The sequence below is a fragment of the Cygnus atratus genome, chromosome 3 (genome assembly GCF_013377495.2).
Source record: "Cygnus atratus isolate AKBS03 ecotype Queensland, Australia chromosome 3, CAtr_DNAZoo_HiC_assembly, whole genome shotgun sequence".
Lineage (NCBI taxonomy): Eukaryota > Metazoa > Chordata > Aves > Anseriformes > Anatidae > Cygnus > Cygnus atratus.
Genome location: NC_066364.1, coordinates 119,764,053 through 119,991,843, shown reverse-complemented (window position 1 = coordinate 119,991,843; position 227,791 = coordinate 119,764,053). Strand labels below are relative to the sequence as shown.

The 227,791-nt window shown below is 43.2% G+C and overlaps 1 protein-coding gene across 1 annotated transcript; it reads right to left on the bottom strand.

The window, feature by feature from the left end:
- Positions 1 to 237: 237 nt before the first annotated feature.
- On the bottom strand, positions 238 to 136,920 carry RALGAPA2 (Ral GTPase activating protein catalytic subunit alpha 2). Its single transcript, XM_035565481.2, has 39 exons — positions 136,650 to 136,920; positions 126,222 to 126,332; positions 123,797 to 123,846; positions 110,376 to 110,433; positions 107,171 to 107,214; positions 106,115 to 106,289; positions 105,464 to 105,579; positions 104,478 to 104,616; positions 102,894 to 103,093; positions 101,014 to 101,244; positions 98,436 to 98,609; positions 97,383 to 97,520; positions 96,360 to 96,508; positions 95,818 to 95,929; positions 94,856 to 95,093; positions 94,146 to 94,310; positions 91,391 to 91,528; positions 90,751 to 90,848; positions 88,609 to 88,699; positions 88,268 to 88,444; positions 84,451 to 84,644; positions 83,854 to 83,952; positions 83,438 to 83,593; positions 73,383 to 73,511; positions 72,125 to 72,253; positions 70,784 to 70,842; positions 70,050 to 70,158; positions 69,376 to 69,486; positions 68,954 to 69,022; positions 68,650 to 68,787; positions 67,944 to 68,127; positions 65,378 to 66,149; positions 65,018 to 65,089; positions 63,891 to 64,014; positions 61,537 to 61,692; positions 52,309 to 52,467; positions 47,469 to 47,596; positions 14,309 to 14,430; positions 238 to 2,716 (listed from the first exon to the last, which is right to left on the bottom strand). Exons 1-39 carry the CDS (start codon positions 136,753 to 136,755, stop codon positions 2,562 to 2,564), a joined length of 5,775 nt encoding a protein of 1,924 aa, XP_035421374.1. The 5' UTR covers positions 136,756 to 136,920; the 3' UTR covers positions 238 to 2,561.
- Between the last annotated feature and the right edge of the window lie 90,871 nt (positions 136,921 to 227,791).

Sequence of the window (227,791 nt, the reverse complement as noted above, 5' to 3'; positions counted from 1 at the left end):
CTGCCAGTGGCAGCAGCTCCAGTGTCACAGCGCTGCTCACTGCTCTTTGAAGAAGTTGTTGTGAGCTCAGGGCTGTGAAGTTTCTGACGGGTAACAGGACAACTTTGTTATTTACTTTATGGTACACAACTGCAGCTGAATTTTCACAAATTAATATTACTTTTTTTTGACATCAGGAAAACACTGTTTTTACTGGTGTTTTAATTCTTCTCTGAAATAGAAATGCGTATTGCTCTCAAGAGAAAAATCTCACTTTATTCAGAATGCCTTTGAAATGATTTCAGACCATTTATTAGCTAAGAACAAGACAGTATCGTGCATTCCATCATGAAAAAAAAATAAATTAAAATACGTTTTATTTTCCAATTTACCCCCACACAATCAGTAGAAATCAAAACCAAAATGTGAGGCAGAAAATCAAAATGTCAGTCAAACGCTTGGCCAGCGGGCTCCTTCCCAGCAGGATTCCTGCATTCACCCTGATCCCAGGCATGCCAACTGTGCCCCGCACCCGCTTGCTGTGTGCCTCAGCTCCTGCCCTGGATGGTGAGAGTGCCCAGCCAAAGGCATGCCCTGGGGATGTGCCACCAGCAAGCTGCTTCACAAGGCTAACAGCAAAATGTCCTATGAGCCCGGTGGTACAGGGAAGCACTGCAGAGAGATAACACAAAAACAGACAGATGCTCAAGTTAACATGTAAGCAGAAGTGCAAAAAATGGTGGCCCAATCATGCATTTTGCTTCACTTTAAAAGTCAGTCCCCTTCAGTACAGACAAATCACATTAAGTTCAGAGACGTGCATTTAAATGCTGAGTAGCATAATAACCAAAAATTGAACAAAAAGCGACAAGAACAAGACCTGAGAAGGAACAGGAAGGCCAGAGGTATCTCTGTCATACTGGACAGAGATACCAATGTTCAGAACACCCAAAAACCAAAGGTAACACAGATGAGCTGCTTTACCGCCACCTGCCCCGCTCATCCCCTATATGAAGAGTGGCTGGGGGCTCTGGGCTGCATGGTGCCTGCCCCACCATGGCCACCAGCAGGTCCCCCGGGGGCACTAGGGCTTGTGCTACTGTGGCCTGTTGCGTCTCGCTGGTGGAGCATCAGCCCATTCCTGCCTTTGGTCTGGATGTCTTCCTCATGCTGCCTGTTTGCGTACATGCAGTACATCTCCTGGGTTGCCGTTGTTTTTATAATACATGTTTTCTTAAGGTATAAAAAGTTTTCACCCCGGAAACATATGATACATGTAGTATGAAATACATTTCTTATTCAAAATAAAAGATTTGCGTACTACACAAAGTGCCAACAGGACACTACATGTCCTTGAAAGCTTTCAGATTTATTTTATTCTAAGTAGAGATGTTTCAATTTGCAGATTATTGCCCTGATGTGGAAAGGTGAAGTGGTTACCTCAGAAGTATACTGTCTCACAATTATTCAAGCCCTGGTGAGTAGTCATAGCAGATGTGCAGCATTTGCTCTTCAAAAAGAAATGTGGCTATTTTTATTTTCCATGCATAGTGAGCAGTTCACATTATGCAGCCATCGCAAACATTATTGGAAAGGACTAAACAATCCTGAAGCTAAAGCCAGCGCTGAGAAAGAGGTCTTTTGGCTAAAACACATGCAAAGATGTGAAATGTTTGCACCAAGCTGGCGCCATAGCTGCTGACTGGTGGCTGATGCCTGGCACAGGGTGCTGCCACCCCCAGCCCTCCCTTTGCCGCAGGCCGGCACATGCTGAGCACACCGGAGAGGAGCTGAGAAGCCTGGCTTGCTGCAGTGCTGAGTGCACCGACCACAGGCGAATGCAGGCTGGAGCATCCTCAGCTTCAGGATTTTGCACAATAGGTAGTGATGGATGACCTTGAATAAGATAGCATGATTAAGCAGAGTGATTTCAGTGCAGGTGCTGCCATTTGATGAAATTGGCAGCACCCTCCTGAATTTCAGATCAATGGCTTCTCTGATTATTACTAATTCTTAGCTACATGCACAAAAACTGCATTGGATGACTACTGAAAACAGAATGGGAGCAGAGGTTGAATAGATACTGAAAAGCACCTCAATCACTCACCCACACTTCAGAGGAGGACATTTGTAACATGTCTAGTCATTAGAAAACTCTTTTCCACTTTGACAAAATTCCCTAATACACAATTATGTGTTGGATGGAATGACTACAATCAATGCTCTGAAATTACATTAGGTAACTGGTTTCAGCACTGGTTTGTGGCCTCTTGCTGCAACAGCTGCCTTGCACACAGGTGCCAAGGGAGGAGAGACACATGCTGCCGGGAGGGCTCCCCAGCACTGCCATGCTCCTTGCAACAGCAACAGTCAAGAGAGTGCATGGTGATAGCCCAGGTGATGTTTGGTCATCGAGGATGGCTGCATGAATACATCCAATGATAATTTTACAGAGCAAACCCCTCACCCATCCCCTTCAGCACGCGCTCATCCCAAATTTCAAGTTCTGTTGGCAAAGTACGTGGCTCGATACATGTTGAGGTCTTTAGGGTTCCTTGAAGGGGGTGCACTCCCACAGCCCTTCAGTTGGAAGACTTGCTGAGAGTGCTGGTGGAGCGGCGAAGCTTCCCAGAGACTTTGTTCCTGGCAGCACACGGCAGCATCGGCGAGGTCGGCTCCACTAGCTCTATTCCTATGGTGACAGTAAGGTCGGCACTTGCACTTGTGGTGAGGCAGCCTGAAAAACAGAACGGGCATAGAGAAGGTGCCTAAGAAATGAGACAACCTGCCTGCAACCTGTGTTTACAGCTGAACACCCGCTTTGCAAAGGGCAGCCCCTCTCTACCGCCTCTTCCACGTTACTCAGGGGTATGACAGCTGATCTGAACATTTATGTCAGAGACTCTGCCCAGGCAGCTGAGGAGCTGCACCCTGTGCTTTTCAGGAGAAATGAGTGGTTTCTCTGCTAGCTTCCAGACAGAGCTGGTGTGGGACTGTGAGCGGCCCCCGCACTGGTCTGCACAGCACCTGCAGCGGCCTGACACAGAGCTCTAGCCACAACCACAAAGGCAAAATGGAACTCAGAAAATGTTTCTTCCACATGTGTACAACTACAATGATATTTCTTGCTGCATTTCACTAAGAGGCTTTTCTGTATGTGGTCTATGACAGAGGTCTGAGAGCAAGCTTCCAGAACGTGCTCACTTTCATGAGGCTCCCTGGAACGTCTTGGCAGCTGATAAAAAATAAAGAATCCCAAGTTTTTCTCCTTAGCTCCATGACTCAAACAGGACACCAAATGCCCATCGGTGTCATTGTTCTCACGACCAGCACTCAGGAATGGTGTTTGTGAGCTGGGAAATACTGGACGCCGGCAGTGCATGCTACGTGCATTTACGCTTTGTTGTTCAACAACATGAAGTTACACCTCGATTACTCCCCAGAGGTGATTATGACTACAGGTCAGGGCTAGATGGGTTGTCGGAATAAGAGCAGCTGGGGATATGAATGTTGAACTAAAAAATAAATGAATAAAACCGAGTGTGCGTGTGCACAGCTCTTGCCTGTCCCCTGCGCAGCCCCCGCTGTGCGCTGGGGAATACCTGCATGCATGCTGCAACACTGCACTGCTCTTGCTGCTGGGGCTTTGATTCATCCCAAGGCATTTCTCAGTGTGAATGTCATTTCATCAGCTCCCTTGGGCTGCAGTATTTTTAAACCATGTTACAACTCTCTCTCTGTCTCTGTGTGTTTTTTTCTGGCGGCAGAGGAATGGCCCCGTGCCCAGGTGTTTGCAGCCCCGTTCGTGTTACAGAGCGGGGCTGAGCCTAAACCAGAGGCCTGGGCCGGTCCCTGCAGCCAGATAAGCACCTCTGAACTCGGACCAATGTCTGGATTTTGCAGCACAAACCTATTTCCAGTTTGACAGGGGTCTGTATCTTCTGGCTGTGCCTTTATTTGCCTTTAATCTATGTGATGGATGACTGCAGGGATATGTCTAACACACCTTCAGCTCACTAACCCGAGTGACTCAAGCATGCAAGAAGCACTCTGCAACTCAGCCCGCGCCTGGGTTACGTGCTGAAGGCATCAAAATGCTCGAATCAAATGTTCTGGTTAACTGGTTCAGAGACCTGCAGGGTTAGGGAGAGCACACTTTATCAGCAAGCCCTGCAAACAAAGGAGCTGCTAGCGCTCCTGGCGGGGCTTTCCGGTAGCATTGGCAGTGCCACCCAGTACGTCCACACAGCGTGCGAACCTCGTGACTGCCCAGTCCCTGGGAACTCTGCAGTGCTTGTCGGGCACAGGCAGCCCCTCATTTTGTTTCCTTACTTGAAGGATTAAGACCTGAGCCCTGTGCTGTAGCTAACTCTGGATATGTTGGTGAATCAACATGATAATCACTAGAAAGCTGAGGTCTGGCTGCAGCTAAATCTAAAGCCTGTCCCGCTCCTCTGAAGTCCTGTAGCCAGTTTACAACCTGGTGCTCACATTTCAGATGCAATCTTCACTTACCAGATTTATACTTCAAGACAACTGAAGGGAAAATAGCGCATTAAAAAACGGTGAAAAACATGACAATGTGCAAAGGCATTTTCTGTGAAAAATGTGGAGCTGTCAGTTTGGGATTAAAAAGAAAACCTGCGGTGTTGTTCGCAGGGAGAAATCGTGGGGGAGGGAGGGAGTGTGAGGGAGGTGCCGTACTTTACATTCCTGCAGTTAAGCGGCATGGCAGATGGTCAAAATAATACAGTTTTCACCAAATGGACAAGCTCAAGCAATATTCATGCAGGCTCCCAACAATGACTCGCCTGCGCATATGAAAGGCCGGGCAGCGGCGGGCAGGGGCGTGGGACGAGGCGCAGCACAGTCCCCCCACCCCAGAACTCTCCGGCCCCCAGCCTGCACATTCCTTCAGTCACAACTTTCTCCCAGCGAGTCCTGAGCTCTGCAGTCAACCTTGGAGCAGCCTCTGAACCACCATGATTGATAGGGAGACAGCAGCTGCAGAGTGAGCAAGTAATAACCACAAAAGATAAAGGCTTTCATACAAATATTATAATTCCACTTGCAAGCTGTCTGACACGAACTCTACTTGGCCTCCTTGTGGGGGAAGCCTGCAACTTTGTTCGCTTGCTTGGCTGGGGAGAGGGCATGGGGCTGTGCAGGGGCTGCTGAGGGGCTCGCTCGTTTTGTCACTGCTGCTTTGGTACTGCGTTTGTTTCAGAGGGTGCACAGACAGCGTGCAACTGGAAGTTGTAAAAATCAAGCGGCAGCTCCGGAATGGTGTACTGAATAAAAAGTATTCATTTTCAACTCACAAGTGGGCCCCTGGAGTGCTCAGGCCCTTCAAAATTCAACCAAACAGGTGGAATTTGCCACAGGGGGAATTTGCCCATGGGGAGCACATCAGCTCTTCCCTGTGGGCAGCAGGAGGGCAGGGGTGGTGGGACAACATTAGAGAGAGGCAGCGACAGCCTAAGCCCGAGCCGCCAGCACAGGAGGAGGAGGAAGAGGAGGAGGAGGAGGAAGAGAAGAAGGAGCATGGTTAGTGATGGAGCGCGACACCAGAAGCATGGCCTGTGGGAAGCATCGCTCTTACCTGCGGCAATTACCGTAACGAGACCATTACATATTCTAATCTAAAGGGAGAGAACACAAAATGGTGTAAATACAGGAACAGCACACACAATGCGCTCGCGCGAAGGCCAGGCCGGCTGCCCACGAGCACTCAGCAGCAAGCCGAGCATGGTGGGCAGCAGGCTGAGTGAAAGGGCCGCCTGAGCACCAGGCACCTGGGGAGAAAGTAGCGACTACTGGCGTTCTTCTGGCTCCTGCTGGTGCATTGATTGGAAAAGCAGAGGGAGGAAACATTGGCAAAAATTAAAATGAATAATCATCGTCTTCAACTTCTGCCAAACTTGCAGACACAGTGCCATGGGCATCCAGCATCCTCTTACTCCAGCTACATTTCCAACATTGTTAGTGATCATACAGTTTCAATCTGGGTAAAATTTGAGACTTCTTGGAGACCTAGACTGCTATTACACTGTAGCAAGGATAAAAAATCAGAGTGAACAACATACACGTCACTGTGCCACATAAACTTCACACAGGTGGAAAGTAAAGTTTGTGCATAAAAACACAGCACGTGCGGAGTATGCCTGCACACCAATAGGATCAGACACCTCCGCAGCTCTTGCAGGTATGAGTACTTTATGATGATGCAACCTTAGGATCTTAGAATAAGTTCCTTGCAGAAGGGGATTAAAAATTCAGTTACTAATACAGACAAAAGCATGCTTTAAATGAACAGTTATCTTTTGGAGAGCTGCAGAAATCTGATTTGCTTTAATCTACTGAATAGAACAAATCAGGCTTCTCACACAACACCAGGGTACGTTCCCCAGGAAAAAAACAACAAAAAAACTCTTTTAAGCAATTTCCCCGTCACAGGTGGCTGCATTACACTTGGAGCTACATATACATCGGGAGCTCCAGCCTGTGACGGTGGGCAAAGCAGGCCTGGCACACTTCATACCTGGTCAGCGTGGCTGGTGCACAGAAGGACCAGGGCGGCCGGGTTACCAGCCACTTGGGGTGAACCCATGTGCATGAGAATGGACCCTAACGGCGTGTGTGATCACTGAGGATCTCAAAGCTTTGCACTTGAGGTAGATCCATGAGGTTTTTCACACAGGCCACAACTTATCGCCACAGTGAGCCTATCGGCCATGACACCACTGTGGAAACCTTTGTTCCTCCCCCAGTAAGTGTGGAGGCAAGAAAATTCCAGAGAGAATCACACAGGAAATCTGCGTAGTGTTTTGACCTGCTCTGCTTTCCACTGACAAGGACACGGCTGAAAATACCATGTGAGTGTGTTCTGAAGCCATTATCAATAGGTAAAGGAGCTGTGGCTGCGTTCATTCAAAACCAAACATGTTTAAATGCCGATGACCCGAAATGCAGGTACAGCAGCAAACTATGCATTAAGGATGTAAGAGATCGAATCTTTGGCTCTGCATCTATGCCGTGTGTTCCTTTGCTCAGGTGTCTTGCGTAGCACCATCTGATGAACTATGCCATGTTCTGCCACTGGTGGCAGCTGCTTGACACCTGCATTTGGCCCCTCCGCGGAAGAAAATGTGGGTGTTCTGGATGGGGCCACCCTGACCTCCCCCTGCTAGTTTCATCTGGAGTTTTTGAGGGGCTGGGCTCACACCACCCGCTGCACTGCAGGCCGTGGCAGCGGTCCCATGCCTCCCCTGCCACCCTGCATGGTTCGTACGCCCCCAAGCCAGCCTGGTCGACACCACGCATATTTGCCTCAGCGTACTTGGGTCAGAGGAGCTACAGAGGGCACAGAGCTGATGCCACCTTAGGATCTGCTTCATGGTACTTGCCATGACTGTCCTGTTGGGTAACAGAGCATTTCTGACCCTCATGGGGAAGCCAGGAATTTCAATAACTAGACAAGAGTATTTCTCTTTCATGAAAATATGTAAAATACTGTGCTGCCGACACACACAAAATCCAGCTCTTTATAAATGCGAGGGGTCTGACCAGCCCTGGAGAGTGGTGTGGCATGCCAAAGGCATGGGAGCTTCCTTTCCGTTCCTCCCATCCAGCTGCTAGTGGGGTGCTTGAGCCCCTCAGACTGCTCCAGGCCGGAGCAGATTAATTAAGGGGGATGCCACAGCCTGCAAAAGATTTTCACTGACTGACCGAGTCCCACAGAGGAAAATCAGCGTTTCTGATTTCTAGTGTTGTCTTTGAGACTGTAGCAAGTGCTCCTGTGTGGGAAGGGCTGTACTTCCACTTGCTCATTGCCTCATCATTCAGCAAAATTCTGACTGTTCATAGCACCCATCTGTCATCACAGAAAGCATCAGGGTTTCTCAGCTTTGCCATTAGAAGAGGCAGAAGGTGGACAGAGTTGCGTGTCACATTGTTTGGATACCTCACGTGGGTGTCACTAAGTGAAAGGGAAGGAGGGAGTGGAAAACATGAGATTTATTTCGTGCATCTTGCTGAAAGGCGTCTCTGGGGAGAAAGGGTAAATTTGGGTTTTCTGCAGAGCCTCCTGACTTTCCTCCTTCATTAAGTCAGGTAATTATGCTTGATTCAATTGAAAATTTCATTTGGCACCTTTTCATTCTCTGCTACCAAGCAGTGACCATGGCCAAGAGAAAATTTTACCAAGCAGGGAGGAAGACACTTTGGTGTCTGAGGGCTGGTGAGGTTCATGACATGGTTCGTTAGTGTGTGTACAGATACACTTGTGAGCGGCCAAGCAGGGAACAGTGCACTTACGATCGCAAAACTCTGGGACTGAAAATGATGGGAGGTAAAATTTCAGCATCCCACAGGGTTCTGCCTGTTCGCGATTTAGAGGAACAGGCAGGGCCTCCAAGAACTGCTGGATGAGTAGAGAGCTACCATGAGAGGAACGCCATGATGGGATGCCTCCCCCTTCTGCAGCAAGAGCTCTGCCACCAGCAGTGATGGGATGGGACAAGTCCTGGAGTCACGCACACACGGCACCGCAGGTGCTGAGAGCTGCTCCAAACCAGCATGCAGCTTGGCTTGGCTGTGCCGTGCACAGACCAGTGGGGTCAGTGACCAGGCGGCCGGGCTCGAGCTGCAGCCCCGAGACCCACACGAGAGGTGGTGGGGCCACAGCTGAGCCAACGTGAGAGATGCTCCAGTCGCCCGAGTGTGAGCCACCCAGGGAAACGGGGAGGAGAAGCGCCACAGTGCCTTGCGCCTCCTCCTGAATGATCTTCAGAGGGAAAGAGAAAAATATTTAATACCTGCAGTCCCTTCCCATTTGGTATAGCTTCCCACCCCTTGCTCCACCTCCCCCAGCCTTCTCCCCTTTGTTTACTGCCTGGACAACTTCTACCACTGCAACAATTCGATTCGCTTCTACGACTGCAAATTTCCCTCTGGTAGCCTCCCACACAGAGAGAGCGCGGCTGGCTTCCCGCAGCCCTCATAGCAAGCTCCGCACTAGTGGCACGGCACAGCACGGTGTGCGTCCTTCCACGCAGGATGGGCAGTGCTGCACTGGGACACGAGGGGTCTGCCGCTCCCACTGCAGCACGTCCACGGACCTGTCCGCAACTGCTGCCGGATGGTTTCAGCACCGCCTCTTTTCTCTGGAAAACTGTCTTGGGGGGGGCTCCGCTCTGCCAGGGCATTAGGGAATGCTGCACCTCTCACTTACTAGGAACTCATTTTTCAATTTCAGGCAACACACTTGTGTCGGTCAAACTCAACACTTGGCATGTGCTGCACTTGCTGTAAGTAGTACCATGGCACAGCCGTTCATTTTCAGATGGGCATTTTCTAATATTCAGCTCCATCCAGCTTCCCAAAAATATGAATATTACACAAAACCCAGAGAGACTTTTATTCTGCCTAGTACACAAAACTGCCCAAACATCCTACAGATTTTCAAGTAGACAAGGATTTTCACAGACAAGGAATGAAAAAAGAATAGCAAAACCAAACCAAACCAAAAAACGTCACTGCTGAATTATATTTAAAAATAATGCAAGTATGTTCAAGACAACAGTAACTCCAGGTTTTGTTTTGCTTCTGCCAAAAATATATTTTAAAACTACACAGCCATTGGAAATGTTCTTTTTGCTTTAAAGTGAAAAACATAAAGCTCAGCACTTAGTAAAAAGCATTTTAAAATAAACCAAATCTTGTTTGTTGTACACTTACATGTTTTATACAAGAAATTTATGCATATAAAAGTCCAGAGACAAAAGAGAAGCATGTGTCACCTTTTCAACAAAAAGGCTGCAAAATCTCAGTTTTATGTAAATAAGCACACAGGGCTCCCAAGGCTTTAAAACCAGGGAATACTGAAAACGTCTATAGTTCCTCAACTCAAGTGTTGCTCCTGGGCAATGCTATAATATTCATTAAAGAATCCATTTATCAACAGATACCACATGTCAGAGTTTTCCAGCACAGTTTTCCTGACAGTCCACTGAAAATGATGCTTTAAAAAATGAAAATGGAAAGCAATAATCTGAGATTCTTCTGCCTGCTGTTTCATTCCGCAGTAGCAATTAGCAACTAAAAAAGTAAAGATTTACACTATATCCTTTCTGATAACGTCAAGCATTATGCTTTTATTTCCAAATCATTAGCATGCACAAGAATGACCTCATGGTGAACAGATGCACTTGGATATGGCAGTGATTAGATCAGTCCTCTCAGCAGTCAAGTGTGCCCATTTCAATTAACCCTTTGAAGCACTAACCATAAGCCTGCAGCGCTGAAAAGCAGGTTTGTAGGTTCACTTGAAAGTTGAAAGCTACCCCTGCAAATAAAAGTGTAGAATCTAAGTACTTCTCTGGCCAAACAGCCATTTCTTTTCCCTTCTAGAATATCCAACTACTTCTATTTTCGAAGAGTCAACACAGTTCTGGCTGCTGAGCTTGAATGAAAAAATAATGCTATTTAGGCACCAGAGGCAATTAAAGTTGGAACGCTTCTGTATCTGTTTGCACCTGTTTACATTTTATGTTTTTTTTTTGTTTGTTTGTTTTTTAAGCATATACAAATATTTTGTTGGATAACTGTTTTCTTTTTTTGGCGGAGGGAGCAAGAACAGAATAAGATAGCAGCTTAAAAACCCATCCTTTAGAAGGAGAGAAATCTGCAGAGGGAATGGATAAGAATAATTCAATAGCATTGGATTACTGAGGATTTCCTGGGCTGACTCTCATACCCAGCCTAATTAAAATACAGCATGTAATGCACCAGTTTAACAACAAAGGACTGTATTCTCATCTTTTGTTCCTAATCTGCACATCCCCTAAATGAGTTTGGGGACGTCCGTTCTGCCCACCAGCCTGCATTTTCAGCGTTTGAGATATACAGGGGTATCTATGATATGTACAGGGAGTTTAAGTCTCTACTTCTGAAAACAGCAAGTGAGGTCAATTGGACTCTGTTTGTACATAAAACGAACACCTGCAGAACTATTTATGATACGGGAAACTAAGCCAGGGCAGATTTTAAGAAGCCCGTTTGAATCTAGGGGAAGCATCCCCAGAGGCAGTATCAGAAAACATAAAAACAGCTAATTCAAATAAATAGATCATGGTTAGTAACATACCAACAATGTGTGTCATTAACAGCTACATATTGAATTCATTTAATGCTTCTGATTTGCCTCTTGTACTGTATTAACTGCTTAAAACAGTCTTAATTTTAATAAATATGTACTTACTCACTAAGCCATTTTATTGTGCACGTGTATATGCAATGATGACAGGATTAAAATTAGGTGGCACTAAGAATAAGATCAGAGTAGAAATAACCTGAAATTGACCTGAAAACTTTAGAAGCCAGGCAGGGTGGGTGGTTTCAGTTGGCTTCCTGCTTGAGAAGGGAGAAAACACAGCCCAGTGTCAACCCCACACATTTATATTTCCATGGCTCGTTTTTCCCCTTTCCAAACAGCAGTTCCCCTCTCGCATGAAGACCTTGCTGTGATTCTCCAGGGCAGCCGCCCAGCCTGCCCAGCCCACACCCTCCCGGCTGCCCCACCTGTGCTGCGCCAGTGGCCCCAAGCACTCTGTGCCCTGTCTAATCCCTAACAGGAGCAGAGAGATGGCTGCAAATCTATTCATACTTCACCTGGGCTGGGTCTCGATTTCAAAGGACAGATACTACAATTTGAGGAAAGATCAAAGTATGCCTTATCCTCCGCTAGACAGAAGTGTCAGCCTTGTGTGTTGCATTCCCAATGGAGAACAAACCGCAAGGACTTGGTGACTGGGGCACTGCTCGGGCAGCACTTGCAGGCACTCCCTGGGCTGTGAGCGCCAGGGCTAGGCTGAAGGCTGCCCTGTTTCTGGATGCTGCCAGTACATTTGTCAGCACCCACCGACGTAAAACACCATTGGCGTGTCAATGCCAGCAGCGCTGTTGAGCAATACTCAACTGAAAATACAAGTAAGTGAGTAGGTAACGTGGGGAGACTCCTTCAAACAAAGAGCACTCCCCGAGGCATGGATTCACATCTCTAACAGCAGCAGCTCGTCCCATCCAGAAAACCTTATTTTCACATGCTGACGAAGCTATTCTTGCCTCATTCCTGCCCCACGACAACTTCCAAAGCCCACGGGAGTGAGATGCTGGGGGTGCCATGTGAAGCCTCTAATGGCTCGTTGCCTCCAGAGAGCACCTGGGCTGGGCCCCTCCACCGGCAGCACTGCTGTGCCACCCCTGTGCCCCTGGTGCTGGCAGGAGAGGGCAGGAGGGACGTGGCTGCCACTGCCCCAGCCCATATCAGCCCTTTATCTCTGCCCATTGCTGGTCAGAAAGGAATCGTGACTGACAGACTGGGGGCAAGGTGGTGACTCTGACCCCAGAAGTCACAGCCAGACCCTGGCTTCTCCGAGAGCACAAAGTAAAATTGTGATGTTTGGAAGCCTGAAAATCAGGACCTGATAGTGGCAGGTCTTTAGAAAAAAAAATCGTGAAATCATAACGTCACATTCAAGTACTAATTATTTAACAGCGTTCTGAAAAATGTAAGCAGATAGTACCGAACATTTTGAATAATTTTTGTACAGAAAATAGATCACAGAATTCAGAAAGCATGACTACTGCGTTATTGAATGAATGTGTCCTTGTTTGTTGAACTAAATTTGATTAAAGTAGGATCCCAACGTGCTGCAAGAGAAACATGAGAAACAAACAAATGGAATTATGCATAGAGCAAAACATTTAAAATATATCAATATCTACATCCTTTTTTGCTGATGCATCAACAGATAAATGATCCAAAGTGCTAACAACACTGGGCACAAAATCTACATTTCTATTGAAATTGATAATTTTTTTTGTCTCAGACTTTTGGCAGAGTGTATAAAAGAATTTAATTCACAGCTGTTCTACTTTTTAATGTAAAAAACATTAATCAGAGCTTTAAGTTATAAGCTTTTCTGATGTTGTTTAGTATTCCAGTTCAACAAAGATCAATAGAGGCCATCCCTGTGTTTCTTGACGCCTCTCCAGGAAGCAGAGGCGCGATTATGTAAATAGCACTGGCTCCCCTTTACTTCTGCCAGCTTGCTTATCTCCAAAGCCTTCTGCCTGCTGCTACTGGCGACCAATGCAAGTACATGCATATACCTCTTATCTCCTAACAAAGCTCTGAAAGCACAAGGATTGGAGCCAGTAATGTTAAACAATGATGCACAGCTGATTTTATTTGTAAGTGATTTATTTTAGTAAATTTAATTTCTTCCTTCAATTTTTCAGTTTAGATGGAAGATATTTGCTAACAAGTCAGGCTAAAGAAAAATAGAGCAGATGTCCTGCAACATTTATACAGGTTTGAAAAAATCTGTTAAACTATCCGAAAGTGTAGCAGGAAATAATTAGAAAGCGCCAGTGAGTGTAAAAAGGGGATTAGGGAATCTTTGTTAAAGAATCCAGCATGTAGTGACCATATACTTTTTGAGGATGGAAAAACTGGAAATCTGCATTTCAGAGCCAGTGCTCCCTTTGAGGAGGCACGTATTTAAACTTAATTTAAACAGCAAAGTAGCAGTTCATATCTTACTCATGCATGCTAACTTAAAACCTCGATAGGACACACAAGGAATAAATTCACAGAGTTCTGCATTAAAGTTTTGTCTTTCGATAGAGATGGTGAATTATCACCAGCATAAAAATGTGTATACACATACACACACACATTTATCCATACATACATTAAAAAGAAAAAAAAAAAAACAGATTCCAGGCCAGGTGTTGGAAGAAAGCCTGCAATTTGCTCATATATATGTAAAGGAAATGCTAGCATACTGCACATGGCTATGATTTTCCAGTGGAACACCATTCTTACATTTCTTTTGCATTAATCCCTGACCCTGGTATCTCAGCAGCATAATCCCCATTTAGCATTAGTAGCAACGGCTTCTACTGTGAGGAACTATTTTTCGATAAGTAAGCACCGATTCAGGCAAAGCTTTTGAACAGCATATTCCCAGCTCAGCAAGAAACCCACACTCCTGAATGAACCAGAGCACATTACTGAGAGAAAGTTCATTAACCTTGCTAGATTCAGGGGTTAACAGGATAGCTGAAGAAAGGAACAGAGTGAATAGCTCTGATGCAAAACAAATTAAAATGAATGTCATCATTCCTTTTGATATTCATTAGTTGATTCAGGGGAAGAATGGTTTTCTTAAATTTGCAAGCATTTATCTACAAAAAACAGGTGTACATCTGCTGCTCAAGTGCTTCTTAGTGCTAAAGAGAAGAATGACGTGCAGAGACTCACCAGTTCCACCGAGGGAGTAGCTGGGAGAGGGAGAAAAGACCTGAGCAGCAAAATCCTCAAACGTCGTTACTTCTTTATGGTTCTGGATTATTGCTTCAAGGTACAGAGCTCTTTCCTCATAGCTGCAACAGCCAGGTTAAGGAAATGTGTGCACAGAGTTAAATGCTCTTACAAGACGTGCAAGAACACCGGCAGTTCAAGCCCATAGAAACGCTAACAAAGCCGTACACCGGTGTGGAAAAGAGAGGACCCAAACTACACAATACTGCTTAACATTTCTGAACAGGGGCAGCCAGGAGTGAGCACACAGTTGCTTGAAATGATGGACGACACCTTTTAGCTTCATTCATGAAACGTTGTGACTCGGTAGGTCCAACAGATTGCTAAAGTTACGGGGGGTAAACCCAAAACCTCCAGAGTGCAGGCTTTTTGAAACCACAACCCAGTTTTAACAGAAATTAGCATTATGGAAAGCTCCTGGCACACCGTCTTCCTGTTAAAATAACCCTGTCAGACTAGAAAAATGATTAGACTGGGGGAAAAAGCTGCAGAATAGAGGAGAAAACAAACAAACAAACACACGTTTATTTGATCATTATACTTCTTAAAAGAAATTAACAGTAATAAAAGCAAATCCTAAAAGTGTGAAGTTTACATTGAAGGCAGATGCTGGAAGGTGTATCATTATGTATCCTAAATGAATGATGCACGTGGAAAAAAAAAAAAAAACTTGCATGCATTATTGTCTGCATAATGCAGACAACAAAGCAATCTAAAATCAAGACTATTGCCTTTTAATTAAAACTCGGCAACCTGGAACACACAGCATTCAAATGTGTAATCAAAAACCAGTCACCAATAAAACTTACAAGCGTAACAAGCTGAAGCAACTTTCCAGCTGTCTTAATAGGACCCCTGCTTGCAGCAGCTTTTCAGAGTGGAGAAAGCAAATCTTTTTCTTTTGTGTGCAGCTTCTGTTTTCTCAGAAGGTGAATCATACACTTCCAATAACAGGATAACGCCTGAAACAAATCTACAATGGGCTGAAGAACCTCACGTATGACTTTATGAATTAACGCTCGCAGGAGCCAGTATGACATCTCATTCTCCATTTCCTTGTTTTAAACAAAAGTTTTCAGATCCTCATTGTGCTTCTGTTGTGCGGAAATGTATTCTAACTCTACGAGGCTATTATGGGGGGGAAAAGGCCAATTTAAATTTAGAAATTAGGAGCAGACAGAGGAACACCAGTGACAACATAATGCAGGTGAGGGTATTTAAAATTGAAAAGCATTACTAATTAATATTGAAGTGCCATTTGTGACTTTCATCACGTTAACAAAAACGCTTTGAAACAGCATTAAAAAAAATCAGAGCACTTAAAAATAGGACACGGTGGCTCTAGTGTTTTCTCTCAATGGGAAAAAGCAAAGTGTGTCTTAGCTGTATGCAAGTTCCTAGAGTCGCTGTGGATAAGACAAAAAAAACAAAAAACGGTAGTTTGGGCTTTAATGCTAGCAGAGGATGGCAGATATGTGATAAATCTTCTTACAAACTTCCCGTGGAAGCCTGAAGAAAGAAAATCAATAGATGCCATTTCAGAGCGTGCACCTGCTGACAGCGTTATTTGCTTAGCGGTGCTCCCTTTTCTCCCCTAAGCCCAGGAGAACGCATTCCTGATAGCGCAAGCATTAGCCCGACTGCGTTTGGGGCTGCCTCCCTATTATGGGTTGAACTCCTGATGACTCTTGTTAATGAATAGGCTGCCAAACTTCCTCGGAGAGGAGGCACACGCCTGGGCCCTATTCTAAAGGGACTGACGGATGCCATTCACTTCTCATTACGAAGATGCTTATTCTGTGGCGCGCTCGGCTGTTGCCAGGGCTGTGCGGCGCGCGCTTGGGCTGTCAGCGGGGTGCGCGGGCGGCACAGCCGTCTGGCCAGCAGCCCCTCCGCCACAGAGCTGGCACGTGCGGGCGCAGCAGGGAGGGAGCGAGGCGTGACAAATCGCTGAAAGGGCTCGGCCAAACCGGCGGCTGCCGGCCACCTGAGCCTGTCGCCCTGCCATCCGTGCGCCCCGCACTGCGCGCCCCGCGGTCTGCTGGCGGGCCCATGCGAGGCGAGGCGGGGAGGCCAGAAAGGCTCTTCTTGCCACGCCTAATTGCATCCTGCTGCTTAATTAAAGGCCCGGCACATCCAACACTCCAGCGGACAACATGCACAACAACCGCCAGCACAGCAGAAGTTTGTACCCATTTTGTTGAAGGCTGCTCGGAGAAACAGAGCAACGAGGTTTCGAGGAGGTTGGCTGCACACATCTTACAGCCCGTCCTTACGAGACAGAAGATAGCCCAAAGTACACAAAAAACTGGCCAAAATCCACTCGGCCAACCAGCTGGGCAGCCAAGGGAGAAGCACCTGAACAAGATCACCAGGCGCGAGGGTTATGCCAGCACTCAGAGCTATGCGGACTCACCAAAGGCTGCCAAAATCTGTTGTGGGCATCATTAGTCAACAGTCAGATACCCTGGAGTCCCAATAATGTATTTTGGAGTGTCCGAGAGAACACAAAACACCCAAAGAACAGCAATACGAGGTGGGGTGTGCAGAAGGCTTGGGGATCAGCATTTCAAAGCCACTTGTACCACAGCAATCTGCAACAGTCTCTGAACTGCAGCCCCAAAAGCTCCCTGCCCATCACCACCCAAGAGTGCTCCCACCCCTGTAATCGCAGTACAACACTCAGGCTTGTCAGGGCTGCAGTTGTGCATTTGCTGTGCCCTCACCCTGAAGGACCAGGGATCAGATTTGACTCATTTAAACTTATTAGAACATTAAGTTAAGTCAAATCTTTTTAACATGAAATTTGTGTCACATCTCTGCAATGAGCATGTGACATGAACCTGCCCCCCGAGTGTGAAGCCTAGGTGAAGCCAGTATTTGCCCAGGGCCATATAAACTATGCCTTGCATGCATCAGCAGCCCAGCCTCCGCAGCTCATTGCTATGCTGCAGGTTGAGCAGGGCCAGGAGAAAGCCTGAAGTGCCCAGCTGGCATTGCTGCAGAAGCCTCAAGGCTAGATTGCTGAAGTGAAGCATGCAAATCATTTCTGGGGATGGCCTGGCTGCAGAGGATGGGTTATGATCTTGAACCCTACCCCGCCAAAGGAGCTGGACAGCTGGCTTCCCTGATTAACTAAGCCCCCATTTATCTGAAGGTTTTGGGCGTCCCCTGAGATCTCCAGATAAACGGAGTTATACCAGACATTCAAAGGAGCTGATCAAAAGCAGCCTCTTTTAATATGTATGGCAATTTGACCCACCTCTTACGCAACTGCATTATTTTACATTTTGCTTCTACCACGACAAAACTCTAGAGCAAAATGCTTTCAATAGGAATAAACATTTTTATCTGATTCACATGCTGAATGATGCAGAGAGCCATGAGAAGGCATGAATTTACTGACCATGAATATATATATATATGATGCATGACGGCAGGAATTTAGCTTCAAATAGAATACAGCAAATCTCAGTACTTCAATGCTATGAGGTTTTATAACTCTTTTATCACTTTTTAAATTATTTTAACAGCTCAACCATGCACTGCAAGCCGAGCAACAAACATCACGATGCTCAGATAAGCTACTTGAAACACACCACGTTGCCTTACTGCAGGCAGCGGGATGCGCCGTGAAGTCATGTGAGTCCCACTCCGGACCTCCTGCCGGATGGGGAGCCCCACAGCAGACAGAAGGCAGCGCTTCTGACAGCTGCCCCAGGAGCGGGGAGCAGCCGGTGCAGCTCTGAGCCAGCTCCCCTGGCACCCAGCACCACGCCAGCACAGGGGGCTCCCTGGGAGAACCAGGGCTCTGTGGGGCTGGGGGCTTGCCAGGGGGTTGGGAGGCATGCCGTCCTGCTGCTGCCCCTCCGCTCTGACTGCAAGCTCGCTGCCACACAGCCACGAGCTTTCAAGGGGGTTCTGTGCACGTTTTGCCTGTAAAAGATGTGAAGTGATCACGACCCGCAAGCATCAGCCCCACATTTGACCTCTACGAGATGGTGCCCGCTTCAGACGTGCAGTGCAAAACATGGAGACTTCGGACATCCCTCCAAGCCCTGACCTCAAGCAAAAATACCAGGTACCCATCACTGCCAGCAATTCCTTCTTCACCCTATTTTTAGAAAACAAAAACATTTTGGCAACATTTTCATATTCTCGGCAATATATGGAAACAACCATGCATTTTGTTGACATAGCACTCTTTTCATGCAAACAAAAGCCAAAATTATTTGTGGGTTTTTGAGCAGGCAAAGCGAGAACTGCCTGGCTACCCTCCACTGCTTGTTGTTTGTGGTGTGCCAGTGCCAGGGGGCTCCTGTCCCGGACTGGGACCCAACTGCCGGAGTCCATGAGGAGCACACACTGACATGGCTGTTCCTCTGGCTCCGGAGGGTACGCCAAGGAAGTTAATGCCGACTGTTGGCATGAACCAATTGCAATTCCCATCTGTGATGTGAATCCCACCCCGCGAAGGTCTTTCAGGGCATCTGGCCAGTGGAGAAGCTGAAAGTATAGAGGCAGACAGCTCTTTCCAACCCATCACACACTAAGGCTGTCTACATGATCACAAGCCAACTCCTGCTTCCACCCAAACAGGGAGACTCGAAGGAAAGAGAAATTCTTTGAACTTATGGTTAAATGCAAGAAGCACATTTCACAACTCCACCCCAGGGGCTTCCAGCCTCACCGCCAGCTCATGCAGGTGATTCGCAGGTGTTGTGTAGGCAAGACATGGAAAAACTATTTTGCAAGTAGCTGTTTGCTTGGGCTGGCCTGACAGACCCTGCAGCAGAGGAAATGCAGTGCTGTTTTACTGGCCATCCTTTCAAGATGTCAGTACTGAAGAAGTATAAATAAGTCATTCCTGACCGTTATATTTATTTCAATATCCTCTTAATTTGTACCATGAGAACCAAAGCTGGGTACTCAAAAAGACTTTGACCCTGACACAACAACAATGGTTTTGAAAACAAACATGAGTATAAATGTTTGGGACTTACCACAGTAGAATAAAGCAGGGGCCATAAAATTGAGGCCAACAAATGTGGTAGATGACCTTTATATGCCTGACTGTCCTCCTCATGGCTCTGAGCACTGAAGAGCTACCGTGCTTTTAAAATGTGACAGGTAATTTCACTGTGAAAGTCAATATGCTTCAGTCACTTATGGTCTAGTAACTGTCATCACTGCGTAAATTTAACTGAAAACTTTTTGGGGAATTTCAGTAACATATATCCTTCACTGAACAGGTGCAATTAAACTACACCTGTCAGCAACTGCAGATTAATTTATTTATTTTATTTTAAACCAAAGCATCTCAGATTATTTAGAGAGTGATGCATTTTTAAAGACTGTTACTGTGCCATGGAACACCACCAGAGGAGGCTGCCTCTGTGTAACTGTCTGACTCGAAGCAACGGCTGCATGAGCGGGAGAGAGTTGGTTCTGCACCCTGTGCCAGCCCCACGGATGCTGTCTGTCCATCTGTCCGCAGAGCAGCCAGGGCAGAGGCTGCTGCTTGCAGGCAGGTGCCAGGGCTGCTGCTCCTCCTCATCCAGGTAGAGGCGGGCAGAGGAGCCTCTTCTGCCAAAATGAGGAGAGCATCCTCTCTGCAGCATGACTTCCCTTTGCTCAGCCACCCTTCCTGCAATTTGCTTCTCCGGCTGCTGCATACCACATGGGGATCTGCAGGCACAGGGAATGGCTCAACCAGAGCCCCTGGGTTTTTCAGAGCCTCTGCTCTCACCCAAACCAGCAGGTATGGAGAGATTTCCCAGCAGATTTGTGCTCTGCAGAAGGCATGCCTGGAGCCTCAGCACCACGTGCCAGGAGCTTTGCCATCGCCCTCTCCAGTGTGGGGCTGGCGTCCTGCCAGGGGGCTACGAAGGATGCTAAGTAGTGACCGATACAGACAGGGCTTCAGGTACAGCTGCAACATACAGCAGCAAATAACCCGTAACTGCTTAAAGTAACACAGCAGACTTCCTCGGCACTTCCAAAATGTACTGACACATTTGTTTGCCCATGGATGATCACCATTAATTGCTTTAAAGAGGAAAGTGAAGCAAAACAACAACAAAAACACGCTTCACACTGTTTGAAACCAGCTCCCTGAAAATCAAGCCATGTCGCAGCAAAATCCTACCTAAGGGCCCTGTGGCAGAGAGCATACGTTCCTGCTCTTCGAGCTGAGCCTGCTCCGGTGCTGGCCCGTGGCTCTCACCAGGCAGCGCACGGCCCAAGGTGCACAGTGAGCCACCAGCCTGGCAGCTGCGCTCACACCGCCCTGGGATGTCAAGAAGCTGTGGCACATTAGTCATGGCGAGTGCTGCAGGAGAGACTTTTGCATTTATTATGAATAAGGCAGAAACCAAGCTTTCGTCTTAATTTACTCCTCTTCCTCCTTGCGGGAAGCCCCTAGGAGAAGATAGCATTATAGAGCAATCACATAATGGTAGGAGGGAAGGAACAACGGGTTGCTTTCCCAATACGACAGAGGTCTGTACTCTAACAGCGCTCATGTTTACCCACATCTTGAGCTTTTTTTTGTTCTAATGTAGAGTACTTGTAATGATCCCCTGTCAGGTATCCCTGTTGGTACAGATACCAGCAACGTTGACAATGTTAGAAAAGCACCTTGTTTCCTTTATCAGCTTTGTTTAACTGAGACTGTTCTTAATACAGCAGAAAACCAACACTGCAGCAGTGCACAAAACCGTGGCGAAACTACTAAACATACATGTAGATAGAAAAAGGGCACCCTGAGTTCTGCATTGTACAGACGGCCCTCTGCACACCCCAGGTCCAGTTACAGCTGTGCTTCATGCTCCACCATACTGATAAGACTTTGATTACAATATTTCCATTTATTAAAATGACACCATAATTGCCTATTGCCAGTTAGTGCACCAGAAGCCCTAGCTAGTAAATCATTCTGCAGAGCACACAAAGATTTAACCACTAAGAAGCTCTCTCTGAAAAACGGTCTGTCGTCCTGCAAGAACTGTGATGACTTCAGTTATGCAAGTTTATGGCCAGCGCATCGTTGCCTATCCCACTCTGAGAGATACCCTACAGGAACAGACGCTGCCCAGGTCTGATTGAAAGCCACCTTCCCAGGGTCCCGAAATGCAGTGGCTGTCTCTCCTGAGGGCAGTGGGGTCAGTTACCTTCTGGCCATCTCTGCGCGCTACTTACTCACTCCTGGAAAGAAGCTGCACTGTGCAACAAAAGGGATGGGTGAGAGAGGCACAGAAAGAGGGGGGCTGGGGTGATCCACAGGTCTCCCCACAGCAGGAGACCCCTGGGGAGATGGACCTGCACAGGAAGTTCACGGAGAACAGAGCCCAGCCATGACCTGCCTTTGCCTACGCAGCGAGTGGGAGCTGCTGTCGTGCAGACACTTGGCTATCCGGGTCCAGAAGGAAAGCTGTCCGGTGGCTGCAGAAGACAAATCCCTAGGTCGTATTTTCACAGAGATCATTATAACACCATGGTTGTCCCACTTTATCAGTGTATGTACAGCTGCTGATGCTCATGTTCTGCAATTATCTGGCTTGTTCCACAAACTGGGTGATCATCAAGGGCTAAATAACTGCAGGAAAGGTCACATATTACCGAGCAATGCTTCCCCATGCTTTGTTGCAGTCTTAATTTTATTCAAACACTAACAAAATGCACCTATTTCAGTAACTCCACTAATGGGCTGTTACTTTTGGACATCTTAGAAAAAGGACAAAGGTACAAAGGTTCAATTATTTGTCATTTACTTATGCCATCCAATTCCTTCAAATTGGCTGCTTGAACACACAGAAATAATATATTATCTTTGGTCTACTATTGTTAAGCACATAGCAGCAATACTATGCCCTTTTGTTGTTATTAGCATCTTTGTTAGAGCAGACACCTGTTACAGGGACGGGGAGGCTTCCTTTCAAAGCATGAGTATTTTTCCACTAGAACAGTGTTCTGGTAATTTGTTGTTCGTGAAGAACAGCCGTAGGGTTTTCAGCCCTGCTCAGACTTGCCCACGCTGCCCTGTGGGAGGGATGGCAAAACTCCTGACAGCTTTTATCAGGCAAATCAGGAGAACTTTTGAAAACCTCAACCCCGTAATAACAGCAATAAAGGCCAACAAACATAACACCAGATGCAAGACTGTGAACCGATGTCCTTCCAAACACGTAATCATTTCAGAGGTATCATTCAAGTGGTTGCAGAAATGATTGCTTGTGAAGCCTGACATTGTGTTGCACTAAAAGCCTTCACAAAACTTCGTGGAGAAAGAACCAGCTCTGTTTGCATTGACTGGTCGGCTTTTGCAATTCCCATTCTTTGAAGAAAAAAAGACTGACTGAGAGACTGGACACTTCAGGGACTGTTTGGGAGACTGCAGTGTTGTTTTGGAGCTACAAAACCAAAAGCCACAAAACATTGCTAGCGGGATCGTGCCTCTGCCTTCCGCTTCGTGTGGTTGCTTTCTCAGAGCTTGCACTGTGTGCGTCAGGTTAAGCATAAAATTGCTAACTCACTCATTTTTGCAGCATGTGTGGACCAAATATTTAACTAAAGTCAAACCTGGTGTGTGCTATCACACAACATAGCCTATCTGAACGTGCGACATAAAGACATTGTCCACCAGTGCCTGTGATTAATTCACCACTTACAGATGGCTGAGCCATGTGGGCATTATTCAGCCTGTTCCAAGAGCGAGACCCTCGCTGCTTGGCTGGGTGACCTACTGGAAACGAAGGGGCCAGTACGTGCTAAGTGAGAAACAAATATGCTGTGTCCACACAAATAAATTAAATATGCCCAGGAATGCTCTGGCTCTTCACCTATCTTGCACGGAGCACCTTGCATCTGTGTTACTTAAATTCCTTGGTTTCCAAAGCAGGATGGCTACATTCAGATATTTTACTCATAAGAAGAGAGAAAACCTTGCAGAGAGGGTGCATTATTACCATCATTTTACAGATGACAGAGGTACAGAGAGACTGGAAATGTATTTCAAAGTGATACAGGATGATTTTGTGGTTAAGGAACTAGAGAACAGCCGATGTCCTGCCTCTCTCTCAGTAAGAAGTGCTTGGAAAATTTAAAAAAATGCAACTGATATATTTTTAAAACACTTCCACTAACTAATGTATTTTTGAAACATAAAAGTGACTTAAATCAGGATTTTTCATGAATAAGAATTTTGTAGTTTTAAAATCTTAGTCAAGTCTTGCTCCCTTTTTGCAAAGCTAGAATTTCTCTCTTTCTCTTCAGATAAAGCATTTGCTTTTGGCAGCAGTAGCACACTGTGAAACACCCAAATCCAAGCCTTTGGCTAATCTTGGACTTCAGTATCTTTAGCTTCAGGCCATGTACGTGTATTAAGTAGGGAATCAAGTTCAGCAGGAGAAGCAGAAACAGTTTTTCTGGTAGCTTATTGTTTGTATTTGACAGCTGTTGGAAACTGCTTACATGCTGGAAATATTAATAGTCTTGATGGAGATAAGTGAGTCAGGCAAGCAGGAATTACAAGTGCTGTTTATCACATGGCTCTACTATATGGCTGCAACTTCCTCTGGACAAGGCAGATAATGAGATTTGGTCACAAAACACACGCAGCAGACACTGGAATGTTTACTTGGAGCCATAACCAGAAAATAAACAGGGTGGCAGGGCTAAGTGAAAGCCTTGCGCCTTCTCGTAAATGCGATGCTGCTCCCACAGGTCCACACAGTGGCAGCAATTGCTGCTCGAGCCTACGCACGAGAGGAGAGCATCTTTCTCTCTCCTATGGACCCTGTGCCAGTGCCTCACAACTCAGCTGCTGTAACATTCCATACAGTGCCTACCCTCAGGGCACTCAGAAATAACGCTGGTGCAGAACGCAGCCGTCTGCTTAGCAAGAGAGGCCTTGGCCTGGATCCGCACTGGCTCCCCATGATGGTCCCAGGTGGAGCCTCTGACTGGCGGGACAGGGGGCTCCTCTCAGGGATGTGCCTTGAAGGGATGTGCCTCACAGGGATGCACCTTGCAAGGACGTGCCTCACAGGGACGTGCCTCACAGGGATGCTCTGTGGCCAGTGCCAGTCCACCCTGGCTGGGAGTCCCCCACGACAAACACAAGGCAGATGCCAGTGGGGGACACTCAGCCACAGACCTATCTTCCAGCTTTTACTCATGCTTTTAGGAAAGGAGCAGACTGGACTGTAGGGCCTGTGGGTTTTGTTTATTATCAGCTGATGACAAAATCCTGTTGGTAGTCACTTGTATCTTTAAAATTTAATACAAAAAAAAAAAAGACGTGATAGCCTGTAAGAGCATAAGAAAGAGACTTATAAAGTCTTCAAAAATGCGTTGCTGTATTTTGTCATTGCATATTTGAAAATACAAACAAACACAAATACATGCACATACATCCACAGGCACACTTGTGGCACACATGTAATTGTATACACCCTTCTCGGTGTATGCTAGCATTGCTACACTTATTTTCATCGTGTTCTCCAAATGCACACATACTCACCTGAAGTCAGACATGTCACCACACTGGTACGCTGCCTCTTAAAAACTTCACATGCCACACCAGGTTTGCTCCTCACGCTGCTCTGCTGCACAGTGCAGCTCAAGAAGGGCACAGGTGACAGCATTGCCTCAGAGTCAGTATTTTCTAGCTCCATCACAGCAGTACCAAAACGAGTGCACATTTAACAGCCTCCCAGGATAATGGTGTACTCAACACCATAGAAAAACTAACTACCCAGTGATACTCTAAGTCATTCTCAGCCTTTAAAATGAAACAACTGGAGACGGGAAGTGGGAGATGATGACGGATTTATTATTCAAAACCCCTGCCTGGAGAACTGTTCATCAGGCTTATCAGACAATTCAGTAACTTGCACGATAATTTTGCTCCTGTAAATCAGAAGTCAACTTTTGTCTCACCATTACACCTCAATCATAAGAGAAAGCAAGCAGAAATTTCCAAAATACTTTCTCGTACACTCACTTCAGAAATCTGGACACTTTGAAAGTTGAAAAAGTGATAATTATTGACAGGTTAAACATGACGAGAAGCGCAAAGGCTGGAGGACAATTGCAAAATAGTTTAAATAACTGAGGAGAGGAATCTGGTGTAAGTAGCTGTGCACCGCAGCACAGGGCCCATGTCCTGTGGGTGGGCATGAGGACAGCTCCTGCTCCTCGCTGAGCCTCTCCCTGCAAGTTCCCCACGGGGATGGCCATGGAAAACCAGAGGATGTCTGCAAGCAGCCCCTTGATCAGAGCACCTTTGAAAAGCACAGAACCTCTCTCTATAAACTGGCTCGCCTTGCCTTTAAGGGGCATCATGGTGACCTTACCTGAGAAACTGCCTGCTACTACCAGCTGCCACACTCTTGACAGCAAAACCAGCACATGCTGGGGCAGATTAATGTGTAACACTCCTGCCACAATGCTCTGTGGTGCTTACTGATTTACCTGGTAGGTAAACACACAGCCCTGCAGAACAGCAAGAACAGACGATAAAATTGCCTAGAAAACCTGTGCTGAATGGGGAAGGCCAATGCTTAACTGTGCACTTGCACATGCAAACTGTGGGGTACTTTTTGCCCACTGCATACTCACAAACCAACTGAGATCACATTCATCTATAAATTTGGTAAGTCTGCTTTTCATGTTTCTGTGCAAGATGCTACAGTGGTTACTTAAATGGGGTGTATATGCCGGGAATTCAGGATACTGCAGTTATCTGTAGGCTTCATGGCAGATCATGTGCATACTGGAAGACAGCTTTTGACTGTCTTTTTTTTTTAAGTACAGAAAAAGTCTTCTCTGTGTTAAACAAAGACACCTGAACAGACGCCTTTCTGCATCACAGATGCTCTTGGAGAGGCAACGTCAAGGCTGATCCCGAGGTCACAGCCAGAGTATGATGGACTGTGACAGAACAGGGCCACGCTCCACACCTGCATGGGCATGAGACCGGCTGCACCAAGCTGCTGCCGAGCAGCACGCAGAGGTACTTGAATGTACAGGTGCAGGACTTCCCCTCCCGTAGCACAGGCACAAAGGTCACCTCCGTGCCTCAGACACTGCCGATGAACCAGCAATCTCTCCACCAGATTCTCACCCTTTGGTTGAGGAAAAATCTTTTCAGATTAATTTATAATCATGTTTTTCACCTACTACAGGTTAATAAACCATCACTGACAGATTGATAAGAGTATAAGGATCAGACTGCTGCAACCAGAACAAAATATAATTACACAAAATAATTTTGCCCCTTCTACTTTATTACAGATCTTTTCATTATGTCTGGGACCAACACTGAATAGCTCAGTTTCAGGTCTATTATACTTGATAATTTACATTCACTACAATCAGGGATAGGTAACTGTGGGGCTTATTATCACATCCATTACCAGTGACACCATTTGCAAGATGCTCAGCACTAAATGCACTTGTTGCTGCAGCAATACAGGCTGGGAAATTGCTCTACATTAGAGGGTAGGAAGGAACTGTGCATCAGGAAAAGACGGCCAAGAAATCAGGGGGGATGTCCTGACTTTAAATTAAAAAAAAAAAAAAGGTTGTGGGTGTTAACATCATAATCCGGGCCATTCATGACCAGCGTAGATGTCCCAAAGCAGACCTGGGGACAAAACGAGGGACCCCCAGGCACAGGGGGTCTGGGTCCAGTCCAGTGCACACCTGGCATCCCCGCGCTGCTGGGTGCTGTGGCCACTGGTGCCCAGTGCCCGGTATGGGTTTGTGCTGCCAGCAGTGCCCAGTGTCCGCCACGGGCTCATGCCAGAGCCCAGTGCCTGGTGCCTGTGGGGCAGGCGCAGCGCAGCACCTGGTGTGCTGGTGCGGGGCTCTCCCCAGCAGCTGACTGTGAAATCTCCCTGCCAGGTGGCTGCGCTTCAATTGCATCAGCTAGGCATTGTAGGGTTAACAAGTATCCGGAGGAAATCTTTTATTCATATAACACAGTACGCCTTTTGTTGACCTTTGAATAATGTTGCTTAAAATCCATTAAATTAGAATACTCTTTCAAACATGCAGACTGCAACAGGTACAGCAGTATGCATCCACCGCTTTCTGCTCGCCCAGCTTTGTCATTGGCACGAATGAAAATCTGATCCCCAAAAGCAGATGATTAAGCCAGCATTTAAAACAACATTTTTTTTTCCCTGGAAGTGACCTCTCAGTAGGGAGAACGGATTCCCCTTTCACTGCATAGCTCAGCCGGTGTACATGCTGTGATGTCTCTCAGTTTCCCCAAAGGAGTAAATTAAAATTCTGGTGCATGTTTATGAAATCTGCTTTTTTTACTTATACAGTGGGCGGTGTGGGGGGGAGGAAGCAAAACTGAAAATGTAAGGGAGTCCTTCACAAAGAGGCAAGCTAATATGATAGCTTCACTGCTGCTAAGTTCTTCTAAATGTTCTGTTCCTTCTAGAACATTTAAAATATATATTTTCTCCCGCACAGGCTTTAAGCAATTCCAGTTGGTCATAGAGGCTCACCATCCTATTTAATTAAAGGGCAAAAAATGAGTTAATGACTGAACTGTGTGATGTAGCATTGAAACAACCACATTCTAAATTCAGGCATGGGATGCGGACAAGGCACATCACCAGGAGAGAGGTGGGACAATCACCCCTGATGCAAAGACCCCAGGTACTCAGGAGACTGGGGTTGCACAGATATACAGGGGAAAGCATCCATGAGCAATTCCGCCGTGAAAGCAGCAAGGTGCTGGCACAGGCTTCGTGCTCCTGCCCATCACCAAGGTGCCTGGGTTATGGAGTGTGCGTTTCCACCACGATGAGATTATAGGCTGATTCCCAGAATGACAGCACTTTGTTAAAATGGAAAATTAATCTGATTTGAAAAGGCAAACGAGAGAGCTAGTGCTGCTGTAGAGGAGGCTACCATACGGAATAGAAATCCTGCGTGAGTCAGAAGTGGCTCCTGCTCTCACCTCCAGGAACAATCACCGGCAAGAAGCGTGCTGCCTCGGTGCCTTTCCCCATGACCACCCAAAAACGTACAGGAGCCCCAGCGAAGGAGCCGAGCTGCTCCACCCTGTGCAGCCCTGTCCACCTGGTTCCCGATGGGGCTTTTTGATGCATCTCACTGTAGGCAGCACAGAAACCGTGCTCCCTGGTGTGCTGTGCTACCGCGACCACCATCACCCATGTACCCGACCTGTCCCCAGTGAGAGCCTCAGAGCAGCGCCACAGCCCGCAGCGACTGCCGGCTTTGTGGACTGGGAGAAGGACCCCTGCAGAAGCAGGGGGCTGGGGAGCAAAGCGCCTGGTGCACAGGATTGCTGGATGCTCAGCAGAATTGCTTTGCTCTTTTATTATTTTTTATTTTTTATTTTTAATCAGGGTACCAAAAGGAAAGGCTTTGGTGGCATTCAGGCTCAACAGCCCTTGTCACAGACACAGGCTGAGCAAAGAGGGGAAGTTTTCTTCTTGTTCTTGGCTTTCATTAAAACACATCATTTTTTCTTATTATTAACACTGTTTCTCAAAGACAGTGCCCTTTAAGTTGAATTTCTGAAGTTCTTTGAAGCCCTTCACTGCTGAGTCATTTCAGACATAAAAGGAGGTAATGGGGATCCCAAAGAGAAAGGGGGAGAGCAGAAAATGAATTTTTAATGAAGCATCAAAGCTGGGGGAAGTAAACAGGGAAGGAGACTAGGGCCAGTGATGCAAGGAAGAAGGCACGGGGCAGGAATGCTGTGTGCTGCTGCCACTGCACCTTGAGAGAAAATATTTCAAGTGCAGGCATATGCAAGATTTTTCTTTATTCAGGCTTTATTTTCCATTTTTTTTTAAGTCTTAATTTTATCAATTAAATACTTGAGAAGCCATTAGCTTTCTCAACTCCCACCTTTTAATTAAATTTTCTTTTTTTAATTACCTAAAAGAAACTGCATGAGAAACACTTTTGAACATTTCCTAGTTTATAGTTTAATATGCAACTTACTATTTTTATGATTACAACTTTTTCAAAGCTGTAGTTTTCTACTGCTTGAGAAACACAATAGGCAGTTTTTCTGATTCCTGAGCAGCAGACTGTTGAGCATGTATGTGAGCTTACCCTTTCCTAAAGCATCCATCCTACAGCTAATTTATAGATATTGAGCTTACTAACTCTAAACTCAAGCACCAAATTTCACCCAGTTTTAATAAGGAAGATTTTTATCACTCATTTGTCCACTACTTTGTCTTCTATAGAGCACAATCAATGCTAAAATAGCTCCTGCACAATTGTACACTAACACTTTCCATATATATCTTCACAGGGGATTCAGTGAACTATTTCTTAGCAGTCAAGAACAAAGGAAGATCAATATTTTGGCAAAGGTAAGAGTAGATATAAACAGCCTTTCTCCATGCAAATCTGTTACGGCGACTGTGTTGTGACCTGCATCAATCCCCTGCTATGTGAGCTGTGAGTAGCCTGCAAAATTTCATCCATTTTCTGGAAAATATCCACTGCAACACAAGATGAGCCCATCCAAATAATTTCACTTGCTAATTAACTTTGGAAATACATTACAGCCTTGTCTTCAAGAGTTATTTTTAGACTACAGTGCCCACCACACCACCAAGCTTGCTTTCTATTTTAAAACTGAATTGTATGACTTGGTATAACAGCAGTAATGCTGCCACCTAAGTGGATTATTTAAAATAAAATATTTGGCTTTTTGAAACATCTATTTTCAATAAATGCCTTGGCTTTGCCTTGGTATTCATCTGTGCAGGCACACTGTTATCTGATCCCAGCATATAATGCCATTAATATTATTGCATATTTATATTATGCTACCTTGAGCAAGGTTTGGCTACCAGGGTATTAGAATCTGCCTTCATGAGGCAGATACTGTTCTGCAGCGTAAAACAATGACCAGCACTTCTGAATGAAAAGGGAGAAAGTGAACATTAGCACATCAAAGGCCCCTTTCTGAAAGAAGAAAAATTGCATGATGCACACTTTAATCTTTCTGACAATCTATGCACGGATTGAACTGAATTCTATTTTTCACATAAATGTGAATGCTCAATATCAGGACATCTTTACCAACAGCAAAAAGAACACAGGACATGGTAGTGCAGTCTTTGAACTTGTAAAGTATGGATTAACATGCAATAATATTTAACCACTGAGAGAGAACTGCATCCTTCTTAGCTCATAAACCCAAATAATGTAAACATACATTTCACAGGCAACATACTGAGAAAATGTTATAAATATTTTTATCCTGAAATAAAAAACAATTTGAGAAATGTTCTCCCAAATGGAATACAGGAAATATTAAAGTCTTCAACCAAATGTCTATTATTTAAAATCAGCTACCCGTCACAGAACAGCCTTAAGTGTAATTCACTTAATTAGCACTTCTATTTAGCTGAGGGCAGAACAGGACTTGTGTTTACAGGTTTAAGGGACAATATTGCTATAACATGTATGCAATGTATATTACACTAATGACACCCATTCTGCTGCTGTAAGCTCAGAGATTTCTGCACGCCGCTGCCATCGCCCTGCGGAAGATGTCTGCCGGTCAAAGCCTGACCAGGGCTCCCAGCTCCTGGCACCAGGCGCAGGGGGAGACGCTTCCAGGCGAGGTGAGGGCATACCAACTGGCTGGCATGGCTCTCCCTCAACACTCTCAAGCAAGTCCTTCTTGCAGCGTAACACTGAGAACTTTGATTGCCTCTTTTCCGCTGAGGTGGAACGCAGGTTCATTCTGTTTCCTCAGGAGCAAGCCAAGAGCAGAGCACCGGTGATGTGAGCCCCGGGCGCCTTCCAGCAGCTGCACGCCTGAAGTGGAGCATGGAGCTGTGGGGACTGCAGCATGGCCTTTAGGCACAGCCAGCCGGACCCACATGGCCTGCGGAGGAACCAGAGGGAAAGGGCAAACAAGCGAGGGGCAAGATCTTCTCCTCCCGTTCCTTCATCAGGATGCTCTGTTTGCTGCTAAAATTTCACCAAGGTGGCCTGTGCATTTTTTCCTGCTGACAACAGGCTAAAGTGTTGAGAACAAATGCTTGCAGGGAGCGGGGAAGGCACTTCACAGGAACCACGTCCTAGAGTTTTCTTCTTGTAAGCAAAACTGCATCCTCTGAACTAGAAGCTTGTAAAGGAATGTCGTGGCTTTAGAAGCAAGCCTTACTAAATGCACATGATGAGGGGATTTGTCTCTAAATAAAAAAGTAAGCCTAATTCATTTGGTTGTAGCCCAATCGCAGCCGGTGTAATGATGTTCCAGAACAAGCCAGACGAGATCCCAGTGCTCAGCTTGCAGAACGCCACTAGTGGGGAAAGCCGAGGCTCCGAAGCTGAGCCGAAGAGCCCACACCTGGCTCTTGGCACAAACCAACACAATCCCGAACCTAACATGCACGTTCTCAAAAGGTCTGTGGGACAAGCACTTCTCTTGCAGCCGTGCCAGTGCCTTGCAGTAGCATGGCTGCAGCCATGCGGAGGGGCAGCACACTGCGTTTCCACTGCCCTGCACCGGTACGGGTGGGGGTCAGTGCAGAGGGGAGGAGCACATGGATGGAAATACTGGAAGAGGAACTTAAAGATAACTCTTTGGAAATGTTCCCTTTTAGGGCACTGGAAACACTCGACATTCAGGTTGGAACTGGTCCAAAAGAGGACAGTGACTTGAGGAAAACCCCCAGTAAAAGATCAACATGGCCAGGAACCCCAGCAAAACAGAAAAGGTTGCCTGTGCCTTGCCTTAGGCAACTACGATGCCATAGAGTAGCGTACTGAAGACAAAACAAAAAACAGGTGCTCTTCATACTGTTTTCACAAACAACTTGTGAAATGTAGAAGGCACGCAACACAGCTCGCTTTTCTGAACACAGCGGCTGCAGCCCTGTGCCTAAGGCTCTTATTTCACTTCAGATTTTGCTTCTCCAGGCCATGCTCTTACTCAAAGCACCAGCTAAAATGCATGCTGCGGGAGTAAAGAGTGGCTGGCCCAGACAGATGGTCTGCTTTAGAGGCAGAATAGGATTTTGAGAGAGTTGAGCGGTATGACTTAATTCTTGTCCTGAATATTTAAGGTGAACACAAGCCAATCCAAAGTGGGTGAAGCACAACTACAGAACTACAACACTGCGCCATACCGAAAAGCCAGCAAGAGACCAAGAACGCGAGAACACCCTCGGGAAATGTGTCGTTTTCCTCCTTTGCTAACCACTCAAGCTCCAGAGCTGCTTGTGATTGTAATTTGACATTTAAATTCAGTACAGCTATTTGCCTATGCATTCCTAATGTACAGAAAACTTCTAGGGCTGTTTTTCTGAAAAATTCTAATGCTCTTGAAATATGGCCTCTTCTGTCTGATCAGATAGCAGAAATGTACTTTCGTTTTTAAAAATGCAGCCATCTGTTCATTCTGCACAAACCACTGACTTGCCATGCTGCTGCACAGCCAGAACACCCACAGATGCCACAGCAGCAATGCTCAAAGTATTTAGGAACTCCTGTCCTACTGCTTTCTCATTCTTTTCTGTTCTGGCCCATTATTACCACAGTCCCTATGATACCTCCCAGCAGCACTAGCCGATCCACTGAGCCCTAAAATCTCATTATACTGAGTATTACAAACAAGTAAAGCTGTCTCAGTGCTGATGTTCTACATGCCACAAAAAGATGATATACAAGGGGTTGAAAATGTGTCTGCACATACTCTATTCCAATTTTTCTTCCAGTAAGTGCTAAGTATGAGCAAAATGAAACATTTTGCTTATTGGTCTGTGTATATCTTCTTCAACAATACCAGGGAAGATTAAAACACTGCTGTTCTAGGTTTTAACAAGAACAAGAAAGTCCACGTGAGCTTTTTATTTGCAGCACCAGTTTTACAGAGATTGTAACTGACATGAAAAAATTATACTAAAAGTAAAATTTCTCTAATTTGCCTTACAGATCCAAGTACTTTGTGTGTTGACTTTTGGGATTCCAAAATGCACGTTGCTGTGGTATTAAAAAAAAAAACAAAAACAAAAAACAGAAATGCTGGCATGCAAATCCTATTCAACAACTTGAGAATACTAAGAGCTTTTACAAGGCAAAGAACATGTTAAAAGTTCATTAATTAAACAGTGCTTGTGAACAGATGGAATGGCTATCTGGGCTCTAATTACTGTAAGTTGGTACAGAGGTTTGCAGACCTTAATGAGGTTCAATAAAATGAATGATTACACATCAATCACAATTAGAGAAACCTGTAAGATGAGCTGAATTATCGTGGCAACAAGTCATAAAACACGGGAGCACAACCCAGCAGGCTCTGCAAAACCTAATAAAGAAAACATTTCTGGCTTAAAACAGTTCTTCTGGATTTGAACAATTCTTACCCATTGACACCCCCACAAACATGCTCAGTGCTTTAACTAAGAGGGTTATACCGTCTTTCTCTCACATCTGCATAATTGATGAGCCGTAGAAAAGTGCAGGGGAGGACAGCACTGAAAGGGTTAGCAGAAAGAAGGTGAACAGGGCAATGCTCTGAAAAATAACTGGCTACGGAAATGAAGGGAGCAGGAATCTTTTGTTGCACATTAAATACATTATTGAAAATAAAGACACCAATGTGTCTTTTTATCTTAATAGCGAAATGAAGATGTCAAACGTCAGGTACACAGGCTGCTTAAAACCAGTACAATTAGAAAACAATCTGCAGCTAGCTGGAAAAACGTAGTCGAGGTTATTCAAAACTTTTAGGTGTGAGTGCAGCTGCTATTTCTGCAGTGCCAACCCTTTAAAGTAACAGGGAGTTTTATTTAACAATTATGGACAGAAAGCAGATCACAGCCCCTTCTGTGTCTTATCACTGGGCATGCACATGGGAAATGGGAAAGCCTCGAGTGTCCCAGCTGGGACAGACGGCAGCAGCGGGGACAGGAAGGTGCTAGGACGGGGACAGAAATTAATAGTGAGGAGAGGAGTTCACTTGTGATATGCCAAGTCTCCAAACATCAGCTTCAGTGCTTGTTCCACGAAGGAACATGCACAGCTCTCTCTACTTTTGTCATTTTTCCAGTACTCATACACCTCCACCACCTTAACAGTGTTGGTCTGGCAAGCACAGCACTGAAATGCTCCAGAAGTCAACTTCCAATAGCAGGGAGCTCGCTAGGTATGGCACAAAGTCAGGTAAGAGCTTTCAGACTGAGAGAAAAGAAAAATGCATGTGAGCTTGGGGTTATTTTCTTTATGTTAACCAGGTCACTTTCAGGTTGATGCATTTTTGGTGTCAAGGCTTTGCATTAATGAACAGCTGAGCGAACGCTAAGCGTGTTTCAATGATAGTGCTAACATTTCTAAGTGAAAGCACTGCTGCTGAAACAGCACTACTTTGTCCAGCTGAAAGGTGGGCAGGGGAATGCCTACAAATTCGTGTTTAGGAAACCAACAAATTGTAGACCAGCAAGGTTTTATAAGATCACCCACGTTGTTACTTAGGCTAAAATGAACGAGATGGATAATCCTAAACCAATACCCTAAATCTAGCTGTTCAGTGTTCAGCAGAAGCTATTGGATCTAAAAAAAAACTGGTCAAGGCCAATTTAGAGACAGTATTAAAAAGCAGAAAATGAACTGTGTTTTTTTTTTTTCAGAAAACGCCATGTTTACTAGTTACTTCCTTAGTATTACATTTAAGAGATTATTATAAAGCCATCTGTTCCTATATGCACACAAGAACACAATCTTACTCTGAAATACACACAAAAAGATGATACTGAGGAAAGAAAATATTCAAGCTGAGTAAGCCAGCCAAAGAGCCAAGCGTGAAAAAGTATCTTTCTCCCACTCCTCTCCCTTGCTGTCTCCAAGCTTTTGTCCCAACCTAATAAGGATGTCTCCAGTAACAAGATATTCCAAAACTTCTTCAAGTGCATGTAGAAAGAAAAAATCTTTCTTCTTTAAGGTATGAAGTAGGATTACAGTGATACCCATTAAAATAGCTTTTGTGTAATAGCCATTGACATTACATATGTCCTCGTCTTAATACTAGATTCATGGAAGCCCTGGACCAGCCAGGCTGCACGCAGGCCAGGAGGGGATCTAGCCTCACCTCCTCCTCAGAGTGTGGCCAACAATGAATTTGGAAGCTCACTTTTACTTAGAGAAAAACAAAGCAATTAAAAAAAATCAAAGCTACACTTAAAACGTCTCTCCCATTGAGAAAACTATGACTCAACTTTTGAAGGAAGTGATTGCAGCATGTATAGCTGATGAAGAACATATACTGAAGTCAGGTTTTCTCTAAAAATGAAAAAGAGGAAAAGTTTGAAAAAATGAGTTAGAAATATCTTGGAGATTGCACCTTTGCACTAATGGAAGTGCCTGTGTAGTCAGGCACGTGCCCGAGAAGAGGCCCACGTGTGTTTCAAGCATCCCCACGCCCTCCCACGACCTGGGTAGGTGCACATGCGTGGCTCAGGGCCCTGGGAGCTGCCCTGCAGGATGGAAACCGCAGCTCCCGGGGCTGGCACCCAGGCTTTGGGAGCAGTGAGCAACCGTGTGTCTCACTGGAACTGTGATGAGCCCCCTGGCAGGCCCGCATATGGTCACCTGCCCCTCCACAGCTCCTGGCTGTCCCCCAGCTAAGAACCACTTCTCCTTACAGGCATCACCCGGCACAAGTGCCAGCCCTGCTGAGCCAGCCCCAGGGGCTCGCTGCAGCACGATGCCCGCTCCCGAGGAGCCCAAGCAGCCAAGATCCTGCCATCTCTATATTTTATCTCGCATCCCTTTGTTCTTTTGTTGTGATCGAGGAGCGCGGGGCTTCCTGCCACGCCGCCCCGCTCGGCCCCACATGAACTTCCGTCATGCTTTGTGCCTTGCAACAAAAGTGGAGGAACCCGAGCTTTTCACTCTCCTCTAACGAGTCTTCTCATGACCTATATAATTTCACTTTCACGCAGAGTACCCATGTACCATGCGACCAGTATGTGCTTTAGTTTTCTCTGATTTTTGCAGTTTAATTTGATGAGACACATCCTTTTAATCTAAATTACTCAGGGTAATTCCATGTAATTTTATTAAAATGTAGAAATGATCGCTGTACGTTCTGCACAAAGGAATTAGTCTGGAAGGCTAAGAACAAGCATCAGTGATAACAGCAGCTCCCTCTAGTTGGAAAGAATGTTATTTTTCTCCCCGAAGAACTGGTATACAGGAAAGATAGCCAGATATTAAAAGCTTTTTACCATAAGTAGCTAGTTAACTTGCACTGTAGAATACGATCGCTGCAGACCCACTAACAACATTGCTTTGATTCTTTCTAAAATGAAAATGACTTCTTATCCTCTGTGCTGACTTCAGACTACTTTTCTAATATGTAACTGCCAAAGAATAAAAAAAAAAAAAAAAAAAACACGTTTCACTGAAAATCTACTTTGGAACAAAAAGAAACAAAACCACCCATATGTTAGAAAAGTGCTTTGAAAACAGCATTTTACAGAAACTCAAAATAACCGTTAGAACTTGCATATGCTTTAAATAAATATAGGGTTTCATTTATTGATCCAGAAGCCCCCTCCTTACATTTCCAAGGCTTTGAAACTAAAAGAGGAGGCTTTTTAGCCCGAGGGGTTAAAAGTGTGGGTGTGGAAGTGGGCTTTTGTTAGAAAAATTAGCAATGCTATGAGTCATTGTGCATTAGCGGCAGAATAGTTTTGCATCTTGTATGAATCCAGACACCATATGCCATGCGAGGGCCTGCTACTTTATGCGGTGCCGCTGCTGACGGGCGGCCACGTGGGCATCCCCAGCGGAAAGGCTGTCTGCGTGCGGCGGCGGGCGCAGGAACCCGGTGATCCGGACACGCTGGACATTGTCGTGAGCAGCAGGAACAGCTGGTAAGCTAGCGGAGCTCGCTGAGCGAGCAAAGCCAGCGCGCCGCAGAGCCGGCGCCCAGCCAGCATGCTAATGAGCATGCACAAAGCCCCTGTGGCACAGCCCGTGCAGCCTGGTCGCTGGCTGGACTTGCTGCCCCAGAGCTCGGGGCCATTGGGACACACCTCGGGGTGTCCACAGCACTCTGGCCAGAGCCATGGCTGCATGGCAGCCCAGGCCAGGCGAGACTGGCCTGCACAGCTGGCGCACACTTTGTCCGTGCGAGCATCGCACAGCCCAAGCTGAATGCAAAATCTGTTCAGATAATATTGCCTTTTTTTTTTTTTTTTCCTCCTCCACCTGCAACAAAAGCCAAAGAAAAATAACCCAAGGAATCCAAAGCACAAATGAGCGCGTGGGAGCAAGTTTCTAAAAGACGCAGCGGAGGTCTCAGCTACAGAAATCCCAATAAAGTTAACAGGGGCAGAAGAGCAAAGCCATCACAAGCTGTTCTGAAAACACCAAGAACACGAAACTGTTAATCTGTCTGGTGTATGCCTGAAAAAAACACCACAACTTTGAATAAAGTAGTTAGTGTTAGCCTAAACACATCCATTCTGGCTGCCATCACCACTGTGAAGAGACACACCATAAACACAGGTTAGGTGCTGCCTAATGCGACGGAAAGCAATGTGCGGCAGGCGCTTGCACCCCTGTGCATCTCTCTCGAGCTCATGCCTGGCTGCCAGAGGCACGGTTACCAGCTCAGTTGTACGCAACACTACACCACACCAATCTGTACTTGCTATTGCAACTTAAATCACAGCCAGATTCCACTGCAGGTAGGGCACTCACAAAACTGCACCTTGAACAGAATTGCTTTATTTTTTATGGGGAACAACAGGAACAAAACTGCTCTTTACTTGGGAACATCCGAGAGCTGTGCGGTGCTTCCACACCTGGATGTGGAGAAACTTGACTTCCAGCCACCTTAAGGGCAGCAGCAGGACACAAACCCTTCTGCACAACTCGTTTGATCCAGTGCCTAAGACACAGGAGTTTAAAGGAACGATTAGAACAAAACCCCAGCTTCTTACAGAATTATCCATGTACAAACAAAATGACTTCTTTATTCCATTTCTTCATCAGTAATGAGAGTATCATCCAAAGCAGCAGCTTCTCCACGATGGCAGAGGAGAGTCAGAATTCAAATTCCCAACTCCAAATCCTGACCTGCTGCTTCTATTCTATACACTGTACAGTTTCCAGCATGATCATGACTTTCCAGTCTCTAGCAGGGGCTGAAATAGCATAGCTGTGTATTTTAATAAGCTTGTTTTCAATTAGTGCATGTGTACATCATTCAACGAACCCAGAATTGCCTTTTTTTTCCTGTTTCTGACAGATAACACACTAAATTCACTTTTCATTTAAAAAAACATTACGTTCATGATATTACTTAAACACAGGCTCTTTTTTAGGACTATTCATTAAGTCACTTAGCAAATAAAAGCCTTTAAAACTGCTGGGGTTTATTTACTTCTACTGAAGAGAGACCAGCTCCAGCATGAGCAGCAGTTAGTGCCGCTTCAAACCCTGTTACAGAATTAGCCTGGGACTTTCTTAGCAGCCCTCAGTGATCTGTACAGCTTCCAGCTGTGGAGAATAATAATGATGTTACAGCATAAAAATGAATTGTATTGTTAACAGGAAATTACAGACATCCAAAAAAGGTGGGAAGACTCAGGGTCACTGGCGTGATAATATTTTTGGAGGGGCAAGAGGTATTTTATCACACAAAATAACTCGAAACCCTGAGAATAATTTCTGCAGCCATCTGTGGGGAACGGACTAGCTCTGAGCAATGAAAGGTGAGAATCCGTCTGGAAGGTCGGGTGAGGAGTTGCCACAGTCATTAGGATTACAGGCCAGGCAATCTCCGAAGCAGGAATGAGGGACACCACCAGGGGAGCCAGGATGGCACAGCTTCCTGTTGCCACACATGTTCCACAAATAAATAATGGACTGTGTTTTCTTACCCTGCCTAGAGCTCCACTCACTTTTTATCAACCATTTATACATGGTGCAAGCTTCACTGCTGCCTGCCTTCCTCCTGTAAAACGGTGAAGATAACAGGCCGATAACAGAGGTGCATATGCAAGATATGTGTGTTCCAAGGGAACATGAGCAGGGACAGGTGCATACAGATTTGTGCACAAAAATACAGAAACTTAAAACCATTGTGTCCGCACACCATCAGGGAGCACGCAAAGTTTGGATCTGCAGAAGCATTATGCGCTCTTTAGATATTCACAAGTGGGATGCAGTAGATTTCTCTGCAAGTCTATGAAGAGCACTATGAATAAGAGCTAAGGGCCACCTTCACAATCCCATGTAATGCCACCTAAAAGCTTTGCCACGCATGACTTATTACAGGCTGCAGCAGATTAGAGGCATCGATCGCTGCCTGGTGAAGGTTCTGGCTGCGAGGAAGGAAAGCAGCCGCAGAGGCAGGGGCCCAGCCATTGACCGGCTGCCGTGGGAGCTGTGCCACACACCAGAGGCCAGCGCTGCCCTACACCACCCATGCAGCCTCCGAGACACTCGCCAGCATCCCCTGGGTGGCATCGTGCGCTGCTGCTTGGCGCTCACCCCACCATGCCAGGGCTGGTTTCGGCAACACAACTGCTGGAGAGGCAGCAGACAGGCAGCTCTCCTCAGACAAAGCGGCAGAGGAGCCTGTGAGCCACAACCCATCGTTTCGGCAGAAAACTGTCAGACGCTATGTCATATAAATTGTCACAGTTCATGTGACACAAGCTTTAGAATTTCATAGTCATTTCTAACAGCGTCCATATAGCCCAAGGGCACAACTTCTTTGGATGAAAGAAGGGGAACAAATTACGAACTCTTCTACAAAAAGAGTAACAGGCTTTCCATTTTGCTTGCAGTGCAATCGAGCAACCCTTTATAATCATAATACAGTTCTGAATGCAAGCTCGAGAAAATACATTTGGAAAAGTACCCGAAAACACATTTTCAGGCATCTTGCTTTACGTGCACCTACAAAATATGACAGTCACTCAGACAACTGGCTCAACCACAGCAAATATTTCTTTTATAGTCTCCATTTAAACATGCAAGCAGATCAATTGCCCTATGTTAAGCTAACCATAAATCAGTTTAAAGCAACAAAAACAATTTGTTCTGAATTCAACGTTGGTAATCTTTGCTTAATCTTGATTCCAGACATGACATATTAACATATAGTAGATATGTTCATATCTTTATACAACATAATGAATTAAAGTTATGGGTATTTTTTTTTTTATCCTACTGAGCTACTTGCTTCGTATAGGTAAGCTGGCATGCCATATTCACCACAGAGCGTAAACCTTTATGACTTATGCACGTACCGGATTACCTCTCCAAAGTAAGGGCTGATTTCTCCTGGCCCACATGCTTGCAAATCTTAAGCAGGGAAATGGTGACATCCAGTGCTCAGATGCTATGTAAAGCATATGCATCCTCGTAGTGCTTTTTGTTTGTTCTAATGCAGACACATTCAGCATCTACTGCACATACGCACTAACACAGAGATGTATTGTGTTACAGCAAAGCACTGTGAATGTCCAAGACAAACTCAGGAAGAATTGAAAACTCAGTATCAGATTTTCCTCTTGGACTGAACAGCAACAAAAACTGCAATCAACTTTGGAAACAATTCTTCAGCCTGCAACTGTGGTAGTATTTTTTCTTCTTGCCAGACTAAGCATATTTGGATCAGCCCTTATAGAATTCTATTTATATTAATGAAACAAAATCAGAAGCAACACAGCTTATATGAGAGAGTACTGTGAGGATTACATCTCCAAACACACTTGGACAGCTACCTGAAACATTGTTTTGACAGCGAAAAGAACAGCAGAGTGATTGATGAGTTGGTGTGTCCCCCCTGCCATGAGATATTTCTTCTTCCCCTAAAGAGCATTGCAGCACTGTACTCTGATCAAGATGCTATAAAAGACTACAAAAAATACACAATAATCAAAAGGCAGAATAAGAAAAATAAAATTCCGTAAGACCAAACCGATTTATCCTAAGAGTGAGGATGCTTAAAAAGATAGTGTTACAGTAAACATGTTAATTCTTAAACCCCAAGAGGCACTAAATCACCATCTACCCATTCACAGGAAAATAAATGTAGCTTAAATTGCTAAGAAAATATTTCAAAGACTACAAGAAATCAACGGAGTATGGTTAAAATCAAATGGTGCATGCACACAGGGACATTTCATACTTTCCAGCAGGTTCCTCACAAAGAGCAGGTCGAACCTGGGGCAACATCTCAGACATGTCAGAATCTCTTCTGGTTTTCTTCAAACTCAGTTAGTGAGAGCAAGCAGGACTGCAAGTACGATAGTTATTTGGGGGGGGGGGGGGGGGGAAACAGCAATAAAAACACCACAAATAACATTAAAATATTTTTTCAATTAAAAATAAGCTTTTTTTTTCTTGCCTTTTTTTTTTTTTTTTTTTTTTAAAGTGAAGAGCACAAACAGAGAAATGTAGAAATGTGGCCATTCACATTCAGGTACACGGGTCTATTTCACAAACTTTACCCAGCAATTCATCAACATTTCCTCTGCATCACTGTACCCATTTTTCAAACTCTGAGAAGCTTTTCTCCCAAGTTAAGAAGCACTTACAATTTTTTTCTAAACAAACCATGGTATAATCTTTTAGCCACTGTGATTTGAAGAATAGCTGTCTTCTTGTGAAGATAAGCTTGCACTACTATTTTTCTCATTTTTAAAAGGATAAAAGGGAAGAATCTGGGATGTTCACTCCTGTTGTTATTATGAAATGTGTGAGATAAGAAAGAATAAGCAACCTGGTTATAAAAGTTCATAAGTAAAACCTGAGAGTGACTAAAAAAGCTCTAAAAAAGAACAGTGTAATTCAATGAGCAAGGAAATTACTCCATTTTGCAAGACAATCTGGATTCAGGATAATCAAAATTGCTTTTCCCTGTGTGTTCTAAGGGGATCTTTTTGTGCAGACATCACTATACCCAGATTCCAAAATCTTTGTGGAGCAGCAACTTATGGACCAGCCACCAAAGTGCCTGACACCTGCAGGTTTAGTTACATTTCCACATTCAGTGATTTGCTTGCACCTGAGCTTTGAGACTATCAGCTTGAACAGCAGCTGTAAATCAGATGCAAAATAAAGTCTTGGGGACAAACCATGTTTTTTTCCCCCCAGTATTTATCTTTACTGATAAGACCAGCTCTCAAAGATGTGTACTACTATATACACTGCAGCTTAGGGCAACTGGGACTCCAGAATGGACCAACGTTGAAAAATCCTTTTCCAACAAACAACTAATGTTATATTAACTGAAAGAAAGCATAAAGATACAATTTTTGAAGTATATCATCACCCCTAACATTTTTGGAAACGTTCTGTACTACTGGAACCAGAGCAGATGCTTGCTCAGGGGTCCTGCTCAACAGGCCCCTCGCTGAGTGCAAACAGCCGGTTACTGCTCTCCAGCTGTGGCTACCCGAGCAGTTGGTCTTCCACCTCTGCCATGCCCTCTCTTACAAAATACAGATCACACCCAGCTTCCCCCAGCAGCCTGAGGGACCAATGTGGTGTTTTCCAGTGGCACCAGTCCCGCTCCCCCCAGCAAGCTGTGCTTCCCTCCCCTCCTCTGGCCCAAACAGCCACCCTCATCTTCCCCCGACACCTCACCTGTCCCCTGCGAGCTCTCTACCTGCTAGGAGCTCTGAAATCCTGTCAGGCCTTGTAATTGTGAAACGGAAGGAACAAAACAGAAGCCCAGACATTCGTGGGTGCAATCTGCCAGGCCAGCGCATGTGAAACACTTTGGCTCGGCCAGTCCTACTCCTCTGTCAGGGGCTTGGCATGTGACAGAAGTGGTTTGCAGGAAAGAAACAGGAAGAACTGGAGAAATTATTGTTGCCCACAAGTATTAGGGGAAAGCCATGTTAGTAGTGATTAAAGTAGCTAGGAAGGGTGACTTAACATTGCAATTCCTCCACAGAGTGCTGCAGGTGGAGGTGGAACAAGGCTGGTGCTGAGGTGCCCCACAAGCAGCAGGCCGGCAGCACCTCCAGTTACAGCTGGCAGGTCTCGAATTACAGCGGGGTACCTGTGCCCTTGCTCTGCTCTGACACCAATAACACACATAAAGTAAGACAGGATCTGGATATTTTGCGGCAGACTGCATACAAAGAAATGGGCTTTTTTTTTTCCCAGCTCGATGCATATTTTCCAAGACATAAGTTACTAAAATATCCCAATTTACACTTGTTCAAGAGCTACGTTTAGGGAGTTCTGAACAAAAGCTGTTGCACAGCTGTGAAGAAAAACACCTGCTTATTGGAGGAGACACAACAATTTGTTATTTTATTCACATGAGGATATATTTTACACTGCATCACATATTTTACACACAGTCCATGGATCCATGCTTTCCTCCTTTGTGTCCAATTCCAGTTGCCAAAGTCTTAAAAATGGACTGGTTTTCATCCCTGCTCTTATCGCCTAAAGCCTTCTGCTTATAGACTGGCCTTACTCTTACAGACTGAGATTAGCAGCCTCTGCTTTAACTGGGCTCTGTAAGAGGAACTTCAGTTTCTGCACAGGCAATTGTTTGTCTGGGAGATTTGTAGTTTCCTCCTTTCCCCATCAAACAATAAGGTGCCTTTAACAAGCTCAAAAACTTGCATTAATATATACATTATCATACAACAATTTTAGAAAGTTTAAGACTTACTCTTTCACGTTCTCATGTAATTTTAAGCCTCCTCATTGTTTGTGATTTCCATAAAACACACAGGCATATTTAAAATGACAATTACTGCCTGAAAAAGCAGACTGGTGAGGCTGCTGAAACACATTACCTCGCACTTAACAGTTACTTAAGGACAGTGAGAGCACCAATTAGTACGGTCTGTGGCCGCTCAGTCTCAATGCTTCAGTGCACCAAAAAATGATTATTTTGGACATACGCTAATATACAATCATCCATTAACATGTAAGCATTACAGCAGTTGCAGAGAAAACTGAGCTTTAACCACTCCAAAGACAACTCATCTATGTGTAAGTGCCCTGCTTTTGCTTCGGTGCAATGCCATCACATGCCATTTGATGTACACAAAGAACTTGTGGCCAGAACAGCTTTAAACTAAGATTTAAATATGTTTAATTATTTTGTAATGAATATTTCTCTTGGCCTAATGAGTGCCTTAAAACAGAAGCAGTTACTTGAACACAAAAAATGGATTAAAAAACCTTGTGTGTTCTGCCATAGTTACGTTTCTCATTTTCAGAGGTATTCCTAACAGAAAAACGTATTTGGGTACGACAGTGGAATTTGTGTCATCATGACCAAAGGATTACAGTGCAAAGTGAGATTCTCCCGTGGCTCTGTAGTCCTGGTCCCCATGGAAACCGGACTCAGATATTGTCCTCCGCTCGCTGGAGCACCCAGCTCGGCACCTTTTGTGCCTGATGAGATTTCTTCCACAACCTTCCAGCAACAGACCCTACTGCTTCCTCCTGACTCTTTCCTAATTGAGATGCAAATTAATCTCTGTGGCTGATTACACTTCCCTCAAAGCCCCTGACAAGTGCAGCTGTAACTGGAGTTTGCAGACTTTCCAACAAGTGACTTCAGCTGTCACCACTTGCACACCGCTGCCAGCGCCCAGCAGCATGCAACCCCGCGCAGCGCTCCCGCGGGTCACAATGCTTCTCCCACCCGGGAACTACAGCAGTGGAGCATGAGTGCTTTGCTTTATGGTGAAGCTGCCACAGGTGCCCGATAAAGCAGTCCCTCTGCCCCCTGCTTCTTTTTATTACTGCCCCATGATTTCCCTTGGATTTGTCAGTGTTTTATTACTGTTGAGCCATTTACATCAGACGAAGTGTTCATTCAATTCCTAACCATGCTGGAATTGAGAAAAAATGTACCTACTAACTCTTGCTACGAATGCTACCCTGTATGACAAACAGCAGTAGAAGACTCCCTGGCTCTGCCTTACCACAAGTGTTTCTGTGCTCATCCAAACCGCAAAGTTATGTCTCATGTGCTGCCAAACAGCATCCTTCCCTTCTCCAGGATTATTGCTTTCTATTTCTCCCTTCCATTCAAATATTTTGAGTTATTTCACCTTTGAGTTATTTTCACTCCCAGTATGACAAAGTTACTAAAGTCCTTTATTTACCTTTTAAATTGTTGGGGCTGCTCTTCTCTTGTTCTCCAAATAACAGCTAGCAAAGCCAACACCAGGGAGAAAAGTCACACTGAGCTTGCACGCTTTGTGGGCTACAGAGCAGTGTTACTGCAATGGACAGGTTCAAATACCTCCTTTATACATCCATACATTTACATGCCAATTTCTGGCTCATTAAGAATTTTAGTATATTTTTGTGTTTATAGGGAGCAATTATTGTTGACCTTTTCTATCCAAAAGAGTTTAATTTTCTACAATAAAAGTTATGGATGTCCTTCTCTCCTACTCCAGTGTCATCCTGATGGGACCTTCCCACCCCATTATCTTTGTCCAGTTTCAGAAGTTTCTCAGTTCTCTTTCATCTATCAAGTGGAGATGTAGCAGTTGATCCACAAGAGATACCACTGGTGCAAAAGCAGACACAAAAAAGGAAAACAGGAGTCAGAGGAGAGATACAGTTTTAGCTTGACCCCAAACATATGCTGAAAAGTGGTATGTGCTGCCACATTTGTGCTGCTCATGTTTCAACGGGGACAACGAAGGACCCAGAAAGGGACCCTGTAGGAAAGTGGCAGCACAGCAGGTGGGTGCAGGCCGCCTGCTCACAGAACACTGAAAGCCAAAAGATGAGCAGGATGCAGAAATCTGAGGACTCCTTTGGGGAGCTTGGTGGTAGGATTACAGGAAGAGGCAATAGTGACACTTCGTTCTTGTCAGTGCTGGTTTTTACATTAATTTTACTACACTATTTCATTATTACACATTGACTTTACCAGCAGATGGATTAAGCTAAGTTCCACATAGAAGAATTTTAGTAATTAGCTAGATTGCTCTCATTAAACAAAAGTGGAAAACCTGGCAAGTTTTGAATCATCTGTTAGGTACTGCCATGATTTTGCAATTGATGTACTGCACTCAACTGCTTATGCAACAACCACCAACTGGCTTTGTTTTGTGTATAAAATGAGTAAACAATGAAGTTAATCAAACATGAATTTAACTACAATGTTACTTTTAAATTCCGAGGACTCTTGAAAAGTATACTGGATAAAATTCAGCCTTATTTAAAAGAAGAGCATTTTGAAAATACTGTATTTTAAAATTGTGTCTCATACTAATTAATCAATATTCTTCCAAAGATCAAAACATTTACAAACTCTTCCTAAAACTCATACTATTAGAAAAATCCTCAAATCAAAAGCTTCCCAAAGAAAACACAGTACAGTAAGTGTTGTTCTGGAGATAAGTGATAAGATTAACAAAACAAGCAATAAAACATTTCTTGCATAATCATGGCATTATGAGAAAATCCTAGAAAAAGTGAAACCCAATAATAATGCTATTAGTCTGCACATCATGTAAGAATAAAAGTTTATCCTACAATTTCTGTAGGAGAAAAGCATACCGTCTAGTTATCTCCCATCAACTGTTAAAAAATGTGTTCTGAAGATTCCCTATTACAGAAATGGCTTGAATAAGACTGGAATTAGGGAACTGAAACATCCATATGAGAGGCCAAATCCCATCTGTCTTGTTAATGTAATGAGTCCAAGTAAAGTCAACTGGACTACTTTCTTGAATAAGATAAGAATACAACTGAGCTCTGTGTATTAGCCTAATATACACTGTAGATAACTTTTATTGGCATTAAAGAAAATTGATTATCGCTACTTACAGTTCAAAGCATCAATGTTAAGTCCAAGTCCACCATCAGCAAGATTGTCTGCAACCTCTGGTGAGAACATTCTTGTGATGTTACAATTTTTTTTAAAAACAGTGGATGGCAACTGGGCGTGAATGACTCTTAAAACCATTGAGCCTGACACGAAGAAAGCTTTGACCTTTTCTAGGAAGTATTTTCATTAAAGCTTACCTCTTAGTAGCAGGATATTCAGAAGTAAGAACACTACCAAGGGGAACTTTGCATCATCAGCAGGAAAGGATACAAGCTCTGGTAGAGCGGGATGAGCGACTTGACGGCTCTGCTGGCGTTGATGCACGTGGCACATATAAGGCTTGGCAGAAGCTTTGCAGTCACAATGGCTCCATCAAAGAGAGGACCGAAAAATGGCACCTGTAGACCCCAAAATAAAAACAACATGTGAAGTTCAGCCAAAGGAGGCTGCGGAGCACGGGAGCAAATTCCACAGTGAGAAACAGAAACGACACACCCGATGCCCACAGGGTTTTCACAGCAAGGCACCTGCTGCTTGAGAAAGGTAAGAGGCAAGGGGAGGAAGATTTCACCCTTCCCAGCTCTAGGCAAAAGACTAGTAAACTATTTTGCCAGGAAGCAGTATGACCACATTGTTTTACATACTGACACTTCTAGTATGATATTAATCCCAAATTTTTTAAGCACTTAACCTTCCATAACTATCACCAGTATGTTTGATGTGCATATGTACGTGGCATATTTAATGAGGTAAGCATGAGCTCATTATATACATTAACAAAATTTGCCAGTGAATTTAAAGTTGATCCTCCATTTGCAGCAGATGCTGAGAGGTTTTCTGTCTTATATCTCAATGTGAGACCCTGACTCACTGGCTGAGTCCCCCCCCCAGCAGGAGCTTTTGCAAAGAAGTATTTGTTTCAGATAATCCTCTATAAACTCCTTCCATGGACTTATGGACTTCTCTAAAGGAAAAAAAAAAAAAAAAGAGCGAGCTGATCCAAGATAATGAGGTTCATGGAAAGCAGGGGAGATGGCACCTGTAAGCAGAGCTGGCACACAAGCGAACAGGTCCGTCCAGCATACAGCATCAAGATGTTAGAATTGTGTTACTGCAGGGTTACCTCCAGAGGAACCCTCCACATAACGTCATTTGGTGGCATATGGCTCTTCAGACAAAGGCTACGTTAGGTAAAAGAGACCCACACACTTTATAAAAGTGAAAAACATCTGCAGTGAGGAACACATAACAGGCTTTGCCATGTCAAAAGCAGAGACAATCTTAACGATTAACTGTACAGTAAATTTCAGCATTGACAAATAGTCAAACTCACTTCCCTATCACAAACTCAAAATGAAAATTAAAAAAAAAAACAACACAGAAGCTAGCAGCAATTACCAACATATAAGCTGTGGATTTTTCCATCTGTACAGGGGCTTATCACATAAATAAATACCCTCTATTATTCTTCTGCAACTGCTTGTGGGTGACTGTGACAGTCATTCAATAAATGGACAAAGAGAATAATATAAATCCCCTGCATCTAGGGAATTCCTCTAATTGGAAGTGGCAATGAATTACAGGAGAAATTTGGATTTAATATAACATCTGCAAATGACAGCTGTCTTTTCACAGTTTTGTCATTCCTTTACTTAAAATAATGAACTCCCCCTCAAAAAAAGGACTAATGTAAAATGTTTCCATAGTATTTTTCTTTTCTGTTTTTTTTTTTTAAATGCTAGCATTACTAACTAGCCAGGTGGAAAGGAAGGTGACAAGAAGAAAATCTATGCCACAAAAGTGATAATGTTCTAGAGCATCAAGTTTCTCCAGTTTAAGCAATAACATTTCTAAATGAAATTTTTAACACACACACTCTTACAAGTGTTGACAAAAAGAGAAAGAAATGTAAAACTACATTTTTATGTAAGTACAAATAAGCCTGTGAAGTACATATTAGTATTAAAATTATATCACACGCAAATGCTATATATTCTAAGTCACATTAGCACTTACATATGCTACCGTACAAAGAAATTCATTCTCAGTCTTTTCGGCCAGCAAGCTTTGCTTACAGGACGCTGTTACACTATTTCAGAAACACCTGGAGTCTAGGGAGTGTGGCAGATTGTCTTAACCCAGGATTACTGAATTTATATACTGAAAGTATACACAAGGTGTGTTTATTTTGTACACTGTTTATTTGCATACATTTTTTAAACATCTTTCAATGGGCACTCTGCTGCAAATTTTTCAAAAAATATCTCCAATCTGACAGACGTCTTTAAACAAAAAGTTCAGTAATGTGTTCTCTCATACTCCAAGAAACCACACTTTACTACAAAAAAACTTTTCAAACTAAAAAAGTAGGCTCATTTGAGCTGAATCCCAAAACTTTGGCATGCTCCTTTGCTGCTCGTGGGTGCGTGTGCCTGCTCCCAGGGAGGGCCTGGGGAGGCCTGCGCAAGCTGGCTTACCCCCAGCCATAACACTGCCAGCCCAGGTAACGAAAAGGCAACAAAAAGAGGGGTGCAGAACAGTTGAGAAGTCTATTACTTACCCTGCACATGATTATTTTGTAAAGTACGGAACTTTCAGGAAATGTGGAAACATGCTTTTTCTCAAGAAGAAAACTAAATTATTTAAATTACTGTGTCCTGGGCACATACTTTGTCAAAAAATAAGTATTTTTCACGAGCCAAAGTTGGCATACACTGTCTGATAGGAAAAGAAAGCAATGAAGCAGAAGATAGAGGTGACTTTGTCTGAGTGCGAATGATTTTACGTTGGCAAAGCAAGACAAGTGTAGCCCACATGAAACCAGAACCAAGAGCAGATCCATCCAGGTCATTAAAGGCAATGGGACGCTGCGTACCGTCAGTCTCCATCCGTACAGCGCCTGCCTTAACAAGGGAGGACGAAGGGACAGAGAAACTGAATGCATAGGAACACGCTCCTTTGTCAGTACTTTTCTGTAAGCCAGTATTTAAACAGCCATTTGAGGAAAACAGGGTTTCGAAGGGTTACAAAAAAAATCAGTAGGCTTAGACAGGAATGAATTTGAAAAAGAAAAAAGAAGTCAAGGGAAATTACCCCCCCCCCCCAGCTACTCCAAATGTCAGTGCAAGTTATCCATGAACCAGAAATTAATATTCACCACACTGCAAACACCTGCTTCACTACAATTTCCAAGAAAAAAAAATAATTATTTTTGTTGCACACAGTAAAAGTAGGGAAGGTTAAATAAACCTTTTGAGCACAAAGACTTCACTTCTATAGCAAGCAGCACTAGTTAAAAGACTGGGGAATGGGTAAATTATTGTACCAAATGGCTGAGAATTAATCTCTGATGACTAGCTGCAATCTAACGAGGCATCTGTGTCCCAGGGAACCCACAGTATGTCCCTGGCGGTATGTGCAGTGTGTAGAGTCTGCCTGGCATTCTTTGTCCTCTTTTGCAGGCAGCTTTTCGTCTCATTGTTCAGAATATCCTCATGCATCTGTGACGCGTGGAATGCATTCACACTAACAGACTTACTATTGTCTTCCCTCAGAAGCTTTGTCGAGCAAAGACTGCATCACGGTTCCTGATAATTATATTGCTTAATTAATCAAGACAAAAAAAATTTGCAAATCATTGCCCGGTTGCCAAGCAGGGAGATAAAAAATGAAAACAATACAGGCTGAAGCAATATAACAAAAGTAACAGCTATCTGATCAGAAATTCTTATATAATGAAGCTATTAATGCTAAATCGGTTAATGTTAACATTGCTCCAGGTGTCTCTACTTAGATGCAAACAAAAAGGCTAACATTATGTATATAAAAGGCCAAATGTTGCCATGGATTCTGTAACCTGATAGAGAGGACAGCCTTTTCATTTGATTAGGGAATGCAATTTAAATACCAGGGACCGAAGCCAAACAACAGACATTTCTCTCTGCAAGCCTCTTTCATTCACCCTGGGGTCAGTAGCTGGTGAACAAAAGGTCAGCCACACTTGCCCTGGAAATGTCTGGATTAATTTTATTACATTGTAATGGTTTGTACTTTAAATGTAGGGATAACACTAAATTTCCAGTTAGCTATTATTCTTTCTGGCGGTTGGGTATTTTTGACTAATATACAAGATGACATAGCTGTTCTCAGGTTGATTCATAGAATTTTCAAGCATGTTCATAGAGCTAAACTCTGATTTTCCTTATGGAAGAATAAAAGCTAAAATGCCCAAGAAGTAAACTGCAGAGCTCACCATCAAGTGCAAGTGAAAAAAAAACACTCTTTCAAAACATTAAAGAAAAAAATCAAGTTTGAAATGTCTAGTCTGATTAATATATAATAGCTCCCATCGTTCACAACTCCAAAAATATCATATACAGCTGGTAAATATGTCACCTGGTGAATGAATTTTTCCACAGCTGGTTATTTTCTTGGACAAATACTGTCCCTCATAAAAGGGAAATAGTACTTATCGCATGGATTACTTTCATAAAGTACATACTATATATGCCAGACAAATATATATACCAAAAAACCAAAATCCATTATTTGAAAAAAAATCTCAAAAGTTGGTTGTATGACAATTAATTAAATGGCAAACAATAAAACTCAAATACTTTGTCTGATATAAGGATATCCAAGTGCCTATACCATCCCATTGAGTCAGATTAGGATGAGGGTCTTGAAAACATGCGAGGTTATGCCCAGTGCCATATGTACAACAGTTGATAATTCTTATGGGGTGAATCAGTAGCAAATGAGAAGCTTAAATATTTATTATTTTGCTTCTGTTGGCTCACGTTGGAAATTCATCATGATTTTAAGCTGTTTGTACAATAACTTCTATTGGTTTAGAAATCTGAAATATTTCTTTAGGCACTAAGCATAATATAACATGAATTAGTAGCCATTTCAATTGCTATTCACATTTCTATATTTAAAACAAAAACTCATTGCTCAGTATGCTTTTAAACTGAGGACAGCCTAGATATAGTATTTGCTGGGAGAAAAAAAAAAAAAACCCTATAACATTGAGCTTTATTTAAGCAACAAAACTGTTGGTCACATGTGCAGCACATATAATAGATCCAATATAGCAGTCAAAACATACCTCTGGTTTCTTCATTATCTCTATGAAAAACATGTGATTCTTCATTGGATAAATAACAATTAAAACATCTCCAAAATCTGTTGGTATAATGCCCCTGCGGTAGTTCCTGGTGTGTTCAGACCAGACGATGTGAACCTCATCATTTCCCAAGTGACGAAGCTGCAACAGCAAATTGGCTCTTTATTAATCAGAGTGATAACAACAGTTTATGAGGGGTCATGGCTTACAGATTGAATTACAATGCTCAATACTAGAAATATTTCATTACAGAAAAAAGTTAAAATATTGTTTTTCTCCAGTTGCTCATGAAAAGATCAGCTAAATAATTTGCTTCATTCAGAACACATTGTTATCTGATGGCTTAATTAAGTAATTATCAAATTAGCCATTAACATGGTATGTAAATGTACATTACCTACAATAATTTAAGGCAGAAATCTGAGTTACTAGAACAAAATGTTAGGCAGCAAACATCATATGTCAGTTACAATAATACAGCTGTCACAGAAATGTGAAATGCCTTGACTCTGGATGTCAAGAAACTTTCCATCGTGGACCGCTCTTTCTTTATTTACTATATTACAAATGTTTTCTTGAGGTCTCCATATCTAGCGAGGAAGACTCCTCTTTTGTTTGAAAATAGAAGCAAAATATTTTGGACAGTGTGAATTACAGAAGAATGGGAAATACCAGGGAAGTTACTTTATTTGGAGCAGAGTCGCATAAAATATGGATCAATTTTAAGTAGGACATACCCAAAATCCATCTAAAGATCTGTGTGTTTGCTTTGTTATATGGGAGGAACTGGAGGTGATTTAACAGATGGTAAAAAGTATTTGACAGTCATGGACAAGCTGTGCACAACAGTTTCAACTGTAAGCTTTAAAGTTAAAATTTAATCCACATGCAGAATGCCAGTGTAATGCATAAAGAGAGTTTAAGTCCCACTTAAACCTTAAAAGACCACCACCCCTAGTTTGGTGCTAGCCCCTAAACAATGTGGACAATAGACCTAACAAAGAAGCTAAAATGTAGCTCTGCCTCCTGCATTGTCTCTGGAAAAAAAAATCATTTGTAAATAATCTCTAGGGACCTCATGTTAGCTGGTGTTATACCAAAGAATATTCCCTCTTCAGAACCAGGTAGCATCTTTAAAAGTAAAGAATTTAAATCCTACAAGGTTGGTTGAGTGGCAAACTGTACCCTAGTTGTAAGAGAAACATGCAAAACTGTGAACCGTGACACAAATCAAAAAGTTAAAAATATGCTTTTTGCCTATACTTTGTACTCTAGCAGAGTAAAATGAAGCTACACTCAAAGTAGGATTGAGATTCTCAGTTCGTTTTAATTGAAATAAAAATACAGAGTTGTATTTTGTTTAAAGCTATACATAAAAGCCATTTTTGAAGAAAATGCAGTCTGTGCTTACAAGAAATTCGGAAACATTAACAATACTAATACTAGAGCCTCTTACATGTAGAAAATCAGTATAAAAAACTGTTCTCATGGTCATCCTGACTTCTATTTTATTACTCAGTAAAAACAAAGTCACACCCAAGAAAATACTTATGCTGACAACATCACAGTGCAGACCAATACATACAAAGCTAGGTAGTAATTTAATCGAACAACAAAATCCTGACTTTGTTTTCACACTCGTATCTGAATAAGCAGACGCAGCTAGGTCGCCTCAGAAATGATTAGGGCAAGAGGTGAAGTTTGCTCTGACCAGCTCTGCCCAGTGCTGGGGCTTTGCATAGAAAAGTTATAGACCACGAGGATTTGGCATGGCCGCTCCATGCCTGGCTGAAGTTGAGCTGCAATTCCTGTGGAAGCTGGGAAGCCATGACCTGGCTCACGGCAGCAGTGCTCAGAGCAGGCCAGGCACTGGGCTCGCAAGCCATGCCCCACATTTGCTCGGCGGAGCGGAGGCATCCAGCTCACCATACAATGGAGTGAGTACAGGCACTCGCTCTGCGGCACGGAGAAAGCCCACAACAGCTTTAGCAACCTCTGCTTAAAAAAAAAAAAGGTAAATAAATATGAAAACAGACTTTTGCAAGGCTATGCAGTTGCCCTGTTGCATAGGGAAATTCAAACTGAAGACAGCTCACTTGTTTTACTACAAAAAGAAAACCAGGACGAAAAGGGTTGGTTCTGCCTTTCCTCATGGTGCCTTGGGAATGGTACATGGCATATACAGCTACAGAAACAGAATTCAAAATAGGTCCCAATGCTGCTAAGAGACCCTTTTTAATTCACAACAAATTATTCTGCTAATAATCTAACAGTTTTCGTACTGAAAAAATCCTCAAACACTTTATACCTGTATCACACCTCAGAGAACAAAACTCAAGTAAACATGAAGTCAGCACAACCTACACTTGTTTGAGACTGGAAGTGATGGCTCCAAGCCCAAAACCCTGCAAACATCAGTGTGATGATGAATTACTCTTTGCTATGAGTACCACCTCATCACATGCAGAGAACTGCTTTTAAAGCACAAGTTACTATCTCTTTGGTTTTAAACCATACATCCCTAACCACTGCATTTATACAACGCAGTGCTACAAATGTACAATTGGCATCAACCAGAAGTATTTGTCCTTGCAAGATCATCCCAGCGATAAAAACCATCGCGATAATCTTATCAGTGGCAGCACACCAGCAGCAGCTTCCCGGGTCACTCACTCGCAGTGCTGGCTGTGGTGGCCTGGGCGCCCCGATGGACATCACTGAGGTTTGCTCCATGGGCCAGAGCCTGGGTGCACGCTGGGCTCCCCGTGCAGGTGGAAAGACAGAAACACCTGTATCCAAAAGCCCGAAGCAGCCGAAGAGTACGAAGCAAATGCTAAAATCCCGGGGAACGAGGAGCAGCCTGAGCGCTCGAGTTTATCGCATCTGCGTGGCCCCTGCCCAAAGCTGGGTGTTGCGCCGTTGCTGGTGCCTCGGGTGCGCTGTCGGCCCGGGTGGCTGCAGCGCGTGGCGGCAAGGCAGTGCTCACAGCGCACACCTCGCGGCCTGACCCCTCTCCCTGCTAATTGCGTTACAGAGCCAGCTGGCTCCAGAGAGGAGTCGTCTGTTTGACTGAAGAATTCCTGCTTGTGGGGAGGCATGGCTGCTACTTTTGCTAAGTAACAGTCGGGCCTGACATCCCCATTGTCTGGCTGACAGTGTGCCCATCCTAAAATCTAAGTTTTATTTGTAAATTAACCGAGAAACTTCCTGCCAGAACAGTGCTGCCTGGAGACTGATAATGTGTGCCTTTCATTCCCTTTCACTCTCACTGTATCACTGCCAATTTGTTTTTCTGCTGCTCGCCAGCCCTAGGCTATAAAAGCCTTGTAAGACATAAGTGCAATTATAGTCCTGGAGTCAAATGAATTGGACAAATCCAATAGCACAGCTCTGTCCCCACTTTGCAAACCCCTACAGCAGTTAGATTAGCTGCTAAAAATCTAATCTAGCTCTAGCTAACAAATTTCTGCAGCGAAGGAGCAAGAGTTCAGTATGGGGTTGCAACCAGATTTCTGAATTGAAAAAGTTCTGCTATGACAATGGGGGGACATGGAATAAATCACTTGAAAATTTTGCAGCCCATTTTTAAACTGTTAGATGCAATTTAGTTAGAACAAGAAAGGGGACTGCAGGATGCTGTTACTATGATTGATTTTCGTTCTTGCCACAAGACATCCAGACAAAAAAAAATTTAGAACCAATGATGCTGAACCCTACAGCAGCATGAGATATCAGTTGAATTTTGATTATTCCACAAGAAAGCATTTCTTTCAGGGCTAAGTCTTATTTTGGAGTGGTTTGTTGCGTTTTATTGTGTTTGCGGGGGGGCTGTGTTTTGTTTTGTTTTTTTTTTTTTTTGAATGAACGATATAATATGTCAGCATATACTTCGTATAAAGGAATACAAAGTGCAGATTACTACTGTATGGCACAAAAATAAGGGGCCAAGCTCATGCTCAGTGGAAGTGCACTTATTCTTGTGAATTTATACCAGGAATGAATTTATCATCTTGTGTTCAGTAAAAATAAAGAAACATCATAACATATTTAAATTAAATTATTGCATCTGCTAAATTCCCCATCCCGCAGAATTTATGGCCTGCTGTACTACTTCCCTGGCCAGCAGGTGGTAAGACCTTCTGTTCAGCTCCAGAGTTTGCGAGCCAAGCAAACTGGTATTGAATGCTTTCTGCCTGTCCAGAGGCAAAATAAGCAGGGAAGAAAACACAGAAATGACAAAGATTTAGGAGATAAGGGGGAGCTTAGAACCCAAATAGTATCCATGCAACCCTATCTGATGGAAGCATGAGGGAGGCGATAAAAAAAAGCTGTGACCCCCATCACACCCTGAAGGCAGCACAATGACATTTTCTCCTCCCAGCAATGTTGGTCTCTAACACCACATATTCCTTTTGCAGCAAAAACGGAAGTGAAGCAGGTACTAACTGACAAGATCGCAACCTTCCTTCCTCTCACAGCTGCTATGAAAAAGAAGAATTAACCAAAAGAGGTAGTAGATAAACAATAGCGTTCTTAACCATAAAACACCTGGATGTACAGCCTCATTACTCTGAGGTGAGGACTTCAGCCCACCACGCGCTAACTGTTCAGTGAGTAAGTGGAATTATTAAAATACTCGCAACGATGTTGAGGGCTGCCGTGAACAAAGAAGAGGCTTTCACTGCTGGATGAATGACATACGACATTTCATTTGAGCGTGGCTCTCTTAGCCAGGCATTGCATCGCTCATAAGTGCAGTATCACCAGGTGGGGAAACAAATACATTTTCTTCTGCTTTAACAATATGTCGCAGACAGGCACACGTTTCTTTTCAAGCATGCGCCAATTGTGGCCTGCACACAGACGAGCTGCCAAAATAAACATGGGTCTGTGGCAGACTGAGGGATTTTTCTGCTAAAGCATCAATGCATTTGCCTTCGTGTATCTCAGTGTAAGGCCTCCTTGCAGTTAAGATTCACAAGTGAAAAATCAAGAAATGGACACTTTAGAGTTTACATTTAGGGTGATAAGAGCTCTTAAACAAATATTGTCTTTAGAAATGGTTTGGATATACACTCAACTCAAATCACTGGTTTCAAATGAGGGCTCTTTCATCCATCAGCATTGCCAAAGAATTAGAGAATTATCTATCTTCCAGAATTTTATGGTGCTTCTGACATGTATCTTGCCCTCCACTGTTAGCTGCATTTACATGAAGTTTGTTAAGAAGTCTGTGCTAATTTGTACAGAAATACATGCTAAACCAACACATTACCAAACAGCTATGGCAAATCAAACAAAGCTTTTTTGTGCAGAAACACGGCATCACAGAAGATTGTGCAACCCCCTGTTTACAGCAGGACCAGCTCTCAAGCTCCATTAGGTTGCTCAGAACTTTGTCTTGCCTTACAGGAATACACAGTTTGATCCCTGCAGGGTTGCCATTCCTATAGTAGATTTAAGATTTTTTTAAAGTCTTAAAGCAATTACTATGAGGTGTTTTCTGTGGATAATATGTACTGAAGCTGGCCTTGTTTCCTAACACTTCCCGACCCAGAGACTGGCAACTACTAAATGCTTTTGCTTTTTGTTTCTCATGAAGAAGAAATTCTCCCAGAGTAAATTTAGGGAAGACAATTAAATAGAATAACCAGACTCTCTTCATGGCTGTGTTAATTACTAATACGTGTGGAAATTAGGGGAATTAGTAAAATAGACTGTTTGCATGTAAAGCCCATTTTTCCCTGCATGGTGGGCTCTGTCAGACTGTGCTCTCTCCTTTCCCAGCTAATTTATTACTTATCAGCTAGATGAGATATTTCACTGCCTTTGCTATGATTCCATAACATCCAGGAACTATAACTTAAAAGGGAAGATTAGACTAAATGACTACAATTTGTCCAGGAAAAGTAAGACTGTGAAAAGCATGGTAGCAGTTCTCAAACATGAATAGATCTGCTGCAAAATGATCTGTTTGTAGCCACCTGATATAGGGTAAGAATAAATGGGCCTAAACTGAAATATTTCGGTGCTGGGTCGGGTCTTGTTCAACATCTTCATCGACGACCTTGATAAGGGAATAGTGTCTGCCCTCAGCAAGTACGCCGATGACACAAAGCTGGGAGGAGTGGCTGACATGCCAGAAGGCTGTGCTGCCATTCAGCGAGACCTGGACCAGCTGTAGAGATGGGCAGGAAGAAACCAAATGAGGTTTAATAAGAGCAAGTGTAGAGTCCTGCACCTGGGAAGGAACAACTGGACTTATCAGTACAGGCTGGGGGATGACCTGCTGGAGAGGAGCTCTGAGGAGAAGGACCTGGGGGTCCTGGCAGACGACAGGTTGACCATGAGCCAGCAGTGTGCCCTGGTGGTCAAGAGAGCCAATGGGATCCTGGCGGGCATTAAAGGCAGAGTGGCCAGCAGGTCAAGGGAGGTGATCCTCCCCCTCTACTCTACCCTGGTCAGGTCTCACCTGGAGTACTGTGTCCAGTTCTGGGCTCCCTGGTACAAAAAATACAGTGATCTCCTGGAAAGAGTCCAGTGGAGGGCCACAAAGATGATACGGGGCCTGGAGCATCTTCCCTATGAAGAAAGGCTGAGAGACCTGGGTCTGTTCAGCCTGGAGAAAAGACGACTTAGAGGGGATCTCATCAATGTGTATAAATACCTGAGGTGTGGGAGACAGAGGGATTTGGCTAACCTCTTTTCAGTGGTTTGTGGAGATAGGACAAGGGGTAATGGCCACAAGATAGAGCACAGGAAGTTCCGCACCAACACGCGAAAGAACTTCTTCACAGTGAGGATGACGGAACACTGGAACAGGCTGCCCAGGGAGGTTGTGGAGTCTCCTTCTCTGGAGATATTCAAGGCCCATCTGGATGCCTACCTGGACAGCCTGCTCTAAGGAACCTGCTTTGGCAGGGGGGTTGGACCCGATGATTACTGGCTGGATAGCCGGGCCCAGAGAGTTGTGGTGAATGGAGTCAAATCCGGTTGGAGGCTGGTCACTAGTGGTGTCCCCCAGGGCTCGGTACTGGGGCCGGTCCTCTTTAATATCTTTATCAATGATCTGGATGAGGGCGTCCAGTGCACCCTCAGTAAGTTTGCAGATGACACCAAGCTAAGTGCGTGTGTCGATCTGCTCGAGGGCAGGAAGGCTCTGCAGGAGGATCTGGATAGGCTGGAGCGATGGGCTGAGGTCAACTGTATGAAGTTCAACAAGGCCAAGTGCCGGGTCCTGCACCTGGGGCGCAACAACCCCAAGCAGAGCTACAGGCTGGGAGATGAGTGGCTGGAAAGCTGCCTGGCCGAGAAGGACCTGGGAGTATTGGTTGATAGTCGGCTGAATATGAGCCAGCAGTGTGCTCAGGTGGCCAAGAAGGCCAACAGCATCCTGGCCTGTATAAGAAGCAGTGTGGCCAGCAGGTCTAGGGAAGTGATTGTGCCCCTGTACTCGGCTCTGGTGAGGCCGCACCTTGAGTACTGTGTTCAGTTTTGGGCCCCTCGCTACAGGAAGGACATGGACGTGCTTGAGCGAGTCCAGAGAAGGGCGACCAAGCTGGTGAGGGGTCTGGAGAACAAGTCTTGCGAGGAGCGGCTGAGGGAGCTGGGCTTGTTCAGCCTGGAGAAGAGAAGGCTCAGGGGAGACCTTATCGCTCTCTACAGTTACCTTAAAGGAGGCTGTAGTGAGGTGGGGGTTGGTCTGTTCTCCCACGTGCCTGGTGACAGGACGAGGGGGAATGGGCGAAAGTTGCCACAGGGGAGTTTTAGGTTGGATGTTAGGAAGTACTTCTTTACCGAAAGGGTTATTAAGCACTGGAACGGGCTGCCCAGGGAGGTGGTGGAGTCACCATCCCTGGAGGTCTTTAAAAGACGTTTAGATGTAGAGCTTAGCGATATGGTTTAGTGGAGTACTTAGTGTTAGGTCGGAGGTTGGACTCGATGATCTTGAGGTCTCTTCCAACCTAGAAATCTGTGCCTGTGTCTGTGTCTATCTTTCGAGGTCCCTTCCAACCCCTTCAATTCTGTGATTTTCTCATGGCACAAAAAGTAAGGCATTGGAGTATGTTGCTGAGGGAATCTATAAAGCATTCATCACGGGAGGTTTTTAACTAGCAGCTGGATAAACACTAGCGAGGAACAGTAAAATACAGATAGACCTACCTTGGTTCAGTGACAGAGACTATACAGCTTCTCAATACATCACAGCACTACCACTCTACCCTAAAGTACTCCGATGACTCTTTTTTTTCCCCATAACTATGTAAATCCCCTAATAAGAAGATAATGAGTTGCATATTTGAAGACAAACATGTAATTTTGTTGATTTTTTTTTTAAATGAGAGGCATTAGAAAAAAAAAAGAGAGGATCCAGCTTTACTATTAAATGCTGGGCAAGTGTTTAGAAGTGGTAATCAGAAATTCCACCTTTTGATTTCTAGGAAAAGCACATGCTATTTTGAAACTAACTGGAGAACAAATAAAATCATCTAGTGACATTTACAGATAATTTTCAGAGCACAATAGTATCATATGGTAGACTGGATGGCTGTGGTAGCATTATTAATACACATTAACAACCTCGTAGGACAAGTTGCCAATCCTTATTAAAAAGGCAAAGATTTGGTATGCACCTAAAATCTTCTTTGACTAAGCAGCAGTTGGCAAGCACCATAATCTCAAATCACTTCTTGTTAGTAAAGACAAATGTTTAAGTAGTGATACCAACAAAATTTTGGGCTGGGTTCTGGCCATCTTTGAAGCAGAGTCTGCTTGTCACAATTGTGAATGACTGGATAATGGTTTTAAATATCAGCTGGCTGCTTTTGGTACTATGCTTGTCACTTCTCTTTCACTTCTTTTCTTTTCTGTTACACACTGGACGATTCATCTGTAAGGTTTTATTATGCTGCATTTGGTTGTTTTGTTCTACCATACTACAGCAGTTTTGGCAGGCAGACAACACACAAATGAAATTATTGCTAATATTATTACTAATGGTGGTATTTGAGGCTACCATGGAAATGTTAATTGTGTTGCAGAATCCAGAATTTAGATGCCATTTAATTCAGATAATCTGGCTGCAGAGCACCATGTGGCACAGAAAAGATGGCCTGCTAGGACCAGTTAGTATGGTCTGTTTTCAGTGTAAACTTTAATTTAAGCACAAGACTACATCAAATGTTTTGAAATACACAGGAAATTATTTACCTTTTTGGTCAGTGAATCATCTGAATCTGACGGCATTCTTGTAGACACATGAAAAATTATTTCCACGGTAGAGGTAGCATAATAGGGTGCTGTTTGCCCAGTGCTGCCATTGCGCTGCAGGCCGCCCATAAATCCACCATGTGTTGAGAGATCAACCTAAGTGATTGAAAGTCATAATTAGAAGAACCAGTCTTTCTTAAAGACTGACAAATAACCCTACTTATTGATAAATCAAGACCTGGAAAGTTTGTTACCATCCCAGAGAAAGAGAAATCTTTCCATACAGGCTCGTGATCTTAGCGCTAGATCCGTTGGTTTCCCATTCCTGCATTTGACATTTACTGAAAGTAAACAACTCTTAACTAGGTACTGTGTGATTATCTGCAAGGCTATTCTACCTTTCTATCAGCAACCTGCAGCAAGGAAACAAAAGTACTGTCATGCACAGCTGCTCTAAGGGTTATACATGGCTTAGCAAGCCCACACAAAGCATACACAGTGAGAAATAAAGTGCTAAGAAAATATAAGCAGTAAGGAAAACTTCAGAAGAAATTCAATTTTTTTACAAAAAGAATTATTTTAGAAGAAATTATTCAAAAAGATTGTTCAGGAAAAATGCCCCTCTGAAGACAAGCCTGTGTCCGAAAACTCCTGTGTTTTCCCAACTGCATCATTCTAACTGAGGATGCTACCTCTCCCTGTAGACCCTGTTTCACTTACATCCGTAGATGTGAAACACAGCTACTGTGTATTTTCAGAAAACCATAAATGTTCATGCCACTTAGGTTACTGACACACCGTTTCACCAATGCAAACTAACACCAAATGTTTTTGCCTTCTGTACAGCAGTCCTTTGTTTGGGTAAGTGGTCTGACCATGTGAAGAGCTCAAAAGAGCTAAAATTAAGGTAAAAATTAAGCTACAGCTTTTAACGATGCAGAAAGCAGTAATGTCCATTGCAGCACCACTTATCCATCAGAAACAGGAAGGATGTGCAACAATAGTGATAATAAATTCTAAAATTATATTAGAAGGGACTGTACTTTGTGCATGCCAAGCTAGTGACAGCAAACAAGTGAGTTAGAAGAACAAAGTGCTGTACGCTCTTCCTTGGATACGTGCGTACAGATCGTCTAAGGCAGACCTGAAAATAGCATTTGCTCCAGGCCTAAGAGGTGACAGATATTTAAAAAAAAAAAATTAAGTACTTCATCCCATGCATGACTGTACAATGAATGAATGAGTGGTCTGATGGCTTTCTAGGCTGGACATTTTTAAGACTTGACTTAGTTTCTTCCTTAGAGATACCCAACAGCTTTCACTGGTGGAAAGCACAGAAAGAATTCTTTCTTTAGCCACTCTGGCAAGAGATCTCAGGACCTTTGCCAGGGGACAGTCTGACCAATACTGCAGCCTGATGACGCTCAATGAAAACCACCCTAAGCATTCTTGTTCTCTTGGCTGAGCTAGGAATGGGTAGAAAAAAACTGACCAAAAGGCATAGAAAATACAGAGAGGGATATAAAGTAAGTAAAGGTTTTGAGAGTATAAAGACATGGGAACTTAAGGAATATGGGAAACTTGACTTGTTTAAAATGATACAGTCCAGGGACACAACTGGCCTGAGGTTTCACATCCACCTTCATAGCAGCGTCTGCTATAGCAGGGAAAACGGAGAGACACTTTATCCCAGCTTTGCATGGCTGTGTCACATATTAGCCTCAAAAGCATCATCTTTGTGTTCTGTAATACAACATTCTTGTTGTATTACATTCCTGCTTTCCTGTTTCTGCTAGCTAACACAAATCTAAAATAACCTACAATACATCCTAGCTTGTAGGAACAACACGAACACTTTAATTGTTTTGTAACCTGCCAATTCAAACACACAGTTTCCACAGAAACTACTTTAATAATGATTAATAATATTTTAATATTAACTAATAATACTTTAGATGTTTTTAGATTAAAGCTTTTTTCACGTTAGAAGGAAAGAGTACTTATATTACCCATCATATAACTCTGAAATTCTAAACAGTGCACTCTGATGATGCATATGTTAATGAACCTAGTTTATAAAGAATAAACCTTCTAAAACATCTTATACAACATTCCACTGTTCCTGTTCAACCAGAAGTAGCACGTGGATTTATAGAATTCTGTTAAATTAAGTGATCTTCTAAGTACTGCTAAGCATTGCCATACATTAAAATTTATCTTTCTTTTTTGAGAATTTAAAAATAGGCAGTTACATAAGCAGTTTATTTTCCATTTACCTATTTTAACTGGCTTACACTGATTTTTGTAGGTTTTCAAATCAAATATGTTAGTTTGCCTAAATTTGTGATTATTACCTCCCAACCCAGTCCAGCAACAAAATCTTCATATGCCTGGCTTCCCCTTGCATTGGACAGTATTGAGCATTTGTCCTCCTGTCCTTCTGCAATGTAAAACACTGCAATCTTGTGAGTTTCACGGCTGTAATTAGATATAACAAGAAACGAAAATTAAAAGAGGTTTTAGCTCAAATGATTCTTTAGATCACCTGCCCTCTGAAAGCTATGGACAGATGACCTCCTTTTACTCTACATGTCTGTTTCTTTTATGCACACAAAGACATCACTTAAACTAGAAATATATGTGTTCACCATTTTTTTTCCCCACATGGCAGAGATAGTGCAGTTTGGAGTGCAGAGCAGGGTATATTCTTTCTGTTCATCAGTAAAAGAACTGATGACCAAGTTCCATTTACAGGCTTTATCACACACATCTGTGCAACCTTGCTGAAGACGGTAAGATTGCACAGGTGACAGGAGTTAATGAGAACATAATTTGATCAACAGAATTTTAATTATGGGGTGATGATATATGAGAAAGAAAAAAGCATATATAGACTTTCAGCTCCCAGGCTGAATTTTACATGACTGATAGTTACAGTTGGCTCCTTAGAAAACGAGTGGATTGGGTATGAAAATTGTTGGGATGAAAGAAAATCAGAACTCTACAATACTGCAAACACTTTTCAAATAGCTATGTGCCAAGGAATGAAAATAAAACATAAAAACATAATATTCAGAAATCTATCCTGACACTACCTGGCTGTAAAAAAAAAAAAAAAAAAAAAAAAAGAATGGAGATTATCCCTTGAGTACCGCTCTTGACAGAGGGATCATTCTGAAGAAAAGTCTTTTGAGTGAATCAATGCAAGGTTATCAACAAATTTTGGAACTTCTTCCCTCCCCTCTCAAGTAAAGAAATCAGGAAATGGGCTGTTGTGTCTTATTGTTTGCTATTTTGAATTCTATGTATATAGTGCCATTGAAAATAGCTTCTCCATTCAGTCTATGGAACTCTTTAGAAACAAACAATCCATTTCTTATACAAATATTTGTATTGCTAGCACATGCATTTTTTTTTTGATGAGGCATTTATTCTTTAGAAACTGAGTTTATCCACAGTGTGTTTAGTAAACATTACCTACCACTGGCGAGAATCCAGATTTTTCAGTTCTCTCAGTAATTTTGAATTTTTCTTAAGAAGATGAAAGCTTTTCCTACAAATATATTTAAAAAAAAAGAGGAAGAAAAATGCAACACAGATAGACACAGTATTTTTTCATTCAAAATCCTAAGAGAAGTAATCCAACTAGCATGATTCAAACGACTACAATCAGACCCATAAGCAACTCAGATAATTTCAGACTGATGAGACTTGTTTGGATGACTGTAAGTCAAAAGAGCAGTGCTAGAGCAGGGAAGGGACAGTGGGTGGATCTTGATTTCTTTTCAAGGTCAGAAGCAGCAAGAGTACTGTAAACATGTTCTGAACCCTCTGTTCCTACCTTCTATCCCAGGAGTTCATTCCCAAATCATTTAGCAACAGCCGACAGAAATAAAAGGATGCTTGAGGTTCAGCAGGACGTGGTTCTTCTTGATGGGCCACCTTCATACTGAAGCCTGAGCTGCATTTAAAAATATAGTCTTTTTCCTGGGCACTCTGCCTCATCAGGGCTTCGGTGATTGCATTCTCTTGTTCATAGCTCATACCAAAGGGTGGTGGCGATGGCTCATTCAGCTTCCGCTGGGGATGTAAAAGGCATTCAGGACTAGTGTTACCGATCTTCTCCAGCAACTTGTCAAGAGCATCTTCTCCTTCTTCCACCTGAGAAATGTCTTTCTGGGAACTGAACTGGTGCTCAGGGTTGCCTGAAATCACAAATGAGCTCGGAGTACTCTGCCGTGGAAGGCAGCCCTCCAAAGGTCCATATAATATTCTGCCATCCCAAGAGTACTTCCCAGAGATATCTCTGACAATTACCCTCACATCTGAGGGGGCTACTGCTGGCTCAGTGTCCTTCTTCTTTTCTGCAGGGATCTGGAGGTATGATATAAGAGTACTGTCATTAAACACAAAGAGCTGCAAGTTGGGGCTCCGGAAAACTTCTGATGACAGCTCAGAGGACTCCACATAGGAGTTGTCGTGATTCTCACTAAGGAGACTGTGGAGGATGGCAGGACCTCCGCTGAGTGGGTAGTGGCTCAAGTGGTTCACCAGATGAGTCATAACCATCCGTGCCGTTAAAGGTATTAATTCTAAGTTCCTTCTTCTTTTTTCTAAAACAATCAGTAAAGAGATTACAGATCAGTAAGAGTAGGAAGAGGTAATTATAAAGAGCATCTGCAATTTTCGGAAACCTTTTGAAGCTTGCCTTAGTTGTCCTCCAAATCATTCATTTTCAGTAAATCATTTACAACCACTGCACAAGAAATTCTATGCACCACGTGTTCTATGCAATTTCTTTGCATGTTCTTTGCAATTCTATGCAAAGTCAAACCAGAGATGCAACTGAAAAACAGTGCTTCTCCATCTTTAGCAGTCATTTGAGAACAGCATCATGGAAAAGTTCATTGCATCAGATGAGAGGAGATTTTCTGGATCCACAAGCCCCTCCCACATCGCAGGCAAATACATCACAGTTATCCCATGAACCAGTGGTGCTCTAGAGTTATGCTGTGCCTCCAGTTCTCCTACTGGAATGTTATTCCAGAATTCTCTCTCTTATATCCAGAACTTTCTCATTGCCAGTCTAATTTTGTTCATATTCAGCTTAAACCAACTTTTATTTAGCTTATAGTTTTCCTCTTTCCTTGGCATTAATACTTTCAAATACACTTTCAGATAGCATGTATATCCCTTTTCAGCCTTCATTTTGCTAGACCTCAAAAGCCAAAATTCTTCAGCCCCGCCTCTTAAAAAGTCTCCTTATTCTTTACCTGAATTCCCTAGTAGTAAATCTTTGTGCCTGCTCCAGTTTGAATTAATCTTTTTTTTTCAGAAACAATTAAACCAAAGCATTTGTAGAGCACTAACACACCCGAGATGAGAAACACCTTGTTCTACCTAAAATGGCAAATGTACCTGACCACATAACTTTATCTTTCTGCTGTTCACAATATGTCCCTAATCAGCAAGAAATCTGTGTAAAATAGGTTTTTAGTTCTTTTTTTTTAAAACTGAAAACACGTATACAAAAAAACAGGAAAACAAGCTGTAGTACAGTAGTACAGTACAAAAATAGTACAGTAACAAAACCTGAAATACCTGAAAATACTATTTTAAAGCATCACTGCAAACCCAACAATAGCTCACACTACTTAATATTGCATCTTTACTTTGACTCTTCTGCAAAAATATATTAATGCATATTAATATGTTATTTATAATATATGTAATCCATTGTTTTGAAAGATTTTAACAAGTGTTTGAAATAAGTGGTCTCTAAGATAGAACACTCAAATTTAAATTACTTCATATGCTTGGATGCATACTTAAGGTGATTTTATGAAGTCTGTAACATGATGCAGCTAGATCCAAATAATCTTTTCACTTTTGACACAGGTAGCATTGTGAATCAGCAGGAACAGCATATTTATGCAGATTCATAATTTGGTTCAAATCACACATGTCCTTCCAAAATCACTCAGAATAGGCAAATCATCTGTCACAATGGAGTCATTTCTACCGAAATATTCAAAAAGGCAGCTGTATGCTTCTGAAAGAAGCTTGATCTTAGTTATTGAAATTCTCAATACCAAATTTTAAGTCATACCAAAGGCAAAAACAGATTCTCAGTCTATCCGATACCTGTGGAACTTTTACACTGTATGGCACCACAATGTCATTTTCTTTCTCCTGTGACAGTGCTAAAGAGCATTGTCAGCAAAAAAATCTCTTACAGAGGCAACAGCAATTCATAAAATAAATAAATAAATTAAAAACTTCAAGGAGTAATTGCTGCGTGCAGTAAGGATAAGCACATTTGCAAGGGAGAGATGTAACCTGGAAACTTTTGTTTCCTAGCTGCTGCATGTAGACATGCTGGTCCTCATCACTCTAAATTCTCTTACCCTCAGCAACAGTGAGCAGGTTGCCCAAATCTGTGACAGAGTGGCACTGTGCTGGCTCAGAGCTTGTGACACTTCCCAGTGGCAAGAAAGGGTCATAGTCACTAGATGAGAGATCCGCAAGACTCAGCACGTAATGGCTTTGCTGAGTATACGTACTGGAGCCATTCACACAGCAATGCAAAACCTGCGAGTAGACAAGCACAACACTGAAGGAGCAATGAAGTATACGGCAAAGTACCCACTTAAACAGCAAGGAGTGACCCACCATGATTTTACATTATGAAAACCAGCCCCTGCTACAAAAAAATCTGTCTAAATTCAGTGTTTTTAAAATAACTCTCTTTTTCATGACTTATTCTGTACTTTAACAGCTCACTTAAGGACTTATTTTGTATTTTAACACACCACTCCAAATAATTCAAATATTTCTGCTGAGATTATTTTCCCTGGCTTGTTGTTTCTCTTTTAACCACCCTCTATGTTGCACGTCTACCTCAAACAAACTGCTTTTCTTCCTTTTCAAGATCCTTCACATTGATCTTATCCTCTCAATATTTTAAATTCTTCACGTGTCCTCTGTATGACTCTGCTCACACTTCATGTTTCTCTACAGCTTGATAAAAAATGCTTCTGTGACTACCAGGATCTGTAAAAGGCATCTTTAAACATCTAGATACAATAAATCATGTGCGTTCCTCATACTCACTCTATAAATATAGTCCAGTAAAGGAGCTTTGGATGCATGTTGATCTTCAAGGACACCAGCAGACACTGGCTCCAGAAGCATTTTCATGGGTAATGCCATGCACCAATCCAACAAGCAAAGTAGCAGTGAAACTATAAACTAAACAGAAACATGTAACACAGTATTTAGGTATTATCTATCAAATTCACACAAACTTAGAGGTACATTTTTAGAAGTTTAAAATAAGCTTTTGGTTCAAAGCCACTTCTTTTAATGACTGGTTCAAACAGCACAAAGAAAGACACTGCTCACTTCAGCAACAAACCTTTTTATCTGCTTCCACAGAGGAGTACTCAGCGCTTGGCAGAAGAAATGCAATAGTGGCCACGAGGATCTATGTTAAAAGAAACAGAATTCCAGAAAGACATTTAACTTCTTTCATTACAAAGACAGAGAACTAACTTCACTTGAACAGGGCATGAAAAAGGTTAAATTCTCTTAAGAGCATCTAACTGCTTTTGTAAATAAATGTCCAAGTGAAACAAAGTTTCACTGAGCACTTTAAAAATACATGACTACAAATGAGAAATGCACACTGCTCCTAGGATTACAGCAAACCAGTCTCTTAACAATACTTGCAGAAGAAAGAAAACATTAACAGAAAGCTATGGTTCCAGAGGTTAAGTAAGGAATTAGGAGAACTTTGCACACAGTTTCCATAAAAATGTTTTAGAGAAACTGACATACTTCAGTAATTTTTCTGGACAGAGAGGATTCGTACTTCTGCAGCTTTTGCCAGTAAGAAACTAGCAGTTGAAGAACATCACAGGCTACCTGAGCTACCAATTTATTAGGAAACTGTAAAAGAAAAAAGGTAATTAAAAACCAAATAAAATATTTAGCTATCATACAATACAATTAGTTTTTCTACTTCTTAAATAATTTTACATCTATAAAAACAGTAAAAAATGTTAATGCCACAAAATCACACAGTCAGCATTAGGAAACAGCAGACAACATTATTGACATAATCCTAGTTTGGTCCACTGTGGTAGGGGTCTTTAGGTGCATAATCACATCTTATTTTTGCAAATATTTTGCACTTTTATATAGGATGTCACCTTGCCCCCACTGAAGAACTATGCATATACTCCTTGGCAACTTCATAGGAGCCATAAGAATCTGAACCACGCTCACTGGAGATAATGAGCTACTAATTACATGTAAAGGCTCAGAACCAGAAGGTATCTTTTAGAAGATGACCGATGTCATATCACTAATACTATGGAAAGACTCCCAAGCAACTTCTTGTCAGTGCTTTAAGCAATGAAAAGAAAAACCAGCACACTGTACTCCATATAACCAGCAACTGTTTCAAAAAATAAAATGTCTATCAGTTACAGAGACCACCGCAGTACTACCTTTAGTGTCACACCTATGACATTGATTGCTTCCTTCACTTGGGGGTGATTTGTACACTGCGTTAGTTCTTCACATATCCAAACTCCAAGGCCACAAATGGCTACACATCTTTTTTAAAAGAAAAAAAAAAGTCAGAAGTTTTAAAAGTATCTTGTCTTCGTCTACACTTCATTCTTTCCAAATTTGCACTTTGGAAGGTAACCACTCCTCCACCAGACAGCAGCTATCACTGTACGGTAACACTAGACAGCTATTAATAAAGAGTCTCAAAGGAACTTGTCAATGACTTTTCATCAGTCAAACAAAAAAGTTAGAAATAAACCAGCTAGTCCAGAACTGCAAAGATGTGGTTTCTTCCAAATTTACTTTTAAGTAAATTCAAACAGAGCAGAATTTCGTAATTTCTAGGCATTTAACCACGGCATATACCATCTTTGGAAACCAGGAATATTCCTTGAAATCAAAGAAAATAAAAGCAGGCCCTGTAAAAACAAAAAGCAAACAGGGAGGAAAAAAAGCAATAAATGAAGATGTGCTCTCTTCTCCCTCACACAGTAGGTCTACCTCTTCACAGCACAGAGTAGACCTCATCTCAATGCCAAAGTAAGGAACTCAACTCAACAGGGTCAAAAAAATAAGGCAGGAGTAACAAATCATCTGTACAAACACAGAAAAATATGTAGGGAGAAAGATTTTCCAATTTTCCCATTTTTAACTTTACTCAATATTTTACCTTGCAGCTTCACTTGGCTCCTCTGTAGCATTCTTCAATAAAATATTTATGAGGTAACACTAAAACGATAAAATAAATCAGAGTAAGTGTCCTTTTCATACATGCGTTTTATTTAAAGTTGTTTAATTTTGACATATTTGTAAATGAAATGAGCTTTAAATCTCAGTCTATTCTTAAAGGACTTTAACTACATTTTTTTTTTTACTATTCTTACTACAATTTTATTTCATCAAAAGAGGATTACTTACTGATTACACTTCAAGTATACAGACCCTTGCAGATAAAACTAACCAACCCAAAATCATGTACAGGCAGCAAGGTGGAAATCAATCCATTTTCAGAGTTGGCAGGTGTTTACTATGAGTGTTCAGCACTTGATAATACAAACTATGGTGTACAAACTTTAAGCAAGTTAGATTTTGACCAAAAAAATTCAACACCTTTTTTGATACAGAAAAAAAGACTTCTAAAATCTAGCCTGCTTTAACACTCCTCTGATGAGACTCTGGGGTGTGATAAAGAAATCGAGAATGAAAGCATAGCGTGTTAAAGGTTTGGCATTCTGTCCATTTTTACATTCTAAAATCACACAAGGAATTCAGAGATTCCTCCCCAGTTTTACCTAATTTTCCACAGTGGATCAGCATGGTGTCTCAAGTTCATTGAGGAGCAATAGAGGTTTGTACAAGGGCAACCATCCGAGCAGGTTTCGCCAGCTAGTGACGCTCTAGGTCACGCTTGTTGGGGTCTTGGTGAGAGGGTGTGCATGTGTGATTTTTCTTTTCAGTATTATTTTTTAAGGTCATTAAATTACGAAGTTTTCCACTGAGCAAAATAATTAATGTTGCAGGGTATTTCACTGAAGTTAACTCCTGGGGAAAGACCATTCCTGTTAAGCTAATGGTTCTGTGTAAGAGTGGAATCTACTTAGCATGTTACTGTAATACCAGTAAGGCAGAAACTGTCTCCCCTCATGCACACCCCACATCTTTTAGAGGACAACCTAATATACATAGATGCAATGAATGGGCGCTTTAAATAATACCACCTCCACTATTTAATGAATTGACGTGACAGGCATCCGGCTGGAAAACATAGCATTTGATCATAGCCAGTCCACTCTCCTTGAAAATAAAACGTAATTTGTACTATCTAAGCTTTGCTGATTTTATGGTGCACGTTAGGCAAAGCAGTGCTTATCAGGTAAGTACATATAATATGTGCAGTTGTGGGATTTTGATGAGAAGGAGGGATTTATTATTTAAACAAAAAGTGTACAGTAAAAATTAAGTGATTAAATAATAAAGATATGTTAGACTTACTAATTAAATGTGGCTTTACCTTTACATCTGCACTTCCCGCGATGATCTCACCAGCTTCTGAAATGGGCCGCAAGAGTGGGATTTCTTGGTAGATATTTGGAAAGCAAACAAGAGAACCAAGGATGGTATGAGCTTCTGAACGGGGAGCCTAATGAAAGGAAAAGTAAACAAAAATATTTTCTTCATCAAGTTATGAAAATAACATAAGCTGTGAGGCTAGCGTATATTATTGCAAATACTAAAAGTGCTGTATTCACAATACAATGCAGAAAGTGTCCTGAGGAACATGTCCCGAGTAGCTTTTCCTTTAGAACTACTGCAAAATCAGCATTAAAGCAGTGACTAGCAAACGTTTGTTTGTCTGTGCTTTTTGCTGCTGTGTTTTTCTTTTTTCTGGTGCAGAACTCCTCCATCAGTGTGGATCTGGCACTGCTCATGCTTTTTTCGTAACACTGAAAATACACTGCACACTGTTTTATGCTTATAGGAGAAAAGAAAGGTGTTTTGCGGGTTTTTTTTTAAAACTCTTTCCATGGAAAGTCAAGCTTTCACTTCTTATTAGCATTTTAAGATTTATCAGAGATCAGGCTGATCAGCTTTTTCAGAGATGCCAGAAAATTAATGTCTGTATGCGCTGAGGGACAATGCAACCAGACTCGCTGTTTTGCTTCTGCTGAAAGCTGAGAGATCTGTGTCGCCGTGCACCACCGTCTGCTCAGAAGCACAGACGTCATGAGCAGCAATAAAAACATGTGGCCAGAATAGACCAAAAGGTCTCCCCTAAACTGCGGTTCCAACGCTTTCCTGTTTTTTTTCCAGGACTGTCATATTGTTACCCTTATTTTGGCATCCACCATCAATTTGCTGTTTCATTTTCCTTCATTAATTTAATGGTTTAGAATCCCATTTCTGTTAGTGTTGATACTTAGTAAAACGTTCTGCATTACCAAACAAGTTCCATACTTTCAATCAGTGAAATGAGCTCAGTGAAAAATGCTAACAAGATTCTGAAACCCAAGTCCTGCTTGTAGCGCACAAACACATGGCAGCATTGGTGAGGATATGATTTCTCACACTTTGGCCTTTTCATGAAACACCTCTGCAATACTAGTATGTCACCTTATCCCCCAGTTTCACACATCAGCTGCCATGGTATCTGCCCCAAGAGCCCCATTTCACCTTGCACTAACGAGCCCACACCTGTTAGAGTGGAGACATCCCAAGCTTGTTAGCGAGCAGGCTCCCGTGGGCCGGGCACAGGGCATTGCCATACTCACCTCCAGCATGTCTGCACTCAGCACTCGGGCTGCCGCTGTAATGAAGTCTCCTATCAGCATCGTAAAGCCAGGTAGGCCCAGGAAGAAAAACCAAGGTGGGCAATGCTTTATGACAGTATTCAAGATATCCTGAAAAATGAAGATAAGTTACCTGTTTGAGTAAAAAGGTGAGGAAAAAAAAAACAACAACAAAACAACAACGGGAGAGTTTGAGAGGATTTAACTTTGTAATTCACCAGTTCCCCACTCATCAAAGTGATGTTTGCCAGAGCCACACGTGGTGTTGTCACATAAAAACTGCTGCTTTCTTCTGCAGGTACATTTAGTAAGAAAAGGGCATTTTGTATTTCAGTGACATTTGTACTCTTAAATTCCTATTAAAAAAACCAAACACCCACATCTCTTCATGTCTAAGTGTAAAATAACTGTTTGCTTGTGAAACAAGACTTTGGATAAAGCAAGACATCCAAATTGTTAATCAACTTAAGATGAAGTTTTACACCATCCCAAATGAGGTATCTCCTAAAACAGTATTACTCAGAATTCTGTAGCCATAACAATAATGAAATGACACAAATTACTGTCGCCTTTCACCCAAAGGAGCTTGAAGCAGTACCTGACAGCAGGTAGCTTACACCTGTTAGGCTGCTCTAGCACATACAGGATTTTTCAACTACACTGGCCTGGTTGAGAAACAGTGATGTCAAATGCAAGAAGTGGTTGCACTCAGCACAGTAACAAAGATAAACCTATAGTAACTAGATTGTTACCATTCACTATTCTAAATAATTAAATAGCATGTACAGATAAGCCTTTGGGGGAAAAAAAGATTAAAGACTTTTTGCTGAACTTTTAAAGAAAGTTTTCTTACTATTTTTAAGAGGTTGCACTGTACTTGTAAGACTAGACCACCAGCCACAGCTTTGCTCTCATAATCACCCCATGACACAGACCATATTTGAGACAAGCATTTCAAATTTAATCCTTCCTCATGTTTCAATTCTTCACAGTCTCTTCAAATCAGAGAAAAGTTCCTGTATTTAAGTTAAGATTTTCTTTCTAGGACATTTCAGGAGGCTTATAATTAGGTTCAAAAGCTAAATTATCCTTACCTAGAGCATTACGTTTGCAGAAGAACATGCTAAAGACTTTATTTCTGTATTGGGTAGAAAATTATTTTTCTTCTCAGTAAAACTTCAAAGAAAAATTGTGAAGGAAAACAATTATCAGTGTCCACCTTTACTGCTTTTATGATGTGTGAAAGATGGTTTGAATGTAAATTTTAGTCCGCAAATATGTCTTTATGCTCAATTTCTACATCAGAAGCTAGAGAAGTTAAACTGATTTTTCTCTGTTTGCAGATATGCTTTAGCCACACTGGTATTTTCTCAATGCACTGCTCAACACCTGGGCAAAACCTGTTTACTGTTCTACTGAAGTATTTACAGCAGTAACATCCTACAAAATAACAGTGTTATATGTTTAAAATATTAGCAGATAAATATTCGTTTTTAAGGTAGTACCAGATAATGCTTCCACTTTCCTGAATAAGCTAGAATGCCACTCGAGTTAATGTTTAAACTAGTTTTAATCACTTCCTTTGATACATTTCAAAGTCAATATCAGTCAATGCAAACATTCAAAAAGAAAGAACAGATGGATGCAGCAGCTCATAAAGTGGGTGGTAAACTCACGCTCCAAGCAGAACAAAAGACCCACCTTTTCATAATTAAGGGGCTGATTAACGCACCTCACTCCTCGCAGCACAACGCACCTGTAATTACGAATGGAGCCAGGTACTGAGATGTGTTTGGTCTCTGAATAATTGGGCATCAAACTATAGAGCAGCAGATGGGAGTACACTTCTGTTGACATATGCCACGATAAAAGAGCCTGTGCTAACCTGGCTTAAAAGGTAACAGAACATAGGAAGTACAAAGACCTGCTACAAACAACTGTGTTAACTCCTGTCCTCGCTCCATCAATCCCATCTGTTAAATACCACTGTAACGATCGCCCTGCATCATCAGCTCTTAGCCACGGTCATTGAACAGAACTCTTAGGAAATTAGGATCAAAAAATGTAATTGTAGAACTGTTGTTTTAACACCCTAATACCTGTGAACTTAAAGCACAGCATAAATAATGCAATTTTCACATATGCTGTGACAACACATTCACTACAAAAAGCTGTTAGAGTTCCATTGCATGGATCTATTTGCTGTTTATGAGATGTACAACCACTAAAAAATATATTTTTCATAGTTAGAAGGCAAAAACCTTTGGAAAGTTCCTTTTTGGAAAGCTAATGAAACAATCCTCAGCTTTTCTTTTTTGTTACGTAGCTGTGAAATACAGACCTTCTGGCACAGATCATATGCAGCACTGATACAACAGACTCAGAACCATCGAAAGTTAGCACTGTGCACAAACAGCCTGCTTGTGTTCACCCTAGCTTTCCATTAGTTTCCAGTGCCATTTTTCACCTCAGGCACTTCATTCAGTATTAGTTTGTGACAGTTTTAGTGACTTGATTTAAATTAGTACAGGACAGAATACATCCTGAACATCATCTTGCTCTACTAGAGCTTATTGCAAACAGAACAGATTGGAAAGAAATCACACCCCAGGAAGGCGTTTGCAGGTAAAATTTGACAATTTTTCTACTGTTTCCCAGATAGCACACTTTCATGCACAACACAGCTAACAACAAAAGCACGACTTCACGTAGTAATTCAGTAGCATTGCAAACTTATCAAAAGATTCAGGTTTATGAGAAAGTGGCCCAGTGAGAACATACGTCCTATCAGTGATATTGCAAAAATCAGGTAATTCAAACATAGGCAAGTTGTTTCCTTCCCTTCAAAGCACTGTTCTATAAATGTAAACTGTGTTCAGCAGCTTACAGCCTAGTAAATGAATCACTTTAATTGAATGCTATGTACACAGTAACTGGAAAAACACAAGCAATAAGAAAAACATATGGTGATGGCAATAGAAATTGGTTTACTCATTCTGTACAGTGTTGTTTCTTTACTTCTTTCATAATTGACCTTTAGAATGATAAATGTGTAAAATAATTTTGGTTTATTATGGCTCCAAACCTTTCAGCAATTACACAGAATGAAAATTTAAAAGGAAGTATTCATTCTGGAAGCATTTCAATTGTTTACATAATTGCACAGCTATAATTTAGTGTTCATGTTGTTAAAGAAAAGTGGAAAAAAAAGTACCATTATGGACTATTTCAATTCAAAATGATGCTCTGTAGTGTTAAAAATGGGGAGGAGGGGAGAGAAGGGGGCAATCACACACACATCTGTCTCAAATGGATTAACCCTATAAAAGGCATAATATTTCAGTATAGGGTAATCTAGTAATCCAAATAATATGGTCATAAACATCCAGTGAGTAAGTGAAAAAAAAAAGTTATCCAAGTTCACTGAAAGGTCAATTACAAAAATATTCTTCACCTAATTTTTGTTCAAGGTTTTGCAGATTACAGGTGTAACAAAATAGCCTGCCATCTGCCTTCCTCACAATTCCATTTGTCCCTCAACAGGAACAACATGGGTTTTTTACTTAAAGTTCACTCTGTTCTTCCCCGAGACATACCTCATTTGGGGCTGCAGTTTACAGCACAGAGAAGATTATTAACTTAAACAGGACGTAAGTGGTAAATCCTTCATTTTCTTTTTTTTATTTTAAAGGAACAAATGATTCCATTTACTTATTCCAAGCTCTCCTAGCTGGCATTACATTTTAGGTAAGAGTTAACTTGTCAAAAATTAAGTTCCGATAAAAACTTCTGAAGAATTTTGACACACTCGGAAAGCACAGGACTGCTTGTAAGAAAATCTATTTCAATCTGTCATTCAAACCTAACCTCCAAAAAAGTTATCTTTGCTGAAGTATCTTGTGATTAGATGCAACAGAGAGAGAGATTAAAAACCAGAATAACATGTTGGATTTGGAAAACAGATGACAGACAGATTACTGCATAAATTACCTGCTGGTAATTGTTCCTTCCCCCCAAACTACATTAGAAAGCTCTTTTAAAGGTGCGTTTGTAACATAAAAACAACCTTTGTGCTCATACAGAGAGGTGCCCAGATGCCTTATTAACAGAGATCAGACAAACACCCTAAGTGAACAGAATTTTTGAAATTTCTCCCATTTTAAAGTATGTTTGATATTTCTATTGCCTACTGCCTGAAATGAGACAGCTTTGTGTTGGCAGACAGACTTCTCCCGAACACCTGTGGCAGGACCACTGGGGAGTCTGGCGGCGAGATGCCAGCACATGGTGCCAACCCACCCGCAGTGCTGGGGTGACCCCCTCATGGGGAAGGTAGCTTAGGGACAGGATGGTGAGCAGGCATTTGTTAGAAGGGGACACAGCTCCTACAGTTGGCATTACCTGGTTCTGCCCTTCTTCCAGTCAATCCTAGCAGCTATTTTTCCCCAGCACTGCCAGTGTATCCTCGTGGTGTGGGTGAGCAGAGGGGCATGCAGCATCTTCTGAGAGAACTGCTCACCCAGTACAGAGCAGGTAAATTTTCTGCAGAAAGGGGGGTGTGGGGGAGACTACAGAGGGAGAAAATTGAGGTAGCTACATGAAGAAGGTCACAGCAAACTAGAATATGTGACTCTAAGCCTTATTATCTAAAGACTACATTATGATTTTATTTTTTTTTATGAGAGAAATGTAAATATGTGCTATGGTTTCTGAAATGTTGTATAACCAAGGGTCCTCATGTGAAACACTATCAGGCAGAAATCTAGGCAAGAGGTACTTATCTCACCACATACACGAGGGAAGCTCCCATCTACAGTGCCTTTGGAAGACAATGCCCCACGCAGCTACCACACATCCCAGTGCACAGCACCAGTGACCTCGCAGCCACGAGTTGAACAGCGCTCCTTGTTGCAGAGTAAGAACTTAACAGAAAGATATAAAAGCTTACAAGCAACTATATTACAAAATGTTCCATATTATAAATCAGCAATCATACACAAAGCCACCATCTTGCCATACTCTGCAATTCTACATAAGCTTACTTTGTACCTGACAAAGTTTTCTTTCTGCAGTAAGCAACAGTATATTTTAAACAAATTAAGAGGCTTATAGACAAGCATAACATATATTAATATATCATTATCACTACTGGTAAAGTATTAAATCTAGCTTCTTATACTACTAAAAGGACCGAGCTAAAAACGTGGCTGTTAACTTTTCTATCTTCAGCTGCACTGCATGCTGTGGGCTTATGCTGTTCTGCATAGCAAAATAAGCCCAGTCTCTGTGTGCTGAAATTCAATCACCAGGGACATCTGTCAACTCATTTGGACCTGGGCCTTTTTCCCCCCATATTTAAAGTTAGTACTGCATTTAATATCATTAAACAACAAAAAAGCCCGTAGTGCAGTCTTTAGCTGTCCTTTTCAGAGAATCTCTGAAGTATGTATTTTTTATTATGTTTCTTAGTATTTCTTTATGAAGTAGCCTGTTCCAAAAATATGCTGGCAAGCCAGTATAATTGCAGATTTACTGAACCTAATTGTTGAAACTCCCTTCAAAAGCCAGGAATATAACTATCCTGTCAGCTCACTTTTCAGATAACAATCTCTAACACTACTGGCCAAAAATGCAGTGGCATATGTTGTCAATAGCTTACGGCAAGTGTGTTAACTGATGCCAAAGCCCTGGTAGCAGGGTGAGACTCTCCCCAAAAATGACACAAAAGAGCTGGCAATTCCAAAACTTGCAAAATTTTGAAAAACTGCCTCTTCTTGTACAGAGGTAAGCACTGAACTTTCACAGCATCTCTTCTCAAAATAAGAGTGCAAATTTAGACAGAAAGAAGAGTGTGATAAAAATCCACATAAGTTTTGGGGAAAAAATATTGTAAATACCAAAAGTTGTAGGAATTAGAATTATCTCAATAGTCGTTTTTCTGAAAAGGGGGCTGAGTAGCATTAGTAGAATTTTGGAATAGAGTTTTAGGGTGTTTTTTTTTTCCAGAAAAAATAGGGAAGCTATAAAACAAGGATAAGCTTACATACTTTTTCAAGTTCATGATGCAAAAATTACTGCTACAGTAAGCAGCCAATAGAAATAATAAAATACATTTCTTTTCTACACTTAGACATTTGTGCATTGCAATATTAGAATTCAGTTAAAATTTAAAAGCTGTACGTATCATCCAAATCAAAAGATATGAATTCTTACAATCGCTGCAAGTGGGGGCTTTTCAACCCTTAAACTGACACAGTTATGCCCACCCAAGCTGCAACAGGCTGTCCTGTGGAATCCTCTAAAAATCTCTTCCCAAGAACATGCCATGATTCTCCGTAGTCTAAACTAGGAGCTAGAGCAAATGCAGGTGACACCACAGGATGGCTTTCCTGAAGCTGCAAACTGAATGATACAGTAAAGAAATGGATGTTGCTGGGAAAGACCTAGGCATTCCTGTAACCATTGCTGCCTGGCTGAGGAGATACCAGAAGAAATACTGGATAGAAAAAGTCTGTCCTGCACAGGTGTGATGGACTAGAAAGACCCTGAAGGCATTTGAAGGCTGATAGACCTCAGTGATTTAAAGGGCAAAAGGACTGAAGTTAATGTAAGCAGTACCTCCTGCATCCCATCTGAGCGATTCCTGATGCATTGTCTTCTTAGGATTTTCAGTCAAGCTTTGAATGCAAGTGGAAACACTGCCTTTGCTACCAGGTGAAGATAGTGTATAAAAAACAAAACCATGCTCTAATTCACTTTCCTCTGTACTAGTGAGGGAGGGGAGGTGGAGAACCTGAATGAACTTTGTTCATAAAAAGCAGTGGGAAAATCTGAACTCACTAGAGCATCAGAGAAATGCCCACTGACTCGAGTGGTACAGGAGCAGAATTGTTATTGCACAGTCGCCTGTGCCCTGGGTTCAGGGCACTTGGCACGCTGGAAGTAGCTGCGGCGCCAGGCTGTGACTTCCTTCTCCCACCTGAAAAGGTGATGCAATTGTTGCAGAGAATTGTACACTTCTTCAAGCGGAGATGTTTGTTGTTTTGACACTTAGACATGGACAAATTAGACATGGCTTAGCTACAACACTAACTCCTTTCTCACCTGCTGAACTAATTGCTAAATCTTGAACTCAGAGTACCATGGGAGTTTTTTATAAAATATATCTTTACATTGCTCTTTTATATGCTCCAGGAGACAAGTCTTCAAAACTAGGTTGCACTTTGCATGAATAACAAACAGTCTGACCGTAATCAAAGATGTATTATTTTGTTTTTTACCATTACCAAAACCTAGACAATACAGCAGTAATTTTGTATACTCATATCCTCAAGAGAGGAGTGAAACACAATTGAGTAATTTAGAGTAACAGGTAATGGAAACAGTGCATACATTAGAGCAGGAGGTCTGCATTCTCCCAAGTCTAGGAGAAACCTTTTTCACCTATCCAGATAGCTACATATATCTGGACATGTATCTACTGAAATAAATACAACTACTATCTGCTCAGAAAGTCCAATTAGTGTCTTTGGTAAGGTATTTATCTTTATATTGAAGTCCGGCTTTCATTAAAATTAATTGTATAACTGCACTTTGCTCATGTAATACAAGATTTGTGGATTATTTTTTTCTAAGAGAAATACATTTCAAAAAGAAACATTTCTGATGCTAAAATACTGATAATTATATTCGTGTTATACGGTTTCTGACCATAACTTTACTAAATTATGTAGCCACATAAAAGGCTCATCTAAAACAACCAATGTGATTTCCTGGAGCTGGTCTACCTTTGTGTTGCTTCTCTCCATTAATTTTTAAAATTGTACTGGTTACATACATAGAATGAAAATTCCCCCATGAGAAAAATCCCCTTCTCCTTTTTTCTGTTAATGTTCCATAAAAGTGAGAAAGATATGCTTATGCTTAGGAAAAAAAAAAAATCTCACAAAGCAGATTGCTCTTTCTTTCCACTACAAGATCTCCGATTTCCAGCCCCTTCACGCAAACGAGATCAGATTTCCCCCACACCTGGGTAGTTTAATCTTTTGGCGGCAAGGTAAAAGGCTGGTGAAATACCTTGCCTGTGCCATCAATCTACCTGTGGGAGAAAAACTCTGTGTTCAATCATTTGGGTACCAGATGGCACCTAGCGTAAGTAACTCCCTGGCCCCACCAAAATAATTGAAAAGTACATCCATGACCCATATTAACAGATCCCAGTTATTCTGCCTCAAACAATACATTCCTGCAATTGTATTTATTGCAGGTGTTACCTTCAGCATGCAAAATACTGAGCTAGTCTAAACACCCATTGAGTAATGTGATGCTAATCAAACTGCAAATACGGAAATAGGTATAAGGAACCAGCTTTGCATCAACATGTTGCATGAGAATTGAAGCTCCAAAACACCGTGAGTTAACATCTCACATCATCTAGTATCATAGCAAAGGAAAGCAAAACTGGAAGTACAGTAACACAAGAGAAAACTTGCGGTCAAGTGTGCCACCAAGAGGCAACAAAAGCAGAACCAAGAGAGCCAAGGAAGAAAAAAAGAGCAGCATCAGTGTGCAAAATATCTGGGAAACCCTGGAATGATCTGTACTGCCTTCACCAGCCAGTCTTCACTTCTTGATCTTAGTGTCTGCATTGCTAATTTGCACACAGACTGAAATATGAAGTGCAACAAAGCAATAGGCTTAAAATCAGTGGAGCTGTTATTAACACCAAAACACAATGAACAGTGAGAAACACAGCTCATCAAGAACCAATACCAGGTTTTTAAAATCACCAAGTTTCTATGTAAGAAACTCTTTTCCAGGATTTTTCTCCAGTATCATAAGTAGCACACCAGGACAATTAACAGAAAAGCTTTGCCCCAAACCAGCTGTAGGAGTCATATGACCTAATCAGCTCTCTTCCAAAAAAGAGAGCATGCTGTGAGTCTGTGTAAAGAAAAAAACAAGTTATCCTAAATGTATGCCTTAACTTTTGAAGGTGAGAACACAGGAAGATGTTTTTGCATGTATCATAATATTAGTGTTTTGCTTTTAGGAAGTATAGATCAAAGAATATTCTGCTATTAATAGTTTTTCTTCTTCCATACCTACAGAAGCACTTGAGAGCAGGTGGAAAGCTTGCAGAGAATGCACGGCAGATGGTTTTCTTTCCTTTATTTTTGCAAAACAGGGACACATGAAGTTTCCAAGTGCAGGGTTATGCAGGCCAGCACAGAGAGAGGGACTGAGTTGCTGACTACAGCAAGGCACCCACATCCAAGGTGTAAGCAGCATGTTGCATGCTGGTAAAGCTAAACGCAGCTTCACAACGTTTAAAACAATGCACCAGTAACCCAGCACTAGTTAAGCAAAAGGACAGGCCTTCTTGGGGATTACAGGAGTAGTAAAGATTGGTAACAACTAGCATAACCAAATCTGTGCAAGTCTGTTCCCTCTGGCTTGATAAAGGCACTAGAAGTGACTCCCTGAAGCAGCAAATACCAATACAGATTTTACAGAGAGGTCCATGTGCCCTCTGCTGGTACCTGCGGCGCAGCTCTCACCATTGTATACATCAGAGTATTTTTTTAAGGATGAAAACACACTGTTACAGCTATAAAAACACAGGCATGTTTTTAGAATGTCTCTATTTTGCTGAGAGTATTTCTTATAGTTCTTATGCATATTTAGCTGCTTCTGTGGTCCAATAATCCTTTTACATCTTGACAGATGAAGTTTTTTCCTCATCTCCCACCAACTACGTTATTGGTCAGGCCAAACCATGGCATATAAACCCAGAAATGGCATTTATTCACAGACACAGAATGTTTTGACAGCAGTTCTTGGCTAGAGTGATAAGATAACCTGAAGAGTACGGAGAAAGTTCAGACTACGTGATCTAAAGAGAGGAACAGACTAGGCTATACATGGATAATTTCATACAACTGTATTTCTTTCTGTTTCTTCAAAAATTAAACTAAAAACATTTCCATCAGCATATGGAAAAAAAATGCAATTTTTTTTTTAAAGAAGGCTTTTACCTGGTCTTCACTTGTTAAGCCAAGGTGCATCACAAAATAAAAATGAACTAGGAAATCAGAATTTGGCAGAACATCTTGACGCCTAGTCATCATAGCACAGATCAGCCTGTACGCCTGAAGTTTGCCTTCCTTATACTCATTTGGCAGGGTGGTTGCCTAAAAAGAGCAAAAGCCTTGTTTTACTACATTTTTCCTAGTAGTCAGCTAATACAAAATCGTTATTTTCAGCAGATTTTCCATAAAGCAAATCTATTGTATTTATTAAAATAGACTTGAGTCCAAATGTCCTCTGGAAGATATCTGTTGTCTTAGAAAGCAGTGATTGTGACAATTATGAATAATGCAACTGAACATACACAAATTTAATATTGATACAGAAAAAAAACACTAACGTGAAAATTTTAGAAATAACTTACCTTGAATAACCATGATGCAAATATTCTGAGAGGAGGAATTAAGACAGGAGGAGAGGGAGTCGACTGATTATCCATACTTATAGCAAGGTTGTCCCTTATCTGGTGTGTTTAAAGGATGAGAGTTAATAAGCACAATAGCTTACTTTATTAATGTTATTTATTTCATATTATTATTTTTCTATTTTATCTTATTTTACCTCAAGGCGCTATACCCTGTGCTACCCAGACAGTTCCTCCTTAAGCTAAGACCTCCAGAAAAACATGTTCTATAGTGCCATATAGCCTAACCAAATATTATCATTTTAGGTTGTACCATCTCTTTTACACTTAACACAACGTTTGCAATATTCTATTCTATACCTCTGTTTTCTTTGCTACCGTTTCATCATGCCATGTAAATTAACTAATCTAAATTCTCATGATTAAACAGGAATATTTTTTACTCAGGATAGCTACTAGAAATCAAACAAAATCTGACAAAACTTATGACAGAATCCTCCAAATATCATGCTTGTGTTCCAGATGCTAATCCTAAACTAAACTTAAGCATCATTTTTACAGAAAAAAAAAATTATATGAAAGCTTGATATACTATACCTTTGCAAGTTTATACCACAGCTCATAGAGATACCCAAAAACTTTTGCATGAATTTTAGGTGACTGTATATTGTTCACATCTCCAAGAATTCCCAAGATCCTCCTCCATAGCACAGCAGCAGAATCAGGATGCCAACCGATGAGGCTTCCACCGGCAATTATACTGCAGTCATCAGCAAGATATTCACTGCTGTCTGTAAATTTTAAAATGCTCAACTTCACTGAATTAGAAATGCAGTGTACAATATAAATTGAGTCAAAAAAAAGTAATTCTGAACATTTCTGATGGGATCTCACCAAATATAAACACTAAGCAAATACAGTGACTTGGAAATTACAAGCAAACATCAGAAAAACATAAAGCATTAGGCTGGATAATAATTTTAAAACATCAATCACTTTTGCAAGAGTATCATAGCAGTTCTACAACTGGTACGAAAATTATGTCTATACCTAAAATCCCTATATAATAGTTTCCTTGTTTTCCCTTTTTTTTTTTTTTTAATAAATCAAACCATTCTCTTCTAGAAATCATGAAAGCCTACAATTCCTCAGTGTTTGTATCTTGGGGTTTTACATAGATAACAAGAATATTATTCAAGAATGAAGCTTAATATTATATAAAGCAATTCAGTGACGCATATCTAAAAGCCAATTATATAAAACATATACGAAGTCAACAAGTGAGATTAATTTTTCCTATGTGATGACCTTGGGTTGTGAAGAGAGTTTCTCTTTCACAACGAAGTAGTCTCTAAGCAAAACTCTTACGGGTTAGGGAATTGCATTTCCCTACTGACACAAGGAAAAGACACATCAACTTTTAGCCAGAAAAGATAAAGAGCAAAGATTTATATTTTAATATAAACAGGAACTTTAGAGTAGAGATACCTGAAAGCTTTGGTCTCAAGAAACAGAACATACATAATTGTCATAAATAATTTGTCACTGAGTCGCATCAATTTCTAAAGAGTATGCCTAAAAACGTTTTATGACAGAAGTACCAAAAACTTAAAATGTTCATTGTGAAGTTTGGAAAGTTTACTACCATGCAAAAAGATCAGAGTTGTGGATTTATTTATAAAAGGACACTTTGGCCTTCCTGGGTAAGCATACTCACAAATTAGAGGGGAAAAAAACAACACAGAAAAATAGTGAAGGCATATTGCCACTCCTGCAGGCCGTAGGCACAAGTAGACTTTCTTGATGATGATGTACCTGCACGAGATGCTGCCTCCATGCATCGCACATTGCAGAAAAACATAATGATCACCTTCATAGACTAAACGCAGAAACTGTTAAGACCTATTACTCCTTATAATTTTTTTTCATCTCAGAAGTGGTCTCTCCCACTAAGTCATCTCCCTCTTCTACATTACTCAAGGGAGCACATGGTTCAAAGCAAAAACTGGCAAGAAAACACAAGCTAAAGGGCCTTCCGTATAGAGACAACCCAACTATAGATCAGTTTTATATCAGACAGACTGCCCTCACTCAAGGCTTTTTTAGCAGGAAGGCAAATGCAGTTAAATGTACTCTGTACATGTCTGAAACTCATATACTCTGAAGATTTATTCAATCAATAACTGGCTTTTACAGGTAGCGTTTCCATTGCTAAGTGTCTTTTCTCTTTTAAGATCACACAGTATAAAATTATCTGGAAATGCAACTGAACAAAGGGACTAAAACCAATGCACTACAAGTGATGAAGTGTATGCTCAGGCACACAGAAGCAGTTCCTGAGAAAGCAGCATACAAACCGAGAAGGAAGACAGGGATTTGTGCAGATGGGCAGGATAATGGAATTAATAATGCCTAAATAGTAGATGAAGAAATCCATACTGAAGTGTAAATTTTAATGACAAAAACTGATACACTGTCTTCTATTAGACCAAGGAAAGCTATGTAGCAGCCTGTCTACAGGCAGAATCAGTCCAGAATGGTACCCTCCAGTGCTCAGCACCCAATGTTTTGAGGAAAGGTGCAGGAAACCTCTATGTCGGCAGACAGAGATAACTTGCACCCTTCCAGGTTCCAAAAATAAAAGCCATTTTAGAAGTCATATTTATCCTCGCTTTATTTCTTTTAAAGCTTTGGGGATTTTTTTCCTTTTTTGCCTTTTTGTTTTGTTTGTTGCAACATTATGAATTCCCAAAGTGTTAAAATGGATGTTATTTTTTAAGTGTGTTAGAATGCTCTTTAACAGAGAAGATCATCTCTCATCAGAGAATTTCATGCATCTGTGCTGTTCAGGTGATAGCATTACACTATTTTTTGCCTTACACTGTGGAGTTTTCGACAGCAAAACAAAGTTTTTTATTTTAGAAAGCCTCCAAATCTGAAGACCAAATATGTATTTTGTTGGAAAAGAAAATTAAACACCCAAATGAATCCAAGTAACCATATGACATATCAAAATCCTGAAGGCTCAGCTTGTGACATAATTTTACTAGAACAGTAGACATTGTTCACAAGTGAAAGATGAGCAAGGGGCTCCGATCCTTCCTGCATTCTCCATGTAACAACCATGCAGCAAACAGTAGCAGCTCTGACTCAGATAAGCTGCTGAAAGGAACAACGTGAAGGTGTTCTCTGACTGTGTGGATGTACAGTGAGCAAGAAGAGGGCTGTGTTCACCATACGGATAACTTAGATTTTCTAACATGCCAGTCAGAAATAAGCTGCACACTGTCTTGTATGCAGCCACCCAGTGTGAGCGGACACACAGACAAACAACTTGGACAAGAACCAGAAAAGCAGTAAGAGCATGCCAGATCTATTGGGTAATTAAACATTTGTTACCACACTACCCTTTTAGTCCACATTACCTTTCAGATTATTTTATATAGCTCATTCTGTTTGTAAACACAAAAGAGCAATGTCTTGTATCACAGACAAAGCAATGAATTTACCATACATAACAATCCTTGCCAGGTACTGTATTACTTACTACCTTTTATACAATGGTAATCTGAACTATGGAAAAAGGTGCACTGGTTCATTAAACTAGCAGTATTTTAAAGAAAAAGTGATCATGAAAAAAATACCCTTGAAACTATACAGCTCATGAGTAAAAACAGCTGATAAGATAGTTTCACATGTTACAGTATTAAGTTATTGAAGTAAAAACCCTGACTCACATGTTGCATATTAGATGGGAAGGTACCTGGCTAAGAATCAAAATATTTCAGTAGATATAAGTATTGGATATGTCCAAGATACTATAATTGAAATTAAAAGGCAAAAGAGCTTTACTTCTATATTAACTTTTCTGAGAATGCTACTTATCAGATTCTACTGGAATATAAGCAATGCACACTCTGAAGTATAAATAAGGAGGGTAACAGGATTAAGATGAGAAAAGTTGTTATGAATCAATCAGTTATTTCCCATCAGTCAATATATACAGTAAGGAACTCCCTGCACTTTCTTAGGCAATTCTGCTATGAAATAAAATCTATTAACTTAATAGAAATTTAATTAATTCCTTTTACTTGAACACTAGTGCAGGCTAAGAGAGCACAAATGATCAACTATCACATCTCTGCTGATTAGCAGTAATTTGACATAGCAAGCAATGCAATCATTTTCATTTGTGTTTTCATTTTCTGGATTAGAATGTATTGACATCTATGTCACCTTCATTCTGATTATACAAATTCCTTAAACTCTGGCCATTTAAATCTCTTTTTTGACATAACAAAAGCTTGGTGACATGCCTAAAGGAACATACTTTTTAATATGCAAACTGAACTTTATGAACTGCCTTTTGAGATAAAAATCTAAAATAGTAAATATATTTTCTGGACTAGAGTACCTGTTAAATTTGCATTATCTGCAGGACTAAGCTGAAGCCAGTGAGGTGCATCAGTATCCACACAAACATCTGTTGATGCATTAACTTCATGGTCTTCTTCAGAAGCTTGCCAGGGGATGAGTGCAATCTCTACTTCATTATTATACCCAATGGATGTGTCACTGCTAACACTTTCACCTAAAGCAAGCAGAGGATTAAAAAAGATCTCAGATCCTATTTTTAAAAATTGCATTAGCAAAACCTGGTGAGGAAAGTGCCTAATATATCTGTAACAAGACAAAATTATCACACTGATTTAAATTGCTAAGCTTAAGAAAAATACTGTATTTCTTGGAACTCACTTTTTTCTCTCTCCCTATGGTTTCCATGTGTTTGTTGCAAGTCTGCTTTCAAATCTAATTCAGCTGTACTACTGCTCCTTTGTACTAGTACCTTCAGAGAAAAAAATAGTATTAATCTGAGTTTATTAATTACATTTTTGAGAACTACATATTCTTGCAAATTCAATACACAACCACACATATACAGAAAGTTACTAAAAGTTAATCATAACTGAGTCAAGATATTTTAATTTATACCTGGACTACCAAATATCTTTAGATGTCTTAAGGACACCATCATGTTTTCAGTTTCTATTTCTCCTCCCTTTCTTAAACTCAGTCTACCTACTAAGAGGCACGACTTTCTTCTGATGTTTTTCCACAAAGCTGAAACCATTCAAAACTTTCAAAAGTATCAAAAAACCTTTCAGGAAGAAATTGGTAGTCATCTCTTATGTTGATGCATTACTTTGTTGCAAAACAACCCATTCGAAAGCACCTAATCTTTTGTTTACCTTTTTTTTTTTTTTTTCCAAATGGATTTATAGCCTACTTGCTGAAAAACGTTCAGGCAATTTTCTGCTTCTAGATGATACTCCTCTGTCCCTAAGCGTAATTGCTTTGCTTTACATCTGGTAGATCACCTTCAAATTCACATTTCTTGCATTCCCGTGTCATCTATATTAGCAAAACTTAGATTAGTAGTATTATTTTAGATTATTTTAGATTAGTAGTATTATTTTTAAATTATTTTTATTATTTAAATTATTTTATTATTTATTTATTATTTAAATTATTTGTTTTTAAATAATATTAATAATAATTATTATTGATAATAATTATTTATTTTTAAATTATTATTTATTTATTATTATTTTTAAATAAATTTCTTATTTCTTCTGATTTGCTGTCCAGACCATTAATCCATTTTCTTTCTCCATATATCTGAGAAAGTAAATTATTGCCACCAAAGACATAACTAACTCACAGAAACGATTATTATTGTATTAATGAAGGCTGTAGGTTTGTTTTGTTTTGCTTTGAGCTGGGCATCATTCAATCATTCCCAAGAAAGAAATGCTTCCTCGTGCTGCCTGATACACTGCAGAATCATTTCTCCTCCCTGGCAAATCTAGCTTTTGGTGATTAGTGATGACAATATGCAATTGTGTTGTGATATTAAGTCAAATTGGTCCACATAGAACATTAGCAACTTATGTTGTATATACATGGTCAAACCTCAGCTTCCACTTGCAAAAGATGGTGAAACTGCAATGTGTTTGACAGCCCCAGCAGCATGTGCTTGTAAATATTTTATAATACATGCCACAAGAATAGAATGGGGAGACAGATTAATTTTTAATTCTCCACAATTACTGAACCTATTCCTCTCCCTCTCCCCTCACCTCCAGCACATGTAGTCCACTAGATTTTCCTTCCCATTTTAAGGCACTTTGTTATTCCTGACGTGATTAATGAAAGCACTTCCCAGAAAAAGCCTTGTCTCTCCAGAGCAAAGTACTAACAGTACTTTAAGTCCAGATATATGGGAGAGCCACGGACCAGAGATGAGATTCGTCTTGAAGTCCTCCATGTTGCATTGCATTATACTTCCATAAAGATGAAGTCATTTATTATTTCTACTGCTTGTTCCAAAGTTGCATTAAAAATTTACAAAGCTTGCCTGTCCTAATGTTAACTTATACAAATAATCTGCAATAAATAGCTAGTGCTACAAATTGTGCTGAAGGAAATTATTTTCCTCAATACTTCAAACCATCAAACATTTATTCCACTCTAGTGTAGCTCTATAAAAGCCATGAATTATTTACCAAAAAAAATGGTGAACTTGTTTATAATTAATAAAGGAAAGCAAAGAAGTCTTTTATAAGAATAGCATATAGCCAATTACATAAAATTGTGTTGGCAACTTACAGTATCAGAAGTCACAGAACAAGCATACCAAATAGCATAATGAACAGCTACAGTTTAATCCCAGATCCTATATTGGAAATGTGACTAATGAATTTTCATACTTTCCCGTTGCTAGTTTCAAAATACTAAGAAAAATCTGATTAGAAATAAAACATTTTGTTTATCAATAAAACATTTGTTTTATTTAAAACATGGTATCGTCAATAATCACTCTCTATTTTGCCTTACATGCTCAGCTTCATGTTCTTTCTTCATATATTCCTTATTTTCCTGAACCGATTTGGAGTCTGAAGAAGATAAATTATGAGAACTTCCAGCCTTCTTACCTAGAAATTTTAGAAGGTAAAAAAGAAGCATAGAAATTTGTGGGATGAAAGTGCATAGCAAATTGCAGGAAAAATTCAGTTACATTTACTTACATACTTTTTATATTTGCAGGTGAGTGAAGTAATATAACATATACTACATAATTTTCATGGCTTAATCAATAAGATGGAACACGTGACGTTTTAAAAATCCTTCATAAGTATAACCCACTTACACAATCAGAACAGAAGTAGAACTGTTAACTCAAATACACAAAATGTAAATGTGAATCAGATAAACAAACATAAAGAGTTACACTGAAAATGCATGCTTTTAATAAAGCCCTGCTTTATTAAAGGTTGTGCTCTGCATTCGTAGTCCACAGTTTCTTAAAAACAGTTTTTACAATATGATACCAACAATAGATTTACTAAGAAAATGGGATAAAAAACATTTTAGAACCATGGCTGGAAAACAAAGAAGATAACAGCAGCATCTGTGAAGCTCGACAAGTCTCGGCACTTTTTCAAAGTGTAGCATTGCTATATTTCATCAATATTACCTTGAAAAAAATCGGATGGAAACTGATCTGCAATATCTGAAGTGCTGCTACTTCGAGTAAGTTGCTGCTCTTGCTCTACAAATAGGCCTGTAGCTTCTGTTCCTGCTGAAGTTTCCGACTGCTGGGATTCTTCAACTTCTGTTGATTTAGATAAAAAACAAAATATTTGCATGACCTCAGAATTGTATATGAATATCGCTAACTCCTTAGCTACAAAACCTATGTGAAAAAGTGACCCACTCAAATATTTCAAACTCTAAGTTACGAAAGCTAGAATGTAACCACTAGTTAAAGAAGTTAAATTATTCTTAGAAAAAATGTAAAGTTCAGAGAGAGTTGTATGAGCAGTTTCAATGGCAAAAGATCTAGAAAAAAGGGAAAAATTACTTCAGAGATTCAGTGTGCACAATGAAGGGTTGGAGGATGTCATGAGAATAAAGCTATCTCTTCCATTGCTAGAGACCTCAACTAGACTCTGTTTGTTCTGGAAAAAGAAAGAAGAGAGGCAGCAAAACTAGTGACTTTTCCTCCATACAGATGGAATGGGGACATCAAAAAAGGAAAGAATTCAAATAGAGTACAAAAAAAAAGAAAAAAAAGCACAGATTCTGGATTAATTTGTGAAGACAAACTGAAGCATGCAGCTTTTTTATTGTAAGTGAAAATCCAAAATAAAAAGAGAGGAGAGAGAGGCATGAAAATTCAAGTGAGAAAGTAAATTGATACACTGGGGAAGGAGCAACAGGAAAATTTTAAGATGAGCTAGCAACACACTTATAGAAATATATTTCTCTTGGCATTAAGTGAAAAAAAGAGTGTGCTCCCATTCAGTAATGATGGTTTTAGTTATAGCACCAGTTATTGCCACCCAACCTAACTGCTAACTCTTCTCCTAGAAATCAAAGAGCTGGCCCACACATCCCTTCAAAGCTGACCCAACAGAACTGTCAGACTGTCCAAGATGATTTATAACTGACACACATTGAATGAGAATTTGTTTTGAAATCAAGTAGCTCAACCTGACAAATTCCTTCACTTGCATATTTTGCTTGCACTATCTCATACATTCAAGCATGTAACTAGTTTCTACTCAGTTCCTTGAAAAGACTTTGCTGTCCTCATTTTCCCTTAAAAGGTTACTTATTTTGATAATGAACACAGTTCCAGTGACAGAATAACAAAAAACATTTATCTAACCACTCTTTTTCACCCTTCATAACTTTGAAAAAGGACAAGATATGCTTCCATTGAACCTGCTCATCTCCAACTGGCTACCAATATTACTTAACACTGTGTTTTGAACAGATCCAGACAAGAGAAACAGAACAAGGGAAAAACATCTCATTCCACAATCCTAAAGAACAATTAACTGGACAGAAAGGAAGCAGACAGACAGCAGCTTAAAAATATAAAGAACATTTATACAAAAGATGACTTTAAAGTACAGTACCTGACAGTCTGTGAGAGCAAGAAGTATAAGAGATACCAGGTAAGAGAGAGCTCACAGTGTGAAGCAGAAGAGGTACACTTTTAGTAGCTGGCAAAGCCTCATAAAGATGAACACAGTTGCTGATAGACTGGCTTCGCTTAGCTTCCAGGAAAAAATAAAGCAAGAATTATGTCAGAAAAAATAGCAAAATATTTGGGTTTTGGAATGTCATGATACAACAAAACACATAGCTTTTGAAAAAAATTTAAAATGTTAAGCTCTGAAATATTTCCTAAAGGCTGTAAGTTAATAACGTGCAATGCATCTCACACACTGTAACTATAATAATCAGTGATTTCTGAATCACGATTCCACAATGTGGAATCTTTCATTTTGTCAGCTTGTGATTACCATTCATGGGCTAATTTGACTTACCCTTTTTCCTTCTCAGTGAAGTATCTGTAGCAGTATATACAGCTCAAAACTAAAGAATAGAAAACTTATTCAGCTTACCCTCTGTTAGCAATGCTCCACCCTGACCCCCTCCCCCCAAACTAACTACCTCTTTCATTAATTCATCTCTGCTGAAAATAATCCATTTTCATCCAAGAAGTGGGTTAGTGTGCCTCTCAGAAGTTAATCTAAAATACAGCTACCTCTGCTTTTGCTTTTAAAATTAGGGATCCTAGCTCCAGCCTGGATAAAGCCCTAAGTACTCTGGTCCGAGCAGACAGCTGACCCTGTTTTGAGCAGGAGCTTAGACCTGATGACCTGACGTTCCTTACATGCTGAATTATCCTGCAGACTCTGTTTTGGGGGTACTGAGTCTTGCTTTCTACATTTATGAAGAGGATGATGAAACGGATACAAATTATGTGAAGGGTTTTGGACTCTTAAGACATGATGGGAAGGTAGAAGCACTCAAAATATTGTTGGACCTGTGAAATTTTTCAAAATGAGAAAAACATCTCTAAAATAGCAAACTGTTACATTTTACATCCAGTATTCTGTTGGCAACTTCTCTCATAATTTGTAATAAAGATAAGCAGCTCTCTCTCCAATGGGTTCTTAAAGTGGACCTTTTATAACTTGTGGATTAAATACTCTGTATCAGGCTACAATAAAACACCTTCCAAGGTAGCTAATGCTTTAGAGGCATTTTTTTCCAAAATAGTGGTAGTGTTCCAGACATCGGTATGGAACATCTGTGTTTAGGCATTTAGTTAAGTTGCACTATTTTTGCAAGCTGTCACAACTCAAAGGTAGATTTAAAACTCAAGTGTTATTGAATGTTTGGGAACATAAACATTTAGTTATGGTCTATACCTGTTGCTCTCTGACGAACAATATTTCTTGCTTTCTCAACTCCTGGGGCTCCAGAGGTGGTAGCACTTCTGAATCTCATTGGCTCCACTACTTCTGGATGACTTTTCCAGCTTAATGAAAAAGATCTTCCCACTAGAGCTGTCTTTTGAGGCTCTAAAATGCCACCTTAGAGATAAAGAAAACAATTTTTTCTAGCATCGTATGCTTTGGCATGTATTCTTCTACAATATGAATGGACTTACAAGCACTCCAACGTGAAAAAAATATTCACCTTCAAATCGGCATAGTTGAAGGAGTAATTCTTTTTTAATGATAGTAAAAATTCAGCTATGTGCATCAATTTCAAGGTGGCATATAAATGCAGCCAAAATACTGTAATTAAAAAAGTTTAATGAAATTACATGGAAAGGAATTTTGACATTGATGACTATGCCAGACTACAGCACAAGAAACCACGTTTCATTCCTGCTCTGTAGAAAAGACTGATTTTGAGCGCATACTAAATCTGCTAAATAGCTACTATCTATCGACCCCAATTACCTTTCCTACCACAATGAATGATGAGAATATATAAATCCAAAGCACTTCATACTTGATTAATCAGGTTCTTACACTAGGATTAAGAGGTATTTAATGTTAGATTAAATTAGATTTTAAACTTAAATATCTAATTTGTTTGATACAAAAAGCACTGAAGCATGGAGACTAACCCTTTCCTCTCTGCTTTTTTTCTTTTTGTTCACTGAGCTTATCCAAGGGTAAGTTTGTCATTTCTACCCCATACACAGTTCTTGCCAGCACTGCTGTTAGAGAGTCCATGATATTGGCCCACTCGTTTATGAGCTCCTCCCAGTCGGTCAGGGCAGACAGAACACTAAGCAGTTCATCCCACAGCTCCCGAGAAATGTAAACGCTCAGGTTTGCTCTGATCCAAGCCACAATGAGGGTCTGAGAGGAAAGAAACAAGTGATAGGTCATGCATTTTTACTGAAATTAATTGAACACACCAATTCACATGCTGATAAATTCAACACCAACCTGCATATTAGCACTGATTATCAGTGACACACAGATACTATGCACAGATATTTTTCATCAAAAAATACTCCCAGAAATTGGCAGGCACATATATGTGCAAGTTACTAAGGAAATTTTAAAATTCCAAAACATATGCTTCAGGTGATCTTATGTTTCCGGGTAAGCTGAAACAACACTTTGTTTATATAATAATGATAGAAAAAAGAACTGCCTGCTACACCTTCCAGATAATTAGTGATTGAACTATGCCTGTGACATTCAGGCTTCAACACTGTAGCTGACCGCATAATGTACCAATGATGTCTAGATATTTTCATCTCATTAAATGTGACCCAGTTTTGACATGCCAGATGAACTTCCGCCTAGAAAAAGTTACATATAGGTCCCATTTTAGAGGAACTCATTGAAAATATCCCACACTGAGACAAGTGTTTGCTACCATGGTTTGTAATAGAGCCCTGACGAACTGATCAAATCAACTGCTTCTGGCACCTAGAATTAATTGTATTACTGCAAAGGAGACTTATTTCATGTTTTAAAAATAGGTTGTATAGTACTGCATAATACTACTTAAGCAAAACTATGGGCAATCAGCATTGAAAACAGGTGTTACACACACACAAAAAATACTCACTCGAAAAAGTAACCCTGACATGCTCTGAGCAAACGTATCCTTTATATGGTTTTCTTTTGGCTTCTGCATCACAGCTTCTGTTATTCTGAGGAGTATCTGTAACATCTGTTCCCTGGTTCCAAAATAAAATTGTATTTTTTGTTCACATGTGTTATTAAACATGCTTGTTAATTTTCATCTACCAGAAAAAACTTTTAATTCTCAATAAGTCTTACACGCTGAGAATGTGATCTTACACTCTCACTAAGATTTCACAGAACTTTCACAAAATAACATTAGTTGGTTGTGGACTGTAAAATTTAATTTTTGAGAAGGTGAAGTCAGGAATGGAAGTGATGACCAGAATCTTTAAATCAAACAGTATCATGATGAAGACATGGCAGAACCTACAATCTCCCAAATCAATTCATATGCAAGTCATAATTGTGATGTGTAACAAGATCTACACCTGAGTAAGTCCACTCTCCCTCCCTCCTCACAATTTTCCCATAAATTTTAAATATTGATATATTTCTCTTAGATGGAGAATATATTAAACTTACCATGTCTTTTTATTCATTGGTAGTTCCATTATCATGCGCCTAAAAATGCTCAGAACTGCTTTGCAAGCATCAACTTGCTCCTTCAGAAGCACAGGGACTTCAATGCATGGTTCCAATAAGAAAACATTTGCAGAGTTTGTCAAGAACACCTTCAAGACAGGCATTTACAGTCAGTTTAATTAGTGTCAAAAAAAAAAAAAAAAAAAAAGGTCAAAGACTTACAACCAAATACTTGTCATCCTCTAGCCAAGCCTTTCACTTTTCTTAGAGCAAACTTCATGTTTTACACACTGCTTTATTTTTCTAAATAATTCTGGTAAAAAGTCAGGTGCCATTATATGCCCAACAAAGGCATGTGTTACATAGTCTATATCTTGTAGGTATCCATTCTATTCCCTCAGGCAAGAGTACCACTCCTCCAGCTACTCATTTCCCAGCATTATATGCTTAAGCAGTCACCAATATTTTCAATAAATGAGGTACAGTGAAGCAAATGTACAGTTCTAATTCCTAGCACCAACAGTAGAAAAAAAAATGCAGCTTTACCTTAAAATAGGTATCTGGCTCTAGGACATGGGTGCATAGTTTAATATGCTTTTTTAAAAAGATATAAATGAAGTCCAAATTGTATCTTATGAAAACCATCAACTCTTTATAGTTTCTTTCCTTAATTTCAGAGTACAGAAAGACCTGTACACAACCTCTTCAACCAAAATGTGGAATTATAATTTATATAAGCAAGCAGAATATTATTTTCAGTAATACAGAAAAAGATAATTGAACTACACATTGTAGCTATATCTCCCTTTTCCATTCCCAATATAGGGTGTCTATAATTGACAAGAAAGAGAGCTGTCATGTGCTGAGCTCAGCACATCTGTAGGCAGAACACTGTGTGGGTGCTAACCTAGAACCCTCATAAATTGCTCTAATCATAAAATTTTATATGACCATATGACTACATAATAATATGTAGTAAAAGTTCCATGACTCTTAGAGCCTTCTAATCTCTATACAGCACACCTGTAATACAGCTTGAGCACCAGCTTTAACATTTTTGTCCTCGTCTTCTAATACACATCCTCTGTTAACAGCACTGGTAAAGGAGTACGTTCTTCCCCAGCTGGATGAGCGCTTATGTCCTGAGTGGTCAGAGGAAAGCTTTCAAAAACATCATTCAGTTAGTGACCAAGGAGAAAGGAACATGTCCACATTTGTTCAGTATCATTTTATATGTCAAAAGCAGGAAGAGGTAACTGTCCCGTTGCCCCTATGTCCATTTCAACAAGGAATTAATGTCTAACATTTACAGATTCTAAGCAAACAGTATATGGAATTTAAAGGTTCATAAGACTTCTGAGAGCTATGTTATTTCAAAATATTCTATATTCAAAATATTCTGTTACATTTTGTTGTCACTGACTGTAGTAGTATCTGAATTCAAGCCTGGAAAAAATATAAATTCTCTATGAAAATAATCTGTCAAAACATCGTAATTTTTACTACTATTTTAAGAACTCAACCATCTTTCCTTGTACAAAAAAAAAAAATCCCGTTAAGTAGTTTTGCACGGCAGTGTCAAAGTCAACATTTACTGATGATTCATTATAGGACATGAAAAAAATGATGCCACAGAATTTTTATCTATAATTTAATCTCCTAGATTTAAGGATCCAAAGTTTTGATAGAGTATATATAAATTAGTAGATATTTTCAAACTCTTAAGTAATTACCACCGAAATTAAATAGACCTACATGCACTAGGCCAACAGACAGTGTAAACTTTAACACTGCAGCATATATTATTATTTCTCCATTATGTTCTCACTACAGTATTTGTATAGACAGGGAATAATGAAGAAATTTTATTTTTCAAAGAGCTGCAATCTTTCTTTGCACTCAATAAGGCCTACTGAACACTCAGTAATATTTTAGATTTCTGGACCTTAGATAAAGCACTTTTTAATCCTGATTTTCCATACATCTTAAATTTTTACTTAAACTTTACAGAGAAAATTTAAAAGATAAATAATACTTTGCAGGGAAACAAAATAATGTAAATAACTGATACCATACATGTTTACCATCCGTTTGCACTGATGAATCCTCTAAGCTGACAACAGCATCCTCACTGTTTTCCTTTTTGTCTGGCTCCTCCATGAACACAGGCTTCTCTTGCAATATCCACTTTCTATAGACCTTAACCACTTTTCGCGTTGCAGATATATCAGAAGAAGGCAACAAAAAAGCCTAAATTTAAAGTTAACTACTTTTACTATATATATTTGGGGCACAGAAATTCATGCATATATAAACACACATACGCAGCATCATCACCCATAAATAACACAACTCAGAAAAAGAAAGGAAATGTGGTTTTTACATTTATGTCTGTACTAGGAGCTATGGTTAATCAACAACATATGCATATACCTACAGTAGTGTGGGATTTCACAATTCTGTAACCATTAACTTCAAATGACTTCCATGTTGTATTTGTTCAAACAATAAAAAAGAGGTGGTTTTGTTCATTGCAAGTTCTCTAACTTCGGGTGGATTCATCGCACAAGTTGTTACTAAGCCAGAGAGGCCTGGCAGGCTAAACTTGGATACCACACTGCACTTTCTGGAGAAGCTGACTTCAAATTCCATCACCAGTATATCATGTGACATGCCATTTCAGCAAGTGTAGGTAAAGACAAGACAGTAAATTATGATGAGGACAGAAGTGGCAGGCATTTGATCGTTTCTGATAAAAGTCAAAAATCAAAATAATGAATTTACTTTCAACTTGCTACCCAATATCAGTATTTGGAACCATTCTGTAAAGATGTCCACTTCAAAAGCTTTCAAAGACCAGACCACCTGCTTTCCCATATTTCTGTCGGTCTTAGGCATGTAAAAAACCACATGTCTATAGTAATGTGTGTTAGCCTCTTCCAATATTTTAAGCCCTAAGAAATTATACACTCACTAGACTGTGAGAGATGTCTAGATATTTTTATTGGCTGAGTATTATCCCTTGTTTTGGTATAAACTTCATTTGATCACAGAGAAATTCATAGACTTTTAAAAAACAAATCTCACTACATACTAGCATCAACCATTGGAAAACCTTTGGACTACAGTGAACTGGCACAGAAATCAATATATAAAAATTTAATCTGGTAGAAAACAAATTGTATTTGGTCAAGACAAAATGCTTCTATTTTGGCATCACTATGTACTATATTACAAAGACACTGAAAAAGACTGAAATATGTTTTTCAAATTAAAAAAAAATCTCTTCCAACTGTGAAGAGATTAGCTGCTCTCCATAGTTAACAGGGACAAAAACTATAGCATTGCATTTCAGAATACACACTGATAGCATGTCTTCCCATATCCATTTTAGCTGCAAAACATTACAAGGGTATCTTGCTCAGTTTCGTGGAAATCTTTGCATCATATAGTACATTTCCCTTTGTCTAGTTAGCACGAAGTGCAACATCCAACAGCTTAATGGGGTTTTCAACTAATAGTCTACAGAAATTAAAGGGCTATCAAAAGCAAGCTTATATATGTCATGCAACAATTATAAGTGAAATTTCTGAAAATGTCTTCACAGACACTGTCAAGTTATTAAAGATGCAGAAACTGAAAAAGCCAAAAGACAATTGCTAGACTATTAGAAAAACAACAGCTCATCAGTGGGATGAATGGCCACTACAAAAAATGCTTTCTGTAAGGCTGAGAAGTAAGGTAGAAAGAATATATATATATATATATATACACATACATACATATATATATATATATATATACATATATATATATATATAAAAAGCATTGCGGAATTCATAGGGACTAGTGAGATTCCTGTAAGGGAGAGATAAACACAGAAAGGATCCAAGTACTATTATCTGCTTCAGTTACTGAACACTGACCATATTTAATAAAGATAAAAGTGCTGCATCGTACTAGCCTTTGTTCCCTGGAAGCTGGTCTAACTTTAAAGACACTCTGAACAAACACCAGGAGAGGGCAGCATACCACAGAGGTTCTCAACATACACAGAACACTCCCTGTCAAAATGCCATCCATCCCACAAAAAGCACTTGTACAAGTTCTTACACTGTGCCACACAAAACACTTTCAGTAAAGCATGTGTATTCACTCATCTTCTGCAGGGTGTCTCCTCTACATTTATGTGACCTAAAACTGATGTTTCAACCAACTGCTGCCTTGATAACATATCAAAAGAAGAAGGTGAATTTCCAGTAGGTCATGTATTTTTATCCCAAACAATAGAAAAGATGTCAAAATAACAAAAAGTACGAGCAGAAGCAATCAATAATGTCCAAATAGACATTAAATACTGACTGTGACCACAGGAACTAGAATCTTACTATTTCAAATAGCAAGCTAATAAAGTGTCAAATTCAAGTATGACAAATTGCTGTTTAGCATCAGCAACATCTTTCTGTTCCCACAGAATTTTTTTACTTCATCATTAAAACTAGACCTAGGAAGGACTCCAAAATAAGTGGGTGCTCATGTGATTAACATCAAGTTTGACCAGTTATCTGACCAGCAGCCTTCAGTGTTCCTTCTAATGACCATAACATTTCCTTTTTAAAAAAACACGTAACGGCAACTACACATCCACACGTACCTGTCGAAACACCTCATTAACAAAGTTAACATATCCTCGTGTGGACAAGAGGATTCTCTGCACCATCTCATAAACAGTTCGATGCTGCTCTTCGATGCTGCAGAGGCTGGAATTACTGAGCCGTCGGTCAGACAAGGTGCTGCTGTTCGAATGGCTTCTCTCCTGCTCGCCTGCATAAGACATGCCAGTTTCCAGCTCTGGGTTTTTATCTTGGTTCACAACACCAACAGTCTACACAGAAGAAAACACGTGCCTAATTAAATTACTGGAGTACTGCATGTCAAAAATCTGGGGTACTTACTGGGCAACACTCATTCACATTGCATGCAGGGATTCCAGCCACCAGGAAGTGCAATTTTCAATCTACTTCTTGATACAAGAAGGAATTTGGTCTTGTACTCTATATGATATATACTTTCTATGAGTCCCCCCAGCCCAGAACAGCTGACTGACCTGTCAACCACTCCCCAAGACAAAAAAGAAGACGTGCAGTGGTGGGAGTGGAGGGAGACACAATGGAGAAACTTCTCCAAGTCCCTTCGATTTTTGAGAAAAGATGGATCACAGCTCTATACATGGCTCATACTCTTAGACATTCCTAACCGTTCTTTGTCAGGCATTGTTCTGCCATAGTGTTGCATGTCTTTTCCATCATTTCATCTTGAACCGTGTCTGGCTAAAATGATCCAGTCCAGGGAAGAAAGAGGACTTAGCCTTTGGAAGAAAGTCAGTAAAACTGCAATTGAGTTACCAGAAAAAGAATCCCACTTCCACCAACCGAAAGCATTACCCAAATGCAGTTCTGCTTTTGTTTACTTAAATAAGGCTGCCGTCTGTTCGTCAAAGTGAGCAGTAACAGAGCATCAATAACATTTCTACTGCTTTTGATAATGAATGTTTTTGTACAGTTCTGCCACACAAGTGAAGCACAGGCTACAGGCAGTGAAATTTAAAACCACTAAAAAGTCAGCATGTGCCAAAAGCTGACACAACTGCAGCTAAGTGATAACTTTTGACCAGTTTCCATTTTGAGGGCAGCAGTATCTTTATGTATCGTAAATATCTAATTGGTATCAGTGTCCTATAAAATTCAGTGAAGAGAAGAAAATTCATTTTCCAGGGTATGTCAGTTGCAATGGTACAGCAACTATACAGAAGGTGCAAATTCCAATAAGAAAAAAAAAAGATTAATAAAAAGTGCTTGCAGTAAGTAAGCTACATCTAGCTGTTCCAGGGTTTCAAAATTCTACACTTTAAAACAAACTACAAACTTCAAAAGCAATTAACATGAAAATACACAGTTTGACTTTCAGAGTTAATAAATGCTTTTCCACTCAATCCAGATGTGACACTGACCTACAATTCAAGAGAAGAATATAAAATTGACATTGATTCTAGATTTGTAATGGAAAGCTGGAGAATCTCTTAAAACAATTTATTTCTACAAGATTAATTTTAAGTCCCTAATCCTACAGAAATCTCAACCAGCAATTTGAAAGTAAAATATTTTTCTATTATCTCATTGTAAAGAGCTGCTATAATCAAGAGTAAAACAAAATGGCCTTTGACGTTACTGGGAAACAGTCTATGCCACAAATAAGTTTGACAGTTTACAGATTAAATTCCAAAAGTCTAAAGATAATACTGATGAAACTATTAAGTTAAATACCTATGAGAATAAAAAATAATAATAAATTACTAAAGGGATTCCCTTGAAGACTCCCTCCTTCATCAAAGAAAAAAATCAATTTACGAGTACATAATTTATTCACTGGGGAACTGCATTTCTTTCTTCTTTCAGTTGTCAGTGTATTGTGATCATTTGCAAGGTTTCTAGCACACATGCAAGAAAAAAAAAAAAGGTAAACTTTAAAGCACACCTGAATAATTTTAGGGAGCATTTCTCCTCCATTTTTTGTATTCTGAACAGCAGTTAAATATTTTTTTTCAAGAAAGAAGGTAACAAGCCACTTAATAAAAACAACTCGAGCTGCCATATATGGAATTTTTGTGCTATAGACATTTTCATTGTTTCGTGTTGCAGTAATGTATACTGGTCTTGGTCTTATATCAGGAATATCTGGTGAGATAAAAAGAGAAGATGTAAAGAAAATCTAATCTTAAAAAATTGTAATTGCTTCCAGACTTCAGTTAAATGCATTGAACATGTCACCAACAACATTTTGTCCATATGAAATAACAGATGCAATGACTGACTGTTTTTATTATATTAACGCTTATATTCATAATTTTATTACTTCTAAAGAAAAGCAAGAGAATAAAAGCACAAATCTCTCTTGAAGTTCATAATTTGTATCAGGCAAAACAAAGAAAAGCAAAAGAGAAGGGCTGCAAATAGAAAGGTAAAATCTGAAACGAAGAACTACTCCTTCTGCAACGTAAGTTAATTTTATAACTTTCAGAGTTTTATTGGTAAGGTAGAGCAAGAAAGAGAAGGTGTCACAAGAATACTCAATAGTAAAAAGATTAAGAAGAAAAAGGGCACTTAGCACATGGAAAAGAGATGTTAGCCAGCTGCAAAGAGCATGACACAAGCTGAAATAAAAGAAAGAAAACACATGGGAAGAAGTGGAAGATTGCCAAAGGGAGACAGGATGGGTCATAATTAACTCAGATGCATAGATTCGAGGGAAAAAATCACTTGTATACAGCTGAAAAACAGGGAAGGACTGTGCTCTAGGTGTGAGCAACGCAGCTGAAGTGGCACAGAGGTGACTTTAGACACTAAATTGCAAAGGACAGGAGCTAAAAGTCAGAGAAAGGAGGGGAAGGATGATGAAAAAGAGGCTGCAGTACATCAGGTGAGTATTAACAACACTGCTCCTATTGACTCTAATATATAATTCAATAGAACATTAGGAAAAGGTCAAAGAAAAATGTAAGCATTCCTAAAATAACATGCTTTTAATCCTACAGCTGCGCTTCCTAGAGATGCTTCTAGCAACACAAACTAGCTCATTGTTTCTTTCATAGCTACATCTCTGTTTCCTTCCATTTAGCCCTTCATGTTCATTTTTTCTCTTCAAGGAAACAAGAAGTAAAATAAGAAAAACTTCAGTTAGCTGCTTCCTCACACTTGGGCAAATTTCTTTTAAAAACCCTGTCAGAGAGCATGTTCTGTCTTGATTGCACATCACAGTTACATCAAGTCCTTGTTCACTTGATATAAATGCTATGCATGTGTATTTTAAGGAAACATTTAAGGATTCTTCTTAGGAAAGAAGAACCTGGCCAGCCCATATGCAGCAATGAACAGCAGCAACTTCCTGGACTATCACAAAAAATGAAAAGTTGTACTAGGAAAAAAATCAAATCAAGAGACAAGAGAGGAAAAATCCTCATTCACCAGAACTGTAGTAGTATGCCACCAGATAACAGAGATGCTACTGAAAACAGCCACCATTAATTATTTTTCTATTTAAAAGACAAAATTCACTGCTTACCTAGAACAGGTTTGTAGAGGTTAGTTAGCTTTGTAAAAGATGGAAACAAGTGCGGAAGGTAGTATTTTCTAAACAAGGTAAACAGAAACTTAAACCCGGTGTCTTGGTTCTCCTTATTCTTCCACTCCAAACTTGCAGCCTTTGCCATGGAGTTAAAAAGAAAGAAACACAAAAAAAGTTTCAAATTAATAATTATACTGAGAAGCATTACACATCGATGACAAAATGCTGTTCTACAGAATATGAAAGATGAATAATTGTGCTTTAATAAGAAAGACGAAAAATTATCACTGTCCCATTTTTTTTACAATAACAACAGTAAGAATATAGGATATTACCATGAGGACTCTAGCACATCAAAGAAAGCAATCTCATTAGAAGCCAGCATATTTGTGCTGTTTTAAGGTAGTGAAACACAGAAAATGCAGTATTAATGTTTTTAACAAACTTGCTTCTTACCTGTAAATTTAGACACAGTTATGAATCTCTCTGGGCTACACTTTCATCACAAGTAAGTTTTTAATCAGAAACATACCCAATGCCTAGGTTTAAAATGGCTGCACACATATGCAATACTCCTTCGAGATACTTGACTCAAGGCACAAGCAATTTCCACTGACAAGGAAGAGGCTGACATCTATGTTTTTAAAGGCACTCTTGTTCCTGAACAGATCAACACCAAGGAATCATACATGTAATTTCAAGAGAAATCTTTATGGATGCAAAGTAAAACTTTGTGCAAGTTTGGGTAACATTAATAAATTTTGTTCACATTTCTGAGAAAATTTAGTATTTTTATCAAAAACGGCACACAAAAAATATCTTGGGGATGATTTTCCTTTTAAAAGAAAAAATAAGAAAATGCAGACAAAAGCTTCTTCCTGGAAAAGGGCAAGAGCAGCTCTGTACAGAAACAGTGCAAATGATGTTCTAACACTATACAGTCCTTCAAACATGAATAGTTAAAAACATTATATCCTACGCACCTGAATTACCATATATTTTAACAGTAGCTGAAGAAAATAGCAGGTTTGGTCATCTGCAATTTTCTCTCCAGAAACAGCTGGCAAAAGTGGGGTAATTTCTTCTGGAAAAATCTTAGCTGAAATAAAAGGAGAATGCTTTAAACATGGAAAACCTGAAAATAATGAAACAATAAAATCAATTTGATAATGATTACTAATGTGCTTATAAATTGCACAAAGCCAAAACTGCTTGGGCTTCCCATATTTTCGCCAAGTCCCACCACATGTAACTGAGGACAGCACCAACCTTTGATTTATTGCAGTTTGGAAGGGATAACACAAACAGCCACTGCAGATTAACCAGTAAATTGTAAATCTACATACCAACATATTTTGCAGTAACATGTTCATGTAACTGCATCTCAATTCAAAAAAAAAAGACAACAACAAAAAAAACCACAACTGTTCTGAACTCAGAATGACAAGACCTGAAGGCGCTACAGCTGCAACAAAGCCAAATCTTTCCCCATCTCTGAATTACAAAGACAAATTGCATCATCCTTGTGACATCTTTCCCACAAGCAGCTCTACAGCTCCACTATGACTTCAGGGGAAGGGGGGAAGTGAAACACCTAGCACAGGAATTCTATTCTAAAATTCCAGTTTACTCACCATCTGGTGAATTAGGAGGACTAATGAGGTTATCTAGTGTACAGGGACCTCGTGAGGACATAATTGGTGGAAAACCAGGCACAAGGCACGCAAATATTAATATCTGCTCTTCTGCACAGTTAGTCTGAAGTGCTTGAAGCCAGAGAAGAAACAGTCGGATTCCTTCACATCTTATCTACAAGGGGATGATTTTGTAGAAAAAAATATTAAAACAAATTTGAAAGTACAGTAATACAGTTAAGTAGTTAAGAAAGTGCAGGACAAGTACATTCATTCGAATTCTGTGCTAGCAAGTCTTTCGGTCATACCAGGAATAATCACATCACTTATTTAACAAAAGCAGAGAAGGGCAGGAGCAAACTGTAACCAAGGTGGTGGCACTCTAAAGAGACAGTATTACTGCTCCAACTTCAGCTAGAGGCCAAAATCCCATGGCTGTGCTCCCCCGACTGATTGGCCAAAGGCAGCTCAGCCCAGTGGTGTAGGAAGAACAGCAGCAAGTGGAACGCGCGGCCGGGGAGCTGCCCCTGCTCCAGCCCTGCCGAGCCTGAAATCCTGGCCCCGCACAGCCCACGCAAGCCACTGTCTTCAGCATCAGCAGGACCAGAAGATCCTCGTGAAAACTACGATGCAACAAACCACCCAAGGTAAAGTACTCCATAAATTTACTTTCTTCTTTTTCATTATGCAAGATGCAATTTTAGTTTTAGCAATTTATTTAGAAAAGTGGATTTAAAACTATTTGGCAAACAAGCAACCAATGTATTTAATACAGTGCACTTAATGCTAGAGAGATCTGAAAAGATGAAGAATTAAGCAAAACATGTTGCTACCTTCTTTAGGTAAGTTTAGAAAGGTTACAGAATTGCAGAACAACTGAATAATACGAATATTAAAATAATCTAGTTACAACATTAAAATTTGTGATTAAAAGATGAATAATTAAAATTACAAAGCCTAAAAATCTGAAAAACTGATACTGAAAATCTGTAAAGTAATATGCTTCATACAGTTTAAAGTAAAAAGAAATAAGGATGCATCATTGAAGAGAGATACCTTGAGGGAGTTTCCAGTGTGCAAAAGTTTCTTCAAAATCGACCCTGGATTAGAAAAAGAAATAGACGTATATCAGATACTAAGATGGTCACTTTCTACCAGAATGCTTTCTAAAAAAACACTACAGAAAAAAGCTACTTTCATGCTATTTACTATGTAGCTACTTCACTGGTGTTTTAGAAAAAGAAAACTTATGAGCGAGAAAAAACAAAACGAATGAATTTACAACCATCATCATCATCATCATCATCAGGTAAATAGTTCTTTAACATCAAATACAATGTCTCTTTACAGCAAGGTACTTTGTTTTTAGTCAGATGATAATCTTCTCAAATTATTTTCACTGAAAAATAAAGTACCTAGGGAAAATTTTGACCTGCTAGTTTGGGGAAAATGCTTTAAACAAGTGTATTTAAAATTTTAGGCAAATGTATTAGTTTCTGCAAAGAACAAGTGGACCATAGTAAGTCCAACTTGTAGGAATAATGCATTCAAATAGACTAATATTTACTATTATGATAAGAAAAAATGCTAGAAATCTGTATAATATTGTATATGTCTATTAAAAATATGTATACATTAAAATTGCAAAACATTTTTATTCTGGTTTTAAAAATACCTGGTCAACTATCCCTAACTTCAGAAGTCTGATCTAATTCAAAGAGATCTTATACATCAAATGCTTTAGTTACAAAACATTTTCAATCCAATTCTTAGAAAAATAACGTAAAGTAGCACTCAGCTGTTATTTCACCTGGATTTGAGAATTATGTGCCTTACTTAAATGTGACCCCTCAAGATTCACCATTTCACAATTTTAAATTATTAACTTATATAGCAAATACATATTAACACACATGAACATTAAGCAAAAAGCAAATCACAAGACACACTTGTAAATAATTGCAACACCAAATCATTTAGCTCATTTATTGAACACAGCTATAAATCTATCCAAATACGACTATTCAAGAGGAGCATAAATATAAAGAATATAGTAGCTATGAAACAACTGACTGAAATCAAATTCTAGACTAAGTCAGATGAAATGGAAGTAAAGTAGTCAAGCAGATGTCTCCTTTTATTTTTGTCACTGCTAACTGGAAATGTGGGAATAGCCCTTGCCCTGACCTTTAACTTCAACTCATTATTTCTTCTGCAACAGCAAGTACATTGTTCTGAGAAAACACATTGCAGCTGATGAAATGGTGCTGGAAACCAAACCAACTAACCAACAAAAGTATTACACAGAAGAAATAAATCCCCCTCCCCTCCCAAAGCAGCATAATTTGTCCAATTTCCTTTAACAAACAGCAAGACAGAATATTGTGACCAGTTTGGTAGCACTCAGAAACAGAATTTTCACAGTAGTAATGAATCAAAGATTTTTAGTTCAGAGGAAATCATCAAGTTAAACTAGTTCAATGGATTACAAGTTGTTTTGACTATCAAAATAAATGTATTTTACCTTTCAGTATTCCTGCACCCACTTGATTTATTCAATCTGGTCAAATGAGGAGAGGAATAAATTTTTCCTTCTGTCTCCTGTACATGATCTCAGGGCCAAAATATTCATTACATGAGCACCTCAGGCCACAGGGAACATTTAAATAATTAGAAAATTAACTACCTTGAAAATAAAGACAGTTAAACCTTTTTCCCCTCAGCATTTTTAGAATATAATTTTAAGATCTGCTCAAAATCCCTATACTACCTACATGAAAACCTAAAAAAAAAGGTTCAGAAAAATTAATCCTGCTTTTCTTATTTATATTTCCGAAATTCACAAGTAACCAAACAAAGCCTGTTAGGTCCCTCTTATCTTAATGCTTAAGGGAAGAATATGAAGTCCTAAGCCAAGTACTCTGAGTGCCTTAACTAAGGTGACAACTTCATTCTGTTCTTTCTATGCATGAGTTGCAATGCATCCTTCGGTTCTACATTTATGAAGTTTTCTTCTGCAAAATACTTGCCTATGAAGCATGCCGAATGGACAGGGGAGTAAGAGAAAGAAGCAGAGCTTTACCAGCTCCAAGACTTCTCTCTGTTGGACTCCTCCCATTCCCTCCCTTGCTCCAGCACCCAGAATATGTACTGGAATACCATGGAGCGCAGACAAAGAACAGATAGCCTCTTGGTTTGACCAAGTGTATGCCATCCACAGGTATCTATCTCATGCCTGTCATGGCCAGCGTCAATATTGCAACATGGCACTTGGCAACTCCTCCATTAAATGAAGGATCACTGGGACAGCTGGGGCCAGACTTGCAGACATACTGTGTGTTCAGAATTCCACTTAAAAAGGCCAACAAACTGTGGGCCGCTCAGAAAAGATGTTAAAAAAAAAGAGCTCCTAAGAAGTTTATACTTTTGTCCTTAATCTCTTTGCTTTACCATTCTAGCACTAAACCACAAATTTCTCCTTTAATTCCCACAGTGTGATAACTGAGTGCGTCACAAATATTAATGAACTAAACTGCACAGAGAATAATATCACAGGAATATCACAGAAGAAATTAAGCGCTTATCCACTGCAGCAGTACAATGGTTCACATTTAATTTAGCACAGCCTGTGCTCAACTACTGAACAGCCACCAATTCAGAGCAGAAATGTTACAGAATATATTTCCAAAAAGAGACAAGGTTCAAGTTCAACACAGCATGTATTTTTACACAAAGAACAATCTTTACTACTATGAATTTGTATGGGCAATCTCACACATGATTACTCGTGAAAGACTGTCACAATGCAAATTTGAAAGAGAGTCAAATATAGATTCCATAACCCTCCTCAGTCTTGATTTTTGGTGTTAGTCTGTGAATGCAAATGGAGACCTAATTAGGAAAAGGTGTGCTGATTTAAATCCCTCATCATCTAGTAGCTAGAAAGAGATGAAAGGGAAGAGGACCCATGTACATCCAAAGGTAAAAAAAATCCAAGAGCTTTCATGCAAAAATAAAAGTGAAGCAAGCAACCAAAACCACACAAAACAGAGAACACACAGAGCTAGCTATCTTAGCAGGTAAACAGATTTTCCAGATGTTTCAAGAATTTTCAGCTGCAAATCTCATACAGAAGTACTATTTGTGTATCGGGCAAAACGAAGCGAGTCTGTGGTTTAAAGGACTTGCGGAACCAGGTAAGTGACTACAGAAAACATTGACCTTATTTTTACTAGAATATTTTTAAACCATTCCTTCTTACCTATACTGCGAAAATGCCATCGATAAAAAATCCTCTCAGGTAGTAGCTGCAATATTTTCTGCAGGAAACAAAACTAAATAGTCAAATTTTCCATAATAAACTGGCTCATTCAGAGGATACAGACAAACTAATACACAAAACATAAATGAAATGGTAATATATACAGAGAGAGAACACAATAGAAAGCAGATACCTATTGTAATTAGAACTGCTGCCCATTACTTTACTCTCTTGTTACAGAGGAAGGTACTTGGAACAGTCCTGAATCAACACCATGGCACTGGCATGAGCTGCTTTTACCTTCCCCCTGTCTTGGAATGCCCCAGCATTTCAGAATATAAACTGATTTATAATGAAGAAGTTACAGGTAAAATTTCCTTCTAAGAGGCTCACTTTGGGTTACATTTTTCTGAAGTGTCTGGTAATGACTGTTGTTAGATTGATACATTCCAGATTTTGAGCTTCAGTGGCTTAGGTCTGCCTTTTCATCAGCTAATGTGGTCTGATCTCCCAGCTAAGGCAGAGATGGACAGCGGTGCAGTTATTTTTGCTGTGAGATGATTTACCTGCGTTTTCAGCTGCTGAGTGAAACCAAGCCAAATTACACAAAGCTAGACTAATTTAATTCATAGCGCATGCAGTTAATAAAGCACTTATGTGGAATAATATGCGGTGATCTTCCTCTGTAGTTTTGGGCTGATGCTAACAGAGGCAGATCAAACAAAGAAAGAGGTTTGGTCAAGCCCATTTCCCCTTAGTTTTGTTACTCTGCAGGGCACCAACAAAGCAAAGCAATTTAAGCATATGCCTAAGCGCTTTCCTGAATGGAGTCCTATAATCTCAGTTGCAAAGAACATTTGGGGCTTCCAAATGTTCTTTGTCAGTTTAGTGGACAGTAACGTTTATTAGGTAATCTGAATAAACCCAAACTATTTAGGGGTCTTACTTTGGTAAATATGGCTTTTAAAGGGAGTTTAAGTCAGCAGGCTCCAAGGCACTTCTTTTTTTTTTTTAAAAAAAAAGGATTGGCATTATAGACTAGGACTTGGCAAGCAGGTGTCTTTTTAGTACAGGACAGCTAAATTACTGATGATCAGCTTCTCAAAAAAGCAAGAGAACACACATGGTTTTGCATAGATTTCACATAAAAATGCATCTGGATCTTACAACTTTTCAGCCATTTGGATATGAAATTAAGAAGTTCTATATGAAATTAAGAAGTTCTATGTGAAACTAGTTTCAACATCTACTTTTAGAAATGAATTAAACAAAGCTATATATGACCAGCAGTCAGAGTTCCTTGTAATCATCAAACAAAATTACCAGAAGCAATTTCTGCATAACAAAGAGTCATTAAGTTTTCAGAAAAACTACATGCAGGATGCAAAATGAATGACAAGTCATCAAAGCAATGGTGACCCATTTGTTGGTCTTTTGCACATAAAAGGTCATGAGGAAATAAAGCATCACAGCCAAGAAAGCAAGAATTTGGGTTTTAGACAGTCCTTTGGAGACAGCCAACACATGAATCATTATTGCGTTTAAAAACAGTATGCTTGAGAGATGGATTATGACAGACTTCTTATAATTTTTGACAACAAAGTGCTTCAGCAATTGTATACAACACTCAAAGTCACAGTCTTTTTGAAAATGGAACATTCCTTTCTCCATGGCAGAGGATGGAAGTCATGACAAGTTCAGAGACTTAGGGAACTAGACCTCGGGTCACGCAGATAGACCGGTCTTCCTTTATCCGTACCACAGCACACGTTCCCTAAACAGGATTTGGCATTTCTAAAAGTTTACCCAGAATAAAAGAATAAATCAGGCACATTCCTTCCGTGTCCTCGCACTTTGTTTCAGTGCTACACACACCGCCCCATCCCCGGGCCATCGCGGCAGCAGGGACGGAAGGACCGGGCGGCAGGTGCCGGAGGTCTAGCTGCCTGTCCGCGGGCAGAACGATGCGCTCAGGATGGAGGATCTGACTGGCTAAAAATGAGGCCATGACTCACATTTGGGCTTTACCTGTCAGTTAAGGACCACGTTTCTGCCAATCAGATTGCAGGATCCACAGACAAAGAATTATAATTATCCACATAAATATTAAAATACTAGCAGCCCACCACTTTGCAAGACTATTTCTGACATTAATCATTTATTTGCTTGGCATGGGGCAAAAAGGAGCTCCTGACCTACATCAGGAACACCTCAGGTCACCAGTTCCAGTGCTGCGGTAGCCGGCAGGAGCAGCGCTGGGTCCGTGTTCAGGCAGCCCTTAGCTCTGACACACCACATGCCCGCAGCGCGGGACAACAGGTACGTTAAGCAAACCCCTCGTACAGGTGGGCAACAAAATGCTGTCTGAATTCGAGTACCAGAATGCACCACAGGGAGAAACCTTCAAACATCTTCACATTTATTACAGGAGAAACAAACCAAAACACGTGCATTTTATTTCCATTTTTAGGACATTAAAGGAAGTACGGTAGATCATTACAGCAAAACCTTCCTTTCATAGGCCACCCTGTGACAAGCTTTGCAACACGATACCTTCAGCTTCTCTTTGGATGGAATTTCTATCTCATTTGTTCCGAAACACTAACTACTGAGAACCAACTTTGTTAAACTTCTAAAGAATCAAGCACTTCTGTATAATAAGGTTTCATTAGAAATCTGTCATAATCTGGTAATAACACTAGTGAAAATGCTTATCTTCTTATATTTAAGATGTTACAGTAAAATTCTTTATTTTAGAACACAAAAAAATAGAAAATATATGCCTTTTTCACTAAAGAAGTCTGAGTCTTAAAACATTAGGCATGGCATAATCATGTATTATTAATGACAGTTTGTGAAAATAATCTGGTGATGCACAACTATATTTTCCTTAGTTGCAAAAAGAAACAATACCCATTTTCCAAGAGCTTCAGCAATGTTCTTAGAGTAACTTTTCAGGTTTAAGCATCTCAGCTGCTCAGGATGGAAACAAATAGCCACCCCTTGTTTGCTGTTTCTGAACACAACAGCACATTTGGGGAAGCTAGATTTTACCATGCCGTCTCTGCAAGATGCAGAGCATGTTAACAGTTATTTGGGAAAGGCCAGAGATGTGACAGCATGCAATACAGGCAGTATTTTATACGTTACAAAATTTCACCTCAACTTAGACACAAAATTCACCTCCAGAAAGTGAACTATGATAAGGTGTAAGCTGCATAACCTGATAAGGCGTCAAAGCTACATAATGAAGACTACTCTGAAAAAGAACTTAAGAATAACTCTCGCACCCCCATGTTACTGAATTGTAATATGTCCACATCAAATCTGGAACACAAATGCTGTTCCAGAGTCTGACAACCACCAGGAAAAAGCAAGACTTCAAACCACATGAAGCTTGGAAGTTAGGAGAAGGAAAAAACACGCTTACAATTTTGTGCGCTTTTTCTTAAAAAAAAAAACTACAAAAAACACAGAATCAAAACACCCTTACCAGGTGGCTGCATCAAAACAATTTAAGGGTTGAAAGAAGTAGTAAGAGGACAGAAGTTCCTGTCTGGGGAAAGCTTCCATATCCCCAAATCTCTATATATAGCAAAAATTGGGACACTTCAGTTGTTTCTCAAGCCTTTCACCTTTTCAGCATCTCAAAACCAGGAAAAAATACCAGTGCAATTTGAAAAAAAGCAGAGGTGTGATTAATCACATGCCCAAGGCTACCAAACAGTAAACTGAAGTAATTTTAAAAGTCAAATTAAATTACTAACATCACAGTGACTACTGAAAATATCAAAGCTTTGCAGAAGATGAGAATGAGTAGAAATCATCTAAATTCTCCTGCAGTGCAAATATGCATTGTCATGGTTAAAAGTTTATATATTAAATGAAAACTTCTGAATGTTACAAGTAAATTCAAGGTTAAGGTTACAATGCCCTCTTAATAGGTTTATTTTCACATATGTGCATTAGAGTCACAAGACTAAGATGGTACATAATGGTGTACAGTACTAGTACACCACTAAGATGGTGACATAATATTATATGTCATGAACAAGCACCAGTTGTTGTGCTTTCAACTTAGTATTTCCAAGAACATATTCCTCACTCTCCCAACCCCTGGTGTTCTAAAAAACTCCTATTGCCATTCCTATAAAACAAATGATAGTTTCTTCCACTACAGCCTAGACTTTTACCAGCACTGCTGTGAATCCAAACTGGCTATTGAGATCTTGCTTGTAGTTTCATAGTACACTAATAAGAAATATTTTAAGAAACCCCACAGTGTGAAATAATATTGCTTTTTCAGAAAACACATAGATCTATTTAATGCTTAGTGCTTTGCTGCATCTATATGGTAATCCATTATAGCACACTTGAAATAGAAATTAGGTATTACTACTGATCAACACATCAGGGTATCTGTCAGTTCTTTTAACTGATTATCCATAGTTCTTTTTCTTCCAGACTTCCTGCATGACTAGGAATAATGTTAAGTTTAAATCTTAGTTTACAGAGGACACTGCCTTCTGCAAGATCTCTCTCTATTTTAACAAAGTAAAATAAAAAAAAAAAATACCAAGGTTTGAATTTCAACAGATTCCGTCTGACTTAACTAATACTGCAATTTCTTTTAAAAACGATCTTGTTTTTGGCAACTTTGCTGAATCTTATCATGCTTGGTAGCTTCACATCCATTACAGCATGCTACACTGCCCTGATGTACAATGTAGAGAAAGCCAAGGCTCATGGCAAATCTTCCACTGATGATCCCTAGCCTGTGGATGTTTTCCAGCTTAACTTGCACAAATGTGAGATGATAAGCTTTGCTGCTCTGTAACACACTATGCAGAGTGTCTTATTAACCAACAAAATCGAATGTGTTCTTGCTGATTGATTGTGCTCTCAGAGGCAATGTCAATGACAATTTCAGAATAATCATTGCAGGGGAATGGATGCTGAGGAAAAAAATAGCTTTTTTGATACAACCTGTACATAATAAGCAGCTCCTATTAGTCAGCTGGCAAGTGTATCTACTTTAAGGAAAAGTCAAACGTAAAACAGCTCTACTATGCCTATATGTGTAAGTACTAACTATTTGGCAGTATCTGTACAAGAGTTTCAGAAGGTTCAACTATTAAAAGCTGCAAAAATTTAGAAATTTTCTTGCTATCATTCACTGATTTAGCTGAGGCCATGAGCTCAATGAAGTCAGTATGCCTGTGGCAGCTATATCTACATAAAAGGACACCCTAGTTGATGCATCAGTAAATTATTTATAGTAATTTGTTGAGGGAAAATGTCTGCCCAAAGCATGCAAGACACTTATTCTTCCCCAGGCATAACATTAAACAGAAAGACCTCTGAAGTCAAATATACACAATGTACATTTGGAATTTAGAACACAAAGCTCTACAAATAGCATCAATGTTATTTTATAACAGTAGTAGATGAATCAATCATAATTACAGCAGCACAAACTGTGAATGGCTCAGACAGCCATTCTTCAATGTGCTGGCAAGAACGGCTATAAGCAATTTTATTGTCATAAACAAATAAGCCCTTTTTACTCTATTGAGCTTGAGAATCAGCCAACCAAGTCTGTGTGACAGACAATGCTAAACAGGGGAAGTTGTATTCGCAGTAGGAAATGGAGCCAACTGAAAAGCTGTAACAGAACCCAAAAAAAACTGAATTTAAAGCTGAAACTTTTAATCGTAATTTGATTTCAAGTGTAAGATAACCTACAGAGGGGGAAATTAAGCCACCTACCTGTACAGACATGAGGAAAATCCAAACAGTAAAAAGAAAGTTAAATAAAAGGAATAACCTCAAGAAATTAGAAACCAGTACCTGTGGCAATAAGAACTCGAGAATAAAAACTTGACATGATTATTCCTTGCAAACAATTTTACAAGTACTTTTTACATTGTCTGGCTTCACTGCACAATTTTGTTCTGCAGAATTCAATTTTACTCATACTTTTGTTCAAATCAAAATGCAAGTAATTAGAAGCAACATCCTCAGATTAGCAAACCACCCTAAGGAAATGTTAAAGATACTGGAATAGCATCCTTTTGCACATAAGAACAGCAAAATAGCTCTAAAGCCTTCCAAAATAGTTATAAATGAAAAACTACTGCAAGTTTCACTGATGCAGGTTTTTATGAAATTGAGAATAAGCTTTTAAAATCACAGTTGGTTTGAAATTGGTTTTAAGCTGCTTAACCAATATTGCTAACCAATGCAATAGTCCGTATAAAGTAGACGTACAGTGCAATCAAGGAGTGCAATATTTAAAATACCCTCTGCAATCTTAGTCTATAATGAACCAAAGTTATATATTGTTAATAGATATCAGTGTGTATTACTAGGTGGCTCTAAAAAAGAAGGGTACATTCCTAAACTGCATCTGTGCACAGACCTATCTATCTGGTCACCCACCATCACAGCAGGTGTTCCTCTGACAGATGTAGTGTATTTACTGCATATTGTCTGTAATCTACTTTTCAAAAGGGTCACTAACAGACTATAGTCAATCATAAACCTGTGCTGAATTATCATTAGCATTTGCAGAACCAGTAACTTGTGCACATCTGCAGTAATAAATTTAGGCTATACAGCTGCTTCTGCAATTGTTGCATTCAAATTCTGACAGCAGACCAATTCACATTTCAATGGATATATACTGCATGTTAATCTTCTGAGTATGTGCTATTTGTAGTTTATATTTAGATGCACTTCTAACAACAACAATGCTGTATTAAATCCAGTACCTCCTGCTGTAAGATAAACAGCCCAAAGTATGGTTGTGCAAGTTCAAATAGTTTATTGATTATCATCTCTGGAAAAATGCTTAGTGTTACACAAAAGCCAAAGCAGACCATGAATATGAGTGTACAGTATGAATACTGCAAAAGCTATTAGCACATTTGTTTTCTTCTATTTTACATCCACTTAACATTTAAATCCACCTACTGTGTGCATATTCAGGATATGCCAAATCATACCTAGGAATGACACATTAAAATTTTACTGCTGAACTTCTAAGGAAGGTCAAAACAGACAGCTTTGTCTGTTCCTGATTGATAACCAAGGCTAGCCTCTCCCCTTTTCAGCAGGAGAAGGGGTATACAGGGGAAGGTTACGCTTGACAAATAAAAGGGTCTAGAAGCGTAATCACAAAGGGTCAATATGAGTTACATTAGACAGCTTTTCAGAGCTGTAATTACTATGTAGATTTTCCCCCCCAAAAAATAATTGTGCTTACTCTGTGTCTGGATCCAGGGACAAATGCTGCTCATATTCTCACCACATTCAAGAAAGAAGAAATTCCATACAAAACGTGGATTTACAGGAATTAAGAGATTACAGCATAAACTTCCTTGTACAAACTATATGAAAAACACAGTATGCTTTTATAAAGAAACCATGAAACATGAGAGCGCTTTAAATTACATTAATGCGTATTGGTAAAAAAATAAACAAGCAAAAAAATCCAGACTGATAAACTTTTAGTACATGCATGGTCTGTGGGAGGCGGGAATACCTAACCCATCTTCTTAGCTGTCTACAAAACTGCAGTCATACCTAGCTACACTGATAGCACCTGAAAAACTTAACAACAGTGGCTACATTGATCAAGCGACTTGGAGAAACTTTACTACATGAGGAGGAGTATTTATGAAATTCTAAGAACAAATATTTCATACAGTGAATATTCAGTGAATACACTGAATCAGCGTACTGAATTTTATGACTTCACCAGCATGAGGCGTGGTTGTTCTTAACTAATAAAGCATCATTATAGAGAATGGAAAGAAATGTCTGTATCAAAAGCAACAGTGTGTTTTTATTTTGCTACAGATGCAGAAGGACTGTAGTGTCAGAGGAATCAGTATCTGACCGTGCGAGAAAAAAAAAAAAACTTATAAAAAATTCCAAGCTTTCACAATCAAGTGATGCCATAATGCTTTTATGGGATGTAGCAAACTTACAAAAACATAGTGCACCTTTTACAAGCTCTGTGATATATATGGTGCTCCACTGACAGCCCTAACAAGCAATGCCTCCAAGTCACAGAAAACAGTAACAAAAGAAACAGCATGAACATGTTCTGAAAACACAATATAACTCTAAAGATGGCTATGCCCTACCAAAGGAAAAACAAATTTGTTTTGCACATCATTTTGGTCTTTTAGTGGAAACAAGGAAAAAATAAAAAGGTAATTACAGATTTGTATCATTTCTTGTATTTCTATTTGGAAAGGGACAAGGTCAAAAGACTTTAGAAAATTTAAAATTAGATCTAAGAATTCTGTAATATTAACGGTAAAAACATTTTTAAATGCACTATTAAAATTTCATATTGATCCCTTTTATTATTTTCTCTTTGATTAATATGTTGTTTGATGTTCTGTTGAATGACCAAACTACATATCTGATGTGTAATTTATTAAAATCTTAATTGTACAATTGAGTAAACTTAGTTTTCAGAGCATTTGTGGAGAAGGATGTTACTTTTGCTTAATATACACACCAGGTGTCACTCAAGAACAGCAGCAAAATGCCCACCAAACTACACCAGAAAAGACATAAGTCAATTCCTTTCATAAATATTCGTATTGATTTTCAAACAGCTAACCCTCAGCACTTGGGTTCAGGATTTGTTAATCCTAAGTAATTACCTAGTTAGCTAATTAGAAGAAAACCCTAGCTCATGCTGACAACAGATTAAATATGGCAAGCTTAACAATAAATTAGTTTTGTTTCCTATGGCTGACAATATGAATGTTTAATTACCTGACATTTATATTTTTTTCATGTCCTGTATTCTGATTGACATATTCTTGGTCTGTGCATTAAAAGCTGTTCTCCTACAATGCATTAAGTTATCGAGTGTCAGAGACATAAATGGATTGCAAACTTACTTCTAGTAAATAAACACCATGAAGCAGATCACTCCAAATTTCACACAAATTATTCCTCCTTCCTCTCAGCTACTGATGACTGGGCTGTAATGTAATTCTCCTCACTTGGGACCAAATCAGCACTTTGTTCATATAAAACTATGTGCTTCTTTCTTTCTTCATGTTTTCCATGTAGTATCTTTTCCTGATGTTTTTAAAGCTATACTAAATGGTTATTAGCCACCTGTTTTCAAGACACAGGAATACATATTTATTCACTTTAACTGGGTGAGTAAGCATTAGCTATTTTCCATTCAATGACATAGCCACAGAAATTTAATTACTTATTCAAGACCACAGAGCAAGCTTATTAATGAGCTGCAATTAAAATGCACAGCCTTGCTCAGTAAACGAGGTGATACCTACTCCACTTGGGGGCAGGAAGGGATAAGCAAAAGCATTTTTCCTACCACCCAAACAGGCCTAGCAGATATATGACCTCATGTAATTTGGTGCTGCCTTATACAAAATCCTAAAGCAGACTCTACTACTAATATTTAAAAAATAAAAAATAAAATTTAATAAATAACAAACACCCTGAATTGGAAGATTGTGACTGTGGTAAAAATAAACTCCCCACCAACCCCGAGCTTCTGCAGGATTCACTGCTCCAGCTGGATGCACTTAAGTCTGTGGGGCCTGATGGGATTCATCCCAGGGTGCTTAAAGAGCTGGCTGATGTCATCACAAGATCTCTCTTAATTATTTTTTCTATGGTCTTGGGAATCTGGAAATGTCCCAGGTGACTGGAAGCTGGCAAGTGTTGTCCCAGTTTTCAAGAAGTGTAGGAAAGAAGACCCTGGCAATTACAGACCTGTCAGTCTCACTTCAGGGCCTGGTAAAATTATGTAAAAGTTTACTGTGGGGAGTTACTGAAAAGCACTTGAAGAACAATGCAGTCGGTCACAGCCAACATGGGTTCATGAGGGGAAAGTCCTGTTCAACAAATTTAATTTCTTTTTATGACAAGGTTATCCACCTAGCTGATCAAAGGACGCCAGAAAATGTAATTTTATTGGATTTCAGAAAACCTTTCAGGGTCGTTTCTCACAGTACCGTTCTGGACAAAATGTCCAGCATACCGTTAGAAAAGTACATAATGTGATGGGTGAACAATTGGTTGAAAGGCCAGGCTCAAAGGGTTATGGTAAATTGGGTTACATCAAGCTGGAAGACAGTCACTAGTGGGGTTCCCCAGGGCTCCATTTTAGGGCCAGTTTAATGTTTAAATATTTTAATGTTTTTATAAATGAACTGGACACAGGACTCAAATGCATACTAAGTTTGCAGCCAATACTTAAATTAGAAAGAGCTGTTGACTCCCTCAGGATGGAGAGGCCTTGCAGAGAAATGTTGACAAATTAGAGGGCTGGGCAATCACCAGCAATATGAAGTTTAACAAGAGCACATGCTGGATTCTGGACCTGGGAAGGGGCAACCCTGGCTGTATACACAGACCAGGGGACGAGAGGCCACAGAGCATCCCTGCAGAAAGGGGTCTCGGGGTTCTGGGTGATGGCAAGCTGGTCACGAGCCAGCAGTGTGCCCTGGCAGCCCAGAGGGCCGGCTGGCATCAAGCACAGCACTGTTGGACAGCCAAGAGAATGGATCGCTCCACTCCGCTCCGTGGTGGTGTGGCCTCACCTCAGCACTGTGTGCAGTCTGGAGCACCACAATTTAAGAAGGATATCAGACTAATAGGGGGGTGCCCGAAGGAGGGCTACAAGGATAGGGGAGGGTCCAGAGGGCAAGACATACCAGGAGCAGCTGAGGTCCCTTGGCTTGTTCAGCCCAGAGCAGAGCAGGCCAAGGGGAGGCCTCATGGCAGCCTGCAGCTCCCTCACGAGGGGAGCAGAGGGGCAGGCACAGAGCTCTGCTCTTTGGGAACAGCATGGAGCTGGGACAGGGGAGGATCAAGCTGTGTGTTAGGGAAAGGTTCTGCACCCAGAGGGTGGTCAGGCACTGGGCCAGGCTCCTTAGGGAAGTGGTAAGGGCCCCAAGCCTGCCAGAATTCAAGAAGTGTTTGGACATTGCTCTCAGACATAGGGTTTGGTCATTGGGCAGTTCTGTGTGGAGTGAGGAGTAAGAATGGATGATCAGTGTGGCTCCCAACTCAGGATATCCTATGATTCTCTAACTATCAGAAAACACAACCCCATTTTCAGATGCATTCTTGTAGCTCAAGGAGGGAGAATAAGAAAACTGAAATGAAGTCCCTGGCCTCAAATTCAGAAGATGAGACCACAAAATTCCAGGATTTCATGTAATTATTTTCAGAGATTTTTTCATATTACAGGCATGTTAGACTAAAGAGCACCACTCTTAGTCTAGTTAATCTAATTTTTATATCGACAAACTACACATTAATGCAAGAAAAATGAAGCCACATCTTTGAGGCTACTTTTTTTTGGTGGTAGTTTCTTTGTTTTAGAGGAAGGGGAGAGGAGTTAAGAATATTTAATCCTTTTATTAATTCCAAATCCTAGGGTGCCATTGAAAATTGATTTTTTTTTCCAAAAATATAACCTGCAATATAAACAAAGTTAACATTTTTATCATGCAATACTCAAGTGAAAACTAAAAATCCAAGAGTAATTAACTAGATGTTGATTGCAGCATCACTGCTCTCTGAATTCAGTGACAGGTAAAGCATATGTTAAGACTTCCAGTGTACATTATGAACAAAACTGTACGTGTCAGGCTTTCTTCTGCTCCAGTGAAATTTGCTCACATCCAAATATATTACACATTCAAAATAGACATAACTACACTGACATACTGTCACACTGACAAAGTAAGAAATAAGTAGTATTGCCTTGAACTAGTCTACCCATGCGATACGGAACTGAAATATATTTAGTTTAAAAAAAAAAGAGAAAAAGACTATTTAACAGCTTTAGCCCAACAGAGGCTATACAGTTATTGAGCACTTGCTCACAAATTCTACTGGGAAAAAAGCTGGACACTTTCAGAGAGTTGATCTTCAGTTCCTTTGGACATACATATTACTGTATAATCTTCAATTCATTTTGAGAAGATATATCTCAGATATTACTTTATCTATATTACTTTTATATTCTTGAAATTTCTTGAAGTATTCTTGAAGTAAAGTAAAATATTCTTGAAGTATTTATATTACTTTTATATTCTTGAAAACAAGCTATTGACATATATGGTTACCAAATTCACATGGAAAGCCCCGTAGCAAGACGACTCCTCTTCACGCATTTTCTACATTTACCTTCCTGGAAATCCTGAATTTGGATCAAACCCCACAGATGTTAGAATTTATTGTTCAATAATGGACAATATTAACTTGCAAAATTAACCCAACTTTATAAGAACTGAAGTCAAAAGTAGTGTACTCTAAGAAGCGTCAATGAAACACAGGTTGCAAGGGTAATAAAGAAAAAGGCTAAATCACAAAGCAAGGTATTAAACACTTCCTTCTAACATATTTCAAAAGCTAATTTTAGCAACTAGCAACTTTTATTTGCAATTTGCATTTTGTCATCACAGACATTTTCAGACTTGGCAACTACAGAGAGAAATATACTTAAAGAAAAATTTGAGTTATAGGAGGTAGCATAAGGATTTCATTAACTGTTATTCTGCTCAAACTAACAGCCATACCTTCTTATCAACAAGCATCCCACCTTCTTTTGTCTTCTGAGGTAGTCTTATTCACTCTTCAAATTGTGAAATTTTGACTGGCTGTGTTAATTAAAACTCTCCTTCATACATCATGAATTACCACAATATAAAGTGTGCTCAGTAATTTGAAAAAATTAAAAAGGAAGAGCAAAACTGAATGATCTACAATTTACTTAGAACTGATGCATCGCTCATATCCTGAATGTATTCTCATTCAAGCACTGCAAGGGGAACTACAATAAGGTATGCTGCTGGTGCAGAACAAGTTCACCACATGAGATTTCTCAGGACTAAACAGCTACATTTTTATATCTGTAAAGCATTTACGTTATAAAAGGAGATTTTTAGTTAATCTTTCCATTAAAATTTACTGGAAAGCCTCAAAATTTGAAGGAGCTTCCCCCAGCCCCTCCCTCCCCCCTTTTGGTTCAACCAACCTGTCTTCCACCTGAGGAGAACCAATTAATAAAACAACTGTACTTAACTACATATGACACTGTTCAGAGGCAGATTTCAGACTATTTTTCAAGCTAAATTAGTTGGCTTGTCTTTAATAAAATCTCTTAACTCTGGATATTCCTTCAAGCCAGACATTTCCATGGCATAAGATTTTTATTTTTTTTTATTATTGTATCTGAAAACTTAATGCACGCCCCAGTTCTTTTCTGCCTTTCACCTCATATAATCATGGACACCTACTGTCATTTTGACTGATACCTGGTTTTAACCCTCAGTGTAAAGATATAAGCAAGCACATGACAAGATTTCAAATAAGTTAGTTCCATGGTATGGAAAACTTACTTCAAAGAGAAAGAGAATGGAGTCCAGCTCCTCCCTTTGTGATTTATTCCCTGCCAGAGAGAAAACAATATTGTTTGCTATAAGTAAATGGTATGGTGAGACAGATGTAGAAACTACACTGCTGTTATTCAACTGAAGTCAACAATGCTGTATTTGGTTTATTTTTCTTCATCTAAGAGCAAGATTTTTCTAAATTTCAGTCTCTCTCTCTCTCTCTGTCCTGATATCCCTCATTCATAGTCAAGAATCACAAATCTGCAAAGCAATGTGATTGGACTCACCTTGAAGCAACCAGCTATTCTTAACAAGGTATCCTATCTATCCTCAACATTCAGATTTGTTCTGAGAATTTCTGATGTTTTCAGGTGGACAGACATATACTTAACATGGGAGTGTGGGAGACAATAAGAAGGGTTTTGTTTTTTAAGATATGTGCACAGAAAAAGGAGGACCAAAGAAAACATAGGTCCGCTACTTGATGGGGAAGGTCACCTCACAGACAAGGACATAGGCAAAGCAGAGACATTTAATGCCTTCTTTGCCTCTGTCTTCAATACCGATGATGGGCTTTGGGACCCAGGGTGCCCTGAGCTGGAGGACCATGACAGTGGAAATGATAAACTCCCAACTGACCCTGAACGTGTGCGGGATTTGCTGCTCCACCTGGATCCATACAAGTCCATGGGTCTGGATGGAATTCATCCCAGGGTGCTTAAAGAGCTGGCTGATGTCATCGCGGGACCTCTCTCAATTATTTTTCAACGATCTTGGGAATCTGGAGAGGTCCCAGTAGACTGGAAGCTGGCAAATGTTGTTCCAATTTTCAAGAAGGGCAAGAAAGAAGACCCTAGCAATTACAGGCCTGTCAGTCTCACATCAGTGCCTCGTAAAATTATGGAGAGGATGATCCTTGAAGTTACTGAAGCGCACCTGGGGGACAATGCAGTCATTGGTCCCAGCCAACATGAGTTCACGAGGGGTAGGTCCTGCCTAACAAATTTGATTTCCTTTTATGATTAGATCACCCGTCTAGTCGATCAAGGGAAACCAGCTGATGTGATCTTTTTGGACTTCAGCAAAGCTTTTGACGTAGTTTCCCATAGGATCCTACTGGACAAAATGTCCAGGATACAGCTAAACAAAAACATCATACGATGGGTGAGCAATTAGCTGACGGGCAGGGCTCAAAGGGTTGTGGTAAATGGGGCCACATCAGGCTGGCGGATGGTCACTAGTGGGGTCCCTCAAGGCTCCATTTTAGGGCCAGTCCTCTTCAATGTTTTTATAGACAATTTGGATGTAGGACTAGAAGGTGTTTTGAGCAAATTTGCTGATGACACCAAACTTGGAGGAGTTGTAGACTCGGATGAGGGTGGAAAGGCCTTGCAGAGAGATCTAGACAGACTGGAGAGCTGGGCAATCACCAACTGCATGAAGTTTAACAAGAGCAAGTGCCGGGTCCTGCACCTGGGACGGGGCAACCCTGGCTATACATACAGACAGACGACGAGACGCTGTAGAGCAGCCCCGCAGAGAGGGATCTGGGGGTTGTGGTTGACAGCAAGTTGAATATGAGCCAGCAGTGTGCCCTGGCAGCCAGGAGGGCCAACCGGATCCTGGGGTGCATCAAGCACGGCATCGCTAGTCAGTCAAGGGAAGGGATTGTCCCGCTCTACTCTGCGCTGGTGCGGCCTCACCTTGAGTACTGTGTGCGGTTCTCGGCACCACAGTACGAAAAGGACATTAAACTGTTGGAGAGTGTCCAGAGGAGGGCGACAAAGATGGTGAAGGGCCTAGAGGGGAAGACATATGAGGAGCAGCTGAGGTCACTTGGCCTGTTCAGCCTGGAGAAGAGGAGGCTGAGGGGAGACCTCATCGCAGTCTACAACTTCCTCGCGAGGGGGAGTGGAGGGGAAGGCGCCAACCTATTCTCCTTAATCACCAGTGATAGGACCTGTGGCAATGGTGTCAAGCTGAGGCAGGGAAGGTTTAGGCTAGACATCAGGAAGAGGTTCTTCACTGAGAGGGTGGTCGCACACTGGAACAGGCTCCCCAGGGAAGTAGTCACTGCACCAAGCCTGTCGGAGTTTAAGAAGCGTTTGGACTGTGCACTTAGTCACATGGCCTAAAATTTTGGGTAGACCTGTGTGGTGCCAGGAGTTGGACTCGATGATCCTTACGGGTCCCTTCCAACTCGGGATATTCTACGATTCATTACAGGGTAAGGGCCTTCAGTATTTCAAAACAAGATGAAGGGATACGTATGTAAGTGCACAAGACCTGATTTTTGTGCTGAAATGACACTTAAAGCAATAAACATATTTAGAACTCTTTTCAGTTACTTACAACATTTCAGGCAACACTTCTCCATGCTCATCTTTACTGACACCAAAAATTAAGGTGCCGACAAAACTCTAAAACTTACCTTTTTGTTTCAAGCTATTTTCCAGTGTTATGAAGTTTTCATAGAAGATTAAAAAAAATTGAGAATAATTGTTCTCAAATAACTGCTTCAGGTCACTTCCATCCACAATATCTGCAGAGGAGAACAAATGGAGTTTCAACACATCATCAGAAACCTTAAAACTGTTTTCTTCATGCAAATTGGAGGATGAGATAAATACAATACAAAACAATTTTGGGAATATCATTATATATTCTATACTAAATTGTGATTCCAGTGTTAGAAGTAAAATATGGAAATGTACATTTTTAATTTTTTTTAAAGGTCTACAGTGTGGTTTAGGTTCATTTGTTTTCTGTTAACAAAATAAAAAGGGGATATGTCAATATATCACTTCCATAAAAATTCTTAATCCATGAGAGACATTTTTTGCTATCAAATATTAAAGCTGCCTGATATCAAAAGGATTCACTGTTTCTCCAAACAGGGGATTACATAAAATATTATACTGAATTCAACCCTTTTTGGTAATCAGAAGTATACATTACTGAAAATTCTTCTCTGTGATACAAGTACAGAGTAGAAGGGCTGAGCCCAAATACAAAGGAACTATATGATTTAGCCACCATCACCTAGGACTACTTTTTAGCCCATTTGTTAGCCGATGACACTAGTAATTCATTTATGAACCGGTTTTAAATTACTTTACAAACTGCACTACTCAGTAACTGCCCTACAAAGATCTAAGACTCCTTAGCAAATTCAAAAGAATTCATTTAAAAATAAATATATGAAGTCTTCACTCAAGGGTAAAATCAACCTTGTACATTGAGTAGAGGAAGCTTGCAAGACAGCTCTACAAAGGAAGTCGAGAGAAAAGGGGTGAGAACAAATGAAGGGTAAAATACAGTCCAAAAAGACCAAAGAGACCAAAGAAGTATTCACGGTGAGTGCCTGAACACCATGATCTGTATCAGCCAATAACATTACATTAAAAACAAAGGTAAAATTCACACATTTCATTAGTAACAAAACTTAAAATTGCAGAGTTTTCAATTAGTCAGGTCCATAATTTTTAAGTTTAATTACAGAAAACTGAGTTACGGTTGTTTGTAAAAGTTTATCCTGTGGTATGGCCTGACAAAAGAAAGCTTATTTTTGCCTTCATTATCAAATTTAATTCAGTAATCGATTCTCTGAAGAGTTAAACTTGTGTCAGACAGCAAATTGTTTCAGTAAACTAAAAATCCGGGTGCCAAGAAGTCCAAATGAATAGATTTAAATTAATGTTGCCAGTAAGATCAAATGAAAGTTGATTAGAGGAAAAAAATATGCTATTAATTAAAAAAAAGATGCAGTATTTAAGGGCCAGAACAATATCTTGTCTCATTTTTCAAGATATAGAAACTATACAGTCACAGATACACCAACTGAAACTGATGCAGAGAAGCGCTACTGTGGCATCAGTGAATGTCGGTATCTGAAGACCTTCATCACCACTGCAATATCTGAAATCAGATTTAACATGAATTTTAATATCCATCTGGACGTAATTCTACTACAAGAGCACACAACTCCGGAAGCCTCCAGAACTAAGTTGAAATAATTTCCTAAATTAAATCAAAACTAAAATGATTCTTTAAGATTTTGAGAATTAAAAAGATACCATGGGAGAAGATTTGTTTTCAATTCAGCATGAGACTGGAGGAGATCTCAAACTAACAAACCACTTAGGCAGAGCATATCTGAACTAATCCTGTCCCGCCGTGTTCAACATCAGTAAGCACCAGCAATGCCAAGCAACACAGCAAACAGAAGAAGGGCACCGTGCACGACTCGTAGCTCAGATAAGACATCAATGAGTAGTGGCAGCACCCTGAGCATGCACCCTGGACCTCTGCCGCCACTCTGCTTGCTTGGAACTGCCCTCTGCCAGCACCCAGGGACCAAGGTCCAGAGCCACGGAGAGGTGGTGGTACAGCCAGCCATCGCACAGTTCGACCCAGGCAGCATGTGAAATGGCATACAAGCTGGACTTCTAATTAAAAAGCAGATCATTATTTATTAAATACATGAACCTATGTTAGACAAACCGAATCAGACAAGAAAATTGGTGTAGGAAAGCATTTTGAATGTATAGTTAATGTTTGAAGCAGAGGTCATAGATCACTGGGCTAACAGACTAACTGTTCCTATTGCATTCCTTCACCTCTTCTGGAAATCCCACCAGCCAAGAATACTTCTGAAAACCTGATCTGCATCTTTTAGATTGTCACAGTTAACACCTTTTCATTACCTCTCCATCTTTAAAACCTCAGACCAGAATATTCCTCCATGTTTTTCATTCTTCTGTTTCCAAACCACTTCCAGGAAAGTATTTTACAAGGTACCTTTTGATGTCAGCAGAGCTATTTGACCAAATAGTTTCTGCATTGTCAAGCAGGTACTTTTGGAAAAAACATAAATGCCAACAATGATTTCCATATGCAAAATGCAAATGCAGTTATTAAATTTATCTGGCAAGTGGATCAAATGAAAAAAAAAAACAGCATACTTTCAACTCTTTTGAAAAAATAATGAAAACCCACACATGCAACACTTCCTCAGGCCTTAACCCAGGGCTAAAATTTCAAATAAACTTATTTTTAAGAAAAAAAAGTGATCTAACACTTCCTAAACCTGGTATTTGCTAAACATACTTTGATTTTGTTGGTTTCCACTTTATTGTAATTGATTTGGTCAAGGAAAGATGATGATTCCACCCATAAATAAGAGGATAAAGGGGAAGAATCATTAACAACATTTTTTCTCATTGAAGTTTCATCTCTCAAGAAAGCCATTCATTAACCAAGACAACAAAGCTGACTACAGCAAGAGCCACCAATAATATCGCATATCTACAACAGAATGACATTAGCCTTGGACAGCGTTGGGGTTTTGTGTTCCCCCCCCCCAAAAAAAATGAATAAAGTAATACCTTTTCAGTAGTAAGGCTTTGTTTGGTGTTTGCACTATGGAAACAATTAGCACATGGAAACTCTTTTCCATGATATCTTTTTCCTACAAGCTGACGGTCTCAAATTCACAAGCTAAGTGCAATTATTCCCCTCTATGAATGCGTTCTGTTAAATACAACTCTAGGAGAAAACAAGGCTTTCATTTACAAGAATTTCATATGAAAGTATGAGGTCATTAAAATGTAAACAAAAAGGAATTTTTTCCTTGAAACTGTGAAAGGAGGAGAAAGGAACTGCCTACTCAAAAAAATGTAAGTTCTCTATTCTATAAATGTGGCATTTTGGAGATTTGGAGATGACTCATCTGCTATTCTGACATAAGCATGCATTCTCATATCTGCATCCTTTTCCTACTGAACTATCTCATAAAGGGATATAGAACTATAACCTTAAATTTCAAAACTTAAGGTTATGAAGTTTGAACCATAGATGTCAAAAGGCCAACAATACCCCCAGTTACTACTCTAGAACGAGATACTCACTCCAAAAGCAACACTTCCTTGCAATCCTACGGGTAAGTTGCAATTCCAATACCACAGCCCACCTAACTTTAAAAAAAAAAAAAAAAATCAATACCTCTCCTCCTCAGGTCTCTCCAGAGTGGAAGAGAAAACATCTCTGTACAGGCAGCACCATGCACAGTGCACCTGGGACTCACAAGCTTCTTTACTCTCCTGCTTTGGCTCTGCACGCAAACCAGCCACTTCTGCTCATTTCACCAAAAATGATCATCACAGACAAACAAAATATGTCAAGAAAGACTCCTTCTCAAGACGATTTAATACAAGTTGTCAGAAAGCCTAAGACAGTAACTTGGATCACTACTACAGGTCTGTTTGATTTGTAGCAGATAAGGCTCATTCTTCAGATTTTCAAAGGGAAAACATTAGAGAAAGTTTCCTTATTTATTGTTAAAGATACTAAGGTAAAATACCAACTGTTGGCAAATCAAATTGACTGAAGTACTTGTAAGCATTCGAGAAAAATTAAACAGCAAGGCTGGGATTGAATTGAAGGTGTTAGGTTCTATTTTTCTATTTATATGGACCGGTAAGTAGCTCTCACATAACTTCTGCTGAAAAGCAACCACCTTGTGAATTCAGAACTCTGAGCACTAAAATCTAAGGCAAGCTGGCAAACATCGCCAGCCATCAGAGCGCTGGTGCCTTTCCAAAAGCACATATCACCTACCTCCATTCCCCAAACAAGGGCAGTTGTCATTAGCCAGTACTTTTGATCAACACATCACAGCTCTTGCAGCAAAGCAAAGGGAACAACAAGATTCATGACGGCATACATGAAACTTCTATATAGAATATGACAAAGTTGGCTCAAAGGGTGATGGCAAGTCACCCTTACTTGCCTTACTACTTAAGCTTAAAATCTAGGGACTCAAATTACTCTAGTGCCATTTAATAAGAACTTGTGTTTATTACAAGTTCTCATTACCCTCTGTGGTATAAAAAAATAAGAGGGGGCAATAATCATGTCATTAGCACATCAGTTTTCCTTTTATCTTTCTATTAACTGCAAAATGTTATTGTATTCATTTAAGCAGTTGAAATCCTCCCTTAATTCCATGAACTTCCAGAGTCAGCTGGTTTCATGTTATTTATACATAGTTCACACAAACTTGAGGGATTTCCTTTGTCTGAAGTACTTTTTAAAGAAGGCAAAGCAGATGAAAAGATGACTTTGCAGTCATGCTCTGGTTAATGGTAAACTTTTATGACTAGCCTCACCCCTGAAACTACATACATTTTTTACTTACCATCTCAAAAATCACACAATTCTTTCAACTTAGAACTTTAAATATTAAGTAAAAGCCCATAAGATAATTTTCCCTTTTTTTTCCCCTCCCTCAAAGAAATATACATTTGGCAGGGAAACTCAAAATTACTAAAAAGAAATTATTTTAGAAATCTTCTAATTTGAATTAACACCTCAAATTTCACATGTAATCCAAAAAACAATGGCTTTTCTAAACACAGGAAGAAGTTTACAACCATTCACTTTTGAATGTGCCTAAAATAACATCTCTAGCAAGTGTACATAATTTGAGCTGTACAGAACTGTGTAGAACAAAGTCTGAGAACTAAAAGAAAGAAAATTCTATTCTTTATTGACTCATTTTTGGTGAAGAGAGATAATGAAAAACATGATTTCTTCTCGATTTGCATTTTTTTGAAGTAATATATTAAGGACTGTGCTTGGCAACCTAGCAAACTCCGTATTACTCTACTCCAGGAGCTTTCAGTAGGAAGCACCGTGCATTTGTCTACTGCTCCACAGGGAGAAGGAGGACAAGCCCAGCACAACCAGCAACCCACCCCTGCTACCCGGAGCAATGTGGCAGTGCACTAGAGTGCAGGACGTGGCTGCGGCCCCGTCCAGTCTCAAGCGCCCTGCCAGCTGACGAGCCTGCCAAGAGCCGCAGCTCTGAGCGCAGCCGGCCAGTCCGTGCGCACCCAGGAGCCAGGTGCTGCAGCACAGGCCCCAAGGCGCACACTTAGTTCAACCACCAGCCTGCATTCAGCCCTCTGGCACACAGTTTACTCAGGCAGCATGCTCAAAACCAAACAGAAATAAGCGTACAGTCTAACAATCCACCCCAGCAAATGTCCAAGTTTGGGACTCACTGATCTGCAAAGCTGTTTGAAAAAAAGCCAAATAATCTCCCAGGCAATTGCAATCGCAATTGCTTCAAGCAGTCCCACCACCGCTGGGACGAGCTGAGGTGAAATGAGGGAGCCCACACCAGACCTGACAGGGGAGGTCTCCACCATCTCCAGCCGGACACGCAGCAGCATGGGAAGCACAGTAGGCAGCCAGTGCTCCATGCAGGAGCCAGACTCAGTTACCTGAGGCACACTCGCAGCTCGCCTCCACCACACCTTCCAGCACAAGGTTGTCATCCTTAGCACCATTCAGAACAAGAAAATGAAAGTCCAGCCGCTTAATTCAGTTGTATTGTCACCACCTTTCCGGCAGCTCGCAGCACGCCCAATGGCGGCAATGATAAGTTTCCACTTTCACCTATTTCTAAGCATAACGTGAAGATGGCAGCCAACTGAAATCACCACAGATCATTCATGAAGCCTACCCACAGACTGACTTTATAATTTCCAGCCTTAAGCAATCAAGAAGTTTTAAGACCCAAGCATGCACTGAAGTCCCAGGCAAATCGCACTCTGGAATGAATAAAAACACCACCACAAAGGAAAGGAACATCACCTGAAATAAAATCTTATCATGTGGTATCTCATCCATTGTTATGCATAAGCAAATAATGACATTGTCTAGATTAATGGGGAGCACCACAGCAAACAGCAGTCGCTTCTCCACAGCACCATTATTCACAAGAGGCATTGTGTCACGGCAGATCCATTCTTGAAAGCACACGAAAAATTTAAGGGAAAGACACTAAACCATACAAAGCTGTTAAACTAAACATTACAATTCCACCCAAGGCAAAAACGTGGAGAGCAGCATTTCAATTAAAAAAATGTTTTTCCCCCGAGAACAGCCATGGAAACAAAGCCTTAAAGAGCAAAGATACATTTATGTTTAAAAAGCCCCACACAAAAGGCTCCAGGAAACAGTACAGTGGTCTTAATTTACGTGTGGAAATTGTCAAGCCTGCACATCATTACCATCAGTTATAAAAACATGATTTTTCAATCCTATCCTCAGAAAAGGCCATGCTATCGATGCTTCCACACACTGGGTTTGGAAAAGAAGTTACTGCTGACATCACCTAAGTTCTGAAAGTTAGAACATCTTTATAGAAATAAAAAAAAATGGAGGAAATTTTGGTCCTTTACCTTACAGAAGCGAACATCCACTTTAAAATAGTGAGGTCATAATTCTGGTCAGTATTCTGTATCATCATGTAGGTAGACAACCGTCCTAGTGAGTAACAACCCACCAAACAGAGGAAAACACCTCAAAGATGAAGGAACTTGGCTCCTGAAGGGCTCCAGAGACTTGAGAGATGTTATAAGCAATGCAGACTTAAAGCGAATCTTTTTCTTTTCCAGTTTGGGCATTAGACAGACTTACACAGATGACAGCTAAGAGACCTGAAGCAATCGGGTAGGGAAGTATCCAACTATTTTTGAGTCTTTATATCAAAAGCTTTGTTTCCTTAATTCCTAAATCCTTAGGAGAGGTTCTTACCATGCTTTGCTTCATTTTCTGTGTTTGACTAATACCATAAAACCCATACTTGCAATCGTTCCTATGAAGAAATTATCTTAAAAAAAGCCACTCCCATACTATCCACCATGTTTACTGAAGTTCTCAAAAGAAGACATCTCGGTAACATAACCGGAGACTGCTTTGACGCCGTCCCTGCAATAAAACATACCTGCTAGAAGACAGCCAGCTGTCATACCATGGCCCTTCAGCAAACACACCACCAGTATGCTACCCAGCCCTCTGGCACTGATAGCCATTATCACTTAAAACCAATGTTTAATAAGTTTAACCAACAAATCGGGTTGCTGTATCCAAACGTAACAGACACTTGGAGAAAAGGTGTTTCTTCAGAAGTGACATTTTCTTTCCCTAGCCAACCGGGTAATCAGTATCATTACAGAAGACCGCCAGACAACACTACCTCATGCACCACCTGCTTTGGGACATTAATTAATTTCGTCACACTAATAGGCATATTTCCCCATTTGTTCCACCTGTCAGATCCATCATAGGAGCCTGGCAACCTCCTCTGCACCTCCCTGGTTCACAAAAATGAGCACCCTCGTAAATGGGTATACCCAGGAGCCACAGCAACTCCAGCACTGCACCTTAAAGCATTCCTCTCCAATAATCATGTCCTGGTTTTGGTCATGTCCTTCCACAGGGCTGAAAGGGGAACATGAATATAAAGTTGCCATGTTTCTGATATCTTTACGTCTGCTTATTTTAGTGAGGGTGGAAGAGAAGGGAGAAACATATGGCCTGCAAGCCCTGACTACAGTCTTTCAGAACATCTTTCTGAAAGATGGCTTCACAAAACGTTCTAAAACCTCATCTTGGAAACAAAAACCCCAGATTATTTAAAATGAAGCTTGAAATTTTAATATTGATCGTGTGCTTTACAAACAATAAGATAAATATCTAGTTGAAACACACGGGGTAACGCAGGTAAAGTGCGATCTTCTTCTGTCTTTTCAAACTCCTCTCCTTAGACAGGTAGATATATAGTATGATTAAAAAAACACAAGCAAGCAGAACATTTTATACACCTCCAGTACAAGAAAGGTACAAGCTTGGTCCCCAGCAGGGATAAACAGAAAAATGACCACCAGACCTCTTACTGTGAAGATTTTCTACACGCACTGAAGGAACAGGAGGAATCTATAACAAGAACAAACACGTCCTCTTCACTTGTGGCTAGCTCCAGAGCAAAGGCTGAGCGCCATCCACAAGAAGCATGACCATCCCCAGCACAGAGGGACTGCAGTACCAGCCACCTGTCTCCTGGTGCCCTGCACAGTGACCGAACTTCTCTACCTGAGAGCCCAAATGATGGAGCTTAAACAACTATGGACTGGGCAAGGCAAACCTGAACACATTGTTGCTCAAAAGACCTGCGAAACAGGGCCACTTTTAGAGCCTGATGAGACCCCTTACTGATTTGTCCAGCACTTTCTCCACTAATTAATTACCCAGAAAAATCTCTTGAGACAAGCTACTTAAAGGCTGTAGATAAGCTAGATATCTTGACATAAGCTAGTTAAAGGCTGTAGATCGCAGGGAAATATGTTTAAATCAGAGAGAAGTTTAATCAAACCTACAAGAAACAACAACAGTAAAAATCACTTAAATGCCTGTAACCAGCTAAACTCGTCGCTACTCTTCTCACCCAGGATCACATTCACCACAAAAGCTCCTCACTCCACTGCAGCTCACTGAGAACGCCCTTTATGTATTCTCTCCTGTCAGGGAAACACCACAGAAAGAGGCTTTTATCCTCAACACCACTGATGTTCCAGGCTCCGTACCACAGCCAGGTTTTCCCGTGCAGCCTGGCACAGCACCAGGCGGAGGAGCACTGGAGGAGCAGCACCTCCATTCTGCAAAGCCTCGACCTCTTCTTGGGCAGTACTGCTGGTCCTCGCATCCTCCAAAGCACTGGGAACAAGCGCATGGAGGGGCTGAGAATGAGGTGGATGCTGACCGAACGGAGAGAGGCTCCTCCAGGGAAGACATGGTGACCAACTCCTACTTTCTTGAGGAGCTGCTAACCTTGGGCCCTCTCCTCAGTCCGCGACTTGTGTCTCACAGAAAACAGCACCTCTTTGAGGCTCCCACACAGCTGTCAATCTCGACTGAAATGGGCCAGCACACCAACAAAACAAGTAGAGTACACAAGAAGTACAAGCCTCATGCGTCACTTTTTCCTCCCCGTTTCTAAAGAAAATAATCCAAAATAACAAGTATTAACACTGTCACCGATTCTTCTGAACTGGAACAGTGCCCAAGAATTCTTAAAAGAGCCTCTTCCTGTCGCAGTTTGCTGACTAGCAGAACACGAAGCCACCCAAAACCCCACAAACCATAGAACACAGCTAAAATTCACTGAGAGGTTTAAATGTTCAGAATAAAAAGACCAGGGTTAAGATTTCAACTCTACAGGGACACTAGAGAGAGAGGTTCAACATTGTCACAGACACTGGAAGCATATCTCAAAATACAATTACATGAGCCCTTTAAAGTTAGAATAAAAGGTCAAAGCAGCATTGCTAAAAAGAGCAGCCTGTACATATGGGTCTTCTGAAAGAACCAGGAGGGTTGTTTGCTATTGTGTGCCCAAACAACATTGCATTACGAATATTTTGACGCTGAGTGACAGGAGCCAGTTTGCAAAACCAGGGGCAGTAAATCGCATTGCTGACCTCCTAACGGCTTCTGTAACTCTGAAAGGACAGGCACTGCTGCCTTGCAGGAGCCGTGGCCGGCAGAGCTACCCAAAACCACAAGGGAGCTCGAAGGAGAGCTGAGGCAGAGCGGCATGGCTTCGAAAAGGGCTCCAGTCCCTGCCTCGAGGGCAGCTCTTCTCCGTCCTTTCAGAGAAGACGAGATTTAACACCTACAGGTAAAAAAGGAAACCACTTGCTGGCACAACACAACTGCTGGATTTGCTGAGATATTCTGCGAGGCGTAGCTCCTTCCACCGCGTCCTGTCGGTGTGGTGCTAGGGAGTGCTTTCTTTTCCTTTTCTCTTTCCAAGGAGAAGGGCTGCCTTCTCCTCGGGGGGCCGGAGAGCACCAACACCCCTCACACCACCACCGCACACGCCTCAAACACCGCCACCACCACGCGCCAGCACCCCACACACCGCCATCACCACACAGAGCCCACCCCCCCACACACACCCCACCGCCCCGAGCTCTTTGCCGTGCCGGGGCGGTGCCGCGGCTCTCACCCAGCAGCGCCCGGAGGTGCTTGAGGCGGGTCAGCACGTCCCGCTTGGGGTCCAGCGCCTTCTGCGTGCACTTCCTGGCGTCGGCATGGCCCTTCCTGGAGAACATGGCAGGGGGCCGGAGCCGACAGCTCTCAGAGCCGAGGGCAGACAGGCACCACGCAGGAGGCAAGCGAGGGCCGCACGGCTCAGCTCCGCACCACCGCCGCCGCGGCTAGGTGTGCCGTTCCGTCCCCCGCCGTGCCGTGCGGGGGCGGGGCGGGGCGGGGCGGGGCGAGACCACCCGCCCCCCGCCCCGCTGCGCAACCGCCGACGCTCCTTGGGGGCACTACAACTCCCGGCGTGCCGCGCGGCGGGCGGCTGGGCGCGGGGCATGACGGGAGCTGGAAAGTGCAGCGGCGTGGCGTCATCGTGACGTCATGTTCGCTGTTGCGGGGGGCGTGGGTAGCGGGTACGCCAGGCCGTGCGCGAGCATCGTGACAGGGAGACCGGGAGCTCCTACTCGTCTGGGTTCTACCCCCGTAACGGATGTGCACCAAAACTGCTTTGTTTTTCCTCAGAATCAGACCCAGAGGGGCTCAGGTGAAACCCCTTCAGTAAAATCCTGGGCAGAAAAGTCAGCTTTAGTAAATTCAAGGAAAGGGTCACATCCTAATAAAGAGTGTTGTGACTCAGACACAGAAATCTTACCTGTCATGTTTAGCAAAAAATAAACTCACTCGTCCCAACTGTTCACAAATTATTTCCCACACGTGAGTCGCTGTAAATGAACAGAATGTCACGGGAGCGTCACGGCAGCTGCATGCCAGCTGGACAGCCTAGATGTGGCAGTGGCACAGCCACGTTGTCTGTGGCACGGCCTGGTTGTGATGGTGGCTCAGCTGTCCCCACGCTGTCCCTGTTGAGGCACAGCTTGGTGCTGGCTCCCCGCCACTGGCAGTAGGGCTGGCTGCATCCCGTGCTGCCACCCCACAGCCAGCGGGCCCAGCGGCGTCCTGCCGCTCTTGAAGAATTCACTGCCTTGGGCATTGGGAAGGGGGACGGTGCTGGCTGGCGCTCAGCATTTTTCACAACTTTTAACAAAACAAAATCATTTTTGTGACGGAAAAAAAGTTTGAAAGCATGATCTTGCCATCAGAAAAAAGAGAATGTGTTATTGTCTGGGAGTATATTGTTTTGGAGCCAACTTAAAGTTTACAGTAATTCATGGTGCATGTTCTTCCCATACACAGTTTGTTACACAATGTCTCATTCTAGAAAAGTTATAAATCTCCAAAAATTTTCTAAAATTATTTGTCATGTGTTGCAAGTTGAGTATCTGCAGCTTCCTGAGAAGAGTGAGGTCATTCCAGCTTTTCCCTTTCACTGCCGCAAATCAATACGTGCAGTTGGCTAAAGAAGCATAGAACTAAAATATTGGCTTGCTTTTTTCTCTCTCTTTTTTTTTCCTTCCTTTTTACTTTAATTGACTTAGAACAACAAGAGCTTTCAGTTTGTCTCTTCTGGAATTTTCTGATCTTTCCATGTTTTTGTCTTTTTCCGCTTTGTTAAAACAAACAAACAAACAAAAAAAAAAGGAAACTGCTTTTGGAGATAAAGCTACTGTGATTATTTGGCTGCTCTAACGTCTTACAACATTTGTGATAACTAAGTAAGTGTTTTGGTGCCTAGCACCTAACTGCAGAGCTTCATGCATTCACTGATTTAAAGTTTGCCAGGAATTCCTCTGCTGAGAAGCTCCAGAGAATATAGATTTCATGACTTGAATCACAGTGCTCCAGGACAATGCTCTTTCTCTCCCTCTTAGAAGCTGAAAATGTGGTCATGTGAAGAACTCAGTGATTCAGCACAGTTTAACATTTGCATAATTAGAGTGGTTTGGTTTTTTGTTTTGTTTTTGTTTTTAATTGCGTGCTTTAATCTCAGAATTAACGTTATTTGAACCCAGTCCTTGTTCATCAGTGAACTGAAGTGATGAAAATGTGCTTCTAATGCTGTGTGTAGATGGTAGGAGGTAAATTCACTGTGGGCATGAAATTTGTATTTGGAGGTTGGAGGCTGGTTCTGGTGAGTAGACACATTGAGATATCCAGCCAACAGCAACCAGTGGAGGTTTGGAGTCCACCTTTTGGTGTCCAGCAGTGTTGAAAAGCCTCGTGCAATACATGTGTACCAAATTCAAACTGGCTCCTGTTACAGCAAAAATGTTACCATGCTTATTGTTTGAATGAGGCAGATCTGATCTCTCTATCAGTAGGGGTCTTCTAAAATAAAAAAATAAGCCAATTGGTAAAGGGGCAAACATTGACACTATTCACTGTATTTTCATGAAAAAACTTTAAAGCTCACAGAAATTAAGACACTTCCATACGGCGTGTGATAAGAGGCTTTGCTCCTCAGAAGTTTCCTCTCCTAGTTTTTGGAGTGAATATTATTTGGAAATATACAAGCTAATAACATGTTTTACAATTGGAAGTTAACAAGATTTTTTTCCCATTTATTTTTGATCCATCTTTGCATTTGCTAAGTCATCACAATATAAAACTGAATGATAAAGCTTGGATGGTCTAACTCACATTTCCTTCCGCATGTCATGTCCCATTCAAAATATAATGAGTGCAATGTTTTTGCTGCAGGTAATTGCATTGCCACATGTTGGCTAATCTTCATGAACTAAAATTCCTTTGTCTTTTATTAAGAACAAGCAGTCAGTATAACATGGAGGTGAAAGTACATTAAACAATTTCTCCTCTGAGTTTTAGGTAAGCAAATACATCTAAATGAATACATACTTTTAGGAACTCAAGTTTATATACAACTGACTTTTTACCTATCATGAAATACAACTTCTCAAATGATTTGTTTATGACTTAATGTAGTGTAATGGAAAACAGAAATCACAATAAACTTGCAGCAATGATTTCAGCTTGTGTAGGGGAACCACTGTGAAATCCTATGACTTGTGTTTTCTAACAATGCGACAACAGTAATTTCCCAGAAAGTCCGATTATGCGTTTCTGAAAGCTGATGCTTAAGGTAGATTAATTTCCCGAAAAAGATTTGATCGTTCAGCTTTCAGGATCTGAAGTAAAATCTATATAAAGCAGTCATGTAAAGAAGGAAGCAAACAAAGAGACAAAGCAGTAAACACTTATCACAGAATTACATTTAAATGGTCACAGCACAATGTGATGTGCTTAGTGAGCTGAACTTCAGACATAAGCACAGAGGCGGTGGGAGTGGGTTCACCACTCACTGAGGTAAATCTTTCTTGTTTAACTCCCCAAGCCTTTTTAGCTGCGTGGACATGCAGGTAACATGCATGCTGGCTGCGGTGAGTTACATCCCTATGGAAGGTTGTAGCAAAAACAAGACAAAAGAGAAAAGGATGACCTGGAAAGTAACGTCACTGCTGTGTGTACCCTGAGCTGTGCAGCTCTGGCCCCCCTTCTGTCTGGTGCTGTGGATGGAGGTGGCAGCGTGACTTCCAGGATCCTGGTACTTCTGATCCCAGGGCTCTAACACTTGCTTTTAGCTTCGCCAGGCTCCCGCCCAAGGTCTCCGGATTTCCAAGGGAGCTGCCTCCCTCAGGATGCCCTTCCACTGTTAGCATTCAGATGCTCCTGTGGGTGGGGAAGGCAGAAAATGGCTTGTTTGGCCTCGGATGAGGCTCAGGAATGTGCAGTGCCAGCTGGCCTGGGAGCAAGAAGGTGGCAGGGCAGGGGAAGCACACTCTGCCTGGACAGATATGGCTTCTGCCAAATGGACACGATCTGCTGAGCACAGCTGGCATCTAGACTTACAAACGCCAGATAACCCGTGTTCACCAGGGGCTTTGATTTTAACGGATAAAAGCACTGAGGACTAAAGATGAGCTATGGGCCTGCAAACCACAATCTCGAGGGCATGCATATTTTCTAAATTTCATGTCAGAAGGATCACACAAATCACATTCTGATGGTCAAAGAGCAGGGACTTACCCTAACATACAACAACAGGTATGGAACAGAACTGTGGTCAAAATAATGAAAAGCCATGACGCGGCTCATTTGCTTTAGTCTTTAGACTGCAGTGGAACAGGAGGAGCAGGAGGCAGCGGCATTTCTGCACTGCCAACAGGCGAAGCCGTGTTGGTCACGGTTCGCTGGAAGCTGTTTGCTGTTCCCTGCCTGCAGTAGGTTGGGGGGCTGATGGTAGCAAGCTGTGCTGCTTTCTGCCACCTGCACTGAAACATGAAGCGCAGCCGCCTGGGCTTCACCAGACTTGACGAACTGGCACAGCTACTTTTCCTGTTCAGTCTGAAATTTTAATGACAGAGATTAAATTACGGAACTTCTCCACTTACTTGTATCAATGCAACACTTCATAATGATCCCAGAAAAAAGGGTAGGGGAAAAGTAAATAAGAGAAACTTGCCTCCTGAATAACGTATGGGTGAGATAATGATTTCTGTAGCACAAGATGCCATTATTAATTACCTGTCCTTTGGACCAAACGCTTCAAATGGTGTTTATAAAGTGCCTCCGTTCTACCTGGGCAGGACTGGGCTCGCTGAAAACGAGTGTCTGCAAAAAACAGAGTTACTGTGGGTTAGCTAGGAGGATGCACTACAGAAATAAGCCCAAAAGCGGTGTGCTGCCTTCAGGGACTGGCATAGCAGCATGAGGCCAGGGGACCACCTGGAAAGGGCACAGGATCCAGCCCTGGCCCTTGTTGGAGCCCAGCTTCCCGCAGACGCTGGAAGCAGCTGTGTGAAGCATGCACAGAGCCGGGTGTTCTGCCCTGGGAATCCATCAGCAAAAGCAAAAGCAGCCCCTGGGTGCAGAGCAGTCTGGGGAAACAGGTGCAGAAGTGGAGCTGGGCACAAATCGCCCCCTGCTCCTGCTCAGGAAGGGCTGGCTTTTATGGAAGGAGAGAAAAGTAAGGGAAAAAAAACTAAGAAGAGAGATGGAACTGAAGGGGAGGATTAACAAGGATTTTTCTATTCAGAAGTCCTGAATTTAATCAATTCTAACAAGAATTATTTTGGAAAGCTCCTAACGACTGCAGCACAAGGCATCAAAATGGCTTTCATACAGTAAAAGCAAGGGGCAGGACGAAACAGCTGTCAGAAAAAGCCATTGGATTCCCTTCTGCACTGTGTACAGAGGGATAAACAAGAATTTATGGGTGGAAAAAAATCCAAAATAGAAGGAACATGAATTGCATGTCCCTTGATACCTTCCAAAAGGAAATGGCCCAGAGAATGAGAAAACTGTGTAAAAATATCTCCCCATTAAGGAGAACTCAGGCTGTGCTTGCAAACAACTGAACTGTGTGAAGAAGTTTGGGGCAGGCTGTGGAAGCCCAGAGCTTTTGTGCTGAGGTGTTGCTGCTTAGCTTGAAACCAGAACAAGAAAGCAGAGGTGCTTTACGCAATAAAAGCAGGAAAAGAGCTGCCTTGCTTTCCTTCTCCAAGTGCCACAGTGCAGGGCTGAAGCAACACTTCCCCATCTCCCAGAATATGTCGGCAACATGGTTTTAAGTATCAGAGAGGCGCGGACAGTGAGGCTTGGAGAAATAATTCTGGTCCTAAGGAATAATGCACACAAGGCAAGAAATAGAGCTCATTTTGACAGTGCAAGTTGCAGATGAAGCATTCTACTAGCTGAAATGAGATTCTTCTTTTTTCTATCATTCTCTGCTCAGCTTGCTTTGTTTTGGGTTCTGTCTTACTGTGTATACCCTAAGCTCCCTTTCTTTGACTCAACAGTGTGTTCACATTGTTGTTTTCTCTCACCTTGCCACTCCAAGAAACAATAAATGAGGAAGGAAACAGTTGCCTAGGATGACCGTAAACTGAGCTTTGTTAACATTGAGTGACCACGCAGATTGCCTCAAACCTGAGCACAGTTTATAGCATTGAAACAGACTTTAAATAATGGCTATATGTTAAATTTTCCTTCTGAAAGTGAGGCCTTGAGTTCTTTAGTACAAAAGAAAGAGAACAAAACTAAGAAATGAAATTGAGATAAAACAGAAACACACAAAGCAAACGCTGGCCACTGGTGTTACAGAGATTGTTCCTTCTTCTATTTTTTGCAAATAAATCACTGCAGAGAGCAGTGCAGTAATTATAGCCTTCAGAAATGGCTCAGGTTTTTCCCAATTGACAAGCATGACAAAAAATAATAAAAATTATTTTTTACTATCACAGCTGGTGTTCAGATGAAATTATGTGGTTAGCTTTGAAACAGTATTAAAAGAGAAATTTTAATTAACCTGTACCATGGAGTTAGAAGATAATATCTGACGCATATAACAGGCATACAGACAAAATATGATAAAATAATTATTTGCAATTAGATATATGCATTACAGACAATGTTGTAATTAAAATGTACTTAATGTCTCAGGAGGTCCTTTATTATCAAAATTGTAGAAGGACTGCGGAAACAATGTGTGATGACTATACTTCCCTCTGAAAAAAAAAAATCCTCAAAACCTACCAAGAGCCCAAAGCGTTTCCTACAGCACTTCTGCTTTGGGTGCTCGTGCAGTTGAACGGCTGCACCCCTCCAGCACAGTGGTGCAACAGGTGGCACCAGGCCGTTGCTGCTCCCAGAGCACTGTGGTAGGTGGGGTGGGTGCTGCCTCCTGTGGCCCCCAGTCCTTCTGCGATACCCAGCAGGGCCCAGAGCAGTTCTAGGTGCCAGATGCTCCCACCGGGCCCAGCATATTCATGCTAATGAAGGGCTTGGCAAGCCTCTCCCTCTGATTAAGGTTGCCTCATGCAGAGCCACCACACTGCCATTTGGGGGTTGCTTCCTCCTTCTTGGGCTCCAGACTGGCTGCTGTTTGGATTTGTGCCTTTGCGAAATTCCTCTTGAAGCAATGGAGTCTTTGCCCAAGCGAGAAAGGAACCTGGGCTCGTTCCAAGGTGTGCGGTACTCAAGTGGCACATCGCTCTGGGACAGATAGATAGTGGCATTCAACCATGATAAAGTTAATGTTTCTTTATGGAAATACTTTGTCACATCATAAATATTAAGCAAAATTGCTGCAAAAGGTATTAAACTGAAGGAATGGCTTGAGGGGAACAACCCCACCCCCCCCCACCCCACCCCCCAGTTTATAATCTGCTGCTTCTTTATCTCTCCTAAGCTTCTCCACTTCCCAGTTTTCAAAAGAACAAAGAGAATGTGCCAAAGCTGCTTTGGGATTTCAAGGAAAAATAATGAGAATTCATTGCTAATTAGGGCTCCAATTTAAAAAAAAATGATCTTTGCAGGGACACCGTTAATGAACTTGTAAATTACAGCTGCAGACTTGCATCTCTATCAAGATCACTGCTGTTTGATTCATTTTGGATCTATGAAAGCAGCAAGTGGAGGATGCATATGTATGGGCTGCAGCCACCACTTGGCCCCCACAGCGGAGTTGAACAGCCCCTGCTGCTGCGGGCTGCCTCGTCTGCATTTTGGGCTCACTAGGGGTATGCACGGCGTACCAATGATCGTGGTGTACATTGCAAAATTGCCTACAAAAGCTTGGCACTGCTGGAGGAGTCTCCCTGCTCTGCAGCAGTGCATGGTGGCTTCCAATGGCTGCAGACAAAGTGGGATATGCTCCAGCTCCCAGACGAGGCATTCCTGCAGGGGGGATAGACAGAAAAGTAATAATTTTGGGGAAAAATCACTTTCTTTTCGTGCAGTTGCAGGCTCAGGTAGGAACCAACCACAGCCAAGATGAGCTCTGAGGCAAGGCCTTCACCCAGCATAGCAGCTGCTTGTGTGATCCTTCCTCCTTTATTCTCCTTCATTCCCCTTTGCCAGGGGCACATCGCAGGGTGCCTTGTCCCAGCCCCTACTCTCTCCTTTCCATCACAGGAGAGCTTTTTCTCCTGGGAGAACAGCACTGAACGTTGGAGGGCAATTAGCAGTGGGTCTGAAACACACCTGAAACCTGATCAGAGGCTTTCTGGCCACAGGTGGCAAAACACAGATAAGTTCCATGTTAATTGAACACATTTCCCTCTAAACTAACACTGAATAGAAGCACACAGAGATTGGCATTGGCAGGCAGCTCTGGAGATGCCCCCTCCAAGCCCTGCTGCAGCCCATGCATGGAGCAGGTTGCCCAGGACCATGCCTGGCTGCATTTTGGGTGTCTCTGAGGCTGAAGGTTCCACAGCCTCTCTGCACAACCAACACCAGCATTCGGTCACTGTCAAGAAGTTTGTTCTTGTGGTTAACTGGAAATTCCCGTACTTGTCTGGGCATTTTCCTCTCTCCCAGTGTTTGAAGAAAAGTCACAATGATGGAAAGAAAGGAAAGAGAAGAATATCCCAGGCTCCTGGGTAAGAGCCTCTCCCAAAATCAAACACAGCTAAACCATCAAGGGATCAAAGTGAGCAAGGACACAGTACCAAGCCCTGCCCTCGCTGAGGTGGTACGTGCAGAGCAAGGGCATGAAGTGCAGTGTGACCACAGGGAGCAGAGGAAATGTTTCATCACTGTTCCAAAGCCCAGAATTAACTTTTATTGTTCCACCCAGCTGTGGAGATTTTGTTTCTGGTAGTGTAGTGCAGCTAATAACATACATAATGTAGTCATTCAGGGACATCTCTGAATATAGACTTTTCCCACACATAGAAATACACCTGAAATTTTCAAAGATGGTATGCTCATTGGCCAATTTAAAAAGAAAATAGGGAGAAAAAGGGAGCAAAGCTTATGAAGTTCAAAGACTTCGTAGAAAATGGACAGGAAAGTACACATACATATAAAATGATATTGATATTTCTGAAATAAGAGATATGGTGTTTTATCTATACTATACCAAAGCCCTTTAAGATAATGTGATGCTGTGTAATAGTTGCAGCTTTAGACACTACTTCAGTTTTAAACAATTTTCTAGAGGAAAAGCACAATTCTTACCCATAATATCAGTCTAGTACTTGACAAATTATTAGCACACACTTCTTAGCTATGCCTAATATAGGAAAAACTGCATGCTAGAGGAGAAGGCCTTATTTCCCTCCTCCACTACACCAGATTCACCTGCTTTTTATGCTAAGCAGGGGAGGAGGCAGAGGCTTTTAAAGCATAGTGAGAGGCAATGATGAGCCTCAATTGTGCTGATCAGTGCCAGCTAGGGCCCTTGTGGGCCTGGCGGCTCCATTTAGGCCCGGGGCCAGGCCCCCAGCTCTTGGTTTGGGCTGTGTTGTGGCAGCTCTTCTGGTGTTCTCACTCTTCCTTCTGAATGTAGCTGGGACCTGTGCTAAAGGTAGCCTCTTGATCCTTGTCTTGTAGCTGTACCTGCTGCTTACGCCCCAAACCTCACCTACAGCCTTGGGTAGGGGTGGGCCCTAGCTCTGTTTGGGGACTGGGGACTGGGGGCTGGGCCTAGGGGTGGCTGCTGCGGTCGCCCTCTGCTCCTGTAGACAGCCCTGGCCTGGCAAAGTCACAAACCTTGGTGGGATGTGTAGACTTTGCTTGCACCCTAGGCTTCACATGAGCAAAACCTCCATTGTGGCGGGTGCTGGTGGGGGAGGCTGGGAAGGAGACATGCTTTAAAGGGTCCTGAAGCACCCCAGAATAGTAGAGAAGTCTAGGCTGGCTGGAGGAGGTGGTCAAAGCTTTCCAGGAGCCCTTTTGAGGAAGAGCTGTGTTAGTGCTTAAAAGTGGTTCCTGAATGCATGCATTTGTGTCCCCCAGTGTGTGCTGTTCCCATCTGCAGAGCTCTGGGTGAAGGCTGGCCTGTAGCTTGCGCCAATAGGTCTGAGCTCATGTTATGAGGGTGTTTTTCTTCTCTTCTGGCAGCTGGAAAGGTACAAATCCCTTTGGCACCCACTTGGCATCAGCAGTGGTGCTACTGGCATGTCCTTGTCTTGGTCTGGAAGCAATACACCGTGAGCTCTTTCTGGGGTATTGATAAAACAATTACCTGTCTTGGAGTTTGCCCCTTTCTTGTGGGGATTCAACTGAAGCAGCCTGAGCTCCCCAAACTCCTTTGGCCTGATGCACTTGTTTCCAGGATTACCTAACCAATCTTCTGGCAAAGTTTAGCAGTATGAGAAAGTTATTTCCTAATTCTGGGTGCTGGGGTGCACCTACAGGCATGCTGTCAGCTAGTAATGCTGAAAAAGGATACTAGAAGCCCTGACTTAGGAAGTCTGTATAATTCTTGTTTAAGGAGATGGTTACTTTGGCAGAGGTGGTGAACCTGCTCCCTCTGCAGGGCATTTTGACTTCCTGGGTGTTGATCTGCCTTAAGTGGAAAGGTAAAACAAAGTAAACAAAAAAAAAAAAAAGGTACCAAGCCAAAAATTCTTCTGCTGGGAAGTGTCTTTCAAGATGCCTAGGAACAAAATCTGGCAGGAGAATTTTTTGTGTATGCTGGTAAGTAGTTCTTGCAGAATGTGAGCATAATCACAGGGCTGGAGGCAGTGCCCCAGCCCCTCAGCAGCTGGTGCTGGTATCTGCTGCGTGGGAGGAAGGAATTTCAGTATACCTGGTAATTAATGGGCAGAGGAAGGAGGATCTAGGTTTTCATGACAACCATAAAACAACAAAATATAAATTAAACTCTGCTAGGAAATGAAATTCAAGAAGCAGAAATAGTTTCCTTGGCAAGCTGAGAATAATGCTGGCAGCACTCAGACTGGTTGCTAAGTGAGAGGGCAGAGCAAGGAAAGGATACCAGTAGCTGTGATTATCGTTGCTACCTTAACAAATGTATACATTCAAAGTAATAAAATTATGCTTCTAAAACTGTGGAGCTCCACAGTGTATTCTTTGTATGTATCCCAAGTAAGGGAATTCAGGGTCAATAAAGTCTTGGTATGCATGTTAGAGATAATCTGTCCATGGTCAAAATCTGTTTATTCCTGTTGGTCACCAGGAAGGTTTTTCCCCCTGTAAATATGCAGGCATTTTTCTTTGCATGCTTTAAATGGTTGGTTGCATGTCTTTTGGTAATAGCAGCATATGGTTGGAAAGGGAAAACTTGTAAAGAACAGCTAATTGCTGGGTTCTCAGGTGGTGTAAGTCAGAACTTCCATTAATCTGTCCCCTTACATCGAGGATGTGGGACCTGGTCCAATTTCCCTGGACATGGAGGCAGAGCTTTGCTCTGGCCTGGGTGGGCACAGGCTCAAGCCTGTGCAAAGTGCCTGCTGGAGGAAACTGAGCAAAGAAATGAGAATGGCTGTATTTTGGTTCCAGTCCTAAATCATTAACCTTTGGCTTGATGACATTTGTCTTCATGAAATACTAAAGTCTATGGCTGGAAAAGTACTACATGAGTGAGTAGTTACAGAAAATGCTTTTGCCACAAATAATGCAAACTGCCAGTCACGTTAGGTTTTCTGTGCATCTTCCTGGACTAATGTGAAAGTCGTGTCAGTGTAAGAAGCCAAGATGTAACAGAAATGCTTTTGCAGTTAAAGTTGCTGACTAAATTAAGTGGGATGCTATTTTGGGGGCAGATAGTCCTTTTGATAGGCATGACAGGGCAGAGATCCCTTAACACTGTATTGCAAAGCATTGCTCTCCTTACAAAATGATGTTGAAGGTGTAGGTCCCACTGAGCTGGGTGACTCTTGCTTTGCAATCTGGGAGTAAAAATAAGTTTTATATCATATTTATCTCATATCCTTGTGGAAGCTCGTCTATCCCAAGGTGCAGTGCAATCCCTTGAGGATGCAGTTCTGCATATATTATTTCTCAAATGCAGTTCCTGTGTTACCAAACTCCAGCACAAACCCTCTCTTCCTGCTTGCTCCTCATCCCCTTAGTGGATTTCCCTTTTTCCCATTGAAGCTTGCTCTTTCGTAAGCTTTCAAGCTATTCTGGAGAAGTGTGCCCGAAAGGATAGATCATTCTTAAACATACCTCTCTACTTAAGAGGATCTTTGCATAAATACAACACAGGAATTGCCATCTGTTCATGACTTTCACTTGCATCGTGAACCAGGAATATTATTTCAGCCAAATGGTTACATCTTTGCTGCTTATGTTCTAGGATGAGCTGCAAAGATGGACTGGCAAACAGATGCAGCAGTCTGCATGTGGAGCCCATCTGATTTTTTTGGGGGACTATTACATTTAATCCCAGGATTAAGCTCTCTGAAGGTTGGTGTTACAATACCAGTAAGTATTGCCATGGCAGAAAGATGATTTAAGGGCCTCTGGATGATAAATTTGTGGCTGAGGAACAGAATGAATGAGTGCCTCTGGGCTGGGCGCATTTCAGAGCACTGGTGGTATTGATGAAGGTGTGGGACCTCACACAGGATGGCTTTCTGTGTGTAAATTAACCTCCTGCTGCTGTGGGTTTACTCAGCTCATGTGGTGCTCAGGCTCTGAGATGCTGTGCCTCCTGGCTTCTGACTAAGCAAAAAGCTCACTGGTAGATTTTAGGGCTGTTGTAGGATCTGATGACCACAAGTCTACTAAGGTGTCTTAATTGCCCTGGAGGAACCAGATTCCCAATGACAGACCACAGGACAGATGTAGGCTGTGTTGTAGTTAGAGGTAAACATCCAGCACAGAGTTCTTAGGTTTCTTGTAAAATAAATTAAGCCAAGCAAAAACTGCTACTTAAGTACATGAAAATTCCCACTCTACCTCTACTTTCAAGCCCTTAAAATGGCTCTATCACATGGTATCGGGACATTGCACTGATTGCAGCAATTTCTTGAAATCTGGGAACTGGGTGCCAGAAAATCTCTAGGAATGATTTGGGAGTGTTCAGACTTCATCCATCAGCAGCAATGGATTCCATGAAATCTGACCTCACTTCCTGCAGCCTGATGTTGCCCAGGTACAGGACAAATTGAAATGTTCCTGTTACATTTATGCATATTTGCAGAGCTTGGCAGGAGCCCTAGTATTCAGGCTGCTCTTCAACACTGAGCCATTTGCTTACTGTGGGTCCTCACTGCAGCATCAAAATATATATATATAAATATGGTATGGGGAAGTTTGGGGAAAAAAAAAAGTTTTGTTATGAGTTTGGTCAGGTGCTGTTATATCTGATGTGTACACTGTCCTGAGGTCTCACTTCAGCATGTGTTTAAGTGTTGTCTGTGACAGTTCGACTTCAACATGCAACCAAGTACTTTGTGTTTGTGCCTCACAGCAGCTAGCCTGGTTGTTGGACACCAGTGTACTAACACTTAGATGTGTCTCTTTAAAACAAAATAACCTCTCTGAAAATGGACAAAGACTATTTTGCTTATGTAGTATCAACAGGAGCATCTTGCCAAAAGCAAAAAAAAAAAAAATTGATCCGTAATTTATTCTAAGTTAAAATATCAAAACAGGTATATTCTGCTAAATTCTGGTATTATAGAGGGGACTTGGAAATTCTGCTACTTTTAAGGAGGAACTAGGTGAAATAAACATAGAGTAGGTTTTCGTGTGCTATTGAGACTGCATTTAATGGTGTTCAGTGATTAACTTTATCATGGAATGAATAAACACATTAACTTCTCAGATACCGAAAAGTATTGGGCTTAACTGAAAAAGTAATTTTTCACTTTTGCTGTTTTTTCAAAAGGAAAGCTTTCAACCACTTAGAGTATTTCATTTTTTAAAATGAATAAGAGACCTTCAAGGTTTAAGAAGCCCCAGCTAAATTTCCTATTTTTTGTGAGATTTTCCAGTAAAAAAACAAGAGCATGCACTTTGTTTTAAAATATTTTTAGCTGTATATCAGTGCAAGGGTCTGTCTTGGGAAGCAGAGCTCTGGGGAGGGAATGGAGTAACAGCTGTTAATTTTTTTTTTTGCCAGTTATAAAAACAATCCTTCAGCTTTTGCTATGGCCCTGGGTGACCTGGCTTGGGTGCTCCTTGGTCCAGTCCAGCCTTCAAGCTTCTGCCTCCTGTTTCTGCCTCGGCTATTCCATGCTGCAGGGGCAGCTTCTGCCTGCTCCTGTGCTCCCAGCAGGACCTCATCTCCCTGGGGCAGAGAACATGGGAAATAGTTAACTCATGTGGAGAGCCTGCAAAATCAGATCTCTGCTCAGTCACTTGTGCAGCCAGAAAGGCTTCAAATTTTGTTTGTAGTGTAAAAGACTCTTAATTGCCTGCTTTAGTCCGTACCACTGCAGTACACTGTAATTTGAATTACTGTTTGGTTTTCTGTGCTACAGTTGCTGGCAGCTCCATACAGAATCCTGGTTTTAATGTTCATTTGAATATTTAATTACTCTATAATAGCACAATAATTACTGTGTAGCTACAGAGGAATTGCATGGCTGTCTGTACTCTGTAAACTAGCGTTGACCTCATCTGCAAACAATTATGCAGCAAACATACCTGTTTAACTTAAACAGTTATTAGCAGAGAATCAGGAGAAATTTAGAAAGTGCTGTTGATTCTTTCATAATGCCACGTACGAAATTCTTTAGTTCCTTGATTTCTTTTACTGACAGAATGTTAGATGATACAAACTGGCACCAGGAAAAATTTCTATAGTGTTTAATGCTGGTAGAGCTACCTCTGAAGGCACCACATAAATACGTGGTGCTTCCTAGCCCTTTATTTCTGCAGCTGGCGATCAAGCAAATGGAAATATTTCCAAACAACTTCACATGTTCTCTGTCTGTGTCTCTGCATTTGGGGGCCTGTTCTAGGAACTTGGAGGAAAACCACAAGGTGGCAATGTGCACAAGGAAATAAAGCCACCCAGCTCTGCCTGGAAGCCACAGCACTCAAAGATGGAATTACTCAGCCTCCAGATCTAACAGAACTCCTGTGTTACAGGAGCTGGGGTAGGATTTCAGGCATCTTTTCCACTTTAGAAGGATTTTAACTAAGAGTATATGTAATGGCAAATATCTCTGTACTGACTGCTTTGTTTCATGCTGGTGGATATCTGCAGTAAATGTTTTTTCTTTCCTTTAGGTTCAGATGCTCCCCAGTGAGTACTGGGGAACATGTTTTCTTGTCACCAGTCCCCTGCCTGGTGATCTGTCCTGGTGCACCCGACCATGCTCCAAGCGTGGGGATGCTGAGCACCTTCTTGACCCACTGACACCTTTCCCATCCCTCCCTTTCTCTGGGTTATCCTGGGCTGCAGGAGCAGCCTGTGCCTGGCTCTGACTTCTGCACCCATCGAGTGGGATGCTGAGAAGGGATGGGCAAAACAGTGCTTGGGCTGGTTTGAGGAAACCTGGCTTCCCCATCAGTGTGCCTCTGAGGTGAGGGGTCAGACCTCTGTGTCTTGATGCAGGACTGAGAAACAGAGCAAAACCTACCCTGCTTTGGTGTGTGGAAGATGTATGTGAACTGCAGGGAATTCTGAGATCAAAGCTCAGTGATCATCTTCCTCATAGGAATGGTTTTTCTTAAGGAAATATGATGCACAATGTCCCTGTTGCCAGGTCCTTCAAAGCAGGCCTGTTTTGTACTTGGCCTTGTTTTGTACCCATCCCTGAGGGAAGGTGCGTACTTCTCTTCCTGCTTTCTTTCTGGGAGTCAGCTCATCCCCCTGCAGCAGTGATAGCAAAATCAGCAGGATTTAACTGTTGCATACATGCTTCTTGAGGTGCAAGCTGAGGCACTAAGGTGTGTTGGTGGGATGTGATTCGGTCTGGTGCAAGGGGGGGTGTTAATCTGGCAGAACAAGTGCAGTGAGTTGCTGTTTGCTGATCCGGGGGCTTCGTGCTCCCTGTCTCCCGAGCTCTCCTTGGAGGAGCTCTGTCGGGAAGCTGGCTGTACCTTCTGCCCTCCAACAGCAGGTGGCATCGCGGCTGAGTGCTGGAGGGAGCTCAGCTTTGGGACTTTCTGGGCATGGTTCCACGCAATAATATCTTTTCCCACCAGTTGTGACAGATCTAAACTTCACTTCACATCAGAAGCTTAAAAAGGAACAGTTTAAAAAAAACAATCCCTTTTCTAGCTTGTTTGCAGACCAGCTATCCCCAAAATACCAGTGTAAGGCTTCCAAACAGCCAGCTGGCTGAGGAGAGCATGGGAGCATGTCATTGCTCTGAACCTGGTAAGGACCTGGGGCTTTACCAAATGGACTTCATGTCAGAGTTGCTGCATGCATCATTAAGTAGCAGGAGACAAGCAGAGTGTGAAGGCAGTAATACACCCTGGCTGCGTGTAGAGCAGGACCAAATGCCTCAGTGCAGCACAAAAGCATGTTTTTTGTAAAGCCTTGATAACATCTCTTTGGCCATCCAGCACTATCTGCCTTCTGTGGGGGTTCCCACCCTGTGAAGGTCCTGCAGACATCATGTTGGGGACTTGCAGCTGCACCACTGCTACCTACTTCCAAAAAGGCATGTAAGACCACCATGAATCCACAAGTAACCACTCACAAAGCATCTCTGGATTCTCAAGTCTTGATTCCCCAGGCACCTGCCCCACTGTGGAGATCTGGCAGCATGAGGCAAGATGTGAGCAGGACCAGGGCATGCTGCTGCAGTGCTGGGCCCATGGCAGCAGAACAGGCAACTGAGACCATCCTGCTGAACCCCAGGCTAGCCCCTGCTCTTATCTTTCCTTTCCCAGTTTTTCTGGCTATATTTTTCAAAACGCCTATTTTCTTTTGCTGTTTGAGCTCTTTTGCATGTGGTTGGAGAGCTCCAAAAAAGCATAGCAGTGTCCCTGCAAAAGAATTTACATTTTTGCTGTGAAAAGTCTGCCTTTTAAATCTGTCTCTTAAGACAGTGTTAGTAAAAAGCTGTGCTCAGCACAGCTCCTTGGTAAGAACAGGTGAACAGGAGGCAAAGTTGCACGCTACCCAATGCATCCATGAGATTTACCCACTTGATTTTAGACAACTGGGTTGTTTTTCTGTAGATTTACAAGGGTTCAGTTCAGCACAGAAACAAACAGTGAAGATGATGTTCACTTACATTCATCTGTATCCTGCAGGATAGTAAAGCAGGCTTCAACAGCCCAGATGATTTTGAAATGAATTGCAGAGCTGGGTGGGGAAGTCAGTGGCACTTTTCTAAAGAATAGAGCCCTTAGTGTCTGTGCTGCAACACTATTCCCCCCCCCCTTTTTTTTTTCTGTCTTTAGCTCTTTGTTATGTCAACATCTGTAGTTTTGAGTAAATAGCATAAGGGGAGAATGCATATTGTACTCCTGTTAAAGGAGCGGGGCTGGGTGGGGGCCAGATGACCGTATAAACTGTGCTGCCTCTGTGAAGCAAGGAGGTCTGGAGTAAATGCATACATAGGACTCCCAGAGACCCTAATTTTATGATGAATGATATTGCTTAGTACTTCATTGACTACAACCTTGCCTTGTGCAAACCAGTATAGACCTTGTGTCAGTACTTTGGATGTGTTGGTCCACTGGAGCCAAGTACCTGATGCTTAACTAGCTTCTCTGAAATGTTCATGTTGTCTTTTGTCAGCTCCCTCCAGAAGCTTTTAGCTATGCTGGTTCTTAATTATTTAAAAATCTTTTATTTGTATAATTGTGCAAACATCAGAGCACATTTTATCAAGGACTTTAAAATCCTGCTCTGCTTGCAGCTAATGCTGCCACCTCTCCATCCTCCCCCCAGCCAGTTCCAAGGAAAATGGGCAGAGTTGAAGTCCCGAAGCTAAGAAATTCTGGTATTTTTGTGAAAATACATTTGAGGGAGCAAGGGACATGGCTAGCAATGGCTGAAGGAAAGGCTGCTGTGTGAGTTTAGTTTTTGCAAGACCTCAGAGATGTGGTGTGAGAGATTGAGATGCTCACTAGCTTGGGCTTACAGAGCAGCTAAATGTCACCCGACTCCAGGAGGGATTCAGCATGAGCACAGTACCTTCACCATGTGATTTGCTGTGTGTGGGGAGCAGTTCGATGATGCTGAAATCAATCCACTAGAGGTTCCATGCGCAGGAGACCAATTAATGGGTAGGTCTCATCTGTTTCAGTGCAACCTCAGAGCATGCTTTTCAAAGGAAACACAAGGTCACAAAAAATATTTGCCAAGTAAATATTATGAACTATTAACTGGGCTGCAAGAGTAAACTTTGGAAGATGAGGTCCACCTTCTCCATTTAGCTGTTATTGCTCCCTTTGACCAGAGCCATGATATTAACAGTTGGGAGTCAGCAGAAATACTGGACTTCTCAGATAGGCAACTTGCCTTACACACTGAAGGGCCTGTCTATACCAAGTAGTGGATGTGGGCTAATCCTCCCTCTCACTGGGTGAGATGGCTCAGGGATCTGTGTTCTGGACTGCCATCTAGCTGCATGCGAAGTGCGTACGCTTATTCCTAAGTGGTTCCACATCATGAGAAAATGGATCTGTTCAAATAAGAGATGATGCAAGCCCACTGAAATGGTGTGGAGCAAAATCAGGACCTGGGCAGAAGCAATGTGATGTAGAAATAATCTTTCTACTGATAGGGGCTCTGCTGAGTCTTCCAATTTGATGCGTGGTGGTGCTGGGTGAGAGTTGGCTCGTGCTGTGCAGGCTTGGCACCCTGGCTGGCAGTGGCTTAAGCCCCTTGAAGTAGGGGATGAGCTCTGTGCCTCTAGCTTTCCTCAGTTGCTTTCCTCTTCCAAGCCCTGGGCTAAACAAGCTGTCTCTTATGGATGCACTTTTGTCCCATTTGAAGCTATCTGGATGTAAGCTTGTGCTTAATGCTTGAAACATTTATGTATTTTGCTGGATAGAAACAGGTCTAAGAACACTTCAATTTACGCATGTGGTGTTGACTTGTAGCCTTAAATCGTGTATAGCAGGAAGAAATCCCAAGAGGGGCAGTTTTCTTTCATTTGGCTTCATTTGGCGCTGAGCAGACCTGATAACATTGCTGCGGTGCTAACAGCTAAGGGAGTGGGTGTTGGTGCTTGGGAGATGTATTTGTGTAAGTAAATATGCACGTTTCAGTATTTGCAGAGAACTTAATTATGTTTGATAGCTAATTAATTTTGTTGTACTTTGACATTTTTACTTTAATATGCTACAAAAGACAGTTCATGAGGGATGGGCTTTCCTTCATTTTGAAAGCAGCCTCTACCTGTCTCTTGTTCTTCTGTATTCCGAAATGCTCTTTGAAGGTCTGCTAACCATTCTTTTGGTTGCAACCAATTTTTTTTTCTCCTCTGGAAGCTTGTCAGTAAATTTTGTTTCCATTGAGCAAAAGGGGAAGACTTTTAAAAGCACAGAGGACTGTAAGGAACCTAATTTCACTGTAAGGTTGGGTGCCTAATTGCCCTTTGTGCCATTAAAAATGTCTCCATATGTGTTTTGTGGTGTTTGTGGGCTCTTCCCTCCTCACACAGGCAAAAATCAATTGATCAATGTTTGTTACAAAGTTATGAACAAACGTCTCTGGTCTCATTGATGTCAGCCCCGTGTGTTCTCCTTGCTAACAAAATGAGTTGCAGAGTCAGCAGGAGGCTTGCAAGAACACAGAGCGCGGGTTTTGTTTGCATAGCACAGAGGGCTGGCCGCTGCTTAAATAACAAATCATCAATCTATGCTCCCACAGATCTTCTGACGGTGGCGATTTTTTTTTTGTTTGTTTTTTGTTTTGTTTTGTTTTGTTTTTTGCATCAGGAATTGTTGTTTGAATAAAGGGTCATTTGCTGCCTTACTTAGGGAAAACAGTGATGTAAACATGTGGCGGTGCTGCATGTCCCAGCCTGCATGCTGTTTTCCAGCAGACCCACAGAGGCACGGGCTGTCACAGCCTGGGTCTGAGCGTGCTGCTGGCTGCCCTGGGTCCTGCACCAGCAGCTGTGGGACCAGGCTTGGGACAAGGTAGTTTGGTCACAGCTCCAACAGGACATGCTGGCGGGCTCTGCACAGAACCACCCTGAAAGCAAACCATGTCTGGGAGTGTTGTCCAAATGATTCTTGAACTCCAGCAGCTCAGTGCCGTGCCTGCTGCCCTGGGGAGCCTGTCCCAGTGCCTGACCACTTCTGGATGAAGAACCTTTCCCTAACACCCAGCCTGACCCTCCCCTGTCCCAGCTCCATGCTGACCCCAGAGAGCAGAGCTCAGCGCCGGCCCCTCTGCTTCCCTTGTGAGGGAGCTGCAGGCTGCCATGAGGCCTCCTCTCAGCCTGCTCTGCTCTGGGCTGAACAAGCCAAGGGACCTCAGCTGCTCCTGGTATGTCTTGCCCACTGGACCCTTGGCCATCTGTGTAGCCCTCCTTTGGATGCTGCTTGATAGTTTATTATATTGTGGTGTCCCAACCTGTACACAGTACTCAACCTGTGTATAGACCAGGTCTCGTCCTGGTCAGGTGCTCTGGCTGAGGCCTAGTATCAAAGACTGCTGAAGCCGATTCTGGTCTCTGAAGCAGCCTGTTGCTCATCCAGCAGGACTGCTGCTTGGTGCAACACCTCTGTTATCAATGCTGTTTTATTTAAACTTGTAGTAATATGTTGTGTTTTTTTAAAGTCCTTTCCTGCTGTTCCAGGTGCTCTCACCTCCCTGCCTGTTTTGAAGCAAAATACGCTTGGAGGATGAGAAGATGGCTTGCTGGCTGTTCTTCATCTTGCATTTGCTTACAGTTCATTTGCGATTAGCAACTTATCTACTGTACTCTTACAGCTTCTAGCTTTTTTCCTGCCAAATTTTGATCATTAAGTCTTCTAGTATTGACTGTCTTGGATTTTGCTTCACTTATGTTCAACATTTAAAGGTTATTTTTAATGTATGTAAACAAATATACACTGTATACAAATGACCAGGAACTGTGATTATCACTTCTTCCCACCTTTTCCTCCAACATTTCTCTAGTTTCTGCTCTAACAGCAGGAACCAAAAATGTGCAAAATAAAAAGATATATTTCTAATTTATAGGAGTTCTTAAAAGGCTCCTTTAGGTTCAGATTAAACCCTACTGCAGGTTCAAGGGAAAATTTAAGAAAATCAATTTTCCCAGGCTGAAAGAGCAAAACCACTGCAGTTTATATAGTGTTCTTTGTTACTTGAATCAATACCTCTGTTCCCATGAATGGCTGAATAATCACTTTCTTACATAATGTTGGTACACAGACTTATCTCCTCCAGACTTTGTTGTTGAACCTGCAGTAAAATATTTTTTATCATTAACAGTTTCTTGCTCTTATCCTTGTTTAATTTTTTCCTGTATCGGAGTCTTGCTCAGAGCTTGAAATATGGCAATTATTCCCTGCTGTGGCACTGGCATGAAATATAAAACTATTTTTCAAATTAATGGCTTTCCAAGAAATCATAAGAAAGGTCATGCATAACAGTAGCTAAATGCAACTTTATTAGTTGCTTTGGCTGTGAATATTTTCAAATTGTCTGTTAATCACTAATGGTGGCAGGAGACATACCTATCCTGTAAATAACTGTTTCAGAAGAAACAGCTTGGATAACAATGCACTTGAGGAAGAGCTGGTTTCTCCTGCTGCCCGTCCTGCCCCAAGGCAGGGTGGGTTCCCCTTTTCCTTGCTGTGTGGCTGCAGCATTGTGACGAGCCCCAGTCCCCTCTGCAGGAGTGAGGGGGATGTTGGAACAGGGGCTACTGCTCTGCCATGGCATGGGCGCGTAGCTATCTATGTGTTAGTGATGGCAGGACACCTCTAGTAGGAGGCGTTCTATTGTCTTTAATGTATCTACTGTTTCCTAATTGTAGCATTGCAAATGTCCTTGCAAGGATATGATCTCTTCAGGAAAGAGGCAGGACATGCCTTGGAAAGGGTGACTAAAAACAAAAGCCTTTTTCTGTTTTGTTTCAGTAACTCATGTTTATTACAGCTTTGTATTTTAAGCATCATCTTTTCCACTTACAAACAGTTGCATTATTAAAAAGATATTTTCGGTTGATAGTAACCTTGGCAGTAGTTGTCAAGGCTAATAGTCTGACATTTCAGATCACCCACAACTAATCAGCTGAGCATGGCAACACATTTGAGAAAGCCATTATGGATGCATGGCCACAGCGTGGGGTGTTGCAGCAGCGCTGATGGCCGCCCTGCAAAGTGCCTGGTTTTCCTCCGCTGGGTGGGCACATGGCAGAAAAGCACTTTCGAGGGGCTCGGGAGCAATTCAGGCACGAGTGGTATGGCATGTGCTTGTGGAAAGCTCACCACAGAGCTGGTGAGCAGAGCTGCCTCTTCCAGCTCCTGGGAGAGGCTTTCTCCATCTCCTCAGTGGCTCTCATAGGGGGATCTGCCATGGGGGCTCCTGAGCACCATCCTGAGTGACCTGTGGCAGGGGTCTCTGCAGCTGTCAGCCTTTTGGAAGCTCAGAGAAGCCCAAAGAGGCCAGCAGTTGTACCCAACCTCCAATATGTGGGCCTGGGAGCCCACAAGAAGAAAAAACAGGAAAAAATTGCTTTGCCTTGTTTCTTTGGTGCTGGGAAGGCAGAGGTGCTTAGGATATTGAAGTGTTGGGGCATGCTCAGTGCTGAGGAGATGGCATTTTGCTCAGGTGCAGGCCAGGCTTGCAGTCAGGCTGAGAGGGGATGAGCTCGGTGCCCTTTGGAAGCCACCTGAGCAGCCTCTGGTCCTGGGCTGAGGCCCAGCCTCTGTCAGGGCAGGCAGCTGCCTCAGGCACTTCTCCGTTCAGTGGCATGTGGCTTAACTCCTGAAGAACAAATGGGGATGAATGTGAAAGCCCACTGTGCATAGCGAGGCAAAAAGCTGTCAGAAATCTAAGATTTAGGCAAGCACTTGGCATGGAGACTGGGTCTCAGCCCTAGTTCTTGGCTTGTCCCCATCTAGGTCTCCAGCTTTGTCTGGGGTGGGGATGATGGCAAGTTCTTGTTCTGCAAAATTCTCTGAGATGTGCAAGAAGCTGATTTAAGTGGAAATGTGAAGTGGGCTATAGTGTGGAGTCCATGTTGTGTGTTGGTTCCTCCAGTGCATGCTTAAAGATAATGTGTTTTCATGGACACAGTTCAGTGTATAAAAAGACAAGTTTCCACCTGGTTACAGCACCTTGGAGTAAATGATGAGTGCTAGGACTCTTTTCCTCTTCAGAAACAGTGAAAAGCAGTTTAATGTGCCTGACACATCTGTAACTGAACATTGATGCCAGGCTGAGACCCTTAAAGAAAAGCTGTTTGCAAGCAAACCTTGTGTCATGCTTCGCTCGCGTTCTTATTGTTAAGAATGTTTCAGTGGGATCTTTATTTTAGCTTGTGTTTTGTGAAGCTCAGGGTGTAATGCTCCTTATGTCCCTGGGTGCAATGTCTGAATAGCTGAAGCTTGGAAGAAAATGCTGATTTTCTTGACTCCCATGACGCTGGCTCCTGATGCCAGTTGGGGTGTTTCAACCTGCTGGGGCTAATTAAACATTGGTGTCTGAGCACAAACCCAGGGTCTCTTCAGACAAGCGCTTTAACTCCCAATCCTGTCCATTCTCAGCTGTGCTCTCAGTGCAATCCAGCTCACTTTGCTCACTGGCAATTAAACTCTCTCTGCGTGTAGGTTAGTTTAATATTAGACTTAACCTAGCAGATATAAAAAGTTTTGTTCATATACCTACCATGATTTAAAAAGTAACAAAATCAGCACATCTGTTTTGCATCATGTTGGCCATGAGAGGTTGAAAACAGTTGATTGACTTGGATGTGGAGGGCACTGTACAACAATATGCATCCTATTTGCCTGACTGTAGGGTGCAAAGAAACAAGTGATCCAAAGCTGTTTTGATTTTGCCCTCTGGAAGACATGCTCACTCCAGAGCAGACTGACATCTGGGTTTTCTCAGAAAGGCTTGTCATCTCAAATATTGGTTGAGATATAGTTCCCAAGACCAAAAAGGGGCTTAAAAGAAGAAAATGCCCTAGCTGCCTCCATATCCTTCTGGGCTGTTAGAGGTAAAAAGCCAGCCCTGCTTAGATGTCAAAAGAAGACTTGCTTTGTGGTAAGTGAAGTGATGTTTAAATATTGTGTAATCTGAATTATTGGAGCCAGTTCATAGGGCTTTGTTTCCCTTTGCTCTTCAGTGTATCACTGATTTGCTCGCTTTGAGGTTGCATTTCACTGCATTTCTATCCCTCTGTCTGCTTGTATCAGTAACTAGCTTTGAGCCTGCAAGAATCTAGACCAGTGTATGCACATAATTGTGTACTGTTTGTTGTTACTTTTTCCTCAGATATTTATAGAAACAGGGTTCTGTTGTGTCAATATAAAGGTTTCTGCAGGTCAGCCAAAGGACGTTGTATCTGAGGGAATGCAACTAGCAGGTCTGTGTGACACCATTAGCTCCATGATTACCTGTCTTTCTAGGAGAATCCTGTGTTTTGCAAATAGGAATGAAGCATGCTGTATGGAATAGGGTGGGAGGGAGGGGAAGGAAGTAAAAAGGGTAGTATTTGAGAAATGGTATATTAGGGCATAACCTGAAATGGCATGTACCAGCAGGAAGTGAGAGAAATACTAAGTTACACTTTTCACACACAGATTATGCTTTTCCAACCTGAACTAGCAAAGTTTGCATAAACCCAGAGACACAAACACGTCCCCTGCCCCTCTTGTGTGGTGACTGCTGTTTGGGTCTGCTCCCTGGACACATCCCGTTTGCTTCCAGCCCTGCTGCTGCTCCCTGCTCCCATACCAGGCATCTTTTCCTAATGGAAACACATATTTCTTTTCTATCCTTTGACAGCTGCTTGGGTTGGGGAGGAAGAATAAGGAGAAAATATGAACTAAACATCTTTGTGTTTTCTGGGATTTTTCCTCATTGGTTTAATTGCAATAACATTTATATCACATAATATAGTGCACCAAGGTTGTAATTTTCCTATCATCTAAATTGCAGGCTGAAAAGTGTGTTAGGAAAGAACTGTAGAGAATGAATTGCTGCTTTCAGAATGACTACTGTTAACTGACAATGTGACCACAAAATAATTACCAAAGACAGGATGTTTTTGTGTATGTTAGTGAACTGTAGCATGGTGTTTCTAAATGTGTCTCAGCACACTGAGTAATACATTTTTAACTAAAAGAAATCATCTCCTTCAAACATGTGCCTATATTTCTTAGAGGTGCTTATAAATAATAACAAAAAAGAAAAGGGGACAGATTCAATATGCCTAATTCCGTATCTGTGTGTTACTGAAGGAGATATAATTAAAGGGATTTTTGAATTTGAATTTAATTTCTACTATTGTTTGTGAATGTTTTGATGTCCCTGTGAGACCCATCAACTTCACGTGTTTCTAACCAGCTGTGCTTTCCCAGGGCTCATGTTGTGCATTGCTCCTGCAGCATGGAAGTGGTTGGAGCTGTGCAAGATGCAGAAAAGCCCAGTCCTCCCGAGGGATGTATGCAAAGAGGAATGTATATTGTAGTCAGTGTGAGGGGTTCAAGTAAGGGGACAGCAGCTGCCTAGCCTGCTGGGTTTTTCCCTAAAACCTATTCTCCAAATTTAGGTCCTTTGTGAGATCCCGGTGCTTCAGCTCTGAGCTCTGAAATGTTTGCCTCAGCACAAGTAAGAAGTACCAGGAATGCTGCCTAAGCTTTTTTTTCAATTTTCTTCTACGTAGCTTATTTATGTTCAAGTATATATGGAAGTCAAAATGATAGCAATTCAAATGGCTTTAAAACAAATTAAGAAGTCTCAAAATTTACCCATGGTCTATGTTTATAGAAAAATGTTTCTATGGATTTAAGTTTTGGGGTGGGGTTGGGAGGTTTGGGTTTTCACTTGTACCCACTCGTAGAGGCTTTTTGTTTATTCCATTACTAAAACTACAAATGCTGTAAAGCTGGCTTTAATAAAGACAATTTCAGAGAGCAGCCCATGGCTGTGCTGATTTTCAAGTTCATCTGCTCTGGTCCTGGAGGATTTGTCTGGATCCCGTTTGGTTGTTGCTCCTGTACCTTCCCCTTTGGTTTTGTTTTTGCACCTAGACCCTGCAATGCCTTGGTGTTTTGGTTCAGCCCATCCATATCTAACATTAATAGGAGGGGAGCTTCACTGCTGAATGAATGGAAGCACTGTATGAACAGGGAGAACAAAAGCAGACTGTTTCGTTCCTGTACGCTCTGATTTGCTTTCAGGCTTTTCTGGTTCAGTCAACTGCAATGCGTTGTTGGACACTTTAACGTGCGTTAAAGTGCCTGGCACATCAAACACCCTGAAAGTCCTGAGGAATAGATCTGAGATGTTGCAGCATGCATATTCACAGTGCCTTGCATTCTGGCTTGGCAGAAAGCATCATGGCACATTACTTCTCATGGTAATGCAGGATGCACGAGTTCATAATGAGCAGTAAATGACCAGTTAATTTAATATAATGGATGGCTTTGATATATCAGAAATATTTTAATTTTTTAATTTTTTAAAAAACACCAGTGTGGTCATGTTCTAAATGAATGCAAGCAGCCTGTGAAATTGCTAATTTAATTAGTGGGTACTGCAAGGATACAAAAACTGCTAAATTACCTTGTCTTCTTATTGAATAGCCCTACTCCGTATGTATATATATGTATATATCCATCTTGCTTTGAAGCCTAGTTTTAGCTGTCAGGGGAAAAAAAAATCTGGTATTTGAGGGTGGTTTGTTTGTTTGTTTGTTTTGCGTAGTGAGGGTGTTTTTTTCTTTTTGCATAGTATTCCACAGCACCAGCAGGGTTTAATTTTTTCTAAAGATATCAAAAGGTTATTTTAGTAAAATGCATATGGTGGCCCCCTTGCTCATGCTCTGTTTGGTCTCTGGATTACAGTTTAGTAAATATTTCTTACAGCACATTTTAAGCCCCTTTAACCAGACACAGGTTAAAGGAATTAAATGTGGTGAGAATAAAGCCTTCTGCATATTTATGCTGCCAAAAGAAACAGTCCAAAAAGGCTTTTGATTATTTAAGTCTTAATTTTTTTTCTTGTACGACTCCTTGCTGGAAGAAAATATTAGCGCATTGCCATCTCTGAGGCCTCGAAGTACTGAAGCACCAGGTGAAGAAAGCAATTTCATGGTTCATGCCACCATTAATGTCTTGTCGTAATCTTTGGAGAGCAAGTCCCTTCTGTTTAAGTTTGGGATAATGAAGGGTTTAACTTTTCGGTTCTGTCAAATTAGTTGTCAGAGTGAAAATGGGGGCCCACTTCCCTTTTGGTTGTGTGGAGATTGCCTGTGCGGACACATAAGTGAGCATTACAGGTGATTCTTTCTCCACATGGAGGTAGAGAGGTTCCATTTATTGCCATCAAATGCATTAAGCTGGAAGTCAAAGCCCTTAGCTTTTTGCTTGCTGCTAGTCTGGACCAGAAGACAATCAAACCATAAGGGTCATTTTCTGCATGAGCTAACCTTTTCCTCTCTTACGGTTTGAAGCCTTTGTTGACAATGAGATGCTCAGTGGGAACATTAAATTAACACTTCATATTCGTGGCTGTAAATTTACTGGCAAGCTGAGGAAAAGTCAGGGAAAACAAACACTCCATCATTTCTGCTTCATTTAGCTGCTGAATGGGGACACTCTCACCTGCAGAGAAAAGAGGTCAGGGCAAACAAGGATAATTTTAATCTGACTCTCAGCCTAGTCTTTAGTAGTGGTGGATTGTGTTGCTTTCTGTGCGGAAAGTAAAGGTGAGAGCGAGGTGAGAGCAAGAAAATGGATAAGTACTGTGTGAAATGCTTGAGAGACCTTGTCGTGGGCAGGAAGGGATGGATTGTTGTACTGGTTACTACAGAAACTAGCGGGCTAAATACTATTAATTCTGCAAACTACAGAATCAGTTTGCTCTCAGATAATAGTCACAGCAAGGTTTCCTTGCGTAAGCCAGAAGATAGCACTGAATTTCACGGCTGAAGGTTTAAAAACTGAGCTGCTTTCTTTCACAATGAGATAACGATGCTTGATGGTGACTTCATCTTCCCAAGTCATGTGTTACATGTCGCCTGTCACTTCCCTGGGTCACAGTCACTACTGACGATGGCTTTCAGGTGCTGATGGGCAAATAACGCTTGTTTCTGTTGCAGTGCTGAGTAATATGACAGCACTTGGTTGTCACCACCCGTCAATGCGTGTGACATCGGTGCCCAGGTTCCCAAAAGACTCGGGGTGCCTTAAAACTAGCTGTGCAAGGCTGTTTGCCTTACTCCATCAGTGTCATTTGTAAGTGGTATAAATCCTATGAAAAAGGGAAACATTAATTTTGGAAAGATGCTTGGAAATCAGAATAAGACAAACACCAAATGCTTGATCTACAGCGCTTGTATTTGCTTGCTTCTAGATGTCTGCATTTCCGTCAAAAATGTTACGGAAAGGCTGTAGATATTTCGATTAATTTTGGCAAGTCTTGTTCTTGCAATGCTTGGCAGGTCTTGCTGCGATGCTTGTTTGGATGTTTGGGTTTCAGAGCAGCTTGCTGCTGATTTTGGTGGGAGCTGCTGTGGCAGAGGAAGGATGGTGTGGGGCAGGGGAACGATGCTCACTGCTGCAAGGGGCATCACCACTTGGGGACGTTTCCATCATAGGCCCAACCTCGTGGGGGCCAAGCCCTGTAACCCCTCATTACCTCACCGCCTTTCACATTTGGAGCTGTGGTGGCGGGTCTGGGGGATTAAGGGGGATTCTGGCCCGTGCGGGAGGGGTGGGGGCATGCTTCCAGTCTCCCTCCCAGGTGGTCCCGCAGGGGCTGTGGGGCCGGGCTGCCAGTGGCTACGGCAGCACTGGGGCTGCCTTTGATGTGTGGTGGTGGAGGGAGCGGGGATGCGGGCAGGCGACTGGTGAATGCCTGGTGCGGTGCTGCCCAATTTCCCAGGGGGTCGCAGGGTCAGGTTTGTATTTAGTTAGCGGTAATGATCTCGTTAGGGATCTGAATGGACCACCGTCCTCGCTCTTTCATGGCTGTGAGCGTGCCTTGCCTTCACCGCTCCTCCTGCCTTGTGTGGGCTGCGACGGGGACATGAGAGGCAAGTGATGGGCGGTCACGCATGCGGACTGCCAACAGCCGCAGGGGACGGGGGCACCAACACTGCACCCCAGCACTGCCAGGCCTCGGCTTCCATGGATGGGAAAGGGGTGGGGGGAATGAGTCTAGTGCTGTGGGGGTAAAGCATGAGGAAGGCATTGAGCAGCCGCGGGAGATTAAGGAGCTGAGAAAGTGACAAACTGATAATAGAAAGCACTTCCAGTAGTAGTAATCCTTGACATGTAAGGACAAATATGAATGCTTTTGTTCTTGAATTTAGATTATCTTTCCGTGCAGGCCTAAAACTTCAAGCAACTTCGTGTGCCTGTGGTGCGAAGTGGGAGCTGGGATGCTGCTGGGCTCTGGGAAGCGCTCCCCAGGGAGTGGGGTGAGACGCAGGGCAGAGCACTGCCTTTCTTGTCTCGTCCTCTGGTTTGTATCGGGTAGCCTCACCCTGCTGCTCTGCCACGCAGCATCCCCAGCCTGCCTGTGCACACCCAGCAGGCCTGGAAGTGGTGTTTAATAAATTTCTTAGTGCTCTTACCAAAACGTAGGTTTCATGAGGGCATTGCAAATCAGGCAGTTTGTATGGGCATGTGGCAGTGCAGGAAGGTCTGAGGCAAGGAGAAAGGAGGCTTATGTGGTGCGGTGACACTTTTATGATAATTAGAGCGTGTTACAGGGAGAAAGAGTGAAGGGAACCGCATAAAATAGGGAAACGAAATAAAACTGATTTTTAGACGCACAGCTTTCTGATCCAATTGCAGAGAATTGCAATACCATACAACAGTGCTACAGATACTTTAATTGGCTCTTTCTGTGGGCTGCCGGGCTGGAATAGAAGTCTGTCTACCTATGTACTTGGGAATTTGAAGTGTGAGTAAGGGCCTGGAGGAAAAGAGATGCTCCTGATGGCAAGAAGGGGTAGATCTTAAGGTCCTTAAAGCAAATTGTTCTGGGGAGAATAGGCAATTAAGTAAAAATCCCTCCAAACATAACTGAATGTTGCTGGGAATTCTGTGCGTGGCTTCTCCCTGCTGCTGTGAAGTAAACAGCAAAAGAAAGGAGCCACACCAGTTGGACTAATGAATTCACTTGGAGTGCCTGACATTAGCACACACGCACACCCTGCATTCCTGCTGGTGTGGGGGGGTGATGGGCGAGGGTCCTTCAGGGCCGGCACCAAGGGAGGGGAGAAGCGGATGGGTGGCTCCTCGGCCATGGTTTTGCCTGTAGCCTGTCTGCACCTTCGCTGCCCAAAGTGCTCCTTCGGTACCTCCATCCCCGCTTGAGGAAGGGGTGTGTGGAGCTGGGGCTGGGCAAGGGGGAGATGGAGAGAGAGCCCAGCCGGGGTCAGGGTTAGGTGGTGGGGCTTGTAGACATGCTTTGCTGCTGAAAACATTGCCATTCATGTTACTGACCTCTTAAAAGATAAGGTTGAAATGTGCAGCTGCACAGCTGAGAAGAGAAAAAGAGGATCAGACACGCAACCCCCATGTACATATGATAATTTCTAGTCTTGGTTTATCTTGTAGGAATTACAAGATACCGAGTAGGAAATAAATCATAATGTCAGGACTAAATGCCATTTTCCTTCTCAGTGTGATTTGCAGAATCCCAGTCAAACAGATTTCGTTCCCTCTCACAAGATTCTCGCCCTTAATTGAATTATGCCCCTGACTAGCAAATGGGATTTGTTCTTTGAGATACAGGGAAATTACCATTTGATGAAACAATGCTTTACTCCTTCGTCACCTGCACAAACATCCTTCAGGAAAACTATTATGCAGATATCCTTGATTACAGAGTATTGTTCCTTTTGATCTCTAGCTTCATTTGTTGTAATCAACAACAATGTAATACTGCATGAATATTATACAGCGAGTGCACAGATACATTTGAATTGTCCTCGACAGTTGTTTGCTGACTGTTTTCTTCAGAACTTCAAAAGAGTTTCTTGATTCCATTTAATTAAAATGCTCTCTGCTGCAGACAGTTCATTGGCAGGCAGATACTGTCAGCGGGTTGCTGGGTGCATGATGGTACCTACTCACTTCTCGGGGGTGGCGCCTTCAGAGTAATGCTAATGGCCACCAGGAACTGGATTTTCTGAGGAAATCAAGTAACCTGAGCTGACATAGATATTTCTATGCTAAAACTGTGGTTGGTCAGCAGGAGACTTGTTAATTCTGTACTGACATTTTTTGGCAGTTAACTCTGAAGTGCAACTTTAACAAGAATTTACAACAGCCCTGGTCACAAAGGGCTCTGCCTGGCACAGCAGGGAGCTGCCATGTGCCATGGGGACGAGTGGGCACCCAAAAGGAGCTGCTGCTCTGTCATGGCTGGCAGTCCCCTATTAGCTACAGTATGTGTCCATCTGCCTGAAAAATGAGCTGGCAAACCTGGCAAGGTGGGCAACAAAATATGTATCCACTTATGAGGTGGAGGGGTGGCAGCTAATCTGACTAGCAAGGGCTCTTCTGATTTCCTTGGCACAGCACCTGCTGATCTGCACTGTTACTAGCGAGCTTATGCAGCTTGCAAGAGCTGTGACAACATGCAAAAAGTGTGTGTGTGTGGCATGGGCATGGTACCTGGCTAGAGTGTGGGCCCAGAGCAGTTAAAGCCCCAGGTGCCCAGTGCAGTTTGGCAGGAAATTCAGCAGAGTTGAAAACACCACGAGGAGCTTGGAACATGTAAATTTCTCCGGGACTTTCTCTGTTGATGGGGTGTGAGCCTGGCCGTGCAGCACAGCCTCACGCTGTAGTGGAGCAGGCGTGCGCCATTTCACTTCAAGCATAAAATTGATGTTTACTCTGGCAGTCTGAAAATGAAAAGGAAGAAAGCATAAAAATAATTATTTACTGACTGAGCGGCTAGTTTCATTTATTAGTTTCACATCTCTTACAGAGCTAATTACAGTGAATCTCATTAACTGTATGGAGTGGGCTGAAGAGCAGCTTTCCCAAGGCCGGTGGCTGATGTAGACTTAGTGCCTGCACTGGCAACAATCATCAAGAAATCCTGATTTCCTAGGGCAATAGGCTTGGTGCTAATTTACACGGTCCTTTTTAGCACATGCTGATGTCTAGTGGTGAAGACTTAGAGGTGTACTTGAACAGTTTAGAAACTCTGATATAGACTTAAATGCCAGAGATGTTCCATAACATACAAATGTTTAAAGAGGTGGCAGAGTATTGTGGTGTCTTGCAGTTACAGATCAGTGCACAATACCCCACGTTTTTATATTTTAACTCATGAATCAAGTGAATTTAGATTATTTTACATTTTTGCTACCTACCCCTAGCTACCTTTTGGCCCAATGAAGTATTTTCAATGTATTTTCACATAACTTGTATTTATAAAATAAAGATATTCTTGGTTTCTTCATCCTTGTTATGGCCAGGAACAAGGCTGTGCTTTGGCAGAGCACTTGGGATGTATGTGGGGTGCAATGACAGCTGCTGACAGGCTGCAGCCTGTTCCCTGCTGCTGCTGCGCTCCCCAGTGCTCTGGACAGAAGGCACCTGCAGGGTGAGGAGACCTTCCCCTCAGTGGCTGGTAGTCATGCAGTGGGGAAAGGGCAAATCACAGGTCCACTGTGTAAATAGTTTATTTCAAGAAACTATCTGTTTCGTGTCCCCCAGTGTAAAAGAACCGTATGTGCAGAGAGGCCAGCAGGCCTGTTAAAACATTGGTTCCTCAGCTGGGGATTTTGCTGTTTGGCATTAAAAAAAAAAAGGTCTATAGGATTGGGTCCATCGCTGCTTCTGCCCTGCCTGGCAGCTTTCTGCAGTGCTGGTGCTGCAAATGGCCTTCCTGGGGGTGGGAATGGCATGGGGAGCAGAGGAGTTGTGGTCATTTTGAGTCTTGTTCCTCTTGAGAATTCAAAAAAAATCACGTCTTCCCAAAGTTTGAGGGGGGGTAGGAAAGCAGGTGCAAGAACTGGAATTTTAACTAAAAATAGCATATAAACCAGACTCCAAAAACTAGAAAGTTCAAGAAAGCAGCAAAATATTCCTTAATTAGTGACAAAGGGAGGGAGCTGCTGTTGGAGGTGCCCAGCAGAGCGCCCAGAGCTGGGCGCTGCTTCGCCTCCCACAGAATGGCAACTCTGACAGATCAGGGCTGCTTTGGGAGAATTGCTTGTTTCCATATTTTTATCTAAGATATGAATAAGGAATAAATTGTGGCTCAATGCACGTGTCCAGTACCTAATCCTTCCAGCTACTGAGAGATTAGTAAGGGCTCAGCAGAGCTAAAAATGAGACCCCTTGTCTGGGTCCCAGAAGCAAGGTGTGAACTCTGGAAGCAGTGAGGTCCCAATTCCTATCACGGGGTGCTAGGTGGAAATGTTTCCAAGGGTTGGGGTCTGCAGTGGCCAGCAGATGATTTAGCAGGTCTGCTTCTGGCTGTACAACAAACCCATTGCTGTTGGAGCCCTGCCAGGATCCAAGCTGCCCAGGGGCTCTCATTCAGTTCCTACAGCCAGGGGTGCGCAAGAAGCGATGCAGCTGGCACAGCAGCCCCTTGTTCATTTTTATCAGGATTTGATGGCTGTGGCTTAATCCAGGATATGGAGGAGGGAAGTCTGTGGCTGAAGCTGCTCATTTCATTTGCTTGGATGCAGCCACTGTCACGTTCATTTGTGTTTTGTGATGATTCCCAAGACTTCGGGTGCTTGAAGTGCCGAATGTTAACAGCAGAAAAAGCAGCAGGTCCAAAAGCAAGGCCTGTTCAGCAAGGAGTGGATTTCGGAAGGAATACAAATTGTTCTGCTGCCAATTTTTTTTCTTGACCATACAGTAACTTTGTAATTAATGTGTTAGCTGGCTGCCAATTAACAAGCAAAATCATTTCGGCTGCCGAATGCTTTTTCACTCCCAGTCTATTTGCTTTTTCTCTTCTGCCTTTCATCTCCGCAGTCGGTCGGGTACCACTGCTGAAGCCATCTGCCCCTCTGTTCTGGGAGCTGCTGTTGTAGCTCCTGGTCCCCTGCTGCCTCCAATCTAGCCCCCCTTAGGCTTGCCTTGCACACTGCTTTGTGGCTTTCTTCCTTACTTCATTCGATCACGTTTTTCTTCATTCTTAGAATCACAAAATCACTCGGGTTTGAAAAGACCTCTAAGATCATCTAGTCCACCCTTTAACCTAATACCAAAGTCCACCACTGAACCACGTTCTAAACCTACACATTTCTTGAAGACCTCCTGGGACGGTGACTCAACCACTTCCCTGGGCAGCCTATTCCAATGCTGCACAGCCCTTTCCCATACTCCCTGTTCCCCCTTCCCATACTCCCCTGTTACAGGCTTTCCATGCACTCTCCCATGTTTCAGTGGTTGAGATGGGTCTTTTCCATTGCTCCAAAAACATTGCTATATCTTATCTTTGGATATGATTTCTCCAGTGTGCCAGCTGGTGGTGGACTTGTGTGCAGTCTTGTTAGGAGTTTCCTCCATCTCCTGTTTCCTGTGTTGCTGAGAATGGATGCTGGCTTCACCAGGATGGAGGTGGGACAGGTTAGCTTTCCTGTCTCCAAAAGGCTGCACATGGATGTGGAGATGCAGAAACCTAATCTGCAGCCCAAACTGAATAATGGTTTTATTGAAGCTTGGGCTGGGGCAGTGGGAAAGAAGTGAAGATAGATGTGGCCATGTCCTTCTGTTCTCTGGCAGCTAGTAGAGCTGGGGCTGTGGGTCACAGACACCAGTAAGGATGAGGAGGGTCCTCAGATGGATGAGGAGAGACGCCTGCCTTGCCAGGCAGAGCTGCTGTTATGAAATGGCCCCTGACCATGGATAGCTGCAGTGGGCAGAGCTGGGGTCTGCATGAATGTGTGGCGTGGGACTCGCTTGGCTAGATGGGTGGCTCAGGTGATGGGCTACCTCTGCTGCTCTTTTCTGGGGAAGGATAGAAGGAGGTTCTCCCAGGGCACGGGGCGTCTCAGTCAAAAAACCAGAGGACCTAAGCTGATCAGCTGCATGCTGAAACCATCTTTTGCTCAGTGCTGACTGCAGGAGACTGGTGTGGGTACTGATCTCTGCACCTGCACCATGGTGGAGTCAGTGCCAAAGGTGTCTGATGGTGCGGGAGCTGACATCTCCTTGGGACAAACTCCCCTGGGGACTCAAGGTATGCCCTAAGCCCTCTGGCTCTGCTCTCCTGCTTCATCATAATGTTAACAAAGCCCTTCAGCACATCTAATTTGGTTACCTATTCATTCTCTCCGTATGTGTTGTATGTGTCTCTGGCATGTATATATATATAATTCTTATTCTCCAGATTCATAAAATACCCTCTAGGAGTGGGGCTGGGTGCGGGTGACCCAGATGCACAAGAGGAAATGTTTCATATCTCAAGGAGTGCCGTATGTGCACCCCGGCAGCCCCTCCCTCCCGCTTATCAGATGTAGGGCTTAATGGGCTTAAGAATTAGAGCAGCTGCTTGGTGCAGAATTTATTGACCGATTGTGCATAACAAGTGGAATTAAAACTGTAATTGGCTGAGCTGCTCCTAGTCAGTTTGAGAATTTTTACTTTTTTCGAGGCTTGATATTTTCATCAAGGTTCCCAGACTCTTCCCTCCCTCCCAGCTTGTTGTACCGCTTTCGGGACTGAGAAGTAACCAAGTGGAAACCTGCCCATCTCCTGGGGTTGGAGCTGGCCCCTTCATGGGTGGCCTGGAGGAAGAGGCTGAGATGGGGAGGGAGCAACAGTGTCCATGGCACCTTCTCTGCAGCAGCTACGCTGGAGGCAGTTGGAAACCCCAGCTCAGAGCTGGTCACCTGCTGTGTCCCAACCTGCAGATGCGGGCTGTCACTGCTGCAGTCCCGCATGAATCAGAACTAAACTTGCTCCCAGATCACAGGTGGAGTTTGGCAGCACTTAGGGCTGGCTGCATGGTAGGGGATGAGAGCAAAGGCTAGTAGATGTTGTGGGGCACAGAGCCACTCCACAGGTCACCTCCTTGAGCAAGCATGTCCCTTCGCAGTGGTCCTGGCTCCCCTTGTAAATGCCCCTCATGTAGCCAGTCTCTTCCAGAATAATCTTTCTTCAGTTTCCCACCATTGGCATAGAAGTAATAAGCTGGCTTGGTGTGTTAACAGACACAGACACAGATTTCTCGGTTGGAAGAGACCTCAAGATCATCGAGTCCAACCTCCGACCTAACACTAAGTACTCCACTAAACCATATCGCTAAGCTCTACATCTAAACGTCTTTTAAAGACCTCCAGGGATGGTGACTCCACCACCTCCCTGGGCAGCCCGTTCCAATGCTTAATAACCCTTTCGGTAAAGAAGTACTTCCTAACATCCAACCTAAAACTCCCCTGTCGCAACTTTCGCCCATTCCCCCTCGTCCTGTCACCAGGCACGTGGGAGAACAGACCAACCCCCACCTCGCTACAGCCTCCTTTAAGGTAACTGTAGAGAGCGATAAGGTCGCCCCTGAGCCTCCTCTTCTCCAGGCTGAACAAGCCCAGCTCCCTCAGCCGCTCCTCGTAAGACTTGTTCTCCAGACCCCTCACCAGCTTGGTCGCCCTTCTCTGGACTCGCTCGAGCACGTCCATGTCCTTCCTGTAGCGAGGGGCCCAAAACTGAACACAGTACTCAAGGTGCGGCCTCACCAGAGCCGAGTACAGGGGCACAATCACTTCCCTAGACCTGCTGGCCACACTGCTTCTTATACAGGCCAGGATGCTGTTGGGCTTCTTGGCCACCTGAGCACACTGCTGGCTCATATTCAGCCGACTATCAACCAATACTCCCAGGTCCTTCTCGGCCAGGCAGCTTTCCAGCCACTCATCTCCCAGCCTGTAGCTCTGCTTGGGGTTGTTGCGCCCCAGGTGCAGGACCCGGCACTTGGCCTTGTTGAACTTCATACAGCTGACCTCAGCTCCAGCCTATCCAGATCCTCCTGCAGAGCCTTCCTGCCCTCGAGCAGATCGACACACGCACTTAGCTTGGTGTCATCTGCAAACTTACTGAGGGTGCACTGGACGCCCTCATCCAGATCATCGATAAAGATATTAAAGAGGACCGGCCCCAGTACCGAGCCTTGGGGGACACCACTTGTGACTAGCCTCCAACCAGATTTGACTCCATTCACCACAACTCTCTGGGCCCGGCTATCCAGCCAGTTTCTAACCCAGCGAAGCGTACGCCAGTCCAAGCTCCGAGCAGCCAGTTTCTTGAGGAGAATGTTGTGGGGAACGGTGTCAAAAGCCTTACTGAGGTCAAGGTAAACCACATCCACAGCCCTTCCCTCATCCACCAAGCGCGTCACTTTGTCATAGAAGGAGATCAGGTTCGTCAAGCAGGACCTGCCTTTCATAAACCCATGCTGACTGGGCCTGATCGCCTGCTTGCCCTGCAAGTGCCGCGTGATGACCCTCAAGATAATCTGCTCCATGAGCTTTCCTGGCACTGAGGTCAAACTGACAGGCCTATAGTTCCCCGGGTCTGCCCTCCGGCCCTTCTTATAGATGGGCGTCACATTGGCTAGCCGCCAGTCAACTGGGACCTCCCCCGATAGCCAGGACTGCCGATAAATGATGGAAAGCGGCTCGGCCAGCTCCTCCGCCAGTTCTTTCAGTACCCTCGGGTGCATCCCATCCGGCCCCATCGACTTGCGCACATCCAAGCTCCTTAGCAGGTCGCCAACCATTTCCTCATGAATAGCGAAGGCCACATCCTGCTCCCCATCCCCTTCCACCAGCTCAGGGCACTGGGTATCCAGAGAACAACCGGTATTGCCGCTAAAGACTGAGGCAAAGGCGGCATTAAGCACCTCAGCCTTTTCCTCATCCTTAGTAACTAGGTTTCCCCTCGCATCCAGTAAAGGATGGAGATTCTCCTTAGTGCTCCGTTTCGCGTTGATATATTTGTAAAAGGATTTTTTGTTGTCTTTAACGGCAGTAGCCAGGTTGAGCTCCAGATGAGCTTTGGCCTTTCTAATTTTCTCCCTGCACAGCCTCGCTACATCCTTGTAGTCCTCCTCAGTGGCCCGCCCTTTTTTCCAAAGATTATAAACCCTCTTTTTTCTGCTAAGCACAAGCCGCAACTCTCTGTTGAGCCAGGCCGGTCTTCTTCCACGCCGGCTCGTCTTTGGGCACGTGGGGACGGACCGCTCCTGTGCCGTTAAGATTTCCTTCTTGAGGAGCGCCCAGCCTTCCTGGACTCCTCTGCCCTTCAGAACCGCCTCCCAAGGGACTCGGCCAACCAGCGTCCTGAGCAGCTCAAAGTCAGCCCTCCGGAAGTCCAAGACAGCAGTTTTACTGGTCCCCTTCCTGGCCTCGCCAAGAATAGAGAACTCTACCATTTCGTGGTCACTCTGTCCAAGACAGTTTCCGACCACCACATCTCCCACCAGTCCTTCTCTGTTTGTGAAGAGAAGGTCTAGCGAGGCACCACCCCTGGTAGGTTCACTGACCAGCTGCGTCAGGAAGCTATCTCCCACGCTCTCCAGAAACCTCCTAGACTGCTTTCTCTGTGCCGTGTTGTGTTTCCAGGATATATCCGGGAAGTTGAAGTCCCCCACGAGGACAAGCGCCGACGATTTTGCAACTTCTGTCAGTTGCCTATAAAATTCCTCATCCGTCTCCTCATCCTGGTTCGGCGGTCTATAACAGACCCCGACCAGGATGCTAGCCTTGCCGGCCTTCCCACGGATCCTAACCCACAGGGATTCAACCTTATCATTCCCAGCCTGGAGTTCCACAACATCAAAAGATTCTCTAATGTAGAGAGCCACGCCACCACCGCCTCTGTGCTGCCTGTCCCTCCTGAAGAGCCGATAGCCAGGCATTGCAGCACTCCAGTCGTGGGAGCGGTCCCACCACGTCTCCGTGATGGCAACCAAGTCGTAGCCTGCCTGCTGCACGATGGCTTCCAGCTCCTCCTGTTTGTTACCCATGCTGCGTGCATTAGTGTAGATGCACTTCAGCTGGGCCATCGCCTTCTTCCCCAGCCTAGCCATTGTTTCCCCCGGCACAGCTCCAACAAGCCTTGTTTGAGCCCCGTCCCCCTTCTTGCCTAGTTTAAAGCTCTCTCTATGAGCCCCGCCAGCTCCTGGCCTAGGATCCGTTTTCCCCTTGGAGATAGGGACCCGTCTGGGGCCATCAGGCTGGGTGCCGAGTAAAGCTCCCCATGGTGAAAAAACCCCAAATTTCTGTGCTGGCACCAGCCTCTGAGCCACCTATTAACCACGTGAGCTTTCCATGTCCTCTCCGTGCCTCTCCCTTCCCCCGTAGGGATAGACGAAAACACCACCTGCACTCCCGCTCCCTCAACCAATCGTCCCAGCCCCCTATAGTCCTGTTTGATAGCCTTCAGGCTTCTCTTTTCAAAGGCAGAAAAGGGGTATCACCTGGAAGATGAGCTGCCATTGAAGCATTGGTCCTGCTCTGTGCTGCAAGTCACAAGACTCCTAAAGTGCTGTAATAGTTTTTCCTTTTGATAAAGCAGGTCTCTGAAGGCCTCCCTGGAGAAACCTCACCTGTGCCTTTCTGCTTCCTCTTTCCACCTGTGTGTATGGGAGGAGAAGATGAGTGTGAATTTCAGAATTCTAGATCTAGAAACCTTGATGTGGATTCTCTCTGACGAGACATGCAAAGTGTCTGTGCTCTCCTCCCCAGCCCCAGGGCATGTGTCCACTGTGACCTGCAGAGGACAAAGCCACGGGGTCTGTCCTTAATGCCAATAAACGCTTGTAGGTATGCACTAAAAAGGCAGCTTTGTGCGTTGTGCAAAGCACTGCAGCCAGAACTGCAACCAGCCCTTGTACAATATGGTACTGGTGTGTGGTCATGCTCACTGCTGCGTGGATGGGGCTTAAACTCCATAAACACTGCCAGAAACCTACAGCCCTGGTTTCAGCCCAGGTATCCTCTCTGCCCAAATGCTGCAGTCAGCTGCTGCCTTGAGGGATGGTGTGTCGTTGTGTTTGAGAGCTGGAAGGAACTGGGTTGTTCCCTGAATGTGCTGCTCTGCTCCTGAGCCATCTCTGGAAGGGCTCTGGGAGGAGCAGCATGGTGCAGCTTGGAGGAGGTGTTTTTAGGTGAACTTCTTAGTGAATTTCATATGGTGAATGAGAGAGCAAGGTCATGAAGGAAGCATGCTGCTTGGAGGCAGCTGACTCTGGCATGAACATGCTGTGGGAGGCCCTGTGAGCATGCAGGGACACACCTGGGGCAGGTATCAAATATTGCTGGGAATTCAGGTGAGGTTAGTCAAAAGCAAATCCAAATTACTGCTTCCTTTTTTTTTTGTTCAGGTCTCTAATTCACTACTGTAGTGTAAGGACCAAATCAGCAGCTATCTGGCTTTTCCCAGTTACTTACAACACACCTACTTTTGAATAAGAGTAGTGAGTTAGAAATAGCTTCCACTCTGAGTCTCAAAGCCTGGGTCCAATGCAAGCTTCTGAACCACCTTGATTTCCTTTGAGGTTTGCCACCTCAGTAACTGTGGAGTTTGGGGCTCTTGTCTGTCTGTGACCAGTTCTCCAGCTGTAATGTGGATGTGACAGGGCTATTCTGGCATCTGGCCCGTTCAGACCATTTGTACGGTCACACAATGTGTCTGCGCAGCACCGAGCATCCGAAAGCTCTCAGCAACACAGCTGCAAAATCAGAAAGTGTTTGCATTTCTTGCATGGAAATCTTTATCAATATTTCAGACTCCAATGGAGGCAAGACAGGGTTTTTACAGCAGCAGAGCTTGTGGTCATCCTTGTATCCTTAGTCCTCTGTATCTAATGACACTGCAGTAAAAATAAAAGTATTCTACAGTAAATGTATACTGGGTTCCTATCTCATGACAAATACCTCAGTGCAATGAAAATAAAGTGTTAGTGAGTCTCAGTAGTGTCCCCAAAGAGGGTACTGCCACTTGCATTAATTTCAAGTCCCCTCCAACAGTCCTCAATGTAACGTGTAGGATGCTGGAAAGCAGTAAGAGCACCCACAGCTCTGATTAAGGTTTTTTTCTTGCAGGTTTGTCTGTGGGTATCCTCACTGAGGACAGAATTAGACCTGTCTGACTATTCACATTCCTGTTACAGATAAAAGCAGAGGATGTAACAGGGCTGAGAGGTACTCCTACTTAGCATTAAAAAATGCTTTTGTTAACATCCTAGTAACCCTTTGGAAATATGAAAGCAGAAGCTGAAATCTGTTTTTGCAGTGGATGAAAGGCTATTGAAACCTGCAGAAACCCAAAGTTTAACGTGGGAAGTCATGGTGAAGGAAGAGTGGAGCATGGGAATTTGCATTCAAGAGGGAGGAAAATGAGGGATTTGGGTAGAAAATAACAGATAGGTGCTGTGAATTCTCATTAAAAGAGGTTATAAAAGATACACTACACGGTTCTGGTGACAGACCAACAAAGCTTTTTTCCCCATCATTGTTTATACTGTCACAGGATCCTCACAATAGATGATAGTTTAGCCTTGTACTCCATGGTTCATTATCTATTATTCTATTTATTAATGCATTCTTGGGTCTTAGTGATGTGATAAACCATCCACGCTTTTCTTTTATGGCTTAATAGGATTCTTCTAAACCCCCCTCGATGTTTACATAACCTTGCAATTCACAGTTATCTATCATTTATTTCCTACTTTAGGTGCACTCGAGGGGCGCTCAGCCTGTGCGGTCTAGATGGGGTGCGTGGGGGATTAACATTCTTTATAACAAATGTTTCCACAAAATCCCATTGGTGCACCTTTGGAGGGGGCCGCCCCTCCACAAGGGTGGGATGAAGTGTGTGGGTTCGGTGGCAATGGCAGATCTTCTCACATGGTGCGAGGGGGTCGAGGCCTACTCTGGGCAGCCCGTGGCCTTGGCAGCCCTCTGCGGAAGACCCACGGGTGTGTGAAGATGGGATTTAATGGTAAATAAAGACAAATTAAAGGCCAATTTAACGCTGTCTCTGAGAAATATTGAGACTCTTCTTGAGGGGCTTGGCTGAGGTGACTTGCAAGTCAATGGAAGTGGTAAATGGCAAAGCTGGAACCCAAGGTGCCACTCCCAGCCCCTCTGGCATGGAGCGGCATCTCCAGTTTTCCTGCATTAAATCTTGGGAGAACAGGGCCGGCACCAGAGGCAGCAAGCCACTGAAACATGGCGCCGAACCTCTGTTAACAATGCTGGGGAATGGGACGCGAGACCTCATTTATGATTTCGTTTGTAATCCCTTCAAAATGAGTTGGTACCAGTATGTGATAAGTGGATTATGTGCTAGGCCCAAGTAAAGCCAGACACAATTAGTGCTTTAATAAACCAGTTGTATGCATTACTAACAACTAAGTCATGAGGGAATTGGTGTATTTACAAACCCTAATTAGTAGTTTGTTACTGTGATACCAAATTTAAACAAATCTGTAGCATCGCTGACCATCTGGGTTAGAAATCTCTGTTTTGAATTTAATTAGGAAATAGTTGTGACAGAAAATTGGTCCTTATTAGTTAGCTAATGATCAGCATTCCCCTAATTGAAATGAAGAACTGTCTGTCGGGTCTGTGAGATGTTTAGACACGAACAGAGACAATCAAAAAATATTCTGTCACTTAGGACTTTGTAAACTGCAACAATTGATTAAATAACACATACACTGCTATTTTAACAAATAAAATGCAAATGGTGTGGTTGTGACAAAATGAGAACTGTGTGCTTCTCTTGCTTTGCTTCTGGAAGCTCAGCCAGAGCTGGCCCTGCCTCAGCTCTGGGTCTCGCTGCTGGTGCCTGGTGCTGGTCCTGCAGATAGGCAATGCCCAGCGCTGTGCCCCTTGGGCTTTGAGAGGCCATGTCCATGCCCAAAACCCAGGAGGGCCAGGAGCCTTCCTTGGTGTGTATGCCCTGCACTGGTGGCCAGTTGTAAGGGGGGGGGGGGGGGGGTGAGGCCCACAGTCAGATATGCATCGTTTACTGCAAACATGCTTGCAGTGCAAGTGAGCATCTCAACCTTGTGATCAAAACACAGATAGTTCCTTTAAAACACAGTTCTTAATTATTTTTCACTTCCTCCCTTTATGGTTCTCCCCAGGACTCCAGACATTAGGATTCCTGGTAAGCTTTCCAGATTAAAGAAAACACACGCTGGAAATAATAAACAACCTGATTGCTGCTGTTCTAGCGTTACTTGATACTGAGAAACTCTTTATATCTTGTAATGGACAATGAAGTTTCTGTAGGGGCTTTAAATCACTTAATGTTGAAAGGAATTCCCAGATGGCTTTATCAGTCACTGCGTAAAATTGTTAGAGAACTCCACCAGCTAATAAATTTGATTTGGGGTTTGTTTTGCTGGCATTTGCACAAACCCTCTGAGAACTATAGTTACTGTATTCCTATACAGTATTTGAATTCAAAATTGAAATGCCTTTTCTGCTCTCCTCTGGGAGTGGAAATAAACTTTGTAATAGAATATGAATGCTGGTTGTTTTTCTTTTTAAGTCAGTGTGTTATTATTTGAGGAGATATAGTGTTTGACAAAACCATTTATTTTGTTTCAAATATTTTATTGAGTAATAAAACTAGTTTACACTGCTGCCGCACATGGGGATTTGTGCCTTTTAATGCACAAGGAAGAGGAGTAAAGAAAAGGGCACCCTGGCCCTACTGGTTCCACTTCAGAGCACAGCCTGGCGGCCCTGCAACCACGACAGGTGCCAAGGCTGACCACGGAGAGATTGCCAGGGCTCAGGGTGGTCGATGCCTAGAAACTAAAGCCAGCTTATGTCCCAGGCTGGCTTTTTTATTTTTTCTACCCAGGACTTACAGATAAATCACATGTGATGACTTTTCATGGATGTTTACAGTCTGAAGGGAGAAAACCAGGGTTTACCTAAAGACGACTGTACCTGTTGCAGCCTGTTGGCTGTGCTGCAACCAGCCCCAGCAGCCCTGAGCTCACCAGCAGTGCCAGAGATGCAGCCCCTGCCAGAATGGAAAGTTGCCTTTTTATCTTTTTATCTTCCCCCCCACACCCATTGGAGGGAATTGGGCTCCTGTTCAAGAAGCCTTGCTTCAAGTTCAGTGTTGTTTTCCTTTTTTCCTTGGACTCCCGCTCCTGCCCTGGCAAGCACTTAATCTCCCCAATTCAGAGTCTCTCATCTGCTAAATGGAGCCAACAGTGACTCGTTTCTTCCCACAGTGGGCTTGTGGACATGAAGCCCTTGAGGGATGGTCTTGTTCTCTGGCTCTGGCCGTGCCAGCTGTGCTGGATGCAAGAGCTGCTGTCTCCAAGTCAGAGCTCTCCCTAAAAGGGCTGCAATGGCAGCGGGCTTAGCGATCTGCTCTGTGAGCATTTGGGAGAGCAAGAAGTTGAAAGCAACATTTGTCGAGGCTGATGTGGACAGCATCTCTATAGGGATGCTGGCTGGCAAATGTCACTGCTCTGAGTGCCAGTGGGGTAGCCAGCATGTCTTGTGATGCTGTAGCGGCACAGCTTAGCAAAGCGGTGTGCGCATCAAGGCGATGGGCTCCTTCCTCAAAATATAGAGGATGGAGCTTCTGCCAGGCCAAGTGGGCATCGTTCTCCCAATGGTCGTGCTGCAGATTCTGTGGTGGCCATGGGTTTGTTCCCCAGTGCGGGAGCAGCAGCTCGTTCCCCTGCAAAGATCAAATCTGTGTTCTCGGCGAGTGCTTCACTGCCTTTGTTCCCATGATAAATTGGGCAGTGCTGGAGCTGTGTTTGAGGCTGTTTCTGGAGCCATGACAAGCACTCCAACCCTGAGCACAGGGTCATCAGCCTGATGGTGCAAACCCAGCTGCTCTCCTGCAGCTGGCATGGACGCTGACTTTTTCGAGGGGGTAAAGGGTTTAATGCTCTGGAAAACTCAGTGCCCTGTGGAGCATGCAGGGATGTGTGCTGCACATTGCTGCGCTGCTGCTTCCCTGTTGCCAAATAGCCCAAAGTTGCAGATGGTGTTGGAGATCAACGACCCTGTGGCAGCACAAACAGGGATTATTTTCTATGGCCGGTGGTGCACGGTGCTGAAGATTCTCCTGCCTTGGGTTTCCACCCTTCCAAGGCTCTTGTGACAAGGGGGCACACAGTGGTGGCACTTCCTCCTCTTCAGGCACTTCTGTGCAGCAGTGTGCAAGGCTCTCTGTGCCCCAGGAGCCAGGTGCCCGTGTTCCTTCATGTTTCCCAGGCAAGGTGCCACTGCTGGGAATGGCTCCTGAGTTTTTGGGTATTTTTTGGATATTTATTTTGTGCTTTAATAGCCCAGGGTGAGCATTTGTCTGCAGGTTGCATTATCTGCAGAAAAATGCCCAGGATGCATGAATATGAACAAATTGGGATAAGCCACCTGGGCAGCCAGTATTCCTTTTTGATTTGTAATGTTTTTATCTTCAAGATTATCTGGCCAAATGCAAGGTTTGCAGCTGTGGCTGTGGCTGGCCCCCTGAGTGCCACGTGTGTCCCCCTGCCCATGGCCGCATCCTGATTGCTGTGGGATCCTTGCTGCAACCTCAGCTGGCGGCAGGCATGGGGACCTGCGGCTTGCCCAGAAGATGGATGCAGGCTCAGCTTTCCCACAGCTCATCATTAGTCCTCACACTGGAAAGGCTGAGCCATCCCTCCCCAGTAAATTACGTGCCATTTCTCAAAAAAGTGGATTAAATAAATGGGGCTAGAGCATGTCTTTTTTGCTCTTAGCTTTAGCGTATTGATTTGAACATATTTTCACGCCAGGAGTAATCAATTCTTCGGCGGATGGACAGAATAAAATAATTTCAGGCGAACTCTTCAGATGGCTTGTCATTAATTTGCCTTTCGGCAGCACTGGCTGAGGCTGGGCACGATGTGCTCAGCATCCCGGGCGCTGCCCTGGGGATTTCCTGGGGCTGATGGGCCGGGGGGGCACAGGGGGAATGAATGCGCTGTGTTTGCTCATCTTTACAGAGTCACTTATTACCGCTAATTGGGAGGGACAGTTCAAACAAGCACAGAGGAGCAGTTGTAGCGCGAGCGTGACATGGGTTCAAAGAAGTGGCCGTGTCCCAGCGCAGTGCCAGACCCCGCACGCATCCTGTGTGGAGCAGGATGGGGTCACCCTGCGGCCCCTGGCTGTGGGCAGGACACCCCCTCGCAGGAGCGGCAGGCAGACAGGCAGGCAGGCAGACAGACAGACACACAGACACACAGACACGCGGCTGTCTGGGCCGCCGGGGAAGCCAACAGCTGACGGAAGGGGTGGGCTGCTGGCCGAGCCGCGCGGGGCTCTGGGGATGTGACCTGCATTAATGTGCCGCGCATGGCTCGCGCTTGGTTTCCCAGCGCTGTGCGGGGTGGGAGCGCTGTCCTAGGGCATGCTCGTGCTGGGGGACGTTTGGTTCTCCACAGGCACTGTTTGGCCGAAGGGCTTCTGCGTGGGGCCGACGTCGCTCATTGCTGCCTTTCTGGAAGGAGATTTTCCCTCCTGACACAAACGTGCCTAATGTTTCCTGGTTATTTTTACTTTCAAGGATTCTCTTCCAAGCTCGTATTCTTTTATCCATTGTTGTTTTCTCTAATAAAAGCCTTTTGGATTATTCCCAGGAAAGCCAAATGTTTCCTGCAGGTGTGTACAAGAAGTATACACATTTAATTTCTGTGGCAGGAGCCACACGTTGCACTTAATTTTAACACATTTTTAAAATTTTACTTGGGGAAAATAGCCAAAGAGATATTTTAGAAACGAGAGCAACGTGGGCTTTGTTTCTTGGTGCCGGGCCCTGCTGCTGCTGAGCTTTGGGACAAGGTTCTGGTCTGAAGCCATGCTTCCAGCTCCAGTTTAACCTTTTTTTTTTTTTTTTTAATATAAAAATGAAGATTTTTCAAAGTGAATGTTAAAGGCTCTGTTTTAATTTAAATGAGTAATTCCTCTCCCTTTTGAAAAAAAAAAAAAAAGCCTCCTGTTTGTAATGCAGGAAGACAGAGATTACGTGCATCTGCAGCCCAATTTTAAATACACTCTACCAACGCATTGTACACACAATGTCACTGAAGAGGATAAACCTAAGAAAAAGATCTTAATGTAAGAAGTTAGCATCAACTGCTAAAGCCCCATAAAAAAACTCCTCATGTGTGGCTTGCATTTTAAACGTTGCTGAAGAGGCGCGGGAGCCAAAGCTGCCAGTCAAAGAATGCTGCAGTCACGGCACCTAACAACAAAATTTTTTTTCTTTTGAATGTGTGGTGAAGATGAATTGAGTTTGTTTTGCCGTCTCTTCTGTTTTAGATTTCCTGTGTCATAACAGAATGAGTTTGTTGTTCATTGATACCTTAATGTATAGGTTGTTGGGATTTTTTTCAAGGAGGAGGACAATGTCCCCTTCTTGTTTGTGTGAATGAATTCATTTATTCTGCCTGGTGTCCGGAAGTCGTTTATTCTGCCCTGGACAGCTGCAGGCTCTGTTTGTGCAGGGCGGTTGCAGCGCCCTTGGCCAGCCCCTGGTCCTCCCCTGCTCCGCGCCCAGCGCTGGCAGCACGAGTGTGGCAGCAGCAGCAGGAGCACGGGCGCCCCAGCGAGCCCTTCTCACGGGCATTCGTGCAAGTATCGCGACAGAGGGCAGCTGTCTGCATGCCCAAAACGAGTTTGGTCTGCTTTGGGTGGAATGGTGCTGGCTGCCAGTCATGGCACAACCTGGACCTCTTCCCCAGGGTGATGCTTCCCACCACTGATTTCAGTTCTTCTCTTAGCACCGTGACCTGCTGATGATTGCTAATCAACAGCAATTTAATTAATACATGTGCTTTTACAGGTGTTATCCTTCATTATGGTGTAGCAGTAGCTGACGTCCACATGGAGGATAACAGGGCTAATTTCCCTTTATCAGAGTGAGCTTGCCCACCAGGGAGACCTCAGTGTTTTGGACCACTGCAGCCTATGGCCATGCAGAGCCATGCAGACCCACTCCAGCAGAGCCATGAGTATAGGTACTTATATGCTCAAGCATGCAAACAAAGTCTCTTCTCTCAGCCCAAGCCCTTCCCAGACTCCAAAAGCAGTTTCATAAAAGAAATGCCATATTTTTGCAAATTTGTATGGTTGCATTTTCTGCAGGTTTTTCCATCCTCCACAAACCTGTAGAAACCGGCAGATTATGATGCAGGAATGGGAGAGGAAGAAACCTGTGTTACCATTATGTCTGATGTGACAGGGCGTTTTCTGGTTTCCTTAGCCATTCCTAAAGGCATCTCTGCTGTGACTTCAGTTTGTTAATGTAAGAAACACTAAAATAGCCTTATTAAAGGGTGGAGATGAAGGCAATGACCCTCGGTCGGCCTGGCAGGCTTCAGATTGCGGCTCTGCAGTCTGCAAAGCGCCTAGCACATGCCCGGTGTGAAACACCCAGCCCTGGGGCTCAGCGTGGTGGACCGCTGCCCCTCGGGTGTTTAACTTCCCCATAACTGTGTGGAAGCCAAGTGCCTGCCTGCGCCCCGACTCCCCCTGCGCCGGAGATGGCAGACCACCTATGGCCATCCCCGTGGGGCTGGCAAGGGTGGGGGAACCTGGTGGGCACCTCGGCAGCCCCAGGAGAAGCCATCATTTAAAATATCCCAGTGATTTGGGGTGGGACGGGCGCATGGAACTCAGCCTCTGCTGTAGCTCTGTGCTTTCCAGGGCGCAGGATGCTTGCGGCTGTCTCGCTCTGTCGGGATGGGATGCAGACGAGCGGTGCCCACCAGCCATGCTCATTGGAAATAACGAGCGGCTTAATAGAACTCCTCCATTAAAATGTTTTGAGAATAACATATGAAATGAATGGTGTACGCTGCTGGTTTTAAATGGCTGGGGAGGGGCGCGGAGCTGGCTAACCCTCAGACCTCCTCTGCACCGTGCATAAATGCGCTCCGCGCCTAAAACTGAGGCTGGAAATTGGTTTTGATTTTTATTTAAAATTCAAATGTCTGATGGTCTTAAACTGAACAAATGATATTTAAAAATATATATATCAGGCTCCAACATCTGCAGATTGTGATTTGCATTTTGAAATTGGCTGCTTGAATTGAACAAGGATGAATACTGTCACTCTTCTTTTATTCACTCAGTTTATTTAATGAAATGCTAGAGGTCAACCCTTTGTCCTTAAATTAGTTACTATAAAAATCTTTTTGTACTTTTCTGCTTGTTATGATGTCTTCTAAGCAGAAGAAAAGGTTGCCATTAATTATGTCTTTCTTGAATATGGATATCTATTCAGAGTTAGTTAAACAGTTTCAAACAAAATTAGCATTGAGCAACTCTGAGGCCAGCTTTAGGTTGGTTATCAAGAATTTTTTGCTAAGAGAATGCTCTTCTGCAAGTGTGCATTATCTAATATATTCAGCTTTCAGTTGCTAATTTTTTTTCCAGATGAAGATGGGCTTAATTGAGGTTGTGCTTTTAAGTTTGTAGAGCTCTTCAGCATCTCATACAAAAGCATCTAGAGGCTTTTCATTTGTCTTGAGTATGTTTTAGATGTACAAATATTATTTACTTTAAACTCTAAATCAAAAGGCGCACTGTAACTATTTTAAATAAAACATTATTCTCTGATGAAATGTATATAAATTCAAAGTGGGACGTTTCCCCATTGTCACTCGGTAATTTATTTGCAGGAGCCGCTGCCGGTGAATTTTAGGAGGGTCCCGGAGCAGCGGTTTGGTGGCGGCTCTCGGGGGGGGGGTGCGGGGCGGGTGGGAGCCCGGTGGGAGCCCGGTGGGAGCCCGGTGGGAGCCCGGAGCCCAGCAGCGGGGTCGCGTTCCGCTACCCCCGGCCCGCCGAGGCCCCCGGCCCCGCGCCCGGCGCCCCGCGCCCGTCACCCGCGTCGGGGCGGCGCTAGGCGGGGGGCGGTGCGGAGCGGAGCAGGGGAGCGGTGCGGAGCGGTGCGGAGGATTAGCGCCCGGCGTTGGAAATGCAAATGAAGGGCGCGCTCGCTGCCGGCGCTCTTGTTCCGAGCTAGCGCTGCAGAAAAGGGTTTTTCTCCGCGCTCCCCCCTGCCTCCTCCTCCGTGCGACGGCGCCGCTCCTCCGGCAGCATTAAGCGTGCTCGGAGCCGCGCGTGTAACCTTGTAATGCTTTTAGGTAGAACGCACCTATTTCTTTCGTTTTAAATGCTAGCTCGTAATGACATTGTGAAGTAGGGATCCCGAGTCAGCCTTATTATCGTGGCGTCTCCTTGAGCTGAACCTCTGAGAAATGTGAAGGGGAGACCTTTCGGAATGAACAAATCCTTTAGCTGCCTATAATTATTTATTAAAATGGGCTGCGGGGAGAAAGGACGGGGAGGGGGAGGGAGGAGCGGGATTCGTTTCTGTGCAGACGCACCACGGGCACATCCAGCTCTAAAGGGAGAGACTGCCAAGCCCTGAATTTGGTAAATACAAAATCATGAGTATGCGGACAGAAAAGATAAAACACCAACAGATCATACTTTTTTTTTTTTTTTTTTTTTTTTTTTTTATGAAAGAAAGGAAAATGCTGCGTCCTGACCACTTAGACAGCGTCCGAACCGTTTAATTTGGCTGCTGGTCATTTTCATGCAAATGCTTAGCACCAGCCTGGGAAGAAAGTGGTTATGTACCTGTACACATGACTCCATATGAAATGAAAAACAAAAAGGACTGGACCAGTCTTATCCCCGCTGTGTGTGTGAGCCCTGACAGAGAAAACATCCTGCATGACTTTCTGGTGTGGGCTGGGTAGAAAAAAAAAAAGTCAACATTTTATTTAAGGAATTGCACTGATCCCTGCAGATCTGTCTTACTTCATTAGTGAGCCAAAATAACACGTGTGGGCACTGTGCGGTTGACTATAATAGCAGGAAGGTAACATAACCCTCTCTGCACGTCTTGAGAAATTTTATAAACTTAGCAGGCTATCAAAAAAAATCTTTGGGGTCAACTTTCCACTTGTGCCTTTAGCTCTTGAAAAAGTACTTTTATGGTTTCTTCTAATATATAGGATTTATCTTCAGTTCTGTGAAGAGCTTTTAAATTTAATCCAGTGTTGAAGTAGTAATTTGTTGCTACTGCTTTATAACAGGCTTTTCTTTTAACTTTCTCAGGATGCAGGCTCTTTCTACAGGCTAATCTTCAACACACAATGCGAATCTGTGCTGGGTATCTCAGTTTTGGACCTCAGATGTCCTTAAAATATGAGGAATGAAAGTTGGTAAGTATGCTATGATCAGAATGGTAAAATGAGAATTGTCTGCAAGTGACACTCCAGGGACAATGAGCTGCTGCTTGCTGCAGCAGTATTTCAGCAGAGACTATTCTTCACTCATTGTCAACTTGGAAAACTGCTGCACAGTAATTGTTTGTATTTCACAGGCATTAAGTTTATAACTTTTTCAGGATTTGAGCCTTTTTCATGTGCGTGCACTGATCTGCTGGTGCACACAATTTATAGAAGTCACTGGAGCTTTTCTGGGAAGTCTGTAATTTTTATTTTTTTTTTAACTTCACTTAGATCAGCATTTTTTACATTCACCTTCTGTTAAAATTCATCTTACTTTGGTATTAACGTATTTGTTTTTCCTGGTGCAGGCAGTGGTATAGGCTGTCAATGTTTTTTTCTGAGAGAGAAAAAGTGATGATAATGGAAAAGAATTCTACCCCCTATTTATTTTAATCTATGTACAAACAATAATTTTTTGTTCGTTTGTTTTTAAACAAGAGTTTCACCATTCTGCCTTAGATGCACATCTTTCTCTTTTTTTATTAAAAATAGTATTTTTGATCCCAGATGATTAATGAATATTTTATGCCAGATAGAAGAACATACTGGGGACATGTTTCAACATAGTCCAAGCATTTGAAATAATGCACAACAAATATGAAATAGTCTCTCATAAATAAAGATACTGGAGTCGCAATATTAAAAATGGGAATAGCTCTGCCTGCCTTTCTTTTATCAGAAACATTTCTAAACTAGACTGTTATTATGTGAGACTTTTTGGCAGCTATGGCTTGGACAAGAAATTTTGATGCATCTACATGAATTATATCTGCAGTTTATATTTTTATGTCTGGGGAAAAAATTGATACCTTTATACACTGTGTAAATTTCTGTAAATTGTGTTCTTGAGGCGCGACGTGCATCACCGCATCACACTTCTTCTACGTTCCTGTTAAAAACCTGTGCCTGGGAGCACCGTGCACCCAAATCTTTTCTTCGCCCGTCTCAAAGCACGCCAGGGACAATTACCCGCACACGTCAGGCAGTTGGTACTTCTGCTGTTTTTTCTGCCAGCTACCACTGCGCAGAAGTTAATTAATTACAGACCAAACCGTATGCTTCAAAAAGAGCAAACCACAGCCCAGAAATATTTTTAAGCCATAAACTGGGGAACTTTCAGGTATGGCGGTGTATACTGAGATTTTATAGGAATGATTTAATGAATATTAGAACATATTTTGTACTGCATTGTTTAGACTCAAGAAGGCATAAAATCTGTAACACCTATTTATCATGCAGCTATTTTAATGTAAACATTTGTCTATTTAGATGAAGTGTTTTCATTATTAAGCTAATTTCAACATGTTTCAGATAGACTGATGAGTTCGAAGCAGAACACTTGCTGATGAGAAACGAAATTCTGTCTCAGCTCAGCCTGCTGTCAGATACATCTTCATTAGTTTTTGTCATTCACCGATGGCAAATGCTCCATAAATGAGATGACGATCAGGTCCGCCTTGATAACTTGCCTTATCTCATTAGTTTTCACATCAAAGTTAATCAGCAATGTGAATTGTAATTGCTGGAAGAGACAATGCAATAGATCACTGGGCCTTTTTTTTCTGTATGGCATCTTGAAACATCAGCAGGCTGGTGTGAGTAGATAGGCTCAGAAAGAAAATGATGTGGAAAGCATAATAAGCAAGCTGCTCAGAATTAATGAGCTTACCCAATAAGAAAAGAATAACCAATCAATGTGAGTTGGGCAAATATAATTTAGGAATAATTGCTTGATTGGTTGTCTATAGTAGACTGATTTGACCACACACAAGGATTAAGAATTAAGATGTCAAGGCAAAAAATAATTTGGCAACTGAGGGCATGTAATTTTTTGTTTCCTTTCCTTTATGACTGAAAGAGATTGCTGTTTGATATGTTATTCCCCAAGAATGAAAACATTAGACACAGGCTGTTTTCTTTTTTCTTTTTTTCTTTTTTTTTTTCTTTCTTTTCCTTTCTTTTATGCTTCTTTTATAATACAAACTCTTTCAAACCTCAGTGGGGATATTTCAGTACAGGACATTAAAAAAGAATAGAGTTTAAAAAAAAAAATCCAAATGTTTTCATTTGTAAGCGTTGCATTGAAAAGGGATGCAAGTTGAAGGTGCTGTGCAGAAAATGTTTGCTTCCTGCAAAATGATGTGCTTGGGTGTTTGCAAAACACAGCAATTATTTGGTCCAAATCTGAAAAGCAATTCTTGCGGTAGGCATGCTTTTAATATAATTTTCCCTACAGCCATTCACCAATTAGCAAAGAACCCTTATATTCTTCTATCTAAACTATTGGGAAGGTTCAGCCAGAAGGTAAATTTGCTTTGATCTACATTACACCTAATTGAGTCACCACCAATGTCTCTATCCCAACATCAAGAAATGTGAAAATGTTAGATTATTTCACTGGGGATTAAACCTAATTTTCGCGTGTTCTGCATTAACCTATTAGGCTGACTCATCTGCATTGCTAATACGGCTCAGGCAGCTGTCACCGCTAAAGAAAAACATGATCATGCAATCCTTGAATGAATGATTCCAGCTCTGATTAGTGTTAGTGAAGTTAGCTGAGCCCCAGTGATAAGGAAGGAAAATTCCCAGGTTGCCAATAGCTTTGAAAATTATCAGACTGTGGGCAAAAGCGCACCCCTGACTGCAGGCCTCTGTCCAAGCGTGCACCAGGTGACATTATTTAGAGCCGTCTTTTTCGGCTAGCTGGCATCGGCGCTGCAGAAACGCGCCTGTTTCTTTCAGGAGGCCAATGCCACGGGTGCATATTAAAATGCTAATGGCAAACCACCTGAAAACAACCTGAAATAGGAGGTGACACGTCTTCCCCCCTCTCCACTCTGGTGCCTCAGCCTTTGTTCCTAAAGGGCATTTCTAGAAGTGAGCGGAGGGGAGCAGCCGCCAGAGGTGCCGGGCGGGCGCAGCTCATGGCATGTGGGCACACATCCCACCCCACCCCACCCCACCCCATCCCCACCACACACTCCTCGTGAGCGCCCGGGTCCTGGTCGTGGTAGGGGCCGCAGGGAGGGCACGAGCCCCTGGCTGTCCCTGCAGCATGGCCGCACCGCACCACATTGCTCTGCACCGCACTGTTCCGCACTGCTGCGCTGCGCGCTCCTGCCCATCCCTACTCTTTGTTCGCGTTGTGGCAGGCGCTGCCATCATCTCAGGCCGCTGCTCGCTTCTTTCTGCCTGTCAGATTTAAATAGTTTAAAAAAAAAAAAAAAGCAACAATGACACAGCCCCTTGAGATGTGAAAAATTTTGGAATGAGTTAGCCTCCTAGCAATAGAGTGAGGAGCCAATTTAATCCGATTAGTACCTCCCAACAATAGATGCTCCTCACCCATTGTGGACAGAGGCTTTCACTTTATTTGTTTCTATTAGCCAAGAATCTGAGATACCAGAAAAGTGGAATTTTGCCCCTGCCAGATCGCTTCAGACAATCAACAAAAAAACAAATTGAGGAAAATAGTCTAATGTGTCAATATTTATCTTCTTGCCCTAATTGTCTGCAGAGAGGACTTGTTGAGCGTGCAAAGTTTGCGGTGCCGGTTTATCTCTGTGCTCTTGATTCTCCCCATTGTATGGATATAGAGGCAGCTACTCACAATGTAGTGATGTTTAAGAAGGGCAGTAACTGCAGAGGCATAATAGAGGCATTTTAATGGAAAAAGGCTTGCATTTGTAGACCAAGCTGCAATGCTTGATAGAAAATGTAAAAAGGCTTTAAACTGATATATATATATATTTATATAAATTTACAATTTATTTGTGAAAGCACTTGCACAATCCCCATTGAATTTGATAGCAAGAAACTCATTTTCAAACACTTCTGAACACCTCCTCCTCTCCTCCAGACTGTGATATTGATGTGATTTACTATTAACAGCATAAACCAGTGCCACTGGTGACCACCCTCCTATGCACACAGCCGTGGCAAAGCTTTGGCAGCCAGTTCTGCTGATGGGCCATGCTGCGCCGTGACCGATGGGCTGTGCGGAAAGACACGGCACACAAGGGCATAAAGGAAAATACCAGCATGCATCACCGTGACGTTCAGGATGCTCACGAGGTATGGCTGGAGGGGAGTGCTGCAGGGTTGTTAGGGTGTGTTGCCACCTTTTGCTGCAGGGAAGAGCAGACCCATGCCACCTTGTGAGGTGCAAGGGGGGAGCTTTAATACTGTGGGTCCTGCAAGAGCTGTGGATGGAGATTTTGTCCTTCTGGCCCCAACCCTTCAGAGAAATCATTGCTTCATTGGCTCCATGGGTGGGCAGTCAGCGCACCTGCAAGGGTGGGGGCCATGCCCCACCTGGGGCCCGTCTGCCTGGGAGAACAGGTCAGGGTGAGAGGCTCCCCAGCGCTACCCCAAAAAGCTCCGCCAGCAGGTTCTCTCATCCCAAAACAGGATTTTCCCCACCTCTGCTACAGTGATTGGCTCCAGGTGTGGACCAAGCAAACACAGGAGGTGGCTGCTGTGCAGAGTAAGTGTCCACATGTAGAATATTCTGGAACAGGTATTTCACTTTAAATTCACGCCCTGTCTTATTCCGGAATATTTCTCCTGTATAGAGGAGCACTTAGCTGGGGTCTCTGCTTGCTGCCATGCTGGTGATAAGATGGATTGGCTGATCTAATAGGTCTTTTCAATCTCTGATTTTGAAAGCTAAGATTGGGAAATTAATTTCAGAAAGGTCAAAACAGAGCAAGGCTATCCTGCTGCTGTGTGATGGATCCTATTTTTTTAAAATCTATCTATTGAAGAAAAGGTTAGTTATTCAGCATCCTGTAAAAAAAAAAAAAAAAAGAAAAAGAAAAAAAGAAAGAAACCAAGCAGAGGGAATACAAAAAGTGTATAGATCTGCTGACCCATTCGCAATCTTCAGTTAATGAAAATACCATGGAATAGGAGTGGTAAGAGCCCGCTGCTCTGGGAGGCGCTGACCCCGCCGGCTGATGGGAGCTGAATGCTGTCAGCCTTCAAACCCTCTCTGATCACAATGATGAACGCTGGCACAAACGGACCAAGCGACTTAGAAGCAGCAGCAGCAGCAGCGACCACCTTGCTAGCTGCCCCAACCCTGCGCTGCCTTGTGCTTTCGGATGCTGCCACCAAAAGCTGCTGCGCTGTGCCAGGTCTGCCCCCACTGCGCTGTCCTTGGGTTTTTAAGAGTAATTTCCAGGAATGCTCAGCAAATCCCAACATTAACTTAACGGTAGAGCTCGAGGTGTAGGCTTGCCAGAATCAGACGGCGGCTTCGTTCTGGGTTTGCTCAAAGTCACTGAGGGGTTTTGGAAGTTGTGGTATATGCTGATGGAAAGCTGAATGTATTTTTCTCATTGAAAAATATGCTCCACAAAAGAAAGAGAAGGGAAAAAAAACAACAACCAGAGTTCAGGTAGATAATTCTCTTCTCTTTACCTGTTTCCTCCCAACATACAAGCCAAAGAGTAAAATTTAAAAATAAACTGCTTCATTTTTTAAAAAAATAGAAAATCTTGGGGACAGAAAATTGCATGCTTATGGTGGGTGGTGGAGTGGATGGGGGGGAATCACTTCTTAGAAAGAAAAGAGATTTGTGTTTTTTTTTTGGTTGCTTGCTTGACTTTTCCTTTTCTCCTGGTGTATAGGAATAAGGAAGCTCACGCACAATAGTTTACTTCTTAATCATAAAAGCTAAGATGTGCTACCTCCCCTTACCCTGGTGCCAACTTCTGCTGTTGAAGAAACCTTCTAATTTACCCTCAGCAGATAAATTAGAAATCCATGTTTTTATTGTTGAGCCCCTCACTGGAGACATCCAGCCATGTGCAGGGCTGGGCTGCGGGTGCGTTTTGTTGGCGCCTTGCTTCTCTGCTTCCTGAGGCTGGGAACGATTTTAATTTTTTTCTTGATTCATGCTGGGGCTTGTAAACTGTTGCCTCCTGCATACTGATTGTTAATGATGCGAGGTCTGTGTTGCTTCACGTGCCTCTCCCGTCCTGTGTGTGCAGATGGAGGTGCAGGGACCAAGCTGCAGCACACATCGGGAAGGCGCTGGCGGAGTTTCCAGTCCCGGGGAACCAAGTGGCAGTACTGGCGCTGTCTGGGCTGGCCGTGGGGCTGGCCTTGCGCCGCACGCTGCGCTGCAGGGGTTGTGGTGTTGGGGAGCAGGCAGAAAGTAATCACCAATGATGGGAGTCTGGGGGCTGACCGAGACCCCTCGTACAGATGGGCAGCTCCAATTCCTCTCTGCAAGTGGCATGGAGGGGCTGTGGAGGCTGCTGGCCATGCACTGCTTGGTGTGTACCTGCTGGGGATCTGTCAGTGGAAAAATGTTTGCAAGCAATGTGGGAGTATTGCCAACACCTCCCGCTTTGTTTCAAAGCAAATTCACTTTGATGGGGCTTAAGCCAAATTAAGCCATTATAAATGGAAACATTGTCTGTCTTGTGGTTTGTGCTGGTTTTCCAGGCCAGTAAACAGCAGCCTGAGTTTATTTCTGCTTGAGATTTAGATGTCCATTTAAAGTGCAAATACATCCTTTTGGTTTTCTGAAACTGCATCGCCAGAACACCAAGTGGTGGAGACAGCGAACTGGCTGCCAGTGTGGCACGCTCTTCTGTCCCGTGACACAGGCAAGCGAGGTGCTGGGGGGGAGAACAGTGGGATGTGCGTCTGGACACAGCAGGGTGCTTTTACATGATGGGGATCTAAGCGTCAGGTGAAACTCTTATGGGAAAGAGGGTCTGGAAGAAAGGTATCTGGGAAGCTGATGCAAAGAGCAAGAGGATGTTGCAGTTTGGATAGTGGTGTCTGATGAGCAGTGGCAGCTAAAGTGAAGGGCGACACTTCCAGAACGAGGGATGCACCTTCTCCATTTTGCTAAGGACAAAGTATAAGCATCGACCTGGCTCTGCTCTGAGCAAATCAAAGGAATTACATTGATCAAAAAATGCTTCCCAAATCATTAATTCAGTGTGTGCATGTGCAGTCACCTGCCTGCACGTATGCTCCAGTACATATTCACGTTTCATGCATTACCCTGCCTGACGTTCACCCCTTCTACATCCCCGTGGTGACACACAGGTACATTGTAGATCCAGCACGCCTTTACGGGGGAGAGATGGGCTCACTACTCAGGTACCAGCTGGAGGGCTGGAGCTGAGCTCTACTAACAGCTCTCAGCCATTCCAGTATGGTATTTCTACCCACCATAGCTCAAGCTACAGAAGATGATTTAAGGCCTCTGTTTGTTGTTTTGCACACTGCTCTTGAGGTAGGATCCTGTCTTGAAAACTGAGGCACAGTAATGCTAATTAGTACACTAATCTTCTCGTGTTTCTATAATTCAGTCTCAAACATGGACAGGGCAATCTTGCTTTCAAGTTCACTCTTTACAGACAGATATCGAAAGCATATATATTTGGGTTTGTACCCATATGGTAGCATCCTTAATATACATTATTAAAACTCTCCATTTCTTGCTCTTGCAGTTTCCTGTTGCTTTGTGCAATCAGTTATACAAAAACAATTAAGCGATACAGGGAAAAATAAACAAATATCTCCAGTTGAGGATTATGTTAACAAGTTCAGTAATAAATGACAATTATTAGTCAATATATACGAATGACTTAATTCTTTTAACACACTAGGCAACACTGGAGATAAAGTATAACTTGGAAAATTGGTTGCATATTTCATTCTGAACAGGAGATGCGGAGAAAAATGTCAGAACAAGCAAACACATCTGGCTCATTAACGTGGTATCTTTTCCCAGTAAAGAATCTCAAGCAGATTTGAATGGACACCAGAGCATCTCCATAAATCAGATTTAGCTCCCCACAGAAAGTGCTGTGGAAGCTGCCAGGCATCAGCTAACCTGTCCTTTACAGTGCTACTCTTCGCTGCTAATTCCAAACACATTGGAGCAATTCATATGTAAAGATGTTCCTATAGCCCCAAATGCCTCCTGCTTCCCACACCCCATACTGGCATTAGGCAAGAACTAATCCTCTGGCATCCAATGAGAAGCAGGAACTCAAGTCTGGAAGGAGAAAAGTTAATGTTTTACCAATTTACGCTGTGTGTTGGCTTAAGTGGAGGAGTCCTTCCTCTGGGGAGAGCTGAGGGCCACACACAGCACAGGAGTGGCACACGTGTGCGCTGCCACGTATGCAGTACAGCATGGGGGGCATGCTGCTGGCACATGTGGGGTGCTGCTTGTGGGGGAGACCTTTCCTAACTCATGCTGTAGGGCTGTGAGTGCAGCCCAGGGAGCCACCAGTGGATTTTTCCTGGTTGTTGACAAGCCAGTATCTTGTGTCCTGCAGCACGACCCTGACTTGGCACGAGGGCTGCACCCTTCCTGCTGCTCCAGCAGCTGGGGAAGGAGGGTGGCCGTGCCTGGCATGAAAGTAGGATGGCAGACAGCAAGGCGGTTAATCTGAAAAATGACGACTTTTTATATTATTTGTGACCCAAATAAGTACCTTCTTCAGCAGGAGTGTCCAGCCAAATGCTATTGGTTTCCCAGGTCTGTACGCAATGCCAAGGGGATGTTGATTTGGATTGTGAACACTAAAAAAGGAACTTTTCTCCACAGCAGGGCCTAGGCCAGCATCCCACTGAGTTAGTCTGGTGCCCGAGAAAGTGCTGGATCAGGAGATGTGGAGCCCTAGGTGCAGCCACTGGCTCACCGCAGCTGCAAGGGGCCCAGGCTGTCTGGACTCTGTCTGGTGGGTGGTTTCGTGCGTTGATACACACCGTGCTTCAGCAGCATCATCCCTGCTCAGCTTCCTCAGCTTGATTTGTTGTGGTGTCACGTCAGCACAAGGACCGACAGCAATCCCTTCGGCCATGACTGGGCGATCAGAGAGGGCACACGGCAACACCTTGGCTGAAGTAAGCTCCTGCTTCCCCTGCAGCATGCTCACAAGGTTTTGCGGAGCTTCGGTTAGCTGGAAAAGCTCTGCTTTTCCACAGTAAGAGCATGTTTTGCATAAAAAAGAAGGACACGGTTACTTCTTTAGGGACCTGGCTTTAAATTTCCTTAGGTGTTTGAAAATGTTCATGCAAGAACATTAACTCAAACCTGACAAAGGGTGAGCGCTGCTAGTTGGAGGCAGGATGCTTTTTCCCCATGTGAATCAGAGACGTTGACTCTGTCAGCGTGGGAAACTGAACTTTTTCCTCCTTCACTGTGGTGACATGGCCAGGACTGCTGCAGATCAGAAACTTTCCAGTGTTTTTGGTCCCTGCACATTATTTTTAGAAAGACCTGGTGGGATAAGTGAGCAGAGTTCTCATATGTTGGGGTTTGTGCCTGTAACTTCCAGGGGAGTTTTGCCCATTTCCTGATTTTCTTCCCATATTTCAGTCAGTCAACCCTTACTTGAGAGAGGCATTTCATACTTAGGCTCAGACTTGCAGAGGCATTTCAGGTTTTATAGCCTCCTGATTTCTTTTTTATTTTTTCCCAGGTGTCTTAGACTTCTGTGCATTCAACCACTGCTTAGAGGTAGCATTTACGCAATGATCTCAGATTAAATATGTGTTTGTAGCAAATATACATGGAAAAGCACAGTCCTCAGTGTGCAACCCCCAGCAAGAGGTGGGGGCTTGCCATCCCAATAAGAAGGAGGATGGTAAAGGCAAGTACTGTGCATTTTGGGAACAGAGAAAAGAACGGGAACACCGTGGGAGGAGTTGTTGAAGCGAAGAGGCCGTGCTCTCCCCGGGCAGAGGATGCAGGTAGCATCCCTGGCTGTGGGGCTGCTGCATGCAGCGCGGGATATTAACCCTGGGTGGATCCCGGCAGCGCCAGGGGAATAGCTCTAAACCCAATTTAAATAGGGGGGGGGGCTGAACATTTATTAACATCTAATCCTGTTAAGATTTTCTACACCATATGTCTGAGCAACAGAACATGTGAAATGTGTACTAATTACTCCTGCTTGTGTCATGTGTGTATATTTTATATGCAGTCCCTGACCTTTTTGTTAATAACTTCACATTATATTCATTGACCTGAAACAAATTGAATTCAGTGGCACTCACTCAAGAATTGAATTACATAGTCTTCTTAATTGGTCTCTTATTTAAATGTGGAAAAGTAACAGTTTACCACCTGTAATTTTTTTTTTCCTTAAGAAATTCCTCTGGAGCGTGTGCCCGCCCGCCGGGGTTGCGTTGTTGGGGAATTATCAGGGAAAACCTGAGCCCTGCGTGTGGCAGAGGAGGGAAGCCGCGTTGTGTGGCTGCCCCGTTGCCTCCCAGCGCCCCTCCGGGGGCTTCATGCACCCCAGCGCAGCCCCCGTGCGAGCAGCCCAGTCCACACGGGGCAGGCAGTGGCTGCTGGCGCTCTCTGCTCTGTCTGTGCTATTCCGACGCAAAGTTAATTGCCAAAGCTGCGAAGGCGAGGCTTACTCCTTACTTACTATATTTAACTTAAAAATGCAAATGTTATTAGTGTCCCGATCATTGATAAGAGTGCCTTTGTGCCATGCTTTAACCTCCATTAGGGAGGATTATGAGAACATCGCCACATTGGCATTTTATAAGTGTCACTATGACAGCACTTGCTGCACAAATGCCTGGCTGTCACACTGAGGTTTATCACCAGGTTTTTTCCTCCGAATGCAGACTAATAAGCCCAGAAATTACAATTGCCTCCCTGCCGAATCTGTGATAGGCGGAAATAATGATATCAGTGCCCTGCTAATCTCCTTGCCTCCGCGCTTGGCACCATCCTATTGAGTCACCTGTCATACGCCGCTTTGATGAGGCGAATTCAATCTCTCAGCTATAATGACAATGGAGCCATTTTAATGTTTGGAAATGATTATGTGAAGGTTTCTCTTTGCTCTGTCTTGGCAAGCAAACCAGGTCAGTGTTCAGTCTGTGTCTCCTGCTGCTGCTAACGACTTGGAAGGAGCCGGGCTGTACTAAGTGAATATGCCAAGTTATTAGAAATGAGACGCCAAAGGCAGCTTCCGGGGTGGGGGGGGGGGGATGGGGGGGGCAGGAGGAGGGAGGGGTGCTTCTTTTATTTCCTTTTTCACAGCAAAACCCAAACCCGAGGAGATGCTTCATATGCACGAGCCACTCGCACGCCTGCGTGGCATGGCCACACGCACAAAGCAGTGCGAGCCTCATGGCCAAGCACAGCACCCTTAGTGCCTCTGCACAGACACCCCACGGCCCCTGCTCACCCCCACAGCTCCGTGGTGTCATGGAGCTCCTATGTTCATCCTGTGACAGCTTTAAAATAAAAGGCGATCCTTAAAATAAAACAATGAAAGAAACCTATTCAGAGCTGTGGATAGACCCTCCTGTCTGCTCATGGGTTGGGCTGGTGGATGGGAAAGTTTCCTGCTCTGATGACAGGGGAGCAGTGGGGGGCAGGCTGGGCAGGGACAGCCCCACCAGGCGCCCAGTGCTGCCTGTGTCACCCCAGCTTATCTGAACAAGTTCTTGTGGAGAAAGTGAATTTCTCTCCTTCTCAAATGGGTGGCTCTCTGATTTCAACAGTTTCTGAACCCAGGCTCGCCCTAGACACACAGTGTGTTTCCTTTACACATGAACTGAAAAGCTTTTTTTTTTTTTTTTCTTCTTCGTTAAAAGGAAAATAACTGCATTTCTTACAGGGGAAAGGCAGCAGGGTGAGGGGGATGCTCTGGTGCAGCTGCAGTGGCTGAGGCCCCTTCCCACCTGTGCTCTGGCCACCAGGTACATGCAGCTTGGCCCCTGCTCTGCCATGCTCCCACCTCTATCCCCTCTCATCGGCAGGGTCTGCGTCCACCCTTGGACAAGCCCCTGCTCCTGCAGCCCTGCTCCCACTGCCTCTCCTTCCTGCCCAGCCCCAGTGGCACTGAGATGCTTTAGAAGCATGTTCTCATGCACATGTTGCATGTGATCTGTCATCTTGCTTACAGCTAGTGGAGCCAAAAATGTACATTCAGATTCGTAATACCTTGGTAACTTGAATTGCTGTCCTTGCAGAGGGCTCCGGGGCTGTGGTACACCCTGCGGCTGGGCTCTAAAGCACGCCCCGAGGAGTCTGTGCCCTGCAGCCATCCCAAACACACGCAGCCCACCGGCTCCCCAGGGGCCAGGTCCCTCCCAAGCCTGCAGCTGCCTCCCCATGCCGGGTCGGGCCTGGCCAGGGCTTCATCGCATGTGGTTGCCAGCACTCGAGACACTGCACCGACTGCGTGCCCGGCATTGCTGGGAGTCCTCCTCACCCCCTCCCAGCTGGCGCCGGCCGCTGGGCTGTTAGTGCTTATTAATACAACATTAATTTTCTGAAATCTTGACCAACTCTTTGATAAGGGAGGAATAAAGAAGCAGAATTTCAGATGTCAAGCTTTTATTAATGAAAGTGTTCAAGGCCATCTCTGGATGGATATTACAGGCTGCTTTCACTGTGCTCTTCAGTTTATGAAAAGCAATTGTTTAGCTGTATAGAGAGTATAGAGCAGAATCAAATTGACCTGCATGATACAGAAAGTAGCACTGAGCCCATTTAACTAAGGGTCCTTTGAAAGAAATCTTTTTTATTATAGATGAGTGCTGAAATTATTTCAAGGAAGTGATTATCTGTCTAATAATTTTAAATGCATGAGCGGCTTCAGCCCATAAAATTAAGGCAGAGCAAGGCAGTGTGCTCAGAGAGGCGCTCGGCACACGAGGACACGGGCAGCCCTGCCTGCGTTGGGGGACGCTGCTGGCAGGGGATGCAGGGATGTGCCGGTCACCGCTGTGGAGCCCACGCATGGGGCCTCGGCACCGCCATGCGGCCCCGTGTCTCCCCAGTTAAGGCCAGCAGCCTAATTAGGGCTGCGCCCCGCTGCAGCCGCCCCGTGGGGGCATATCAAAGCCTGCATGGGGAGCGCATAGGGGCAGCGCATGTTCAGCGCAATTACCGAAGTTAAGAAAACATCCCTGTAATTAGCCAGGCAACTCTAAGCACAAGGAATGGAAATTAGTCACAGTGCAATAAATTAGTTGGTGCATATATTATGTGCCGCCAGCACCCCAGGGGCCTCCTGTTTGCAAGGCTTTGGTTTGCAACCCCATGCCTCTCAATAAAGCATTCATCCCTAGGTGATTATGTTCCAGTAAAAGGAGTTTTTAACTGAATTACAAATTTTCTTTTCTAATTCTTTTGTAGGCAGAATTGGGATCCCTCACTTTTTTCTTTTCTCTCTCCCTTTTTTTTTTTCCTGACAGTGCAGGGAGCAAAGCCACTTCCCTCCCCCTTCAGCTAATAATTAATTTTCAGCTTTTCAGGGTGCTTCAAGACCCTGCATTGTTTGCTTTAATTAGGAGCAGTAGTTAAGGAACTATTTTTGAAATCACTCCCCACTTTTGAACTATTTTAGCTGGCGTTTCTTTACTGGGGGAAGGAAAGGGAGGTGCGGGGGGGGGGAGGAGGGGGCAAGCAGGAAATTGGACTGTAGCAGCACATAACATTTGCATCAAAATAATACAGCCGGCAACAGAAAATCACAATCACATCACTCAGAAGGAAGGAACAGAATACAAATTAAAGGAATAATGTAAATTTTTTGCCATTAAGCTTCAATGACCATTTGAAATGGTGCAAGGCACAAAGGTTTTGATGAGCATCATCCAGTTTGATTATTCATACTTGTGCTTCTGCTTGAATTAAAGTAGGAGTGCTAGAGCCTGTTAAAGCAAAATATTTGAATTGGTAGTGAACCCTCACCTTTACTTGCATCCATTTACTTTTCAAATGAATACCAGATAAGTTAGTGCATTTTATAATCGGCCTGTTTTCCAGCGAGTGCTGTCATTACATGCCAATTTCTTTTAGAAGTGCTTCCTAAGAAACATTAAATACTCACAAACAAGGCTCTGTCCATCACCAGCAGCAATCCATGAGCAGACCCAGGGCTTCGTGCCCTCCCTGCCTGCCGCGTGCTCGCCCGCCTCGTTAAGCCCAGCTCATTACCGGCCCAGCCACGCGGAGCTGCCCTGTGAGCGCCCGGACACTGCTAGTGCAGCTGTACCCTGCCTGCCCCTGCGGTTCATGGGGGCTTGAGTCCTTTCTGTATGAAAAGCAGTTTTTAATTAAATTTTTTTTTTTTTTTTAGCCAATATCACCACCACGACCCCAGCCTGCGGAGGGGATGTCTGCAGGAGCCGACCTTTGCAGCATCACCAATGTTACCCTGCTCTGGTGCATGCCATGAAGGGATGGAGATTGCTTTCCAGAGGGGAAAAGTGGTGGGGAAGGACAGCACTTGGCACAGCTCTCAGGTGCTGGGTTGCAAATAATGGTCACTGCGTAGAAAAAGCAAGGACAGACAAGGAAAGACTAAAAGAGGTGGCGAGACCTGTCCCAGGACACCTCAACAAGGGCCTAATGCCGACCGGCCTGAAGATGCTGGCAATTTTGCCGTTTGCAGAAATGAGAGCAAAACTGGCCAGATGTTTGCTAAATGTGAAGTGAGAAGACACAACAAGGTTTTAAAACTGAGCCTTTTGTAAAGTAAACATATTTTAAGATAACTCAGTCTTCCTTTAAGAAAAAAAGAAAATCAGAGGTGAGATTTCAGGTTGCTCACATGCAAATACTGGCTTTGGATAACGAAGACGAAAGTGCCCTGGAAGTTCAGTTTTAGGTGTGCGGGTGTGCGCAACAAGGGCTAAAAGATCGCGCCAACTTACCAACAGTGTAGCTCAGCCCTTGGTGGAAAGTTTGAGAGGCAGCCCCAGGCAGGTGACTCATTTAGCTTTCTCAGGGCATTTAGGGAGTATGCACACCTCCAAAAGGACCTTTGGCATCTATTGTTGCTGCTCATTGTTGTCCATGTACACTGTGAATCTAAAGCCTCTGGTGGAGACCAGAACACAGCCTTTTGGCTTACTTGGGCCCCACGTCACCTTCTTGGCTCCCTGCAGCTGTGGGGATGCTTTACCCTGTCTCACTGAGGCATTCTGTAAAATCCCATTTATGAAATAGAGGGGGAAAAATCAATGCAACTACACAGGGAAAACAAACAAACCTCCGTTTGGGCAATTTTAAAGCAATTCATCACAAGCTAAGGAAGGCCAGGTTATTTAAATGATAAAGGATGTTGAATGAATGCATGCCTTTGTCTCTGCTGTTTTTTCCAAGGTGATCTGGATTAAAACTGTGCTGTCAGGGTTAATTTTGAGCTGCTTCCCTTTTAATTTTTTTTCTTTTTTTTTTTCTTTTTTTCCGTATTGATGGGAGGTATGAGGGATGCAATGCCTGCAGCAACCCACAGGTCTCCGCAGATGCAAGGCTGCCCATCCCACCGCTGCCCAGCTGCTGCCCTCTCCACCCACACTGCCTGGGTGCTCCACTTCCCTCCAGCAAAGGATGCTCAGTGCACAGTGCTCTGGGCTGCAAGAAAAACAAACCAAAAGGCGGCAGTGAAGGAGTGGACATCTGCATCTCCCAGCCTGGAGACCAGGCCTGGTGACCTCTCGCAGCCCCACCAGTCCTGTTGATGCTCCGCTGAGGCTCTGGGCGCTGTGAGATGCTGAGCCTGCCCACGGTACCCAGCAGGTCCCTGGGGATGGGAACACAGGGCAAGATGGGAAAACCTCCAGGATGGGGCGGCCGTGGGAAGGGGCTCGCTCGCCGTCACCACCCATGTGCATGCGGAGCTGGGGAAAGCCACTAGAAGGGATCGCTCCCTTGGGGCGTGCTGCTCCACTTTATTCATCTCTACACAGTTTTATTCTCCCCTCCCTGTTTCTTCAGCTGCTTCTTCCCTTCCCAGCACATAAAAGCCCTGCTCTCTTTTTAGGGTCATCCTTGTCTTCCAGAAGCGAAGTCCCCCAAGTTGCCCGCTGCGTGCGTGTGGGCAATCACAAATTTATGGCGATGCTGAGGCCCTGGAGGGAGAAAGGCCAGCACATTTCTGCCACAAACCACTGCTTTCAGGGATCATCCCACTCAAGTGGCTAAGAAGAAAACTGCGCTGGTAGAAACTATTTTGTAATAGTCGAGAACTTTATAACAATGCAGTACCAACTGAGCTGATTTATTCTAATATGCCAGCATGGGGAATTGTTATTCACCAAAGCAGAAAATGGAGCTGGCTTTTCAAAGTGTTTAAAATCAAGCAGCTCTGAAGTCACCAGCCGATTATTTAGGTAATCTTTTGGTGGCCAGGCAATCACATTTCATTATGGGCAGTGCTACTCTGCAAATCAAATATTGCGTATTATCAAAACAACGCTGCACCCCTGCTGGCATGGTGTGGATGCTCAGCGCTTCACATCCTGTGGCTGCTCCCGAAGGCGCAGCGTCCTCTCTCCTGCATGGGGAGTGACAGCACTGGTGCCCCCGGGGCCAGCGTGAGGATGTCATCTGGTGCAGGAGGGTGGGAAGGTAATGCCTCCTCTTCCACCCCACCAGCCACATTAAAGTTTAACCCCACTTATCAGCTGCCTGCCAGGAAGCACCAGCTGATGGCTGTAAAGGTGCTGGTGCTCAGTAGGGAGATTGGGAGTGATGGGAGGGTGAGCAGGGAGAGGTGTAAGCATGGCAGCTTGGCTGGCAATGAGAGGAATGACATATGTTATGGATTTGCTCAGAGAGTAGGCACATCTGCCCCGGTTTGCTCTGGGAAGGAGGATGCGAAGGACTGTTTGACAAGGAGGGCTGGCAGCGCTGCCAGGGCGAGGGACGGGATGGCTGTGGGTGACAGCGGCCACCGGGCAGGGCTGTCTGCCTTCTGCTCCATGCCGCCAAGGAGCCATGCAGGGAAGGAGCTGCAGCCACGCACACAGGGGCTGGAGGTCAGCACTCCGCTTACATATCTGTGCCTGCGTGTTCGTGCGGCTACTGCACACACGCACGCGTGCCCTCGCCCTTCCAGTGCCATGGGTGTGTGGCAGGTGTGCGTATAGCCCAATGCTGCTGACATGCTAGGGAGAACCAAGTGCAACTTGTGAGTATGTGTGGTTTTTCTCAGACTTTTCACCCCAGTGGAGGTACAAGAGACAGCAGCGAACACAAAGGCACCAGCAGAAGGGAGATGCTCTGCTAACAGAGAGAGGCAGAGCTGGGGCAGCTCCTGCCTGCAGAGTATTTTTCTGGGAGGCACTTTTGGTGCTCGCCTCTGTTAGGTGCCACACGGGGCATCCCCAGGGACAAGTGGTGCCCAGGGCCCACTGCAGCCCCCTCTCCCCTGAGCCACAGGTGCTGGCCAGCCTGGAGCAGGCTGTGACATGGAGAGCGTGGGCAGAGAAAACCTCTGAAATGCACAGAGGGGCCAGCCGCAGCTAGCACAGGAGGAGGTGGCAGCAGTGACTAGCCACTGGTTCAGACCAGCTTTATTTCCCTGAGGCAGACCTGAGGGGGGAGAAGTGATCCGGAGCCTGAGTGATTTCTCCATCCCCAGTTATTTTGAAGGAAAGGGAAAGGACAGGATTTACAAGCAAGCCTGAGTATTGTGCTGATGTTGCTACCAAAAAAAAAAACAAAACCAACAGCTGAGGAGTGCTGTCAGGGAGAGAAGAGAGGGCTGATGAGTGCACTGCTGTGGGCTGAGGGATGTCAGTGGGGAGCCCTGGGAGCACCGCTGGTGGCGTTTCGCCTGGCGGGGGTTTGCCGTGGGGTGTTCTGGTGCCTGGTCCCCCAAAAGTGCTCCCTGCCCAGGCTGGGTGTAATCCTGGGTCCTCGCCACAGCTCCTCTGGCAGGTGCCATCCTGTGGAGCAATGTTTTGCAGTTACTGGACACCAGCTCACCCGCACGCTCAGCAGCCGTCATCGCACAGGCTTTGTCACTCCACTTTCCCCAGAGTACCTCACGCGGCTGAAGTTGGTTTATGCGATAAATGGGCTGGGTTCAAAAATATGACTTCTCTGAACTTCCTAACCTTACACGAAAGGGAAGGATTCCAAGAGCAATGGATAAAATTCAATTAACTGAGATGACAGAAAATAATCTACTAAGCGAATACATCAGGCAATTGGGGGCTTTCATACCTTTCAAAAAGGAAATAACCTATTTCTTTCCTTGTTATCTAATGACACAGGAGTTTATTTCTCTAGAAGCAGTTACAAATCTACCTAATGGGGCCTAAACGCTGTTGCCAGGCAATTAGGGTTTTTATTGTGTGGCTAATTCTTTCATTTCCGTAGCTGGTGATTGTCATTACCAAATGCCGCCCTCGCAAGCTGCCCCCTCGTCAGGGAGCCTGTGTTTGCCTGTGCACGCACATGTGTGTCTGTATGCATGTCCGCATGTAGGCACACATGCTTGTTTGTTTGTACACATATACATGTCCGTGGTGTAGTGGAAGCAGGCTCTGGCTGAAGCATGTTATTAAGCCTTTCAAGGAGAGCTGCTCCAGCAGCAAACTGGCATTTTGCTGTCAAAATGCTCCCCCTGAAGCAGGCAGAGCCCCAGAAAGATAAGGTTTTCAGGGGGGGTGCCAGTTAGATGGCAACTCAATCAGCAAGCGGGTGAAATCATCGCAGGGAGCACGGGATGGGTGGCACGGCGCCTGCCAGTGCCTGATGTGCAACATGGGATCTGGGCAGCCTCTGCTGCCTGGGGAGGCGGTAAGGTGCTCTTAGGAGACCTGCTGGTGCGCAGCTATGGGGATGGCTGCAGGAAGGGTGGTGGAGGAGGCAAACAGGAGGCTGGGGAGCTCCCACTCAGGTGGGGATTCAGCCCCAGGGGAGCACCAGCAGGTGTTAACTGTGAGATTATTTAACACTCCTTGACAGGCTGCCTGGGTTTGAGCAGTTGGGCTTCACGCAAGGTACGGGAGTAAGTGATCAGGGCTTTGCTGGGGGGAGCATGCAGCCCCCAGGAGCTGGTGTTGGGAGTGCTGTGGGTCGTGGGGCTCTGGCTGCGCACTGGTGACAGCAGGGAGCTTGCTTTCTTGGGAGCCAACAGGCTTAAACATAATAATCTTAAAACTCTTGGGCCATATTTTTTGCTTGCTGCCTGGGTAGCTGTACAGGACTGTCACCCAAGCATGTGTAGTTTTTGTTCCTTTTTTTTTTTTCTTCTTTTTTTTTAAAAGAAGACCTGAGTTTCCCAGGAAGCCCTGTAGTGGCAGCAGGGGATCTGGGGAGAGCCCACATGACCCTAGGATGCATCCCAGAGATGTCAGGGAAGAGGGGACAGGGCAGGGTGGGGTTTTTGGAGCTTGGGGTCCGAGCTATTGACAAAGATGATTGGAAATAATCCTCTAAATCGGTACTAGGGTCACACCTCCTCTGTAAGTCTTTATTTAGGAGAAGTCTCCTTTTCCATGCTGTGGGCTGTAGCAGCTCCTTTAGAAAGTAAATGCATAGGACTGTTAAGTCGGCGGATTATATGGCCATCACTCGTGCATACTGAGTCTGCTTAGCCTAAACCTTCCTGAAGCCTTCATTAAAAAATGAATATCAATGTTCAGTGCATCTGCAACCCGCCAGCCTGGGCCGCCCACAGGCAGGGCCATCGAGTATCCTTCTGTCTGTCTGTCCCTGAGCATCCAGGGGTGATGGTTGCAGGGGTTCAGGGCCAACCTGCACTTGGCCCCAAAAATGACTGTGGGGTGTAACTGTGCCCTGGGGGCCCCAGCTGCCACCAGCTGCCCTGCAAAGGCAGGGCAGTGAAGATCAGGTGTGTGCAGCATCCCACAGCTTTCACACAGTGCTTACAGCTGCATTATCAGCTGCAACATTTTAATATGCCCAGGTAAACTAAGAGTGTGCTTAATTTCTTATCAGGCATTTTTTTAATTGGGGGACTTTCTTTTGTGAGAATTTTTGTTTTGTGTTCTTTTGTTGTGTCAGTTTGCTGATAAAAGTACACAGTGGACTGCATTATGCTGTTAATTTTCCTTTTGGTATGCTTGCTACAATTACTTATTTTGTGTCTGATATATTAGTTATCCAATTTTCGTAAGCTGATTTTAAATATGTTACTGCGCAAACTCTTTTTACAGCCTGTGTGTCTTTTGATTATGAATGAGTGCAGAGATACATGCAGGAGTATTATTTATATAAAATATATAAGCAGGAAGAATCTTCATAAATCACAAAATGCTATTATCCCAGGGGTTCATGACAGCCATATCTTTTTATACTGAAAACCAGAATACATTAAACAGCACAGGCATTTGAAAGGGACGTTTCAAAAACTGTACAATTGCTCTATTTATTCAACTTGTTTATCACATAGCATTTAATATCTAAAGTCTGATTTACAAAAATAAATCTCGAAATTAAGGTTTAAGTAAAAATTTATTGAGCGAAGCTACTGTATCTGCCTGTGGTGGAGTTGTTTTATGGTCCGAAGAATATGGAAATAAACAAAGCAACCCTCAGACACGCAGGATTTAGCTGGAGCTATCTAAAATAAGGTGTCGGGGGGAGCCCCGTGCCTGTGGGGTGTATCCATGCCTGCTGTAGTGCTGGGATGGGGATCCTGAGCAGCCGAGCATCGCCCCACTGCCACCTTGCATCCCTGGGTCTGGGACAGCAAAACCTGGCTTTGGCTGCGCTAATCAATAGCTGGGCCTCCCAGTTTGCTATTTCATTTAATTAAATAAATTTACCTTTTGAAGGCAAATCCGTTGCGAGCAATTTAGATTCTGGTGTATTGCAATGTTTTTTGAGGTTACTAGTGCTTTTAACCACTGTCTAAAGTGCATACAGTGTTAATTAGCATATTTAGGATTAAGTAGATTTAACATGCGGTAATCATTCTCTAATTCACTAAGAACTATCTCTGGTGAATAGTGGACATTAATGACAGTTGCAAGAGCTTGGATATTACATAATCACTAATTACATTCTGCACAATTAGCGGAGACTCCTCAATGTGAATTGCTAATGGATGATTGGTGTCAGGCGCCTGCTCAGCTGCGAAGGGACACAAACGGACTGTGGGGCGGCTCAGCACCCGCGGCCTCGCAGGTCCTGGGCTCTGCAGGTCAGTGCCTGGGGATGACGAGCACCCTGCTGCTGCCAAAACGAGGGCGAATGGGCAGGAGGGTGCTGCTTGGGTTGCCCAGTTTCTTCACCACTACTTGGGGAAATAAAGATGAGTTTTGTGCACTACTGTGTTTAGCAGTTCCTTGCTTCTAATCATTTTCTCAGACAAACTAGGAAAGGCTTCATGATAAAATGCGGCATGATAAAACTGACTTATTAAGGGGAAGGATCTCTCTTATTAGTTAAGCATGACAAAGGCTCAGGCAAGAGTGAGGTCTCTGTTATTCATCACTAGTTTTTAAAAGGGGAAAAAAAATCTTTGGATTGAATTGTAGGGATGTTTGGATCAGACCCATAGTCACTTGAAAGTGGAATTCAGCCTCCTGCATTTGTCTGATTAAAATAAGTCTGTGTGATTAAATAGTTGTTTCCAATTGCTTTGGAAAAATACCCAACTGGAAAGCAGCATTGGGCCTCTCTCCCTTCAGGTGTTAGGTGCTTTAAATTAAGATTGCATGTGGTTTTAAAAGGCATTGTCAGAGCAAAAGCAATTTAACAAAAGGCAATGTATCTGGCAACTACTCTTCTGCCTGCCAAGTGCTCTTCTCTGCGAGTGCATTGTAGGGATGGCAGATTACATCTTCTGAATATTTGTCTGTTGCTTGGTTCATTTTCATAATAATGACTTGCATCCTTCTCTATCCTTTCATGTTGAAGGGTTGCAAACTATTACACAAACAGACCTGCTCCTGAAATGCTGCTACCTCTGAGGGAAAGGACAGCAGCTTTCGGCGGTGGGCAGAGATTCCGGGGGACTGGGAAGCAGCAGAGCTGATGACAGGGATGCAGGGGGCGTCCAGTGCCTTGGCCGTGTGCGGTGTCACCTCTGGAGCACAGTCATTAAGATTTAAGGCAGACACCAGCTGCCTTCCTGGCATGTCACTGAACCTTTTTTTTCTCCCACTCACTTGTCAGCACCATGCGCTGCTGGTGGAGAAACCTGCAAAGGGGGTGAGCGGTCAGCAGGCTCTGGGGTGCTGCCTGGGCTTTACAGCAGGAAATAAATAAAATAAATAAATAAAAAATCCAAAGCATAAGTAACCCCCATCTTTCATTCTGTGTGTGAGCTGTGCTGGGTCAGTGGGAACGCAGACTGGCATTGCAACAGTGTCCAAGCTGCAACTCCCCACGCCAGCCAGAAATAAGTCTGAAAGAGCCTCTGTTCATCATCTTTTTAGAAATATACATGTATTGTTTATCTGGCCTCAGAATGGCTAGCTGCTTATTTGGGTCAATGCATGTCACTGCTCACATGCCATAGGTAGCTAAATGAGAGCTGTGTTCCCACTGGGGTGCTGCGGAGCTCCCCGAGCACGCTGGGCTCTGCGCTGCCACCCCAGCCCAACGCAGCAAGGTGGGTTTGCGAGGCTCTGGAGCACCTCACAGCACTCCTTGCCTGATTTCCCAGCTGCTTGTCCTCGAGTCTGAAAATAGTGGCCCTGAAGCATCTTGTCTAAAAGCTCTGGTGTTTGCCTGCTGGGGGCCAGGATGCTCAGTGGGCAGGTGCTAATCCCTCCCCGGCCAGCAGCTGTGGAGGCCCAGCTGCTGGGAAATGACTTTGGGAGTGCTGGGTTTAGTACTGCGCCCTTCGAAAGCCTGCTTTCTGCGTGGCTGGCGCGTTTTCACCTCTTTCCACTGCTTTCCTCCCCGTGTGGTGTGCGGATCTGGGCGCAGGGCAGCATTTACATAAGTGAGGCTGGTGAAAGCAGGTGTTATTCCTTACATTAGCAGCAGAACATTTAAATCTTAATGACTGGCATTGTTGTCTAAAAGACAGTGTTTTTCCTGCTGAGAAACTGCATTAGATTGAAGAAACAGAGCTCATTTCCATTCACTCAGCAGTCTCTCTAGAAATGACATGCAGTGCTTGAAACTGTTTATTTCCAAATTCAGGCCTCCTCCGCATCAGTCATCAGCTTCAATTACCAGTTTTCCGGAGCCGAGCCATCAGGCAGTCTGACACGAGGGTCCAACCTAATTCCCACCTTCTCCAAAGTCAAGAGCATAATGTGCAGATGAAAAGGTGGAAAATAGCCTGGACTTCATTAGCATGCAGCGCCTGGCTGTTCATTTGCTTGCTGCGAATGGAAGTTCTGACACTCGGCGCCTTCTGCAATATGAGAAAAGTCCTCTTCAGAGTATGTGATGTCCTTACCCGCGAGGAAAGGTCATCAAAAAGGCAGGCTCTGACCTCGCTCCCTGTTCTTCATGACTAGTTTATTGATTCCAGGAACACCTCATTACATGCTGGATCAACATATTATTGCCATGTTCAGCGACTGAATTGTTTACAAGTGTCTTTATAACCAGCAAAAGCCTTCCAGATGATGCATGACTACACTCATTTGGATGTGACCTGCCAATTATGTGTTATCCGATATGTTGCTATGTGTCTTGATCCCTGACCAGGCCCGCTGCCCTGCATCAGCGCAGTCCCATTTACTACTTCTTTCTAACCGCTCTTTGGGAAAGTGTCCATTAGCCTGTCAGTGTGTAAATTTTTTTTTTTTACCTCTGCTACAGGAAATCTGAGCATTATCGCTCTGTCATTTGCTATGCATGAGGTTCATAATCAGTTGGGGGAAGAATTTTTTTATGGCATTGTCTGATAACCTACACGATTTGCAGTCAGCGTGCGTGGTGGGGAGTATGGCTGGCTCCAAGCCGCACGCAGCCCTGCCAGAGAGACCTGTCATATTTTATTCAGGCACGAGCACCACCAGGCCAGTGATTTATTCGCAGGAGGGAAGGCAGAAGCAAACGCCCCTTCCTTCCCAGCCTCTCTCTTCCCTGGCTCTAAAGGTTCAATAACTTACCACCCAGCACATGTATTTTCCTCTTCTACATATTTTTCTGTGGTTTGCATTATCATTTGCCAAATATATTTTGATACATTATTTATCCGTGGTCTGCAGCTGGGTGACGTTGTGTAGTTCACACACACTGACACAAGAATTTCAAAAATAAATCACAGGGCATGACTACTATTTTAATCTCTCATTACAGACACTTCTATGGCTCAATAAAAAAAAATGGAAAAGCAACTCGATACGAAAGTCCGTAAAGAGAGATTGCTCCAAAAAGAGCCACTGAGAAAGCTGCTTAAATGGCTCCATTTGCTGTTCCCCACCTTTAGTGATGATTTAATTCTTCTGGTGGTGCCTGGAGGGTCCACAGCCAGTCAGAGACATAGGGGAAGGAGGTGGGGGTCCTGAACTGTGCTGTCCCTCTGGGTCACCTCTGCTTTGGGGATCCAAGGGAGAAATGTGTCTCCCCTGCATGTGCCTGGGCGGTGCTGAAGGAAAGGCCAGGGCACCATGCATCAGCCATTTCTGATCACTGGAGGTGTTTTTTTCTTGGTGCTGGATTTCCATGTGCAGCCAGGAGTGAACACAGTGGGACTGGTGGTGTGGGGGGGGTTGCAGCCAGTAGCACGGCTCCAGGGGTTGCGGGGAGGGATGTGAGTAGAGCATCGTGAGATCTGGGGGTGTCTTGCTGTGGGAGAGGTGGAGGGGAGCACCGTGAGCCCTGACATCCGCAATAAGATGTGATGCCCTGCACTTGGTGAGCACCAGGTGTTATTTGTCATCAGTGTAATTACGTGGGAGGGGAAAGCCCAGCACTCTCCAATAAACTGTCAGTGTCAGTGGGGTGGACTTGGCTGGTGGAGGGTCTCCTGCCCTCCTCTGGTAGGCTGGGCACTCTGCTGGTCCTGCTGAAGAAGGGGTTGGAGAGTCACTGTGAGCCTTTGCCAAGGAAGCAGCGTGGGCACTACAGCTCTTAGCAAGTGCTTTAACAACAGTGAGGGGGAACATTTAAATCTGTCTCTGTGTGGAGGAGATGCTTGAGAGGGAGCTCAATGCTCTGCAAAGAAGCCGTTGTGTGTTTGTCTGTCTGGGGATGCCCTCCTGAACCAGACCCACAGTGACCTTAAATTGGTTGTTTTTTAATCCCATGCAGAATGGATGAGGGAGAGGCAATGTGTGCCTGAGGCATCCTGTCCCGCCTCTGCAGTAATGATGGGTACTGGTTTAAAACAAAAACAACAAACAAAAATCCACAGCAGCACCTGAAGCTGTTTGCTGGCTTGTTTATTTTGTATCTGTGGTTTGCAGCTGGCTTTCTGTACAGCTGTTTCCTATTCGAATCAGCTGTGGGCAGCAGCTGTGATGGGGCATGGCTGAGCAGCAGGGAGAGGCTGGTTTGTGCTCGGCCACCTCAACCCGGGGAGAGCCTGGGGTGCCTGCGGCAAGGGGGGACCCCGCGCAGGGCAGGTGGTGCCTCCGCAGGGCTTTGTGGCCTGGCTGGAACACGACACAATGTGTGCACGCATAGCGCTGCCTGCTCAGAGCTCTGCAAACATTAATTAAGTTGCCTAACACCCGCTGGCAAGTGTTGGTGCTGAAATCCTCTCACTGTGGTTAAGTTCAGAGACCAAAGGGGCTTAAGAGCTTCAAGGGCACGCTGATGGGAGCAAGGAGTCAGGGTCTCTAGTGCCCTGCCTCGTTGTATCTTCCTGCTTTTAAAAAGCACCATGCCAGGCCCGGGCTCCCTTGGAGCTGCCCCTACTGCCAGAGGTGTGGGGCAAGCAAGGGTGTCCCATGGCAGGCTCTGTTCGAGGCTGGGTCTTGGCGGGGACCTGGGCTGCTGCTGCCCGGAGGCATTGGGAGTGACCAGCAGCTGTGCTATCATTGCCTGCAGTGGCAAACCGAGGGGTTTGTGCTTTCGGAGGTGCTGGGGCTGCCCATGCAAAGCATGGAGGGATGGAAAGTGGGTCACGGCTGGAGCTGGGGATGCGCCTGCATGCACCACATCCCCCTTGACCCTGTAAGAACAGGGACTGGTGGGTTTGGGCAGGTAGTGTGTGGGTGAAGCCCATGGTCACTGTGTGGAGGTGATGGGGGAGGTGGGAGCAGCAGAGCCAGGTTGGGGGTGTGAGGCCCTGGCTGCAGGCAGGGGCCAGGAATGCTCTTCTTCCTCACCACAGCCCAAAGTGTTCAAAGTTTGGGGTTTAACCAGGCCCGCCTTAACAAGGGGGATTTTAATTTCTTAAAGCAGCACATTTAGTTTCCCAAAGAAAAAATGGGGGTTGCATTTGGGTGCAAAACTCGGCTGTTTTTTATTAGAAATGGAGCAAAATATAATCTCAGGTCAGAGCAGCACCAGGTTCTGGAGATAGCACAGTGGCTTGATCTGAATCTGAATTTTGGAAAGGAGGGGGAAAAGAGCCCATTTACCTGCAAATCCCTGGGCCTGTGCAGCCCCGAAGCTGCAGGTGTTGAATATGCAGGGGGCCGGTTCCCCATTGTGAGCTCTGGGTTTTATGCTGGTGTGACTGCTGAATCCTGTGTCACAATCGGGTAATGCCGTGCCCCAGCGAGGGCTGTCAATGGCAGGAATTGAGTCTGCAGCCTCTGAATCTTAATGCAGGGTCTCTGTGGCCAGTGCTGGACACTGCCCCTCAGTGACATCCCAGCTTGCAGCCCCCTCCCCACAGCTGGGCCAGCGCTGCCTTGTGTTATGTCGCCTCTGCTGGGTGAGTCTGCAGGGCTTTATTGAGTCCCAGGCGCCCATCCACATTTGGCACTTGATCCTTGCGCTTCCATTGATGTCATTATTCCTGGATTCCTATTCATCATGTAAATTTTCTCTTTAAAAGGGAGAGAAAAAACAACTAATCTTCATGACAGCAAACACAAAACTTGCATGACTATGGAGAGGAGCATTAACCTTCCCTTTAGCCTGGAGAACTTCATAATCTTTTAAAAACCAACTTTTTATTAATTTTGGAGTGATGCTTAGTGCCTGGTTGTCATGAGTGGCAGTGATATTGCTAGTGGACCCTTGGCAAATTTTTGGGTGGTTTTGCAGCTGCTTGGTGTTGCAGACACATAGTAGAACCAGCCCTTGTACAGCCCAGGGTGTAAGCTGGGGGTGTGCAGGAGGTGCCAGTGCTGCCGGGGGTGTGGAGGGCCCCCACCTGCATTGTGTTTCTGTGCTGCACCTGTGGCAGGCTCCAGAGAGGCAAGTCGATGTGCAGCCCTCACAAGGAGTTTGCACACGGGGACTCGGCCTGGACTCCTGCGGCATCAGGCTGGGGGAAGCTCCACACCTCAGCACGCGTTACCCCTGCTAGCCCCAGCTCCCAGCCTGCTGAAGCCAGCCAAGGATCCTCGCTTTGTGCCTGGCTCCTGGAAGACACAGGGATGATGCTGCCAGGCCAGGTTTGTAAAAAAGTGGCTGTGCCTTGAAACTGCAGCGTCAGGACACCCTGTGGCACTGCCTCTCGCCACAGCCCTCGTTAGCAGAGGCACGAGGTGGCTGTTGGGTTTATTACAGCATTCAGGGTACAAATTTAATTTTCCTTCTCATTGTACTCCAACGGAGTAATTGGATGTACATCCCAGGACAGGGACAAGGGCAGTTATTTGTCTGGCAAACACAATTAGATGGGAGCTCTGAGAGGCAGTTTGGGAATTGCATTTCCTGGCCACATCTTGCCCTGCCATGAGCTACCCACACCTGCAGTATGTGCTGCAAACGGGCTTTCTGCAGGCGAGCTTGGCTGGTGCATGGGGCACAGCTCTTGCCGAAGTCAAAGCTGGGGGATTTGGGGGCAGCAAGCACCCAGCTGTCGTTGCTGTCGTCCGCTGAGCAGGTCTCGGCATGGAGCCCGGCATTTGCAGCTCTGCGCTGAAGAATGTTTGCCAGTATGTACGGATCGATGCTGCATACCGTCATTAAAGTGCGAGGACATCGAGCCTAGCGCTTCTTATCGAGACTACTCAAAACTTCCATGTAGTCTTCAATTGCTTCAAGCGCTTTTGCTGCAAGTGTTACATTAAGCAGAGAAAGGAATGGTTCTGTACATTCAATTTAGACCTGTGAATACAAGAGATGGAACAGCAATTTGAAATACAGCGTGGCTGCCTTACTGGGAAGCCAATTTCTTTAAAAGACCAACCGTGTGGTGGGGACGGATCCTGCAGCACTGCTAGCACCTGCCTCTGAGCTGCGGGCTCCTCACACTGAAAATGAAGGTGGCATATTGCCACACACTGGAACAAATTAGCCCTTCCATTCATCTTCATTATCCATGCAGTTTCACTGGATCTGAGCTCACTACAAGTGGATTCCCAATATCTATGTAAATCTCTCTCTTTCTACATGTATCCACTCACACTTATTAATACCTATCAGAAGCAACGCTAAAAACACAAGCCATGCAGACGAGGAAATTAGCAAAGACCATCCATGTCTGCGCAAGGTTATCATCCCAATTACACAGCAGAGAGGGGATCGTTGGGGTATTACCCCTACAATTATTGCTGTTGGTTGTACATTAAATGTGTGCATTTAAAAATAAGTCGGGCAAGTCTGGTGCCACTGCCATGGTTGGAGTCACCACCATGGGCTGTGTCGGAAGCTGTGGTGGTTGGCGAATGTGGTGATGGGCTTCCAAACCCATGCTGGGGGGAGGAAGGAGCTGCCGCGGTTTTACGAGGATGGATTTCCTCTGGAAAGCAAAGGTGCAAGTCAGGCTGCCCTTGCTGAGCTGTAAGAGGGGTTCAGGAGGCTGCGCTCAGCCCCCCTCCCTTTGAAGCTGGGGCAAGGGAAAGCGGGGATTTCCAAAACCAAGCATTGCCCCTTTGCAGCTCGTGCTGCAGAGAAGGAAGCAGCTGAGGAGCGTAGATCTGAGCTGCCCTGCAGCCTGAACAATTAATCGCCGTTTGTGCGGGCACCGATGATGCTGCCCATAAAGCCTGAGACAGACCGAGCAGGAATGTAAACCTCGAGCCCCAAAGGCGCTGGCGGGGTCCCTGGCCCCGCGGCAGCTCCATACAAGAGGCGCGTCACCCAGGCTGCAGCTCTGCACTTGCAACCCCCCTCCTGCAGCCACCCCTTGCTCCTCAGCCCGGGCAAAAATCATCTGAAATTGGGAGGGGGGGGGAGCTTTTATTAATTACTGGTAATTACTTATTTTACATACTGTTATTGATGCCTTTTTGCTGGAAGAAGCTGACTATATGTAAAAGATAAGGACGAAAAATATCCGCCCAGGCAGCTAAATCACGGGAGCAAGGCTACAAAGCTCTGACTGCACGTAGCAGACCTTGCCAAGTGTTTCAAAACTGAATAGTCATTGGGTTGGCAGATAATTCAGAAACTATTTGTATGAGCTGTTTATCAAATTATTAACTGCACAGATGTTGTTTGGTTGAAGAGCAGCTGAACCTTCTCTTTGCCAGCCGTGGAGACAAAGGTCTGCAGGAATAATTGGAGATGTGCATGGAATATTAAATTAATTTACTGCTCTTAATTCTTATGCAAATCCTGACCTCTGATAGAGCCTATCAATTACCCTGCACACAGGGAAAAGAAAGGAGAACTGTTTCTTTCTTTTCTCCCCCCCTTTTCTTTTTCTTTTTTTTTTCCCTGTTGTTCTTCTTTTTTTTTTTGTTTCTTTTTTTCATTTTGAAAAGGAACTTGGAAAAGGAAATATTCGAGGGAAGAAAAAAAAAGCCATTTGTGGGAGAAGCAACGAGCTGGGATTATTTAATTGAGTCTCTTGGTTGCTGCGATGTCCTCAGGGAGTACAGGCGCAGTTTTTAAAATAACAGGGGGAGTCGGGGAGGCCTGGGAATGGAGGCCAGGGCCAGGCCAAAATAGCTCCACATGTGTGTGGCAGGAGGGGATGGGGGGACCCAGGCTCAGCCTTGGTTTGAGGGGGATATGGCCGTGCTCTGGCTGGATTTGGGGGCCAGCTGGAGCTTGGGTCTGCCACGAGAGCGGTCCCGGTGCTTGCCACCACTGCCAGGGTCTGGGTTCGGGGTGGGCACCTTCGGCCCGTGCGGGCTTTGCACCATGGGGAGCATGGCCGGCTCTGTCGGTAATTAACAGCAAGGAAGAAAGGCAATTTGTTGCTAAGTCTATTGTGAAATCCCAGGTAAAATGAAGTACAATTTAATTGGTCCTCGTTAAAAAGAGCTATTTTTCTAATATGGAGAAAAGGCCTCATGTTTGGCACTTTTTTTAATTGGGGTTGTGTATGCGCTGTTTAAAAAAGACTCCGGTCCTTATTCTTTCATCATATTTTCTAATAAGGATAAATAAATAGGATGAATAATGCGATCGGTCTATCCCTCGACCTCTGAAAGACCTCAGCAGCGAAATGATGTTTCAAGCTCCTTTCGTCACATCCAATATGCGCTGCCTTTCAGCTCTCCGCAGCCCAAACAAAAGCCATACAACAATATCAATTAATCATGCAGCAGGCAAACAAGGAGATTTATTCCACTACAAATAGCCTCACAGAGAGACGCTGAATGGGTTTGATTAGCATGAGAAAAGAGGAGCAAAACTCCACAGTTCAACAGCTAAAGAGCAATTTGATGGGGCTGGGATTGGGAAATTACTTGATTAGCGGCTGGCGGAGCACAACACGCTCAGGACGCCGCGAGTCGCAGCCCCGCCGCCGCCAGGGGACGGAGCCCGCGGGGCCGGGCACAGGGCAGGGAAAAAGGGGGGAAAAAGGGGACTGGGTCCGCCGCGGGCCGCGGGGAAGCCCCGCTTGTCTCGCGGTGGCTTTGCTCCGCGGGGAATGAGACTGAAATAGCCCAAGCTTCTGTTTTAGTAAAATGATAATAAACCAGCCTTAAGGCAGGAGGAAAACAAACAAACAAAACAAAAACAAACAACAAATGAAAAAAAAAAAGAAAAAAATGAAAACAAAAAACCGCCAGACCCCAGCACCCCGCTGCCGGCCTGCGCGGGGTCGCGCGTGCCGCCGGGCAGAGGCGCCCCCCGGCCCCCCCCGACACCCCAAGCCCCAACCCTCCCGCCAAGCAGCAGCCGGGGGCGGCCCCGCTGGCCCAAAGGCGTAAACGAAACATTTTAAAAAATGGGGAAAGAGAAATGAGGAAGGGGCAGCGGGGAGCAGGGCAGGACACGGCCGGGCCGGCGGCGGCGCCAGGCAATTTGTTCCAATGGGTGGCTGTTAGGAAGCTAGCAATTTGAGCCGGCTGGGTGTTATTTAGTGCAATATGAAATCAAATGATCCTATTTCCCAAATAACAACCTCTGTGAGGAGACGCGGACGCCCTGAAAAGGTAATTGTCTCCTAATGACATCCCCACCGCACCGCCGGGCTGGGCGGGCAGGGCCGGGGGTGGGGGTCCCGCTCCAGTACCGGCCGGGCTGGGGGCTCCGACGGGATGGGGGGGGGGGGCGGCGGCCCCGGTACCACCAGCACAATTTTCTCTCCCCGCCGGGGCGGGACCCGGAGGGAACCTTTGGACAACCCCAATTTGTTGCCGGCGTTGTTCTTCTCGCTGCCCTCTTGGCGGAGCCGTTGCCCGGCCGGTGCAAAAGGGCCCCGGCCGAGCACCGAGTCCCCTACCACCCCTGTCGGGGTGCGCCCCGGGGGTTTTGGGATTTTGCGCGGCGCTGGGACTGCAGACGGGGACGAGCGTCCCTCCTGCCGCCCCCCCCGCTGCGGCTCCCGGCCCGGCCGCGCTGCCGGAGGGCTAAAGCTGCCAGAAGTAAAGCACCTGAGGTAAAGGACGGGGGAGAGGAAGAGAGGGGGAGAACAAAAAATAATAATAATAAAAAAAAAAGGCGAGCACGAAAAGAGGAGGAAAAGCCGGCGGGACCTACCTGGATCCGCTGCCCGCCCGGGGCGTAGCCCGGCCCCGCGGGGATGTTTTTCCTTTTCCTTTTCTTTCCCCGCTCGTTTGCGGCGGCCAGCGGCGCGGGGAGAGCAGCGGGCGGCTCCACTGCCCCGGGACCGGCGGGACCGAAGGAGAGCCGGAGGTTGGCAGCAGCTCCCGAAACTGCTGGCGCCTCGCGGGTAGAGCCTTCTTCCTTCGGTTGCTCGCTTGGGGCTGGGGGGCGGTTGGTTGGTTGGTTGCCTTTCTTTCCTTTTTTTTTTTTTTTTTTAAATATATATATATTTAAAGAAAAAGCCTTTGCCCAGCTCAGACCCTTTTCCTCTTGCTGCCGGTGCCGGGTTCGGCGGGGCCTGAGGCAGGCCGCAGGGCGCAGCGCCGGTGTCCCGGGGGGGGCCGCAGCTCCGCGCTGCTGGCACGGCTGCCCGGGGCGCTGCGAGGTTCCCGTGCGGGGAAAGGACCCGGAATTGCAACAGAGCCATCGGGGGTGCCCCCGGCTGGCTGCGCGTCCCCTCCCCTCGGCGCTGCGGGGGGAAGCGGCGCGGCTGTGTCCGTACGCCTGTCTGCCTGCCTGCTTGTCTGTCTGTCTGACTGCCCGGCAGAGCTGGGGAACCGCGGAGTCCGCGGTCTTTCCAGCCGGGAAGCGGTTATGAACTTCCCTTGTACTTTCTTTTTGTTTGGTTCCGTGCGTTCTTTTATTTAAAAAAAAAAAAAAAAAAGGCATAATCCCTGTAGGAGAATAGGTAGCTTTGTGAAACAGCTGCTTTCCCTTTTAAGTTCGTTTGGGGAAAAAAAAAAGGCAGAAATGTAATCCTAAAATATGCGAGAAGAGGGGCTCAGAATAAGCCAGAGGCTGACTTGCATGTGAGCTCTGGGTTCGTTTTTCTGGTAAAACCTGCTGAGCAGGGTATATTTACTGACCAAGAATAAAGGCTTGCTCGTGGAAAAGTTCTTGGACCGCTGCAGTTGCCAGGGCTGCTCGGGGAGACAAGGACTGGCCCGCCAGTATTTAGCAGCCAAGCCCCAGCCACAGCGGGTGCTGAGGGCCCGGCTCAGGTGCCACAGTTCCCCCTGTCCCTGTCCCATCCTGTCGGGAACAGGCTGCCTCGGGGCTATCGGCCGGCGCCCAGTGCTTGCTGTGTGCCTCTAGCGATGGGCAAAGTGCTTGGGAACGCCAGCCTGAAAGTCAGCCCGGTGAGACAGACCCTCGCTATTCATGCGTCCTACCTGTTTACCCGATTTACATCGGTATTTACTCAAAATTAGAGCTGAAGGCAATTTTAGAGCACTCTCTAAATGCACCGTTGGAATATTCTCCATCTGTTCTCAAGCCTTTTTGAGAGCTCCTGCTTCAGGTTCCTATTTTATATTTGACGTGATTATTTACTGTTGCATATACTAAATGGAGTGCAGAGGGCAGGGCCCAGTGATGCTTAGCTCTGAGCAGACACAATTTAATTAATTTAATAGTCTTATGCTTGTTCTCCTGCTTTTCAAATGAATGAATGGTTTATACACATGGTTGATTTCATTCATCGCCACAATAATCTTCTACACAAGACAGGATAAAATAATAAACCACAGAAAAGCACCACGGCTCTTTGGAACAGGAAGTGAAAAATACTATGTCCTCTTGAAACTAGATTTCAAAGGAAGAAAATAGACAAACAGCATATAGCTGTCACCCTGAGTGCCATCCAGACTGGCTCTGCTGGAAAGCATGCCAGCTTCTCTGGCAGTTCATGGGGTCCGGATGCCCACTTCCAAACCTCACGCAGAAGTAAAAATTAAGTGGAGACAGTGACCAAACGGTCACCGGAAATTAGTTCAGAATTAAACATAATTCCAGCTCGAGGGAACAGATTTTCCATGCATGCTGCTGCGGCTATTTTGCTGATTTGCTCACTTTCTGTTTTACAGAGACACTGATGACTCGCAAACAAACATGCTGAAATAGAAACGTCTTTAAGAGGTTTTAAATATTTTGTTTTATGGTAGTGAGGGATCCTCAGAAGGCTCTCTGTAAATGTGTGTGTAAAGAGCAGCACCTCGCTACCTGTGGCAATGGCTAGGAACAGCCACAGAATATGGCTTCCCTCACCCCAAATGCCACTAAACTGTAAGACTCATCCAAGTGCTTCCCTTTGTTTCAAACCCTTGTAGCTTGGAGCACTTGTTGAACCTGATGACAAGTGCATCAAAGTGGCTGACAATTATGAAATAAACAAATATCATTTGAGGCATTTTTGAGCAGAATCCAGTAATACATACATTAGTTTATTGATGTCGTTATCATGTCGAATATTATTCATACTTCTGATATTTCTGCTGTGCAGTAGCATTCCGTGCTCAGTAAAGATCACATTATCTCGCTATGCAAAAGGCTTCATTAATCAAAACAGACAATAGGCCAGACGTTCTCCCTTTGAGTCTAGGGTTTTGGATCCTCCAGTCTTTTTACCTTGTCTAAATGCCTCGTCCCTGTCAACATGCAAGGCAACTCTACAAAACAGGTCACTCTAAAATGTGGTGCTAAAAGGAAAACATCTAACTCAAAAGAAATTCTCAGTTATTTTATATCTTCCTTTTAGCATTTCATGATTTGTGGAGAAAAACTTTCTCAGTATTTCATTCAGTGCATCGGATCAATGCACTCACTTGTTAAAATACTAACGAAAGAGCCCAATACATCTTTGTCCTGTAGAACAGCGGGCGCAGCATGTGCTAGATAAAGGATCACGGACCTTGCTAGCTGTGCCTTGGCAGCAACCCCTTGGTGGCGAAGCGTGGCCATCAGATCGCTGCTTCCAGAGGGAGGATCCTGGCAAAAATGTGGCATGGCCCTGCCTTGGCACAAAGGACCAAGCTCTGAAGAAGCGGTGGGACACTTCCACTTTGCCTGGTTGCCCCACGAATGGGCAGCTACAAACGTCAGCCTGCATGCAAAGCAGGCAGGGAGGTGCTCGGGCACAGGGCTGTTGATTCATTTGCAGAGTTTGGAGATGTCGCGTTGCACTTGCCGTGGCTGGTGATCTCCATCTTCAGGATTTGACAAGGTTCAGCCCTGGTGGCTGTGGTCATGGTCTGTGCTGCGTGGTCGCGCAGGGTCCAGCCACAGTCTGTGAGGAGGAGCAGCATGACTGGCTTTGCACCTCTGCTCCCGCAGTGACCGCAGCGAGCATAAAATGGCCTTTCCTGCAGAAATACAGCATAACCCTTCCACTTGGAGCAATGGAAGTTAAAGTAGTAGTTGTACAGGGTACTCTGCAGCATGAGGCAGGCAGATGATTTAAGATAAGACAGGAGTCAAGCCCTTTGATGGCCTGCTCTGAGTAGCCTAGCTCAAATTCAGCCTCTTGTCTCGCATCTCAGAAAACCTAAATCCAGTTCTCGTTTCTCCAGGGACGGGGAAACTCAATGCCGTCAATCTGTTCATTCCTCTTCAGACAACAACAGACACTTAAACAGAGACTAGAAGCTGCTGGTTAATTCGTTGTGTCTACATCTTAGAAACTGCAGTGACTTTGAATTATTGGGAAAGCAGAGAAACCTAAAACCTCCCAGAAATCCTCTCCAGACTCATGGCCTTGCAAAAAACAGAGAAGAGTCAGGTCATACATGAGCTCTCCTGGTCTTGGAGCTTCCCATGCTGTGGAGGAGACTCAAAAAGCACTTTGAGATGGCTGTGAACAGGGGGATTTCCCAGCAAGAGGCCTCTAAACTGGTCCCCTTCCCATGGCATGGTGTTTCTCACTCATTAACAACACGGAGGTGTAAACAATGGTGTGTACTTGTATCTAAATTCTACAGTATTAATTCCGAATTCACTGACAATGGCATTACTAGAGACTTTTCAATGATTTCAACAGGCTTTGGATAAGGCCCTTACATTCTTAATAAACATTATATGGTTTAAATGCTGTATTCTTGTTCTTAAGTTTGTATTTAATCAGCTATTATCAGTGGCTCCTGTGTTAACAAGTTCTTGCTGGAGGAACTCATTTCACCTGTCCTGTCGACAGCAAACACTGCGTTCTTCAGTAAGACAATGTATTTTCTATTTATGCATCAGACACAAGTAATAATAGGTTTCAAGGAACTGTAACATTTAATAAAAGCATTTTATTACATTTAAATTTATTAAAATTTAAACATTAAATTCAACATGTTAATTACTGCTTCCATGCATTGACACTGACAGTCAGAAATGGATCCACATAACTGCTCTGCTGAGATGTTCACTGGCGCTATTTGCTCTTTGATTACTAATGTATTATTAGTGCTCTTCATTTGGGACTTGATTCATTAACAAAAAGACTTATATGGGCATTATGCAAATTTTTGTATGTCTTTTACATAGCTACCAGGGCATGTATTATGAATCTAATTGAAAAAAAAATGAAAATATATTCAGTTATGTCCTGGCTTGTGGGCAAGCTGCAGCTAAATGTACAGCTGCTCTCAGAAACCAAGTAAGAGCACAGAGGAAAAGCCTCTTTTCAGTATATCACAGCCTGGGCTTCTGCAAATCCCCTCCCCGTGGAATCACACAAACCCTCCAGACTGGCTGCTGTGTTTTGACAGAAATAACAAAATGGTGGCAGAGAACTGAGATGAATTTTTCAGGCTCTGTTATGTATATTATCTGTGTATATTCTGTATACATCAGTGTTCCTGGATGACCACCCTTTTGTTTTTAATGAATGATTTCTCTTAATGCTTTTGAAGTTGTGATTTGGTTTATTCTATTCTAGCAATATCTGCATTCCTCACAGTAAGTGAAAATACACAGAGGGCCCTTAATCTGTAAAACCTCCTCGCTGTCATTAGAGCAGTCGTGCTGAGGGCCGTGTCTGTTGGGAGGCACTGTCCCAAGGCACCCTATGGGAGGATGCCAACAACTTCTGGTTGTGTGAGCAGCTTCCCATCTTTCCCGGACCTAGTGGCATCTCGGACCTCTCTGACCTTCTCCAGCTGGCCCTAAGCCTTTTGCTGGACGAGCTGCCTCTGGAGGGATGTCTCTGGAGGCGTGTGCTTATCATCTGTCCCTTGTCTTTTTTTTATTATTATTTTTTTTCCCCTACCAAAATACACTCTCTTTTACTTCCTTCTTCCTTGTTTTCTCTCATTCCTTTTTTCTCCTCAAAGTAGGCCACCCCACAGCCAGATGCTCACCACAATGAGGCAAATTCTGCACCTTCCAGGGTACTGTTAAATCTCCAGAGGAAAGCAGGACACCAAAAGCACACATCGTTTCCTCCCTCAATTAAAAACAATGCATTGAACTGTAAGATTAGTGCACATCAATCCTTTCTTCATTTGAATTGAGAGATACCTTCATTTGGCAGCTATTGGGGAAAAACGTAATTTCATTCAAAGTGCATTTAATAAGACAGAATGAGACAGATTTCTTTGACAGTTGTACAGCTCTTATCAGATTACATCAAAATTAAATTAAAACAATCTAAAAGAAGTGTTAAGTACTAAAGGAAGAACACAAACAAAACACTCCTCTTTGTAGGCTTTCAGGGATGGGGTACTGATGTTAGTTATCAGGGATATGAGTAATAAGATTATTCTTCAGTCAATTATGAACCAATCAGTGTCAGCATGAAGGATCTCATCACAGACCTGGCTCTGTAATGCCTCAGAGGATTTGAGTGCACCCTGCACCACCAGAGACTAAAGGGGCAAGAGGGAAAAATGTGGGAAATACAGGGGAGGGACTGGGCTATGGCTGCTTATTTGCACAACTGCTCCTGTGTGCTCCTAGGAAAGGTTCCTAGAAGTGTGCTCACCGTGCTTGGTGGATCAGGGGCAGGGGAACCCACACCCCACGAGCAAGCAGCAGCAGCAGGTCCCAGAGCTGACAGCATTTCCTTCTGGAATTCCCTTCTGCTGTGCAGGCAGTGCCTTGAGACCCCTGCCCCCTGTGTTTGCTTGGCTTTGGTTCACAATTAAAATATCACCAGTGTTGGCATGGTCCATGAGATGAATAAACTGTGTAGTCCTAGAGATCTCACTTCCTGACCGGAGCTGTCAGGTGGACATCAGTTTCTTTGAACTGAGACTTGCAAATCTTAAATGGGGAATAAAAATTTTCAGTATGTAAATATAATATGCGTTCATAGTTTCAGCAATAGAAGTGTTTGAAAGTTTTGATATTATTTTAGCAAGCACAAATATTTTCAAAAGCAGTTTAGTCTTCCAGAACCAAACCTGGTATGTCACGGGTACACGCTTAACAAAATCAAATTCTTTGCCTGTTTTGAAAAATAACAAAATTGTAGTGTATAAAAGTGTTTTCTTGTTCAAATGCCAGGTAGCATTTGACAGTTTTCTGCACTGACAATCAGTGATGCATTCAAAATATGTCAGACTGACGGAGGGTGTTTCATGTCTGACATTTGGAAATAACAAGTTTTTAGTGTCTCACCTTAGTGTCAAAGGAGAGACTATTTATTTTGATGTAGATATTAGGAAGGAGAGTTCATATGAGGGACGCTCTGAAAAAAAATTTTAAAAAATTTAAAAAAAAGATGCAAACCTTGTTATTTCCATTTTACCTGTTCCCATGACTGAGCAGGAACATCATGCTGCTACAAAGGCTGGGGTGATGGTTCAGTGCTATGAACAGTTGGGCTAGCAGGGGGTAGGATCCCACAGCTAGCTTTGCACTAGGGCCATTTGCAGAGGCCTTCACAGAGTGCTCTCTGCCCAGCATCAGATGAAATCACCAAAATGAGGTGAAATGGGTGAGGGTCACAGTCTGAAGTTCCCCAGCTGATTTTGAGCAAAGCAATCAGGGAGACACACCACTCCATCTTGTTGGGTCCCCGCACCGAGGAGCAGTGACTGAGCCAGGGGTGGCTTCCAGCCGGCATGGCCAGCACTCGGGTGGGATGTCTGTGAGCAGACCTATGGCTTGCTCCCACAGCACCAACGCGTTGCAGTCGCTCAAGGAGCGGGGCTATCTCTGCAGCTGAGGTGCCAAAGCTCCATTCTTTGTCCCTACACATTTGTAAAGGAAATGGCAGTCACTGGTGGACCTGGACCTGAGCTGTGAAGCCACAATCCAGGTAAAAATGTTCAACTTTGGAAATTTAGGCAAGGCCAGACCTAGATTTTGCCTCTCAGCTCTTGTTAAGATGTGAAATTGTGCTGCCGCAGAGGTCTCAATAACACGTACTTGCTTTCAGTAAATAGAAGAGTGAGAAAGAACAGTACATCTTTTATTATGAGTGCATCTTATGTGAATTCAATAATAAAGGCTCCCAAATCTGCAAATCCTTTGCATGTGTATTTTCTTGAGTAGGCAGGCTCTTACATGAGCTAAAACCTTCCATATCTTACTGAGCCATGTATTTATAATAGATATGCAAAGGCTAAGCCAGACAGCAGCTATGGTTATTCAGGTGACAGAAGCTAATTTGGGAACTCTTAAGTACCACTGCATCACTCCAGCAAAGCTTTTTGCTTTACATTTAAATTTGGTGATCCCAGTTTGAGGATGCAGGTGAATGGAGCCACACAGGCTCAAAACCTGGCAGAGGACCCAATCCATGGGACAGGGTCACCGCTGCTGGAGTCTGAAGCTACTCCTGAGGCTCTGGAGCCCATGAGCCCTGCGCAACTAGAGTGTAGTGGCTCTCTTCCAGGGCCCCAGTGATGCCCTCAGTCATAGCAGTATTACCCTGTAAGTGAAACAGATGCTTTCATGTCCCCGTTGTTGGGCAGAAGTTCTAATGAAGGGTAATTATGATGATGATCCTGTACTAATTGTATACTGATTGCTGCTCTAATTATGCTTAAACATTTTCTAGCTACACACAATTTTGTCCATTGATGTAGTATTGCTTCGCCTTAAATTCAAATACCCTCTCAGTATGGGATGAACCATCTTTACTGGTGAATTTAAGCACTGGTTTGGCAACTTAATTTCAAAGGGATCTAAGTTTTTATCTGAAAATTAAAATTTGTGTTTCTCTTTCCCACTTTGTTTATGCTGGAGATCTGAATGTGGGGCTTGTCTTGGCTGCCCCAGTGCTCACTGAAGGTGGTGCGACTTTTTCCACTGACCAACAGAGTTTGGTCTGAAAACATTAATAAGCTGTGCCAACTGGACAAGGTCATGATTCAGAGAAGGAGCAATTGTGAATTTTATTGAAATGTTTGGTTTCTATACAAATGGAAATCAGCCATTTGCATTTTCTGTTTTTTTTTTTCTTTTTTTTTTTTCTTTCCCCTGTGTATTATAAACTCAATAAAGCAAACTGTTAAAGGGAGTAAAAACAAAGCTGTCATTTTTCCCTGTATATGTTAGGATTTTAGACTCACTGTGCCCCAGACAGTATGCTTGCCTTACTGGTTTTAACGTGATATAAGTCTTGGAAATTCCCTGTCTTCCAATACCCACTCCTTGCACGATTTATGCATTGGCATTGGTATTG

Coding starts and splice junctions, on each gene's coding strand:
- RALGAPA2 (XM_035565481.2), bottom strand. CDS start 136,755: ATGTTCTCCAGGAAGGGCCATGCCGACGCCAGGAAGTGCACGCAGAAG. Junction 88,445..88,608: donor CCATAGGGAGAGAGAAAAAA/GTGAGTTCCAAG, acceptor TGCTTGCTTTAG/GTGAAAGTGTTAGCAGTGAC. Junction 14,431..47,468: donor ATCCCGCTCTACCAGAGCTT/GTATCCTTTCCT, acceptor TGGCTGTTGCAG/CTATGAGGAAAGAGCTCTGT.